The 280,299-nt window shown below is 50.9% G+C and overlaps 12 protein-coding genes across 20 annotated transcripts in view; 6 read left to right on the top strand and 6 right to left on the bottom strand.

Moving 5' to 3' along the window:
• The first annotated feature begins 6,006 nt into the window (after nt 1-6,006).
• YPEL1 (yippee like 1) lies at nt 6,007-35,435 on the top strand. 3 transcript variants are annotated; one of them, XM_081113582.1, is made up of 7 exons: nt 6,007-6,161; nt 15,093-15,319; nt 17,934-18,183; nt 22,689-22,732; nt 23,437-23,545; nt 24,567-24,790; nt 32,524-35,435. In XM_081113582.1, exons 3-6 carry the CDS (start codon nt 18,067-18,069, stop codon nt 24,654-24,656), a joined length of 360 nt encoding a protein of 119 aa, XP_080969708.1. In that variant the 5' UTR covers nt 6,007-6,161; nt 15,093-15,319; nt 17,934-18,066; the 3' UTR covers nt 24,657-24,790; nt 32,524-35,435. The 3 variants fall into 3 exon arrangements, with proteins under 3 accessions (XP_080969708.1, XP_080969706.1, XP_080969707.1); XM_081113580.1 differs by lacking the exon at nt 32,524-35,435 and adding an exon at nt 26,596-26,759; XM_081113581.1 differs by lacking the exons at nt 15,093-15,319; nt 32,524-35,435 and adding an exon at nt 26,596-26,759.
• PPIL2 (peptidylprolyl isomerase like 2) lies at nt 27,261-59,753 on the bottom strand. The gene is made up of 22 exons (XM_081113579.1): nt 59,608-59,753; nt 57,076-57,125; nt 47,559-47,604; nt 45,175-45,237; nt 43,931-43,982; nt 41,536-41,587; nt 38,750-38,841; nt 37,876-37,965; nt 36,862-36,937; nt 35,953-36,113; nt 34,169-34,244; nt 33,526-33,632; nt 33,034-33,123; nt 32,706-32,739; nt 31,791-31,908; nt 30,418-30,474; nt 29,758-29,830; nt 29,594-29,656; nt 29,363-29,502; nt 29,062-29,183; nt 28,031-28,295; nt 27,261-27,886 (listed from the first exon to the last, which is right to left on the bottom strand). Exons 1-20 carry the CDS (start codon nt 59,637-59,639, stop codon nt 29,087-29,089), a joined length of 1,569 nt encoding a protein of 522 aa, XP_080969705.1. The 5' UTR covers nt 59,640-59,753; the 3' UTR covers nt 27,261-27,886; nt 28,031-28,295; nt 29,062-29,086.
• Nucleotides 59,754-61,558: 1,805 nt separating this feature from the next.
• On the bottom strand, nt 61,559-67,804 carry LOC308535380 (uncharacterized protein). The gene is made up of 6 exons (XM_081114249.1): nt 67,415-67,804; nt 67,049-67,172; nt 64,970-65,187; nt 64,295-64,365; nt 63,929-64,033; nt 61,559-61,786 (listed from the first exon to the last, which is right to left on the bottom strand). The coding sequence occupies exons 1-6, from the start codon at nt 67,634-67,636 to the stop codon at nt 61,612-61,614; spliced, it is 915 nt and encodes a 304-aa protein (XP_080970375.1). The 5' UTR covers nt 67,637-67,804; the 3' UTR covers nt 61,559-61,611.
• Nucleotides 67,805-74,343: 6,539 nt separating this feature from the next.
• On the bottom strand, nt 74,344-77,243 carry SDF2L1 (stromal cell derived factor 2 like 1). Its single transcript, XM_081113417.1, has 3 exons — nt 76,195-77,243; nt 75,651-75,847; nt 74,344-74,761 (listed from the first exon to the last, which is right to left on the bottom strand). The coding sequence occupies exons 1-3, from the start codon at nt 76,379-76,381 to the stop codon at nt 74,480-74,482; spliced, it is 666 nt and encodes a 221-aa protein (XP_080969543.1). The 5' UTR covers nt 76,382-77,243; the 3' UTR covers nt 74,344-74,479.
• A 3,457-nt stretch (nt 77,244-80,700) lies between these two features.
• Nucleotides 80,701-85,847, bottom strand: CCDC116 (coiled-coil domain containing 116; the record flags this gene model as incomplete). Of its 2 annotated transcripts, XM_081113657.1 has the most annotated exons (4): nt 80,701-81,798; nt 82,951-83,490; nt 83,605-84,168; nt 85,002-85,073. In XM_081113657.1, the coding sequence occupies 4 exons, from the start codon at nt 85,071-85,073 to the stop codon at nt 80,944-80,946; spliced, it is 2,031 nt and encodes a 676-aa protein (XP_080969783.1). In that variant the 3' UTR covers nt 80,701-80,943. The 2 variants fall into 2 exon arrangements, with proteins under 2 accessions (XP_080969783.1, XP_080969782.1); XM_081113656.1 differs by lacking the exon at nt 80,701-81,798 and having other exon boundaries at nt 82,416-83,490; nt 85,002-85,847.
• A 3,343-nt stretch (nt 85,848-89,190) lies between these two features.
• YDJC (YdjC chitooligosaccharide deacetylase homolog) lies at nt 89,191-91,519 on the top strand (the record flags this gene model as incomplete). 5 transcript variants are annotated; one of them, XM_081114047.1, is made up of 5 exons in its annotated part: nt 89,191-89,414; nt 89,501-89,660; nt 89,888-89,987; nt 90,089-90,266; nt 90,420-91,519. In XM_081114047.1, the coding sequence occupies 5 exons, from the start codon at nt 89,251-89,253 to the stop codon at nt 90,772-90,774; spliced, it is 957 nt and encodes a 318-aa protein (XP_080970173.1). In that variant the 3' UTR covers nt 90,775-91,519. The 5 variants fall into 5 exon arrangements, with proteins under 5 accessions (XP_080970173.1, XP_080970175.1, XP_080970172.1 ...); XM_081114049.1 differs by having other exon boundaries at nt 89,216-89,414; nt 90,367-91,218; XM_081114046.1 differs by having other exon boundaries at nt 89,251-89,414; nt 90,071-90,266; nt 90,420-91,218.
• A 4,121-nt stretch (nt 91,520-95,640) lies between these two features.
• Nucleotides 95,641-138,619, bottom strand: UBE2L3 (ubiquitin conjugating enzyme E2 L3). 2 transcript variants are annotated; one of them, XM_081113659.1, is made up of 5 exons: nt 138,133-138,619; nt 131,908-132,633; nt 112,908-113,003; nt 102,508-102,694; nt 95,641-97,071 (listed from the first exon to the last, which is right to left on the bottom strand). In XM_081113659.1, exons 2-5 carry the CDS (start codon nt 131,932-131,934, stop codon nt 96,917-96,919), a joined length of 465 nt encoding a protein of 154 aa, XP_080969785.1. In that variant the 5' UTR covers nt 131,935-132,633; nt 138,133-138,619; the 3' UTR covers nt 95,641-96,916. The 2 variants fall into 2 exon arrangements, with proteins under 2 accessions (XP_080969785.1, XP_080969786.1); XM_081113660.1 differs by lacking the exons at nt 131,908-132,633; nt 138,133-138,619 and adding an exon at nt 116,378-116,478.
• Nucleotides 138,620-140,074: 1,455 nt separating this feature from the next.
• LOC308534960 (RIMS-binding protein 3A-like) lies at nt 140,075-145,051 on the top strand (the record flags this gene model as incomplete). Its single annotated transcript, XM_081113658.1, has 1 exon — nt 140,075-145,051. The coding sequence occupies one exon, from the start codon at nt 140,075-140,077 to the stop codon at nt 145,049-145,051; it is 4,977 nt and encodes a 1,658-aa protein (XP_080969784.1).
• Nucleotides 145,052-178,700: 33,649 nt separating this feature from the next.
• HIC2 (HIC ZBTB transcriptional repressor 2) lies at nt 178,701-187,283 on the top strand (the record flags this gene model as incomplete). The annotated part of the gene is made up of 2 exons (XM_081113418.1): nt 178,701-178,726; nt 180,787-187,283. 2 exons carry the CDS (start codon nt 178,701-178,703, stop codon nt 182,609-182,611), a joined length of 1,851 nt encoding a protein of 616 aa, XP_080969544.1. The 3' UTR covers nt 182,612-187,283.
• A 6,663-nt stretch (nt 187,284-193,946) lies between these two features.
• Nucleotides 193,947-196,828, top strand: TMEM191C (transmembrane protein 191C). Its single transcript, XM_081114020.1, has 10 exons — nt 193,947-194,416; nt 194,723-194,846; nt 195,017-195,067; nt 195,213-195,290; nt 195,434-195,490; nt 195,634-195,693; nt 195,853-195,917; nt 195,996-196,068; nt 196,472-196,503; nt 196,613-196,828. Exons 1-10 carry the CDS (start codon nt 194,262-194,264, stop codon nt 196,815-196,817), a joined length of 900 nt encoding a protein of 299 aa, XP_080970146.1. The 5' UTR covers nt 193,947-194,261; the 3' UTR covers nt 196,818-196,828.
• A 4,717-nt stretch (nt 196,829-201,545) lies between these two features.
• The window catches only part of PI4KA (phosphatidylinositol 4-kinase alpha), a 96,098-nt gene continuing 17,344 nt past the window's right edge, over nt 201,546-280,299 (bottom strand). Inside the window, exons 4-55 of the mRNA XM_081113583.1 lie at nt 277,296-277,384; nt 274,773-274,845; nt 273,919-274,178; nt 273,326-273,392; nt 271,342-271,490; nt 269,638-269,703; nt 266,898-266,994; nt 265,139-265,330; nt 264,438-264,538; nt 263,692-263,821; nt 262,018-262,150; nt 260,967-261,062; nt 260,426-260,609; nt 258,535-258,638; nt 256,273-256,441; nt 253,576-253,626; nt 232,426-232,534; nt 231,937-232,073; nt 231,609-231,742; nt 229,022-229,104; nt 227,713-227,783; nt 227,505-227,629; nt 226,918-226,999; nt 226,588-226,671; nt 225,437-225,526; nt 224,743-224,862; nt 222,626-222,718; nt 221,501-221,657; nt 221,115-221,242; nt 219,005-219,163; nt 218,530-218,681; nt 216,631-216,738; nt 215,886-216,013; nt 214,791-214,910; nt 214,552-214,631; nt 214,252-214,445; nt 213,232-213,322; nt 212,561-212,728; nt 211,418-211,471; nt 209,857-209,977; nt 209,032-209,161; nt 208,546-208,616; nt 207,284-207,356; nt 207,133-207,203; nt 205,871-205,980; nt 205,391-205,495; nt 205,176-205,301; nt 204,814-204,934; nt 204,266-204,425; nt 203,472-203,561; nt 202,943-203,026; nt 201,546-201,997 (exon numbers count right to left, since the gene is read on the bottom strand). Coding sequence (XP_080969709.1) covers nt 201,946-201,997; nt 202,943-203,026; nt 203,472-203,561; nt 204,266-204,425; nt 204,814-204,934; nt 205,176-205,301; nt 205,391-205,495; nt 205,871-205,980; nt 207,133-207,203; nt 207,284-207,356; nt 208,546-208,616; nt 209,032-209,161; nt 209,857-209,977; nt 211,418-211,471; nt 212,561-212,728; nt 213,232-213,322; nt 214,252-214,445; nt 214,552-214,631; nt 214,791-214,910; nt 215,886-216,013; nt 216,631-216,738; nt 218,530-218,681; nt 219,005-219,163; nt 221,115-221,242; nt 221,501-221,657; nt 222,626-222,718; nt 224,743-224,862; nt 225,437-225,526; nt 226,588-226,671; nt 226,918-226,999; nt 227,505-227,629; nt 227,713-227,783; nt 229,022-229,104; nt 231,609-231,742; nt 231,937-232,073; nt 232,426-232,534; nt 253,576-253,626; nt 256,273-256,441; nt 258,535-258,638; nt 260,426-260,609; nt 260,967-261,062; nt 262,018-262,150; nt 263,692-263,821; nt 264,438-264,538; nt 265,139-265,330; nt 266,898-266,994; nt 269,638-269,703; nt 271,342-271,490; nt 273,326-273,392; nt 273,919-274,178; nt 274,773-274,845; nt 277,296-277,384 — 5,942 coding nt within the window. The 3' untranslated portion in view covers nt 201,546-201,945. The remainder of the gene's footprint in view (nt 201,998-202,942; nt 203,027-203,471; nt 203,562-204,265; nt 204,426-204,813; nt 204,935-205,175; nt 205,302-205,390; nt 205,496-205,870; nt 205,981-207,132; nt 207,204-207,283; nt 207,357-208,545; nt 208,617-209,031; nt 209,162-209,856; nt 209,978-211,417; nt 211,472-212,560; nt 212,729-213,231; nt 213,323-214,251; nt 214,446-214,551; nt 214,632-214,790; nt 214,911-215,885; nt 216,014-216,630; nt 216,739-218,529; nt 218,682-219,004; nt 219,164-221,114; nt 221,243-221,500; nt 221,658-222,625; nt 222,719-224,742; nt 224,863-225,436; nt 225,527-226,587; nt 226,672-226,917; nt 227,000-227,504; nt 227,630-227,712; nt 227,784-229,021; nt 229,105-231,608; nt 231,743-231,936; nt 232,074-232,425; nt 232,535-253,575; nt 253,627-256,272; nt 256,442-258,534; nt 258,639-260,425; nt 260,610-260,966; nt 261,063-262,017; nt 262,151-263,691; nt 263,822-264,437; nt 264,539-265,138; nt 265,331-266,897; nt 266,995-269,637; nt 269,704-271,341; nt 271,491-273,325; nt 273,393-273,918; nt 274,179-274,772; nt 274,846-277,295; nt 277,385-280,299) is intronic.
• Nucleotides 236,702-248,262, top strand: SERPIND1 (serpin family D member 1; the record flags this gene model as incomplete). The annotated part of the gene is made up of 5 exons (XM_081113585.1): nt 236,702-236,751; nt 239,939-240,813; nt 245,226-245,499; nt 247,250-247,394; nt 248,071-248,262. 5 exons carry the CDS (start codon nt 236,702-236,704, stop codon nt 248,260-248,262), a joined length of 1,536 nt encoding a protein of 511 aa, XP_080969711.1.

Raw genomic sequence — 280,299 nt, forward strand, 5'->3', positions numbered from 1 at the left:
AAAATGAATCACAAAAGTACACACACTTTGCCTCATTCCCAACTGATAGCCCATCAAATAAATACTGTCTGCTTACATGAGAGAAAACCTTCAGGGCCATTAGTAAATAAGGAAATGCAGATTAAAATGGAGATGTGCCCTGAGCAGTGTGGCTCAGTGGGTTGGAGCGTTGTCCCAGACACCCAAGGTGACAGGCTCCGTTCGTCACATACCTAGGTTGCAGGCTTGATCCCCTTCAGGGTGCATATGTGGGAGGCAACCGATTGATGTTTCTCTCTCTCTTCCTCTCTAAAATTTATACACACACACACACAGATATATGTGTGCGTAGAGGATGAAGATTAAAAAGATGCCATTTTGTGCATACGCCACTTTCTGTTTTTTTCTGCAAAAGCAAAATTATAAAAGCCCAATGTGAAATTACAAGGAAGTATGTAGCCTTAGGCATTGCCAGTAGTGCTGTAAATTAATACAGTGGAATCTGGAGGGACTGGAGCCCATCAGAAGATGTGTTTTGACTCAGTAATTCCATTACTGGGGTTTTTCCCCCCCTAGACAAGAATTGTAGGGAAAACAGCCACGTGTACCAAAGCGTTTGCACCAGCATCCTCTGTAATGGCGAGAACGAGGGAGAGCAGGCTCCGGGCCCAGCACTGGGGAATGGTCAGTACAGCAGTGGCAGAGTTTTGTTTTACTGTTACCTCCTCCAGCTTTGATCCCCACGCGCAGATCCCAGCCACACTTCCGAGCCAGGCCAAGTCCTGTTCACTCCTCTGAAGCGACGTTGCCCCTTCTCTGGTCCCCCTGCCAGGAACTTCCCGGAAAGCACGCCGTGTGGCATGCCCACCACCTACCTCGGCTCCAGCACAAAGAAAGGTTATGCTACAGCCTGGCCACAGAATGTGGGCCCCGGGCCCCTGTGTCACATCACCCGGAGCCCCTCGGAAATGCAGCGACTGGGGTTTAAGATGGCAAATGTTATGTACATCTTGTTACAATTAAAAATTAAAGTGCAGAATCTCGGGCCCCACCTCGTACATGCATTTCAACATCAACATTTTAATAAGATGCCAGGTGACTGGTTTAAATTTTGAGAAACCCCATATGTTGGTATATAGTTACTATTAAAATAGGCATTCCCGTCTTTAGTTACTAATTCTAATTAAGACGTATTTTATTTTTCTCTCTATTTCCTTTCCCGGAATCTTCCATTTGTGGGATGAAGGGAGACATCACAGTGGCAGCTGGCAGACTCCAAGGAGAGCATGATGCCATGGCAACCGCTTCCACCAGTAACTTAATTTCATCTCTGCTTTTCCATTTTTCTCTCCTTAATCCTGAAGCTGGAAATGCTTTAATTTGGAAAAAACATAAAATGGCTTGTGGTTGCTATGCCTACAGTAACGGCACACTTCCTAATGGGCCTGACTGTCATAAAGGAAACTGTCAGCAACTCACAGAAACTCAGACCTCCAGGGGCCTTCACCCCTGACTTGGCCAAGCAGAGCCCCAGGCCCGGGCGAGAGTCCTGCAGCTGCGTGGCAGCCTGGCAGCCTGCACCGAGTCCCACCGACGCAGGCTGCTTGGTCTGCCCCCCAGAGGGCTTTAGGGAGAACATGTGGACAGAGGCAGACTGGCAGACCCTTTAGGAGACCGGCTTTAGGTGACGCCTACACTAAACCCCAGTGTATTTGCTTGCTGGGCCTGCCATAGCACAGGCACCCAGCCGGCGTGGCTCAGTGGTTGAGCATTGACCTATGAACCAGGGTTCGATGCCCAGTCAGGGCATGTCTGAGTTTCAGGCTCGATCCCCAGTTGGGGGTGTGCAGGAGGCAGCCGATCAATCATTCTCTCTCATCATTGATATGTGTGTCTCTCTCTCCCTCTCTTCTTTTCTGAAATCAAAAAACAAAGTCCCACAGGCTGGGGAGCTCGGCAGAATTTTTTCTTGACAGCTCTGCAGGCTGGGAGGGAGTTCGGGAGCAAGGTGTCAGCAGGGCTGGCTTCTCCTGCGGCCTCTCTCCCAGGCTTGCAGCAGCCACCTCCCTGTGTCCTCTCACTGTGTCCTTTCTCACAAGGACACCGGTCAGACCGGATCAGGGCCCACCCTAACAGCCTCACTTTAATGTAATCATCTCTTCAAAGACCCCCATCTCCAAATGTAGACACATATGGGGCGGGGGGGGGGGGGCACAGTTCAGCCTGTACCACCCACCCGGCTAGTCCTTGGGGAAATGACTGGCCGAGCCCTCAGCATCCACCTGTGTGGTGAGCCAGCACGCGCCAGCCGGCACGCACCATGGCGCAGCATGGGCTGGAGTCTCGGCCCCACAGCACCGCCTGCAAGGCCATGGGTTCCATGTTCTGATCCACTTTTGAAATGTGTGACCAGTTCCATTCACCCATGTTGGCTTGAGTCCCCAGCCGACACCTCAGTGCTGCGTCCAGTGCACAGGGCGTCCTGAGATGACAGCGGCCTCGTCCGATGGAACAGCCAGTACCAGGGGCCTGCGGATGCAGAAGAACGAGGATGTCGTGACTGAGGTGGCCCTTCAGCGTGCACAGGACTAGTGGCTCTGGCCTTGGAGAGGACAGAGTGACACAATCATGTGGGCGGGGGGCAGGAGGGAGGTCGGTGGTGGGAGAGGAGCCATCAGACTTGCTGTTGGTGTGGAAGTTTGCAGGAAAGTAGGACACAGAGCCAGCGGGGGCGGAGGCGTAGGATCGTCTTCCAGGAAAGTGGGAAACTGAATCACACGAGGTGGAGCAGGTGCAGGGTTGCCACGGGGACTGCGCTGCCCTAGAAACTAGCCTCCAGGAGTGAAGCACTTCTCCAGCCACGCAGACCGCTCACCCAGGACCCGGGGCGGGGGGGGGGGGGGGGCTGCCCAGCCCTGAGGCTGTGAGGTGAGGACAGGGAGGCTGGCAGACTACAGGCTGTGGCGGCTGGGTGCCTGGTGAAACCACAAGGAGTAGTTAATAAAAATAAAACATGTATTGCCCTAGCCAGTTTGGCTCAGTGGATGGAGCATTGGCTTGAGGACTGAAGGGTCCCGGGTTCGATTCCGGTCAGGGGCATGTACCTTGGTTGCAGGCACATCCCGGGGAGGGGGGGTGGTGCGGGAGGCAGCTGATCGATGTATATCTCTCATCGATGTTTCTAACTCTATCCCTCTCCCTTCCTCTCTGTAAAAAAATCAATAAAATATATTTTTAAAAAAATAAAACATGTATAGAAAACACTAGGGCATTACATAAAATAAGTATGTTTTAAATAATGAAACTATACTAGATCATAATGAAAAAAATATTTTTTACTGTTTTTTTAAAAATACATCTTTATTGATTTTAGAGAGAGGAAGGGAGAGGGATAGAGAGAAACATCAGCTGCCTCCTGCACACCCCCCACAGGGGATCGAGCCTGCAACCGGGCATGTGCCCTGACTGGCAATCAAACCAGCAACCTGTTGGTGCATGGGATGACGCTCAACCAAGTGAGTGACACGGTCCAGGGCTTTTATAAAAAATCTTTTATTGATTTCAGAGAGAAAGGGAAAGGGAGAGAGAGATTAAAGCATCAATGATGAGAATCATTGATTGGCTGCCTCCTGCACACCCCCTACTGGGGATCGAGCCTGCAACCAGGCATGTGCTCTTGACTGGAATTGAACTGGGGACCCTTCGGTCCACAGGCCGATGCTCTATCCACTGAGCAAAACTGGCTAGGGCCTTTATTTTTATTTTTTTACTGTTTTTTATTGTGGTAAAACACAACATAAAATTTGTCATTTAAGCCATTTAACAAATATATTTTATTGATTTTAGAGAGGGGGAAAGGGAGAGAGAGGGAGAGAGGAACATTGATTGGCTGCCTTCCATAAGCTCCCCAAAGGACCGGGGATCTAACCAGCAACCTAGGTATGTGCCCTAACCGGGAACTGAGCAGGCAACCCTTCAGGGCACGGGATGACTCTCCAACCAACCGAGCCCCACCCCTCAGGGCCCTTTTATCCATTTTTAAGCGAATAATAAAGCAGCATTAACTGCATTCACATTGCTGTGCAGCCATCACCACTATCTCGTCCCAAAATTACCATTATCCCACACAGAAACTTCATACCCACAAAATGATTCTTTTACTGTCGTCACAGTTAAAAACATTTGAAAGGCGCTGGTCAGTGGTCAGGAGGGGGTTCATATCGGTGGCCATGCAGGGGACAAGACCCTGGCAGGACAGGGGCCAGGGAGCTGACAGGCCAGGATGCTGGAAGGTCACCTACAATTCACATACATATTGCAATCACTTACATTTTAAAGGAAAGCCGTGTCTCCAAGAAAGAAGCTAGGAACCATATGCAAAGAACGTGGTGCTAACATTTTCAGAGAATGAAGGGGTCTGCAGAAATAACTGAAGTGCCCAACCACCGCACACAGATCTGTAGGTAGGTATATGGTAAGTTTAATATTGTGCAGCCACTAAAAATATTTATAAAAAACTGCAATAACAGAAACATTCCCCTTCAAAAAGCAGACTACAAAAGTATGTAAATTTCGGCTCATATCAGGATTATAATTTGCTTTTAACAAAGGACTAGCTGAGCCCAGCCCATGTGGTCCAGTGGTTGAGTGCAGACCTATGAACCAGGAGGTCACAGTTGGGCGCAAGGCGGTGTTGCAGGCTCATCCCCAGTAGGGGGCGTGCAGGAGGCAGCTGACCAATCATTCTCTCACTGATGTTTCTATCCCTCTCCCCTTCCTCTCTCTGAAATCACTAAAAATTAAAATTAAAACACACACACACAAAGAACAAGCTGAGAAAAGGTGTTTGCAATAGCAAAAACAAGGAAAGCTTAATATTTAAGACAAAGTAATCCTGACAATTCCCAAGAAAAAGGAAACCTAGTTGGAAATTGAAGACCTGAAGGGCTTGTTAATGGAGATGCTAACACATCTCTGGAAAACGCATCTTAACACGGTCATGAGTTCCCACTTTGCGGCCAGGTTTGCGGAGGACATCGCTGGAAGAATGGCTATGCTCCCACAAATGTTTGAGAGGCAATATCCACTGCTTTCTACGCAATCAACCCGTGACGCCCAAAGACACAGATCTGTACAGTGCATTGCACAAAAGAAACAAGATCTAAAGGTGCTAACATGTATGAAAATGTTATACACCTTGTGGCCGCAACAGTGTGGGTTTCTTAAAGGTATTATGTAATTTACAAACCAATCTATAGAGAAAGGTTATGGGACCAATAAACTAATGACATGATAGGAGTTGGGGAACAAAGTGTGCACAGCGAGAGAGGGCGGGCTGCCTGGAGGGCCGAGAGCGCTGTCGGGTCCGATTTGGGGGTTCCAGAGCAGCGTTAGGGGCCAGGTGCAGATCCAGAGGTAGAATGGCTTGGAGGGTCCTAGGAGGATGGGGGAGCGCGCGAGACGCCGGACTCTGCGGACAGGGCTCAGGAAGGTCTGGCCAGGAAAACCCGGCGCCACGCACCGGCCCGCACGCCCCACGTCGACCCGGGAGCTGTGAGCCCATCACGTCCACGGCCGGTCCACGCGCGCGGAGAAGGCAGGCTTCCTGGGGCGCAGCTCCACGCCGCCACAAAACCCTGCGAGGAGGCGCCCAGCCCGGGCCCGCAGGCGCCTGCGCGCGGCGCTCTCCGCTGAGCTCGCCCCGAGTCCCGCCCCGCCCCGCACGGCCCGCCCCTGCGCCCCCCGCCTCCACGGACGGGCTCCGAGGCCGCGCTCGCAGGACCGGCCAATGGCAGCGCGGCGCGCCCCGCGGCACGTGCGCCCCTGCCCCGCTGGGGCCGAGCGCGAGCCGCCGAGCTCCCGGGTGCGGAGCGCGCAGGGCGGGGGCGCGCTGGCGGGGCGGGGCGCGGGCGGTGTGCGGGCGGGGCGCGGGCGGCGCTACGTGCTGATTGGCCCGCACCGCGCTCCGAGGCCGTTAACGGCGGCGCGGCGGGGCCGGGGCTCCAAAACAAAGGGCTGGCGGCCCGCGGGGCGGCGGCGGGAGGATGCCTCGCGCCCTGCGGAGGTGCCAACGGCCGCAGCGCGCCCCGGGCCGCGCCGGCGCCGCGTGAGAGCCGAGCCCGCGCTGACCGAGGCCCGGGCCGGATGGCACTGCGGGCTGGGGCGCGGACCGCCGAGCGGCCGTGAGTACGGGCGGGCCTGGACTCTGTGGCGCGGGCGGCGACTTCGTGGCGACCCGAGGCGCCGGCGGCTGCGGGCAGGGCCGGAGCACCTGTTGGGCGTCCCGGCGGGCAGGCGGGGCGCGGACGGCCGCACCTGTCGGTGTTTTCCTTCTGATTTGATGGTTCGGTTTGTTGGCGTTGGGTTCGCTCCGTGTGGGGGCAGACCCCGAAGCCTCATCTTTGGTTTGGCCCCCGCTTTCTCCCCCACCCCCACCCCAGCCATGAAAATATGTCCAGAGGGAATGGACCCCATAATAATAGGCTTTTCCCTCTTTAAAATAAATAAGTCGCCATTGGGGAGGAGAGGGAGGACAAAGAGGTCTCCGAGGTTGGCTCCGAAAAGGGGGCGTTTTCAAGTTGCCCACGCAGAGCTCGTGACTCGCAGGAAGCCCTCCGCGTTGGTTCACCACTTGTGGCACGAGGCCCCGTGAAAGCGGCCGCAGACGCCTTTGCGTTGGAAACCCGCTCTGCGGGGCCCCCTTCCCCCGCCCCCCTGAGAGGGGCATCTTCTGGTGTCCACATTACGTGCCAAGTTTTAGGGTGGGAAGAAGGCGAAACTCCGTTTTAGATGGACGGTGGCCCCAGGAGACATCCATTTCGCCACCCTCCAAGCCTTTTCCGTTCCGTTGCATTTCTTTGTATCCAAAACACACACACACACACCCCTTACCCTGCGATGCCTTTGCCAAGAATGTTATTTTTTCCACCAACCAGGCCCCGCGCCTACAGTCCCCGAAGCCTGCAAACAAGGCTTGCCTCCCCGGGGGAACCTTCCCCGAGCTTCACCTGCCCCGGCTGCCTCTCCGCCCTCACCTGCGCGCCCTCCCGCCTCTGCGCGAGTGGGTGTTCGCGGAGCAGGTGCTGAGCTCGCTCCCAGGGGGATGGGCTTCCTTACCCCGCGCCGGCCTCCCCTCGCCTGGCTGTGGCCTCTGGGGCACAGCAGCGCACCTGGGAAGGATGCTCTTACCGCCGCATCCTGGACCTTCACGCTCCGTCCCCTGGCGTCACAGGGTAAGGGGGCTCCACTTGTGGGAACCCTCGGAGCGAGGACCCGGGCAAACTCGTGTCTTCAAACGACCGTGTAGCCCAGGGTCTGGCCTGTGTTGGGCACTTTAAAAAAAATAATAATAATAATAACTGAATGATCTTCATTAGGAATCTGAGCAAAGGTCTTTCTGCTTTTTAAATGAACTTCTTATTTTGGAATAATTTTAGGTTTACATAAAAGTTGCAAAAATAGTACAGGCCGTCCCAAGGCGCCCCACCCCCCGTGCTACCATCCTCCAGTGCGTGGTACATTTGCCAGAATTAGCTACTGACGCGGGTACATTAAGTCAAGTCCAGACGTTAAGCCTTTCTGTTTCTGAAGCAGGAAGGTTTGCAGGGCTCTTGACGTGGAGCGCCCTGCTCCCGTGATGTCTGTCTTCGCGCGGTTCCCTGGGGACCGTGGGTCAAGGGGCAGGAGTGCAGGGGGCGAGGGGCCGCCACTGGCCTTCATGTCTCCTTCTCCCTGGGAGACGGACAGGAGGCGTCTGCCTGCTTTCAAACCGGATCTCCAGCCCAGCTTCATTGGGTTTTGAATTTTAAGAAAGTGGTTAGGTCTGTTAATCGGCAAAACCTCTAGAGGGGGGATTTTGACAAGAGATGTCAGCCGAGGTTGGAGCACGTTCTGCACAGCCAAGTCACTGGGGGGCCAAGGCTTCTGGGGAGGCAGCCTGAGCTCCTTTCTGGAAAGGAGTCAAGAGGATGACATGGGCTCGGGGGCGGCTGGGAGACATGGTGACAGAGACGGAGGGGGGTGCGGGGGGTGAAGAGGGGGGAGCCCTGCGGGAAAACCTGGCCGCGGCTGAGAGTAAAATAGAGATCCTGGGCCCACCCACCCGCTGCCCCGGGGAAGGGACCCCAGAGCCAGGGTTCCCTGTTGCGGGGGGGCGGAGGTGTTGGGCCGAGCTTGCCGACTGAGCCAAGCTTGTGGGTTCCCTGGACCACCTAGCGAATTGCGTAGTAACCCCATTTTACAGATGAGGCAGCAGCGCGGCCACCACACTCGTGCCACAGTGTGCTGGAGCCTCCTTTCAGCCTTGCCCCCCCCCCCCATGCCCGGGGGCCAAACCTCACCTGCTGGCTCCCTGGTGCCACCCGGCTTCCCAGCGCCAACACTCTCTCCCCCCAGGCACCAGCCCCTGCCCATCCCTCTCTGCATTTGGGGTTTTTCCCGTCCCTTGCACAACACAGGGCTTTGAATGTTTTATTTAGCATTTTGGTGACTAATAGTTCAAGGTTACCAGCCTCTTTCCTCTTGCTTCAATCCGGTCTTTGGGGCCGGGGCCGAGTCCCTGGTCCTGCATCTCCCCTTCTTAGCCAGGAAGCAAGCGACCTTTGCTGGAATGTCCCGAGGCCACGGCGGGAAACTTTGTTACTAGTGGGAGGACTGAAGGGAATGTATTGAAGGTTCTTGGAAAGGAAAGGCTCAGCGCAAACTCAGGAATCATGGTCCCGTGGGCGGTGCAGGAACCCAGCCCCTCGGGCCCGGGGGAGGCAGGGGCAGCGCGGTGCACAGGGGCCGAGGGGCTGTATCCGAGGACCGCGCGGAGGTGGGAGGACTGAAGGGGGAGTCTCCTCTCCCTCCCGGGCCCCAGGGTCCAAGGCTGCGGCTCCCGAAATGTGGAGAAAAGCTTTTTATCCCCTAACGAGGAGGAGGGAAGGCCGTGTGCGCCACAGGCAAACGGTACCTGTGCTGTCACACCTGTTGATGTAAATCCTTCCAGGCCTTCCCCTGCCTGTGTGTGCAGGTGCCACGCACGAGTGAGTTTGAATGTTCAGCATATACACTTGGTATCAAAATCAGAAGTTAACCAGCCCGGCCGGCGTGGCTCCGTGGTTGAGCGTCGACCTGTGAACCAGGAGGTCACAGTTCGATTCCCGGTCAGGGCACGTGCCCGGGTTGCGGGCTCCATCCCCAGTGTGGGGTGTGCAGGAGGGAGCCAGTCAATGATTCTCATCATTGATGTTTCTGTCTCGCTCCCTCTCCCGTCCTCTCTGAAATCAATAAAGATATATATTTTTAAAATCATGAGTTGCCAAAGGAAGACAGTGAAAAGGAAGTGCCTTCCCTGTCCCCCGTCCCAGCCGGCGTCCCACTTCGCATCTATTTCTGGTTCACGTTTATCAGCACCTTTGGCCTGTCTCTGGGTTAGACTTGAGGTGGTTCCTAATCTTGTTACTACAGGCAACATTGTAACCACCGTTACCAGTTACATTGCACGCGTGCAAGCCCGGAGGTGAATGCCTGGGTGGCCACTGGGTCCAGGGGGTGTGCCCCCGGGAGCACCCAGCCGGCTGCACGCAGCCTGTTCTCGCAGGTTGAAGGCAGATGAGATGTCAGGTGCCTTTGATTTGCACCGATGAGTAGCGCTCACACCTGTCTGCAGGCACCATGGTCCAGGGCGGGGGTCCTCAAACTTTTTTTTTTTTTAAATATATTTTATTGATTTTTTACAGAGAGGAAGGGAGAGAGATAGAGAGCCAGAAACATCGATGAGAGAGAAACATCGATCAGCTGCCTCCTGCACATCCCCCACTGGGGATATGCCCGCAACCCACGTACATGCCCTTGACCGGAATCGAACCCGGGACCCCTCAGTCCGCAGGCCGACGCTCTATCCACTGAGCAGGCCGACACTCTATCCACTGAGCCAAACCGGTTTTGGCCTCAAACTTTTTAAACAGGGGGCCAGTTCACTGTCCCTCAGACCGTTGGAGGGCCGAACTATAGTTTTAAAAAAAAAAAACTATGAACAAATTCCTATGCACACTGCACATCTCTTATTTTGAAGTAAACAAACAAAACGGGAACAAATACAATATTTGTATTTGCATGTGGCCCGCGGGCCGTAGTTGAGGACCCCTGGTCCAGGGGATGGACTGGCGTTGAATCCAGCCCCCCAGCTTACTTACTGTGCAGTGTTGGCGGATTGATTGACCTTTCTGGGCCTCAGTTTCCCTGTCTGCAGAGTGGGACCAAGAACACTCATCTCTCAGGGCTGCTGCTAATTCCTTTGATTTTCGTGAAGTCGTCCGCTTAGGATGGGCCGGCCTGGGCTCTGAGGCTCTTTGGGGGCGTCTGCGTTTCCTTTTCTGTGAGGGGTGCGACCTCCACGCATGCACCTGCCTGGCGTTCTGTGCTTCCCGGACTCTGCCGGACACAGCACCGTGACGGGGGCCGGTTCCCTCTGGTACCGACAGCCCGCTTCCTTGCCGGCCGCCTCCTTCCTGCTCACGGGGAGGTGGAGGCCTGCGACGAGCTCACCTGCCAGCACGGTGACGCTGTGCTGGGAGGAAGAGAAAATGGGGGGGAATAGAGAGCTAGGGGGTCTCGGGGCCTGTGTCCTATGGCGTGAGGCCCGGCAGGTGGAGAGAGGGAAGGGAGCCCTCGGCCCTTGGGCAGCTTCCATTCTGTCCTGTAATTGTCAGAGCTCTTTGGTTTGGGGGTTCATTTCTCAAGGTTTTGTCTTTAGAATTGTGGTGACGGCACCATATGGACACAGGCCTGATTCACGTTCTCTTAAAATACTTACACGTGCTTGTTGTAGGAGAGAAACTTCTGGAATCAGAATATTGTTTTTGCTCTAAAAACTGACCCCACACGAACATCTTTGGGGGGAGGGTGGCGGCCCTCCCTGCACGGGGGTTGGGGGGGGCGTGATGCCCTGGGCTGGACGCGGCACTCGATGCATTGCCGTCGGTTACTCACAGGCGGTTCCCGAGCCCAGGAGGGGGCCACTGGTTCAAAAGCCATGAGCAGTGTTTTGCCACTAAAGGGTCCTAGACCCGAGTGACGCGCCTCTGGCTGATCCAGGATTCCTGCCTCTCGCCCCTTCACGTTTTGCTGTCGAAGGAGGTCGAGGAAGGAGAGGGGATAAAACAGAAGTTTGTTAATTTAAGGCTCCTGGTCAGGGGCATGTACCTCGGTTGTGGGCACATCCCCAATAGGGGGTGTGCGGGAGGCAGCTGATCGATGTTTCTCTCTCATCAATGTTTCTAACTCTCTATCCCTCTCTCTTCCTCTCTGTAAAAAAAAAATCAGCCGAAACCGGTTTGGCTCAGTGGATAGAGCGTCGGCCTGCGGACTGAGGGGTCCCAGGTTCGATTCCGGTCAAGGGCATGTGCCTGGGTTGCGGGCATATCCCCAGTAGGCAGGAGGCAGCTGATCGATGTTTCTCTCTCATCGATGTTTCTAACTCTCTATCTCTCTCCCTTCCTCTCTGTAAAAAATCAATAAAATATATTTTTTAAAAAATCAATAAAATATATATTTCTTTAAAAAGTGGTCAGCCCTGGCTGGTTTGGCTCAGTGGATAGAGCGTCGGCCTGCAGACTGAAGGGTCCCGGGTTCGATTCCAGTCGAGGACATGTGCCCAGGTTGCGGGCTCGATCCCCAGTGGGGGGCGTGCAGGAGGCAGATGATCAGTGATTCTCTCTCATCGTTGATGTTTCTATCTCTCCCTCTCCCTTCCTCTCTGAAATCAATAAAAATGTATTTTTAAAAAAAGAAGGGAAGCCGAAACCGGTTTGGCTCAGTGGATAGAGCGTTGGCCTGCAGACTGAAGGGTCCCAGGTTCGATTCCGGTCAAGGGCATGTACCTGGGTTGCGGGCACATCCCCAGTGGGAGATGTGCAGGAGGCGGCTGATCGATGTTTCTCTCCCATTGATGTTTCTGACTCTCTATCTCTCTCTCCCTTCCTCTCTGTAAAAAATCAATAAAATATATTTAAAAAAAAAAAAAAAAAAGAAGGGAAGTCAGAACAAGTCTGCTCCTTCCTCGCTGGGCAGCCCTGGCGGGGGAGCGGGGGTGGGCTGATGTGTCCGCGTGGACAGTGGGCACGGGGTGGGAGGGGAGCAGCCGGGGCTTTGCCAGCGGGGCTGGTGCAGGTGGTGTCCGAGGTGAGGCTTACCTTTGCGCCCTCCCTGAGGCACTCGGGGAGCTGGTCAGAGAGAATTCCGAACGGGCCCAGGAGGCTGGAGCAGCAGGTAAAATCTGATAAGATGTATTGGGGCCTATGTGATGCTTTTGTGAGAACAAGATCTCAAGGTCTGGGCAGTTCTAAATGTTATTACTCAATGTTATTCTTGCGAAATGTTAAAATGTAACAGTATTTTAACATAGCACAGTATTTTGCAGAGCAGCTATAAACAGGATGAGCTTGACAGGAACCCAACAGATTAATGTAACCAACGGCAAAGAAGAAATCAGTCTGTAATTAACCAAATAGTATGAATAAGCGATAGCTCAGCCTCCCTCGGTGGGACAGGTTTGGATATGAATCCTTCGACCTTCATTTGCTGCAAGGACAGTAATAAAACTACCTGGTGACAACCAGATCACCTTTTTTAAAAATATTTTTTTATTGATTTCAGAGAGAAAGGGAGAGGGAGAGAGAGAAACATCAATGATGAGAGAGAACCATTGATTGGCTGCCTCCTGCACGCCTCAGGAGGATCAAGGCAGCAACCCAGGCATGTGCCCTGACCAGGATTCGAACCGTGATCTCCTGGTTCATAGGTTGATGCTCAACCACTGAGCCACACCAGCCGGGCCAGGTTTTCTTCTTCAATAGGACACCCCAAGTGGTGAACCCCTTGAGTTTGGTAACACTTGATTGGTGAAGTCCTTGATTCTTAAGAAACCCAAGGGGAAAAATTCAGGATGGGCACATGATTCAATGGCAGCTAGTGGGGGTGGGAGGATGGGGAGTGGGTTTTTTCTGGAATTACTAATTGGGAATATCTATATAATTAGGCTTGTTCAGAAATACCTTAACACTTGGTTGTGAAGCCCATATATTGGAGAAGGAAACAGGCTTCATTTTATTTTATTTTTTAATATATTTTTATTGATTTCAGAGAGGAAGAGAGAGGGGGAGAGAGAGAGAAGCATCATTGATCGGTTGCCTTCTGCACGGTTTCGAGCCCACAACCCGGGCATGTGCCCTGACCAGGAATCGAGTTGTAGCCTGCTGGTTCACAGGTGATGACATTGAGCCACACTGGACACACCGGCCGGGTGTAACAGGCTTCATTTTAGAGGGTAGGTGTGGGTGTGGGCACGGGCACGTGGCCCTTGTGTGGAAATTTCCTCCGCTGCCGTCTTGTTGGCTGGCTTTCTCTGTTGGGAAGTGCGATAAGCTGTTAACTTTTTATTATGGCATGAAGTGGGATCTGCCTTTTTCTTTTCCTGGATACACAGTTGTCCACCATTTTTTATGTCTGTTCTTTCCCAGTGAGCCAGTGTCCCTTCTACTACAGCTGGTGTCCTCCTAGGATCTACATAGATCTCCTGAGCTTTCTTTTATGTCACATGACCTGGTTTTGTCCCGAGCCAGTCCTATATAATAAAACGCTAATATGCAAATCGACCAAACAGAGGAGCGACCAGTCGCTGTGACACACACTGGCCATCAGGGGGCAGACGCTCAACGCAGGAGCTGCCCCCTGGTGGTCAGTGCGCTCCCACAGGGGGAGCACCGCTCAGAAGCCGGGCTGGTGGCTGGCGAGCGCAGTGGAGGTGGTGGGAGCCTCTCCCACCTCCTCAGCAGCACTAAGGACCCCTCGGGGGTCCCGGACTGTGAGAGGGCGCAGGCCGGACTGAGGGTCCCCTCCCCCCCAGTTCACGAATGTCGTGCACCAGGCCTTTAGTATCACATACTTTATTTAAAAAAAAATTTTTTTTTTTTTTAATTTTAGAGCGGAAGAGGGAAAGGGAGAGGCAAAGAGAGAAACATGGATTTGTTCCACTTTTTTATGCATTCACTGGGTGCTTCTTGTATGTGCCCTGACTAGGGATTGAACCCACAACCTTGGCGTATTGGGACAATGCTTTAACCCAAGCCAGGATCACACTCTTCTTTTTCTTAACACTCACCCGAGGATATGTTCTTTATTGATTTTTAGAGAGAGAGAAGGGAAGAGAGAGGGAAAAGCAAACATTGATCAGTTGCCCCTGTACACATCTCAACTGGGAATTGACTGGGATCAAACCTGCAACCTAGGTATGTGCCCTGACCAGGAACTGAATCCACACCTTTTGGTGGACGAGACGATACGACACTGCAACTGCCTGAGCTGCCTGGCCAGGCCGGGACCACACTCTTGCTGACTCTGGGGGACAATGACAGGCTTGGCTCTCTGGCCGACTCTGGTAGAGAACATGCTCCCACCCATCTTGCTCTTCACCAGTTTGGGCCTTTTGATGTGACGGGTTGCAGGACAAATAATATAATAATCAATAAATGACATAAGAATAAACTGAGCCCTGGCCGGTTTGGCTCAGTGGCTAGAGCGTCGGCCTGCGGACTGAAGGGCCCCAGGTTTGATTCCGGTCAAGGGCATGTACCTTGGTTGTGGGCACATCCCCAGTAGGGGGTGTGCAGGAGGCAGCTGATCGATGTTTCTCTCTCATTGATGTTTCTAACTGTCTATCCCTCTCCCTTCCTTTCTGTAAAAAATCAATAAAATATATATTTTTTTAAATAAACTTTTGTGTACTCACAACTGTAAACCTACTTTGGCCCCACCCTGTGTATCTTTTTCTCTGCTTTTACTACTTTAACTTTTTTTTACTGGCTGATGAGAGAGAAACATGGATTTGTTCCACTCAGCCGTTCATTGGTTACACCTTGTATGTGCCCTGACCGGGGATCGTGCCTGCAACCTTAGCAGTCGGTACGCCGCTCTGACCAACGGAGCTACCTGGCCGGAGCGACTGCTCTATAACTTCTTTACTGTGAACCACATCGATCCGAGAAATACATAGAGCAGTGTGTACTGTTGGCAAAGAACTACAAACCATGCATCTGTGTGGCCAGCGCCCTTTCCGTGTCCTTATGTCTAAGGTGCGTCTCTTGCGCAATGAGGAGCTCGAGATGAGTCTTGTGTTCTGCTCAGCCTGGACCCGGACCGCCTGACCCTGGTGCGCGTGCGTTCCCTGCGGGCACCGAGGGACCCGCTGGACTCTCGCTCCCTCCCCGGTGCTTCCTGCTCCTCCTGCCGTGTCTTTTCCTCTCCGTTCCTGCCTCCCTTGAGGATCACCTGTTATCGCTCCCGGGTATTTCCTTCACAGGTTTGGAAGTTTATACACTTTTGTTCTTAGAGACGTTTCATCAGAAATTACATTCTCCTTAATTTACTAGAATCTAAAGTATTTTGGGGGCAATACAAGGGCTCGGACATTTTCCTTTGACTTTTCACCCGACTGTTGTCATGTATCATAATCCTATCTTTTTAAAGCTCCGCAAGTCATTGTTCTGTTTACCCACAGATTTACCATTTTCTTTCTTTTTTTAAAATACATTTTATTGATTTTTTACAGAGAGGAAGGGAGAGAGATAGAGAGTTAGAAACATCGATGAGAGAGAAACATCGATCAGCTGCCTCCTGCACATCTACTGGGGATGTGCCCGCAACCCAGGTACATGCCCTTGACCAGAATCGAACCCGGGACCTCTCAGTCCGCAGGCCGACGCTCTATCCAATGAGCCAAACTGGTTTCGGGACCATTTTCTTTTTCTTTCTTTTTTTTTTGGCGGGGGGGGGGGGTGGGGGGGTGGCTTAAACAACAGAATTTTTTTTTTTAGTTTTTTTTTTTTAATTTAAATTCTTTATTGTTGAAAGTATTACATATGTCTCCTTTTTCCCCCATTGACCTCTCCCCACGGCTCCTGGCCCCCAGCACATGCCCTCACCCCCTCCTGCCTGTGTCCATTGGTTACGCGCATATGCATGCACACAAGTCCTTTGGTTGATCTCTTACCCCCCTCCACTCCCCCACCTCCCCACCTTCCCTCTGAAGTTTGACGGTCTGTTTACTTGGCATTCCCTCTTTCAGAGTTGTTTTTCTTCTGTCTGAAGCACGTCCTTGAACTTTTTTAGTGATGTTTTGCTGAGGTCAAGCTTTTTAGTTGTTGGAAGATATCATTTCCCAAATCCTTGAAAGATGTTTTCGCTGAGTCTGGAATTCCGGGATTGCAGTTATCTTTCAGACCCTGAAAGGCCCCTTTCCCTACTGCCTTCTGGCTCCATAGGTTTCCTTGGGAAGGTGTGTGTTGAAAAGTAATTTTCCCTCCTCTCCTGGATTCGAATAAGGCTCCCCCCCCCCTTTTTCTTTGGTTTCTGCAGTTTTAGTATGTGGCCAGGTGTGACTTTATTTATTCCACTTGGAATTATTGGACTTCTTGTCTGTGGTTTGGTGTCTTTCTTCAATTCTGAAAAATCCTCAATCTTCCTTTCTTCACAGATGACGCCTCTGCCCTATGTTCTTTCCCTTTACTTTCTGCAGATCTACAGGCGTGTCTGTGCTTTTGGTGTCATCCAAGAAGTCAGTGCCAAATCCAGTGTCATAAACATTCTTGCTATATGTTATTCTAAGAGTTTTATTTCTTGCATTTATGTCTTTGGTGGACTTTGAGTTCATTTTTGTATACGGTGTAAGGCAAGGGTTTAACGTCATCCTGCTGTACGTGGTGTCCAGTTTTCCCAGCGCCATTTGTTGAAAAGACTCCTTCCCCACTGAATGGCCTTGGTGTCCTTGTCGAATCATTTACCACGTACAAGGGTTTCCTTCTGGACTGATACCGACTAATGACTGGTGGCTCCCGCCCTGGCCAGCGTGGCTCAGTTGGTTGGGCGTCCTCCCGTGCGCTGCAAGGTGCTGGTTTGATTCCCAGTCAGGGCAGGTATCTTGGTTGCAGGTTCGATCCCCGGCAGGGGTAGTGCCGGAGGCAGCCGGTCGGTGTCTCACTCTCACATTGATGTTTCTCTCTCCCTCCCTCTCTCCTTTCCTCTCTCTCTAAAAATTAATTTTCAAGATATTTAAAAAAATAGTGGGTCATGTATTCATATATGTCGTGGTGCTTTGAGTCATTCATCCCGTGATTTGGGGCAGGATGTTTCCCGTGCTGCTGTCCCCTCACTCGGACGGGAACCAAGGTGGCTGATGTTTTCTTTCACTTTTCCTGAAGCCACACACAGTAGACATGTGGCTGATCAAATGTTTTTCTCAAACTTTTTGTATGTAAAAGTAGTTCACCTGCCACACTCAACACAATTTAGAATGATTAAACAGTGATTAAGTATTAGTATTTTTTAAAATGTATTTGTATTGATTTCAGAGGGGAAGGGAGAGGGAGAGAGAGACAGAAACATCAGTGATGAGAGAGAAGCATGGATCAGAATGCCCCACACGGGTGATCGAGCCCGCAACCCGGAAACGTGGCCCGACCGGGAATCGAACCGTGACCACTTGGTTCATAGATCAACACTCACCCACTGAGCCCGGCCGGCGGGCTTAGCTTTCTTTTCATGTACAATCAATACGGCAGGACTGGATCCTCAACCTCTAGTCCTGCCCATCCCCCATTCTTTTTTTTAAATATATTTTTATTGATTACAGAGAGGAAGGGGGAGAGAGAGAGAGAGAGAGAAAGATCAATGATAAGAGAGAATCATTGATCGGCTGCCTCCTGCACACCCCCTACTGGGAATCAAGCCCGCAACCCGGGCATGTGCCCTTGTCCGGAGTTGAGCCTGGGACCCTTCAGTCTATAGGCCGATGCTCTAACCACTGAGAAAACTGGCTAGGGCCCACTCCCCATTCTTCAGAATGCACGCATCCTACACACACCTTGCTGCTGAATTTCATTCTCCGTAACGCACTGTTTGTCCTGACTTACTGCCAGGTCGAGACGTTTTCCTCTGGCCCCAGCTGTGTGGACAGGGCCACACGCCCCCTGACCCACCACGGCGCTTGCGTGCATATTCCAGTGCTGCTTCTGTGAGAGGCCCGCGCCCAGCGAGCACTGCCCCGCAGACATGGTGAAAATGACCAAGTCCAAAACCTTCCAAGCTTATCTGCCAAACTGCCACCGCACGTACAGCTGTGTCCACTGCAGAGCCCACCTGGCCAATCACGACGAGCTCATCTCCAAGGCAAGTGCTGTGTCCGGCGCCGGGCGGGGCTCCTGAGCCGAGGACCGTCCTGACGGGCAGGTGGAGCGGGAGCCGGCGCCGGGCGGCCTCCTGGCTGCGCTGGGTCCTAGTCCGAGCCTCCGGGCGGCGTGGCTGAGGCCTGTGCGTGATTGTGCGGCCGCCACGGGCTCGCGATCTCCACACCGTGGGTGGGCGGGGCAGGCGGCGGCGGGGACTCCGGGGTCACCACGACCCAGAGGGGTCATCACGACCCAGAGCAGTAAGATGAGTGTGAAACCGGACACGGCGAGGGCACCAGGGAGCCCAGGAACCTGGGGAAACGGCTGAATAAGAGACGTGGGGCCCTTTAAACCGGGCGGGGGGGGGGGCCGGGAGGGGGGAGGCCCAGGAAGGAGGGAGGGGAGGCCCAGGAGGGAGGGGAGGCCCGGGAAGGAGGGAGGCTCTGGGCCTCACAGGACCCGAGAGGCCAGCGCCGTGACGGGTCGGCCCTTCGCTCTCACTGGGTCACTCTGAGCAGCTTGAGCTGCAGTCAACCCCTGGGCACAGGCAGAGCTGTCCACACGGAGCGGGCGGGCGTGTTCCCTCCAGAAGCAGTGAGGGCCCCCCCCACAGGTCATGACCCCTCCCACCCTCACAGGTCATGACCCCTCTCACCCACCCTCACAGGTCATGCATGACCCCTCACACCCTCACAGGTCATGACCCCTCCCACCCTCACAGGTCATGACCCCTCCCACCCTCACAGGTCATGACCCTTCCCTCCACCCTCACAGGTCATGACCCTTCCCTCCACCCTCACAGGTCATGACCCTTCCCTCCACCCTCACAGGTCATGCATGACCCCTCCACCCACCCTCACAGGTCATGACCCCTCCCACCCTCACAGGTCATGACTCCTCCCACCCTCACAGGTCATGACCCCTCCCACCCTCACAGGTCATGACTCCTCCCACCCTCACAGGTCATGACCCCTCCCTCCACCCTCACAGGTCATGACCCCTCCCACCCTCACAGGTCATGCATGACCCCTCCACCCACCCTCACAGGTCATGACCCCGCCCACCCTCACAGATCTGTTTCCTGGGCCACACGAACCTCACGCTCTTCTGAAAATAGTCCGTCAGGACGTTGTTCCTTTCAGGAATCCCCTCCTAGGCTTCTTGTTTCGCTCGGTTAGAAGAGCATGTGTCCTCTGTGCTTTAGGGAATGATGAGAGGAGGTCTCCTTTCCGTCCATGATCGGAGGTGACGGTTACACAGGGCAGTTTCTCTCTCTCTGCTTCTGCGGCCCCTTCGTCCAGGCAGAGGTTTCCGGTCGCAGAGCCGCTCGGGGCCTCCCGGTCGGGCCGTGTCCCTGCTGAGCGCCTGGCCCTGAGCAGGCGTCCTCCGTGGCCCACGATGGCGTCCGCCCTGAAGCATCGGGCGGGTCAGTGAGGTGGCCAGTCGGAATCTGAGCTGCTGCTTCCCCAGAACGCTGAGCCGAGAAGCTGCTGTGAACTTCGGTCCAGGGCAGAGGCCTGGGGGGCGGGGAGCAGTCAGGACACTGAAGGAGCCTTGTAGGAGGAAAGGCTGCGGAGAAGCTGAACTCCTCCAGCTACAGGCTGCCCAGAGGTGTCGGACTCGTGTCTCCCCTCCCCTCCGCGATTTTCAGCCTTTTCCGTCTCCTGGCGCACGTCAGCTCATGACCAAAGCGCGGCGGCGGCACGCCAAAAATGGTTTTTGCCGATCTGACAAAAAATAGAAATAATTTTGATTCATTCACACTAGACCGCCGTGGTGGTGGCGGTTGTCATTGCTTAACGTGATGATCTGAGGAGCAGGGGCCAGTGCCCCTGACGGAGCAGCCAGGCACCCGTGCTTTCAGAACCCTCGCGGCACCGGCTGAACGTCGCCGTCTCCCGTTGTTCCGTAGCGCCCGTCGCGGAGAGCAGAACCGAATCCACGCAAGGCGGAGGCCGTCCTGACAGGATCACAGCCTCTGGGTCCATCTGTTTTGTTTTGTTTCTTATATTTTATTGAATTTTCACAGAGAGGAAGGGAGAGGAATAGAGAGCTAGAAACATCGATGAGAGAGAAACATCCATCAGCTGCCTCCTGCACACTCCCTACTGGGGATGTGCCCGCAGCCAAGGTACATGCCCTTGACCGGGATCAAACCTGGGACCCTTCATTCCGCAGGCCGACGCTCTATCCACTGAGCCAAACCGGTCAGGGCATCTGGGTCCATCTGTGCGCTGACAAGCAACCCCGACCCAGGAAGCCCGCCGGTGAGGCAGGTCTCGTCAGAGGCAGCCCCGTCTGCAGCCACATCGGGCAGAGCGCTGTTTTCGTCAAGTTTTATGTATCATCTGCGGCTACCTTGGTGCCACCACAGAGTGTAAATGGCCCCACAGCCTAAAACATTCATCTGGCTCTAACTTACAGCAGTTTGCAGAGCCCAGCTATGGTCAGACTGTGGCTTTAATTTGAACCACAGATCTGATCACACCTTTGATCCAAATCCTGTGTCAAAAATGAGGATCCAGCCCCAGCTGGTTTGGCTCAGTGGATAGAGCATCGCCTGCGGACGGAAGGGTCCCAGGTTTGATTCCGGTCAAGGGCACATGCCTGGGTTGGGGGCTCAATCCCCAGTGTGGGGTGGGGTGTGTGTGTGTGTGTGGGAGGTAGCTGATCGATGATTCTCACTCATCATTGATGTTTTATCTCTCCCCTTCTCCCTTCCTCTCTGAAATCAATATATATATATATATAATTTTTTAATTTTTTTTTTTACACAATTTTTTTGAAAACCCAAGAGGATAGTATTTAAAAAAAAAACCAAGGATTCACAAAATAGGTGAAAATTCGGAAAATCAGTCTAGAAACTTGGAAGCCGATAGGGATGTGTGAAAAGTTTTTATGATGAATCTTTAATTGAACATAAATAATATTCCTCATTCTAAGAAGCTACTTAAGGGAAGACCCCTTTTTAAGTCTGAAAGCTGTATATTTAAATCAAAACACGGCTAGTCTCAGGCTGGGTTTTGCTTCAGTAACAACCCCAAATCTGTGGCTTAAAATGAAGGTTTATTTATTTATTTATTTATTTATTTATTATTTATTTATTTTTTAATCCTCACCTGAGGATATGTTTTCTGTTGATTTTAGAGAGGAAGGGAGAGAGAGAGAAACATTGATCGGTTGCCTCCCCTATGCACACGGAGATCGAACCCACAACCTGGGTATGGGAATTGAACCCACCATCTTTTGGTGAATGGGACGCTCCAACCAACTGAGCCACCCAGCCAGGGCTAAAGGAGGGTTTGTTTCTTGCTCAGGTAAGGTGTTCATCATGAGTCGGCCAGGGCTCTGTAATTAAACATTAAAGTGATGTGTATGTATAAAGGAGTTCCTATCCCAACTCCATTCCTTAGAGTAATCACTTAGTAATTTGGTGTGTGTTGTCTGTTGTGTGTGTGTGTGTGTGTGTGTGTGTGTGTGTTTGGGGAGGGGGTTCTGTTTGTTGTGTGTGTCCATGACAACACATTTTCACTTTAAAATAGAGCTCACGACACGTCATTTCACAGCTCTTCCTTCGCTTAGCAGTATTTTATGCCCACTTTCCAGCCCACTCATACCGATCTGTTCCTGTCACCCTTTTGAAGTGCCTGAGCCCGGGTGTGAAGTGAATTCATTTGTTTGCTCGCTTATTGGTGGGTTTTTCTTTTTTCTTTTTTTCTTTTTCCAATTACACACACTCTGATGGTGACCATTCTTGTCACATATCCTTGCGCACTCAAGCTGATCTGTTCTTTACAGTCAATTCTGAGAGTGGGTTGCTGGCCATTCGGTCTGTGCCTTCCACATCTTGATATGGTCACCTTGTGCTCCAGTCAACCTTCCTCACGGTCTTTTGAATTAGTGCCAAGTGACAGGCAAAGAAACCAAGACGGTGTTCTTGCAGGGGTTTGCATTTCGCTGATTATTTTTGTGGTCCATCTCTTCTGTTGGGTCATTTGAGCCTGGCACCAGACAGCCGAACCTCAAGCTGAGTCTGGGACTGACCTGATCTATCCGGGAGGCACTAACACCCCATCCCGCCTCCTAAGTCATCTTGGGATGATCAATATGCTATGAGCTGCTTCTTAGCTTGTAACACTCCCGGGGTGAGCTGTCCTTTCCTCCCAGGAGGGGCCACCTTGTGACTGTTCATTTCAGTGGAAAAGCATGAAAACGCCCCCTTGCCCCTAATATCTGACAGATGTGGTGCATCGGAGTGAGTGAGGACCCCTGGCAGCCCCTGTGGGGCTCTGGGAAGCCATGACTCCCCCCCAACCCCCTGCTTTTGGGAAGATCTTGTCCTGCTCCAGGCCCTGAGCTCAGCCCCTCACGCTCTGCCGGCAGCCCTTCAGCTCGTGTGCCCATCCGTGACCTGAAACACGGCTCCTCCACTTTCATTCCAAAACTCGAGACTCACGTCACCTTTGCCTCGTCACAATCACCTGTAACACTTCGCTCTTCTTTCAGTCCTTTCAGGGAAGCCAGGGGCGCGCCTACCTCTTCAATTCTGTGTGAGTATCACGGCCACTCGGCCGGGGGCTGCTGTGCTCGGTGCCCGATCCCAGGGGTCGCGTCGGTGCCTGTTGAAGCACTCGGTGCTGGAGTTCAGTGCTCCCAGTGCCTAGCCCAGCCGTGGGCAAACTACGGCCCATAAAACTAAAAAAAAAAAAAGACCGTCCCCTTTTATGTCATGATGTTTACTTTGAATTTACATTAGTTCACACAAACACTCCATCCATGCTTTTGTGCCGGCCTCCGGTCCAGTTTAAGAACCCATTGTGGCCCTCGAGTCAAAAAGTTTGCCCACCCCTGGGCTAGAATGACCGGTGTCTCCTACATGATCTTAAAGAATTCTCTCTCGTCTTGAGAGTTTCGGGAAGGCATGCGGTTCTGAGGGATCAGTCTGCACACATGCTGTGGTTTCCTTCCCGTTTGGGGGTGGGGGGGTTGAGTGTTGCTACAGCAGCACTGTGCTACCTCCCAGAGCCTGGCCCGTCCTGGGGAGATAAAAGGTGGTGCCTTCTCCTGAGAGGTGGTGGTGGGCAGGGCTGGGGGAGGCGGGCAGTTACAAACATTGCTGCCTGTCTGGTGACCAACTGCCTCAAGAAATCACCACCAAGGGGGTGGTCCTTCTTGGGGGGGTCGGGGGTGGTGGTGCGGGGGGTGGGAAGGCCTCAGGGGGCAGGTCTCCAGCACCGGCTGCTCCCTCCTGCAGGGTGAACGTGGGCTGCGGCCCTGCCGAGGAGAGGGTCCTTCTCACCGGCCTGCACGCCGTCGCAGACATCTACTGTGAGAACTGCAAAACCACGCTCGGGTGGAAATACGTGAGTGACCACCTTGTTCTGACATTCCAGAGAACACACAGATGTACTACGATAAATAAGACATTTACAAATGGAAACAGAATTTGCAAATACGTAGATCTCCCCCGGAAGTGTAATCCTATCAGAGTTCATTTTTCTTTTAAATATATATTTTTATTGATTTCAGAGAGAAAGAGAGGGAGAGAGAGAAACATCAATGGTGAGAATCATTGATCGGCTGCCTCCTGCATATGCCCCCTGGACTGGGGATCAAGCCCGCAACCCAGGCATGTGCCCTGACCTGGAATCGAACCATGACCTCCTGGTTCATAGGTCGATGCTCAACCACTGAGCCATGCTGGCCGGGCAAGAGTTGATTTTTTAGAATGTTTTTATTGCTTTCAGAGAGAAGGGGAGAGGAAGAGAGAGGTAGAAGCATCAATGATGAGAATGATTGATCGCTGCCTCCTGCATGCCATCCTGGTTTTCTTCGTCAGGGCACGGCTCTCCCTCCTGGAATTCTCGATCGTTGCTGTGTCCCACGTCCCCATCAGATATGAGGAGACACAGTGCCCAGCACAGAGGAGAGCTTAGTGAGGCCTGCACATTCCCCCGTCCGTCCCCCTGCTTGGCCCATTCCATCCCTGACCACCCCGGCCCCCAACAAAGGGCCTTCGCTCCCTACAGCATCTCTGAACTATGCCCGGGCTCCCAGTGCAGTCACCTGCGCCCTCCTCTTGCCTGGAGTCCCTGGAAGGAGCATCTCGCTCCTCTTCCTCCTCCCAAATTGCCCTGCACATGGCAGGTGCTCAGTTAACAAATCGGAATTCCTGTTTCCCTACAAGTTTAACTGTAACCTGATGCCACAGGCACAGCAGCCCTGTGCTGCCCTCAATGGGCTTGTCACCCGAGACAGACCCCCGCCATGAGCCCGTGCAGGGGACGTCTGGGGAGACTCACTTACTTTCTCTGCTCAGAGTGCAGCGAAGTTGAGAATGAAACAGTCTTTCCTGAAACCTTCTGTTTCTACTTTCTCCCCAAGGAACACGCCTTTGAAAGCAGTCAGAAATATAAGGAAGGGAAATTCATCATTGAGCTTGCCCACATGATCAAAGACAATGGCTGGGAGTAAAGCGAAGGCTTCCTGTTCTCTTCCGAATCCTGTTTGGCGAGAGACTTTATTGGAATGGAAACACAGGAGCGCCCTGGATGACTATTTCTTGAACTTGGACCTTGCAAGCCTGCCTCTGCCGGCCGTTCCCGTGGGTAAGGCTCCGTTCAGTCTGTGTCCTCTTCCTGTGTGTGGTCGTTTCAGAGACGTTCCGGCGACCCTTTTCTAGTGGCTCCAATCCTAGAGGAAGAACTAACCAGCTGGTGGCTTACCTGTCTAGTTGATACCGTCTAGAACCTGTGACTTTAAGATCAAGTTTGGCTGCTCTTTGACAGCTGACAGAAACGAGCCGAATCTACAGACCATGGGGACAGGGCCTTTAGAGCAGGTTCACCCCTGTCGTTTAGGACAGTGTTATAGCCCACTTTTTTCCTAATTTGCAAAATTACAAATTGGTTATTTCTCTTGCAAATGAGCTGTTAAGTCACAGTGCTCATTTCAGAATATTCCAGAAGCAGTCAAATCTGTACATGAAGGGTGTTTTTCTTAGCCTTGTTCAAAACCAGAAGATACCACTGATCACATTTTAGGTGAGCTAGAAATAGAGAAATGTGTTCAATGGAACATCCTGTTTATTTAAGCCAATAGCCTCCTTATCTAGGAATCAAGTGAACCAGTTGTTGGCAAAGACTGACCCAGGGCCTGCGGGCGCAGCTGTGCCAGGGCCAGGTCCCGGACCAGGCTCCGGAGGTGGGGCTGACGTGAGGCAGGCACGGAGCAGCTGGTCCATGGAGCACTAGTTTAACACACTGGACTGAGTAAATCCGACTTCCTTTTCTACTCTGATGTACTTGAAGAAAAATAATTATTTTTGCATATGAAAGAGGCCGGAACTAACAGGATAAACTTTCAAACTTGAGATTTGGTAGATTGTTTTTAATGTTTTCAGAAAAGGTTAAAGTTGCAAGACAGGTTTAAACGTTATAATGAGATGTTTGGCTTGCCCAGCGGGTCGCCCTGCCCTGCCGGGCTGCCCCACAGGCTGCCCCACGGGCTGTCCCACGGGCTGCCCCACGGGCTGCCCCATAGGCTGCCCCACGGGCTGTCCCAGAAGGGCCTGCGCAGTGTCCTCGGTCCTGAGTAGCCGCCACATGTTTTCAGTTTTGACCCAGCCCTGCTTCTGGAGGAGTGGGCACTGCACGGGTTTTGGCCAATTTGTAAAGAATTTAGATCAGAAATGTTCCCAAATAAGTTTTGTTTCAATGTTCTAACCCGAATCCAGCCTGTGGGCCAGCCTGCTGCTCCAGGTGTGCGGGGAGGCCTGTGTGGTCGCCGTGGTGTGAGGCTCACTGGATCCCGGCACCACGGGCAGGAAAAGGGCCCCGGGGAGCAGGGAGAGAGCCGTGTGCCCAGGTGCTTCTCAGCCTGTAGGCGAGGTTAGTCCAGTGGCAGCGAGCATGAGCCCCTGCCCCGACCCCAGCCTCCCGAGCCCAGAGCCGTGGCCGTGCAGGCACTGGGCTCCCTGCCCGGTTCTGGTTCGGCTGCTCACCTGGAGCTTCCCTTTTGGGACCATCTCTGCACGAGTCTCGAAGCCTTGGGACGCGGGGAGCGTGGCAGCCGGAGAGCAGGGCGGGTTAGGGCCGAGGAGCCTCTGCCGTGCATCTTGGGCTGAAGGAAGGTCCTGGTGCCGCTGTGGCAGCCTCTGCACTCGCAGTGCTCCAGCTGGTGTCCAAAGATCTAGGCTGACCGGCCCGGCCGCGTAGCCAAGGTAGGGTTTGCTGTGCAGCGAGCAGTGGGAAACCTGAAGACGCTTCGTGCTCGCGCTGGCACGTGAAACCGCCCACACCTGCAGCTCGGTCCTTAGGGGAAACGTGGAGGGACTGAGGGAGCCTTCCCTGAGTCCTTGTGGTGCAGACCTGGCCGAGATGGACACGCCCTTCTCGTTTTGTTCCTCCACAAGCCTCCGCTGCACCCGAGGCTCCGCGGACCAGGAACGTGGGCGGCGCCGTGCCCCTACCGCTGGGCCAGGGCAGCGGCTCCTGCGTGTCTCCAGGTCTTTGCTGCAACTGAATCTAAAATTCTCCCGACCGGTTTTGTACATACTAAACTTCTATTTAAAGCTTTTATATGTTCTGGGCAATTTTACTGCTCCTTCAATTTGAGCACTTTGGTTTTGTATCGTATATTTGATGGCATCAAAACCTTTTTCTTGGTCTTATGCCTTTTTGTTTTTTTATATAATTGATACAAATATTCTCACCACTTTTTTGTTGGTCTGCAAAACCCAAGCTCCTTCTGAAACCAAATGAACTGAGCTGACTTCAGGGAAGGACATGCACGAGCCACAACTCTGTGCTGGTATGTTCCACCCTCTCAAATTCCGAAACAGCAAATGTCATCCCGACTTTTAAGTTATTTAAACTATTTTTTCCCTGAGTGGGAGGTGATGCCAGGATTACAAATGCATTTAACTTAAAACTGTGCTGTGTCCTCTGGCTCAGTACATTTGCTTTAGAAATGTGGTTTAGTCTTGTTGCCGTTTTGTATATACATATATAGTATTTTTATACCTTAACACTTATTCTTGATGGCATCTGTCAGATATTAGCAAGGATCAGAAATGGGAATTTTTCAAAAGTCCTTTAATTTACCTGATGACCTCACCAGGTACTTAAAAAATCCAAGTGCTTTTAATTTCTGGAAAACTACAATGTAAGCTCCAAAGTAACCTACAGAATGTAAACCTCATTTGTCAAAGGCTCTGGGCCGACCTGGGAGCCGCTCCGTGGGGCTGCAGCCTGGCCTAGCCCGGAGGCCCCCCTCGGAGCTGGACTGCCAGCGCGAGCACACAGCCTCCCCGCCTCTGTGTCCGTGTGAGGTTCAGAAATAAAGCTTCCATGTCCAGCGTCTCCTTTGCAGTAGCAGGTGCTTGGCTCTGCTGCTGAGGGACAGGCCCTGGGGCCACACCGCTCCCACGGGAGCACAGGGTCTCCTCCAGAGGCAGCCGGGCCCTGTGCTGTCACACACCCACCTGCCTGCCGCCTCCTGGGTCTGCCAGGCTCTCGGAGACCGCGCGGGTGCAAACAGCCTTTCCCGAGTGAGTTCGCAGACATCTGTAGCTCGGAGGGTGGTGTGAAGGGGTCGTGAAGAAGCGAGGGACCACTGCGACTGAAGGTGCAGAGGAGCTAGACAGCTGACGGGCAGGGAGACCACAGAGGGACGGGCACAGCGGAGAGCCGTCAGGTCAGCAGCTGTGGGAAGGTGACTCAGCGTCGGTGTGGCCGTGCACGAGGGCCAGAGGAGGAGGCAGGTGAGACACCGGGTTTGGGCCTGGTGTTGAGCATCAGAGCTGGGAGAAGAGCCAGGTGCATTCTGGAAGAACTGTCAAGACTTACTGACGGAATTGAGGTTTGGGGTGAGAAACCAAGGATGAAACGGAGTTAGAACTTCAGCGTGCTGAGCGGGAGGAGGTGGTGGGCTGTGCCGACCCAAGGACCTTAGCCTTGAGAAGAGATGTGAGGGGAACAGGGATCTTTTGGAGCCCCAGGGTAGAGGAGACGGCTCCCGGGAGGAGGCAGCTGTCCCCGGCTTCTGAAGCAGGCACTTCAGGAGAGCTGAGGTAGTGTCAAGGTCAGGAGAAGGGAAGCGGGCGGGCACAGGCTGCAGAAGGAACAGAAAACAAGGGTGGGTGGGTAAGAGGAAGCTTTTTGGAAAAACAGGGTCAGGGAAGGGACTCTTAAGTTAGGAAATGCTGGTGTGGCTGCCCGAGAGTCCTAAGAGCTGGGACTGGCGGCCAGGTTTGAGTACAAGGATGGGCCCTGAGGGTGGAAGGAGGTGGGGGCATGCGCACACTAGCTGGATGGGGCCTTCTGCACGTCCAACAGGAGCCAGCTGCCCTCACCCAGGTGTGGTCTTGTCACCAGCCTGAGACAGAAGGTGGGCAGTCCTGGGGTAGAACCCAGAGCAGGCGTGCCTTGGGCATGGCTGTGACTGCCCATGGTCCTTGCTGAGCTGGACCCAGCAAGCCCAAGCAAGAGGGGGCAGAAAGGTTTTTGGAAGTAACATCTAGGTTCTAGTCCAGGGTCCTCAAATCACTGGCATCAGAAGCCCCCGTGGACACAGACCTCAGAGCCCCGCCTCCAGGTCAGACTCTAACAAGGTTCGGGGTGAGGCCGCTGGTCGGGAGGCCACATGGAGCAAAAATAGTCCCAAGAAGATGACGGAAGTGGGAGGTGATGGTAAGAAAACTGGGACAGGAGACAACAGCTCTTCTTCCCAAACCCAGACCCAGAGGTCCCAGACGTGGGCTCTGGCTGGGGCCAGGACACTGGGCTCCTGGGACAGGAAAGGGAACCCAAGCAACAGGCAAGGGCTGGCCTAGGCGGGCAGAAACCTCGGGGTGTGGAAACCAGCACCGCGTCCCTACCTGGGTCCGAGCAGCAGGCCTGCTGCTACCATGCGCTGAAGTCCTTGAAACCTCCACTGGGCTTCTTCTTGGCCACGGGGACAGCTGCGCTGGTGGATGGTTCCTCATCAGCCGCACGTTTCCTGGGGAGAGAAGAGCCGGGCGCCAGCTGCTGTGGGGGCCAGGCGTTCCACATCACCCCCACCCGCATCTGATCGCTTCAGCTACACCAAGCCTCCCAGCTCCCGCTCACGGCTCAATCCCAGATCGGTAAGCTCATGGACGCACCCTGGGAATGGACACCAGCTCCCACCCCACTCACGTGGCTGCAGGGTTGATGTACTTGCCCACCCCCTGGCGGTAGGTTGGGGGGCCCTGGTTCCCTGACTTGGACTGGCTTTTCTTCACTGTGCTCTCGGGGGCTGCCTCCGCGAGCTGTGTCTTCTTCCGCTCCTCGGCAATCTGTGGTGGAGCAGGGATGTGGCTGACCCGGAGCCCCTCGGGCTGGATAGGATTCCCCGAAGCCCTCCCCCTGTGGCCAGACACTCCTCACCTGAACATCAGCCTCCTCGTAGGGGTCCACAAACACCGTGGTGGAGTCGATGCGGATCTCCTCCTACAGCAGAGGGAGCCGTGAGCAGGGCTGGCAGGAGACAGGACCCCACAACTGCCCGCTGAGCCTGAGGAGCAGCCCCTCTGTTCTCCCGGGGCACATACCTTAGGGCGGTCAGTTTTGGGATCACTCTCCACATTCTCCATGGCTGTTAGTGTGTCAAAGCCCCCGACAACCCTGCAGCAGAGGGAAGGGTGCCTCTGAATATGCCCTGCTCAGGGCACCCCCAAAGGCCAAGTCCCCATAGCATGCCAGGAAGAGGGGCTGCAGGCCCATGCTGGCCTCACAGGCGAGGGCGCAGACAGATTCAGGAAGACCAGCGGGCCAGCACAGGACTGTGGGCCAGGACAGGAGGGGCCTGAGAGGTGAGGCTTTATTAGGACACAGCCCTGTTGCTTCCACTGTCTGTGGCTGCTCTGCTACCACCACAAAGCTGAGGAGTGAGACAGAGACCGTAAGGCCACAAAGCTGGAAATTCCACCTGGGCCTTCCCAGGATGGAGAGAAAGGAGGTGCCCAGACCTGTGATTGGGGGTCTCCAAAGGAGAACCCGAGGGGCTGACCGGGCAGGACAGCCACCAGGCAGGGCTGCAGCTGCGCTCTTCCTAGCCAAGGTCCCCTGCCCAACACAGAAGCCCCAAGTCCCCGTCCTGCACGGCTGCGACCTCAGCAGGGCCAGGCCGCGGGAAAGGCAGCGAGAGGCTCCAGCTGGGGAAGGAGCCCGCCCTCCCAACAGCCCCGACCTCACGCAGCAACTTCTCTTACCGCCCAAAGATGGTGTGCTTCTTGTCGAGGTAAGCGCAGGAGCGGAAGGTGATAAAGCTGGGAAGGAGAACAGGGAGGTCAGGAGGAGTGAGCTTCCCCACGGCCGCTGGGCACAAACCAGGCCACACACGCCCTGCCCCGCGCCTGCTCACTGTATGCACAGTACAGTCCCTTGCCTGCCTGCCTAGGGCAGGCTGTCAACCAAGGTGCCACCAGGCGACTGGGGCCTCTGGCCACTCGGGAGGAATCCCAGTGCACGGCCGCCAGGAAGGGGCAGTGGAGGTTCAGGCCCGGCCACTGCCAACCTCCCACCGGACACTGTGTCCAGAGCCCAGAGGCAGAGGCTGCCCTGGAGACAGCGCAAGTAGAAGACCAGAGACCGTCCACTGAGAGACTAAAGGACCAAGGACTCTGAACCAGCAGGAAGGGGCAACGAGCAGGACAGGAAGTCAAGACAGAGACGCAGGTGCACATACAGCAACACTGACCTAGATCAGCTCACTTCCAATGTTCCATAAAAATGGGTGGAATTAAAAAGGGGACATCTGTAACACTGTCAATAATAAAGATAACTTTTTAAAAATGGGCGGAATTAGGCCCTGGCTGGGTTGCTAGTTGGTTAGAGCATCATCCTGATATAATCAGGGTTGCCAGTTCAATTTCAGGGTACTTATAAGAATCAACCAATGAATGCATAGACAAATGGAACAAATCTATGTTTCTCTCTTCCCCCCTCCCTTCCTCTCTCTAAAATCAACAAATGGGTTAAAAAAATGTTTTTAATGGGTGGAATTAAATTCCCAACTACACTAACATGGATGGTGAGAGGGGTGACTGGAAGGGTCTTGTCTGGGAGTGAGGTAGATATGAACTAGTAACTTTAGACTTAACTGATTTAAGGCTAGAAGTAAAACATCTAACTTCCAAACCAGGAGCAAGGGGAGAGGAAGAAATAAAAATATTTAAAAAGGTTCATCAGAAAGCACAAAGATATTAGCAGTATAACTGGAAAGTAAAGTACGTACTTAAGATTCTCAGGTTGAATTAAACCAGTATCTAGGTATGTGCCTTAAAAAGCCCTAAAACTTCAACAAGCTGAAAGGTTAAAAGTAAAAGATGGAAGAAGAGATCAGACAAGACATGAAGGCAAAAAGTGTTCCAAGGCTGGTTACAGTGCACGGAGCCACTCAGAGGCTTGTGGACAACGCTAACGGCAGACTTGGTGGAAGGCTACGGTGCCCGTGAGCAGGTCACCATCTCCCCAGTGGGGACGCTGCACACGTTCCTGGTTGGATTCAGGGCAGGGCTGAGGGGGAACCTGCAGGGAGCCCGAGCCCTTCCCCGGCCCCTCCGCTAGCCACCCAGCAACTCACAACTGAGACTTGTTGGTGTTGGGCCCCGAGTTGGCCATGCTGAGGATGCCCCGGCCAGTGTGTGAGAGGTTGGGCCGGAACTCATCTTTGAAGGGTTTTCCCCAGTAAGACTCCCCACCTGGAAGAGAAAGGAGCACAGTTGGCAGCAAGAACGGCGGGGGCCTAGCTGAGTGCAGCCAGCAGGACGCAGCCCAGCTCCAGAAATCTATGCTGAGTCTCAGGGGCACTGCTGGGACTGGTCTGGGGCAGGGGTACCTTGGAGGGCAGCCCTGGCCCTGAGGGCCCCTCATCACCAGCCCCCAGGGCCCTTGAAGCCCCTACGTGGGGTCCGGCCCTGAGAATGAAGTAAAGGGTGAAGGCCACATGCTGTTACTGCTTACCCACGCGGGCGAGGGAGTGGGCCTGGGCCCCAGCAGCTGACAAGCTGGGGGGTGGGAGCTTTGGGAGGGCAGCCAGACATCTGGGACTGGGGGGATAACCTCTCTCTGCTGTGGGCCCTGAGCACCCCTTGTCCACTGACAAAGATGGGTGCCCGGCCCTGACCGGTTTGGCTCGGTGGATAGAGCGCTGGCCTTCGGACCAAAGGGTCCCGGGTTCGATTCCAGTTAAGGGCATGTACCTTGGTTGCGGGCACATCCCCAGTAGGGGGATGTGTAGGAGTCAGCTGAATCGATGTTTCTAACTCTCTATCCCTCTCCCTTCTTCTCTGTAAAAAATATTTTTTTAAAAAAAGGTGGGTGCCCGGAGGCCTGTGGAGGAGGCAACATGCTCCCCTCCGTCTCAAAATGAGAAAATAGGGACATGCCCAAGATCACCTAACGCCGCATCTGGAACTCAGCATGTCCCACCCACCTACCCCCTCACGGCCGATGGGGCGGCCAAAGCTGCCCAGGGAACCCCAGTACCAGTACCTACCCGTGCCTGTGCCAGTGGGGTCACCTCCCTGGATCTGCAAGAACAAAAGCCAGTGAGCAAGCCATGCCTGCGGCCCTGCCGGCCCTTCCACAGCCCCCACTCGGAAGCAACTCCCCACCGGCCAGATGGACATAGGGGGGTCTGAGCTCTTGGTGAGGACAGAGGCCCTCCCAGGGCCCGTCTCTGCACAAGCCCAGTGTGGCCAGGCTGGGTGCTCAAGGGGTGAGTCTGCTGTTTCCCTGCCCCTGAGAGGGGCTCCCACATATGGCAGAAGTCACCTCTAGGAGGCATCTGGCCCCAGAGGCCAGCACTGACCCAGGTCACTCACCACGAAATTCCGGATGGACCTGTGGAAGATGGTGCCATCGTAATACTGCTTCTTGCAGAGCTTGATGAAGTTTTCGCAGGTTTTTGGTGTCTGCAAAATAAGCCAGGTACTTCCGTGAGGCATGAAGCAGCCCCAAGCCCTGCCCACGCAGTGGAAGAGGGTTAGCGCCCAGCGTGAACACAGTAAGGTCCAAGCCGTCCAGCCTGAGCGCGAGGGCCACAGGGAGATGCCAGCAGAGCAGCGGGGGTGAGGGTGAGGGGGTGGTCTGTGTGTGTGCTGTGCGTGGTGTGTGCGTGGTTGTGTGTGTCAGGTGTGTGTCCACCGCCCAGGTGGGCCGAGGAAACGCAGCACACGCTGACAGGGTCCCTTCTGGGGAGGGCAGTGGGCACAGCCCTAGAGGACAGAATTTTCCACTACGAGCACACCCAGAGTGCAGCTCCATGCTTCAGACCTGGGACGACCCTGGGCAGGGGGGACGGCGGCCACACCCACCATGTCGCAGTGCAGCTCCAGGTTGAGGTCGCCCCTGTTGGTGTGCAGCCGCACGTAGCCCTTCTTCTTCACAAACTGGTAGCGCAGCACGTCCTCGTCAATGGCAGCTGCAATCAAGCAGAGGCCCAAGCTCTGTGCCTTCGCTTGCCCTGAAGACCCGCAACCCACACCAGGCACGAGGCCTGGAAAATTCCATGTTCCAAGGAAAGCTCAAGGTTGTGCCCTGGCTGAGCACGGGGAGGCTCAGCAGTTATGGCGGGGACGCTGGGAAGGCCGGGACCCAGGGCAGGAGGGGGGTGGAGATGAGAGGGCTGGGGACCTGACCCACTGAACATACAAGAAGAAGAGAGCTTGTTTGGAGGGCTAAGATGCCCACGGGCAGCCTGGGAAGAGGAAAAGGTGGGGGGCTCCCTCACAGGCAGGACACAGCATGGGGAGGGTTCCTGCTGCAGGCCTAGCCCTGACTACAGCACCCCCATTGCAGACGCAAACACACCTTCAAAAGGGCCCGTCTCCTGGCCATTCCTGAGCTAAGAGCCCACAAAACCCAGACGCCACGGAGCGATGCTGAGGACAGGGAGGCAGGGCACCCGCCTCAGCCATCATGTGGCAGCACTGGTGACAGAGGAGGGGAGGCAGCTACCTGCTTCGTGGGTGGTCTCTGGAACCATGGCGGTGGAGGTGAAGGAGGCGCTAACCTTCCCAGTGGAATAGTGGGCCTGCGGAGAAAACCATGTGGGCCCGTCAGCAGCGCCTGGGAGGCCCGGAGGCTGAGGACATGGGAGCAGCTTAGGCCCCTGCTCGTGCCTCTCCTCCAGGAAGGCGTCCGTGGCCACCACCCAAAGATACACCAGGAACCTCCTGGGGACAGGGTGGCCCAGCCCGAATTGGCCTTTCCCTAAGGCCTCAAGGAACGAGGGCCCCTATTTTCCTTTTAAAAGTTTTCAGTGTCGCCCAAGCCGGTTTGGCTCAGTGGATAGAGCGTCAGCCTGCGGACTGAAGGGTCCCAGGTTCAATTCTGATCAAGGGCACATGCCCGGGTTGTGTGGGCTTGTTCCCCAGTAGGGGGCGTGCAGGAGGCAGCTGATTGATGATTCTCATCACTGATGTTTCCCTCTCCCTTCTTCTCTAAAATCAATTAAAAAATGTTTTAAAAAAGTTTTCAGTGTCTACAATAAACACATTTTTATTCAGGAAAACATAAGCCCCAATAAATATTTTTCATCCTAGGCAGAAGGGAAAACAAAGAGGGACTTCTCCCCATCAGAAGGAAGCACACCAAATGCTAAGAGCTTGTGTGAGAGTGGGGGAATTATGAACAACAAACTTTTCTTTTGCAAATTTTCCTGAATACTTCTTTAAGGAGGGAGCCTCAGAGCCCCACCTCCCCACCGCCACAGCCCCAGCTCTCCAAAATGAAGAGGGGAAGAGGCAGCTTTGGGGCCTGACAGACCAGGGCACAAACCCTGGTGCCATCACTGCCAAGAGAGGGCCTCAGAGCCAACTACTGGGTATTGTAAGAAGGAAGCCTGACTGCCCAGGAGGGACGGGCACCGCACCACTTGTCCCTACCTCAGCACTACGGCACCCCTGAAGCACCCCGCCTTCTCTCCCTGGGTTTGCTCTGGGCACCCCACGGGACATCCCCTCCCACAGACCTGCATGCCTGAGGCTACTGTGTCACGTGGTAGCAACAAAGCCCCCAGGCACTGTCCACCGAGCATGTCTGTCCCAGGGCCCCAGCTTGGGCCAGAGCATGAAATAGATCCTACATGGCCCTAGCCCAGGGGTGGGCAAACTTTTTGACTCGAGGGCCACAATGGGTTCTTAAACTGGACGGGAGGGCCGGAACAAAAGCATGGATGGAGTGTTTGTGTGAACTAATATAAATTCAAAGTAAACATCATTACATAAAAGGGTACGGTCCTTTTTTTTTTTTTAGTTTTATTCATTTCAAACGGGCCGGATCCGGCCCAAGGGCCGTAGTTTGCCCACGGCTGCCCTAGCTGGTTTGGCTCAGTGGATGGAGTGTCAGCCTGCGGACTGAAGGGTCCTGGGTTTGATTCCAGTCAAGGGCACGTGCCCAGGTTGTGGGGTCTGTCCCCAGGAGGGGGCACGCAGGAGGCAGCTGACCAATGATTCTCATCACTGATGTTTCTATCTCTCTCCCTTCCTTGCTGAAATCAATAAAAATATATATATAAAAAAGAAACAGACCCTACATGGCTGGGGGCCACCTTCCCTGCACGGCTCCCAGCACATCTGTCAGCTCCAGCTCCTCAGTGCCGCTGTCCTCTGGGCCCCCAGGGGCGCCTTGGCCCTGGGGTCCCAGCTGCTTCCCCTCCGACTGTATCCCAGGACCACTCCTAGGCGCTCCGATGGGCAGGTGGCTTGAGCTGGCAGCTGCGCGCCCCGCCACCTACTCACCGCATTCAGCTTGTCCACCTTCTTCTTCTCTGGGACTTTCATGGTGGCCGCCAGGACCTCGTCCCCCTTGAACTCCTTGTAGAGCTCCTGCAGTGTTTCTCGGGTCTCGGCATTGGTATTTTTCAAATAATAAGATGGGTCCTGTTTGGCCTTTTCTTCATCTACAAAACAGCATGCTGGCCTGAGCAGCTGAGCCCCAGGAATGTCCCCAGATGTGCGTGATGGGAAAAAGGCCAGAGCTGGCTACCCCAGCAGGTCCCCGACCAGAACACAGGCCAAGCCTCCATCACAGTGACATCCTCGTAGTCGCTGCAAACCCAGGGAGGTCGTGTAGGGAGAGAGTGAAGGAACAGCCCAGAAGGGCAGCGCCACCCGCCACGGCTTCTGCTGGAGTCGGCTATGGTCTCTGTCCCTGGCCCAGCCTTGGTCCCAACAGAGTTCAGACACAGCCCAAACCACAGCACCACAGTGGTGCTGACCAGCTAGCTGAGCAGTACCCACCTACCTGCCTAACCTCCTGTCCCTGTAGTGAGAACAGAGACAACTTCTAAGGAGCAAAGACGGCCCCATCCAGGCACCTGAGGGCCTGGCCGAGAAAGCAGCCCGAAGGCCCTGGAGCTGAGTCTTGAGAGGGGAGGACCAGGTGTATGGGCCTCTCCTCAAGAAGGCTGTGGGCACTCAGGCCTAAGGCCTAGCGGACACCCACCACATCAGGCCCTGTGGGCAGGCCTGGGCCAGGGTGGTTCTGCCAATCTCAGCGCAGGAGAAGCTGAATGCCAGCTTGAGAAATTCCAAACTTGCCTCAGCTCAATCAAGACTCTGATCCCAGGAGGGCGGAGGCTTTGGCCAGCGAGCATGGACCTATTTCCCCCAACCACTGGCACCCAGACCACCGCTGGATGTTCATACCTGGGTCAGTTATTTTCATGTTATTCTTAACGTGAAAGAAGTTGGAGACGTTGAATTTGTCCAAATTTGTAGGGTCCTAGGGCAAAAAGAGCACGTGGAATGAGTCCAGCCGGATCCCGGGCTGTGGCCATGTGGCTGCCACAGGCAGCAAAGGATAGGTGAGTGGCATGAGGGTCCTGGGGCCAGGAGGACTGCACAGAAGCCTGGGGGTCGAACAGAGAACAGGGAGCCAGGGAGAGGGCTCTGCCCCGGGCAGGGCCATGAGCAGAAGTGGGGTGGAAACTGGAACAAATGGCTGGCTGCTCCCCAAACTACCTCTGCATCTCTCTGGCACAAGGCCGACAAGCATCCCTTGCTGTGAGGCAGCCACAAGACGGACGGGTCTTCTCGAAGGAAGGTGGGCAGATATGCCGTGCCCACCTCCAGGCCTCCCACATGCTGCCCCGTACTCCCTTCAGCTTGGCTGCCAAACACAGACCCCACAGAGCTCGGGCCCTGGGGACAGCAAGCCCACTCCCTTGGAAGGAATGTGCACTGACCTCCAATTAGAATGGGACAAGCCACAGAAGGGATCATACTCCTCTAAGTCACTCCTAAAACACTTTCTAAGTCTGTGTTTTTCATGAACTCACCCAGGATTCTCTGACACCACAGGGGTGCCCTGTGCCCAATGCTGAGCACACACCTGCCCCCACTCTCAAGAGGGCGGGTGGAGAGCCCAGGCCTGCAAAGAGGCCACTCTGTACCGAGATGGCTCGGGGGGCCCTGACAGCAGGGAGAGGCATCAGAGGAGATGTGGGAACCAGACTGAGGAAGCGGTGTGTGCGAAGGCCCATGTGACCGAGTGTAAGGAGGGCAGGGGGTGGGGGCACTGTCAGTGGCAGCTGGGAACCTCAGCCAGACAAGGAGCAAGGAGGAAGCCACTGACCCCGGGTGGAGAGGTGGGGCTGGCAGAGGCAGCTATGCCAAGGTTCTCGTGGCCCCCCCCCGAGAGCACAGGGGAAGGGACCGCACCTGGAGGGTGATGATGTCCTGCCGGGAGAAGGGCTCGTCCGTCAGCAGGTCTCGGAAGTTCTTGGCCTTGATATTGAGCTGCTCCACTGCCTGTGGCCAGGAGGAAGCGGCTGTTACCGTGCCTGTCCCCGCCCGCCCGGACGACGGCACCATCCAGCGTGAGGAAAAGGACAGAACTACCAGGCACCCCCCACGGGCTCAGAGCCATGGCCCTGCCCCTGAGGGGGAAGCTTGTTGAGCCCCAGAAACTTGAAGATTACCCTCTGAGCAAGGTTCCTCACAGGACTCTCTCGTGACACGTCTTACACATCAGCAAACAGGTTCGGCGAGGCCACCCATCTGTATCAAGCCCCTGAAATCCATGCACTCGGGCAAGGTGTCACCCGAGAGCCTCTAGAGCCACGCTGGCCACCTGAACCCTGCCAGCAGCCAGGGACAGGCATGAAAACAGCTGAGAGGCCTCCCTGCTACGTGGAGCCCACAGCCCTGCCGTCTGTACTCTGCTGGCACACCTGGAGGACAGGTGGGAAAACCAGGGCCTCCTCTCCCCACACCTGCCCATCAGCTACATCTGCTCCTCTTGGGAACTCCGCCAGGAACTGGGGGGCTCAAGACCCCCTCGAAGCCCTGGAGAGCCCTCAGAGCACAGGGTCCCTCCCAGGGCCTGATCAGCGAGTCTGCTGAAGACGACTGTGGGGAAGACCCCTGGGTACAAAAGAACTTCCCAGAGGCCAGGTCCAGTGGCCACAGGAAGGCCTGCCTTTTCTAGGCTGTGCTGATGGCTCTCAGAGTGTCGGCCCCACAGGGAAAGGCCAGGGTTCCCAGGAGCAGACCCCTAAAGAGCCGGCAGGGGACACAGTTCCCAAGAACCTACCTCGTAGGCATAGACGTTGCCGGTGGTCCTGATGGCCACGATGTGGGTGTTGTTGGTGAACACGGTGTACAGCACTGGACAGTGGTACTTCTCTAGGGAGGAGGCATGCAGAGGGACCAGAGAAAGGCCCAAAGTCAGAGAACCGGAGAAGGCAGAAGCCTGCCCCAGTATGCCCAGTGGGGCCCAGTGGGCCGGCCAGCTGCTTAACCCCCCTCCTCCAATCCCCACATGGCCTTCCTCGGAGGTATCTGCCTCATCAGCCCCAGGCCACCACTGGCAACATTGCCCTGGCCTCCTTCTCCACTGCAGACACTGCCACGTCCCTCACACTGTCGCCAGGATATTGCAACAAACTCCTGCTACTCCCCTACCCCACCAACTCCCTACAGGTAGCCAGGAGCCTGTCCAAATAAGTCACAACAAATAAACTGCAAAAAGGCGAGGAGGATGACTTCTAGATTACGAGAGTTAGAGATTATCAACTACCTATTTGTGTGGACTTTTTAAAAATCTTGATTTGAAAATTATACAAAAATAATTATGACCGCGTTCTGGAAATTTGATCACTGGCTGGACAGTCAATAATTTTAAGGAATTCTTGCTAATTTTTTAGATGTTAGAGTAGTTAGAATAGTACTGTGATAACTATTTTTTAAGCCCTTATTTTTCAAACTTAAGTATTTAACCATGAAATGATACAATGTCTCAAATTTGTTTTAAAATCACCTAAGCAGCCTGGCCAGCATGGCTCAGTGGTTGAGCATTGACCTATGAACTAGAAAGTCATGGTTTGATTCCCTGTAGAGGTGCTTGCCTGGGTTGCAGGCCAGATCCTCAGTGTGGGGTGTGCAGGAGGCAGCCGATCAATGACTCTCATCACTGATATTTCTCTCTCTCTCTCCCTCTCCCTTCTTCTCTGAAATCAACAAAAGTATATTTTAGCCCTAGGTGGTTTGGCTCAGTGGATGTTGGCCTGCGGATTGAAGGGTCCCAGGTTCAATTCCGGTCAAGGACACATACCTCGGCTGCAGGCTCCTCCCTGGCCCAGGCTCTGGTTGGGGCTCATGCAGGAGGCAACCAATGTGTTTCTCTCACATTTATAATTTCTGTCTTTCCCCCTCTCTTCCAATCTTTCTAAAAATCAATGGAGCCCAGCGGGTGTGGCTCAGCAGTTGAGCAACAACCCAGGAACCAAAAGGTCACTGATTTGATTACTAATCAGGGCCCAGGTTGCAGGCTTGATCCCCAGTAGGGGGTGTGCAGGAGGCAGCTATCAATTCTCTCTCATCATTGATGTTTCTATCTCCCTCTCCCTTCCTCTCTGAAATCAATAAAAATATATTTTTAAATAATAATAAATATCAAAGGAGAAATATCCTTGGGTGATTAAGAATATACACATACATATAATTTTTAAATAAATAAATAAATATCACCTAAGCAGGCACTCAGTAAATAGTTGCTGAATGAGATACACTATAGACCTCCCCACTTCCGCTGATTTCTGAGCAAGGAGGCCCACAACACTCAGGGCGGAGCTCCCGAACCCCAGGGACTGTTCCTGCATTGCTACGCTTCTGTTTTCCCAAGGCCTGTTCACTCATCACTATGAACCAGCATCTACTATGGGCCAGGCTCTGGGGTCAGAGAGAGCGTCAGACGGGCCTCAGCTACTTCAACATCTCCCTAGAATGGATACACCCAGTGAGCATGGACACCAGCCTTGACCATGCACTGCACAGGCCAAGAGAACCACGCCAGGCCAACCGAGAACCCAGAGCAAGACCAGTGCCCTCGGGCTGCCTCAGCGAGGGCATCTGGCCAGTGAGAGGGAGTGTGGCATATAAAGCAGGAGGGTCCTGGCTGGGCTGGGCTTTATGACCAGTGGCGAGGAGCTCAGCCCAAGAGCCACCCAACAAATCTGTCAGATCCACACACCCCTGCCCAGCTGCTTGCCCTGGGCCTCTCAGCCTGCGCAGCTTCTGCCTCCAGCCATGAGCAGACCAGAGACACGGGGCCCATCTGTGCCCACAAGGCCTCCAGAGGCCCCCATGGCCCAACTGCCTTCGTGGGAAGAAATACCCAAAACCCAAGGTTTTACTCCTCCACCCTCAGCTTTAAAAACTACCTGGACCTTTAAGAAAAAATTGTGTTAGCCCATCCGGCGAAGCTCAGTGGTTGAGCTTCGATTCCCAGTCAGGGCACATGCCCAGGTTGTGGGCTCAATCCCCATTGTGGTGTGTGCAGGAGGCAGCCAATCAATGATGCTCTCTCATTATTGATGTTTTTATCTCTCTTTCCCTCCCTCTTCCTCTCTGAAATCAATAAAAATATATTTTAAAAAAAGAAAAGAAAAAAAATGTTAGCCCTGGCGGGTTTTTCTCAGTGGTTAGAGCATTGGGCTATGCACTGAAGGGTTGAGGGTTCGATTCCCAGTCAAGGGCATGTACCTTGGTTGCAGGTTCAATCTCTGGCCCCGGTTGGGGTATGTGCAGGAGGCAACCAATCTATGTGTCTCTCTCACATCTATGTTGCTCTCTCTCTCTCTCTCTTTCCCCCCTCCCCCTCCTCTCCTCACTCTCTAAAAATCAACAGAAAAATATCCTCAGGTGAGGATAAAAAAAAAAAATGATAAAAAGGAAAAAATTATGTTGCCTCTTTGAGAAATTAAAAGCAAGTGTCCAGCCTGATCAGAGGGAATGACTGGTTGTGCAGAGACTTTAGCGTGAGGCCACAGCCAGGTTCTGTAGGCCAGTCCCTGAGTTGGCTGTAAGAGACCCTCTTACCTTCACTGTTCTTTGCAAAGTTCAGTTTAATCAGGGACCGCCCGTCCAGTTTCTGGAAGAAGTAGAATTCATAATTAATAATAATAAGTGGCTGACATGAAGAACTGCTGAGGCTAGAGGACACAGACAGACCGGAAGAGTCTGACCATCCGAGCCTTCAGACAAGGAAAAGGCACAGGTGCTGACCTAGGGCCCCAGGACAAAGGGATTAACCTAGATAAGGGGCTGCACAGTGGAAGCCCAGCCTCTGAGCCAGCAAACCGGCCCCAGCAAAGGGGCTGACATCCAGCCTGGAGGCCGGGCCTGAGGGGCAGGTTTGTTTATACTCTGTGATGTTTACACAGTTTCATGGCAAGCACAGGTTATTTCTGAAATTGAATTATTTTGTCTTGGCCAGTGTTCTCAGTGGTTAGAGCGTTGGCCCCTGCACCAAAGGGTCACGGGTTCGGTCCCAGTCAAGAGCACGTACCTGGGTTGCAGGTGTGATCCCCGGCCCTGATTGGGGCGTGGGCAGGAGGCAACCAATCTATGTGTCTCTCTCACATCGATGTTTCTTTCTGTCTCCCCCTTCCTCTCTTCTTCCCTGCCAGTCTCTCTAATAATCAATGGAGAAAAAAATAGCCTTGGGTGAGGATTAAAAAAACACAAATGTATTTTTTTTCCAGCTGGATGGTGTTCACCTTATTCTTCTGTTGTGTAACTATTTAAGAAAGATAAAATATTTTTAAAACTAGGGGAAAAGGAATAAATATACTCAAATGCTAAGAGCAGTTGTGATGGGATCCTCTATTTTTGTTTAATCCTCACCCAGGATATGTCTATTGATTCTACAGAGAGAAACATCCACCAGTTGCCTCCCACACATGCCCTGATCAGGGACCAAACCCCAAACCTTCCTGGTGTGTGGGACGGCACTCCAACCAACTCAACCACCCAGGCCCGGCGGGATGCTCCACTTTTAGCATTTCTGTGTGTCTACAGTTTGCCCCTTCTATAGGAAACGTCACAATAAAACAAAGTCCAGGCAGCCAGAGGAAAGCAGCAGCCCTGGGGGGTGGGCCTCAGCTGGGGTACTGAAGGGGGCTGCAGACAGACCATGGGACAGGTAAAGCTGCCCCTTGGGAGCACCTGACTCAGGGCTCATGTCCCTGTAGCCACTGCCACCCAGGTGGGGTGGGCCCAGCCCTGCTACCCAGGGCCCGAAGAAGACACTGGTGGGTGTTCCAGGACTGGGCCTCTGAGCCAACCTCCAACCCTGTGTCCTCCCTCTCCTACAGTGGCCAGTCCACCAGCCACACACCTGGCTTCATGCTTTCCTCTTCTATTCAACTACTCCCACACACCTGTGCAGGTGAGCATTAGACTCCAGGACAGATGATGGGGTGCTTGCTGCAAGGCTGCTCCCACCAGATAAGATAGCCCTTCTCACTTGGCCAGTGTGGCTCAGTGGTTGAGTGCTGATCCAGGAATCAAGAAGTTGCTGGTTCAATTCCTGGTCAGGGCACATGCCTGGGTTGTGGGCTCCATCCCCCAGTAGGGGGCATGCTGGAGGCAGCCATTCGATGATGTTCCTCTCTCATCGATGTTTCTACCTGTCTATCGCTCCCCCTTCCTCTCTCTATAAAAATCAATAAAAACAGCCCTAGCTGCTTTGGCTCAGTGGATAGAGTGTCAGCCTGCGCACTGAAGGGTCCCAGGTTCGATTCTGGTCAAGGGCACATGCCAGGGTTACAGGCTCGATTTCCAGTAGAGGGCATGCAGGAGGCAGCCAATCAATGTTTCTCTCTCATCATTGATGTTTCTCTCTCTCTCTCCCCTCTCACTTCTTCTCTGAAATTAATAAAAATATATTTTTAAAAACATTAAAACACAAAAAATAAAATGGTACAATTCTGGAAAGAAATTTGCCAGTAGCTACCAAAACAGAAAATGCTTCCACCCCATGACCCAGCAGTCCCAGGACGACAGTCATGTGTATGCCCAAAGAAGCATGCCCCAAGGCGGCCCTGACCACTGTTTGCAACAGCAGGTGACTTCAAATCCCTGCAGTAACCCCGCACGAGGGCACACACAGCCACCACAGAACAAGGCAGGGCTTTATGCACTGACAAACTCGGATCCCCAACACACTGCGGGATGCGAAAGCAAGGTACCGAGGAGTTCACGCCTGAGAGCGCACCCATGGCCCAAGCAAAGATGTACACCTGTACACACGTGTGTGCGTGTAGGAAACATTTCTGGAAAGGAATGTGTGTACAGAGAGAAGCACAGTCCCTCACTGTGCCCCACCAGTCGTCCTCTACTGCGCCTGCGTGTATATGAAAACCACAGAATCAAAGGACAGGCGACAGGACAGCGTTCACGGGCATCACTTAAACTCCTGCACGACCCTTACCTCGCCGTTGCTGGGGTTGGTCCCGTACTTCTTAAGCCAAGGAAGGATGTTCCTGAAGGGAAGAGAACAGAGAGCATCAGCGTGACGGGCAGGTACGGCACAGCCAGGAGGCTGCTTCTGGGACCGCTGCGAAAGGGCTTTGCTCCGTTCACTTCTGGGGCAGAAGCCAAGGAGAGGGGCGCCTTGCCTCATCAAAGGAAGCAGGGGCTATTTCTGGAAACGTGGTTCAGAGTATATTCAGGGTTTTTACTACAGTTATATATAAACAACACAAAGTAGCAAACAAAGATGTACACAAATGCTGATACGTCCATAAAATGAGATACTGGACCATCATCAAAATTATAATTTCCAGAGAATTCTTAATGACATGGGGGAAAATGACTGAGTAAAGAATGGATCTAGAACTACCTTCATGGTATTATCTCAACCATGTTACCACAAATAAGCGCACAGAAAAAGATGAGTATAGCCCTGACCAGTTTGGCTCAGTGGCTAGAGCGTCGGCCTGTGGACTGAAGGGTCCTGGTTCGATTCTGGTCAGGGGCATGTGCCTTGGTTGCAGGCACATCCCCAGTGGGGGGTGTGCAGGAGTCAGCTGATGGATGTTTCTAACTCTCTATCCCTCTCCCTTCCTCTCTGTAAAAAATCAATAAAATATATTTTTTTTTAAAAAAATAAGATGAGTATAAATACTGACAGTAGTTACCCCAGATAGTGTGATTATGGTAAATTTTTCCTTTGAAATGTTTTACAATTTTTCTAAAATAAGTCTGAAATGTGAGAAAAGTATATAAGCTGGCTTATGTTGGAACATAAGACTGAGCATAATGCTTCAAAACACAGCACTGAAAAGTATGCACCCTAATTATGACTTTCATAAAGTGAAAAAGTTTAGTTCATTAACATTCCAAAACAAGTACATGAGTGGCAACTAGAACACTGGGACCTCGCTTGGGGGGTGGGAGGGGTGTCAATGCCACTCCAGGAAGACAGTAGCACCTGCCAACAAAGCTGCCTGCCAGGGGTCACAGCAGCATTGCTGCTTCATCTCTGAGGCCCTGGCAGTCCCTCCTGGGTCCCCAAGAGACCTGCCCAGGACCCCCGAAGCCCCAGGACCTCAGCGTGGCCTGGCTTGTACCGCCTGGAACCATTAACCCTCCAGTTGGCCCCACATCCCCTACCTGAGCAGATATCAACCACCTCACCCCGTTTGTTAGCTCAAAAGTCAAGGGAGAACTCACAGCAAGTCAAAGACGACGCCTTCAGGGGTGCAGACCGGGTAGCTGAAGGGCTGCAGAGAGAGACTGAGAAAGGACATGGTCACTCCTGGTCATCAATGGACTGGCCGGGCCACTCCCACATGGCTCCTATGGCTTCTCCCTTTGCCTCTCCCTCCTTCGGGCATTCCTCCAACAACTCGGGTGCTCCTCTGCACAGCCTGCGATAGGTGCCAGCACAGACGGGACCCCCACATCGCTGCCCTCAGAAGCTCCCAGCACAAACCAGTACAAAGCAAGGATTTCAGGAGTTGAGGAGAGGGTTTAGGGACAACTGCTGCCTAGCCCTCTCCACACCCTGTGCTGTAATATGCAATACACATGCGATCATGTTCAAGCCCAAAGGAGCTCACTGGAGGTGGTCTGGGGAGGCAGGACTGGAATTCGCTCTCCAAAACCTCACATAACAGGCATAGGCAGGCCACACTTTTCTACTGAGAACTGCCTCTCCCATCCCAAGAGGCTCTGGTGGGCTCTCATGATTTGGGGGTGCCCTGCCTGCTCCTGACCACAGACTGTGCAGACAGTTCTCCCCATATTTCCTAGGGGCGTTCACATGACTCAGGCAAGACCTGAGGCCCCAGGAGCCCAGGGTAAGTTCTGATATGTGGGTGTGGGGTAGAGGGGCCTGCAGAGGCCCAGACTACCACAGGGCATTCACCACCTCCTGAGGGGTCTCCTTAAGAAAAGCAGAGCCCACAGAGGAAGGGAGACCATACCTGGTGGACTTCCTTGGGCCAATACCCTTTTTCCTGCATGGGATTTCTGTCACTAGCCATCAAAAGCCCTGGCTTGTTTATACATCAGTCACCTGTAAGTTTGGTCAGCACACGTCAGTCCCCAGGACCTAGACAGCCTGGCAGCTTGGGGCTAGGCCACCTCCCTGGATATTGCCCCAGAAATCCTCATGGGGTAATCTCACCCCTTTCTCTCTGGCTCAAAAGTCTACTCTAACCTTGTGGGACTAGGATTGTTGAACCCCAGCACACAGGGGTCTGTGGGGTGGGCAGGTCCGGTGGTCGGTCCCCTGGGGCCTGAGTTTTCTAAATTTGAGCTCTGGTGCTGCTAGTGCTGCTAGGGGCTGACCAGAGCAGGACCTGACACAGAATCATGCTCCAAGCAGCAAGAAATGTATATACATCTTCTCCCAGACACAACCTAAAGGCACATTCTCAAAGCACATTTTTTACCCAGAATCTAATGTAGTTAAAAAATGAGCAAGACACAGATCAGAGACCCCTTGCAGGAATTGGGAACCAAGGATAAAAGCATTTCCATAAAACCAATTCATATCCAATCTGAATAAGACATTCTCATAGGGCTGATGACAAAATCTGGTGGGTTGGGAGAGAAATGCAGCCAAAGGCATCTGAGTCTCATTCATTCACCCTCCTGAGTAAGTGCTATGAGTGGGAAAAGCCCTCACTCACCGCTGCATGGGAGCCTCCCGGAGGGCCCTGGGCACACCCAGCGGCTGCATCTCCGGACCTTCCTGGCACCCTCAGCACCCTGTGGTGTCTGGCTGACCTGCCTCAACTGGGCACTGGGATCACCAGAAGAGCTTTATCAGCTCTCAAGGATCACTCTGTCCTATGGAATAAGAACTCGGGGGATGAGGAGGAATGCTGTGCAGACATGCATGTGTACAGAGCAGAGATGACCATGGCTCAAATTTAGGAAATGTAGGCCCAAGGGGACCGCCAGATCTGCCCACCCCACAGCCCCCAATGTGCTGGGGTTCAACAATCCTAGTCCCATTTTTTCAGCACACCCAGCTTCTGTTCATACTAGTACACATACCAACTGGTGTGGGAAGAAGCATTTGAGTGACTCTAAAGCTGGACCCCTCCCCACTCCCACCAGTGACCTGCATTCCCCAGGGAAGGGGAAAGGAGCTCATAGTATCATGACTATTGCAGCAGTTGTTACCACTTGGACTCTGGACAAAGGTAAAGTGTGAAAGGCACAGGCCCACAGGAGACCGCTGGGTTCACGCCTCAGTGGCACCACTGCCACTGGGCAAGGGACTTCACTCTTCTAAGCACTGATTATCTCAACTGTAAAACAGGCTTAACAACAGAGCCTACCTACCTTAGAAGGTAAGACTGAGGTTAAAAAGACAATGTACTTGTAAACACAGACACAGAATAAGCAGAAAAGAATCATTAGTTCTTATCATTGTTGAGTCACCTTCTCCCAGTTCAGAGAAGGTCTGGAGGGAAAGGGGGGGGGGGGGGGGGGACACAGACAAAACCCACAGCTGCATCTCCAAGGATCAGATTCACTGTCAAATAACTGAGTATCAGAGAACTATTACAAGGGAAAGATTAAACTCTCAAAACTCTTACCTGCAGTGGTCAAAAGGTAAACGACGAAAATTTGTTTGTGGGATATCTGTTTAAAACAAAAATAAGAAACAGAAAATTTATTCTGTAAAAATTTTCACCTATATATCCCTATCAACAATTCAATTACATTTTAAGAAAAAGTTCATGTAGCCCAGCCTGTGTGGCTCAGTGGTTGGGTGTTGACCTATGAATCAGGTGGTCACGGTTCAAGTCCCAGTCAGGGCACATGCCCAGGTTGCGGGCTCAATCCCAGTTGGGGGTGGTGCAGGAGGCAGCCGATCAATGATTCTTTCTCATCATTGATGTTTCTATCTCTCCTCCCTTCCTCTCTGAAATCAATAAAAATATATTTTTTAAAAAAGAGAAAAGAAAAAGCTCATGTAAATTACCTAGTGCAGCAATCGCTTTCGATTAAAAACTTTCGATAGAACCAAAGCACATGGGATACATCAGGAAAGAACTTAAGAAAAAAAAGTACACACCACATACCCCACAGATACAGCGAGTTCGATTCCAGACCACCACAATAAAGTGAATATTGTAATAAAGGGATTCAAAGTTTTTGGTTTCCCAGTGCTTATAAGAGTTATGTTTTTACTACACTATAGTCAAGTGTATAATAGCAAAATGTACTGTAGATATATACCTTAATAAAACATGCTTTATTGCTAAAATTATTAACGATCATCTGAGCCCTCAGTGTGTCATAATCTTTTACTGGGTGGAGGGTCTTGCCTTGACGTTGATGGCTGCTGACTGATCAGGGTGGTGGTAGCTGAAGGTTGGGGTGGCAGTAACAATTTCTTAAAATAAAACAACAGTGAAGTGTGCCGCATGGACTGACTCTTCCTTTCATGACGATTTCTGTAACTTGCAATGCTATTTGACAGCATTTACCCACAGAATTTCTCTCAAAATTGAAATTAATCCTCGTAAACCCTGTCACCATTTTATCAACTAAAGGTATGTTGCCAAACCGGTTTGGCTCAGTGGATAGAGCATCGGCCTGCGGACTGAAAGGTCCCAGGTTCGATTCCGGTCAAGGGCATGTACCTTGGTTGCGGGCACATCCCCAGTGGGAGATGTGCAGGAGGCAGCTGGTTGATGTTTCTCTCCCATCGTTGTTTCTAACTCTCTGTCCCTCTCCCTTCCTCTCTGTAAAAAAATCAATAAAATATATTTTTAAAGGTATGTTAATATTCTAAGTCCTGTGTTGTCACTTCAAAAACCACTTTCTTTACTCATCCATAAGAAGCAATTCCTCATCCATAAAGTATTATTATGAGATTGCAGCAATTCAGTCACATTTTCAGGCTCCACTTCTAGTTCTAGTTCTCTTACTATCTCTACCACATGTGCAGGTACTTCCTCCACTGAAGTCCTCAAGCCCTCAAAGTCATCCAGGAGGGCTGGAATCAACTCTTCCAAACGCCTGTTAATGTTGATATTTTGACTTCTTCCCATGAATCATGAATGTGCGTAATGGCATCTGGAATGGTGAATTCTTCCCAGAAGGTTTTCAGTTTACTGTGCCCAAATCTATCAAAGGAATCACTATTTACTGCAACTATAACCTTATGAAATGAATTTCTTAAATAATGACTTGCAAGTAAAAATTACTCCTTTGATCCATGGGCTGCAGAATGAATGTTTTGTTTGCAGGCATTAAAACAACATTAATTCCATTGTACATCTCCATCAGACCTCTTGGGTAACCAGGTGCATTATCAATAAGTAGTGATATTTTGAAAGGAACCTTATTTTCTGAGCAGAAGGACTCAACAGTAGACTTTAAATATTTAGTATGCCCTGTTGTAAGCAGATGTGCTGTCATCCAGGCTTTGTCATTCCGTTCACAGAGTACAAGCAGAGTAGATGTGGAATAATTCTTAAGGATCCTTGGGCTTTCAGAATGGTAAATGAACATTAGCTTCAATTTCAAGTCAACAGCTGCATTAGTCCCTAGAAAGAGAATCAGCCTGTCCTTTGAAGCTTTGAAGTCAGACATTGACTTTTCGTCTCTGCCTATTAAAGTTCTAGATGGCATTTTTTTCCAATGTAAGTCAAGTAGTAGCACTGCCATCACCTGAAAGCTGGTTGGACATGAAGTCCCAGACCTTCTGAATTATAGTCTGCATCATTTTAACAAGATCTACAGATGATTCATACTCACATTAAAGTTTCAGAGACCTTAGTACACTTAGCCTTCAGAAGACATTACTGACCCAACAGAAGATATTATTGTTATTTTCAATTATAGAAACCAAGACAACGATTTTTCTCAAAGGAAACATGGGCTAATGTATTAAAACAATCGGGGGGGGGGGGGGGGGAGCAAACAAACAAAAGCCCAAGTCACCATAACAAATATAATAAAAAAGTCTGAAATATTGCAAGAATTACCAAAATGTGACACAGAGATACAAAGTGAACAAATGCTGTTGGAAAACTCACCCCCAGACTTGCTCAAAAATAATATCTGCAAAGTGCAATAAAGTGAAGAGCAATAAAATGATATACCTGACCTTATTATCTTGATAGAGAAAAAATGTTATTTTAACCTACATTAATAAAAACACACCAAGACTGCCCAGCCAGTGTGATTTAGTGTCAACCTAACAACCAAAACGTTGCTGGTTCAATTCCCAGTAGGGGGCATGCAGGAGACAACCAATCAATGATGTTTCTATCTCTCTATCCTTCTACCTTCCTTTCTCTCTAAAAATCGATAAAAACATATTTTTTAAAAAATACTTTATCTGAAGAAACCAAGATGGCGGCACAGGTAAACACCGGAGTTTGCTGCCTCGAACAACCACTTCAAAAGTACAACTAAAGCCAAAGCCGGTTTGGCTCAGCGGATAGAGTGTCGGCCTGCAGACTGAAGGGTCCCGGGTTTGATTCCGGTCAAGGGCATGTACCTGGGTTGCAGGCACTTCCCCAGTGGGGGATGTGCAGGAGGCAGCTGATCGATGTTTCTCTCTCATCGATGTTTCTAACTATCTCTCTCCCTTCCTCTCTGTAAAAAATCAATAAAATATATTTTTTAAAAAAAATACAACTAAAAGACGGAACGGACATCATCCAGAACCACAGGAAGGCTGGCTGAGTGGAAGTTCTACAACTAGGAGGAAAAAGAAAAGCATACCGAGACTCAGAGGAGGCGCAGTGCTGAAGTAAAATACTAAGCTGCGGAGTGCATGCGGAGCGGGCTGGCGGCTGAGGGCGCTGTTGTCGTTTTCAATCGGGAGGGAGTCTCAGGCTCTGAGCTCCAGTTCCCGGCGAGTCTCTAGGGACCCAAACTCATAAGGGAGAAGCGGGACTGTCTGGCATCACTCAGAACCCTAGGGCAGCTTTCTCTCCGTGGGGCTTGCAGCAATTACTGGGACACTGAGAAGCAGAGCCTCTGAGGGCAAGACTGAGAGCAGCCATAATTGCTAACCCCGCCCTGTTGATCCTGTGGGACCCGCCCCGCCCCGCCCAAGCCCTGCAGGGAGACTTTTGCTGGATAGCCTCAGGCAAAGGCTAGATTAGCACCTCCCTAAAGATCCAGGAGCCAGGAAGCCCAGAGGTCAGAGTGGGACCATCCAGTTTGCAGCTCCCTGGAACCATAGAAGACACACTCAGGGGGCAGACTCAGTGATCACCAAAGCCCCATCAAAGCAAGTCTAGCCCCAGAGGGGTGTCTCCAGCATAGAAGTTCTCCCACTGCAGACACAGCTGATTCTCACACCCAATTGGCCTGGAGGTTAATTCCTCACAGTGATAACTACAACAATCAAGGCTTAACTACAACAAGACTGTGCACAAAGCCCACAAGGGGGTGCACCAAGAGTGTCTACCTCAGGTAATTGGGACACTTAGCACAGAAAGGCACTCTATCGACACAGCGAAGCATAAAAAATGCCGAGACAAAGAAACAGGACACAAATGACAGAATTGGAGGAAAGTAAACTGTTGGATATAGAGTTCAAAACCACACTTTTAAGGTCTTTAAAGAACTGTCTAGAAGCCGCCGATAAATTTAATAAGGCCTTCGAAAAGACTGGTGAGACCGCCAATAAATGTAGTGAGATCTTCAAGAAGACTAGTGAGACTGCCGATAAATGTAGTGAGATCCTCAAGAAATCTAATGAGACCCTCGATATTGTGATAAAGAATCAACTAGAAATTAAGCATACACTGACTGAAATAAAGAATATTATACAGACTCCCAACAGCAGACTAGAGAGTTGCAAGAATCAAGTCAAAGATTTGAAATACGAAGAAGCAAAAAACACCCAACCAGAAAAGCAAAATGAAAAAAGAATCCAAAAATACGAAGACAGTGTAAGGAGCCTCTGGGACAGCTTCAAGCGTACCAACATCAGAATTATAGGGGTGCCAGAAGATGAGAGAGAGCAAGATATTGAAAACCTATTTGAAGAAATAATGACAGAAAACTTCCCTTACCTGGTGAAAGAAAAAGACTTACAAGTCCAAGAAGCGCAGAGAACCCCAAACAAAAGAAATCCAAAGAGGACCACACCAAGACACATCATAAGTAAAATGCCAAGAGCAAAAGACAAAGAGAGAATCCTAAAAGCAGCAAGAGAAAGAAAATCAGTTACCTACAAGGGAGTACCCATACGACTGTCAGCTGATTTCTCAACAGAAACTTTGCAGGCCAGAAGGGAGTGGCAAGAAATATTCAAAGTGATGAATACCAAGAACCTACAACCAAGACTACTTTATTCAGCAAAGCTATCATTCAGAAGTGAAGGCCAGATAAAGTGCTTCACAGATAAGAAAAAGCTAAAGGAGTTCATCACCACCAAACCAGTATTATATGAAATGCTGAAAGGTATCCTTTAAGAAAAGGAAGAAGAAGAAAAAGATACAAATTATGAACAACAAATACACATCTATCAACAAGTGAATCTAAAAATCAAGTGAATAAATAATCTGATGAACAGTATGAACTGGTGATTGTAATAGAATCAGGGACGTAGAAAGGGAATGGACTGACTATTCTTGGGAGGGGGGGAGGAGTGGGGATGAGGGAAGAGATTGGAAAATAATCGTGCACCTATGGATGAGGACAGTGGGTGGGGAGTGAGGGCGGAGGGTGGGGTGGGAACTGGGTGGAGGGGAGTTATGGTGGGAAAAAAGAGTAACTAATGTAATAATCTAAACAATAAAGATTTAATTTTAAAAAAAAATACTTTATCTGCCAGGCCAGCGTGGCTCAGTGGTTGAGCATCGACCTATGAACCAGGAGGTCATAGTTCGATTCCCAGTCAGGGCACATGCCCGGGTTGCAGGTTTGATCCCCAGTGTGGGGCATGCAGGAGGCAGCCGATCCATGATTCTGTCATCACTGATGTTTCTCTCTCCTCCTTCCTCTCTGAAATCAATAAAAATATTTAAAATATACTTTTATCCAAATTAGAAAGGAGGAAGTAAAACTCTCATTATTCACAGATGACATGATGTTGTACATAGAAAACCCTAAAGACTCCACCAAAAAAACTACTAGATTTAATAAACCAATTTGGCAATGTAGCAGGATACAAAATCAAACCCAAAAATCAATGGCTTTTTTTTAAAATACCAATAATGAATTCTCAGAAACAGAAACTAAAACAATCCCATTTACCATTGCAACAAAAAAATTAAGATACTTAGGAATAAACTTAACCAAGGAGGAGAAAGACTTGTACTAGGAAAACTACCGGATGTTGAAAAAAAGAGATAGAAGAGGATATAAACAAGTGGAAGAATATTCCATGTTCATGGATTGGCAGAAATCAACATCATTAAAATGTCCATACTACGCAAGGCAATCTACAGATTCAATGTAATCCCTATTAAATTACCAACAGCATATTTCACAGACCTAGAACAAATACTCCAAAAATTTATATGAAACCAAAAAAGACCCCGAATAACTGCAGCAATCTTGAGAAAGAACAAAGTTGGAGGAATCACAATGCCAGATTTCAAGTTTAACTACAAAGCCACCATAATCAAAACAGCCTGGTACTGGCACAAGAACAGGCATATAGATCAATGGAACAGAACAGAGACCTCAGAAATCGACTCAAGCCATTACGCTCAATTAATATTTGACAAAGGAGGCAAGAGTATACAATGGAGTCAAGACAGTCTCTTCAATAAATGGTGCTAGGAAAATTGGACAGATACATGCAAAAAAATGAAACTAGACCACCAACTTACACCACACATTTTGGATAAAAGACCAAAATGTAAGTCGGGAAACCATAAAAATCCTAGAAGGAAACCATAGACAGTAAAATCTCAAATATTTCTCATAGCAATATGTTTACAGATACATCTCCTAGGGCAGTGGTCGGCAAACTCATTAGTCAACAGAGACAAATATCAACAGTACAACAATTGAAATTTCTTTTGAGAGCCAAATTTTTTAAACTTAAACTATATAGGTAGGTACATTGTTATTAACTTAATTAGGGTACTCCTAAGCTGGCCTTTGCAAAAAACGTCCTCAATCTGATTGAGGTACGTTCGCTGAGGTCGACCCCTTCCAACTCTCCCATCCACACTCGTCTTGTATACTTGTTTCGTCTATCTCCTTTCCGAAAACTGACTTCTGTGCATGGGCCACGAAGTTTCAATCGCACTGTACGTGTGCACCCACACGTGGTATTTTGTGGAAGAACCACACTCTAGGGGCCAAAGAGCCGCATGTGGCTCGCAAGCTGCGGTTTGCCGACCGCTGTCCTAGGGCAAAGGAAACTAAGAAGAAAATAAACAAATGGGACTACATCAAAATAAAGCTTCTGCACAGCAAACAAAAAACAAAAACAAAAAAACATCAGCCCTAGCTGGTTTGGCTTGGTGGATAGAGTGTCAGCCTGTGGACTGAAGGGTCCCAAGTTCGATTCCGGTCAAGGGCATGTACCTTTGCTGGGGTCCAACCCCAGCAGGTCCAGGGGTCCCCAAAGGTGTGGACAGAGTCGGCGAAGAGGGAATGACACGGAGACAGCGTTCAGTTGATCAGCAGCCTAGCCAGGATCTCTAGCCAAGTTCTGGTTAGGATCTCCAGCCAAGTTCTGTGTCCATGTTCTCTTGCTAGGTTCTCCGGCCAGGTTCTCCAGGTTCTCCAGCCAGGTTCTATCCAGGTTCTCCTGCCAAGTTCTATTGCCAGGTTCTGTCCAGGTTCTGTTGCCATGTTCTCTCGCTAGGTTTTCCAGCCAGGTTCTGTCGCCAGGTTCTGTCCAGGTTCTCCTACCAGGTTCTCTCGCTAGGTTCTGTCTCTAGGTTCTGTGGCCAGTTTCTGTCCAGGATCTTTTACCATGTTCTCTCGCTAGGTTCTGTCTCTAGGTTCTGTGGCCAGTTTCTGTCCAGGATCTTTTGCCATGTTCTCTCCAGCGAAGTTCTTCTGTCTCTGTGTAGGCTCTGTGTCTAGGTTCTGTGTTTCTGTTGTCTTGTTACATCTGTATTTATACCAGTTGATTCCAATCCTATCAATCTCTATTCCAAAGGTTAGGGCGTTTCTTATCTCCATTCCAGGGAGTAAAGATTATGTAGCTTAAGCATGATTGTTCGTAGTTAAAGTGATTAATTACCCGCCTGGCACTTAGTTAAGGGGTTTTATTCCCTCCCTAACTTCAGGGGAAAATCCCTACCTGGGGAAACAACCTTTCTCAGAGAGGTGACCTTGGTTAAAACACATAGTGCCAAGAAGGTGAGCAAACATATTAAGAACAGTATGCCATATATGCCAGGTCCCTTGAAACAGCAAGGATGGACCGGCTCCCGGCATACCTTGCTTGCGGGCACATCCCCAGTGGGGGGTGTGCAGAAGGCAGCTGATTGATGTTTCTCTCTCATCGATGCTTCTAGCTCTCTATCTCTCTCCCTTCCTCTCTGTAAAAAATCAATAAAATACATTAAAAAATAATAATAATTTTTAAAAAATCAACAAAATGAAAAGGGAGTCCACTGTATGGGAGAACATATTTGGCAATGATACATCTGGTAAAGGATTAATATCCAAAATATATAATGAACTCATGCAACTTAACAAAAGGAAGACAAACAATCCAATTAAAAAATGGGCAAAGGACCTAATAGACACTTCTCAAAGAGGACATACAGATGGCCAAGAGACATATGAAAAAATGCTCAAAGTCACTGATCATCAGAGAGATACAAATTAAAACAACAATCTCACACCTGTCAGAATGGCTGCCATCAACAAATCCACAAATGACAAGTGCTGGCCAGCATGTGGAGAAAAGGGAATTCCTAGTACACTGCTGGTGGGAATACAGACTGATGCAGCCATTATGGAAAACAGCATGGCGTTTTCTCAAAAAATTAAATATGGAACTGCCATTTGACCCGGTGATCCCACTTCTAGGAATATATCCTAAAAAACCCAAAACACCAATCAGAAAGAATGTATGCACCCCTATGCTCATAGCAGCACAATTTACAATAGCTGAGATCTGGAAACAGCTTAAGTGCCCATGAGGAGATGAGTGGATAAAAAAGCTGTGGTACATTTACACCATGGAATACTGTGCAGCAGTAAGAAAGAAGAATCTCTTACCCTTTGAGACAGCATGGAGGGACCTGGAGAGCATCATGCTAAGTGAAATAAGTCAGTCAGAGAAAGACAAGAATCACATGATCTCACTCATATGTGGAATCTAATTAACAGAATAAACTGATGAACAGAGTGGATCCAGAGACATGGAAGCATGGAACAGAGTGCGGAAACTCAGAGGGAAGGCAGGGTAGGGTGGGTGGGTGGAAGGTAATCAACTAAAATCGCCCTATGTATATACGCATAACCCATGGACACAGATAGTGGGGTGAGAGGGCCTGGGGCAAGGGTGGGCTGGAGGGGAGTCAATGGGGGAAAAAGGGTGACATATGTAATACTGTCAACAATAAAGAGTTAAAAATAAATAAATTAATTAAATATATTTTATTTTTTCATATGTCTCTTGGCCATCTGTATGTCCTCTTTGAGAAGTGTGCCCTGATCGGGAATCCAACCCAGGACCTCTTGTTCCATGGGATGATGCTCAATCCACTGAGCTATACCAACCAGGCGATAAAAACATATTTAAAAATCACACCAAGATTAGACATTTTCTCATTTATCTTCTTTTCTGACTTGTCTGTGTCCTCAGCCCATTTGTCTACTATAGTTTCCATGTTCTTGTTCATTGTATTATTTTTTAAATATATTTTTATTGATTTTAGAGAGGAAGGGAGAAGGAGAGAGAGAAACATCAATGAGAATCACTGATCGGCTGCCTCCTGCACGCGCCCTACTGGGAATCAAGCCTGCAAACTGGCATGTGCCCTTGACCTGAATCCAACCTGGGACGCTTTTGTCTGCAGGCCGACTCTCTATCCACTGAACCAAACCAGCCAGGGCCATTGTTATTTTTGACAGGCTCATTGTTGTGAAGACATCATTCCTTAATTACACCCCCACACATACCAAGGGGAAGAGAAGGATTTCATGCCTTACCTGGTTTCTTGCCACCATAGAAGTTAGTGTATTCAGCACAGGTAATGTACCTGAAGGAGAGAAAGAGAAATCTTACTTCCACCCCCTTTGTAAAGAGGACAGTCTCTGGAAGCAATGGATGATGAATCATTTTACTCAGTCAGCAAATGTTTCCTAAACACCTACGATGCAGAAGTCACATACTGATAATCACAATAGACATGGGGATACACAAACAAGGAACAAATACAAACAGTCCTGCTTTGCTCTGAAGAAAATGAACTGAACTTAACAGAGGCTGGATGGTGAGAAGGAGCCAGCCACGTGAAGATCTGGGGGAAGAGCTTTTCTAGGCAGAAGGACCAAGCAGGTGTATCACCTATAAGAGCCACGAAGCAGGAAAAGTTGTTGTGTCCCCATAAAGGGGTGAAGCCACTGACTGCATGTGGGGCCACGTGGCAGCAGGTGAAGGAGACACCGATAGTGACCTGATCACAAGGGGCCTGCAGGCCATGTGAGGGCCCTGGGTTTGCTGTAGACAGGATGGAAAGCTGTTGGAGGGTTTGAGCTCTGACACGATCTAACGTACGTCCTCAAAGCATCCCTCTGGTTGCTTCCTATGGAGGGACAAGCAAGAGAGGCAGCAGAAACCCAATCGGGAGATAACTACCAAGGTCCAAGGAGTTGACATCAACTCCCCTTTGTGGGAGCTGGTGGGCAAGAGAGTGGTCAGTTCCTGAAATTGCCAGCAGGACTTGCCAATGGGCTGGAGAAAAAAACTGCTGAGGGAAAGAGGTGCCAAGGCGAACTCCCAGACTTCTGACCCGAGCCAACTGCGGCGGGGAAAATGAGGGAGGAGAGCCGAAACCAGTTTGGCTCAGTGGATAGAGCGTCGGCCTGCGGACTGAAAGGTCCCAGGTTCGATTCCGGTCAAGGGCATGTACCTGGGTTGCGGGCTCATCCCCAATAGGAGATGTGCAGGAGGCAGCTGATCGATGTTTCTCTCTCATCGATGTTTCTAACTCTCTCTCTCTCTCTCCCTTCCTCTCTGTAAAAAATCAATAAAATATATTAAAAAAAGAAAATGAGGGAGGAGAGGCTCAGGCTCTGAAAAACAAGGTTCCCTTTGAGGCATGTTACATTTGATATTTCCATTAGACTTTCAGGTGAAGATGTAAGCAGCTGACTACTGCAAGACCAGATCGATCACCCACTGGGGGATGGGGAGGAGGACCCCCAAGAAGGGCTCGGAAGGAGAGAGGTGGCCAGTCATGTCACATGCTGCTGAGGAGCACGACCAAATGAGGACTGAGAACTGACCACCAGACTGAGCAACATGGACGTCACTGGGATCCTGACAAGGGCAGTGCTAGGGCCCTCGCTGGTTTGGCTCAGTGGATACAGTGTCGGCCTGCGGACTGAAGGGTCCCGGAGTCTATTCCAGTCTAGGGCACATGCCCAGGGTTGGGGGCTCCATCCCCAGCAGGAGGCAGCCGATCCATGATTCTCTCTCATCACTGATGTTTCTACCTCTCTCTCCCCCTCTCTGAAATCAATAAAAATATATTAAAAAAATAAATAAAAATAAAAAGAGTGGATTAGAAAACTGTGGTACATGTACACAACGGAATACTACGCTGCAGTGAAAAAGGAGTTCTTACCATTTGCAACAGCATGGATGGAACTGGAGAGCATTATGCTAAGTGAAATAAGCCGGTCAGAGAAAGGTAAATACCACATGATCTCACTCATTTGTGGAATGTAATGAACAATATAAACTGATGAACAAAAACAGATTCTGAGACAGAGAAGCATCCATCAGACCGTCAAACCTCAGAGGGAAGGTGGGGGAGGGTGGGGATAAGGACTTGTATACAAGCATATAGGCCTAACCAATGGACACAGACAACACGGGGGTGAGGGCATGGGGGGAGGGGCGGATAGAGGGTAACGTGGGATAAGGACACAGATGCAATAACTTAACCAACAAAAAAATTAAAAGAAAAAGTAAAAAGAGTAGTGCTGGGCACGAGAGCCTGACCGAAGTCGTTTCTAGAGACAGCAGAAATGAGCCAGTGGACAAGCCTGCACGCTGGAAGCAGGTGGCAGCTGGAGGGGGCTGTGGGAGAGGCGGGTGTTTGACACCGGAAGGCTCTGCACGTGTGTGTGAGCTGCTGCGCAGGGACCAGCGCCCCGGGAGGGGCTGGCTCAGGAGCAGAGCCCGCGAGCGGACAGGCCAAAAGCGAAGTCGGGGGCCGTGTCCGAGGAGCGCCCAGGTGGGAAGGCCGCGCCCAGGTGAGAGCACTTACGGTCTAAATTCTGAATCTAGGAGAGCAGACGCCCCCAAGCGGGAGATTTGGGCGGCTGGGGGGGAGGGGAAGGTATTGCTCCACCTGAGGGGACGGAAGCTTCGGGAGGAAGCGACACCTGAGGGGGTCCTGGGGTCCACTCTGAAAGCGGGAGCCGAAGACACCGGAGAGCGCAGAACCGGAGAGACGGAGGCCGAGCGAGACTCAGGCAGAGCCAGGAGCGCCTGGCTGCGGCTCAACTTACATCTTGTCCTTCTGGTGCTGTCGCTTCCCCATGTTGGCGGCGGCGGCGGCGGCAGCAGGACCAGCAGGACCAGCGAACGCGGAAAATCGTCAACATACAACCCAGCCAGCCGCGTCCGCCGAGATCCTTAAGTACTTCCGGGTCCCTCCCGGAAGTGGGCGCTGAGCATGCTGGGAATTGTGGTCCCTGGAGGCCAGCGCGCCAGTCGCTGTCGCAGCCGGTCCCTGAGCCGAGTTTCCCAATTGGGCTTTTGTTCGGTCAGAGCTGGACTGCCTCTGACTCGAAGCCCGTCTTCTGCCAAGCGCCTCGCCTTCCCTCCCAGCCCGACTCAGTGCCCTCCCCACTCAAACTCGTCTTGGTTTGGCCTGGGCCCTCAGGTCTTTTTTTTTTTTATGTATTTTTATTGATTTCAGAAAGGGAGGAGAGACAGAAACATCAACCGTGAGAGCTAACCACCAATTGGCCGCACACGCCGCCCACTGGGGATCGAGCCAGCAATCCAGGCATGTGCCCCTGCAGGGAATGGAACTGTGACCACCTGGTTCATAGGTGGACACTCAACCACTGAACCACCCAGCCAGGCCTCAGGTCTTTTAAGTAACCCACCTGGAGCCTGAAGTCCCACCAGCCTCCGCTCCATTTTTGCTCCCCTCAATGACAGATGTCTCCAAGCGACGTCCACAATCACTATGTACCCGCTCGCCTTCCATTCTCCCCACCCATTGGGTTTCCGCAGCCTCCAGGGCCTTCTCCTGAGTGGCCCAAGCCAGAAGGTCCAAAGCCCTCACTGATCCCTTGAGTATCTTCTGACCCACCCTTCCCTTGGCCAGAGCCCCAGACGTCTGTCTACACTCAAGTACTGGTGACCTTGCCCAGTCTCGCGGTTGGGTTTAAGTCCACTGGTAACCCTGACCCCAGCACTAAACTGCCAGTGCTCCAGACCCCTGACCTCTGCTCGGGTACCCACTGATTCCCCAGGTAATGTCCCCTGAGAGCGCGGAAGTCTCCTCCCCGCCCCCACCCCTTCCCTACCATACCACTCTCCGCTTACTTACCCAAACCCAGTTGTCCTGCCCTTCTCATCTCACCTCATGGCTGGCCCCTTCTCATTTATAGGTTTCAACACGTGTCACCTCCTCAAAGAGACCTTCCTCGCCCACCCACACACCCCATACATCTCTGTCTCAGCTCCCATAGGGCTTATCACAACTTATAATCGGTATTAATTGGATCTATATACTGGTTTCTCTCTCTCTCTCTCTCTCTCTCTCTCTCTCTCTCTCTCTCTCTCACACACACACACACACACACACACACACACACACACACACGGATGGGATGGATGTAAGTTCCTTAAGGGAAGGGGCCCCAACTGCTTGGTTTATTATCTCCAGTCCCAAGCAAGTTGTGGGACATACACAAAGGCTCAATGAATATCTGCTCATGTCCATCAGTCATTGTTTTGTGAAGGCTCACATCTCACATGCAGGTTTGTTTCTAAGGTCAGGGTGTGAAGCAACCATTAGAGTCACTATCTTTGAAATTCCCTAGGAAGGTGCCAAGTCGGAAACTGACACACCAGCTCATTTTACTCTAGGGAGGGAACAGATCACTGTTTCTAAACTTGTACCCAGATGAGGCTTGTGTTCAGGGGCCAGGTGTAGGAAGAAAAAAGGTAGACTTGCAAGTCAGTGGGGTCAAGTGAGGGGCCACAGAGTCACTGCAGGGAAAGGCATCGCTCTCTCCTCACTCATTTCTCTTTCAAGATGCACGTGGCTGAATTCCCATGTTAGATGGCAAGCGAGGGGAGTTCACAGTAGCACTGACCTGACCACCTAATGTATGTAAGCTCAGGCCTCAAGGCCTCAGGACAGCACTACCCTGACAAGCTCTTCAGGGTGCAGGGAGCCCATGGAGATTGCACAGCCCCTAAGAAGCCCAGCATGCAAAGGCACCTCCATGAGAACTTTATTCATTCCTCCGCCACAGTCTGCAGGGAAGAGGTTATGGGCCCCGCTTGTGGGGCACAGACTGTGTACTGCCATGGTCAGTCTCTGAGTCATCTCTAGGTCTGGGCACAGGCTGGAACTTGAGCAGGACAGGTGGAGTGAAAACGGGGGTCTCCACAGGAGGGGCTGGTGTCTCCTCGGTGTTGGGGGAGTCATTACAGGCTGAGGTCCTGTGCAGGAGACAGCCAAGATATGTCCATGAGATGGGACATCAACACCACCTGGAGTACACAGGACAACCCCCCTTCCCAGGCGGTGGGATGACTCTAGACACATTTATACTTCCAAAAATCTCTCCCAAAAATGTTTGTTCAAGGCTGCTCCCTGCAACAATGTTGTGACTGTGAAAACCTGGAAACAATCTAAACATCCATTAGGGAACCAGGTACAGCCATGCAGTGGACTATTCTGGGGCCGTTAAAGGAATGAGGTAGGTCTGTATATCCCAACAAGTAAAGACACCCCAATGCTACAGTAATGGAAAAAAGCAAGTTGCTGAGAAATACATACAATGTGATCCTGCTTTGGTTGAAAAATTAACCTGTGTGTGTATGTGTGTGTTGGAGGAGTACACATGAAACTCTTAGCAGCAGGACTTTTAGCAACAAGGGGACTCATATTTTATGTATGCATTTCTGTATTGTGAACTTTTCCCCATGGAATGTGTTATGCTTTTGTAAAATTTTTTAAACCAATTAAAAATAACCTATTTTTGCAGGTGGCATCATGAGAGCACAGCTCTCAGAAATCAATGTAACAAGAACCTAAAAATTGTCCCCATTAGTGAAATACTTCAAAAGGCAAGAATGGTTGAGCTCTGGCAAGTGTGGCTCAGCTGGTTGGGCACTGCCCCATGTACTGGAAGGTTGCTGGTTGGATTCCCCTCTCAGGGCACATGCCTGGGTTTCAGACTCTATGCCCAGTAGGTGTGTGGAGGAGGTAGCAGATAGATATTTCTCTCTCCCTCTTCCTCCTTCTCTCTCTAAAAATCAATAAAAATCTTTTTTTTTTTTTTAAGAATGGTTCAGTAAATGATGTTCCATCCATACAATGGAGTATTTGCATCTATTATTATTGGTGAAATTAAACGTGGGTGTGTTTGGTTTTTTTTTTATCCTTGCCAAAGTGTATTTTTTCCACTGATCTTTAGGGAGAGTGTGGAAGGGAGGGGGAAAGACAGAGAGAGAGAAACAAGGATGTGAGAGAGACACATCAATCGGTTGCCTCCGGCATGTGCCCCAACCAGGGTCGGGATGAATCCTGCCACCCAGGTACGTGTTCTTGATCAGAAACAAACCCGGGACCCTTCAGTCCAAGGGCCGATGTTCTATCCACTGAGCCAAACCGGGTAGAGCTGAATTGTATACGTTAATGTAAGTTAATTATGTAATATGTAAGTAATAATATATCAATAAGGCTATTCAAAAAGTTATCTGGCCCTAGCCGGTTTTGCTCAGTGGATGGAGTGTCGGCCTGCGGACTGAAGGTTCCCAGGTTCGATTCTGGCCAAGGGCACGTGCCTGGGTTGCAGGCTTGATCCCCAGTGGGGGGCGTGCAGGAGGCAGCCAATCAATGGTTCACTCTCATCATTGATGTTTCTATCTCTCTCTCCCTCTTCCTTCCTCTCTAAAATCAACGAAGAAATATTTTTTAAAGTTAGCTGATGCAATGAAACAGCCAGTCTAAATCATATTTTATTTTATTTTTTTTAATATATTTTATTGATTTTTTACAGAGAGGAAGGGAGAGAGATAGAGAGTTAGAAACATCGATGAGAGAGAAACATCGATCAGCCGCCTCCTGCACATTTCCCACTGGGATGTGCCCGCAACCCAGGCACATGCCCTTGACCGGAATCAAACCCGGGACCTTTCAGTCCGCAGGCCGACGCTCTATCCACTGAGCCAAACCGGTTTCGGCTAAATCATATTTTAGAATAACACTCAATGATACAGTAAATACTTAATATCCGTAAGTGAAAACACACGGGTGATTTTTAAAACCCCATATTCAGTAAATCCCTGCTTTGCAAAACAAGCATGTATATAAATCACAGATAGGGCTGCCCATGTTGATGGAATCATTCCCTTTCTGTTGGCGTCTGGGCTGTTTCTAATTTCTCACCGTGACAAACAGTAGGGAGCTTTTCCAGCACTCCTGATTACATAAGGGTCCTTCCTGGAAGTGGAAGGCATCATCATAAAGACCATCTGCCTAGCCCTTGGCCACGCCACCACAACGCTGGTCAGAAGCAAAGCAGAGGCTGAGCCAGAAGGGTACCTGGCCCCAGGGATGCTCAGAAGCACACTTACCAGGGGAAGCCAGGGTAGTGGAGCTTGTGAACACCGTTTCTGGGCAGGTACGAGAAATGGAAGCCTCCAGGTCTGAGGACCAAGGGGGTCAGATTAACCATGTGGCTGCAAGACAGGGCAGAGAGGCACTGTCAGCTCTGGGATCCTCCTAGGCGGGCGTCTCCAGTCTTGGTGCGCACCACTCTGACATGGGGACAGAGATTGCTGAGCCCAGACTCCTTCCTTGAACAATGAGAATAACCACTCAGGACTGTGGCGAGGGTTAACTAGGAGGTGGGGAGGAAATAATAGCCGAGCCTGGCACAAAGCATGCTCCCCAAAATGCTCCCTTACACTTACCTCGAGCCCAAAGTAAATTCCTTTTACCTCTTTGGGTTCGATGACAGGCCAGGCCAGTTTAATTTCACTTCAGAACTTGAAACTTCCAATTTCTCCGTCTGCAGGAAACAAAGGTAATGTCAGGACAAGTTTGAGGGCCTCACCGTTGGGGGGGGGGGGGGGATTACCTATATGAGAACTATGTGGCTTTCATTTTAATCAGCAAATATGTCAGGCTCCTCCTCTGTGCTCAACTGAGAAGGTCCTAATCCAGCCTGGGGAGGAGGGGCTGGCTGCGGGGAGTGTGTAGGATAAGCGGGTGTCAGGAGGGGTAGGAGGTGAGGAAGGGCACTACAGGAGAATGACAGCCTCAGAGAGTCATGATGGCTGGGGTGGGGGGAGGGGGGGTGGTGCTGTGGTCCTCCACTTGTCCTCTGGCAGCCCTAGGATTCTGCCCGGTGCCATTTGGGGTTGCCTTGCTCAGCTGAGGCCAAGCAGGTAGCCTTCGACCCCTACCCCAATTATTCAACCAGAGTAGCCCCCCTTTTATTGCTTTATCCACTGCTGTTCCACCCAAGGCTTTGCCTATCGTCTTAAAAAGGGCTCTGCTGCTTAAAAACAACATTCTGAGAATCACTGCTGTGGGCTCAAGAGAGCTGTGGGAGTGGCTGCCCCTCCCAGGATTGTAAGGGCGGGGTGGGGGGGGGCAAAACACCCACTGACCGACTTGCTAGGCAGCGGAGGAAAGGGGCCAAAGACCCTGGGCATAGTGTAGACAGAGGGTGGCGACCGGACCACCACAGAGGACACGGTGGTGGCAGGTGGTGGCAGTGGTGGAGGTGGCAGCAGTGCTGGCGGCAGGCATGGGGAGGTTGACCGGTTCCGCAAGAGGACGGGTTCTAGTTTCTTTACTTTTGGCTTCCTTCTCTTCTTCCTGGCTTCTGTGACAAAAAGGTGCCAGTGGGTGCCTATCCCTCAGCCAGAACAGGGTGGAGTGGGGCCAAACACGATGGTGTTTTCAGCTTCTCCAACAAAGAGGGGAGGCGGGCCCCCCCCAAAGGGCACCACATAGCAATGCCTAGACCCCCTGTTGACAGGCACCAACATGCACCATCTCACTGACACCACAACTGCCTCACGTTGAAAGGGTACTTTTGTCCCTATCTTCAAGTGGAACCAGAAATTCCAACTGTACACGGCACAGGCAGGATCCACGACCAAGCTGCCTGACTTCAAGGGCAGAATTTCATGGGAAGTGATAGGGTATCACTGCCAAGGAGGGCTGGGTTTGACCTGGGCAGGTTGGTCTGCTGCTTCCCCCACCCCCAACCAGTAGGGCAAGAGGAAAGTTCTTGAATCCGCCAGTACTCTTGGGGATCCAGGCCCTGGACAATGAGCCCACCGACTATGCCCAGCCCCAGGGCTGTTCTGGGGTGTGCAAAAGGCCCTTCTATGAGAAAACAAACCCACGGGGAGGAGGTCTTGCAGAAGGGGCTCAGGGAGGGAATCTTTGAGGGGAAAGACACTGGGGTCTGATTCCTCTCCTCTCTCCATGTTAGGTCTTCCTACTTCAACAAGTCTCGCTATAGTTACTGTTCAAAGTTGAAGACTACCAACAAAGTGGGTGTTAACAGGCTCCTCATACCGCCTATCAGATCAGCTCATCTAGAATGAGGATAATTAATACCAGGGAGCACTGTCCTGGAGGTTAAGACCTTGCACCCCGGAACAATCCAGACCTGAGTTCAAGTCCAGACTCCATGACTTACTATGTGACCTAGCCTCCCTGGACTGTTTCCTCTTCCGTAAAACAAGGATAAAATAACATCAACGCTACCTCAGGAGGCGGTGGTAAAAGGTACACATGCTGGGCATCCTGCCGTCAGATGAAATGGTGTCGTGGGGCACTCACATTCGGCATCACGGAGAGTGAAACACCCGGGTGAGCTGGGCCTCCCGGTGTGATGCGGAAGAAGGTAGCTCCACCACCAGCATAGTCTATTGCTGACCACAAACCCACCAAAAGAACTGAACCCAAATCTAATCGAGGCAGGAGAGTGCCTGTCCAAGAAACACAGGCAGAGGGGGACAAACATCACTGATGACCAAGACAACAGATACAAATCCATGATGTGGGATAACCCTGTGGTCCTTAAAAGACAACACTGTTCTTCCAGTCCATAGCCGGGAGGAGAGGAAGTAGGGCTTCCCTTCCACCTCAAAGGGGACTTCAGCAGCAGTGGCCTCGGACCCTCGTTTGCCATCCCTGTGTGGTCAGTAATATGGTACTAGTACCCTTTCATTTTACCCTCACAAGTGCCCCAATGTGGACACAAATTCCATGGTCACCCTAGTGAAAAGGAACCTAGGAGGGCTACCAACCAAACCAATGCGTGGGCCTTCTTGGGTCCTGAAATGACAGAGCAAGTGTAGAAAGACTGTTATGGACCTTCTGGGAGATCGTATATGGACTAAGTATCAGTGAATATTAGGGAACTGTTGTTAATTGTATCAGGTTTGACGTTGTGATCATGTCAGAAGCTGTCTTTTTTTTTTTATTAAGAGACGTTAAAAAGTATTCAGGAATACAGTGATGTCTGAGATTTCCCTTAAAGGGGGGTAGCGAGAGTGAAACAAGCCTGGCAAGACGGGGGGAGCTGCTGAAGCTAGGTGACGGGTACTTGTGTTCACTGTAGCCTCTAGTTCTGCGTTATGTTCACTTTCATAATGAAGACTTCAGGGACAGTGGGTCCTGGGTCAGATTTGCGGGGTTACTCGGGGCAGACAGAGGTTGAGCCTCACTCTGGGAGTAGAGGTGCACACGGTGCATGCTCCTCTTCAGGTGCTCCAGGCGCTGGTGCATCTCCACGGCGCCCATGCTGTTGCAGAAGTTCAGCTCCCCCTGGACTGCACAGAAGAACTTCGCCTGCGACGGCAGCGGGAGAGGTGGGGCAAGAGGAAGGAAGCTGGACCCGTGAGCCGCCTGCCTGCCTGCCTGCCGCACTCCCCAAGCTGGGTTGCCTCAGGCTTCTCAAAGCCCCAACTCTGCAAACCCAGCTGGGCCCAAGCCCTCCCTCCTTCCCCGCCCCCCATGCCCAGAGTTCCGCCCTGGAGGGCAGCAGGACTTCCCCGCCCCCAGCCTCCCGCAGCTCCCCCTGCACACCGCACCCAGAGGAAGGAGAGGAGCCCGCGCCGCTCGCACTCGGCCTGCTTGTCCTTCCGCACCACCCTCTCGGCCAGCGCCGGGTTGCGGTCGAGGCTGCGGAAGAGGCGGCGCAGTGCGCGCTCCGTGTAAGTGGCCGCCTGCCTCTCGAAGGCCTCCTCGGATATGCGCTGGCAGAAGGTCACACTCTGGGGGAACTCGCTGTCGAACTCGTCCAGGATCTCCATTCGGTGGGGCTGCGGGCTGGCGGCGGCCGTCGGGGCGGGGTCACCGAGGGTCCAGGCACGCCGACCCCACCCGCTGCAGGCTGGGCGAGAAGGGCCGCTCCCTACGCCCCGGCTCAGGTCTGGCTCAGGTCTCGGTGGGCGGTGGGGGCCTCGGCACACACCCGCTCTCTTCCCGACAGCCTCAGCGCCGCGCCCACCCTGGCTCCAGCCAATCCCCTTCGAGATCGCTGACGGGCCAACTCGCGCGAGAGGGCCGCACGTGACAATGCCCGCAGCTCTGGGCATGCGCTCTTGCACTTTCGAGGGGGCGAACACCACAGGGCAGGACTAGACCTTAATTCCCACGCGGGCGGCAGGGCTTTGCTCAGGGCTGGCCGAGGGCCACACCAAGAACATGGTAGGCGCAGGAACCCTCCAGCTTCTTTAAGGCCCACGCCCCCCCCACGCCCCCCCCCCCCCCCCCCCCGCCAGCTTCCAGCCCTGTCCCATCTCAGCTGCGCCCCCTCCTCATAGTGTATAGCCTCCCAGGCCTCCAGCCAGAGCCTTGCTTCTTCCGCAGACAACTTCCGGGGGACTTCACTCTGCCCCGACTCCAGCCCCACACTTTTCACCGCTTCCTCTTCCTCTCCAGCATGAAATCCACCCTTCTCCCGCTTGTCCTCTCCCCCATATGGTGGGCAGTTAGACATGAGCAGAGTAGGAAGGATAGGCCAGGTACACAAGGTCACCAGGGTGGAAAGTCCCAGGTGCCTGGAAAAGACCGTTGTCGGGTGGAACCTCACCCCCAGGTGACCTTTCTTCTCCTAGCATATCGTTGGTCATGCAGCTCCCCTGGCATGTGGCTAGTCATGTGGTAGACTCCCTTCGAGGAGGAAAGGGGGGTGGAGAGTACACTTCCATACAAGACCTTGCATGACCACTTCCTGAAGCATTAATCCCTCAAGACAATGAGAAGACCTGAATCAAATAATCTTAGGAACAAAGCCTGGGGTCTGTTGACCAGAGACAGAGTTGCCATCAAACTGGAGAGAAAAATCTAGGCCTCAGTTGTGTTTCAGTTCCAGGCCCAGAAAAGCAGCCAAACCAAACACCATGGCTGAGGACTGGTGGGGGTCAACCAATCAGTGGAGACCAGGACCCTAAGGACACTCCTGATATTCTATTGAGATCCTTCCCTGAAACCTCCAAATAAAAGCCCTTAAGAAGAAGGACCCACCAAGCTGGTGTGGCTCAGTGGTTGAACGTTGACCTATGAACCAATTCCAAGTCAGGGCACATCATTGATATTTCTCTCTCTCCCTTCCTCTCTGAAATATATATATATGATGAAGGACCCAGCTCAAGCTTTCTCTCTAGAGCACACCTTGCTTTCCCCCCTTCCCTCCCCCCAGGGGCATTTTCTTTGCCTCTCTTTCTCCCAAGCTCCAAGGGTCCTGCTTTTGTCTCTGCAACCTGTTTCCTGAGTCCATGCAGCCCAGCTGGCTCACTTCTTCCACGACTTGTTTCTTCCATGTGTTATTGCCCCTCAACCTCCCCATGGATGCAAGGGCTTCTACCCACAGGATGGGGATGAAACCGGCTCCCCAATGTGCTCAGCTAGGGTTGAGAGGAACTCCCAAACACCCATCTGGAACCTGGGCTTCCTCTTAAGGAGATGGGCTCGAATAACTGTCATAGGGCACATAACTGTCATTGTGCATTGTGTCAGGTCCTGATGGTGGAGATGGCCCTGCCAGCATGCCTGGGCCAGGCTCCTTGGCAGTTCAGCTCCAATCCCCCCAATTCCAGCTGTGAGGGTGGGCATGCCAGGCACCTCATAAGTCCCTCCTGCAGGCTCCAGGCAGCATATTTCCCTGTAAGAGAACAAGATGGTGCAGTTGGTGGCATCACCTGGGGGCTTCATATCCCAAGGATACTCACCCACCCCAAATAGCGCTTTTCCTGCTGAGAACCCAGGAGAGCATTCTCTCCGGAGTCTGGCCCTCCCCAAGCCTTCAAGGAGGGCTTGTTCCAGTTCACCTCCACGTGGTCAAGGGTGAGCTGGGTCTGAGCCAGGCCCAGAAAGACCTTCCATGCAAAGCAGTGGCCTCTATTCTCCTACAAGACCCTGAGCAAACCTGGAGTTCCGAGTCTTACCCAGGGTGCTAGTCTGAAAGATCCTCTTCAAACCAGAGCTTTTCTTAATCCAGGGCCTCTGACTCTGCACCTGTCCAGCCATGACAGAGGGAGAGTTTATGGAGCAATTCCCCAGCTCTGCACTCACCTAATCCTCTGATGGAGGGGCCGGCCCAGCCCCGAACCAGTACCTAATACTGGGAAGTGGACTGAGGCAGCAAAACTCCCTCCCCCCAGGTGCTGCGTGTGGTGGACTAGACCTGACTGATGCCCTTTCATCATTGCACTGCTTCCCAGCAGCCCACAGTAGTGCAACAGGGAAAGAGTGTCAGGCAGGCCTGCCAGCGCCTGCCTAGCCGCTCCCGGTGGTCTGTCGGTGGGGATCTCAGACCAGGAATGCAGGCCCACTGGGGCGGGGCCTCTGCCTGGGGGAAGGGTGCCCTCTGACCCCAGAGGCCCAGGCCTGGCCAGGATCTCAAGTTTCCATGGAGAAGGGAGCCAGCAGGGCAGGGGGGAGGGGAGAACCTGCAGGCCCAAAGGGCCCCGCCTGGGAGGAGGAGGTGGAGGTGTGGGGGATGGGGGCCCCCATGGTTGGTCCCAGATGCTTTGACAATATCATTGCACTGCTTCTCAGAGCACAGTAGTGCAACCTCGTCAGAGCACCTGCGGCCAGCAGGGGGGACCCCCTCCCCCAATATGAGTAGGGTGGAAGCTCAATCCTGGGAGGGTGGGGTCAGAAGCCTGTCCTGGACCTCAGGGCCGGGAGGGGGTATTTCCGCGGGACTGCAGTCCTCGGGGTCCTCAGGATCCCAGGGCACCCGGACCTTACTCAGCCCGCTCCAGATAGCGGTGGACGAGAGACCCCCCAAACTATGGGGTAGCTCCAAATCCGGAGCGGGAGCGCACGGGGGACGGGGGGGCGGGGGGCTCACACACAAAGAAGAGGGGCCCGTGCTCCACCACAGTCCGAAGCCCACTGGCGCCCGAAGCGAGGGTGGTTCAGCCCGACGACCCTGCGCCCTCGCCGGCCCGCGGCCCCGGGATAAGGGTGGCCCCACTTAGGGCCGACACGCCCCTGCCAGCTCAGGCCCCCATCCCTGGCCCCTGGTCCCCAACTTTGGGCTCCGCGTTCTGTCCTAAAAGATTCGCTGCCCCGAGGCCCCGAGCGCGCAGAGGAACGGGGGTAGGTGAGGGGGGGGGGTTCCCGCCCTCTGGAATCCCTGCCCGGAGAGAGCGCCTGCAGTCGGGGCTGCGCCCCTCCGCGTCGTTTCGCCGGGTAGGGGGACCCTGCTACTCACGCGACCGGATCCCCTTCCGCCCCTGGCCCGGGGCAGGACGCGGAGGGTGAGCGGGAGAGACGTCCCGGTGGTCGTCCGTCCCCGTCGTCTGCACCAGGCCGACCCCGCACCTCGTGGCGCCCTCTCGCCCACCAGCTCCATCTTTAACCCGCTGACAGTCGTCGCGGCCGAGCCCCCGGCTCCTGAGCGTCACGCCGCGCCCATTGGCCGGCGCCGGCGCCTCGCCTCCCGCACACCTATTGGCTGATGCGGGAGCGATTTCAAAATAGCCTCCGGGCCCGGATTGGCGGTGCGGCGGCCAGCCGAGGGCTCCGGGGTTTTAACAATGAGTTCCGCCAACACTTCCGACCCATTCATAACTCACCGAAAGGCGCTCTGCCCGCCTTTTCTCGGCTCCGGCGTCGGCGAGATTTCCAGCTGCGAGGACAGGAGCGCTTGGAAGTCGGTGGGGGGCGCCGGCCGCGCGGCTGAGCCCACGGGGGAGGGGGCTGCGACCCTCGGAAAATGCCTGCGGGTCTGCTCGGTCCTGCGCGCCGACGTTGCTCTCTGTACCTCGCAGGCGGGATACTCGGCTGCCGAGGTCCTTCTCCTGGGACAGCCCCCTCCCACCGCCCGGTTTGACCCAGGTGGAATTTGCCCCAAGCCACCCGGGTAGGCCTAGGCTGCGGAGACCGGGTCCTGGAGCCCGTGGGGCCTTGCGGGTCTGTGGGAGGTCCGGGAAGGGGGTGTCGGCTGGGATCCCTGCGTGATTGCGATCCGCTTCGTGAATAAACATCCATTAAGTGCCGCCCCGGGCTGATGGCCTGGAAAGACATACTACACCGACCGCCTCGCATAGCCGCAGAGGGAGGGAAGGGGGCAGCAGGTAGGAGGCAGGGTGCTTAGACCCCCCCCCTCCCCCCGCCCCCGTTTTATTTTCCCAACCCAGTGGCTGAGAGCAAATGTTTTAGAGGCAGGCAGAGCTAGGTGTGAATTTTTGCAAACCTCGGTTGCCTCCTCTGCAAAATTAATAATCGTTGGCTCTGGGTCTGGCATTTAGTGTTCAATAAGTGAGAACTCTGCTGCTGCTGCTGCCGCCGCTGCGGTGTTAATTTTGGGTCTTGTCCTGAATTCTGCCTGGAGCCATCTTCCCTGCTCCCACCTTGGTTTTCCAAGGATTACTATATGTTGTGTGCACTGTTTGATTCTGCTCTTAATATTCTGCACTTGCCCTGACCAGGTTGGCTCAGTGGATAGAGCGTCGGCCTGCGGACTGAAGGGTCCCAGGTTCGATTCTGGTCAGGTGCATGTACCTTGGTTGCGGGCACATCCCCAGTAGGGAGTGTGCAGGAAGCAGCTGTTTCTCTCTCATCAATGTTTCTAACTCTCTATCCTTCTCCATCTCCCTTCCTCTCTGTAAAAAAATCGATAAAATATATATTTAAAAAAATACTCTGCACTTATGTCTCTGTGGTGGTAAGGAGGTAATAAGCAGAAGCAGAAGGGGACTCCTATGACCAGGAGGGGACAGGGATGAACCAGAGTGCCTCCTTGGATGGGCAAAGTGTGTTCCACACTATTGGTGCCTGGCAAACAGCCCCTTGGCAATTAACACCACAGAAAGGATGCTCCCTGCCAGACTCTTTATTCTGGCTGTAACAGAGCCCTCAGGTAAACTTCCCAATGTCCGGGGCAAGTGGGAAGCACTGCAGAATAATCCCCCCACCCACCAGCAGCCTCAGCCAGTGAGGGCAGATACTTGGGTTGGATAACGTTGATGCTTTTCCCACACAGAGTCCCAGAACTCCCCATGGAATTAAGCTCCAGTTTCCCACAAGGGTAACTTGCTCAACAATGCAACCTTCTCCAGCTGCCTTTCCTTCTCTCACAGCCCCACTGGAATTTGCTTGGACTCCAATCCCGTCAGTTGAAAGATGGGAGAGGAATGTAGACTTGTAGACAGTGCTGGAGAGGTTTGGCAGTGGAGAGGTCAGCCAGGAAGGGGTCTGTGTTTGAGCGAAGCCGGAACTCATAGGGAAGAGGGTGGGGGTGACGGGCCTACCCAGGACACTCCTCCCCTCAGGCCTCAAAATTAGCTACAGCTTCTCCCACCCCTATAAGGTTAATTGATTTCTCAAATGTAAGGTGTTATGCCCACGCTCCTCCAAGCCCCCTTCCAGCCAGTTTCTACCCCCAGCCTCTCCTGGGACTCTTTTACATTCATTCAGGAATATGGCTCCCTCTTCCCCCAGCAGCAACCCTAAGCCCCTACCCTCCCCACACAACCCCATCTGAGTGTTTAGCAAGTCCAGTGAGCCTATAATCTCCACCACAACCTCTAGAGGTCACCCACACACCAGCAGAGCTAATTGTTACCTTTATTAGTGCCCTCCTATTTACTGTTCCTGCTTTCAAGTTGTAACGCTTTGCCTGACTAAATTGTGCCTCTTCTTCCAGGAAGCTCTCACATCTATGCAGGTAGCAATTCTTTGAGGTTCTCTTTCCATGCGATATCTTTTGACGTTTTGTTATCTCCTTGGGACCTTGGAAGGTTGTAGTGGAGACCTGAGATTTCACATGCCTGGACAGGCTGAAGTGCATGGGGTGAGAGAACCTGTGATGCTAATATCCAGCAGACAGGCAGAATCCTGGCCTGGTGCTTGCTTAAAAACAAATGTCAAAGCCCTGGCTGATTTGGTTCAGTGGATAGAGCACCAGCCTTCGAACTGAAGGGTCCTGGGTTTGATTCCGGTCAAGGGCACATGCCCGGGTTGCAGGTTCGATCCCCAGTATGGGGCCTGCAGGAGACAGCTGATCAATGATTCTCTCTTATGATGTTTCTATCCCATCCCTCTCTCCCTCTCCCTTCCTCTTTGAAATCATTCATATATATATATATATATATATATATATATATATATATATATATAAAGTAAATTAAAACAAATGTCAAAGACTTTCACAATTGCCAGGGGAGGGGTGTCAGGAGAGTGGGGGTCCTCACCTCAAGGAGTGAGGAGGGGTCTGGAGAGCTTGTATCTCACCCCTGCTGAAAAGAGTGGGGCTTCCACTTATCCTGCTGAGGCACTGGCCACAGCTCTTAACAGGAAGGTTCGTGAAGCTCTGGGGTTGAAGGGTCACTTGCCATCAGACAGTCTAAGGGTGGCAGAGCAGTGCTGGAATGCATGGAAAGGCACCAGAAGGGTTTGGACAGGTTCAATTGTTCAGCTGTGTGGGAGAGTGCCGTTTTGTGCTGAGGAAGAGATGGTGAACTGGGCCGGAAAGAGCTGGGACCTCCTGGTCACACCCAGGCTCACTCCAAAACAATCACAGACCAACATTCTTTAATTAACAAAGGCACTTAAGAACCCCTACAAACCCAAAGTCTTCACCAAGAGTGGCCCTACAGACGCCCCAACCCTGCCACCCTCCATCCACCCATCCCCGGCACTCAGAGTTCATCATGACCTGCAGAGGGGTCCACGCTGGGCTTGATGAAGATGCCTTCCACGGCCTTCCACGTATTGTGTGTGCTGGCGCTGGGCATGCCGTGCACCTCATGCTGCCCACGGATGGGGCTCCCGTACTGCTTGCCGGTGACGGACAGGAACACAGAAGTGCCCACGTGCTGGAAGCGCACGGCGGCCTCCCGCTCCCAGTGCTTCCCCGAGCAGCGCACAATCCACAGGTCAAGGTCGTCCCCCTCACCGTCTTCCCCAAAGGCGCTCACCTCCTACGGTTCGGGGGCGGGAGGACGGCAGTCACCACAGAGGGCACCCTGAGTCAGTCCCCTGTGGTCACTCGCCGGGCAGCGGCACTCACACCCAGGGCACTGGGCCTCAGGTTCTTCCCTGTCCCTCTGAGCCTCAGTTTCCACAGCTGCAAAATGGGACAACACAACCCCAGCCCCAATACCCAGTAGGGCCTTCACAACACAGGTTCTTCAAGCACATGCTAACCCCACCCCAGCTGTCTGGGTGGTGACCACTGTCTCCCACAGAGCCAAGGCCTCCTCGCTCCTCCTCTATGTCCCCCTACCTCCATCCTAACCCCTCTAACTCAACATAAAGTCCCATCCCTCAGGCTGACAGTCAAGGTCTCTACTTAGCTCGTATTTTTTCCTCTAATAAGCCCCCCCTCCTTCCCCCAAGCACGCTCTGTTCCACCCCCACTTCCTCCCTAGCCTCCCCCCTACCCAGTTCCAGTGAACTCCATGCACAAGCTCTTCCCGGGACCTGGAAAGATGCTCTGCTCCTCTCCGTGGCCTGGAGGACTCCTGCTCATCCTTCCAGACCAAGCCTGAGAGCTCCTCCTCCCTTTCGGGTTCCCCACCCCAAAGGCCACGTGGATCCCCTCCAGGGTCCAACTCGCCCCCCAGGAGTGGAGCTACCAGCAGGTTCAGATCACACGCTTCCTTGTCCATCTTTCCGCTGGGCTGAGCGGGACCTCGGAGGAGTCCCGTGTGTCCCCGAGAGGGGGCGCTCGGTAAACATTTCTGAATGTAAATTCCTATTTCCCAGGGGAAGCTGAGGCTCAGAGGTGAGACGAAGCGTAGGCTCTGTCCCCGGCCCCTCACCCACCCTCCCCCCGCCAGGAGTCTGGGGCCGGGGGGAGGGGCTCACCTGGTTATTGGACAGCGGCGACGGGAAGTGGTGCGTGTGCAGGTTCTTGCCGGTGAGCACGTGTGTCAGCCTCACCGCCTGTCCGCAACGCACCGGGGATCCGCGCGGGCATCCGCCCTCCGAGCCGCTGCGGATCCGCCAGTAGCTATTGGCGTCGTCAGACGCCTCCACGCCGGTCACCGACTGTTGGCCGCTGCCTGAGGGCGACACCCCACCCCACCCACGGGGTCGCCGTCAGTCCCGGAACCCGCGACCCTCAGCCCGAACGCCATAAACTTTCCAGGACGGCCTCCACCCCGATACCCTAACGGCTCCCCCCAAGCTCCCCCCCTGGTCCCCGGATGAACTCTCAGACCACCCTCTTCGCCCCCAACCTAGCAACGACCCCCTCCAACCGCCGGTCCTTGTCCTCCTCGGTCTTCCGATAACTCCAGCCAGGACACCCCCAGACCCTTGGCCGCAGACCCCCCCACCATCACTCGGCCTTCAAACTCCCAGCTCCCGCCCCGCCCCCGAGCGATGCCCAGTCCTAGGCCCCGCGCACCGGATCCGTATTTGACGTCGTGCGAGTGCAGCCGCACCCTGTGCTGCGTGTTGAACAGCTTCAGCACCGACCCGCAGGTCACGACCCCCGCGCCGGTCTTGGCGGCGCCGTTGCCCGGCGCCGAGAGCGCCAGCAGCAGCCCCAGCAGCGCCGCACCCGCAGCGCAGCCGCGTCCCGCGCTCCACATCGCCCCGGCCGGGCTCCGCCAGCTCCGGCCCGAGCCGCTTCCGTCTCCGCAGCCGGCCAATGCGGCTGGGACCGAGCCCCCGCGGCAGCCAATCGCGGATCCGCACGGCGCTCCGCCGGCCCTACCATTGGCTCGTCGCGCCCAGCTTTCCAGAGGAGGGAGCTGGAGACACGAGGAGGGTTCTGATTGGTCCACGCTTCCGACGCCTCACCAATGAGCAGCCAAGGGAGGCTGGTGCGGCTCCCAGCGGTGGGAGAGCTGCCGGGGGAGGCTGTAGGGGCGGGTCCAACAGCAGCCTCTGAACCCCGTCATGAAGCTTCTTCATCCTGGATCCCCGAGCCCGCAATCGTGGCCTCTGTCCTCAGCCCCTGGGTCCGAAGCTGCAGGGTCTTGGGGTTGCTCGACCACTGAATGTTGTGGTCACAAAGTCGACAGATGTCAGATAATGAATCGCCTGGCCCTTCAGCTCCCGGACTCCCGTATTCAATACTCCCCCAGTCACTCGGTCATCTCCCCTCTCTGACATTGGGTCACCTCAGTCCCTGGACCCTGGGGTTTCTGAACCCACATGCCTCTCACCGACTCCTTCCCTGACACTATTGCCACCAGGCAGCAGAGGGCAGCAGGGAGCTGTGGTGTTTGGTGCAATGGCATGTTCTCACCGGAAAGCCCTAAAGCTCTTAGGGAACCAGAGCCCCGTTAGAAAGTGACTGTAGGCGACTGTGTGTTCCAGGTTCCTGACATGCATGGGTCTTCAAGGGTGGAAAACTCACAACAGTCACCGGTTGCTCAAGGCCAAAACTTGGGATTCATCTCTGATTCCTCTCTTTGCTGCACTCACATCTAATCCAACACTGACTCCAAAAAAGATTGGGAGGCAACTCTCCTGCATCCCTCATCACCACCCTGATCCAAGTCACCCCATCTTCCCTCTAGATATCTACCACCCCATCCTAACTGATTTCCCTGCTTCTGATACCCTGGTCCCTCCAAGACATTCTCTACACAGGAAAGTGACTGTGCCTTATATATCAGATCATGCCTGGCACCTGCAGAAAGGGACCGTTGTCAGAAAGGGAAGTGTTCATTCTTTTTGTTCTCTTCCTGTTTCTCTCTGGGAATCGGGTGACCTCTCCTGAGTTAGTACAAGCAACTTTGGGGTCCCTGGAATGAAGGTCATGGTCCCAATAACACAACCCTCAAAATACACAATTTTTCATTCCCCGATGGCATATTTGTGGGTGTCTGTGGCTACAATAGATTGTATTTCTAGACTTATTAGTGAATCAAACCCCTAGTTAGATTAAAAAGCATTTTAGGGGAGATATTTTGTAATTTAATTAGACGCTAAATGATCAACCTATTATATGGTCAGTTTTATTTTTAGTTTTAGTTTTTTTAAATATATTTTTATTGATTTTTTACAGAGAGGAAGGGAGAGAGTTAGAGAGCTAGAAACATCGATGAGAGAGAAACATCGATCAGCTGCCTCCTGTGCATCTCCTACTGGGGATGTGCCCACAACCCCGGCATATGCCCTTGACCGGAATCGAACCCGGGACCCTTCAGTCCGCAGGCCGACGCTCCATCCACTGAGCCAAACCGGTTTCGGCCAGTTTTATTTTTAAAATTGCTTCTTGTTTCAAAACACTATTTCTTTGGTGTTGTGTGGGCTCCAGGTTCAATACATGTCTGAATAGTCAAGCTTCTTGAGTGTTTTGCAATCTCATAAACAAAATGGACTCATTCTTCTACTGAGCAAGTTTATAATAAATACCCTACTCTAGAAGTGGATTATAAAAAAAAATAGCGCTGGCCAGGTGGCTCAGTTGGTTGGAGCATCATCCTGTACACCAAAGGTTGCGGGTTCCATTCCTGGTTAGGGCATATGCCTAGGTTGTGAGCTCAATCCCCAGCCAAAGTGAGTATGGGAGACAACCAATTGATGTTTCTTTCTCACATAGATGTTTCTCTCTCTTTCCATCCCCCCCCCCTAATAAATTTTTTAAAAAACACACACACAGCCTCACCATGGTGGCTCAATGGCTGAGCATTGACCTATGACCCAGCTGGTCATAGTTCCATTCCAGGACAGGGCACATGCCTGGGTTGCAGGCTCGATACCCAGTGTGCAGGAGGCAGCCAATCAATGATTCTCTCTCATCATTGATGTTTCCATCTCTCCCTCTCCCTTCCTCTCTGAAATCAATAAAAATATTAAGAATATGCCCTGACTGGTTTGGCTCAGTGGATAGAGCATTGGCCTGCGGACTGAAAGGTCCCAGGTTCAATTCCAGTCAAGGGCATGTACCTGGGTTGCGGGCACATCCCCAGTAGGGGGTGTGCAGGAGGCAGCTGATCAATGTCTCTCTCTCATTGATGCTTCTCTCTATCCCTCTCCCTTCCTCTCTGTAAAAAATCAATAAAATATATTTTTAAACAAAAGAATAAATAAGACACACATACACACCACCACCACCACCACCACATATCCTTGAATAAGGATAAAAAATATAAAATAAGCCCTAACTGGTTTGGCTCAGTGGATAGAGCGTTGGCCTGCGGACTTAAGGGTTTGATTCCGGTCAAGGGCATGTACTTGGATGCGGGCACAACCCCAGTGGGGGGTGTGCAGAGGGCAGCTGATCAATGTTTCTCTCTCATTGATGTTTCTCTCTATTCCTCTCCTTCCTCTCTGTAAAAAATATAAAAAATATATCAATAAAATATATAAAAATATATATATATAAAATAAAATCCAGGATCATGACAAACGGTTTGGAGCCACTTAAGTCTCAGAGTGGTTTCTCACACAGCAAGACACCTGGAACAGGAGCTAAGATCAGGTATCTCTGGTACTATGTGCCAGTAGTTTCCAAGGGGAAGGGCCTGCTCCCCTCCCAGGACAATCCCCGGGCACGTACTTCGGAGGCTGGGGCGGGGATATGTTCAATTCTCCCTTAAGGACTCGGCAGTGGGGCCTGGGAAGTTGACGGGTATCAACAGCTGCTCACTCTCAGAATCCTGAGGCTCCCCTTCTTGGCTCCCTCCCGCCATCAGCTTTTCTTGCCCTCTCTGGAGAGGGGTGGAAGATGGCTGCTCTTCACCATCCACGCTTGCCTTCAGCCGTCAGGGCAAACTGCACCAGAATCTCTAGGAAAGAACCGGAATGGCCTAGCTTGGCTAGAGTTGTGCCAATAGGTCCCAGCACTGTGGCCACGTGCAGGAAAACGGCTATCGTGGCTCCACACTATGGTGGTGGCGGCAGTGGGTGGCCTCAGGGAATGGGTCTTATGGGCTGAGCATGTTCCCTGAAAGATCCTTACCAAAAGAGCTCTGTGGTAAAGTGGGTCCCTGACACCCCCACCCCCCACCCCCGCCTCCACCTTAGCGCTCTGATCCCCCTGACTCGCAGTGTAGTAAGTCTTCCTCCTGAGGCGCAGCGTGTGGGTGTTGTGCGGAAGGTCCTCCCTGCCTGGCTCCAGCCGCCCTTCCCCGGGGGCCACTGAGCATGTCCAGGCTGGGTTGCGCAGGCCTGGCCTCTGCCCCTGGGTGCTGAGGCAGTGTGAAGCATCTTCCCGTGGTCTCTCAGCCATGGGGAAAGGGTGGTGAGGGGAGAGGTGGAGCTGGTCCCTGGGCAAAGATGCCTGAACAGGGGAGCAGACGGACTGCCCTGAGAAGGCAGAGGGAAGGAGGGCGCTGCACTGGTGGCACAGGAAGGCCAGAAGCCCCCAGAGAGCCTTGGAGATGAGACCTGCCGTGCCCACGGACCCTTCTGGAGACAGTCAGCCTGTCCGGCACCACTGAAATAAGGAGAGTCAAGTGGCCAACCTGGGACAGCCAATCCACAGCTTGACCAAGCCGCAGCACCATGTGGCTTGGCATAGAACCTCCAGATTCAGAAGGTGGAGGTAGGAAGTACAAATTAGGAAAACAGGTGGCCCTGAGAGCAGCAGCAGGAAAGGGTGGCTCCTCAGTAGGAATATGAGGGTGTGGCATGCCAAAGGGAGGGGGGAAGTGCCTTGGCAGAGCCGCCGCCTCTGGAAGCAGAAGCCATGATGCACAAGAGGCTGTGATGGAAGGGGACCATGAACCCCAGAAGCCTGAAGAGCCGGGACGATGCTGACTGGAGGACAGAAAAGCCATGAACAGCGATTTGTGTTCAACAGAACATGTGAGGTCACAGGGGTCAGAGCACTGCCAACTGTCCTGAAAGCCAGCGGCGGCCAGGCCTGGCCCGCTGGGATGTGCTATCCAGGGGCAGGTGAGCAAGTGCGTGAAAGGGAGGCTGAAATCTCCAGACGAGAACACTGCTCCATCAACAGAAACTTTATTCTCCCTGTTCGATCTCTTGAGAGGCTGAGCAGAGCGTCTTGTGGGCATTTAGCCTGTTCTGATCTCTGCTCAGGGCAGGGGCCAGCTGGGTGGACATTTCCCTAGAGCAGGAGAGAGAGTAGGGAATCCAGAACTGGATTCAGCTTAGGGAGCCTCGGGCAATCTCCAGGGCCGTCTGAGAAATGGCTGATCTCTGCCTACACTCAGGGGTGCTCTGGGTCTCATTCTCATCTCCCCAAAATGTTATAGTCCTCCTCCTCCTCCTCCCCCTCTTCTTCCTCCCCCTCCCCCTCTTCTTCCTCTTCCTCCTCCTCCCCCTCCCCCTCTTCTTCCTCTCCCTCCTCCTCCCCCTCCCCCTCTTCTTCCTCCCCCTCCCCCTCTTCTTCCTCCTCCTCCCCCTCTTCTTCCTCTTCCTCCTCCTCCCCCTCCCCCTCTTCTTCCTCTTCCTCCTCGTCCTCCTCCCCCTCTTCCTCCTCCTCCCCCTCCCACTCCCTATTCTGTTTCTCCCCCATGTCCACTACTTGCTCAGGCTGCTTGAAGCCCGTGCCAGTGGTCTGGGATGCGGAGGGCTTGGGCTCCAACTGGTTCGTGGGCTTGTGCTCCTCCGCTGTACCTTTCTCCTGAAGGGTAGGTAACTGGGGGCCTGGCTCCTCTGCCACCTGATCCAGGACAGTGGCCGGCATAGACAATATGGAGGGGGTTTCTATGCTGCCTGGGAGGGAGGCAGTGTGCTGGGAGGCGTCATGCTGGGAGGCCTCCAGGGACACATGCCGGGCCCACTGGGCCTCCTCCAGCATGCGCAGCAGGTCGTTCCAGTTGACCTCCGAGGACAGGCAGATGTTGGAGCCTTTCACTTTCTTGAAGCCCAGCAAGAGGTCCACGAGGGTCTCCGTGATGGGGAAGGAGATGAGGCCCAGCTGCTTGGTGAGGTTCCTCTCAAACTTGTACTTGCAGACAAGCAAGGAGACAGCCTGCTCCGTCATGTCGTTGATAAGCTCCTCAGACCAGGGGTTGGAGATGTAGGACATGGACTTGGAGGAAATGGAGGGCAGTGTCGTCTTCTTCCTGTTGTAATGGGGGCTCTGTGCAGCAGCCAGGGAGGGAAAGGGAGACATGTCATGCCACTCTTGCTGTCCTGGGATGTCCCTCACACCACAGCACCCGACATGTCACCCACATGGACACCAGGCCTGTCACACTAAGGGTATGGCCTCAACACCTCTGCTCTGCTTCCCGCTCAACAGCTCAGCACAGGTCCTGCATGTCGGCCACTTGTCACACTGGTCACACTCTCATCACACTGGCCACACCAGTCAGGCTACAGGACAAGGCAGGTGACCGTAGTCACATTGTCAGCCAAACTGGAGCCTGGACAACCCAGGTTCCAGCAGATTCTTGCCCAGGCCAGGGTTCAGAGGAGGGAGGTGTGCCCGGGCCTTGATGGGTGAGAGAGGGTCTGGGTTTGGGCTGGAGACCCACCAGGATGAAGCCACCTACATCTTCTCCACACCCTTCCTGGTGAATTCCCTGTTATCCGGGCAGATACACGGCAGCCCTGGCCCAGGCAGCAGGACCAGAGGGTATTAGACCTAGGATGCAGAGCCCCACTCTAGGCTCAGGCTGCTGTCCACAAGGGACAGGACCCTCTCCACATGGGATGGTCTCCAATTTCACATGCAAATGTTAAAAGAATACCCAGAATTAAAAATAGCCTTTATTCATCTTTCATAACACCTGGCAGTATTTAGGCCAGGGTTCGTAGTCCCCATCAGCTTGTCCCCTGTTCAGGTGGTTTCCACTGTACAGGGCGAGAGACCTGAACCATGGGCACCTGCCAGTGACAGCGGCTTTTAGGAATGGTGGCTGACAGGGCCTTTGCCCTCCAAGTTTGCCCCTAGACTTTCCAGCTTTGCCCTAGAGGTAGTCACATCAGAATACAGTGAAGCGAGTGTTGGGGTGAGCTTTCTTACTAAGGAGGAGAGTGGTGCGAATGCAGGGAGGTGGTGGAAGGTATGCGGAATTGTGACCTGGGTCAGGTGGGTCTGCTTGGGCACTTCCACCTTGATCCCGGGGACAGGCAGGGTGATGTGTAGGCTCCGCCAGGGCTGGGTCCTTTGGCTGGAGCTCAGAGGCCCAGAAGAAAAGAGGGGTGATCTCTGTTCTTTGGGGTACTGGTCAGGTGCTTCCTGCCTGGTGTGGGGTGAGGGGACCTTGGGCTCTTCAGTGGGTATCACCTGGAGCCTAAATCTGGTGGCTCCTTGGGCATTAGACATGGTGGAACCACCTTCCTTGGACTTGTCCCGTGTTCTGGGCTTGTTTTTTCTTCCAGTCATCTTGGAGCTGGAGGCTGCGGTGGAGGGGAGATCATCCGTGGTCTCCTCTGGGTTGGGTGTGGCCAGTTTGGAGCCTGGTGTGATTTCTAAATTGGGCTCTGTGATGGGCTCCCATTCTGATGGGAAGAGAGGGCAGCCGTTCTGCCGGAGGGCGCCACTGAGCTTGTCCACAGCCTGGTTGACCACACTCTGCAGGGCAGGGAAGAGATGGTGCTTGGCCAGGAGGTCTAGGGTCCGATGGGGCTCACGGAACGAAGAGTAGCCGGGCAGGTTGAAGGCCTCCGACTGGCTCAGCAAGGACTTGATCTCCCTGTTGAACTCTCTCTTGAGGAATTTCAGCTCTCTCTCGCCAATCCCCAGCTCTGATGCTTCCGATGTACCCAAGCTTGAGCCCAGTGAGTCCCACAGCAGGGCATCCCCCTGGGAGCAGGGCAGGCGTTTCTGAAGAGAGAGGGGGATTCTCAGAGGTGTCCAGGAACAGCCAAGCCAGGCTTGACCCTGAGCTCTGGGCTGGGCTCCATCCTCCCCACCCCAGGCCGTGGCCCCACATCTTACCCCTCTGTTCTCCAGCCGCAGCAGCCGTTTAAGGCTCTTCTCCTGCAGCAGTTTGTCCCTTATGGGTGGCAGTGGGCCGAGGCCGCGGTAGCCCAGGTCGCTGTCCCGGCCATAGGAACCCGGGTAGCCGACTGTGGCGTTGCTATGTGAGTCAGACATGGAGCTGGAGCAGGATGGGTAGTTGTTGGGGTGCCCGACGCAGAGGCTGGGCTGGACATGGTGCCGGTGCACAGTATTGAAGCTGGGCCGGGCACGCACACGTCGCCCACCCCTCGGCATCTCCACGGGGTCCTGCACATCCACCAGCGGCGCCCCAGTCTCTGTCTTCATGGTAGCCATGCGCTCAGTTGCTTCCTCCACCACCCTCTGCAGGCTCTCTAGCACCTGGCCCTCCACAAGGAAATCCAGGAAACTGCCAAAGGGCCGAGGGTCCCTCGTGCTCCCACGGTGGCTGCGAAGCCCTGAGCTGCCGGAGGGGCCATACATCGACGGTGGGTGTGGCACATGGCCCAGATTGGAGGGCTGCTCCACTTTCAGGAACGGTGGCTTCTTAGGCGGCTGCACCTGAGCAGGGAGGCATGTCACAGGGATCAGGAAGGCCCCAGAGCAGGAGGGTTCCTGGGGGTCCTTCTAAAGCACCAGGCGCTGGGTGGGCAGCGGAAGGAACTGTGCTTAGAGCCCTGGGTTTAGGCCCTGGTTCTGCCACCTTCAGGCTGTATGACTGTGGGCACAAGGGGATCTGAAAGCCCACCTCTGGCCCTCCCACAGGGAGTGAGTGGGTGATCACAAAACCCCTCTGACTCCTCACTTGGGCTAATCATCTGTCTGTCCTGCTCCGCTGCTGGGCTGTACAGACCACCTGTGGTCTTGAGCCCTGCACACCCCACGGCTACTTCTGCAAGTTGAGTCCTAAGCCTTGAATAAACCCCATGATCCCACTCTGGGCCCCAGTCTACTGAGCTCCTCCCAGGCCACTGGAAGTCAGGGGGACGTAGGATGAAAGTGAGGGTGCCTGGCCAGCATGACTCAGTGATTAAGTGTCGACCTATGAACCAGGAGGTCAGGGTTTGATTCCCCGCCAGGGTACATGCCTGCTTGTGGGCTCATCCCCAGTAGGGGGCGTGCAAGAGGCAGCCGATCAATGATTCTCTCTCATCATTGATGTTTCCATCTCTCTCTCTCCCTCTCCCTTCTTCTCTGAAATCAATACAAATGTGTTTTAAAATACCTATGTGCTGATCTATCTTTAAAAAGAAAAAGCAATTGAGGGTGAGTAGGGCCCAGCAGGGGGTCAGCGCAGTGGAAATGAGGAAGGGGTGTTGTGATCTGGGGCACTGGGGCTGGCGAGGGAGCTACGGGGCCGGGCCTCAGAGTCAGGCCCTCCCGGGCACACCTACCCGGGCCCGGTACGTGATGTGGCCGGCCTCATCGTCCGCCAGGTATCCGGAGTGGTGGCGGCAGGTGTTCATGATGTGGGTGCACCGGTCGGCTGCCAGCCGTCCTCTCTCTTCCGTTTTGCCGTGCGGCCGCGGCTGCCTCTCCGCATCGGGCGGGGAGAAGGCGTGAGTTTCTCCCCAGGCTTCCATAGGTTCGAGTCTCCGTCCCTCTGTAGGACACTGCGTCAGAGGCCCCGGGTCCACAGGTCCCTCGCTCCCGCCACCCCAAGTCCCTCCGGGGTCTGGCCCTGCCGTTGCTCCTGGAGACCCCTGGGCGTCGGCATACACATCCGTGTCCGGAACCGTTGGGGTTGGGGTCCCCGAGGACGTCCTCATCCTGACTTTGACCACCTCCAATCCTCGCCCCTCCCAGACCACGGGCGCCCGGGCGTCTGTCCGTGGCCGAACCCCCCGACTCACCAAAGTTAGCGCCTCGCATGGCGCCAGGCAGTGCGATCTCTGCCCGCTGGGGGGCAGCGACACTGTTCTGGAGTCGCTCAGAGAACGCCCCTCGGGGTCATTTACATGCGGCATCTTGATTGGCTCTCAACCGGCGCCCTTTCTCCAGCTCCCCCGACACAAAGGTTGTGGGCGGGGCCCGCGATGGCCCCTCCCCTAATTCATCCAGTTCTGTCACTCCCACATTCAGAGCCAGGGAGCCAGGGAGCCAGGGAGCCAGGAGTGAACGGCTCTGATCCCCACTCTGATCCCCACTCTGATCCCCCCACTTCTTTATCTGCCCCGAGGGAGGCGAGCCTAAGGGGCAAAGTCAAAGTCTCTAGTGACACAAGCACATTCTTCGGCTCCAATCGGGTCCCTGCGTCGCCCTGGGCCTCCGGCTCTTCTTTCCAGTGTCCTCCCCTCACCCATTGTGGACAACCCCAAGGTCCCTCTTGATCCCGCTCCCTTCTGCAGTCTCCCTGAGCGCAGAGGAAAGAGTTCCTGCTCTAAGTCACAGGTTTAGCTTCCATTCCCAGCTCTGTCGTTTCCTGCCTGTGGACTCAACCGCTATGATCTCTGCTCCTTTATAAAGGGAATTGAATGTTCTTCCCCAGGGAATATGGAGATTACATTTTCTTTCTTAAAAATATATATTTTATTGATTTTTTACAGAGAGGAAGAGAGATAGAGAGTTAGAAACATCAATCAGCTGCCTCCTGCACACCAAGGTACATGCCCTTGTCTGGAATCGAACCTGGGACCTTTCAGTCTGCAGGCCGACACTATCTACTGAGCCAAACTAGTTAGGGCTGGAGATTACATTTTCATACAACACACCCGACACCCCATAAGATCCCCATATATCTTTACCTCCTCTCCCCCTCTGCCTGATAAACTCCTCCTCATGCAGCCCCCTTCCCAGGTGTCACCTCTCAGAGAAGCCTTCCCAAAAGGCTCACCCTTCCTTCTCCAACAGAATGATGGCAAATCCCATTCCAGATTCTGCCACACTTTCCCAGGCGGCACTCCTTGGAGTTAGGGATTGAGGTGCTCACCCCTAATCTCTAATATTTCTAGTACCACTCATAGTATTAGAATAGATGCTCAGTGAATTTTAATTTTCTTCTTCCAGTCTTTAGACACTCAAAGACCTTTGGCCTTTCCAGGATCAGTTTCCTAGTGGAGAATGCTGGTTGATTGAGGTCTGATGATTTAAAAAAAAAAAAAAAATATGGCCAAACCGGTTTGGCTCAGTGGATAGCAGGGGTGGGCAAACTTTTTGACTTGAGGGCCAGAATGGGTTCTTAAACTGGACCGGAGGGCCGGAACAAAAGCATGGATGGAGTGTTTGTGTGAACTCATATAAATTCAAAGTAAACATCATTACATAAAAGGGTACGGTCTTTTTGTTTTTTAGTTTTATTCATTTCAAGCGGACCGGATCCGGCCCGCGGGCCGTAGTTTGCCCACGGCTGGGATAGAGTGTCGGCCTGTGGACTGAGGGGTCCCAGGTTCGATTCCGGTCAAGGGCATGTACCTTGGTTGCGGGCACATCCGCAGTAGGAGGTGTGCAGGAGGCAGCTGGTCGATGTTTCTCTCTCATCGATGTTTCTAACTCTCTATCCCTCTCCCTTCCTCTCTGTAAAAAAATCAATAAAATATATTTTTAAAAAATAAAAAATAAAGTATGTTTTTATTGACTTTACAGGGAGGTGGAGAGAGAAACATCAATTGGCTGCCTTCTGAATGCCCCCTACTGAGGATTGAACCCACAAATCGGGCATGTGCCGAGACTGGAATCAAACTGGGACCTCTCCGTGCTTGGGAAAATGCTCAACCAACTGAGCAACACTGGCTAGGGTGAGGTCTGATGATTTAATAATCATGTTTGAACACAACAGTCAGTCCTTATGCCAAGAGCTCAGTGAGCTCTTTGAGGCCTCCACTTCGTACTGTGCCCTCACAGAAATTGGTATCATTTGTTATTCTCTAGCTCAGCTCTTTCCTCTCGGCCCCTGAAATAGGGGCAGCCAGGGCCTAAAGGACCAGAGCAGGTGCAGATGCAGGCTCAGAGCTCCGGAGGTAGTCCCAGCTCCACTACTCCTGGCAGGATCACTTTGGGAAGAAACTAACCTTCTCTGAACCTCAGTTTCTTCATCTATAAAACAGATTGGTAAATGGAAATGACATTATCAATGTCACAGGCGGTACACAAATACTGCACTTCCATTGGGAAAATCAAGACATCATAATGAAAACCCTGGTTATCAACTATGTGATTATTTGTACAGTCATGGGTAAGGAAAACGTCTCTGAACCACAAAGAAAAAAAGGAGCCGTAGCCAGTTTGGCTCGGTGGATAGAGCGTCGGCCTGCAGACTGAAGGGTCCCGGGTTCGATTCCGGTCAAGAGCATGTACCTTGGTTGTGAGCACATCCCGGGGGTGGGAGGGTGGGGGGGTTGGGGGGGGTGGTGGTGCAGGAGGCGGCTGATTGATGTTTCTCTCTCATTGATATTTCTGACTCTCTATCCCTCTCCCTTCCCCTCTGCGAAAAATCAATAAAATATATTTTTTAAAAAAAGAAAAAAACGAGGCTGTGAATGTAAAAATTAGTCTGGCACAGAGCTCGAGAGATGGAAGTAGGGGCTAATGCTTTCTCAAATGAAGCCATTGGTATTACATGTTTTCTTTCATTTTATTGTTTAGAACTTTTACAAATCTCACACACACACACACACACACACACACACACACAAGCCACTCCTTAAAAAAAAAATCAGCCGAAACCGGTTTGGCTCAGTGGATAGAGCGTCGGCCTGCGGACTGAAGGGTCTCAGGTTCGATTCCGGTCAAGGGCATGTACCTGGGTTGTGGGCACATCCCAGTGGGGGGTGTGCAGGAGGCAGCTGATTGATGTTTCTCTCTCATCGATGTTTCTAACTCTCTCTCTCTCTCCCTTCCTCTCTGTAAAAAATCAATAAAATATATATTTTTAAAAAATCAGTAAAAGACAGGCAGTTTGAAAAAGAAGACACATAAAGAACTAATAAAAACATGGAAAAGTTCATAGTCACTATGAAAAATGAAACATACAACCTGACGGGTGTGGCTCAGTGGTTGAGCCTCGACCTATGAACCTGGAGGTCCTGTTCCATTTCCGGTCAGGGCGCATGCCTGGGTTGCGGGCTCGAGCCCCAAGCAGGAGACAAGCAGGAGGCTGGCTGGTCGATGATTCTCATCATTGATGTTTCCATCTCTCTTTCCTCTCTCTGAAATCAATAAAAAACATTTTTTTAAAAAAAATGAAACATTACAAAAATGAGATAACATTGGTATGATCATTATTTCTCAAAACTTGGGGAAGGAGAGAAGAGGAATTAGGTGTGTCTATTTGCTTAGGGAAAATACTGGAAGGACACTGTCCCCAGAAAATTGACAGTGGTAATCTCGGGGAAGGGTAAGAGATTTCTTTCTTCAGGCTTTTTCTTCTGCATGTTTCATATTAAATGTTATTTTTGCAGTCGCTGAAAGTGTCGCGTTGCATTAAATCTAGCCCTGGCCTTGGTCGGCTTGGTTTGGAGCCCACCGGGAGGCGGGAGGTCGTTGCAGGGCCACGGCGGGGCCACTAGGTGGCAAGAACAAAGGCGAAGTGGGGACGCGTCCGGGTGTGGGCGTCGGGGAGGGGCCTGGGGCTGCGTTTCAGGGCGGAGCCTGGACTGGCCGGTTCACTCCCATCAGGTCCCCAGCCGCGCGCGCTCCGGCTGGGGGATGGCTTGGCCGCGCGTGCGGCTGGTGGTGACTGCGGACGACTTTGGGTACTGCCCGCGGCGGGATGAGGGCATCGTGGAGGCCTTCCTGGCCGGAGCTGTGACCAGCGTGTCCCTGCTGGTCAACGGCGCGACGGCGGAGAGCGCGGCGGAACTGGCCCGCAGGTGAGGAGTGACCCCCCGAGTCAGAATGGGGTTTGGGCGGCGCCGATCGGTGGCCGCCTGTGCTCCGGCTCGCCTTCCACCCTCAGGCACCGAATCCCCACGGGACTCCACGCCAACCTGTCCGAGGGCCGCCCCGTGGGCCCGGCCCGCCACGGCGCCTCGTCGCTGCTCAGCCCCGAAGGCTTCTTCCTGGGCAAGATGGGATTCCGGGAGGCGGTGGCAGCCAAAGATGTAGCTTTGTCCCAGGTGCGGAAGTGCGGCTGCAGGAGGAGGACATCCCCCAAGGCTCCTCCCAGAGGGTACCATGACGCCATCAGGGGCGGGGACGGGAGCGGGCTCTGGATGCTTCCCTGGTTCCAACTCTGGAGCAGTCACACGGAGGAGGCACGGGGGTGGGGGTTGGGGGGTGGGTAGCTGGTCCTCATCGGTAGCTGCTTCCGGGCGTTTAAGGTGCCATAGTCCTCTCCTTCCAGGTGCGGGAAGAGCTGGAGGCCCAGCTGAGTCGCTTCCAGGAATTACTGGGCAGGAAACCCACCCACGTGGACGGGCACCAGCATGTGCACGTGCTCCCAGGTTGGTGGTGCCAGGCAGGGGGCGGTGTGGCCAGGTGCGGTGAGGGGTGCTCGCAGGTGGGGAGAGGTGCTCCTCCCTGACAGCGCCCCGCCCGCCCGCAGGCGTGTGCCAGGTGTTCGCAGAGGCGCTGCAGGCCCATGGGGTGCGCTTCACACGTCTGCCGCTGGAGCGAGGATTGGGCGACTGTACTTGGCTGGAGGCCCCTGCTCGCGCCTTCGCGTGTGCAGTGGAGCGCGATGCCCGGGCTGCTGTGGGCCCCTTCTCCCGCAGTGGCCTAAGGTGAGGACCCCCAAACTGCTGTGCCCTGTTCCCTACCGGCTCAGGTCCCAGTGGGTCCAGCTGGCTAGCTGAGTACCTTTCTCATCTGCCCTTGGCCTAGCCCTGCCCATCACTGTCCTGCTCGTCTGTGCTCTGATGCCTGGGTATCCACAGGTGGACCGATGCCTTCGTGGGTCTGAGCACCTGTGGCCGGCACATGTCTGCTCATCGTGTGTCAGGAGCACTGGCTCGGGCCCTGGAAGGTACACCCACAGGTCACGCCCTGACAGCGGAGCTGATGGCCCATCCAGGCTACCCCAGTGTGCCTCCCGCTGGAGGCTGCGGTGAGGGCCCCGATGCCTTTTCCTGCTCTTGGGAACGGCTGCATGAGCTGCGTGTCCTCACAGAGCCGACGCTGCAGGCCCGGCTGGCCCAGGATGGCGTGCAGCTCTGTGCCCTCCATGACCTAGAGTCCAAGAGACCTGGTGAAGCCACTCTAGCAACCTTCCTGGAGTCCTCCCAACCATGACCCTGGCAGCCAAGGACTAACGCCTTAGTGCTCAGGGACGAGGCAAGGGTTGAGCTTTGGCACAGCCCACAACCAAACCCAGAGGAGGTTCTGTGACTTCCCTGGGCAGAATGATGCCACCTCTTTGCCCAGATCCTCATGCCTCAGTGTGATAGCCAGACCTTTGGCAAGCCCTTTGGCTGCAGGTGGGTCAGCCTGTGATACCTCAGCATGGGGCCTGCCGAACATTTTCTGCTCTTCACATTTCTACGTAAGCATGGTCTTTGTTTAGGTGTAGGGAGGAGAGATCACTATATTAATAAAATAATGTGTCTTGTAAAATTTGAATGGTTTATAAACTGTGCCCAGAAAACTGTTACAGACACAGGGGCAGGCAAAAGCAACTCCCAGGGCCCAGACCCGGTCACTATTCCAGAAAAGACATATAAAACAAGTTTCACTCTCATTTTGTTCATGCTTAGCTTTTGTTTTCTTTTGGGAGGTGTGAGAGGAGAAGAATGTCTCACCTGGATACCTTTTAGGAGGTATAGTATAATCTCAATTTTTATTGAGAAAGAAGTTACCTGCCAGTGTAGCTCAGTGGTTGAGCATCAAACTATGAACCAGGAGTCACAATTCTATTCCAGGTCAGGGCACATGCCCCGGTGTGGGCTCAATCCCCAGTGGGGGCATTCAGCAGGCAGCTGATTAATGATTCTCTCATTGATGTTTCTCTCTCTGTGTCCCTTCCTCTCTGAAATCAATTAAAAAGACTAGAGATTACTTAAAAAAAAAGTTTTCCAAAAAACACTTCTAAGCACCCAGATTAGCCATTAACAAGTACTGCCCGGCCCAGGCACTATGCTGAAGTCCCAACTTCAGCTCCAGTCCTCAGGTTGGTGACATTCCTCCACGTTGCATGAGGGAAGCCAATTCGGTGCTGGGGCCGGAAGAACTCAGACCAACTCAGGCTTTGCCTTCCACTGCGTCAGGTGGCTGCCCTGTAGGGCGGGGCACTGAGGTGCTGCCAAGTAACAAGAGCAGGGTGAGGCCACCAGTCTATGGACTTGGCCTTGAGGAAATCCCGAGGCCCTTGCCAGAGGAACCTTGGAGCTAGAGGGTGGCAGAAGTCAGGCTGCTGTGGGCACAGGAGTGAGTAAGGCCCATATTTTGAACTGAACAATTAGACCATGATGGCAAACCTTTTGAGCTCGGCGTGTCAGCATTTTGAAAAACCCTAGCTTAACTCTGGTGCCGTGTCACATATAGAAATTTTTTGATATTTGCAATCATAGTAAAACAAAGATTTGTATTTTTGACATTTATTTTATATATTTAAATGCCATTTAACGAAGAAAAATCAACCAAAAAAATGAGTTCGCGTGTCACCTCTGACACGCATGTCGTAGGTTCGCCATCACTGAATTAGACCAAAGGAAGGGCCTGGCTAGTGTGACTCAGTTGGTTGGAGTGTCATTCTGTGCACCGAAAGGTCTTGGGTTTGATTCCTGGTCAGGGCACATACCCAGGTTTCAGGTTCGATCCCAGGTCTGGATGCATTCAGGAGGCAACTGATCCACGTTTCTCTCTCACACCAATGTTTTTCTCTCTTACCCTCTCCCCTCCTCTCTAAAATCAATTAAAACAACAACCCAACAACAATGAAGGAAGGCAAGCAAATGTTAACTCCAGAGTTCAGGAAGTAGAGAGGGTCTTGCAGGCCTCTGGCTTTGGGGAAGGGGAACTGGCTGCGTCTGGGCTCAGAGACCAGCAGTGGAGCTAGCTGGACTGGGCAAGAACACAGGCCACGTGCCCTTGGCTGTCACAGACGCCTCGTCTCTTCCTCTGTAAAAACTGGAATAATGGTGCCCATGGGGTTGTCCCGAGGTTGGAAGGGAATAAAGTGCTGGGACATGGCAGAGAACCCCAGCCAATGATCAAAGGACAGGACTGCTTCCTGCTTCCTGGTAAAATAAATGCCAGGTAAAATGTTCGCTCCCAGAAACATGCAGGCCTGCTCTCAGCTGGTGTCATTACAGGCAAGGAGCTAGGCTGATAGAAAACAGTGTCAGATGTCCTGGCTCGGTAGAGCATCGCCCCAATGTGCCAAGGTTGTGGGTTTGATCCCCAGCCAGGGCACATACAAGAAACAACCAATATGTCCACAAATAAGTGAAATAACAAATCAAGGTTTCTCCTTCTCTCTCCCTTCTTCTCTAAAAACATCAAAATAGCCCTGACTGGTTTGGCTCAGTGGATAGAGCGTCGGCCTGCGGACTGAAGGGTTCCAGGTTCGATTCCAGTCAAGGGCATGTACCTTGGCTGCAGGCACATCCCCAGGAGGGGACGTGCAGGAGGCAGCTGATTGATGTTTCTCTCTCATCAATGTTTCTGACTCTCTATCCCTTTCCTTTCCTCTCTGTAAAAAATCAATAAAATGTTAAAAAAAATAAAAATAAAAACATCAAAATAAAAAAATAAGCCCTAGCCGGCTTGTTCAGTGGTTAGAGCACTGGCCCTCAGACTGAAGGCTTGTGAGTTCCATTCTGGTCAAGCCACTTACTGGATTCCTGGCCCCTGGTCAGGGTGCATGTGGGAGGCAACCAATTGATGGTCTCTCTCACATCGATACTTCTCCGTCTCTCCTCCTCCCACTCTCTAAAAATCAATGGAGCCTGGCTGGCATGGCTCCGTGGTTGAGCATCGACCTATGAACCATGAGGTCACAGTTTGACTCAGTTTGATTCTGAGTCAGGGCACATGCCCGGGTTGTTGGCTTGATCTCCAGTGTGGGGCGTGTAGGAGGCAGCCGATCAACAATTTTCTAATCATTGATATTTCTCTCTCTCTCTCTCTGAAAGCAATAAAAACAAATTTTTAACAAAATCAATGGAAAAAATATCCCCAGGCGATGATTAATGTAAATAAATGGTCAGGGCCCTGGGCTGAGTCAATGCCTCAGCTGCCCACTGTCCTGGAGACTCAGGAGGTGGTTTCTGGGGGTAACCCCTCAAGGAAATGATCTAAGGACTCCCTCAGGTACATCCTCACTAATTCCATGACCTCAATCAAGAGAGCCAGTTTGCTCGCTCTAGCGGGCTTGGCTCAGCATCTAGAGCACGGGCCCTCGGAGTGAGGGGTCCTGGGTTTGATGCTGGTCAAGGACACGGACCTCAGTTGCAGGCTTGATCCTGGCCCTGGTCAGGGAGGAGGCAATCAACGTTTCTCTGTCTCTCCCCCTCCCTTCTACTCTAAAAGTCAGTGAGGGGAAAAGATCCTCGGGTGAGGATTAACAACAACAAAAGATAGCCAGTTTGGCCCTGGCTGGTTTGGCTCAGTGGATAGTGTTGGCCTGCGGACGGGTCCCAGGTTCGATTCCAGTTAAGGGCACATGCTTGGGTTGCAGGCTTGATCCCCACTGTGGGGCATGCAGGAGGCAGACGATCATTGATGTTTCTCTCTCTCTCCAGCTCCCTTCCTCTCTGAAATCAATAAAAAAAAAATAATAAAAAGATAGCCAGTTTGCTCTTCTGCTGAATGTGGGTATCACTCTTTAGGGGCTGATCTGACTGAAGTGAAACACAGAGGTGCTGTCTGCTCCCCAGACAGCCAAGGGAGACCCAATAATCTGGACTCTTCAGCTTTTTCTGTGCCTCTTTTGGAGACTGGGTCATGGGAAGATAGGAGCAGGCAAAAGCTTCAGGAGACCAGAGGCCCTACGACCTGGGCACCAGCCACCCTCCCACACCACTGAGTGCAGGCCCACCGCCAGTAAGGAAGAAACCCATACAACCAAACCAGTGTTGGAGAGCATTTTTATTAAGGGCAGCAGAATGGGATCGCAGCATCTTTAGAAAGCCTATTCTCTGCCATGATGGGCAGGGGCAGGGAGGAGGGGGAGGACCTGGCCCACTTTGGTTCAGTTCAGGCGGGTGTGAATTCCTGAGTGGGCTCGGGACAGTGGGTGACAGCTCTCCCCTCCCCCAGAGGACCCAGCTTATTTGATTTCAGAGCTGCCAGGGCACCAGCGTGCTCAAAGCCTGCTCTGAAGGCTCAGCTACCACCCGGAACTGCTGCAGGCTGGATGGAGCAAGCCACCCAGGTATGAGGGAAGGACCCCTCATGGCCTCGTTTTCCCAGGGCCAGGCCTCTCCTGACTGGACAAACCATGGGGTGCAATGCCAGGGCTAAGAGTCCCCTGAGGTGCTGCCGGCATTGACAAAAGGTACCTCCTGTGGTGAACAGAGAAGTGAAGGACAACAGGCAGGCAGAACTATGCTGGTAGAAACACGAAGCAATGGGATGGTTTCCAAGAATGGCAATAATTTTGGATTCAGAGAAGCAACAATGGTGGCTTACTTGGATAGCTTCCGACAGAATTTGGCATTTTATTACAAATCTGTATGTAAGTGAAATAACGTCCATCATCACCTTTCTGCCAATGAAGAGACAGATGTGGAAATGCTGGCCCAGCTCCCCTGAGCAGGCAGGAGTCTCCAGAGCCTGCCCCTTGAGTATCTTGGACTAAAGCAGCTGAATCAGTGACACACTGCAGGGACCACGTGCCCGGACAACTAAACGACATTAACCTGCACATCATCCCAGTTCTGTGCAGTAAGACCAAGCTGTCTTAGAGGTTATAGCCCTGGAAGGATCTCGTTTTAAAACTAAAATGAGCAAAGTTTCTTTAAGTCATTTCTCCACAGAATCTAATACCCCGGAGAGTCAGGAAGGGAAGCTGCCAGTGGCCGAAGCGGAGTTGGTGACACATGGCATTTGGACCAGCAGCTTCCTCTGGGTGTCAGTGACATGTTTTCTCTACTATTTCAGGGACAGTCCCACTTGCTTTGAAAAAGACATTAACATTCAAATCCTTACAAGTTCATCTGAGGATAAATTCTAAGGTCAATTTTTATTTCTACAAAAAAAAGGCAGTCAAAACAATATAAAACACATGTAGAGGATATTACTCAGTGGGCTTCAAGTGGAGCTTGACTCTGCAAAGGCTGTGAGTCCAGAGGGAGGGAAGGCCGTCTTGTTCCTGGGCTGGCCTGGCCGGCTGCTTCAAAGGGAGAGGCCAGCAGGGCATCGGTGACCCCGGACTGGTTCTGGCTCTAGCTGAGTCCTGCCAATTCCAACCCTGCAAAGGGTCAAACTGCTGAAGGAGGGCTGAGGCGGGGCTGCTGCACTGAGGAGGTGGACGTCGGGCTCCGTGGCACATTCGGATGGAGCTTGCTGACTGGTGAGCGTGGAATTTCAAATGGACATTCTGGCTTTAGCGTTGTCTGTAAAGGCCAGCACATCTTCTAAAATGGCTGCAGGGAGGAGCGTAAACCTTTGACCTCAGGAGCCTCTCTGATGAGAAATTCCTCACACAAGTGCAGAGTCCTCTGGCTGGCAGGCCCTCCCTGGGTGGCCACAGACCTGATACTGCAGGGTCTTCCCAGGCAGGCCAGACCGAGCTAGTGTTCAGTCGCACACACAGACATCAGGGTTGCCATTTAATCAGTGTGAGGATGATAACATTGGCAAGATTTTTACATAAGAAGTGGGCCTCCTTTTCATAGTTATTTTTTGGGGGGGTGGTTTGCTTGCTTTAAAAAAACTGTTTTTAAAGTATGTTATAAAGTATGTTATAAATTGGAATCAGGAGAACTTGAATGAACTCCCACACGCACTGCAACATGGGAGAAGAGAAGTCACCAGACCAGACAGAGCTGTCTCTTCTCCTTGCAGAGGTGGGGCCTGGGTCTGGCAAAGTGAATGAATGAAAAAGAAACTGAATGCAAGGGAGTGGCGTTGAAAGGGCATGGGAAGAAAGGGAACCACAACCTTTTATTTTAAACCTTAAGGTCTAAATGTAAATGGAAGATTTTGGATAAATTTGGACAAGAAAAGAAACACCATTCTTTTAGAGTAGACTGAAGCAGTGATTTTTAAAACAAAGAAAGCAGAACTAGAACATCTTAAATTTTTAATCCTTTCTTTACAGGTTACCTAAGACCACTTTTGATTAAGAAAACTGTAGAAAGTTAGTAACTGCCACAAGCAAACGCCAGGTGGTGGCCTGTGTCAATTTTCCACAGAGTCCTGCTTTGCGGGATGTCTGAATGCACTGCTTGGGGTCTCTGCTCACACTTGCTGGAATCAATCGTGGCAGATTTTAGTCCACAGGTCGCTTTTCCCCATATTTCTTTGTAAACTCTTCAGCATTCTTACAGAATTTTTTACGGTCCTTAGAGTATTCTTCAGCTAGGTCAGCCCGAAGGGGGTGCTCAGGCTGGGGGTCATTCACCAGTGCTATGAGAGACTGGATTACTGCCAAGAAAAGGAGAAGGCATTGCTGGTTACAACAGTCTCAGAAAGGGCCCAGGAAAGATATGCAACTCTGACTCTAATACTGATTTATATCTATGTGCTTCTAAGACAAAGCGGCCTCTGATTTATCCAAAATCCTAACCACAAGCACTTAACTTTCCTCTGTAATGAGGATAAAGTGATGGACGACAGTCAACAGTGGGTAACTGTTCAGAGTGATGCCGCTGCCGCCTCCTCCTCTTCCTCTGAATGTCCCAGCCCCTAGTTACTCTCATCCTTTCCCCACAGTCTGGAGACATCAGGCCTGGCTCGCTCTCTCTCTCTCTCTCTCTCTCTCTCTCTCTCTCTCTCTCTCTCTCTCTCTCATGTGTGCATGCGTGAAGCTTCTCCAGGGCAGAGACTGCGTGATGTGTTCCAGAACTGCACTCAGTTCAGGGTAGTTTCAATGAGTGAGTATGAGAATGAAGGGTGCAAGACGGGCATGCAGCATGTAAGTGCATAATGAGTCCACCCTGGAAGACCCTGAAGAGCTTTCAAACCAGCTGAGAAAGGGTCACTGGACCACCCTGTCTAACCACTAGGGCAGTGATGGCGAACCTTTTGAGCTCGGCGTGTCAGCATTTTAAAAAACCCTAACTCAACTCTGGTGCCGTGTCACATATAGATATTTTTTGATATTTGCAACCATAGTAAAACAAAGATTTATATTTTTGACATTTATTTTATATATTTAAATGCCATTTAAAAAAGAAAAATCAACCAAAAAAATGAGTTCGCGTGTCACCTCTGACACGCGTGTCATAGGTTCACCATCACTGCACTAGAGGTTAAAACCACTGGGAGGTTAACCCCCAGTAGCATTATACTGTCTATTTCAGAAGCAGAAGTCACATGGATGGGCTTGGGTGGGTTCTACAATGCTCCCCCCAAAAGCAGTAAATCCTAGATGTGCTGGAAGGCGAGTCCTGGGCCCTTGGAACTTAGGAGCGAGGAAGATAATGGTAGCATGCCTGGGGCAGGGGCAGGCGAAGGCATGGGCTCAGCTTTTCTTTCTCCTTTGCAGCACTTCTACGTTTTGCCCAGCTGTTTTCCAGTTTACAAACTCTAAGAAGCTTGAATAAATCTTCTACGCAAAGCCTCTTCATTCCTTTTAAGTTCGATAGCATAAATAGGTGGCTTCTAGTCTTTTGTTCATAATTAGAAATTGTTTCCTAGCAGAATGGCTGCTTCATTAGCATTTCGGGAACCCCACAGGAGTAAATGCTTTGGGGCGGATGTGGGGGAGCACTGATGAGTTTCCCTGCCCACTCTGTTATGGATACTCAGGCTCTTGGTTTCTTACTATGATTATACCTTAATATCCAATGCATTAGTATAAAATCATTTGGTAATTATTAAGACATGATTTTCAAAAGATACTCACTCTGCAGTTTGCTATTTTCCCAAGAACTTGCTTTTACTTTTTGACTGAGTCTAAATATTTTCAAATTTATTTAGTAGTTCTGATGAGTATTTCATTCTTTCTCTGTTTCCTTTGGGTGCATTTCTGGCTCCTCAGCTAAACTATAATAAACCCAGTTTAGCTTAGCTTGTTTTGATAGCGAGAACACTGATATCTATGACTGCTTGTCAAACTACAACTATGGCCCCATCCCATTATTTTTTTATATATGGAACAGCAGGCTCATTTTATTTTATAAATGTCTGGCTCTGGTTTCTTGATTTCCTTCTTGAGCCAGGTGCTCCCCAGAAGCACTTTTTTCTTCCAAAAGAAAGACTTTAAAAACAATCAAAATTTACCTCCTATTCTCTCACTGTAGAGGGTAGGGCAAAAGTAAGTTTACAGATGAGTACACAAAAGTTTATTCTTGTATTATTATGTATTAATTACTGTATTATTTTCCATATGAACAACTGTAAGCCTACTTTTGCCCTATCCTATATATGATCAGAGGGTAAAGCCTATGAAATCTCATTTTTGTTCTTATTGGCAGTTTTCTTGTATTAGAGGATGTTAACACTATAATTTCTTCCTTTTTATGGAGATCTAGGGTGCTTCATTCTCACAGAGTAAAATGTGAATGGTACCTTCCATAGAATGCTTTATAAAAATGTTAACTAATATCCTCTTTGTTATATTTCTTGAGTCCTTTTTATAACTTTATCTACTTGATTTGTTATAATAGTGTTATGGGGGGGTTGAAACTTTCATTTTAAATTGTTTTAATTTTCTCCATACAAATTTTGTTTTGGTTAATTCTCATCCAAGGTATTTTTTCCATTGATTTTTAGAGAGAGTGGAATGAAGGGGGAAGGGCGGGGAAGGGGGGGGAGGGAGAGAGAGAGAGAGAGAGAAAGGGAAAGAGAAAGAGAGTGATGTGAGAGAGATACATCGACTGGCTGCTTCCCACACACCCCGCCCCCTGACCGGAACCAAAATCAAACCTGCAACCCAGGTTCGTACCCCAGTCCAGGAATCCAGACCCTCCAGTGGACAGGTCGATGCTCTAACCACTGCGCACACCAGCCAGGGCTCCATATAATTTTATTATGTTGTTTGATACATACAGATTCAGTATTATGCTGCCTTTGTTACTGGCTGTATTTTATATGGTAAATCTCATTAAAGTACTCAACTAAGCTCCTGCTCTGCCACTAAGATATCTACCAGAATCAGGCAGGTGGCTGAACAAAACTTTATTTTCACATTTCCTGGTATTATTGCCAACTCCTACCAGCTTCCTGTTTGATGTAATTTTGCCTTGTTTCTTGACGTTTCTCATGCTATTTGTGCTCAATTTTTAATGCTTCCTTACTTTCTTTTAAAAATTTGAGATATGCCCTAACCGGTTTGGCTCAGTGGATGGAGCGTCGGCCTGCGGACTCAAGGGTCCCAGGTTCGATTCTGGTCAGGGGCATGTACTTTGGTTGCAGGCACATCCCCAGTGAGGGGTGTGCTGGAGGCAGCTGGTCAATGTTTCTCTCTCATCGATGTTTCTAGCTCTCTATCCCTCTCCCTTCCTCTCCGTAAAAAATCAATAAAATATATTTTTTAAAAAAAATTTGAGATATAATTCACATATTAAAAAACAAACTTCTTTTGAAAGTATACAAGACAGGTGGCTCAGTTGGTTGGAGCGTTGACCCATACACCAACAAGGTTGCGGGTTTGATCCTCAGTTGGGGTGTGTATGGGAGACAACCGGTTGATGTTTCTCTCTCAAAAATCAGTAACTATATCCTTGGGTAAGGATTAAAAGTAGCCATAACCGGTTTGGCTCACTGGATAGACTGTTGGCCTGCGGACTGAAAGGTCCTGGGTTCGATTCCGGTCAAGGGCATGTACCTGGGTTGCGGGCACTTCCCCAGTGGGGGATGTGCAGGAGGCAGCTGATCGATGTTTCGCTCTCATCGATGTTTCTAACTCTCTATCTCTCTCCCTTCCTCTCTGTAAAAAATCAATAAAATATTTTAAAAAAAAAGTATACAATTCAGTTGTTTTTAGTATATTAAAAAAATTATCTGGACACTACCATTCAACTCCAGAATATTTTCATTACCCCAAAATAGGGATAGTACTGACACAGCCCTCTTGGGCAGCCAGCAACTATATGAGGTGCAAAGCACTTTACTTATGTTCATCTCCTGCAGTCCTCCCTACCCCTGGTTGTGTCACAACATGTCCTGTCCTATACAGTCCACTTGTAGACCCCCTCACCACCCCAGTTCTCAATAAGGAAGAGATGTGTAATTCTCTGTGACCTAGCAATCTGAGGTGCAGGGTCTGCCTGGGTAGCCTGGCCTGGAAGGACTTCCCCTTCTCAGACATGTTGTTTAACACACACAACTTAGCAAGGGCTCTGGGAGTTGCATGAGTGGCTGACAAGGCATTCCTAAACAAGTGCAGCTAGCAGCTATAGCCTTCCAACACAGAGCTAGGAATTTGTCATATATATATATATATATATATATATATATATATATATATATATATATATATATTCTCAGGCATCTGCACTTAAGAATAACTTTGTTGGCCCTAGCACATGCCCACATTGTGGGCTTGATCCCTAGTGGGGGGAGTGAAGGAGGCAGCCAATCGATGATTCTCTCTCATCACTGATGTTTCCATCTCTCTCTCCCTCTCCATTCCTCTCTGAAATCAATAAAAATATATTTTAAAAAAGAATAACTTTGTCGGCCCTGGCTGGGTAGCTCAGTTGGTTAGAGCATCGTACTGATACACTACGGTTGTGGATTCAATCTCTGGTCAGGGCACAAAATCAACCAATGAATGCATGAATAAGTGGAACAACAAATCGATATTTCTCTCTCTCTCTCTCTCAAATATATTGTTTTAAAAAAATAACTGTCAAGCTTTTATAAACATCAAAATGACCAAATGCCAAATCCACTGGAGATCTTTCTATTCTGACTCAGCATTTAGTACCCACTCCTTTCTACTACTCAGCTGTGTTGAGCCTGAGGCTGAACTTTCCATGTGAAAGGCTTTCAACTCCATTTTTTAGGGGTTCTACTGAAAAATGACTATATCATTCACTGAAAAACTACCTGCAGTCTAGAAAATGCCAGCCTTATCTACTCTCTTTAATCTAAAAAGACCTTATAGTGATTGGCTGGTTACTTACAAGAAAATATAAAATTAGGACTTCAAAAGAAAGTTCTGGAGCTAGGAAATAAAAACCAGACATGGCCACAACAAAATCTAGTAACTTTCAGGGGACAAGAGGGAGGCCAACAGTAATACTGAATTAAGTACTCTCCCACCCCCAGGGATATGTATGCTTACACAGAGACACCCAGAACATGGACACGAACGGCCACATCCAATTCCAGGGAGTTCCAGGCCTGCTAAAGCCAACTATGTGCTTTCATCTGGGCACACAGCCCTCGGGTCTAACTATATCCGCCACCCCCACCCCACCCACTCTGAGCCACTGGCTTTCTGCTGCTGCTGCCCACCCGGTGGCTTTGGCTTGTACCCTTCTTTTAGTCTAGAAGGCCCTCTATAACCTCCCGTCTTCCTTCATGTCTAAGTACGCTTGCTAACTGCTGTGTGAAGCCACTTTAAACACCACTCCACCTTCCCCCGAGGCAGCCCCACAATCCTTCATGAACCTCCCAGGAACAGTGCCTACATCCCTCCCTGCACTGGCACCAAGTACTGGGCTGGTCTGTCTACATGTGCCCTCACTGGTATGCAAGCACAGGAAGGGCCTCCTCAAACACCTGCCACCAACTGTAGGTCAACATGCCCACAGGACTGGTGGGACCTCAGTTACACTTGTGTGCACGGGAGTTTGTAAGTGAGCTTTCTCTGGAATGTGTGTGACATGGCATTAGAAGGCACCGGGGAGCCCGTCCCAGCAGCAGCCCCAGAAGAGCACCATCAGAAGACATAGGAGCATGCTTTACCTTGGTCGGTTTTCGTTGCTGGCTTCCAGTTTTCAGCACTAATTACTGGCAGACAGACCTGTCCCTTTTCATCGATGTTGGGGTGATAGATCTTTGTTTTAAATGTAATCTTCGGTGGTTTGAATGGGTATTCTGCTGGAAAGTTGATTTCGATTCTGAAGGCCCCCTTATCATATGGAGGGTTGTCCTGCGGAGAAAGAGATCAAAATGAACACACCATGGTAAACGAATCTGCTGCTGGGACAGGAATGTTCCGTTAACTTGAAAATTAATTTATTTCAAGTGGCATATCAACTGAAGCTTTACCACCGTTAGGGAAACCATTAATCAATCAGTATTTCTAGGGCAAGATGTCTGCTAAGCTGTGAAAAGGTCTGAGACTGACATTCTGGCTTATTTTCTTTAAACAGACTTTATGTAAGAGTCATTTTAGCTTTGCAGCAAGCAAAACTGCCCTGGCCTGCACATACACAGCTTCCCCCACAATCAACATCTTGCAATAATATGGTATATTTGTTACCACTGGTCAACCCACAGTGACATATCATTATCACCTAGACTCCATATTTTATTTTTTAAAATATATTTTTATTGATTTCAGCGAGGGAAGGAGAGGGAGAGAGACAGAAACATCAATGAAGAGAGAGAATCGTTGATTGGCTGCCTCTTGCACACCGCCCACTGGGGATCGAACCGCGACCTCCTTCCTGGTTCATATGTCGATGCTAACCACTGAGCACATCGGCTGGGCTCTCTCTACTGTTTTCAACAATTTGCATTGTAGGACTTTTCATAGCACAGTGAACAAATATTCTAACATGAATGAATTCCATCATATTCCCTTTGAAAAGAAATATTAGTGGAAATAAGTATTTCTAGAACTGGTTTACCAATCTTTTATGACTACTCTCTGAATTATATCTAAATTTAAAATTACAATCTCCATGAATTGAATTCAACAAGGAACTTTACCTCGCACAGCTTAATTCACTTTCCCCTCAAGAATAGAAGTAACCTTATTGTTATTTTTCATAAAAATATACCATCTACACCAAAAAAGTAGTATTAAACCTTCCACTGCCCAGGATAATGACTGTTAGCCCCCTGCTACATGGCCATGGTACGTTCTCTATGCATATACAGTACACACAAAGGCTTTTCATTCTAGATATCTATATATATTACTCATATCTATACTAATAAAAGGGTAATATGCTAATTAGGGCAGACATCTTCCAGATGTCCATCCGGACAATGCCACAGCAGCTGCAAGGCCTGGGGCTCACGGTAGCTATGAGCCCCAATGGCTGCAAGGCACAGGAGCAGGCCTAAGCCATCAATAGGATATCCCCTGAGGGCTCCCGGACTGTGAGAGGGGGCAGGCTGGGCCGAGGGATCCCCCCTCCAGTGCATGAATTTTCATGCACCAGGCCTCTAGTCCTATATAATAAAAGGGTAATATGCAAATCGACCGAAGGGCAGAACAAACGGTCACTGTGACGTGCACTGACCACCAGGGGGGCAGACGCTCAACAAAGGAGCTGCCCACAGCCCATAGCCCCTGACTGCCCGATGGGGAATGGGGAACTGGGGGTGGGTGGTGGCAGACGCAGGCGGCACAAGACTAAGGCCCCCACCCCACCAGTTGCACCACACACAGAGGGTGACCAGCATCAAGGGACAGACCAGTGAGTGGGTAGGAAAGGCCAACCTCCCAGTCCCTCCCCCCGGGCAGCAGGCTCCAATCACCCGATGGTGAATGGGGAACCGGGGGTGGGTGGTGGCGGGGAGTGGGGCGGGCTGCCGGCTACCCGGGAAGATGGCCCTGATTGCAGGACAGGCCTAGGGACTGTACCCGTGCACGAAGTTCATGCGCTGGGCCTCTAGTGTAGTTATAAAACTCGACCTATACTGTCTATATTCTTTCATAACTTTGCTCATGATGCTATCCATTGTCTTTCAGTCTACAAGGCAGATGTCCTCCGCTTCTTAGGTCATACTGCCTTGTGCCATTTGTTCACAAAGCCTGTGCCTGGCTTGTTTAAGCTCAGTAGCTTCCACCAACATGAAGGCATAATCCCAGTACCCTAAGGTTGGCAGCAAAATTACTTTTATGTGTGGCCCTGTGTCTTGTTTTGTCTCAACCATTACAGCTACAGAAAGAGAGAAGAAGCTACAGAAGAATCAGCAGAGAAGAGCAGGAAACATGGGCCAGTGTTGGGCTCAAGGGAGGAGGGACATTGCTCCACCTTAAGGCCAGGAGGCAATACAGAAGGAAGAAGGAAGAAATCTGGTGGGTGAGAATTTCCGGTGCAATGGGCTACACAAATGAGAAAGAACACAGAAAGGAAGGTGAGAGACTGAATTACAAGTGTAGCTACAAAAGGTGAAGGAAGGAAACCAAACCTCAAATGTACTCCTGGAGGCAGGGCTAACGTTGAGGGAAATCTTCCTTCTTCCTTGACCAAAAAAGAACCTCTAACAATGAAGGAGCTTTTATATTGTGCCCGGGACTGTACCAAGTGCTTTTTGTCAAGACCACCACACCAATTACCAGAGCCAACAGAAAAAGGGTGGGGGACACGACCGAAACTGCCTCATAGATATCCAAATATCTGACTAGCTTCAGCAAGTTTTTAGGTTTTGTTACCAGTGGGGGGAAAGTTTTTTAATTGAGGTGAAATTCACAAACATATAATAACTAACATAATTAATATACATTGCTATATAAGTTTAAGGAATACAGCATGATGGTTTGATTTACATATATTGTGAGATGGTGGCCAAGCTGGTGGGATCCTGGCTGTGTTTTGATTAACCGTCTTCTCCATTAATCCAGGAGATGCCTGAGAGTAGGGGCCTGAGGTGTCCTCAGCACCAACCAAACATTTGCTAACTTTATTGCTAACCGATCAGATTCTCTGCATGATGATAAAGTCATCAACACAAGTGTTTATGTTATTCTTTTGAACATGTCCAAGAATGTCGGCTCTCAGAATAATGGCTTAATATACCTGAAACACAATGATCCTACCACCTAGAACAGTGTTATATAGAAAACATTATCTCTACATCTCTGTATCCCAGTCACCAGTCACAAGCTTACAGCCGCTAATAAAGTAGGAGGTATGAGAGCCTCATCACCAATCTAGGAGATAGGGATTCAGTTCCAGGACATTCACATAAAACAATTTCTTGTTAGGAAAGAAAAATTGATCTTACTGCTTTTAAAAATCAAAGCTTAAATAAATAAATATATAAATACGCCCTGGCCGGTGTGGCTCAGTTGGTTGGAGCATCATTCCATACATCAAAAGGTAGTGGATTCGATTCCTGGTTAGGGCACATACCCAGTTTGTGGGTTCCATCCCCGGTGCAGGAGGCAACCAATCAATGTTTCTCTCTCACATCTATGTTTCTGTCTCTCTCACTCCCCACCTTCCTCTTTCTGAAATCAATTAAAAAAAAAAAAGGAGCTAATTACAACTGAATAATTTTAAAAATAACCCAATTTAAAAATGGGCAAAGTACTTGAATACACATTTCTCCAAAAAAGAGACATAAATGGCCAATAAGCACATGAAAAGATGTTCATCACCTTAGCCATCAGGGAAATCAAAACCACAATGAGAAACCACTCTGCACCTACTAGGATGGCTGCAATCAAAAAGACTGACAAGCCAAAACCGGTTTGGCTCAGTGGATAGAGCGTCAGCCTGCAGACTGAAAGGTCCCAGGTTTGATTCCGGTCAAGGGCATGTACCTGGGTTGCGGGCACATCCCCAGTAGGAGATGTGCAGGAGGCAGCTGATCAATGTTTCTCTCTCATCGATGTTTCTGGCTCTCTCTCTCTCCCTTCCTCTCTGTAAAAAATCAATAAAATATATTAAAAAAAAAAAAAAAAGACTGACATCAACTGTCAGCAAGTATGTGCAGAAAGTGGACTCCTCTTACACTGCTAGTAAGAATGTAAATGGTATAGCCACTGTGGACATAGTCTAGCAATTCCTCAAATGAATAAACATAAGATCACTATATGACGCAGCAACCCCACCATATGACCCAGTAAATTACCCAAAAGAAATGAAAACATGTCCACATAGAAACGTGTACATTGCCCTCACCAGTTTGGCTCAGTGAAAAGAGTGTCGGCCTGCGGACTGAAGGGTCCCAGGTTCGATTCCGGTCAAGGGCACATGCCTGGGTTGTGGGCTCGATCCCCAGAAGGGGGCATGCAGGAGGCAGCCAATCAATGATTCTATTTCATCATTGATGTTTCTCTCTCTCTCAAATCAATAAAAATATTTTTTAAAAACGTGTACATGAAAGTTAATAGCAACATTATTCATAATATCCAAAAAGTGGGAAGAATCCAAATATCCATCAACTGGCAAGTAAGAAAACTATGATTATATCCATTACAATAGAATATTACTTGGTAATAAAAAGGAATCGAGTATTAATACGTGCTACGACATGGATGAACCTTGAAAATATTATGTTAAGAAGCCACATACAGGCCCAGCAGGTGTGGCTCAGTGGTTGAGTGTTGACCTATGAACCAGGAGGTTATGGTTCAATTCCTGGTCAAGGCACATGCCCAGGATGCTGGCTCAATCCCCAGTGGGGGGTGCGTAGGAGGCAGCTGACCAAATATTCTCTCTCATCATTGATGTTTCTATCTTTCTCTCCTTCTCCCTTTCTCTCGGAAATCAATAAAAAATATATTTAAAAAAATAAAAAGGCCAGGGCATCAAAAATTTTAAGAGAAAAAAAGAAAAAGCCCTGGCCAGCTTGGTTCAGTGGTTAGAGTATTGGCCTTCCATAGACAGAAGGGTCATGGGTTAGATTCCCGTCAGGGGCACATACCTGGGTTGCAGGTTCGATTCCCGGCACCCACTGGGGTGCATTCGGGAGGCAACCAATTGATGCGTCTTTCTCACATCGATGTTTTTCTCTCTCTGTCCCCCCCTTCCCTTCCACCCTGTCTAAAAAGCAATGAAAAAATATCTTGTGAAGATTAACAAACAACTAAACAAAAATTTTAAGATAAATCTTTAAATTAGAAATTTTTGAATAAACAAAAATTCAAAAAAGTATACAGTAAGCTGAAAAATATTTGTCCCCGACACAAGGGATTAATCCAGAATTCCTACAACTCAACAAAAACATTCTAAAAACCTAATAGATAACAGGCTGCAGAAATATAAAGTCAATAGTGAAAAGAAACTTCAATTGTAATAGCAAAATTTTAAAAATGGAAATTACTATGGTCTGAATGTCTGTGTGCCACCTCCCGCAAAATTATATGTTGAAACCTAATGCCTGAGGTGATGGCATTAGGAGGTGGGGGCCTTTTGGGTAGTGATTAGGTCATTAAGACAGAGCCTCATGAATGGGATTAGTGCCACAGAGAGCTAGGACAGAAGAAGTCTGTGACCAAAAGAGGGCCATCATATGACTGTGCCCTGACTCAGACTTCCGGGCTCCAGAAATGTGAGAAATACATGTCTGTTGTTTGGTAACCCGTCTAGTGTTTTGTAATATAGCAGCCTGAATGAGACTAAGACACAAATCAAATGGAGAACTTTTGCATCAAAATGGCAACAATTTCTTTCTGTATGTCTGTTTCATAGGCTCTCTGTTACATATTGACAGTTTTCCAGAGAACGGGACAGGTTTTAATAAGAGTGAGACTAGGCACTTCACACATGCACTTATTGAACTTTTACTATTATTATTTTTTTTTTTTGTAGAGAGAAAGGGAAAGAAATAGAGAGTTAGAAACATTGACTAAGCTGCCTCCTGCACACTCCCCACTGGAATGTGCCCGCAACCAAGGTACATGCCCTTGACCAGAATCGAACCTGGGACCCTTCAGTACGCAGGCTGACACTCTATCCACTGAGCCAAGCCAGTTAGGGCGAACTTTTATTTTTTTGCTTTATTATTTTTTAAAAATATATTTTAAATATGTTTTTTATTGATTTTTTTACAGAGAGGAAAGGAGAGGGATAGAGAGTTAGAAACATCAATGAGAGAGAAATATCAATCAGCTGCCTCCTGCAAACAAGGTACATGCCCTTGACCGGAATCAAACCTGGGGCCCTTCAGTCCGCAGGCCGACGCTCTGTCCACTGAGCCAAACCGGTCAGGGCTTAAAATATATTTTATTGATTTTTTACAGAGAGGGATAGAGAGAAACATCAATGAGAGAGAAACATTGATGAGAGAGAAACATCGATCAGTTGCTTCCTGCACACCTCCTACTGGGGATGTGGCAGAAGCCAAGGTACATGCCCTTGACCAGAATCGAACCTGGGACCTTTCTGCAAGCCGACGCTCTATCCACTGAGCCAAACCGGTCAGGGCTTTATTGAACTTTTAAACAACTAGAGGTAAGGATAGTAAGACAAACTGCTTAACTTGTCCAAGATCAACCCAGCCAGGGGCAGGGCTGGATTCTCACCTACGTCAACTGGACCCCACAGCCTAGAAGGTGAAGTCAGTGCCACTCAGAATCCCCTTAAAAAATACCCAGCAATTTTGCCCAGCCAGTGTAGTTCAGTGGTTGAGCATCGACCCATGAACCAGGTGGTCACCGGTTCAATTCCTGGTCAAGGCATATGCCTAGGCTGCAGGCTTCTCTCTCATCAATGTCTCTCTCTCTCTCTCTCTCTCTCTCTCTCTCTCTCTCTCTCTCTCTCTCTCTCTCTCTCTCCCTCCCTCCCTCCCTCCCTCCTTCCCTCTCTCTCTCTCACCACCTTCTCTCTGAAATAACACATGCACACACACACACACACACGCACACACATATATTTTTTAATATATTTTTACTGATTTCAGAGAGGAAGGGAGAGAAAAACATCAATGCTGAGAGAGAATCCTTGATCGGCCACCTCCTGCACGCCCCTCACTGGAGATAAAGCCCCAAACCTGGGCATGTGCCCTCGACTGGGATCGAACCCAGGATCCCTTCAGGCCGATACTCTATCCACTGAGCCAAACTGGCTAGGGCAATAAAAACATATTTTTAAAAAAATGCCTAGCAACTTCCATGACAGCCAAGGACACATATAGGAACTTGTGCAGACAGTGCCCATAGGAACATAAACTGGCACAGTCTTTCTGGAAAATAAGTTGCTAATGTATACAAATGCTCCTCAGCTTACAGTGGGTTACCTTCTTCTTTCCAAACTGACTGCACTATATATAATGTGTTACCTTTTTTTAAAAAATATATTTTTATTTTTTATTTCAGAGAGGAATGAAAAGGGAGAGAGAGAAACACCAATGATGAGAGAGAATCATTGATCGGCTGCTTCTTGCATGCCCCCTACTGGGGGTCGAAACCTGCAACCCGAGCATGTGCCCTTGACTGGAACCGAACCCAGGACCTTTCAGTCCGCAGGCCAACGTGCTATCCACTGAGCCAAACCGGCCAGGGCATGTGCTACCTTTTACTAGTAATAAACCATCATAATTTGAAAATAGTGTAAATTGAAAATGTGTTTAACCTACAGAACATCCCACCTTTGCCTACATTTCTACTGCATGCATGTTACTTTTGCACCATTGTAAAGTTGAAAAAATTGTAAACTTATCCGGACTGGGGTGGCTCAGTGGTAATCTTAAATCAGGGACTGTCTTTAGAGCCCTACAGATGGCCCCTTCCTTATATATAAACCTGACTCTAATGAAATATATAATATAGGATATTATATAATTCTTAAGATCAGAATCTAAAAAAGATACACTGAGTTTCCCACATTAGTTTTAAAATGGAAAAACATTAATAATCTAAATGGCCAATATGAAAAGAATGATTAAATAAATGATCATATAAATATTATGGGATATGATACAGTTATTTTAAAAGTATGAAATAATTATGAAGTTATCTAATGGCCCATTAAAGAATGCACATAAAAATGCTGGAAGGCCCTAGCTTGTTTGGCTCAGTGGATAAAGCATCAATCTGCAGACTGAAGGTTCCCGGGTTTGATTCCAGTCAAGGGCACATGCCTGGAACATTTCTAGGGTACCATGCCTTTATCAGCCTGGCCTGCTTTCATCCCAGCTGGGTAGACTCCAGGTGAGTTTAGTAGAAGAGTCCCCATACTGACCCAGCTCCTACCTCACCATAGGAAGATCTGAGGCCCAGGTATGAAGTACTAACGGGGACCCTGGAGTAGTGAGTTGCAAATTGTGTCCTTGAAACTCTCCTCACACCAATCCAGGGGCCCTGGGCAATGATTACAGGAAGATGTGAGGGAGGAATGGGAAGAGGCAGCATGAGCAAGGGTGAGGGCAGCCCTGGTCATGGTCTACTATCTCTGGGCACAGCTTCCCTAAATGGAAAGTGAGGCTTGGCCGGGACACTCACCAGAGCCTTTGCTCAAGCACACTGGGATTCTACCAGTCAGTCACCACCTTGGGCTTAATGAGACTATAGCCCATTCCACAGGCTCTGCTAACATGACACCAGAGGAAGGCTTTGGTGTACACTGGGTCAGAGTCGGCCTGACAACCACCTACTCTTGGAGCTAGCCTTCAGTCTCTCAGGCCACGGAGCTCACAGGGTAGATGGTCTAAGCCTGACTGCTCAACGGCATCCCATTCATTCTGATCAGTTTTCAAATGATGCAGACGAGATGTTTACTCCTTAAATTAGTAGGTGGTCAGATGGTCCTGGCTATCCTTCCACTCAGCACATGCCAGGTCCCCATGGCAGGGCAGGGCTGGGGTTACCAGCTGACCCTCCCCAGTCAGGAGCTTCTCCACTGTACCTGTACCCTGTACCATCAGCACCATAACCTGTACCCTGAGCACCATCACCTCCAACCCTGGAGAAATTTAAAAGACTCCATCTTTCCAACCAGAGTGCAACCTCCCAGATTTAAAATTTCTGAATGTGTACTAGAAGACTACAAAGTATATATTTCCCTACTTATCCAAATGATTATGAAAATAAATTACAAATCCAATATTTGCCATTCAAGTTCCAGGGACTTTAAAAGAAGTCATGATCTGCACCAGCATCAAGAAGAAGGCATCTATAGTAAGCATGCTTTATGTTCCGCTTTAACAAAGTAGCCAATCTGCCCAGAAAGAAAGATTTTATACAACAATGTAGGGTAGAGCTAGGCACAAGGAAAGGGCCTGAGGCTTAAATGGTGAAAGTGGAGAAGAAAAGAGAAGGTGGGTGGATGCAGAAGAACAGGAAGGAAAGGGAGCACACTAAAAGGTCTCAGTTGTGAACAGGGAGACTAGAAGGTTGACAATGTCAAGTTAGGCTGCTTCCTGGACAGAGGGTGAGGCTCTGGGGAGAAGGCAGGAATGGAGGCAGAGATGGGCTCCTTCACTTACAGGAATAACCAACGATGCTGGAAGAAACAGGGATCCCCAGAAACAAAACAGAATGAGAGAAAGGCGAGAGACTAAATTAGGTTTATGTCTAAGAGTGAAGAGGAAGCAGCAGGACAGAAGCAAACAGCACACTCAGGAGGCAAGTGGGGTACACGGCTCCAGGGCTGCAGAGCCAGAGGTGTGAGGACGGAGGGGAGCCTGTGTGCTTGGTGTGAAGCAGCTCCAGGAGGGTGGAAGAAACTGGGATCACAGACTGGAGTTAGTACAGAACAAGCCTCTTTGACGGGTAAGGAGCTGAAAGGATGGAGAAAGAGCAGACACTAAACCAAGAAGGTAGGAAGGTCACAGGAAAGCTGCTCTTAGGAGGAGGTCGGAGCCTGTCTGAAGGCAGAAGTCAGTCAAACAGGGAGCTGGAATCAATGGGGGCAGACACTGGAGGAATGAGTTGCCAACTGTGTCCTTGAAACTCTCCTCACACCAATCCCGGGCCCTCACTTCTAGTTGTCCTAAGAGATACTGGTGAGGGGAACAGGTGGGTCTCGAAGCAAAGGGATTTGAGACAAATGGGAGGCACACACTGGAGGGTACCAGGAATAAAGCCTGGAACACAAGTGTACAGAGGGTTAGAGACACAGATGAGGGTTAGGGCCCAGGCAGGAAAGCACAGAAAAGATCTAGATGGGAACACCCACCATCTCCCAAAAGAGGTCAGAGAAGGTGGCTGTCTAGCCACATGAGGTCAGGCCCAGAGAAGCCAGGGCAGATAGGAGCACAGACACGCACACTCTACTTCTTCCCCGGGTTGGTAACAACAGACCTGGAAAGCTCGGGACACCCAGAATGTTACAAAACCAGCGCAAAGTTGGGATTCTACTCAGGAACCCAAGGCTATAGTCCCTACCTCAGTACCCGCCGCTGTGCATCTGTTGGTTGCCTATACTAAGTCTCCTTAGGAGTGAGAGAGACAAGCCCAACAGCACACACATCACCTGGAGAAGAATCTGATAAGAAGTGAAGTGTTCAATACTCACAGGAACAATAAGCCCTTGCCAAGTCAATAAATTAGCTTCATCAACCTGGATGTTACGGAAGTTTTTCATTCCACATTTGCGGATTTCTTCAAGCTCCTGTTGATTGACAAAGCATAAACGGGTGTCAAACAGAGGAAAGCACCACATATTAAGACTCCCTCAAATTAAAAACTGAGTGCCAGCACCACCACGATAACATTTCACTGTGGACGAGATCATGCTGGTCTGGGTAAGAGGCCAGAGCCACGGTGGTCCCCTCAACCCACGCCCCAGACCAAGACAAGCCCCACCTCGGTAAACCCGCAGTACTCAACAGGGTAAGTGACCGTGCTCCTACGAAAGCACTGCCTCCTCTCTGGGCTGTCACCACACAACAGGGGCACAAGAAAGGTACTACAGACCTGATTTCTAAACGAGATTTATTAAGCACTGACTATGTGTCAGACGGCGAGGACATAAAGGTGAATAAAGTGGGACCAGGAGAACACACATACCCACAAAGTTTTCTACCCAACGCTGTAAGTGCGATTTCGGGGCTCCACCTCAGCATGGGCACACAGCGAAGAGAACAACTATCCAGTCTGGGATGGGAGGGGGACAGAAAACCTTCACTGAGCCTCGGTTTCCTCAGCTGCAAAACAGGGATAGCAAGACCCAGAGCTGTAGACAATGAAGGGGAAACCACGTTGTAAGCAACAGAACCCCTGGCAAATATCAGGGATTATTATTATACAGTCACCGCAGCCAACACCATCTCATCCGGAAAGAATGACCACCCTGACTACTTCAAGGCCCTGCCTGACATGTGTTTGGTCTAGAATTGTCTATCAACTGTGCACCAACCAGACATTTCCCGCTGTTTTCCCAATAACTCAAGTGAACATCCAGTAGGTGTTATAGCCCAGCGTCCTCCATTCTCAGATACCTGGAGTGATGTGTTGCCCCCCAACTCCCCAATCCGGCCACTCATCCATGGCACAACAGCCTCCTCTACATCTTTTGGGTGTCTTCCCTTCTGCAACCCCGGAGCACCACCCAGCTGAGCCCGCCTCCTCTGCTGCACTGGAAGGACAGCCTACTCACTGGTCTGGCTTCCTCCTTGGTGGTCCAACCTGTGAACCCCACCAGACCTGGAAGGAACCTCCTTGTTTTGGTGCTCTGGCTCACAATGGCATGGAGGCTCTGAGTCCCCACATCAAAACCAAAAGGTACCTATACCCCCTATTCCGATCACACAGCTGACAGTTTACAAGGCACCCTAAGGACACAATTCCCAAAGAAGGGCAACTGAGCCAGTGCTACAGGTTCTAGGTTGGAGGATGTGCGATGCCTGGCATGGAGTGGGCTGAGAAAGACAGCATGTCGAATGAACATGCAAGAGACAGGGGGCCACAGTGGCACCTCAGGGCAGATGACAAGCCCAAATTTCTTCCCACAGGGTCCTGCTGCTTGTTCAACCTTAGCTACCCACTACAACTGTCTAGGTCTGGGCCCCAGCCTGGAAAATTCTGGTCCAGCAAGTGTAGGGTGGTGAAGTTTGAAACGGATTTTAAATAAGCTATAGTGGACAAGAGCCACTGCCACTGAGAGACTGAATTCCATGTCTAAGCAATGTGCAGCTTCAGTGAGGGAAGATGCTAGCGGCAACGGCTGTGACCCCTGCAGTAGAGGAAGGGGTGGCCTGGACCCTTTTCTTGAGCCTGCAGGAGGGAAAGCATGGAACCTGACAGACCACTTGCTAACTAGTCCTCCTACTAATGCCTGGGACTCATCAGAAATGCTCACCTGGGAATTATGCAGTCTGGGCAGATTAAGGAAGGGGAAAAGATTGCACACCCACACGACCACCTTGGCCCACTCCTCTCCAAACAGAACGTAAGCTCTGTGAGGACAGGTGTGAGGACAGGAATCAGGAAACCTCAGAAGCCCCAACACTTCAGGATAGTGAATAGATGGGAAGCTGGGGCTTGGGGAAGAAAAGGGGGCTCTGGAATGGGAAGGGATCTCTATGTATTTTGATTTTCTGGTACTTGGCTCAAGATATTAGAGTTAAGATGCATGGCCAGAGACAAAAGATATCATGTCCTTAAGGGCCGAGTCCTACTCAGCTATCAAAAATGTAGACAGGAAAAAATTTCAGATAGAACTTCAAAATTAGACAATCAAAACCGAAGAAACAACAGGAGAATATATTCAATATCCATGGGACAAAATACATTTTAAAATATGAAACTATATTTTATGACTTCAGAAATCCATATACTAACAACATGAAGTATGGATGATAAATATAAGAATGTAAATTTCAAAAGAATTACAAAAATATGCCAAGATGGGGGTCAACTGCAATACAGCAGTGAAAAACTGAATCTTATATAAAAAAAGGGAAAAAAACAACAAAAGAAAAATTGCATCTTGTTCAAGAGAAAGGGAGGAACAAGAGAGCACTGTGCATAGGGGTGAGGAAAAGCACCCACTGGTGCTTTGATAGCAAGAGATATATGAACAAAGACTAAAGTCATACTGTGGGAGGAGGAGGCCACACACCTCCTGGCCAACGAAAAGGCAGCCCCAATGGTGGCAGGGCTGGGAGGCTCAGGGAATCCAAAGCGCAACTACCAGAAATACATTCAACTTACCTTGCTCTCAAGTTAACCTCACCAAGACGGAAGAGGCAACATCCTTTGCATAATTCTAACCAACAAGGAAGTACTAATTATAAGACAGAAGTGAAAGAAACCAAGACAAACAAACAAGCAAGTCCGTCCCTAATCTCCAGGGGACACTAGGCAGCCCCCTAGGACAGTGTTTCTCAACAGGGTGGTGCCAGCATCCAGCAGAACTCAGCACTTGAGCATCCCAGCCCCGCCCATTAGATGCCAGACATTGTGATACCACCCCACCCTGATTTCCCAATGTCCTGAAGAGTCCAGTTGCTGAGAACCATTGGCACTACCAGGGGCCAGGTTGCTAAAAGTCCTGCATTGCACAAGATGATCGTGCAGACAAGAACTATTCAACCCAAAATGCCAATAACACCTCCACTGAGGAGAACAACTTAGAGAAGATGGATTCAAGTCATTCAGAGAAAAGATAGATTCATCTGAAGGTATGAAACTCGAAAAGGCAAGATGACTCAAGAGTACTGACAGACCCTCAAGCAAAGCTGCACCCCTGTACTGAGAATGAGCCTGAGAATGAAGAACTGGGGAAGGAATGTAATGAAACCAATGCAAACTCAGAGTTCAAATTTCAAATGATAGATGAAAGGACCCAACAAAGAAAAAGTGTGAGAGAGGGCACTCCAGAAGAACAAAGTCAGGAAAGCTATAGCCAAGAATGACAGAAACTTTACAAAATATGCCCCACAAAGGTTTGTTTCAGTTCTGCTCAGAGCAAGAGGCAGTCCCGTCAGCTGCTTGGGGCTGACAAACCAAGAGCTCAAAGGAAAGCAGAACCAGGCAACTCACACGTTCCTTCTCCCCGTGGGGGTAAGCAGGCTGCCCAGCCAGGTTAAGTGATGAGGAAGAGCAATGCTTCTCACAATGAGGTCCATCTCTGAGCCCACATGTGTGTATTGCAGGACGTGAAAAAGAGCCCGGGTGTGCTTATCAGCTCTTCAAAGGGGGAAAAGCTCATTCCCCACAAACTGCAGCTCAGAGAGCTTGATGCTCACTCCAGGTCAAAGTGTGGCATGCAGCAGAGAAGAGCCACTGCCTAACAGCTCTGCAGGAACCAACAGGGAGGTGGCCTTGGCCCCAGCAGGAGTGCACTGCTCCAAGTCCTGCACAAAAGGCTCAGCTCAAACAGTGAGAGACAGGGTACAGTTGTACACAGTAAGCACTCTGTCACACAACTCAAATGTGTGCAACGAAGTTCGGGCAAAGTATCGTTTGTGGCTGCGGTCCTCTTTAAGAAATCCAGACAGAGGAAAAATCAGCTGTGCAAGTCAGGGCTGCTTCAGATGTCTTATCACTACTCTGGACCAGCAGGTCTCAAGGTAGGGGGTGATTGTAGTTTTCAAAAGCATATTCCTTATCATCCTGTAATTTTCATTTGCAAAGTAGGCAAAGGTGCTCTGTGCCCCAAGAGAACTACAGGAAGTAAAGCTGAATGCCATCTTCTTGGCTGTTGAGGCTGGACTGAGAGAGAAGCGCTGCTCTGTAGAAGCCTGCAGGTAAGAGCATGGGTGGCCCAGCAGGCAACAGCAGAGGGTAACAGCTTCATAGAAGAGAAGCTCTGAGATGGGCCTTGAATGATGGGAGAAGCCAAACTTCTAGAGAGAAGAGAACAGGCATTTGTGTGTGGGAAATGTACTCAAAAACATTAGAAATCACAGGGGAAAGTTTTAGGGAAGTTTTAGAGTTTGGCTAGAGTATTAACATTGGGGACTTCTCCAGGGTATGTGCCCAAGCCCCTTGGGAAGTTATTCAACACCCATGGAGAGGTGGGGGTGGGTCAGGGGCAGAGGGGGTAGAGAAGGAGGGAAAAGAAAGATGGACTCGTGCCCAGGCCCCCTATAGATCTGTAGAATCAGAACCTCCTGAGTTCAGCTGAGCACTTGTGCCTGGGGATCCTCAGGTGACAATGATATGCGCCCTGCTTAAGAACCACCGCACTCATCCAACTGGAGCCTTCTAGCAAGGAAGACACTGAGTGCCATTTCCAGTTAGAAATAAGCTTCTAAAAGAGCTAACATCGCCCCAGCTGGTTTTTCTCAGTGGATACAATGTTGGCCTGTGGATTCTGGCCAAGGGCACATGTCGGGGTTGTGGGCTTCATCCCCAGTAGGGGGCATGCAGGAAGTAGCCGATCAATGGTTCTCTCTCATCATTGATGTTTCTATCTCTCTCCCCATCTCTCTTCCTCTCTGAAATCAATAAAAATATACTTAAATACACACATACGTACAAGAATTAACATCTATCAGGGCCAGGTGCATGGAAACTATGTAAGTTCTGAAGTTGTTTTATTTTTTAAAGTGAATGCTGCCCTGGCCATTGTGTGGTTCAATTGGTTGGGTGTTGTCCCATGTACCAAAAGGCTGCTGGTTTGATTACTGGTCAGGGCACAGGCCCGAGTTGTGGGCTCAATCCCAGGTGGGAGGTGTGCAGGAGGCAGCCAATCAATGTCTCCTTCTCACATTAATGTTTCTTTCTCTCTCTAATAAAAAATCAATAAGAACAACTTTAAGGAGTGAATGCTGATTGCAGCTTACAGGGCTTATTTTACTGTTCTCTATTCTGAAGATTCCTGTAGGTAATAGGATCAGAATATCCCAATCTCCAACCATGCTCTTCAACATTTATTTTACATATTATACATAGAAACACTATTTGATCTGGCAGACGGTTGCTTCAACAGCTGCCAAATAATCAGTGGACTAGAAAGAGCAGAAGCTTCTGGGTCAGGCAGGGCTGGCCTCAACCCTACCAGCCCCACCCTCCACACCAACCTGAAGCTCCAAAAAGTCTACCATCTTACCTGAAAAAAATGTAAGAAACCTACTTCACAGGGCCCTAATGAAAATTACAAAAAATGTTATATGGTGCTTAGCACAACACCTCTGTAAGTACTCAATTAATGGTAGTTTTACTCCCTCCCAAAATTGTATCACCATATTTCTTAAAATAATAAAGTTTTACCCTAGCTGGTTTGGCTCAGTGAATATAGCACTGGACTGCAACTGGAAGGTCCCGGATTCGATTCCAGTCAAGGGCACATATCTCAGTTACAGGCTGGATCCCTGGCCCTGGTAGGGGTACGCTGGGGAAGGCAACCAATCGATGTGTCTCTCACATTGATGTTTCTTTCTCTCTGTCTCTTTCCCTTCCTTCCAACCTCTCTAAAAAATCAATGGGAAAAGACTAAGGACACAGACAATAGGGTGGTGAAGGCAGGGGTGGGTGGGTCGGTGGGGGCGGGGGAATGGTGCTAAAAGAGGTCAATGGGGGGGGAAGACAAATGTAATACTTTCAACATTAAAGTTTTTTTTTAAAATCAATGGGAGTCCTAGCTGGTTTGGCTCAATGGATAGAGCATTGGCCTGCGTACTGAAGGGTCCCGGGTTTAGGGTACATGCCAGGGTTGCAGGCTCGAGCCCCAGTAGGGGGCATGAAGGAGGAAGCCAATCAATGATTCTCTCTCATCATTGATGTTTCTCTCTTTCCCTCGCCCTTCATCTATGAAATCAACAAATATATATATTTTTTAAATCAATGGGAAAAGAAAATATCCTTGGGTGAGGATTAACAAAACAACCAAAAAAATCGGTCTATGACCAGAACTCATGGGGTCTTAAATTAGATATAAATTTTTAGGTGGTAGCACAAAGCTTTCAGAAATGCCCTTATCGATTATATCTCAATTTTAAAATAAACAAACAAAAAGGCAGGGGCTTGCTAACAGCACATCACCACAATTGCCTCTGGAGGGGATCAGCTTAGGGTGTCATCACCTTCAAAATCCTAACAAAGAACAAGAATGGAGTGATGCTAGGGAAGGTGCATGCCTTTGGTGCAAGAAGCATGCACCAAATGCAGCCACATGAAAAGCAGCAGCAAGACACTGAGAAAGGGTAAGAAGAAGTGGTTGGTTATAACAACACCCTGCAATGTTTATAGCTCATAGGATATGACTGAAAGTTCACAACATCCGAGATAGCAAATCAGACATATTGGCTTCATTTTATAGATTAGATAAAGACAAGGCCCAAGTTACAGACCTTGTACAGGGCAGGGCCAGACTAGAGCCAGAGCCAGAAATCATTCCCTTCATAATATCAGCTACACAAAGCAGTCAGGGTGGTGAACACTTACACTGGCAATAGGCAGTGTAGAGGCTCCTATTTTTGGAGTAGGATCCTGGGAGGGCTTAGCTTGCTCTGGAATAGCACTTTCCACGATTTATAATGACAAAAGCATGAACGTATGCAGTATTTACACCAGCCCTTCACAACTAATCATTAAATGTTTATGTTGTGCAAGGAACGTTTCTAGGCTCCTCCTGGCCAGGCAAAATGAAACCTGGCAGATGGAGCCGGGTGTCTGAGAGAAAATAACACAAATCTGCCTTAAATCTAAGTACAGGATCCCTCTCAAAATACCAGTTACACAATTGGTAGGAGATTTAGTAATATGCAAGACCTACTCCTTGTTTTTATGAGACAGTAGAAAAGTAACTAATTTTGACAGAAATGCACTTTCCAAGACTGCACAAAGCAACCAGTGGCAATGACAATAAATCATTACTTCAATGTAATTAAATACTGTAAATCTAAACATAAGGCTTCAGAGCCCCAAACACAATTCTCTTATTTCAATTAATACTCAGCAAAGGGAGGGAGGCCCACACCAACACATTACCCCTTCCATGGGGCAGCAGGATGTTAGCTATCTTACACTTACTTATTATTACAACTAAAACACTTAGCTATTCTCATAACTCTATGAAGATTCTATTATCCCTTTTGGGAAATCAGAACTCTGAGGCTCAAGGTGAAGACACAAACGAGCCCAGCCAGCATGGCTCAGAGGTTGAGCATCAACCTATGAACCAGGAGGTCTTGAGTTCGATTCCCGGTCAGGGCACATGCCTGGGTTGCAGGCTCAGTCCCCAGTGTGGTGCGACCAGAAGGCAGCCAATCGATGATTCTCTCTCATCACTGATGTTTCTATCTCTCCCTCTCTGAAACCAATAAAAATATATTTTTTAAAAAAGTTACAAACGAGTACAAGGCATAAATCAAGATCTGACCTCAGGTCCCTGTTATCTGGCCACAGCACACTACTCCAGGGAAGTGGGCCACTTGTCAAGAAGTCATTCTAGCCCTAACCGGTTTGGCTCAGTGGACAGAGCGTCAGCCTGCAGACCAAAGGGTCCCAGGTTCAATTTCAGTCAAGGGCATGTACCTTGGTTGCAGGCTTCTCCCCAGCTCAGGTCCTGGTTGGGGCTCGTGCAGGAGGCAACCAATTGATGTGTTTCGCTCACATCCATGTTTCTCTCTGTCTTTCCCTCTCTCTCTCTCTAAAAATCAATCTCTTCTACTCTCCCTAAAAATCAATGGAAAAAATATCCTCGGGTGAGGGTTACAAAAAAAGAAAAAAAGATGCCCTGATCGGTTTGGCTCAGTGGATAGAGCGTCGGCTTGCAGACTGAAGGGTCCCAGGTTCGATTCCGGTCGGGGGCATGTACCTTGGTTGCGGGCACGTCCCCAGTGGGGGATGTGCGGGAGGCAGCTGATCGATGTTTCTGGCTCTCTATCCCTCTCCTTTCCTCTCTGTAAAAAATCAATAAAATATATTTAAAAGAAAAAAAAAGAAAAAGAAAAAAAGAAGAAGTAATCCTAAGAAGACATGACTGAAAAGGACTCTCAGCACAGGCTTGAAGGCATGCACTACCCACACACCTCTGGACAAGCGCGGCTCAAGCCCCCGCTGAGCAAGCTCTCATGCCAGCTCCAGTCAGCTTCCAGCCAGCAGCCTCACTCCTGGAATGTATTTGTCTCCATCTGAACATGGGTGTGCCTGGCATTCTTGACCTACATCATACACTCGAGTCCAGCACCCTCACCAGACTGAGAGCTCTTCCAGGGCTGGGACACAACCTCTTCAAGTCTGTCCACACTAGAGCCAATGACACAGAGCCTCCAATAGGACAAGTGAGAATGGCGACTGCTTGTGTAAACCATGTGATGGATCCTTCTGTAAGTTTAGTTGTGCTGATTTTTCTTAACAACAGGTACACTAGTATGAAGCAGACATTTACAAACCATCTCAGAAAGGGCTCAGAGGCTGTTCAACTTCTGAGTTATATACAACCTCTCCCCCACCCCATGACAGTCAGGTAGCATCCCCTCTTAGAAAGACAGAGAGTAGCACCATGAGCACTGGCTTTAACATTAGTGACTTTGATGGCAAATGTACCTCCTGGGCTGGGACTTGTCAAAACAGTATTTCACTTCTCTGCTGAACTATGCTAGTAAGAAGTACAAGCAAAGTCTGACAAGATAGCCCAGCCTGTTTGGCTCAGCAGTTGAACATAGACCCATGAATCAAGAGGTCACTGGTCAGGGCACTTGCCCAGGCTGTGGGCTCAATCCCCAGTAGGGGGCATGTAGGAGGCAGCCAATTGATGTTTCTCTCTCATTAATGTTTCTATCTCTCCCCTCCCTTTCCTCTCTCACTAAAATCAATAAAAATTTATATGTTTTTAAAATCTGACAAGATAATGAAGCACAGAAAACTATAATCAACACAGACCTGGAACTGTTAAAATAGAACAAAACCCAAACCACCACCTTATCCAAAATGAATCCGACACTCCACCCTGTCCCTCCTTAAAAACCAAAGCAGCCATGTGAAAAGCAGGAGTAAGATCCTGAGAGCAGGAAGAGCTGGGCAGTCAGTGAGTGCACCTGTGGATGGCACCTTATAAGCCTCAGCCTCCTGTCTGTAGGGGCCTCTAGAAGCTCTGGAATTCTAGAAAGACTATGGAGTGGCAAGAGGAGGAATGGAATATCAGAAGCAACATTTCACCTTTTCTGCTTCAAGGCTAAAGAAAAGACAAAACTATTATTTCTGGAACTGCAACTACTCATTCAAGAGTTGCCTTCAGCCAAACCGGTTTGGCTCAGTGGATAGAGCGTCAGCCTGCGGACTGAAGGGTCCCAGGTTCGATTCCGGTCAAGGGCATGTACCTTGGTTGCGGGCACATCCCCAGTGGGGGGCGTACAGGAGGTGGCTGATAGATCTTTCTCATCGACGTTTCTCTCTATCCCTCTCCCTTCTTCTCTGTAGAAAATTAATAAAAGATATATTAAAAAAAAAAAAAAGAGTTGCCTTCAGCCCTGGCTGGTTTGACTCAGTGGATAGAGCGTCAGCCTGCAGACTGAGGGGTCCCAGGTTCGATTCCAGTCAAGGGCACATGCCTGGGTTGTGGGCTTGATCTCCAGTAGGGGGCATGCGGGAGACAGTCAATCAGTGATTCTTTCTCATCACTGATGTTCCTATCTCTCTCTCCCTCTCCCTTCCTCTCTGAAATCAATAAAAATAAATTTTTTTTTTAAAAGAAGAGTTGCCTTCAAACCCCCCTCCCATGTCAGCACCTTTTGCTGCCTTCCATAGCACCTGGGCTCACCTTTGGACACAGCAATTGTCACTACACTGTATGTACATTCAGAACAGGAAGAACAAATACACAGGGAGTTTCCGAGATACTGGGAAGACAAATTTTGAATTCCAGAGCCTTTTGATTTTGTTGGAAAAAGTAAACGTCTTAAAAACAGACATTCGCCGAAACCGGTTTGGCTCAGTGGATAGAGCGTCAGCCTGCGGACTGAAAGGTCCCAGGTTCGATTCCAGTCAAGGGCATGTACCTTGGTTGCGGGCACATCCCCAGTGGGAGATGTGCAGGAGGCAGCTGATCGATGTTTCTCTCTCTCATCGATGTTTCTAACTCTCTATCCCTCTCCCTTCCTCTCTGTAAAAAATCAATAAAATATATTTTAAAAAAAACAAACAAACAAAAAAAACAAGACATTCACACAGCTGTCTCAGTAAACTTCTCACCTAAGAACAGGTTTCTTCAAGAGGTAGGAGAGCACTGCAGGTTAAGAGAATGGGCTCTGCCTCGATGGCGAGGTCATGTAGGCCAGCCTGCCCCTACCTGGCCTCAGCACCACTCCTATCATCCCTCCAAACCTCCTCTCTTGCCAGGCTGCTCTTCTCACTGCCCTTGAATATGTCTTCCTCACTCCCAAAAATAATATCTACATGTAACTCGCACTTAGTATGTGTCAAGCATTCCTCTAAACACTGATGCATATTAACTCTAACCTGCACACACAGATGAAGTAACTAATGTGCAGAGAGGTTAAGTAACTTGCCCAGGTTCACTCAGCTAAGACACTGCAGGCCCAGGACTCAAACTCCAGAATCTGAGCTCTTAACCACTAAGCTGTATTCTCCCTCAATAGCTTTGCCCCTAATAAAAGACTCTTCCCCCCCACCCCCCTTTTTAATTGGGAAGAGGATTAAAATTACCTATGCCAGGGGTGGGCAAACTTTTTGACTCGAGGGCCACAATGGGATCTTAAGATGGACCGGAGGGTCGGAACAAAAGCATGGATGGAGTGTTTGTGTTAACTAATATAAATTCAAAGTAAACATCATTACATAAAAGGGTACGGTCTTTTTTTTTTTTAGTTTTATTCATTTCAAACGGGCCGGATGTGGCCCACGGGCCGTAGTTTGCCCATGGCTGATCTATGTCCTCAAGAACAGACATGAGGAGCCTGGCCAGAGGATACACACACAGGCAAAAGCCCTCACAAGTGAGAGGCCTGCCGCTTGTCACAGATGCTGCAGAGGGGATACACCGGATCCCTCAACTGAAAAGCTATGGCTTCTCTGCCACCTGTCCTTAAGCCCATCAACATCTCCCTTCATGATACCCCTGCACGTAGAGGCAGCTCTTCCAGTGGCTGGCTGAAGAACTTAGCCCGGCCAAGGCAGAGGGAGGGACGGCCCCTAGTTCTGGAGGGCCAAGTGTGCTGGGCATGCCAGCCTAGAGTAAAACCAGGCCAGTTCCCCAATGCTTCTGGAGAGCACCTCAGAGGCTTGCCTAACTAAACCCCAAGGAGGGACAGCACAAGGTCAGCAGCCATGTTGGGGGAGAGGTAGAGTGTGACTAGGGTTCCTCAGGGCATCTCTCATCACCATGGCCCACATCCATTCTCAGGAATGAAAGCTATTTTCAACCTCACTGACTGCCAGGCTCCTTTTCTCTTCAATTACCAAAACCCTGCTCATTCTGAAAAGTCAGACTAAGTTCAGACATGTCAGGGGGTCTTTCCCTCCCCCGAAGGCCATTATTCAACGGGCACATGCATCCAGCAGATAGTGGACAGACCAGGATTTCTTTGTTCTGGGTACATGCCCTTCTCCCTTACTGAGCTCAAGGAGGAGGTGTTCCTTGAAGCTGAGTTTTAAAAGACAAGAAGTTACCCTGGTGCAGAGAAGAGACAGGGACACCCTCAAGAGACCCAGGGTGTGTAGAGCGGGATTCCACGGACCAGTGGGAAAAGAAAAGACTGGAAAGACCAGACTTTGAAGAAATATGGTAAAGAATGTGGATTTTTAAATACACAGTCCTGACCTACTCAATTTGGTTCCAATCTCTGAGAGTAGGGCCTGGACATGTGCACTTCTCTTGGATGAACTACTGATTAGGGATCATGTGGGACTGAGAACAGACTGACTGGTGAGGAGTAAAAAGAAACCACTAGGAATCTGATGCAGGTATCCCACCACAAGGGAGTGGCAGTGGGGATGGAGAAAAGACAGGCAGTGAACAGGGATAAAGGCATATATAGTCCAGCAGAATCTGGCAAATAGCTAGATGTGGGAGAAAAGAGGAGCCTGGCTCCCCCAGGTATCTCCCTGGCAACTGAGTAGACAAGTGGATCAATACCTAAGTAAAGCAAGACAAAGTGCAGGGCACAGGATGAGCTTAGATTTAACTGCTTCCAGGTCTATGTGCCATTCAAAGGGAAACTCTCTTTTTTTTTTTTAATTTTTTTATATGTATTTTATTGAGTTTTTACAGAGAGGAAGGGAGAGAGATAGAGAGCCAGAAACATCGATCGGCTGCCTCCTGCACATCTCCCACTGGGGATGTGCCCGCAACCCAGGTACATGCCCTTGACCGGAATCGAACCTGGGACCTTTCAGTCCGCAGGCCGACGCTCCATCCACTGAGCCAAACCGGTTTCGGCCAAAGGGAAACTCTCAAGATGGTGGGATAAAGAGTCTGTGCTCAGAAGGGATGTCTTCATGGTTCTATAAGCTTGACTACTGCAGCAAAGAAAACAAATATTTAAGCATTCAGTGATACTTCTCAAATGGAATGAGAATATTTTCATGTGTGCTGGTAAAAAAAAACTCAAAGTCAACTTTAGAGTTGTAACAAGATCAGAAAAGGTCCAAGCACTAAGACAAATGTTTTTGTTATAGTAAAAACCTTAAGAAAAGGTCCCAAATGTTGCAATAACTGAGTATACTTTCCTATGAAAATGTCCCAATCCTATCTAATAAAGATGGAATATGCAAATTAACCATCACTTTGCAACAAAGATGGCAGCGCCCACAGCCAATAAGGAGGGAATATGCAAATTAACGCGACAAAGATGGCGGTGGCCGGCCTGGAGCGAAGGCAGGAGGTGGCTCCTAGCCCTGGAGCAAAGGCGGGAAGCAGCAGCCAGAGTGAAGGCCTGGGTCCTGGGTGCTGGAGGGAAACCAGTGCTGTCAGCCAGGGGAAGGAAGGCCTATTCTTGCACGAATCTTCGTGCATCGGGCCTCTAGTTATATATACATATATATATTTTTATTGACTTCAGAGAGGAAGGGAGAGGGAGAAAGAGATAGAATCAATGACGAGAGAGAATCATTGATTGGCTGCCTCCTGCACACCCCACACTGGGGATTGAGCCCCGCAACCTGGGCATGTGCCCTGACCTGGAATCGAACCGTGACCTCCTGGCTCATAGGTCGACAACTGAGCCACGCTGGCCGGGCCAATTATATTTTAGTAGAGAAACATTTACAAAGTATATGGTTAAAGGAGGCTGAAATTGTCCCAACTTTCTGGGAAGCTTGAATTCAGGATAAAAAACACAATGCTTTTCTCCATACCCCAAAACCTAGTGGATTCAGGACACTTACACTGGCAAAGCATCATTTGTAAAACTCCCTTCACCTGCTGACATATAAAACACCAATACCAGACACACTCACTGCTCTACTGTGTTAGTTACCCAACCTTATAGAATATAAATACCTCTACTCAAAAGCAAACTAGTTCACCCTGAGAAGGTTGGCTCAGTGTATAGAGCGTCAGCTTGTGGAATGAAGGGTCCTGGATTTGATTCTGGTCAAGGACACATCCCCAGTGGGGGGCGTGCAGGAGGCAGCCGATCAATGGTTCTCTCTCATCTTTGATGTTTCTCTCTCTCTCTCTCTCTCCCTTCTTCTCTGAAATCAATTTAAAAAATAAAATTTAAATTTAAAAAAAAGATAAAAACTTAAAAACACACACACACAACTTGCCCTAGCCCAGCCATGGGCAAACTATAGCCCGCGGGCCGGATCCGGCCCGTTTGAAATGAATAAAACTAAAAGACCGTACCCTTTTATGTAATGATGTTTACTTTGAATTTATATTAGTTCACACAAACACTCCATCCATGCTTTTGTTCCGACCCTCCGGTCCAGCTTAAGAACCCATTGTGGCCCTCGAGTCAAAAAGTTTGCCCACCCCTGCCCTAGCCGATTTGGCTCAGTGGATTGAGGGTTGGCCTGTGGACTGAAGGGTCCCAGGTTCGATTCCAGTTAAGGGCACATGCCCAAGTTGTGGGCTCAATCCCCAGTGGGAGGTGTACAGGAGGCAGCCGATCAATGATTCTCTCATTGATTTTTCTCTCTCTCTCTCCCCCTTCTTCTCTGAAATTAAAATATATATATATGTATTTTTTAAAAAGCAAACTAGTTCATTGCTAAGTACAATTAATTCCAAGGAATTAACTGTTACTCAGTGACTCCTACTCACTCACAAATGATTATGGATTGAAAGTATATCAATATGGAGTCCTGAGTAAACATCATTTAAACCGCATTAAAAGACTGCTACAGCCTGGCCTGTGTGCTCAGTGGCTGAGTATCCACCTATGAACCAGGAGGCCATAGTTCGGTTCCAGGTCAGGGCACATTTCCAGGTGGTGGGCTGGATCCCCGGTGGGGTGTGTGCAAGAAGAAGCCAATCAATGATTATCTCTCATCATTGATGTTTCTATCTATCTCTCCCTCTCCTTTCCTCTCTGAAATCAATAAATTATATTATAGAAGAAAAAAAAGAAGACTGCTACAGCCCAGCTGGTGTGGCTCAGTTGTTGAGAGTCAATTCATGAACCAAGAGATCACTGGTTCAATTCACAGTCAGGGTACATGCACAGATTGTGGGCTCGATCCCCAGTAGGAGGCATGCAGGAGACGGTCGATGTTTCTATTCTTCATCTCTCTCTAAAATAAATAAAAATGTTAAAAACAAAACACTGCCACAAATGTCAAATACTCATCTCAACCGTTACAAAACTAATAAAATGTCACTCCTCTCTTAAATTCACAAATTTTCCCACTGAGAAAGTCCTTCTGGGAAAATGCTCAGCTGGAGGGCCCATAGGGGAGATGTGTGCAATTGAGGGCTGAAGATAAATGAGCGAACAGCAATCAATTTCCTTAGCCACACCTTCGGTTTCACTTTTGCAGCTATTTCCCTCCTGATTGCAGCATTAGTTACAATCTGGTTGTTGCCATCAATGCTGAACTCACTGCCTGCACATTAAAATGTATTTAATGTCTTATTAACATTGTAATTCCTAAAAAGGGTTCTTAAAAAGGCAAAAAAAAAAAAAAAAAAAAAAGGCTAACTCTTTCTGCCAGTGATTTTCAACCTTTTTCATTTCATGACACATATAAAACTAATTACTAAAATTCTGCGGCACAGCAGAAAATACATTTTTTGCCGATCTGACAAAAAAATAGGTATAATTTTTATTTATTCACACCAACAGCTACTGTGGTGTTGGCTGTTGTCAATTTTTTTATTTGACAATCTAAGGGAAAAGAGGTCAGTGTCTCTGACTAAATAATCAGAGAGTACATGCTTTAAATATTCCTGCAGCACACCAGTGTGCCTCTTGTTGAAAAACGCTGCTTTTAGCAAATTTTTTTTAATTAATACTTCATTATACTCACTTTGCCTAAAATAATTTCTCAGCCCCATATATGCAAATCGCTCTACCTTTAATAATTTGCTTTACACTCTCTGCAGACAATAATTGTTACAAAGAAATCTCTGAATCTGAGTGTCCTGGAAAATAGTTTTTGAGGAAATCTAAAGTTTTTAAAGATGTAATCCACTTGATTATGCAACATGTTTACCTTTTACCAGGAAAATCCCTTTTATTTCCACCCATATATTGACCAAACTGCATCAATCCGTCTTTTTTTTTAAACTAACCAAGCTTAAATACTGACTCTCAGAGCCAATGATCAACACTATGAAACCATCATTCCCCCACTGAATTGAAAGAATTTCCATCCATAACTCAAGAAACTGCATACCCCTCCATGCATCCTTGGAATAAGAAAGTATGACAAGAAGCATGGAATTTGGAGCCAAGGAGATTAGCATCTCATCTCTCCCCCCTCAGGTTTGCTACTCCACCTTGAGCAACACTCAACCTATATCTAAGCCTCACAATTTTCTCATTTCTAGAATAAAGATGACAATGCACTAACTTTAAGTGTTACTAAAAAGAAATGAAAGCCAACGAATCTCCCGGTAGTTCATTTTCTCACCTACAAAATGGCACTTAATAGGTACTCAGTCAATGTTACATATTTTTTCTAAGCTCCAATTTGTTTAAACACAAAAAATTTTCAAAAACCATAGTAACTCCCCTCTGAGAACCCCAAATTGGGTCAACTGGGCTAGATTAAGGGATACCATAATGAATTAGGTCAAGATCCCTGCCCTTGAGGAAGTCAGACCCAGTAGGAAAGACAAGTCTAACACAAATCAGATTGTGACAAGTGCTCCAAAAGAAACATAAAGTGCTGCAGTAGCATTTGAGATCTTGCTTCCTGGCAACTGTCACTTTTGGCTCAAATAAACTCATAAAAATTCTTTAAATTAAAAAAAAAAAAAGAGGAAGAAAATGCTGTAGTCACTCAGAGAAGGAAACAATTTGATCTGAAGGAGGACCACACACCCTTCACAGAAGAGCTGTCACTGGAGTTGAACCTGGGACTAACCTGGAAGGGAGGAGAGGCGAAGGAAGGTAGCCTTTCTCAGGTAGAGCAAACAGGTGTGCAAAGGGAGACCACATAACAAGCGAGGGAGAACAGGGGGCTCTGCAGCCAGAATTGAGATCACAGCTCACTCTCTCTCCCTAACAGAAAAACGTGGGCAAGCCAACGAATCTCTCTGCCTTCCATTTTCTCACCTACAAAAAGGGGAATAACAGTGTTTATTTAACTAGGGATTAAACATGATCATGAATGTGAAGTACAGGGCTGCACAGAGTAAAAGCTTGCTTTTTCTTTTCTTTTTTAAGGTAGCTGCCCGCTAGGCGTGGTCGCGGTTTGATTTGCCCTGGTTTCCAGCTCATCCCCAAGTGTGGGACATGCAGGAGGCAGCTGATCGATGATTCTCTCATCATTGGTGTTTCTATATCTCTCTCTCTCTCTCCTCCTTTCTGAAATCAGTGAACACATGTTTAGATAGATAGATAGATGACAGAGAGAGAGAGAGAGAGAGAGAGAGAGAAGCTACTGTGAAGGTGAGAGGGTGGTGGGAAGCCAAGGGGTCAGAGGGGAGACTAAACAGGTGACTTTCGGGGCCAATCTAAGAGCCTTGCACGCCGAGTAAGAAGTCAGGACTGCCGGCCGAAGGCAGTGAGACCACAGAGGTCTCCAACAGGAGTGAAAGGAGTCGATCCTTGCTCTAGGAAAAGAACCCTGGTGTCCCTGAAGGAGAATCAGAGCAGAGCGCTGGGGGGAAGCACCGGACAGATAAGGGTCTGGGTTCAAGCCACTGCATTAAGACTAAGGCAGGAAAGGCTCGCACTCAAGACATCTTCCTCCACAGTCCAGCTCACACGGCGTCACGGCTGACCCGCGTTTGGGGAGGGGAGTAGGGAAGCAGGATGCCGGGGTGAAAGGTGGGATCACTGGCAGAGAAGGGAAGAGGGCTCTTCTTTCCTGTGGCCACTTCCAAGCGAGTTTTATGAAGTTAAATACCGTCTCCAGCCCTCAGGGAACAAAAGGGAGGAAACGTTCCCAGGGAGGGAGGGCCCGGAGGCTGTGCCTCCAAGTTCAATGTCCAGCTCCACCGAGCACTGCTCTGTCCCGGAGGAACCCCAGCTCTTCCGATCCCCTAGGAAGCCAGCTTCTGGGGCTTTTTTTTTTTAATTGTATTTTATTTCCGACCCAGTGCAGCTCCACAACGCGCCCGGCGGCCGACTCACGAGCGCCGGCGAGGTCGGCTCTCGCAGACGCCGGCAAACACGCCCGCGCAAGAGCGAAGCCAGCGCAGCCCCGGCGCTTCTCGCCCGAGAAGCCAATTAGCGAGGACGCACCCCGCTGCGTCCGAGATACAAAGTACCGAGTTATTTTTATAAACTTTGGCTGGTTCCGAGCCTAACGACTGAAGCCAACCCCCCACCGCCGCCTCAACCCCCCCAAGAAATGGCACTTGGCTTCCTCGGGGCCCAGAAGATCGGGGTGACTAAGTGGCGGGTAGGGAGGGAGACGGGGACGGAGAGCCGCGCCGCGGTCGGGACCAACCGCCGGGTGACTCTGCAGTCCCGGGGCGGCAGTTCGCCGGGACCCGGCGCAGTTTCAAACGCCCCACCAAGAACGGACCTAACTTTCCGCACCCGGCATCCTCCCTCCTTCCTTCCCCGGCCCCAGCGCCCCCGCCTCCCGAGCGGCGGCCCCGAGGAGCGGGGCTCCGAGCTCGGACCGCTGAGATCAAGGGCGGGGCGGGCGGCTCCGCGGCGCGGGCTCCCGGCCGGGCTCCAGCGCTCGGGCCTGACCCGCGGGCGCCCGGTGTGGGGCCTCCCGGCCGATCCCCCACATCAACGCCGCTCCCCGGCCGCCGCGAGGCGGGGCACCCGGTGGGGCTCCGGGCGGAGCGGACACCCCGGGCCGGTCTGAAGGGCCGACGGCGGCTCGGAGCGCGGCCTGGCGCTCGAGCCCAGGCTGAGGCCTAGGCGGCCCCGTTAGCTCCTTCAGCCCGCGCACGGCCCGGGGGTGGGGGGGCGAGGCCGCGCAGAGTGGGGGGCCCGGTGGCGGCGCCCCGAGGAGGCCCGGCCCACTGCCGGGGCCCCGGGCCCGCGACGCCGCCCCTCGCCCGGCCGGCGCCGGAGAATGGCTTTTACCTTCATCAGCCTCCTGCTGGCCGCCATCTTGGATCTGGTGCTGCTGCTTTCCCAATGTGCATCGCGGCCGGCCGGGCGGCTGGAGCCCGGGCACTTCCTGGAGCGGGGGAGGGGCGGGCGGGGCGGGGCGGGGCGGGGCACCGGATGTGCAAACCGCCTACTGTGTGCCGGCCTCCGGGAGGCCTGGGTGAGCGGAAGCAGGCAGAGCCCTTGCCTTTCTGGGGTGCCCCGTCCGATGGCAATTACAAACAGTGCCTGGCATATAGTAGGTGCACAGTAAATACTGGTTGCAAAATACCACTAAATAATGAGATTTCAGGCACTGCTAAAGCGCTTTGAAGAAAAGAAAACTGGGTGCTAGGAAAGTGACTGTGAGGATCTGCTTTTCATTGGGAAGGAAGGCAATAGTATAAATAGTAATAGTTAACACTGGTTGCCATTCAGAGCCCCATTAGTCGGAAACAGAAGCACCAAGGAGCCGATGAGCCCTAACCGGTTTGGCTCAGTGGATAGAGCGTCGACCTGCGGACTGAAGGGTCCCAGGTTCGATTCGGTCAAGGGCATGTACCTGGGTTGCGGGCACATCCCCAGTAGGAGATGTGCAGGAGGCGGCTGATCGATGTTTCTCTCCCATCGATGTTTCTAACTATCTCTCTCCCTTCCTCTCTGTAAAAAATCAATAAAATATTAAAAAAAAAAAAAACCAACCATAGCCTCTGGTGAGGACTAAAAAACATTTTTAAAATATATTTATTGATTGATTTCAGAGAGGAAGGGAGAGGGAGAGAGAGATAGAAACATCAATGATGAGAGAGAATAATTGATCGGCTGCCTCCTGCACACCCCTCACTGGGGATTGAGCCCACAATCCAGGCATGTGCCCTGACCAGAAATTGAAACGTAACATCCTGGTTTACAGGTTGACACTCAGCCACTGAGCCACACTGGCCTGGCAAAAGAAAAATTTTTAAGTGGCTTCTTCCTCCTCTTTCGCAATTCCAGGCCCTTCTGCTCAAACTTACCACATGCTGCTCCTTTCTCCAACCAGCACGGAGTCCTAGGTGCTCACAAGCTAGGTTCAGAGAGGGAGACACAAAGGTGGCACCTTCCCTCAAGGGTCTGGCAGCACCAAAGAAAATGACAGAAGGTTCGAGGGCTTGATGAGTTGTGTAGGCTCAGAGGAGGGGCCTGACAGGCTGGTGGAGGGGCCAGGGATGAAGGAGTTTTCCAGCACAAGAGAGGACAAGAGACACTGCAGGGAAAAGAGAGTGTGCCTCTGTAAAGAAGGAAATGGCGCCCTAACTGGTTTGGCTCAGTGGATAGAGCCTCAACCCGTGGACTGAAGGGTCCAGGGTTCGATTCTCGTCAAGGGCATGGACCTTGGTTGTGGGCCCGATCCCTAGTAGGAGGCGTGCAGGAGGCAACTGATCCGTGTTTCTAACTCTCTACCCCTCTCCCTTCTTCTTTGTAAAAATCAATAAAAATATATTTAAAAAGAAAAAAAGAGCCCTGTCTGGTTTGGCTCAGTGGATAGAGCATTGGCCTGCAGACTGAAGGGTCCCAGGTTCAATTCCGGTCAAGGGCACATGCCCGGGGTTGTGGGCTCGATCGCCAGTGGGGGGGCGTGCAGGAGGCAGCCGATCGATGATCAATGATCTATGATTCTCTCTCATCATTGATATCTCTCTCTCTCCCTCTCCCTACCCCTCTGAAATCAACAAAAATATATATAAAGAGAGGAAAAAAGAAAGGAAATTGGCCATGGGCACTCACCCTTGGTAAGTTTGACTGTGTGCCTGCCACTGGGCACTGGACATTTGCACCCCCCACAGAGCAATGCTAAGATATTCTATTTCCCAGATGGAGAAACTGAGGCCCTGAGAGAGTGGCTTGCCTGGCATCGCCCAGCGTGGAAGTGAGGTTCCAGGAGGTAGACCCCCATCTGGTCCACATTGGTCAGGCTCTGTCCTGTCCTCCCTCTGCTGGCCCAAAGCGCCATGTCCTGCATCTCTCCCACGAGCCGTGCTCTAGCCACACCGCACCCCTGCCTCTGAGCATGCTGCTCCCTCGCCTGTGATGCCTTTGTCATTCCCTCCCCCTAACACCCCCTTACCCATCTGTCAAGTGCTAGTTGTTCTTAAGGACTCAACTTACCGCGCTCACTGGGGGAACTTGACAGCTTGCTGTGTGCTGGGCTGAGTGCAAACGCACAAGCATCCACTACCCCGGCCGCCCTCTGAATTCAGAATGCGATCAGTCCCATTTACAGAGGAAGAAACTGAAGCTCAAGGGACCAATCACCTTTTCCTCACTCACCCAGCTGGTCAGAGACTGGAGCCCAAGTCTGCAGTTGGCCTGGGGGTGGTAAACCAAGATCTGGGAGACTCAACTGACCCACGGGCTCCCTCCTTCCCTCCTAATCTCCCCTCTCCTTCCCTGCTTCCCTCTCTCCCTCTCTCCCTCCCATTCTCCCTCCTTCTGTTCTAACCTATCTTCCTTGCTCCCTCATTCCTTCCTCCCTTCAGCAAACCCCCATTGGAAGTTCTCTGTGTTTGAAGAATGAAGAAAGTAACTCGATGCCTGGCCCCACCCCACCCTGACCAGGTTGGACACTCAACAGTTGATAAAGGACTGTCCCCCTGACCCATAGCAACGGCTAAATGACTGGACAGCCTGGCTGGCGTGGCTCAGTGGTTGAACGTCAACCTAGGAACCAGGAGGTCACGGTTCGATTCCCAGTCAGGGCGTGCAGGATCGATGATTCTCTCTCATCGATGATGTTTCTATCTCTCTCTCCCTCTCCCTTCCTCTCTGAAATCAATAAAAACATTTTTTAAGATAATAAAGTAAATGACTGAACAAACGATAGATATTGCCACTGATGATAGTGGGAGGTAGGCAAGGCGTCGTGCTTCAGGCTGCAGAGAAAGGAGGGTGATTGGAATAGGTCCAGAGGGGAGAGAAGTGGATATGGCAGAAGATGGAAGCTACGTCTGTCCTGGCAACCCTGGGTAGCCGGGAAACTGTGATGCTCTCAACAGCAGCAGGGTCCTCGGGAAGGAGTAGCCATTTGTCCGAGGGATTGGGGATTACAATTACACTCCGGCTGCCAGAGCCCCTGGGCCAGGTTCTGTGGCACTAGTTCAGACCCCAGATTTGGGTCACACAGGCCTGGGCTCAAGTCCTTGTGTGACCCTGGGCAGTTTCCTTCTCTGCAGAAGACAGTGCCAGCCTCCCTGGCTGTAGTAAGGACGCAGGGACAAGGCCTATAAAGTACAGGAGCCGGCAGGCTGGCCACCCACAGAGGCACATGCCTGAGGAGCTAGGCCAGGGCTGCCAGGCCGAGAGGCCAGCCCAGCAGGCCAGGGGCCCCAGCCAGAGAGCTGACAGCTGGCACACAGTGCCATTGCCTACCCCAGAGGGCACGGATGGTCCAGAGCAGGCTGCAGGGCCCAGGAAGCGGAGGCAGAGAGCAGCAGCGTCCTCCTCCATATCCAGCGTCATCCAGGAAGGGGCAGGGGTGGGAGTGCCAGGCCTGCCCATGACCCTGAGTGCTCAGGCCTGATTGGGATCCTGCTAAGTAGCCCTTCCTCTTCAAGCTCCAGTTTCCCCTTAGGCAAAGGAGAACCACGGCAGAACTGTGAAGAATCAATGTCATGCCCTGACCGGTTTGGCTCAGAGGATAGAGCATCGGCCTGGAGACTGAAGGGTCCCAGGTTCGATTCCGATCAAGGATATGTTCCTTAGTTGCAGGCACACCCCCAGTAGAGGGCGTGCAGGAGGCAGCTGATAGATGTTTCTCTCTCGTCCATGTTTCTAACTCTCTATCCCTCTCCCTTTCTCTCTGTAAAAAATCAATAAAATATGTTTTTTTAAAAAGAGTCAATGCCAGAGGAGTGTGGGCCTGCCCTGGACGGGGCGGGCAGGGGAGAGGGCCAGTGCTGGCAGCCAGCAGCGTCTTTGCAGGTCCCTCTGCCCGAAATCTCCGCTCTGAGCAGACCTCACACACTCTCCTACCTCAGTTTCTCAGGAGCCTGCTCTGATGGGCTTCTTCTCCCCATGAGCACCACACCCCTCACTCACAGCGCTCGCCCAAGCTCCGACTTCCCCACGCCCCTTTGCCACATTGGTGTTTAACCTCTGTGTCCTCCCTTAGACTGTAAACTCCATGAGGACAGAGGTCACATCTAGCCTGTCCACCTCTGTCTTGTTTTGGTCATGTATGTATGTATTTATTTAATATAGATTTTTATTGATTTCAGAGAGGAAGGGAGAGGGACAGAGGGTAGAACATCAATGATGAGAGAGAATCATTGATGAGCTGCCTCCTGCATGCCCCCTACTGGGGACCAAACCCACAACCTGGGCGTGTGCCCTTGACCGGAATCGAATCTGGGACCCTTTGGTCCACAAGCCGACGCTCTAGCCACTGAACCAAACCAGCTAGGGCTGGTCATGTATTTATTGAGCATCTACCATGTGCCAGGCACTGTTCCAGATGCTGAGGCCACCTCAGAGAACAGACAAAAAAACACATTGACCCAAAAATAAGGGAAGGGGAGTAGAACACGGGGGCTGCTGTAGCTGTAGAGGTTAGGAAACTTAAAGCCTTTTTCTGTGCCCAGCCGGTGGCATGGCTCAGTGGTTGCTGTTGACCTATGAATCAAGAGCTCGATTCCTAATAGGGGGCATGCAGGAGGCGGCCAGTTGATGTTTCTCTCATCATTGATATTTCCATCTTTCCCTCTCTCCCTCCCTTCCTCTCTGAAATCAATAAAAATATATTGTAAAAACCCCAAAAACCTTTTTGTGGGTCCTCAGGATGGAGCCCACGGCCCCCATCAAGGCCACGCGAGCCAGGAGCCCTGGTGGGGGCAGCAGGAGCAGGAAGCAACTGATCTATGTGTTTCTCTTACGTTGATTTTTTTTCTCTCTGTTTTTCCCTCTCTCTACCACTCTCTCTAAAAGCTCAATGGAAAAATAACAAAATAAACATAAAAAATTCGCCCTAGCTGGTTTGCTCAGTGGATAGAGCATCAGCCTGCAGACAGAAGGATCCCTGGTTCAATTCCGGTCGAGGGCACATGCCTGGGTTGCAGGCTCAATCCCCAATAGAGGGCGTGCAGGAGGCAGCTGATCAATGATTCTCTCTCATCATTGATGTTTTTATCTCTCTCTCCCTCTTCCTTCCTCTCTGAAATCAATAATATATATATATATGTGTGTATATATGTATATATATATATAAAATAATTAAAAATAATAGAGAAAAAATTAAAATAAAAAAAAACACTATTAAGCCAAAGTCCTCCTTAGAATCTGAAGGACATTACTGAAGCTGTAGGGACAGTGTTTCCTCATAAACTCCTGGCATATCGTCTCCAACCCTGACAGTCTTATGCTATTTCCCAGGAACCTGGAGTCCTAAGAAATCCAGTTTGAAAGTCACCCATGTAACCCAACCCTGTCATGTTATAGGCAAGAAAGCCAAGACCCAGAGAATCCAGCAAGATGGTGAACTCATGCCAGTCTCTGTTCTCCCCAGCTCAGAGCCCATGCGGAGGCAGGCAGCTCAGTGGGTCGTCACTGTAAAACATGATGAGCATGGGGGTGGCAGAAGCCCGCACTGGGGAAGCCCTGGTCTGCTCATCCACTCAGCCATCCTCAGAGACCTCTCACATGCCTTGGGTGGTGCTGGCAGGGGCAGCTGCTGCCTGGTGACCCTGGGGTTCCCGGAGACTCACCCCAGGGTCCATCATTGATGTTTCTATCTCTCTCTCCCTCTCTCTTCCTCCCTGAAATCAATAAAAAAATATTTTTAAAATGTTTTAAAATAATGTATGGCAAGCACTATGACACCTAGCAGGTCCTTGATCTGCCCTGGACATTGTTGTTATTTTTTAAAAATATATTTGTATTGATTTCAGAGAGGAAGGGAGAGGGAGAGAGAGATAGAAACATCAATGATGAGAGAGAATCATTGATCGGCTGCCTCCTGCACGCCCCACACTGGGGATGTGCTCTGACCCGGAATCGAACCGTGACCTCCTGGTTCATAGGTGGACACTCAACCACTGAGCCACGCCAGCCGGGCTTGTTGTTATTTTAGTATCAGGCATGGTTGGCATCCCAGGCAGGGGGCACAACACAGGTCCTTGAGCCACGGGTATTCTTTAAACTCCTGGATGGAGCTTGTGAGGGTCCAGTGGGAAGAAAAGAACTTACCCCAACTTTGGTGCCGCTCCTACTGTACACCCAGCCCTCAGCTGAGAGAGTCCCGGTGTCCCTCCAACTCTGGAAGGCTGGTGCTAGCCACACCCACGTTATGTGGGAGCTGGGAGAGGTGACGTAACCAGCCAAGGTTCCTCAATCAAAAAGTGGCCGTCCCTGCCCTTCCCACCTGCCCTGAGGCATCCAGAGTGAGTCCAGGGGGCACAGAGAGTACCTGCTCTGCTTCCACCAGGGCAGCCCTGTCCAGGCTCAGCCAGACCCCTGCCTTGCCGCCCTCGGTGGCTTTATCTGCCAAAAAGGGATCTGGATGAAAACTAGCAAGTTGCTAACCAGAGCTTTGCTCTGTTCTGGGCACTTGGTGCTCTCACCTCATTGAAGCCTCACCAACAGAGGCAGTGGCTGCTCAGAGAGGTCAGGGAACTCTGGGAGGTCACAGAGCCCAGAAAGCTGCCGCATTATTGTCCCATTTTATAGACGAGGACATGAAAGTGGCACAAGAAGCTGAACACCTGTTGGACTCCAGAGGTCCTCCAGCCTTAAGCAGCTAATCACACCACCCTGGGAGAACCATGGGAAGTTCTCTGGTCTGGTCGTTTCCAGGGAGGTGGTGTGGGGACCCAGCTGGGCCGATAGGGGCTCCTGGCTTTACCTTTTTCTAGAAGCAGGCAGCCCCGGGCACTCCTGGGCCACCCAAAGGGCAGACTGGCCCCCATGCAGCCTCATTCTCTCACTTCCCACCCTGCCTCTGGAACTGGCCAGCACAACACGCTTGGTTCTACTTGGCCCTCCTCCTTCTGCAGATGCAGAATGTGACTCCCCCTGGGAGCAAGACTGGGGAGGGGTCCTCAAAGCGGCAACCCTGAGAATGGGTGGGTAGAGTTAGAGTGCCCATGGACTCTAGAAGCAGAATTTTGCAGGTCAGGACTTTGGTCCTTGAAGAAGCCTTCTCCTGTCTCACCTGGCACCATGCCCAGGGCTTAAAAGGTCCCACCTGCCTGGGCCGGTGGCTCAATGGTTAGAGCACCAGCCTTTGGACGGAAGGGTTGCATGTTCGATTCTGGTCGAGGGCATGTACCTTGGCTGCAGGTTCCCCAGCCCTGGTAGGGATTGCCTGCAGGAGGCAACCGATCCACGCGCCTCTCTCACCACATGATGTTTCTCTCTCTCTCTCTCCCCCTGCTCTCTTCCACTCTTTCTAGAAGTCAATGGAAAAAATATCCTCAGGTGAGGATTAAAAAAAAAGAAAAGAAATATTTTGTAATAAAGGGGTTTAAGAAAAAGTTCCCATCTGTGAGCATAGGATGTTTAAATAGATAATGCATGCAAGGGCTCAGCACCACAGGGGGCCTTGAAAGGGTAGGCACAGTCGGGGAGCAGGCACCAGATGCACCCTCCCCTACCTGGGAGCCCGGGGCCCACCCCCCAAGTTTGGGCATATCCTGTTGCAGGTTTTCAACCACCTAAATCCATGGCAAGGCCAGGTGGTGCTGGCTCACAGCCTCTGTGATTTTGACCCACACACGGAGCCTTTTTCTCAGGCCCAGCAGAGCAGCCTGACTTCCCACCAGCCCGTTGGCCTGAAAGGGATGGTACAGTGCCTCGGAGAGTGGCCGGGTCAGTCGTAAGGGTCACGGTGCCAAGAACAGGAAAAGCCTGGAGCCAGAGAGACCCCCGGGGCATCCTGGGAAGGACATGGGGTGGGCTGAGCAGGAGTGTCGAGAGCCCATCCGGGGCCGAGGCAGCTGGGAGAGGAGCGAGGGCTTGTGCCCCCGTAGCAGGGGGTGAGAGAACACGCCCAGAGGCGGAAGGGGCGCGAGGAGACCCCCGGGGACGCCGGAAGGGGCGCGCGGGGCGGTTGGCCGGCTGGGGCGGCAGCCGTTGGCGACCGGAGGCCGGGGCCAGGAGGCGCCAGGCACCTGGCGGGACAGCAGCCACCATGACCAAGGACTCGCCTAACCCTTCCGGTGGCAGCCGCGCGACACCCAAGAAGCTGGCTAGTCCGGGCCCGACGGCAGCGGTGCTGGAGGAGCTGAAGCGGGAGCTGGAGAAGCTGCGGGCCGAGCTGGAGGAGGAGCGAGCGCGCGGGAGGGCGGAGCGGCGGCGCTTCGCGGCCGAGGCGCGCCAGCTGCGGGAGGCCGAGGAGCGGGAGCGGCAGCAGCTGGTTGACCATCTGCGCTCCAAGTGGGAGGCCCAGCTCTGTCGGGAGCTGCGGCAGCTGCAGGAGAAGGTGCTGAGGGAGCGCGAGGCCGAGATCCGGCAGCTGCTGCGCTGGAAGGAGGCCGAGATGCGGCAGTTGCAGCAGCTGCTGCACCGCGAGCGCGACGGCGTGGTTCGCCAGGCGCGGGAGCTGCAGCGCCAGCTGGCCGCGGAGCTGGTGAACCGCGGCTACTGTGGCCGCGCGGGGGCGCCCAAGGCCGCCGCCGCCGCCGCGCAGTGTCGCTGTCGCCTGCAGGAAGTGCTGGCGCAACTTCGCTGGGAGACCGACGGCGAGCAGGCCTCGCGCATCCGCCACCTGCAGGCGGCGCTGGACGTGGAGCGACAGCTCTTCCTCAAGTACGTCCTGGAGCACTTCCGCTGGCACCCGGTTTTGCCCGGCACCCCAGATCCCCAGGCGGTGCCTTCTTCGGAAGAACCGCACCCCGAGACCGCCAGCGACTCTCACCGCCCCCTAAAGTCCCCCAAAGTCCCACTCGAATCCTTTGATGGCCTGAGCGCCGGCGTTCGCGTGCGCTCCCGCTCCCTCGAAATGGTGCCCGCAGCGTGCTCCAACTCGCGTGACAACCTGCTCCCCACGCGCTCCGGCTCCCTCGATTCCTTGGCACCAGCGCGTTCCCACTCGCTCGACAGCCTTCTGGGTCGTCCCAAGGCCCCCGAATCCGAGGAGCGGGCTTCCTCGGCAGACACTTTCATCTTGGGCTTCCTGAGTCCGCCCCCGCCGCCGACGCCGACGCCGCCGCTGTCACCACCGTCGCCGCCGCTGTCACCGCCACTACCACCATCGCAGCCCAGGGGTCCTAGCGACTGGACAGGAGAAGACTCCAGGAGCCAGCCCTGCGAAGCCCTGGCCCACTCGCCGCTCAGCCTGGATTACCAAGAGCTTGTGAAGCAGAACTCGGAATTGTCCGAGGCGTTGCAGGTGCTGGCGCGCCGCTGCTCTGACCTGCTGGACGAGAACATGCAACTGCGGCGCACGGGCATCCCAGACCAGGCGGACGAGAAGGTGAAGCGGCTCAAGGTGAAGCACGCAGAGCTAACAGGCCTGGCCCGCCGCCTAGAGGACCGGGCCCGCAAACTGCAAGAAACCAACCTGCGGACTCTGAGCGCGCCAGTGCCTGGGGAGAGCCGCGTGGGCCTGGAGCTGTGCCAGGCCTTCGCCTGCCAGCGCGCCCGGGACTTGTCGGAGCAGGCGAGCGCGCTGCTGGCTAAGGACAAGCAGATAGAAGAGCTGCGGCAGGAGTGTCGCTTGCTGCAGGCGCATGTCGCTTCGGGCCTCAGCAGCGCCCCTCACGCTGATGGGGGCGCGGCCAGCGCCCAGTGGCTCAAAGTCAGCGACTTGGACCGGCTACAGCGTGAGTCCCAGCGCGAGGTGCTGCGCCTGCAGAGGCAGCTGACGCTGCAGAAGGCCACCCGCAGCGCCCGGGCGGAGCCGAGCGGCCGGAGCGCACCCGGCGAGGGGGCGCGGTGCCAGGTGCAGGCGCTGGAGCGCGAGCTGTCGGCGCGGAGGCAAGAGTGCCAGGAGCTGGGGGCCCAGGCGGCGGCGGCTCGGCGGCGCGGCGAGGAGGCGGAGGCACAGCTGCAGACCGCGCTTTGCGAGGGCGCCTGGCTGGCCAAGGAGAACGCGCGGCTGCAGGCACAAGCCGACTGGACGGGGAAGCTGGCGGCTGAGAATAACGACGTGCGCGAGCAGCTGGGCCGCGCGTGCCAGGAGCGCGACGCCACCGGCTTGCTGGTGGAGCAGCTGCTGCAGCAGGCGGCGAGCGAGCGGGACAAGCAGCAACAGCTGCAGCGTGACCTGCAGAAGGCATTGCGTGATCTCGAGGCTGCCCGGGAGGAAATGGGGGTGCTGCGGTGCCAGCCTGGTCACCATCCCCAGCAACCCCTGGAGCCCTCCCAAGCCCCGGATTCCCCAGGCAGGAAGAGCAGAAGGACCCGGTTCCAGCCAGCGCCTGAAGACCAGGCATCTTCACAGTCCAGCAGAGACGAACAGGAGGAGGACGCCTCTCTGCTAGAGAGCCCACTTGCCCTCGGGGAGCCAGCCAGTGCCCCTCAGGGGCCAGACAGAGTCCCAGCCAGCCAGCCTCTGGACTGCAGACCCCAGGCCAAGAAAACCGGTTCCCAGTCCGACTCCTCCTCTGAGGTGGAGTCTGTGTGGGCCACCGTGCCCTCCTGCCTTACTCTGGACATGGACACGGCCAGTGAGGTGGAGGATCTGGATCCTGACAGTGCGTCCTTGACCCTGGAAGTGGGGGACTCAGAGGCCCCCGCTGTCCCCAAGCTCAAAATCTTCCTGGTTCGATATAGCTACAACCCATTTGAGGGGCCCAATGAGCACCCCGAGAGTGAGCTGCCCCTCACGGCTGGCGAGTATGTATATATCTTTGGTGAGATGGATGAGGACGGCTTCTATGAAGGGGAGCTTGAGGATGGCCGGCGGGGCCTGGTGCCCTCCAACCTGGTGGTGCAGATTCCAGACAACGACATCCTTGACTGCCTGCCCCCAGAGTCCTCGGACCCTGGCCCCACTCAGCTCCCAGCCGGACAGGGCAAAACTTCAAAGGAAGACATTAGTCACAGCTTATTGCCTGGGGAAGCTCAGGGGGCTGTGGACAGGGAGACGTGCCCGATGGTGAGAGCGGCCTCCAAGACAGAAGTGGCCATGGAGACCTCAGACGCCAAGACGGAAGATGGCTGGCTGGGCTCACTGCAGAGTGTGGAGGAGCAGGGCTTCTCCAGACCCCTTCTAGGGCCCAAAGGGGTCCCTTGTGTAGCCCCCAAACAGCTACGCCTGCAGAACGTTGTGGCCACATCGGCCAAGATCGTCTGGGTGTACAGCAGCTGCTGCCGCCCACACATCGTGTATCTCAATGACCAGAAGCATGCCCTGACCCCAGCAGGTGTGAGCAGCTACACCTTCCACAACCTGCATCCCAGCACCCGGTACCAGGTGCAGGTAGAGGTGCAGCTGCCGTGGGACTCCATGCAGGTGCGCTGGGAAACCATGTCCTCCACTCTCACCTTTGACACGCCCTTGGCAGGACCCCCGGACCCTCCACTGGACGTGCTGGTAGAGCGTCACACCTTACCAGGCCTCCTGGTGGTCAGCTGGCTCCCAGTCACGATCGACTTGGCCGGGTTCTCCAATGGAGTCCGGGTCACTGGCTATGCCGTGTATGCCGATGGGCTCAAGGTTGCCGAGGTCACCGATGCCACCGCTGGCAGCACCCTGTTGGAGTTGTCCCGGCTCCAGCTGCCCCTGATGTGCCAGAAGGTCTCGGTGAGAACCATTTCGCTTTGTGGCGAGTCACCGGATTCGGTGCCGGCCCAGATCCCCCAGGACTGTCTGAACTGTAACCGATTGCCAGAGACCTCTCCCTTTACGTATACCCCTGGCGACCAGTCCCCGTGCAGAATCACCTTCCCCGTCTGCCCTCAGAGGCTGGCGCTGGCTCCACCGAGTGCCAAGGCTAGTTCCCACATCCCCAGGAGCTGTGGGGGGTCCCTAGAAGCCTTCCCTGAAGGACCCCCGAGGAAGCACTCCCCGATGCCCAACCTGAGTCCAGAAGGAGAATGTCCCAGTGCAGGGGCTGGCAGCCAAACCCAGGGGCCTGCGGAGGCCTGGGAGGTCTGCAGAAAAGACCTACTCTTTCAGAAGAGTCCTCGGAACCACAGGCCACCTCTGCACCGTGGCCAGTCTCAGGGGGAGGAAGACCGTGACTGGCACATGGACACCAGCCAATGCCCTGCTCTGGGAGTCCTCCATCTGTCTCCCGAGTTTGCACCCAGGAAAGAAGCCTGTCAGGAAAAGGCTGCCCTCAAGAAGGTCCTTAGGCAAAAGCAAGACGCCCAAGTGTTCACACCTCCCCAGATAGGCACCCGCCAACAACATATGTCTGACTTCCATGACATTTTGCAGCAGGAGGAGGAGGCAGCGTGCTTCGGCCCATGGGCCACAGAGAGGCAGGAGCAGAGAAGGGAGCTTAGGGCACAGAGCAGGCGAGGTCAGGCTCTGTGGGGCAAGAGAGAGAGCCAGCTCCACGAGCCCAGCTCTGCGCCCTGTCCAGCTGCGTCCAGCAAAGTCCTTACGGCGTCCGGGGGAGGCCCCCCACAGCTGCAGGCGGGCCGGGACACCGCGGCCAGGGTCTTTGTGGCGCTCTTTGACTATGAGCCCCTGCTGATGTCTGCCAACCCCGAGGCTGCAGAGGAGGAGCTGGCCTTCCAGAAAGGGCAGTTGCTGAGAGTGTGGGGCTCTCAGGACTCCCACGGCTTCTACCGCGGGGAATGCAACGGTCAAGTGGGCAGCATCCCTGGGCATTTGGTGGCTGAGGTGGAGGACGGTCTGGAGAGGACTGATAGCAGGTGGCATTTGCCAGTGCAAGGGCACCTGCCCTCTATGGCCCACCTAGATGAAGTTGGGGGGCTCACCATCCCCCAGGACTCCTTTCCCCTGCCCCAAGGGAACCCCAGGGGACCTCCACTGTGCACTCGAATGACCATGATGGCAGCTGTGGACTATGACCCCAAGGACGGGTGGGCAGGGGGCCAGGTGAAGGGCAAGCTGTCGCTGAAGGCTGGGGACCTGGTTACAGTCTATGGGCCTGTGGATGACAGGGGATTCTATTATGGGGAGTCAGGCAGCCACAGAGGTCTTGTCCCAGCCCACCTGCTGGATTACATGTCCCTCCATGATGAGTGAGCAAGGCTGTCAGAGGGGGTAGTGGCCTCTGGCCGCCCACGCCCCGCCAGAGGAGAAGCAAGCACACAGACCCTTTCGCCAGCACCCCTCCTCGCCTCCAAGAGCACCACTGTGTGAAACTGATGGCAGCCTTCTGCATCCGCAGCCTCTGACAGCAGCAGGGCTTCCGTCTGAACTCAGATGTTCCCAAAAGAAAACAGGACAAGCAGCCCCTAGAGTGTGACAGGCTGGTTTGGAGTTGTCAGTAACGACAGGCATTTGGAGAAGGGCCTTTCTGTGTTTACTCAGCGTTTTCTTTAAGAGGTGAATGTTATCCATCCATGGTTATGTATGAAAGTCTCAAGGAAAGCTTGCCTCTTAAAAAAAGTGACCAGAATGTTAGTTTTCTGTCTTATGTTCAACCCCGCATTAAAATAGAAAATAAAAAGAATATTTTATTTTATTTTATTGATTTCAAAGAGAGAGAAAGGGAGAGAGAGAGAGAGAGAGAGAGAGAGAGAGAGAGAAACATCGATTTGTTGCTCCACCCATTCATGCATTCATTGGTTGATTGAACCCTCAATCTTGGCATATCAGGACGACACTCTAACCAACTGAGCTATCGGGCCAGGGCCAAAAGAAGAATAATTTAGAAGAGAAAGGAAGCCCGGCTGGTGTGGCTCAGTGGTTGAGCATCGATCTATGAACCAGAAGGTCACGGTTCAATTCCCGGTCAGGGCACATGCCTGGCTTGTGGGCTTGATCCCCAGTGTGGGGCATGCAGGAGGCAGCCGATCAATGATTCTCTCTCATCATTGATGTTTCTATCTCTCTCTCTCCCTCTCCCTTCCTCTCTGAAATCAATAAAAAATATATATTTTAAAGAAATAGAAGTGAAAGCACAACCAACGGAACACAAACTGCTTCTCCTCCCTCTGTTCTGTCCAGGGGGCCCGAAAGGGCTACACGTGTTTTCCCAGCTGCGGGGGGGGGGGGGGGGGCACTCCCTTGATCTGTAGGGGGGACAGCTCAGGGTCTGCTTACTGGCAGGGTCGCCAAGAGGCCAGCCAAGAGTCAGGGCTAAGAAGCAGGGCCCCCAAAGCTTAGCACAGCCCACCTTTCTCAAAGGTGTCCCTGCCCAGGGGCAGTGTGACCCTTTGTGGAGGGTGGGGTCAGAGTCTTCCAGCTGCTTCTCTGGGAGCCTCCCCGAGAGAGCATGCCCACATCTACTCCATTTTACCAAGAGCTGCTGAGGCTCAGGGGTTCCCCTCAGGTCCCACCGTTCCAGAACCGCTTCCCACCAGGGTCTTCTGGGGCTCCCCCTCAAGGAGACCGGAGACGAGGGGTGGTCTTCATCCTCTGCTTCTGTCCCGCTGTCCCTTTGTTCCCCTAAGTCCAACTGTGCTGTCAGAGGAAGGGCACTGCCTTCCCCGAGTGCAGGAGGAAATTGCTGGAAGCATTCCTGGGCAGGAGGTTTGGAGCCCCTGGCAGGTTCTTCGGGGAGTTGGTGAATTGGGTTCAGAAGGTTCCTCCATGCTGTCCCCGGGCTGAAGACGGGAACAGGTAAGAGGCAGGCCCGGGGCTGTCTCAACGCGACACACTTTCTGCTGCCTCGTCCTCAAAGCACGGGAACCAAGGAGGCAGCTGTGATGTGCACACATGCACTCACTCTCGTGAGCAGAGTGCTGCGGGGCTGGGCCTGGGGAGGAAACACTTTGCCTCATCCACTGAGGGCCATGATCATCCCCTCAGGTTTACAAACACCCATTTTTTTTTCCAGTGAAAAAGTAGGCTCAAATAGCCTAGGGAGGCAACTCAGACCAGCTCACACTTCTTTAAAAAAATTGTGATAACATATACATAACATAAAATTTACCATCTGAACCAATTCTGTGAGCAATTCAGTAACTGACATTGTTGTGCAAGCAATCTCCAGAATTCTTTTCACCCTGTAAAGCTGAAACTCTGTACCCATTAAGCCACAGCAACCCACTCCCTTCTCTCCTCAGCCCCTGATAACTTTTAATCTATTTTCTATCTCTATGAATTTGACTACTCTAGGGACCTCATGTAAGTGGACTGGGTGGAGTAAACTTGTCTTTTTATGTTTGGCTTATGTCACTTAGGATGATGTCCTCAAGTTTCATCCACGTTGGAGCACATATCAGAATTTTATTTATTTTTAAAACATTTTTATTAATTTCAGAGAAGGGAGAGGGTTAGAGAGATAGAAACATCAATGATGCGAGAGAATCATCGATCGGTTGCCTTCTGCACACTGGGGATTGAGCCCGCAATACAGGCATGTGCCCTGACCAGGAATCCAACCGTGACCTCCTGGTTCATAGGTCAACATTCAACCACTGAGCCATGCTGGCCAGCCAGAATTTCATGTCTTTTTAAGGCTCCATAATATTCCTTTGTATGGGTGTACTAAGTGATGTTTACCCATTCATCCATCAGTGGACACTTGGGTTATTTTGACTTTTTTTGGCTACTGTGAATAGTGCTGCTATGAACATGGGCATACAAGGATCTCTTCTCAGCTTTCACAGGGTTTCAAACGATCAGATCCCTGGGAGCTCACAACCCAGATTGGAACCTGAGGATGATGACAAATGAGACAGCTGCTCCTGCTGGAGCGGACAGCCCAGCCCTCCTGAGCCCTGGGCTGGAGATCCTGGTGCCCCAGGCTGAGGGCTGGAGACAAATGTGATTCCCACGCACTGGAAGAGCAACAGCAGTTTAGAGAATAGAAACTTTAACCCGCACACTTTTAAAATCAAATGCAATAACGAATTCCATGAGAACCACAAATGCAACCCAACATGAATTATGCCAGCCCCATTATTCCATCATTTTTTAACTTTGCATCCTTCCCTGACCATCGGCCAAGATCACTCTCCTTTTTTCCCAACAGCTGCAGGACCGTCCAGGTCTAGGCTGTACAGTGGCACCTCCACCCCTCTGTCCAGTCCCCACCTGCCTTATTTTTCTCCATAGTCCTCAGCCACACCTGGTTTTTTCTATTTCTGTGTCCACCCCACAGCCATTCCCTCATCAGAACGTGAGTCCCCCAAAGGAAGAGACTTCGTTGGCTTGTTCATCGCCCAGCATGTAGCAGGTCCTCAATAAGTGCGTACTGACTTCACTCCCAAGCTCCCAGGGCCCTTCCTTTACCTCTGTAACTTGTTTGCTAAGCCCATTTATTTTCCAAACAAACGTTCTCTTGTATAAATAGATAAGGGCTGGAAGAAGGAACAAGTAGTTTTTGACCATCCCTTGTATGTGGCCCCTGTGCTGGGCCCAGACACTGATCTGTGCTCCCAGCATTCACACCATGCACGGGCTGCTCCACCCACTGGGATAGAATAAGACACGAACCCTGCAAAGCAGAGGAAGACATTGCTAATTCTGACCATGGGCACTGGGGCAGGTAGGGAGGAGGGCATCCTAGCGGTGGGAATAGCAGAAGTAAACACCCTGCGACATGTGAAAATGAGTGATTGCACATTTGGGAAAACCCAGGGAGCAGAGGCACCGGAAGAGAGAAATGGATTGAGGACAGGTGTCCACCCTAAGGGTTTCAAAGTCCTCAGGAGCTTCCTCATGCTGCCACTAGGGGGCAGCCTAGGCACACCGAGGGTGGCTCTCTAGGGACTGCACCTGGGCCCACACCTGCCTGCTCTGAGCCTTGAGCACTGTGTCAAGGTGAGCTGGAAATGGCTCTGACCCTGCAAGCCTAGGATTCAGGTCCCTCCCAGCCCTGTTCTCTCCCCAGAGCACCCTGGGGAACCTCCCCCCAACATGGGCCCATAAGGGACATTCTTCCAGAGGATCCAGGACCAGGGTCAGGCCTGGCCTATCTGATGCCCAGCCACAGGAAGTCCTACCCTTTCATTTTTCTTGCAGCCCCAACTCCTGCAAATCCAAGTTTCCCTGCGGCCATGGGAAGTTTTAGTGAGGGAATCAAGAAGCACAAGGCCAGGTGGGCTGAGGAAGGCAGGACCGCTGAGTGGTAGAGCAACTGGGCTCTGGAACCCAGCCTGCCAGTAGACAGTTAGGAGGCCTTCCTGAGCCTCAGTTTCCTCACCTGTGGTGGGGAGGGGGGTATTTTGAGCAGATTCTGTGTGCAGAGCACTTGGCGCAGGGTCAGGACCCAAAGGAAGACCAAGAAAGCTGGTGAGGGCACCGATGGTGGGAGTCTGGGGCAGGGGCAGATGGTTCTGGGTCCAGTCGGCCTCCCCCAAGGGCCTTGAGAGCCTGAAGGCTTTGATCAGGGGCAAGGGGAGGCCATGCAGGTCTAGTGAGGTGGGCGGGCTGTGAAGGAGTGAATGCCTGGTCATGGCCTGCACTGGGCCCCTCCCCGACTGACCAGATGACCTGGAGGCCCCAAGCCTGTCCAGGCCTGCCCAGGAGGAGAAAGGGGTATGGCAAACCCAGCTGGCCAGAGGGCAGAGGAGCCTGCAGAGTGGTGAAAGAGGCCGTGCCTGATGAATCTGGAGCATTCTGGAGCAAGGGTCACTGAGCCCGACCTGGCACTGTCCACCGCTGCCCAGGGGCCTCTGGTCAGGGCAGGTCTCAGTACCTCGCCAGCCCACCCTCAACAGAGGAGAGGCTTTCAGGCTTTTCTCATCGTTTCCTGTTTTCACTCCCCACAGGTTGGATGCGTTATCGGGTTTCACAAACCAGGACACTGAGTCCCTGCCCCAGAAGTGGCTCCTTTTTGCCTTTCCCGTGGCCCACCTGCTGTGGGAGCCCCCCTCTTGCAGAGCCCCCTGGGACCAGCCCATCCATCCCCCTCTACCTCTGCCAATGGGCACTTTTCAAAATGTAAGGGTAACTGATCAGTATCAGTCATTATATGACATGTGTTCTCAAGAACACACCATGAGAGACAATGAAAAAGCTCAGGCCCGGCCGGCGTGGCTCAGTGGTTGAGCGTGGACCTATGAACCAGGAGGTCATGGTTGGGTTCCGGGTTGGGGCACATGCCTGGGTTGTGGGCTTGCTCCCCGGTGTGGGGCGTGCAGGAGGCAGCCCATCAATGGTTCTCTCTCATCATTGATGTTTCTATTTCTCTCTCCCTCTCCCTGCCTCTCTGAAATCAGTAAAAATATATTTTAAAAAATAATAAATAAAAAGCTCAGATTCCACCTTTTGATCCCACTTCTTCTCCCCGTCTCAGCCCCATGGAGGTTGGATTTGAAGGCTGGGCGGAAGGGTGTGGGAAGTCAGGGGTTCCACCCAAGGTAGAACACACGGAGCCAACCCTGGGCTTGTAAAACCAAACGTAATTCGAGGTGGAGCCGACTCTAGGAACCTGGGCACTGAGGGTGCCTGGGGCCATGGTGGCTTCACTTATACCCCAGTGGCCCCACAGGCCCAGCCAGCCTCTGGGCTTAGTCCTGTGTATCCCTGATCCTGGTGGTGAGTGAGATCTGTCTGGACTGGAATGCCCTGTATTTGGAGGTCCCTTCCCTTAAAATCCTTGCCTCTGATACCCAGCTATAGGTGTGTATGCTTTGCTGTGCCCTGAACCCCCAGGCAAAACTCCCTTTAAGTCCTTCAGTAACTGACCACCTGACTGGCTATGCCCACCTGAATCTCTAGGACATCAACTTTTTTTTTAACAAAATGTTACTGATTCAAAGAGGAAGAGAGAGAGAGAGCAATGTCAATGATGAGAGAGAGAATCATTGATCGGCTGCCCCCTGCACGGCCCACACTGGGGATTGAGCCCGAAACCCAGGCACATGCCCTGACCAGGAATCGTACCGTGGCTTCCTGGTTCATAGGTCGTTCAACCACTGAGCCATCCTGGCCAGATCAGGACATTGACTTTAGCTTGGGGAACCCCATTGGCCAAAGCCCCTTGGTTAGGGTCATTGGCTAGAGCAGTGGTTCTCAACGTATGGATCGCGACCCCTTTGGGGGTCGAACGACCCTTTCACAGGGCGTCGCCTAAGACCATCCCGCATATCAGATATTTACATTACGATTCATAACAGTAGCAAAATTACAGTTATGAAGTAGCAACGAAAATAATTTTATGGTTGGGGGTCACCACAACATGAGGAACTGTATTAGAGGGTCACGGCATTAGGAAGGTTGAGAACCACTGGGCTAGAGGTTGCCCTTCTGGGGGCTTGGCCGGAGCCTCTGGCTCAGCCTAAGTGGGGTGGGGCTGGATCTAAATCCTGGATCACCCACTTCCTGGTTGGGCAATCTCAGGCAGTTCCCTGACTCTCAGTCTCAATTTCTTTTTCCCAAAAATTTGCCTTCTGGCTGCCCTGCCCCTTCAGCCAGTTCACTCCCCAAGGTGTCCTTCAAAAGGGCTCTCCTTCTATCTTGGCAGCCTTCCCTAATCGGGTCACCCTTACTGGATTAGCTGCCCCTCCCATGTGCATGGACAGCCTCCAGGCATAATCCCTGCGCCTAGGAATTACTCATTTATTCCCTTGCCTCCCCCAACCCACTGGTTCTTTTACTCCACGTTGCACCCTCCATGCAGGCCTCCGGAGCTGGTGTCGACCATGTGTGAGCAGGCGTTGGGGTTTGCACCCCAGCACGTTTTTTCCTAATTTAGGAAAGGCACCAACTGGCTTGTGACCCAGATGCCCAAGAAAGGGTTGGCCCGGGGCTCTCTAGGTGGCTGCATTTCACACAGGGAACTGGCCTTTGCAAGCCCTCAGCATGTGCCTTCGCTCACGTACTGCCCACGGCAACCCAACCCAGATGGTGTAATTATTTCCCCCTTGTACAGATGGAGAAACTCAGGCTCAGAGAGGGGAGGTTATTCACGGTCGGTCCTTCAGCCAAGTTGGTGGCAGAGCAGGGTTGGAACCCAGGTGTGTCCCTTTGCCCCTAGTCCTTATCAGAAGGATTCCTGCCCCAGCCTGGGGGCAGGGCCCGGGTCTAGGGAGGAGGCCAGAGGGAGGGAGAGTCAGGAATTTGAATTGGGAGAGCTGGTAGGGGGAGGGTGGGAAGTTTGGGAGTGGCCAGTAGTTAGGACTTGGGCAACACGGTGCTCTGTGAAGCTCCACTGGGTGGAGAGGGGCCGCCAGGCAGGCACAGATCTGCTGAGTCAGAGATGCCTCAGGGTCTCCAGGGGAGGCATCTGGAAGGTGGCCCTGGGCTGGGGCCAGGGAAAGCACCCCAGGGTGGTGCACCAAGGGGTTGAATTGGGTACTGAGGCCCCACCCAGGACCATGGGGATTTAAGGAGAAAGAGGCCTCAGAAAGGACAGGGGGTCACATTTTCCAGAAAGAGGGAGTGGTCAGCCTCCACAAGGTCAGGCCAGATAAGGGCCGCTGGGCTCAGCCTCCCTCGTGACTGTGGCCAGAGGCTTCGTTCCCAGCCCAGGGGCTTCCTGGTGTCCTGGCCGTGAGAGAGCTGGCCTCCTCCCCCATCGCCACAGGAAGAAAACTGGAAAGCTGGAATCTGGAAAATACGAGGCTGCACAGAGGCCACTCTCACCCTCTTACTAGAGAAGCAGAGCCACCAAGAGCTTCTCCATGCCCCATGATCCTGTCCCCCAAACAGAAACGAGGAGGGGTCTGCAGATATGGCTGTCAGCCCCATTTTGCGGGTGGGAAACTAAGGCTGACAGAGGTCAGTTCTGGGTCAGCTGACTGGTCGGTGGCATAGCCAAGATCCATCCATCCATCTATTAAGCATCTATCTCAGCGGTTCTCAACCTGTGGGTCGCGACCCCTTGGGTGGTCGAACGACCCTTTCACAGGGATCGCCTAAGACCATCCTGCATGTCAGATATTTACATTACGCTTCATAATAGTAGCAATATTACAGTTATGAAGTAGCAACGAAAATAATTTTTAAAAAATATATTTTATTGATTTTTTACAGAGAGGAAGGGAGAAGGATAGAGAGTTAGAAACATCGATGAGAGAGAAACATCAATCAGCTGCCTCCTGCACACTCCCTACTGGGGATGTGCCCGTAACCAAGGTACATGCCCTTGACCAGAATCGAACCTGGGACCCTCCACTGAGCCAAACCGGTTAGGGCGCAACGAAAATAATTTTATGGTTGGGTCACAACCTGAGGAACTGTATTTAAAGGGCCAGAAGGTTGAGAACCACTGATCTATTTATTTATTTTAATCCTCACCCCAGGATAAGTTTATTGATTTAAGAGAATGGCAAGGGAGAGAGAAAGAGAGAGATAGAGAGAGAGAGAGAGAGAGGGAAAGAGAGAGAGAGAGAGAGAGAGAGAGAGAGAAACATCAATCAGTTGCCTTTCACATGCACCCAACCAGGGACAAAACTAGCAACCCAGGTATGTGCCGCAACTGGGAACTGAACCTGAGATTCTTCAGTGTATGGGATGATGCTCCAACCCACTGAGCCACAGTGGCCAAGGCTCTGTCCCAGCTTTTTATAGGGATATATAAGCAGATATAGGAATGGAAACAGAAATATAATTTCAAAACACCATAAATGAATTATATCGTAATGTTCTGCATCTTGCTTCTTACATTTAGCAGAATATCTTGGGTGACTTAACAGTAAAGCACTCACCCTTCTTCACCTGTCTGCCTGCTGACAGTGCTGCCACCGGGGGCTGGCTTCCCTGAAGCTTCCCTGGGTTACTGGTGGACTGAGGTCCTCCCCAGGGACTCCTTGCTGGCCTGGGCTGACGGTGGCCCGCCCCTCCACCCCCTGGGCTCTCATCACATCCCATGGTCCCATGTGCATGGCACCTGCCCTGCCAGCCTCATCTGGGTGCCTCAGAAAGCCCTTATCCCTCCAGGACCTTGCACATGCTGCTCCCCTGCCTGGCCTCACCCTGCCTTGCACTTGAGTTTGGCTTCCGGGTCTCCCCTACGAATTCATGCATGCACCAAATTGCTATTCAAAATGTAGGTGCTCAGCCCAGCCAGCCAGCATGGCTCAGTGGTTGAGTGTCAGCCCAAGAACCAGGAGGTCATGGTTCGATTCCCGGTCAGGGTACATGCCCAGGTTGCAGGCTCGATCCCCAGTGTGGGGCATGCAGGAGGCAGCTGATCAGTGATTCTTTCTCATCATTGACGTTTCTATCTCTCTTTCCCTCTCCCTTCCTCTCTGAAAGCAATAAAAAAATATATGTATATATTAATAGAAAATGTAGCTGACTGGCTCAGTCCTAGACTCCAGCTGGAGAGGTGAATGGTGAATAGCGGGTGATCCTGGCTCATACAGAGCTCACCTTCTAGTGAGTGTGAGACGGTGAGCAAGGAAGCATAGAGTACATCAATAAGGATGGTGCAAGGACTGGGAGGGGGATAGGGATGACAGAGAGTGAAGGGCGGCTGTTTTAGAAAGAGCAATCAGATGAACGGAGTGGACCCAGAGACAGGGAAGCATGGAACAGGGTGCAGAATCTCAGAGGGAAGGCGGGGGAAGGTGGCTGGGTGGGAGGTGACCAACCAAAGAACTTGTATGCATATATGCATAACCCATAGACACAGACAATAGGGTGAGGAAGACCTGGGGAAGGGGGGTGGGGGCTGGCTGGAGGAGGTCAATGGGGAGAAAAATGGGACATATGTAATATTTTCAACATTGAAGAGTTACACATATAAATAATTAAATAATTAAATAAAGATTTAAATAAATAGGAAGAAGGAGCAAGCAGAGAGCACCATGCCAGGAGCTGATGCTGAAGAAACGGCATGCCAAGCAGAAAAAACAATGTGCAGCCCCAACCGGCTTGGCTCAGTGGATAGAGCGTCGGCCTGCAGACTGAAAGGTCCCAGGTTCGATTCTCGATTCCGGTCAAGGGCATGTGTGTACCTTGGTTGCGGGCACATCCCCAGTGAGAGGTGTGTAGGAGGCGGCTGATCGATGTTTCTCTCTTATCAATGTTTCTGACTCTCTATCCCTCTCCCTTCCTCTCTGTAAAAAATCAATAAAATATATATTTTTTTAAAAAGAACCATGTGGCAAAGCCCTTTCCTTGGCCCCACACACCAGGGCAGCAGTTCCCCCGTCATGACCCCACGAAGTAGCCTGCACCTGTCCCTGCCCAGCTCCATTCCCCCTGTGAGTGCTCTCTCATCTCTTCCCTTGACTCTGGTCCTTCAGGGGCCAGGGGCCACTGCTGTGCTGCTCACCAGCCTAGTGCCCACCTCTTCACCTTCGGTGTCAGCAATTGTTGACTCAGTAGCGTGTGCATCCCCTCTTGGGCTCAGGGTGCTTAGCTCTGTCCGGGGCTGGGGGATGGCATAGAGCGAGGAGGTAGGTACTAAGGGAGGGGGCCCGGTCCATTGGTAAAGCCTTCACTCTAGGGACCGTGCACGTTGGGAGGCTTTTCTTCAGGCGATGGGCTGTGTTAAGAGGCCGCACTGAGCTCTTGCTGTCAGAGGGGCCCCCGTTGGAGTTCTGCTGTGCGACCTTGAGCCTCAGTTTACTCAGGATGTACGGGAGGATGCTCCAGCCGGAAAGCCACACTGGCCCTGGCTTTTTTCACCAACTTTTGAACGTTAAGTGCTTATGTCGAATTGCACGGCCCGGCCGACCTATGAGCCAGGAGGTCACAGTTCTATTCTCAGTCAGGGCACATGCCTGAGTTGCAGGCTCCATCCCCAGTGTGTGTGCGTGTGTGCAGCCGATCGATGATTCTCTCTCATCATGGATATTTCTATCTCTCTTTCTCCCTTCCTCTCTGAAAGCAATAAAAATAAAATAAAATTGCACTGGAAGAGGGGAGTAAACTGGCTTGGATTTTATCAAATGCTTCTCAGGAAATGGGCTTGGATGGGCACTGGAGGTGGGGAGATCTTGTAAGGCTGCCCAGGAACCAGGAAAGATGTTGTGAGTCTAGCGCACTGAGATTGAGAGATCTTTTCTTCCCTCTTGAACTTTCCCTCTGAATTTAAAAGGAATATGTACTAAGTATGTAAAACTTGGAAGGTTTGGGAACGTTATAGAAGCAAGAAAAATACAAACTCCCTCGAAGCATATGAATGCTACATATTCTTGGGGAACTATATGTGGCAGGACCTATTAAAATGGAAAATGCCGCCGAAACCGGTTTGGCTCAGCGGATAGAGTGTCGGCCTGCAGATTGAGGGGTCCCAGGTTCGATTCCGGTCAAGGGCATGTGCCTGGGTTGCGGGCACATCCCCAGTGGGAGATGTGCAGGAGGCGGCTGATCGATGTTTCTCTCCCATCGATGTTTCTAACTCTCTATCCCTCTCCCTTCCTCTCTGTAAAAAATCAATAAAATATATTTAAAAAATAAATAAATAAAATGGAAAATACCCACCTATCATCCAACCCACAGATTTTACTTCGAGTAAACTATTTTGCATAGATAAAGGCAGGCATATATAAAGATATATATCCAGGGGCTTAAAGATAATTTTAATAGCACCAAACTGTAAATAACCTGAGTACCTGGTATTCATAAATAAGGACAGTGTTTATGGAACCCTCATACTCTGGAATCAGTCAGCTATTAAAAAGAATGAATTATGGATGTGACTCAAACTAGAAAGCTGTCTGTGATAGGTACTTAGGTGAAAAAGAGCAAATCTAGTGTAAGTTGTATAATGACTTACAGTTTATATAGTATCACATTTTGTAGTTTCAAAACAGTAGGAGCTTTTTTGTAATATGTGAACAAACACATGTTGATGCCACAGAAGAAAGTGAAGATGAGGATCAGGTGCTGGACAGGTAGCTCATTTGGTTTGAGCATCATCCTGATATCCAAGGTTGCAGTTTTGGCCCCTGGTCAGGGCACATATAAGAATCAACCAATGAATGCATAAATAAGTGGAACTACAAATGGATGTTTCTCTCTCTCTCTCTCTCTCTCTCTCTCTCTCTCTCTCTCTTTCCCTCTCCCTCTCCCTCCCCTCTCTCTAAAATCAATAAATAAAAATTTGTTTAAAAAATAAACCAATAAAGCCTGTTAAAAAAAAAAGATATACAGGTCAGACTGTTCAGAGGACAGATGGGAGTTTGTGAGGGAGGAGGATCAATAACTTATATAAAAGGTATTTCATATTAGCAGAATTAGAAATGTTACTTTTTTGGGGGGAATGCAAAGTGGGTAGAGGGGGTCAAATATACGGTAATGGAAAGAAATTAGACTTCAGGTGGTAAGCATGCAATAGAGTACACAGATGTCAAATTATAAGGTACACCTGAAATTATATATTATTTCTAATGCTACCCCAATAAATTTAATTTAAATAAGAAATGTTACTGCTGTAGTAAAGCACACTAAAACATGTGTGTAAAAAAATCCCAATCCCTAGAGAGAACTTCTGTAGATATTTTGATGTATTTTCATTTGTTTCCCTGTAGATCAATATTTTGCACGCATTTGTTACATATAATGTTAAAATTTTAATTGATTTTTTTTTTTTAGAGAGAGAGAAACATCCATTTGCTGTTCCACTTGTTTATGCATCCATTGGTTGATTCTTGTATGTGCCCTGACCAGGAATTGAATGGACCTCAGTACATGGGACATCACTCAATCCACTGCAGCACACTGGCCAGGGCTGTTATATACAGTTTAATAGTTTACTTTATTTTTCTTAAAATCATTTTCACATTTCCAGATCATAAAACATCCTCATAAACACCATTTGCAGTGGCGGCTTAACAGTCCATCATGTGGACTATTTAACCAACCCCCTATTGTCAGACTTTTGTGTATGACCTTTTCATTATTATAAATGATACTTGGAAAAAACGATGATACATTAATTTTCAAACGTAAATGAAACAAATGACTATTGGATGCCTCTGAAGTCTCAGGTGTGCTCTTGGCACTGGAGTTACAAGCTTTGGTCTGGCTAGAGAGACAGATAATCAAGCACATGATCTGCAAATGTGGTTAATTTCTTCAGAACAGAATCCTGAAAGATGAATGACTAGTGGTCACAGGGAGTATGAGCATTTTAAAAAGATTTTATTTTTGACTCATACTGCTAAATTCATGTTCAGGAATTTTGATGCAATTTATATGCTTCCAACAGTAGATGAGAGTGATTACCCATCCGACCCTTGCCTATGTTTAAAGGTTTGAAACTGATTTCTAATTTGGTACAAATAAAAAAAACAAACCTGGCATCTTGTGGTTTTAATTTCCATGCCTTTTATTAATAGAGCATTGGCTGAAACCGGTTTGGCTCAGTGGATAGAGCGCCGGCCTGCGGACTGAAAGGTCCCAGGTTCGATTCCGGTCAAGGGCATGTACCTGGGTTGCGGGCACATCCCCAGTAGGAGATGTGCAGGAGGCAGCTGATCAATGTTTCTAACTCTCTGTCTCTCTCCCTTCCTCTCTGTAAAAAATCAATAAAAATATATTAAAAAAAATAGAGCATTGACATTTTTCTTTCCGTAGTTTCTTCCAATAGTGAGTCCTCTACCAAGCTCTATTCCTGGAATGTTCCTTTCATTTCTTCAACATATTTGATATGTCCTTCTTCATGGATGTTGGATATTTCCTTTTTTATTTATCATTTCTAGGATCTATTCCCAGGCTTTCTATTTTGTTTCTTGGTCTGCATAACTGCAGCTGCTTTATAATTTACTGTTATTGTTAATCGTCACCTAAGGATCTTCTCCATTGATTTTTAGAGAGAGTGGGAGAGAGGGAGAGGAAAAGAGAGAGAGAGAGAGAAACATCGATGTGAGAGAGACACATCGATTGGCTGTGTCTGCCATGCACACATCCCTACTGCACCCCTACCGGTTGGGGGGATGGAACCTGCAACCCAGGAATCTTCCTTTGATAGGGAATCCAACCCGCAGCCCTTCCATCCACAGGCCAACACTCTACCCACTAAGCAAACTGGCCAGGGCCACAATTTGTTTTAATATCTGTATGGCAAGTCCACCCTCGTGGCTATTTATTCTTCCAAGTGAACTTAGAATTTTGTTAGAAATGTCCTACTGTTAGGATTACAATAAACTTACACATTAATTTGGAAAGAACAGTCACATAACCAGCCTCCCAGAGGGCTTACCGAATTGGTTTTCAATCTTGGCGAGTGCTAGGGAATTATTTCTCTACATGGCAAACCTGGGATCCTCTTAGACTTTGACAGTAGTGTGTTCCTTTGTTTGGTGCTGGAAGTAGAAAGCGATCCAATGGAGAAGTGGCTCCGGCTCCAGGCCAGCTCCCGCCGCTTCACGGGCCATCTGAATGACCGCCGAGCCTGGGTCCGGCGGGCCACCTGAGGCGCGGGCTTGACCCCAGGGGCCTGCGAGGGGCTGCGGTCACCGGAAGGGGCTGGCTGAGCACGGCACGATCGCGAGCTCCGAGCAGGTAGGGCCAACCTGCGGGGCTGCGGGCACAGGGCCGAAGGGACGCCGGGCTCAGGGCGGGAAGCGGTACTCTCTTCGGGATCCGAACGCCCCGGTCTCCCCAGGAGCCCGGACCACGCAGCCTGCAGTCCCCGGGGGCTGCGCTTTGAAGGCGGGGTCTCTGCGGGACACATGCAGCGGGGGTGAGGTGTCCTGGCAGTGGGGCGCAGGGCGTTAGGGGCTCCCTGCTGGGGGGCTCCGAGGGGTCAGGGTCAGGCTCAAAGGGGGTCAGCTCTGAATGTGGGGGCGGGGGCTGGGCCTGTGGGGGCCCAGAGTCCCTTTCTCGGGGGTGCGGTCCGGGTGTTTCGGGGGCGAGGGAGCGGTCCAGCCTCCGCACCTGGAGTCCAGGTCAGACGGGTCGCCCAAGGTTGGGGTCCGGGGCTCCTCCCGGGCGCCCCTCCCCCATGGCGCGGTGCGGCGGCCGCCCACCCCGCCCAGCGCTCGGACCGCTCGCCCGCTGGCCCCGCCCCCGCCCCGGCCCCGCCCCCAACAAGGCCCCGCCCCGCCCCGCCCCGCCGCTCGCCCATTCAGTTGTGGGTCAGGGGTGAGCAGGCGGCAGCGACGTCACAAGCTTCCAAGATGGCGCCGGGCGGGCGGCTGTGAGGAGCGCTCCGGGCGCGCTGGGCGGGGAGCCGGGCCGGCGGCGGGAGGACCGGGCGGCGCGGGCCTGGCGCCGAGGACGAGGAGCCGCGAGCAGGGCCGGCCGGCCGGCGGGCGGAACGCCGCCGCCGACGCACAGAAGGTGAGGGACGGTCCGGGGTGGCTGGGGGCGCGGGTGGGGGGCCACGGCGGGGCGCGCCCCCGGGGACAGGGGCGTGGGCGGGCGCGCGCCCGGCCGACGTGGGGCGGCGCGCGTGGGAGGGGCGCGAGTGCCCTGCGGGCCTGGGCAGGGCGCACGCGGACCCCCGGGCTGGCCCCAGGTTGCCCGGGGCTTTGTGGCTCGGGTGTCGGGCGGCGGGGCGCGGGCGGCGGGGGAACCCCGGGCACAAAGCCCCCGGGGCCGCGCCGGGCTGGGACGCAGGTCTCCGGAGCGGGGGTCAGCGGGCGAGCGGGCGCCGGTTCTTTGTGCCTTTTCATTAGCAATCTAATCCCAACTGCGTCGGGCGAGCTGCGCTGCCTGACAGGCGGGCGGGCTCCCATTATGCAAAGGGCCCTGCGCCTGCGGCCGCCCCTCTCAGGGGCATTTGGCTATTTCTAGAACCGCGGCCTTGCAGCTCTGTGGTCCTCTTTTGCCCCCTCCCATGGAAAGACTGGCAAGGGCAGGGGCCAGCGGGGTGTGTGTGTGTGTGTGTGTGTGTGTGTCGGGGGGCGCTCCCAGAACGCCAGGTCCTGCCGCTGGTAGGCTCGCTGCCCTGCCCCCCGATCTCAGATCCGTAGGCAGCCGCTTGGCAGGAAGAGAGATGGGCTTGGGGGAGGGGGTCGGCTGGCAGAGGGAGGGGACTGCAGGGCCCCAGCTTGTCACTCTCTGTTTATCTGCCAAGATTGGTCATATTCACACAGGCCTAGCTGGTGGGGGGTGGCGGCGAGGGTGGGGGATGCCTCTCCCTGGGGTGGGTGGGAGGGAGGGAGGGAGGTTGGGTAATGACTTACGGAGAGGAGGGAACCGGGCCTGATAATGCTGCCCAGCGGCCCCACCCAGAACAGCGTGGGGCTGCCTGGGGAAGGGGACCGGGTGCCGATTCAGATGGGTTGGAACGGGTTTTGAAGTTACTATTTACCTATGCCTTCTCCTATCCCCTCCACCTCGAGTGTCTTCCCTAGCAGGAGTTGCCAAGCACATCTGGAAAGCTAGGTTCCTGGCCCACCCCACCCCACCCCCAATAGCAGGAGGGGTGTAACCCAGGGAGGCCACCCCTCTGACATGTGGTGGGGGGAGGGGCGGCGCCTTGCCCATAGGAATCCCGTGGCAGGGGCTTGTTGACTGATGTGGGGCTTGCTGTGCCTCCTGCACCGAGGGAGGAGCTGGCAGGTAGTGGAGGGGCCCCCAGAGCGTCTAGGGGGGAGAATCCCCGGGGGGCCCTGGGTGGAGGGATGGAGTTGGGTCACCCGAACTCAGAACCTTTCTGGAGCTAGCATTTATTACTTCCTGGCTTCTGGCTCTCGGTCTTCCTCTCCATTCCCATCTGCCAGTGTCTGGCCTCCCTGGGCCTTTGAGCAGACATGTTCAGGCGCACAGGCCATGTGGCCGGTCTGTAGCCCTGGCTCAAGGAGAGGGTACTCAGCAGAGCTGGGTCGTTTGAGTGGTCTGAAAAAAAGCAGATGGGCGGCCTCAGGCTGGCCTCTGGAGACAAAGCTGTGTGGTGAGATTGCTGGTTTAGAGGGCTCTTAGCTCATGGGTGGGCGTGGGAGGGTGGATGGGAGGTTGATACTTGAGGGTTGAACTCAGTCCTTCGGTTCCAGCGTAGATTACTGTGCCTGGGAGCGAACCTTCCGTCCTGCGCAGTTGGGCTTATTGGGAAAATGTCTGTGTACCATGGGCAGAAAGGACATAGACTCAGAGGCTGGAGGAGGCTCCCCGCCTGCCTGCCTGCCTGCCTGCCTGCCTGCCTGCCTTGGGATTCAGAGCTCCCACGTTGGTCTGCTTTCCTTTGGCTCCTGGCTTCCTGCAAGTCTGTTTTGGGGTGTCACTGAGTGCTGCTGCCCAGCTTCTCTGGCTGTTTGACTGTAGTGCTGGTGTGTGCCCAGAATTTCTCCCTGTAGTGTTTTCCTGCCAGTTGTTAGGACTTGTAGATTCGTCACTCAGCTTTTACAAGCGATTCCTGAAAAGAAAAACCTCCCTCTGGTTGCTGGCTCTGTGTAGAGGAAGAAGCAGCCTGAGGGAGCAAGGCCTTTAATTAAAGCAAAACCGAAATGATTGCTGCTGTTGCTGGGAGTTGGAGGAGGCACAGGTGGGGCAGAGGTGATGCTCCTTTCTGCTGTTTGGTACCTGCTCTGGGCACAGGTAGGCATGATCCTGTTCTTGCTCCCTGGTCTTGGCCAGCAGCCCAGCCTTCTCCACAAGCTGCAGTCCTGGATTAATCCTCACGTAGTGTTTTCTTTCCATAGATCAGATTTCTCATTTTGTTAATAAGCACACAGCCTCCGATCCACTTGAAGTCAGCTGTCGTGGACTCGGAGCAACAGGGTTTTGCATTATTGAGCTGACAGGCCTGCTGCCTTCCCGGAGTCCTTATTGTCTGCCAGGGTCAGATCTGGGGGTGGGTTCAGTGCCTTTTAGTCAGCAGCTAACTCCTGGAGAAGGGCCGGCTGGGCAGTTCTGGAGAGTCAGAGCAGTGAGGAAGGAATAAAGTTCAGTTTACCCAGGGGACCTGTCGCTCTGCCCTTTTGCTTGGCCTGTTGGCCTCTAGCAGTCAGCCCCACCCTGTAGCTTGCTTGCCTGGCCCACTGGGTCTGAGGGCCACTGCCCCCGGGAAGTGATCACTAGGAGGGAGGGGGCTCTTCTTCCTGGCTGATGCCTGGGAGGCAGCTTTCCCCTGACAAGTCAGGTTCCTGCCATCCTGGCTCTTGGAACCTGGCTGAGGAGAGACTCCTGGAGGCAGTGAGAAGGGAACTGGGCTCAGAAAGTCTGTAGGGCGACACCGGCTTTGCAGTTTATTCTCCCTGTGACCTTGGACAGTGATTAACTCTCTGAGCCTTAGTGTCCCTGTTTCTAAAATGGAAACAGAACTTGAGTTTACATTCACGTATCGCTGCCCTCCAGAGCTCAGCCTGGGGAAGACAGACAAGCAAACAAATGATTTGTAAGATGGGGCGATAAGGACTGGCACAGTGACAAATGGAGCTCACAGGGCACCACAGGGATAGTGGCTGTGAGGCATGGAGGGAGGGGCCGGCTCTGGGCTGGAGGAGAGCCATGGATGCCACGCTGAGTTCAGGCTGGCTGGAGGAGAGGTGTTTTGTTAATCCTCAACAGATGATATTTTTCCATTCTTTTTTTTTTTTTTTAAAGAGAGTGAAAGGAAGGGGAGGGAGGGAAAGAGAGAGAGAGAGAGAGAGAGAGAGAGAGAGAGAAGAGAAGAGAAACATTGATGGAGCCAGGGATAGAGCCTGCAGCCTAGGTGCATGTCCTTGACCAGAATAGTGCCTGTGACCCTTCAGTCTGCAGGTCGATGCACTAACCACTGAGCACCAGCTAGGGCAGAGAGGGATTGTAATGGGGAGTGTATTCAGTGTGGCTGGGGGACAGGAGAGCATTGACAAAGGCAGGACAAGCAGATGCTGTTACGAGAAGTTAGCACAGGAACACCCCCTGTGCGCCAGGCACCTGAGGCTTTCCATGAGCTTTTTATTCATTCCACAAAATTTCCTGAGAACAAATGCAGTGCCAGCCCCTGTGGCTTGACTAATCAGGTTGGTCTTTGCTCTCTGGTGCTCACAGACCTGCCTACAAGTGGTCTCCCAACAAGCCTCTCACCTGAATTGCCCATAGTGCCCTCTTACAAAGGGGAAAATAAGATTTGGAGGTTAAGTAACTTGCTGAAGTTGTGAGTAAGCAACTGGTCGGGCTGGGGCTGGAGGGTAAATGCCTTTGACTCCAGAGCCTGTGAGGGCCCATGTGGTGTGGAATCTGGAGCGGTCTGAGGTCCCAGCAGGGAGGGCAGGACAGAGAGCCCCTGCCCCAAGATGAGGACGATCCTGACTCCAGGTTAGGGGCTTGGTTAGGGACTTGTAAACAAGCCCGGCCAGTTTGACTCTGCCTGGCACCACCACGCTGTGCTTCCTCCTGGGAGGGGCCTTGCCCTAAGGGTTAGGGACCTGTGCTGGGGGAGGGCTGTGAGAGGGACTGCAGGCTCAGCGGGTGGGGATAGGAGTTGTGTGTGGGCCCCCAGTAAGTTTGATAAGGGAGAGAAAGCCAGGAGCTGACTCCAGGCTTCACCACAGTCCAGGAGGACAGGGCCAGGCATGGGTACCTCAACGGAATGGAGAGAGTGACCCTAAGAAACTGCCTGGGACAGTTTGGAAGGAGTTCAGAGCCCCTCCTTCTGACTTCAGTTTTCAGGTTTTCATGGTAATGTCCCATGTGGGTGGAGGGGAGGCGGGAAGGGTTGCCTTAGGGTTAGAGCAGGTCCTGCTAGAGGGGACAGCCAGCTGCCTCTTGGCCAAAGGGTCTTGCTGCTGCTTGTGAGATTATTCCTGTTTGAAGGTAATCCACTTACTGGAGCACGTGGAGTGTGGATGAGAAGGGAGAGTGGGTTTTGGAAAGGCAAGTGGCCCAGTCTTTCCATCCCTCACATGGCAATTCCAGGAAAGGTAGGGCTTGGGCTTGGCTTAGGGGGAGCTTCTAGCACGGGGAGTGGGCCTGTTGTGGACATGGAAGGACTGCTGGCTGTGGCATAGGCGTGGCCGCTGTGTAGACTCCTCCCCTGTTTTCCAGGCTGCTCCCAAGGCCTCGGGCTGCTTTGCCTGCAGCACCTCTGGGTGGGTGGGTTCTCTCAGGCGGGTGTGGGGCCACTCAGTGCCTTGAGAACAGCACTACCATCCCCCCACACAATGGGTGGAGGCGCTGCTCCCATCACCACACAGGTCTGAGCCCCTTGGCCTCTTCATCAGCTTGTTGCAGGCTCTTTAAGGGAGGGGCCTGTCCCCTCATTGCCGTCCCCTCATTGCTTTGCATTGGTGAATTCTTGTTCATAAATGAATGAGAGGGAGAGTAGGGTTGATGACTGGGAGAGTGGGGGCAAGGGCTTTAGTGGCCTGCCCCTGTATGGACATACTGGAACTTTCCTTAGTGATGAGTACGGCTACACATTGTGCCTCTGAGTTTGTGTTGTGACCTGTGCAACCTGACTGAGGCCTGCCCACTGTTGCCCGGGTTCTCAGCTCTGCATATCAGGATCACCTAGGAGTTGGCAGAGGCTAGCCCAGCCCATCTCTGGGGTGGGCCCAGGCATACACGTGTCTTAAAGCTTTTGAAATGAATCCGGTGTGCAGCCAAATTGGAGAACCACTACTTTAGCAGGTGATAAGTCTTTGTCAATAATAGAATCAAGCAAGTGGTGAGTCCAAATGGACCGGTATGTGATCTAGGGTGGTCACAAACTGCTTTACTCTGATGGACTCCTAGGATCAGGTTCACATAAGTTAGGCTGATTCTTTGTTAGTTACCAGGATCTTGGAGAAGCACCAAGTGCAGAGGGGCTCACTCTTCATGGTCCCTCTTACCTGGGTGGCAGTGGGAGGGACTCCAGGTCCTCCTTGGCCTTGAGAGTCTGCCTGTCCTGGTTTCTTGGTTGCATTCTTGGGACCTGGTTGGCCTCTGTATGCCCTGCCTGGACCTGACATAGTGGCATTTGGGCTCCTTGTGGCTCCCTAACAAGCTTGCTGTGGCCACTGCTGGAGACTCTTGGGCCTGTGTCCCTTCTCTTTTCCCTCAGGGTCCCTGGGAGAGAGAGAGGTTGGTCCCTGAGGTTAGTTTCTGGGCTGTTATCTGGGTAAGGTGTGTGAGAGGGCCACTCACAAGGGCCAGGAGGCAGAGTGGGAGGGGTACTGGAGGCAGAGCTTCAGGTAAGGCCTGCTTGCCCAGCCCAGCCCAGCCCCCTTTGTTGGGACAGAACAATGGGCTTTCCTGGGGTTTAGTTCATATCTGTGGACTGACAGGACACAGGACAGCCTTCCTGTTCCCGGCAGCCTCCCATGTGAGGTGAGTGGCAAGGCCCCTGGGTGTGGGTGGTCTGCTGTGGCCCTGGTTGGTGTCCTGGGTAGGAAGTGTCCTGTAGAGAAGGAAGAACTGCCTGGGCTGGGGCAGTGAAGGAGATGGGATCGAGAGTGATCTTGGCTGGGGAGTCACGTAGGAAGGGGGTGGTGTGGGGTCTAGTCCAAATGTCCTCCCTCTGTTCCTTCTCTGCCCGCACACATCTTGGTAGGTAGGTGGACCCAGGGGGCTGTGTTGATAGGGTGTCTGCCTACTTTAGGGCTTTTGCCTCTCCACTCCATCCCTCCCCTGCCCTTTGGTAGGAGGCAGCTGATGGTTTTTTTGTCTGGCAAGTGCTAAACATGACTTTTTTGAAAACTGGGAGGAGGATGGTTCTTGCAGAGTTCCTGACCGAACGCTAAGAAAAGAGTGGCAGAAGCGGTCCCTGGAGCTCACTGTGGACTCTTACCCCATGCTAGGCCTTGTGGGAGGCTCCTGACATCTGAGTTACAGCTAGGAAGTGATTAGATAAGTTCTAAGAGTGTGAGAAACACACTCATATGTGCTTGGGAGCACTGAACATGTCTGTGTGGGCTCTTCCTGTGGGCAGTGCTTGGGCCAGAGTGGGGTCGTGAGGTGGCTGCCTGGACAAAGCCAAGGAGTCCGGTTCCTGGAACTGGAGGTGGGGCTGAAGGGTAGTCCCCTGTGAGCTGGGAAAGGACCATTACAAGCTTGTTGAGCAAGTGCCCTCCCCCTTCTCCCAGGACCTGCAGGGCAGAGAGGACTCTCTGGCCATTCTTACCCTTTTAGTCACACAACTCCTTCCTTCCCTCCTGGCGTGTTAGAAGCCTCTGGCCTGTGGAAACTCCCTCCAGGAGAGCATGTGGGGGACAGTGTCCCCGGAAACTCAGAACTGGGCTCCTTTTCTTCTCTGGGGATTCTCTCTGTGGGCACACAGGAGGTGCGCAGGCATTGCCGGGGATGGTGTTGGGGATGCAGGGAGGGGGGCCTCTCGGCAGTGTGAGGCTGTCTCTTGGTAGATGGGCCCAGAGGGTCTGGCAATGCTGGCCACGAGGGAGGAGCCCACCAACAACCTCCTGAGGTGCCCTGGGCCCCACCAACAGGTGCCTTTCTCTATGAGTGGGTGGCTTGGGCACTGGGCTTGGGTCGTCCTTTGATGGTGGTAGGTCAACCTGAGCCCCAGAGGGGTGCAGGCCTGGTGGAGAGGATTGTTTCCAAAGTCCCACATTCCATGCATGTGTTGACGCTGATAAGGGCAGCAGGGCTGGCTTAGCTGCTTTGGACAGGAGGGGACTTTGACTTCATGCCCCCAGCAGGCAGCATGTACATCCTGCTTCCTGTAACACCCCTCCCCCACCGACCACCTCTACCTCCACAACACCAGCTCAGGTCCCACAGCCTACAGAAGCCCAGCTTGCCTCTTGACGTATTACCTGCTCTGTGCGTTAACAGGTCTTGGAGGGTCCTTTAATAGTTTGTGCCCGCCTGCTTCTAAGAGCATTTGAGAATGGCATTTGAAATGGCACTTCCTTTTTATTTGAAATTTGTTACTCTTAGGTTTGGCAGGAGTCTTATCCAGGATTTTACTGTTTGGCGAAAGAGGATTCTGGCCCTAGCCAGTTTTGTTCAGTGGATAGAGTGTCGGCCTGCGGACTAAAGGGTCCCAAGTTCAATTCTGGCCAAGGGCACATGCCCAAGTTGCGGGCTTGATCCCCAGTAGGGGACGCGCAGGAGGCAAGTGATCAATGATTCTCTCTCATCATTGATGTTTCTCTCTCTCTATCCCTAGCCCTTCCTCTCTGAAATCAATAAAGAAATATATATTTTTAAAAAAGAAGATTCTGGTGTGAAATTTGTTTTTCTCCATGCCTGTAAAATGGGCTGGTAGAAATATTTCAAATAATTGTTGTCAGCTATTCTCAGAGTGTTTTGCAGATCCCTGGGGGTCCCCAAGACCTTTTACATAATATTTAGAAGTTATTGGTCTTTGTCTCATGTTGACTCTTGCATAGTGCCCCCCCCCCCCCAGGGCCATGGGGAGGTACGTCTAGACCCTGGAGTACATGTCTCTAGTATTCTGTGTGACAAGATGGGAGTGCGAGTGCATGTGAGGCTTTCCTGTCTCAGACTGACTGTGATGGCTGAGCTATGTGCTGAACCAGCTGCTTTTCTTCATGGAACATTATTTTTACTTGAATGAACGACTGACAGACAAGGTGTGGTTATTCAGACTCAGAGAATTTGTCAGACATTTTCTCAAATGAACAAGGTGAGCCTTGCCACAACTGAAAATATTTGTTGCTGGTGAAAGAGCTGTCAGGAGAAAATAGAATTTTGGAAAACTCCTATCTGTCACCAGGAGACTGTCTTAAAGAAATTAAGTGGTGGTCTTAATATTGACTTTTTTTTGGTGTGAAAACATTTGGGAGATAAGGATTAACTCAGTGAACCAATATTTCCAAATGACCAATGCTTCATGTTACAAAATCCTGGGTGAGTACGAGTGTAGGGTAGACCAATGGATTTTTGTTATAACCAGATATGAATAAATCACTGACCACAGTTTCAGATTCTACATTGCAATTTTTAAGAAACTACCCCTTGTCACGTTTTAGTGTATATCTATGAAGAAGACCCACATATCTGAAAAAGTTATTAAAATACTCCTCCCTTCTTTCTGTGTAAGGTCAAATGTCTTCGTAGACTTTAATCAAAACCACATAGCCTAACAGACTGACTACAGAAGCAGATATGGGAATCCAGTTACTTCTATTAAACCAAACATTAGAGAGATTTGCAAAAACATAAAACAATGCCACTCTTCTCACTAATATTTTTCACTTAGAGTAGTTTAAAAATTGTTATTATTTTTTATTGATTTAAAGAGAGGAGAGGCCGAAACCGGTTTGGCTCAGTGGATAGAGCGTCGGCCTGCGGACTGAAGGGTCCCGGGTTCGATTCCGGTCGGGGGCATGTATCTGGGAGGCGGCTGGTCGATGTTTCTCTCTCATCGATGTTTCTGACTCTCTATCTCTCTCCCTTCCTCTCTGTAAAAAATCAATAAAATATATTTAAAAAAAAAATAAAGAGAGGAGAGGAGGGGGGGGGGAGAGAGAGAGAGAGAGGGAGAGAAAGAGAGAGAAAGAGAAACATACGTCAATCAGTTGACTCCTGGACACACCCCAACCAGGTGTCAAACCCAAAACCTGGGCATATACCCTGACTGGGAATTGAATCCACTACCCTTTGGTGCACGGACACAACTCAACCAGCTGAGCCACACCAGGCAGAGCTGGAAGAATTGTGGGTTTTTTTGTTTGTTTTTTAATCCTCACACAAGGATTTTTTTTTCCCTTTGGTTCTTAGAGCACGTGGAAGTGAAGGGGAGAGACAGAGAGAGAAACATCGATGTGAGAGAGACATATCAATTGCTTGCCTCCTGCACGAGCCCCGACCAAGGCCAGGGAAGGAGCCTGCCGCCGAAGTATGTGCCCTTGACCGGAATTGAACCCGGGACCTTTCAGTCCACAGGCCGACGCTCTATCCACTGAGCCAAACCGGCCAGGGCCAAGAGTTTGGTTTTTTAAAATTTTATTTATATTAATATAAAATAAGTTGTTTTGATATTTTAATCAGTTAAACTTTTTATTTTTTTATTACCAGTTTTTCTAATACAGTAAATAGAATAATAAATATAATCACACAGTAGCATCTACTAGACCAGTGATGGCGAACCTATGACACGCGTGTCAGTGGTGACACGCGAACTCATTTTTTTGGTTGATTTTTCTTTGTTAAATGGCATTTAAATATATAAAATAAATATCAAAAATATAAGTCTTTGTTTTACTATGGTTGCAAATATCAAAAAATTTCTAGATGTGACACGGCACCAGAGTTAAGTTAGGGTTTTTCAAAATGCTGACACCCTAAGCTCAAAAGGTTCACCATCACTGTACTAGACAGTAACATATAAGCCTCATAAAAGTTCTTTGGGAGTCCTTACTGATTTTTTAAGAATGTAAACAACAGTTTTGGAACTGTTGACAAGGAAGGGCTCTGGGCTACTCTCCTTTATCATTTCCCCCTCACCACCTCCACCTTATCTTCTCTCATGTATTATTTCACCCTGTCTCTTCTCAGCACTGCTTCTTCCTGACTGGCATTTGTTCACCTAAGAAACGTTTATGAGGGGGTGCAGCTGTGGCTACTGGGCTGGTGGGACTCGGGGTCTCTAACCTTGGGAGCCTGGTTGGGGCACCAGGGAGCAGAGCATGGGCAGAAGGTGAGGTGCATTGTGGGAAGCAGCGGGGTAGCTATTGCTGACACTGGCTGGGAGGAGGGAAATGCAGAACAGTCTTAGTAGAGGAGGGGGCACTCAGGCATGACTGGAAGGGACCCAGCTGAGAGGTGGGCTGAGGCCCCTCTGGGAAGCACTGCGAGGCCAGGCCTGAGTGTGGACTTTATTCAGGTATTAGGAATCCATTGAAAACTTGTAAGTAGGGGAGTGACTCGATGAGATTGGTGTTTAAGAAAGAAGATAACTCAGGGTCGATTGGACTTGGAATTGGAGTGGGCAGGAGTTGCAGAGGGGAGATTTGTGCTAGACTTTGATATTTTCACTTGGAATGGTTTTTTTGTTGTTAATCCTCACCTGAGGATATTTTCCCATTGATTTTTAGAGAGAGGAAGGGAGGGGGAGAGACAGAGAGATAGCAACGTCTGTGAGAGAGACATATCAATTGGTTGCCTCCTGCATGGGCCTGTCTAGGGTCAGGGATCGAGCCCACAACTGAGTTATGTGTCCTTTACTGGAATTGAACCTGGGACCCTTTAGTCCACAGGCCGACACTCTGTCTACTGAGCCGACCGGACTAGGGCTGGAATGGCTTTAACTGCCCTTCCTACACTCCAGTTCTTGGGACGAGCCCTGGGATTCCTTCTCGTTGGTTGAGGCATGCTGGCCCTCCCAGGTATGGAGGCCCTGCCCTGGCTTCTGAGGCTTTCTGTTCATTAGGTCAGTGATATTTTCTGGGCATCTCCTGTGGGACTGACCCGAAGCCCTTGTCTACATAGTGTTGTGACATTAGCCCAGGTGTGTGGCTCCGCTGGTTTTCGGGTGCCTGGATCAGGCGATATGAGGGGATGCTCAGCAGATGTCACACAGCTTTAGCTGGGCTCCCTAGATCTAGAAATTTTGTGTCCCTCTCCTCTTTCTTGTGGGACTTGTGCACAGAGCATGCTAGCTTCTCAGGAGATTGTGCTCCAGGATATTTACAGAGTGTTAACCAGAGGGTGTAAGTGACATGCACACACACATAGGCATAACTAGTGGAGAAAACCCTCTTGGCTCCCCCACCTCATGTAAGAAACAGCCCCCCAGCCCTGGAGACTCACCTGTGCTCATCCCTGCCTCCCTCAGAAGTCACTGCTCTTCTGAATTTGGGGCTAGTTTCTTTAGTTTTTCTTTGTTCCCTGTACTTGTCTGGATTCTTGAAATCCAGATGTGGCTTATCCCCTAGCACGCACAGAGCGGGACACTAATCTCTGCTTTTGATTCACTGAAGTGCTGTTGCTGCCATTCCTGTCCCCACTTGGAGTGTTCCAAGGCGGCACTGTCCCGCGCTTCACCACGTGGCCCAGCAGGGTGGGAGCTCCCTGCAGGAGAGGAGCTTCTGAGTTGTTTTCAGGGTTTTGGCTGTTTGATGCCTCTTCAGTAGCCCCGTTTTCACACCCCCTCTGCTTTACTATTCCAGGTAGAGAAGTGCCTGTTTTGTTTGTTTTCTGTCTTTAAATACAGCTCCTGAATGCTAAACAATTCTCCCAGCACCTCCAAGTCTCCATGTAAAAAGTAGACCTGTGAGCACCCTCCCCCCCCCTCCCCCAAATCTGCGTGGAGCCCTCTGTCTGATCTTTCTGAGCTCTTGGCCTCTCTGTTGGACCCTTCAAGTTTCCTGCTGGACAGGTGAGCCCTCTTCTGTCAAGCGCTGCACCTAGAGGCTTTTCAGGCACAGTGCCACAGAGAGTACTGTTTTCCATAGCAGTTCCTTAATTTTATCCTTAAAAACAGCTTTTTTTAAAAAAAATATATTTTATTGATTTTTTTTACAGAGAGGAAGGGAGAGAGATAGAGAGCCAGAAACATCGATGAGAGAGAAACATCGATCAGCCGCCTCCTGCACATCTCCCACTGGGGATGTGCCCGCAACCCAGGCATATGCCCCCGACCGGAATCGAACCCGGGACCTTTCAGTCCGCAGGCCGACGCTCCATCCACTGAGCCAAACCGGGTTCGGCTTAAAAACAGCTTTTTAAAAACTTCAGTGGATGCCCCAGGTGTGTCTATTCCCCACTCCCTTTGGATTAAAACAACTCGATCCTTGCCATTGGCTTTATTATTTATTTAAGTATATTTTTATTGATTTCAGAGAGGAAGGGCGAGGGAGAGAAAGATAGAAACATCAATGATGAGAGAGTATCACTAATCTGCCTCCTGCATGCCCCTACTAGGGATTGAGCCCACAACCAGGGCATGTGCCCTTGACCAGAATTGAACCCAGAACCCTTCAATCTGCAGGCCGATGCTCTGTCCACTGGGCCAAACTAGCTAGGGCCTTGCCATTGGCTTTAGCTCCTTAAGCCCTCTGTTGGAACCTCTGGGGGCTTGGAGGGGTTGATTGTCCAGGAGGGAGCACGGGGGCTTTCCTTTGTCCTGCCCAGCAGCAGAGTCCTTTGACCCCATTCCCTGAGGGCCTCCCTCATCGTTTCTTCTGGCTTCTTCCCTTTGATATGGCCAGTTGGTTGTGCCCAGGACCAGCTCAGGCCTTCCTGGGAGTTCTTTGGTACTAGCCTGCGGTACTCCCAAGTTTCCTCTTCTCTCCTGGGCTTGCCTGCCAGCATCTGAAAAGCCCGTCTCTCTCTTAAGTATCAGCCAGACGCTAGGATGATTACAAAACATCATTGGGTTGTTTCCTTTGCATGGCAGACATTGGTTTGCCCTACTAAGAGAATTTAAGATGGTCTGTAGGCTTCCTGTTGGTTCCTGGCCTGTCCATAGAGTTCCCTCTTCTAAGACAGATACTCCATCCTGGATTTGGTCACCTCCCTCTTTTTTTTAATTTTTTTGTCTTGTGATTGTTATTAGTTGGGGGTTCAGGGAGGTTACTACCTGGCTCTGATCTGCTTGCTAATCAGGTCCAAGACTGGACCCCGCTTCCTCTCTTAAAGGTGTCTGTGCACTGTATTGAATCCCTTAAGAAGTGTGCAGAGTCACGAGTGACAGCTTCAAGGATTCTTCACAGATGGACATGCCTGTGTAACCAGCATCCAGATTAAGAAACAGACCCCAGAAGCCCCTTGTCTGTCCTTTGAGTCATCGCTTCTCTTCCACCCCCAACTGCCTTCTCACGCCTAGTGCCTGGGTTCTTGCTTTCCAACTTGAACTTACATGAACGGAATTGTACCTCATAGTTTCGTGGGTCTGGCTTCCTTGGTCAAAGTACACCTGAGAGACTCATGTATGTGTGTGGAAGTCAGCTGTGGCATTGCCAGCAGTCACCTATTTTTGACCTATAGAAGGCAAATTCATATGTTTTCATCTAAATGTGCAGCCCTGCTCACTGATGGGTGGCTAATAGTCTCCGTACCTTCCGCTGCCTCCCCTGTGGGAGCAGGGCTTGCAAGTGCTCGCCTGAGTGGGTTTCCAGTGCTGGTCCCCTGGAGTGTGCTTTCTGGCCCGCAAGGTCTGCATGCTTTCAGTCTTGGTCTTATTTTAAAATGTGACCTTTTCCTTTCCTCCCTGGGAGATAATTCTTGTAGTCTTTGTCCAGCCAACGAAAACCCGTCATTGTTGTCTGGCATCAGTTTTATTTTTTCTAATTCCCCTTCAGCACGCCAGCTCCGTTTCCTCCCAGCCAGGAGGGTCATGTCACGCTGTGGGCAGGCAGGGGCTCCTCAATGCCAGGCTGCCTCAGTTTCTACCAGTCTGACAATGATGTGGGTGAGGCTTGTCAGCCACCCTTTCTTGGGAAGGACTCATCCACATTGAGAGGCGGTTCTTCGTGCAGTTTGCATAAGAAGTTGTTGGCTGCTGGGGTTGTTTTTGAAATTAAAAAGTTGGAGAGTCTCTTTCCCAGGTCCCTGTGCTGGGCAGCTGCAGTTCTGTGACTCAGCCCTGACTGTATCTCCCTCTGGGGCTCAGTTATCTCATCTGAAGGGTGCCCTGGGGCAGGTGCGATGATCGAGATAGCTCTTCAGTGGGCAGACCTCGCTTCCCCAGTGCCCTTTAGCCGTGTCCTTGTAGCTCCTTGTGTGTGGAATTCCACCTACCTAACCTTCCGCCGTCCCTGCTTGTCCTTCATCACCTTCCTGCGTCCTCTGCCTGCTACCCACACCCAGAACCCCCTGCCCACCACCCTGGCGCCCAGATGCCTGTGGTAACCAGGCTCAGCCTCTCTGTCTCACATTCCAGGCGCCCTGACTTTATTAATTACCCTCTGGGCTTGTTTCTGTAAGAAACTGTGTCTTCCTTTTTTGGAATTGTCTCCTTCCTCTTGACACCCATCAGAGGAGCATTTTCTGCTTGCAGAGCATAGTCCTTTCTGGGCATTAGAAAGCTTACCACCCACCCCAGCTCTTCCCAGACCTAAGTGTGTGTGTGGGGGTCCCTTGGTTAAAATGTGGGTTCTGGTTCTGAGATGTGGAGTGAGACCTGAGCATCTGCATTTTAGAGTTCCCACGTACTGCTGCTGGTCCTTGTACCTCACCCTATGACAACCAAGACTAGCAGGAAGTGGGACTGGGGGCACAGGAACCAGCATACCGGGCCTGTCTGCCTTCTTGCTGAAGTGGCTCCTGGATTTTCACTTGTTCCTGGACTGACAGGATGACCCATTTCCCCTGCTGTGCTGTCTGTCCTGTTGGCAGACCCACCCTGCTGGCCTCGCACAGGCTCTCTGGCTCCCAGCCTCTGCTTCTGTCACTGCCAGCCAGCCTCTTACCAACAGCTCCGGCCCCTGAGGAGGCAGTGCAATGTAGGGGACAGAGTCTGGAGGAGAACATGGCTTTTTAATAATAATTATAATCTTAAAATTATTATTCCCCTTTGAGCAGCGCTCACCTGCCTCTTCCCAGTAGTACTCATGGTCTTGGGCCCATTCAAAACTTTTGGCTAGATTGTATCAAGCCTGGGGCCCTCCTGGCAGGACCCTGCCCTTCACCTTTCCTGGTGCTAGCCAGCCAGTTGTGCCAGCACCAGGAAGGGAAATCCATCTGCAGATCCCCCAGGTCGTCTTGGCCTCGTTTCTCCTTGTTGGCACCAAAGCCAGGAGTGATGTGAGGGTTGTAGGCTTGTGGGAGGAGGAGAGGACCTAAGGCTCTCCGGAGAAGCAGGGATTCGAGGGTGATGGGGCCTGGGGTGGTGTGGTGTGGAGCCTCCTGCCAGATCTCCCCTCAGAGTAGCACTTTCTCCTGGTGGGGAGGTACCCACAAGTTTGGGCCCATGTGGGACTTGGACCACATGGGCAGCTTGGGGTCTTCAGTGGGGCCATAGGATTTCAGGATAGACTCAGGGTGGTCAGCCTAGGGTGGATGCCACCTCCCTCATTGATCAAGGTGAGCCAGTGGATGGGTGTCAAGACTGGCCCGAGGGTTAGAGAAGAAAGCCAGCCCAGGGGCCCCCATCACCACATCACTAATGCGCTGAGTAAAACCCAAGTGTTTATGTCATAGAAGCTGCGTTGGAGGGAGCGCTGGTCTCCTGGCATTTGTGGAGCTTCTTGCTTTCCAGGACGATGGTCTGGGAGAAGAGCCAGGAGCTGCTGGCCGGCATCCAGATCTGGGCTGGATTACACGGCTGGGCTTGCCCAGAGCCGTGAGTCCCACCCATCACCAGCCCTGCCTGGAGGGACTGGCTAGAGAGGTCATGGAGGCCAGAGCTGTTCCCAGAGGAGCAGCCGGGGCAGCCTGCTCCCCACCCCCAAAGCAGGCTGAGTGATGGAATCTACCTGTGGCTTCTAGCCTGAAACTCCTCACTGCCCCAGGTGTTAGGGTTCCTGGGCCATCCATGGGCCCTTACACTGAGTGGAAGGACACAGCCTAGGTGAGGCCCTGCTATGAAAGGCAGGCTGTGTGTGTGTGGGGGGGTAAGGGTGGAGGTGACCAAGACTACCCTCCGTGGCTGCACGTGGAGGGCAGGTCTGCTGTGAGTGTGTGTGTGTGTGTGTTTTATGGGGTGGTGGGGAGGTGATGAGGAGGCAGAATGCCTCCCTGACTTTTCTGTGGCACGGGCCTGGACGGGGAGGAAAGGAAATGTGAATTTAGCAGGGACCTGTCCCAGTTCATGGTGTAGCTGCCCTGTTGAGTAGGTGTAGAGTGACCATTCTGTAAACGTGGACCTGGGGAAGGTGATCCAGGTCTTCAGGCAGGTCTCTGCATTCCCGCATACCCTTTTTGTTCCAAGATGGCAGAGCTGGTCCCCAGGGACTTGTGTCCCTGCCAGGGTCAGCCCACCTGGGGATACTTACCCACCCACCTTACCCAGGTGTAGGCCATAGAGGAGAACCTGACTGTCCCCCTTACCCCAGATTCTAGGTTTCCTGGAGCCAGTGATCTGGTTGGGTAGCTGGCCTGACCTGGGGCAGATAGGCACTGCATGGGCCTACTCCTGGGGGCTGCTGGGGGCCAGGCGGCGTCCTCATCCTAGCCTGTAGTGGGCTCCTGCCAGGCTGGGCATCAGCCCCTGGATCCAGTGGGCCATTGTGCTGCCAGCTTGCTGGTCCAGCCCCCAGTCTTGCTTCTACTAACCTGGCAACCTCCACTCCCCAGGCTGTGGCCTCTCTAGGATGGGTGCTTCCTGTCCCCACCCCCGTAGGTAAATGGGAGGGCAGAGGTCTCTGGCTGTCGTCACTTTGCTGGGAGGAGAAGCGCAGTGGTTCATAGGGGACCTGGCCCTGCAGCGGGGAGGACTGCCTCTTTGGTGATGTTGCTTTGTTTGTAGACAGTGGTGGCCCACACTTGGCCCAGCCTGGGTGGCAGGACAGCATCATGCAGCCAACTCTCCCGGGGCTCCACCTAGTGGAGGGTGCAGCGAGTTGGCTCTGCTCTTTTCTGCTGAGCGTCCCTGTGGTGAGGTCAGGCACCAGAGGAGTCATGTCTGACCAGCCCGTCTGACCTAGCCCAGGAGACCTTGGTCAGTCATTCAGCTGTCCCCAGGCTAGTGAAGTGCCTGGCAGGACTGGGCAGCGGGGACCCACGGAGAGTCCCAAGTCCTGTGCTGCCACCCACTCCCTGAGCTGCCCAGTAGTTTTGCCTGGTCTCTGACAAGGGCAAGTGACCTGGTTGCAGGGTCTGGCACATGCTGAGGTGGAAGCCACTGGGTAGGATGGTCTGTCTGGGCAGGGTGGCACAGGGCTGTGTGGTGAGCATCTGGTTGGCTGTGGCTTCCTGTTCAGTGTTGCAGTGGTCTCTGCTCTCCTTGCCAAGGCAGGGCTTAGCTCTGTCCCACTGTTTGTCTCTGGCCTCAGGCTCTGTCCCACTGATCCAACTCTGGCCTCATGGGGGCTGGGGGGAGCCTGCACTCCACGAAGCAGCTGTACCTACAGAGCTGGTTCTGCTGCTCTCTGGGTCATCAGAGATCCCAGACCAACCACCCTGACCAGCTGAGTCCCCCTCCCCCTGGGCCACCTCTGTGAGAAGGGAGTTGTGCTAGGGGCCAGAGAGACAGCTGTCAGGTTGGAGTTGAGGCCTCCCAGCCACCCGCACCCCCGGGTCTGATCACATTCCTGAGGGACCTGCTGAACCTCCCTGGCCCTGGGGGCGGGGGAAGGGCAGGCAGGGATGGGCTCCAAGCTGCTGCAGGCCTCCTCCCCCACCCTGGCTCCACTCCAAGGGAGCCCTGGTTTGCCCACGGGAGTGGTGTACAAGGAGCCAGAACCTCAGAACCCCCTCTTGTGGGACCTGAAAAGGTGGGGGCAGAAGCAGCTCACATGCATCTGGTAGCTGCTGCCAGTGGCTTTGGCAGGGTGGTATGGAAAGGCCAAGCTTTCAGAAACTCCTATAAGGGGAGGCCATGTGGTCAGGCTGGGCTGGGCAGGAGGGGCTGGGCCCTCTGGGCAGGGAGGGGGCAAGAGCAGATTTGGAAGGGAAGGAGGCAGGAGAGCCAGAAGCGGTTGAGACTGGTTCTTATAAATAGCCTATTGCACCAATGCCTCCAATTTTGACCTTTTGTCATGTAAATATGGCTGGCCTGGGAAGGGCCTTGCCCAGGCCTCCTGCCATCATGCCCGCCATGAATTTGAGCCTGCTCCCAGCTCCCGAGGCTGAGGTGGCCCTTGGAGTACCCTAAAGCTCCTGGGTGGGAAGCGGTGCAGTGCCTTTGAGCTCCCTAGACCTGCCATCTTAACCTACCGCTGGGCCTGTCGGCAGGGCACTATGGCCAGTGTCTCCTTCCCAGCTGGCTGCCCCTATCATCCCAGCCAGAGAAACCCCCTGACCGTCTTGGGAACAAGGGCTCAAGGACTACCAGGCACCTTCTACTCCACTGTCTCTCCCCCGCCCCTCCCCTGATGGCTGTCTGGGTGACCATGTCCATTCCATCTTCCATCTTCTTTCCAGGTGACCGGGCATTGATGCACCCCCAAGGGAGGCCACGCGCTCAAGGAGGCCACCCCTGCTCGCTGCTGCTCACATGGTTTCTGGGCCCCTGGCACTCCGGTAGGCTGGGGACAGGGAGCTGGCAGGGTGGGGGAGCGGGAGGGAGACTGGGGAGGGAGGGCATCGTCCACCTGCTCCTGCTGGGGGATTTCTGGGAGGCCCACACAGCCCTGCAGCTCTCAGCCTGCGTCCTTTGTGTGCAGGCAGCACTGGGCAGCTCAGAGGGGAGGCTGGGCCTGTTTGTCCTTGGTTTGGGGAAGAGGGGCTCATTGTGGACTCACAGGCTCTTGGAGGATGGGACCTCCTGCCCTTTGACAGGCTTGGAGCACAGGCATCTGGGTGCTGGTGGAGCTGACATTGTACTTGCCTGGGTCCAGGTATTCCGGCCAATGTGGAGGCCATGCCTTGGGCAATTTGTGCCTGCCTGGCTGGCTGTGGGCAGGAAGTAGGGGAAGGTTGGTTGAGCAGCCTTGCAGGGCCAGGTTGGTCTATTGTCTAGCACAGTGGTTCTCAACCTTCCTAATGCCGCGACCCTTTGTTCCTCATATTGTGGTGACCCCCAACCATAAAGTTATTTTCGTTGCTACTTAATAACTGTAATTTTGCTACTGTTATGAATCGTAATGTAAATATCTGATATGCAGGATGTATTTTTATTGTTACAGATTGAACATAATTAAAGCATAGTGATTAATCACAAAACAATATGTAATTATATATGTGTTTTCCGATGGTCGCGACCCACAGGTTGAGAACCACTGGTCTAGCAAGTGTTTGCTGCCTCCTGCTGTCAGGCCCTGGGTGCAGCCTGGCATCCACGTGTTCACAGAAAGCTCTGATGCTTTTTTGGGGGGTTTGAGTGGTTGCTAGGTTTTTTTATTTTTATTTTAAATTAATCTTTGCAAACAAGGGCACGTGTGGGGGCGGGGGGAGTGATGGTGGTGGTATTTGTATTTGTGTCACAGGGAGACAGGGTGGGCGTGATCCCTCTAGGCTTTGTCCTGAGGGAGGCAGAGCCGAGTGCCTTGGTAAGAGCAGGAGGTCCCAGGTGAGGTGAGGCTCAGAGACTGAGCCCTGAGCGGAAGGGTTGAGGGTACCTTTGACAACTGTGTGGCAGAGTTGCCTGTGGAAGGCTTTATGTTCCCTGCGCGGCTGGAGGGCGCAGGGAGCCACGACCTTGTGCTGTGGGCCCTGCCACTCTGAGGTGGGCATATGGTGATCACACTGTCACAGAACCAGCCTGCTGGGTTCCTGATGAGGCCAGAGGCTTCTGCTGTTTGGTACTTAATGACATCAGTTAGCGACTGTGCCAGTCTATCAAGACCAGCTGCCTGTTTTTCCCATGCCCAGACAGTGCTGCCCTGCCCAGAAAGGATCCAAGGTAGGGCCCATGTGGTGCAGTGGTGTGGCCAAGCCACATTTTCTACTCAGCACCCAGAGACCCAGACCAGAAAGTGCTCTATGACCTCCAGGGGGCAGGGCACTTGTGAGGTGGGGGCAGGTGAGGGACTGCCTGTGGGCTGCAGTGTCTGGGAGGTGGTGACATACCTTGGCAAGTCTGAAAGCTTGGGAGGCCTGTAGGGTTTGTAAGAGGCACCCAGCGTAAAGCAGAAGTTGCAGACTAGAGGCTGCACATTTGGTTTGGCTCACAGAGCATTTAAGAAAAAGAACCTTCATTTAATATTGGGAGATTTCGCCGCTGGGGCATGGCTCAGAGCTCCTGCTCCCTTCAGTCCCTGCCACTTCCCAGCTCCTCAGAATCCTCTGCTGGTCATTTTTAGGTCCCTATGGGCCTGTGGCTGGCTTCCTTTAGTGTGCAGATGGTCCACGGGCTGTGAAGTGAAGTTCAGTCCCAGTTTCTCTACTTGGCATGGAGTGACTTTCATTGTCCTGCTTTCGTTTTCTCATCAGTGCACATGGGGCCGGTTGCCCCTTTTCTGGCAGTCTGAGTGCTGGGCGGCTAGTGTGAGTCCCCTTCCTGTGTACTGTGCCTGAGAAGGTGGCCAGTGGCCAGGTCAGCTTAGAGGCCTCTCTGAGTGCCACTGTGGCCCACCCAGGCCTGGAGCCCTTGCACTAGGGTCCTGGTCAGCTAACTCTCACAAGCCTGTTCTTGCTTGCAGGTGGTACGCGTGGGCAGGGCGTGGGGACATGGGGCCTGACATGGAGCTGCCCAGCCATTCGAAGCAGCTCCTGCTGCAGCTGAACCAGCAGAGGACAAAGGGCTTCCTGTGTGATGTCATCATCATGGTGGAGAACTCCATCTTCCGGGCCCACAAGAATGTCCTGGCCGCCAGCAGTATTTACTTCAAGTCCCTGGTCCTGCATGACAACCTCATCAACCTGGACACGGACATGGTCAGCTCCACAGTGTTCCAGCAGATCCTGGACTTTATCTATACAGGGAAGCTGCTGCCCAGCGACCAGCCAGCTGAGCCCAACTTCAGCACTCTCCTCACTGCCGCCAGCTACCTCCAGCTGCCCGAGTTGGCAGCCCTCTGCCGTCGAAAGCTCAAGCGAGCCGGCAAGCCTTTCGGTTCTGGACGGGTGGGGGCTGCTGGCATGGGGCGGCCCCCCCGCAGCCAGCGGCTGTCCACAGCTTCTGTCATCCAGGCTCGGTATCCAGGGCTCATGGATGGGCGCAAGGGGGCCCACACCTCCCAGGAGCTCCCCCAGGCCAAAGGCTCGGATGATGAGCTCTTCCTCGGCAGCTCCAATCAGGAGAGTGCACACAGCCTGGGCCGGGCCGTCTGTCCAGCCAGTGGGGAGGCCGGCCTGGGCAGTTGCAGCACCAATGGGAGCAGTGGGGGCTGTGAGCAGGAGCTGGGCCTGGACTTGTCCAAGAAGAGTCCCCCTTTGCCCCCCGCCACTCCTGGTCCCCCCCTCACCCCAGATGATCCCGCCCAGCTAAGTGACAGTCAGCATGGCTCACCCCTCTCGGCCTCAGCTCCTCCCGTTGCCAACAGTGCCTCTTATGCCGACCTGGGGGGCACCCCCAGTGAGCCCATGGATCTGGAGGGGCCCGAGGACAACCACCTGAGCCTGCTGGAGGGGCCTGGCGGGCAGACCCGGAAGAGCCTCCGGCACTCGGCCCGCAAGAAGGAGTGGAGCAAAAAGGAGCCCATGGCAGGTTCCCCCTTTGAGCGGAGGGAAGTGGGGCCCAAGGGCTCCTGCACAGGGGAAGAGAGTGAAGGGCTTGGGGACAGGGTTCCCAACGGCGTCCTGGCCAGCGGTGTAGCAGGGGGCGGCCCCAGCGGGCCCTACAGGGAGCCCTCATACCCCTGCAAGGAGGAGGAAGAGAACGGCAAGGACGGGAGTGAGGACAGCGGGCAGAGTGAGAGTGAGGGGGGCAGTGGCCACGCCAGCGCCCACTATATGTACCGGCAGGAAGGCTACGAGACAGTGTCCTATGGGGACAACCTGTACGTGTGCATCCCCTGCGCCAAAGGCTTCCCCAGCTCCGAGCAGCTCAACGCCCACGTGGAGACGCACACGGAGGAGGAGCTGTTCATCAAGGAGGAGGGCGCCTACGAGACGGGCAGTGGGGGTGCGGAGGAGGAGGCGGAGGACCTGTCCGCGCCCAGTGCAGCCTATGCAGCTGAGCCCCGGCCCTTCAAGTGCTCAGTCTGTGAGAAGACCTACAAGGACCCAGCCACCCTGCGGCAGCACGAGAAGACACACTGGCTGACGCGGCCCTTCCCCTGCAACATCTGCGGCAAGATGTTCACGCAGCGTGGCACCATGACACGCCACATGCGCAGCCACCTGGGCCTGAAGCCCTTCGCCTGTGATGAGTGTGGCATGCGCTTCACCCGCCAGTACCGCCTGACGGAGCACATGCGCGTGCACTCGGGTGAGAAGCCCTACGAGTGCCAGCTCTGTGGGGGCAAGTTCACCCAGCAGCGCAACCTCATTAGCCACCTGCGCATGCACACTTCCCCCTCCTAGAAGCCAAAGACCGTCTCCAGCCTGGGGCGCTCTCTGCAGACTCGCCCTTGGGAACAATGGAAGAAAGAAGTAAGGAGGCCCAGGGGGCAGGCCCGGACCCCAGATCTAGCGGGGTGGCTCCTGGTGACACCTCCGGCCCGCCCCCTACCCAGAGCTTTAATCCACAGTCTGTACCAAGGGAAGAGAGCAGAAGGCCGGGTCCCGAACCCCAAAGGTATTGTGGGTGTGCAGTCTACCTCCAGATCCCGCCCAGGCCCCTGCCCCCTCTCCCAGGGCTACCATAGAGCCTGTGGGAGTGGGTCACGGGGCCCGGACCCGGCCTTTTTCTCACAGGTCAGGTCTGAGCAGGGGAGTGGGGACCTCCCTCTGTGCTGGGAGGATCAGGGCTGCCTGTGGCCAGGGGCAGTGTCCCTGTACACAGGAGTGCTAGTCTGTGTGCCGCGGCCACCTTGGCTGTAAGGGGAGCAGTGCTGGATGGGACGCGATGGAGGCCCCCCCCTCGAGCCAGGGGGGCCCTCACCGCCTACCTCTCCACAGCTAAAGAGCCCTCTGGGCTGGTGTTGCTGTTATTCCTACTGATCTGTTCCTTTTTTCTTTGTGAGTTTTGTTTTTTAAACCAAAACCAACAAGAGTTTATTTTCCTCCTGACCCCTCGGGGCTGAGCCTGGGTCTGCAGACTGAATGTATGGGGCACTCGCCCCTCCCGCCTGGCTGCAGGCTTCGGGGGGCCCACCCCTCCAGGCCCCAGAAGCCCTTCTTGGCCAAAGGCTTCCCTGGGCCCCAGCCCACCTCGGCTGCCTCAGGAGAGAGAGTGCTTTTCCTATAGTTTCTGAGGAATCTTCTTTGTTTAGAGGTACTTGTTTTTTATTAAGAGAAAAACCAGTGTAACGTTTATGTGAATGTTTGAACTGGAAGGTCTGGGGTTCGAGGGGGGAGGGGGGAGGCTGGACTGGGTGCCAGGGCCGTCGGTACTCTCGTTTTCCTTTTCTTTGTGTGTGTGGTATGCGCAGTGCGTGTGGACAGATGTTGCGCTTTCCTTCTTCCTTACCTGTCAAGGTGGAGAGACTTCTGACCTTTTGCTACCTCTTGAAATTCACGAAGAACAGTAAGTTGGTGACTGGCAGCTGAGGCAGTGACACTTTTGCTTTCCTCTCTTTAGTGCACAAAGACGTTCAAGTGCACAGCCCTGGGCCCACCATGCATCACACTCAGTGAGGCTCCTGCAGCTTCGGAGTCTCTGCTCATGCGTGGGTGTTCTCCTGGGCACAGGGCTAGTCCTGGCCACCCTGAGGGTGTTCTGAGTGTCTGCTGAGCCAGGGAGCCCACACAACTCCAGTCTGGGCCAGGTGAGGGTGTGAGTGCTCCAGCCCCAGGGGAGCCTGGTATTGGGCAACGGGGAGATGGGTGCCAGCTCTTTTCAGCTCCTTGCCAGGACTAGGATGAGGCGGAAGTGAGCCCCCTATCCTGTTCCCTGGGCTTGCAAGAGCTGGAGCTTGAGCTTGGGAAAGGAGCAGCCCCGCCTAGCCAATGCTAGCCAGTGTGGAGGCATGGGAAGGGCTGGCCAAAGTGATGTGTGCCCTCGGGCATAGGAAGGGGACTGGCCCTACTTGGGCGAGTCCTGGCCCACTGCCACTCTGTCTCAGGGCTGGCTGCCACCCATTGGCTCAGCCCTGTCTGGGTTTCACCCCTCGCCCCTCACTTGGGGTTTTCTCCACCAGCCTCAGGCTCCTCCATGGGCCCAGCGCTCACAAGGCCAGACCAAGGTGCCGAAGTTGGCTCCTCTGTCCTCGGCCGACTGGAGACACAGGGCTGAGCCGGTGGCTTTATCTTCTTCATTTTGCTTCGTGCTTTTGCTTTTTTTTTCCCTTCTTTTTTTTTCTTTCTATTCTAAGTTCAGACCAAAAAATTCCAGAGTCATCCCTACCCCTAACCCTTCCAGAGACCCTCCAGCTGAAAACAGCCTGAGTTCAGGGACCCGAGTGGTGAGTGGTGTGTTTTGGGACTGAGGGCTCCTGGGTGAGGGCTCAGGCAGTGCCCGCAGCCCTGAGCCGGCTCCTCTTCCTTTAGGTGGGACACGGAGGACTGCCCAGGGCCTCTTGTTCCCGCAGGTCAGTGAGGGGCAGGGTCTGCCGCAGGCCCCTTTGCTCTCCCGACCCCACCCACTCCGTCAGCACTTAAGCCACACGACACAAAGTCTGTACTGCATGGGAGGCGCACACATGCCTGGTCTGTGTGTGGCCCCCGCCGTGGGCAGCGCAAGCGAGGTGACGCGTGAAAGTCGGCGATTCATTTGCAGAGCTTCAGGGACTGGGCGCAGAGGCCCTCACTCAACGACGCTTGTGCGACATAGTATTGTACCCACCTGAGTATTGTATCGAGCCTTTTCTGTATTTTAACAAGAAAGCAAAACACTAGTTTCCTATGTAAGGCTTTAAGGGTTTGTGGGGCAGGGTGGTATTGACACACATTGGTTTTGTTTTCTTTTTCCTTTGGTTTCATGTGGCGTGTGTGTGAGTGTGCGTGGAAATGTGTTAAGAGCCTCACAAGGAAATTAGGCCATTGGAGGCCCAGGGCGGCTTACAGTTCTCTGCTTTAGTCACTTAATTCCTGAATGTTTTGGTGAAACAGGAAACAGAAAATAGCAGTTGTCATGTAGGAAAGAGAAGATAAACAACAACAAAAAGAAAAAAGCAAAAAAAAAAAAAAAGCTCATACCCAAATTCACAAAACCTATTTTTTAAACCAAAGCACATTTTGAATGAGTATGGAACCTCAACAGGCTCAGAAAAAAAGATACTAATATATTTATCTCATTGTTTACATAAACTTTTACAGTTTCAGACCTCAGCAGCTGGAAAGGCCAGTCCCAGTGAGTCCTAACTTTCTGGAGGCCCCTTCAAGTCGGCCCTGGTAGAGCTCTGGCAGAGGGCACCTGCGGGGCTGGGCAGGCGTGGCGGCCCCTGGGTTCACCTGAGCCTTCTTTCCCAGCCCCGCCGCTCCAAGCCCAGCTGGCACCAAAGAGCTTGGGCCAGTGCTGACTGGCCCCCAGGTCTTCTGGCCATCCTGGCCAGCTGGCAAAGCGGGGTGCTGGCGGCTCTGACCACAAGACCCAGGCTGGGCTTGGACTTGGGGATGGCGGTGAGCCCCACCTCTGCTCTGCTCAAGATCCTGGGGTGGGTTGATGTGAGGGTCCCTCTCAAGCCAAAAAGCCAGGACCTTTGCACATCCATTGATTCTGGCTGGTCCCGGTCCCTGGGGACCCACCCCCCCACCACCAGTAGCAGGAGGGGCTTACTGGGCTGGTCCTTACCAACACAGATGGTGCAAACACTCTGAACAGTGTTGTTTTTGTATCAATATGTTTGTGCAGTAATGAATGTATTTATTTCTCAGACTTGGGGCGAGCGAGGGCAGCCGGGCTCTGCCACCGCACGCTCCTGCCAGACCGAGCCACTGCAGGGGCTCGTCCAGGGTTGCAAAAAAGAAAAGATGAACCTTTAAGCAAATAAGAATCTCAGAGACTTGCAGCATAGCCATACACCTCAGCCTGTGAATGAACAATCCGGACCCAGACTGACTCTCAGAACCTCACGCAGCCATGCGTGTGTTTCCCGTTAGTCACCACTCGGTGCCGGGCTGTCCTCTGCCCCCACCCTGTCAGTATTCACTGGACTTGACCGAGTGCAGGAGTGCGATCTGGGCTGGCTGGCTGGGCAGGCAGACCCCAGCCGCCATCCCTGCAACCGTCCTGAGTTGGGGTGAGGCCTGGGCAGCCAGAAGGGCAGGGCTCAGGGAAGAGGTCACTGCATCCGTCCTGTCCCCCGACTTGGGGGACAAAAGCAGAGGCGCCAGGCCTTAGGAGAACAAACAAGGGATCTCAGCTCTGTCCCCTGAGGGACCAAGGCCCTTGGTCTTCCCCAGAGCCATGTTGGGGCAGACGCTATTGAACCTGTGAATCTGATGCCAGGAGTGAGGGGATGGAGAGGGATCTAACCAGAGCCTCAGTCTGACATTCCAAATGAGGGGGTGGTTGTGCACTGTGGGAATTGAGGCTGCCCAGTACCCCCCAGCTTCAGTCACCCCACTTTTTCTACCAGGAACTCCTCCCCCTACCTCACCTATTTGCTATTTATTGCTGTAATTTATTGACCTCAAAAATGCTGCATAACAGACCTCACTTGGGACAGGGAGGATCTCCAGGCCCCCCCCTCCACTTGGCGGGGCCCTGTGGGGCCAGGTGCTGAGGGGAGCCTCTCTGTACCCTACCCATCACTTGCTTTCCCCCTCCCCCCTTGGGGGACCCCAGGTTGGGCACTGGCCCATTCATAAATACCTCGAGGGGGAGGGAGAGGGATGGGGTTATAGCTGTTTTGTTTAATTGGAACTGGAAGAGGGATCATGTCCGTACTTTATGTCCTTCCCAGAAAGGGGGAGGGACACTGATCGCACTCCTGTACTGGCCACCGCCGCTGTCAGTCATCACGTTGAGTTCACTTCCCTCGAGAGTTTGGATAAATTCAGGTCAGAGCTGCAAGTACGCAGCCCTCAAGTGTCATAGACAAGCAACTCACCTACGACTGATCTCTCCATTCAGAAGTGTGCAGTCTTAATGTACAGTGATGAGAAACTGTTATTTTATGATCTTTTCATTAAAAGCTTGATTGAAAACTGTCGTGGGGCCTGTGTTCTGTGACTGTTCTCTCACTGAGTGACAGACCGCTTTCCTTTTGACCCGCACTCTGGGGCTGGCACCCTCTTGGGCAGCGTTGGCCTCAGTTGGCCGAGGCAGGTTAGGAGGCAGTGGATATGTAGGTAGGCGTGTGGACCTGGTGGCCTGGATGGGGGAATGGCTCATCCCCGGGACCACCTGTTGGAGCTGCGATGTCGGGCTGGGGCGGGGCAGCAGCTCTCATGTTCTCTCTCCTTCCTGTTGTTTCCTGCTTGGCCTTGGGGTCAAAGGGGGTGGGGGAGGAAAAGAGAATAATCTCTGGGGCAAGGCCAGTAAATCAGACTCCCTGGGGGACTGTTCTCCCAGCCACCAGGGCGAGAATCCCAGGATGAGTGAAGATGAAGGCAGAGGAGTAGGGCTGGAGCTAGGAGGTCAGTGAGGAGCTTAGACCCCTGCACTATGGACTGTAGGCAACCCAGTGGCCGCAGCAGGTGAGCCCGGGACTCCAGACCTCCAGCAGAGCATGGGGATGGCTGCTCTAAGTCACGTAAGTGCCATTCAATTGTTTAAAATGTTTTATCAAAGCAACACCTGAGCATAGTTTAAATCATCAAATGGTTCTTTTTTATTTTTTATTTTTTTTTATTTAATTTATTTTAAATATATTGATTTTTTTTTTTTTTTTTTTTTTTTTTTTACAGAGAGGAAGGAAGAGGGATAGACAGAAACATCAATCAAATGCCTTCTGCACACCCCCTACTGGGGATGTGCCCGCAACCAAGGTATATGCCCTTGACTGGAATCGAACCTGGGACCTTTCAGTCCACAGGCCGACGCTCTATCCACTGAGCCAAACCGGTTAGGGCAGATGGTTCTTTTTTAAGTAAAAAGTTTTTATTAATTTCAGAGAGAGGAAGGGAGAAGGGGAGAGAAAAACATCAATGATGAGAAGTCAAGAAATGTTTCCCATAGCCCTTCTCTGGGGACATTTTCTAAATTGTACAGCAGAAGTAGAGGAAGCTTTTGAATGGCTCCCTGAACCTGGTAAAAGCCAGGGCACATTATTAAAAGGTTTCAGTGCTGCCAAATGTTACTGTGGGTGGTCCCTGCCTCTGTGGGGCTGTTAGGTAACATGTACACCGTCACTGGCTGTCTTTCCGGAATCTGAATGAGAACGTGTGGACACGGGTGAGACCTATGCTTGAGTGACTGGGCCCCGGATCCATGCTCTCCAGCCCACTGGCATAGGACAGCCTTGGGCCTGGAGGAGGAGGGAGCCAGCTGGGAGGGGGCCGGCTCCCCACCCCACCCCAGGGACCTGTAGGTACTGTGCACCTGAGGGGGAGGCTGTTGCAGGGCGAGGCCACTGACGGGCTTACTGGGGGACAACAGTCCCTCAGGCTGAGATGGCGTGTACAGTCTCCCTGGGGACATCGTGCCTCAGATGGGCAGGTACGGAGAGGGAGGGTTACCTGGCTAAGTGGCACCAGCGGGTGGTGCTGAGAGAACCTAGAATTGACCGTTTGTCTGAGGGGCGGAGACCACAGGAAGCAATGCTGCAATATAGGTTTCTGCCCTCCTCCCCCAGTGAGCAGAGAAGAGATCCCAGTGCAGGGAAGGGAGGAGTCCTTGGTGTCAGGGGCCACCTCCACTTCTCCCCAAAGCGAACCTGGCTTCCAGAGAGTCCTCGTGGCATCTCCTGGCATAGGGAGCTGAGAGCAGATCGGGCAGCCCGGTCTGCTGGGCAAGTAGGGGCCGTGTCAGGAGGCTGTCATTGTGGGTAGCTTCTACCTTTCTTAACATATTGCAGTGCTTTTCCCAGTTACAAATATTTACTTTCCTTATTATAAAAGCAACAAATGACCCTAAAAAGCAACACGGGTACACAAAAAAGAGAAAATAAGAAAACTCATCATTGGATCTTCAGAAGTGACTGCTCTGTCACTGGATTTTAATAAAAAAAACGGACCCTCGCCCTACCTGGTTTTGTTCAGTGGAGAAGAGCGTCGGCCTGTGGACTAAAGGGGCCCGGGATCCATTCTGGTCAAGGGCACGTACCTGGTTGCAGGCTCCTCCCCTGCCTGGGCCCTGGTTGGGGAGAAACACAATTGATGTGTTTCTCTCAAATCGATGTTTCTGTCTTTTCCCCTCTAACACTCTTCCTAAAAATAATGGAAATATATCCTTGGGTGAGGATTAACAACAACAACAAACAAGAGCTATGGCAGAAATTGGTCAAGTAGGACCACAAAGACCAAGGTCAGGGAAGGTGATGCCTGAGCAGTGATTCAAGGGAAGGCTGTTCCATGTGTACAGATCAGTGTATGAAAAGTACTGAGACATAAAATTAGTTGGATTGCTTAGGGGATTAAAATGAGTTTGCTTTGGTTGTAGGGGGAAATGGCAAGAGGCTAGGACAGCTGTGGGCAAACTACGGCCCGTGGGCCGGATCCTGCCCATTTGAAATGAATAAAACTAAAAAAAAAGAAAAAAAGACCGTACCCTTGCCCTCCGGTCCAGTTTAAGAACCCATTGTGGCCCTCGAGTCAAAAAGTTTGCCCACCAAACTTTGGGGGACTTTGTTGCAGAACCAAACATTGGGGGACTTTGTATGTTGAGAGCAAAACAAGTTGAGATTTTTATTTTATTCTGTAAGTGCATGGGTTTTTGTTGCTTAAAGCCACATAACCCTTTTTATCAAAGAATTCCTTACATGCAAGCACCTTCATTATTGGATATGTCATAGTTAAAAATCTTTTTCTATTGTATAAAAGTTTCAAACACAGATTTTATAATTGTTCTTTTTCTTACTCAACAGACATTTATTGAGCTCCTAGCATCATATAGATGTTCTCACAAGACTGTGCAATAAACATGAAATTACTGCATTGAGCCATAAAGACTAGGGCGGAGTGGGTCGCTTGCATGGACTGACTGACTCCACAGCTGCCTTTGGAGTGGAGAGCTGGGTGGATGTGCCAGGAAGCAGGGGACCCACAACTGTGGATCTAGGTCAGGGGTGGGCAAGCTTTTTGACTCGAGGGCCACAATGGGTTCTTAAACTGGACCGGAGGGCTGGAACAAAAGCATGGATGGAGTGTTTGTGTTAACTAATATAAATTCAAAGTAAACATCATTATATAAAAGGGTACGGTCTTTTTTTTTTTAGTTTTATTCATTTCAAACGGGCCGGATCTGGCCCATGGGCCGTAGTTTGCCCACGGCTGATCTAGGTGCTGGCTTTCCTGGGGTTCACTTCTAAAAATCTCTGTTTTTCTATATGTTTGAACATTTTCATAAGTTCATAAATCAGTTAAATTCTTAACATTCATAAATGTTGAGGAAAATGCTATCTACATGTACTAGGCCCGTGGTCGGCAAACTGCGGCTCGCGAACCACATGCAGCTCTTTGGCCCCTTGAGTGTGGCTCTTCCTAAGCCTTAGGAATACCCTAATTAAGTTAATAACAATGTACCTACCTATATAGTTTAAGTTTAAAAAATTTGGCTCTCAAAAGAAATTTCAATCGTACTGTTGATATTTGGCTCTGTTGACTAATGAGTTTGCTGACCACTGTACTAGGCTATTCATTTATAATCGAGTATAATTTTGAAAGTACCAAGACATTAAGAAATCTCTAGGGGCAAGCATGTCAAACTCAAAGGCTGACACAGGCCGAGTACATGAGGCATGAGGCTGTGGACCCCGAGTTTGACATGCTTGCTCTAGGGTATGCAGGATGGTCCTTCAGCCAACACTGTCCCCCCTTCTGCTCTGAGTCAGACCAGTGTTGCCCTAGTGGATGCCTAGGAAGCCAACATGGCCACCCAGGGAAAAGACTGTGCCTGACCGAGACTGGGGGAGGAGGGTGGCTCTCCGAGAGGACTTTGAACCTGAGTCCTGAAGGGGCAGACCTGGGCCACACAGGCTGATTGGGGAGACAGGCAGGTGCTTCCGGTGGGAATTGGGGATGCAAAGGCAGGGCTGCTGCAGGAATCAGACCCGTCAGCTGCTTCCTGGCAGCGTTCAGAGGCACCAAGGCCAGGGTGGTTTGTTTCCATGACTACTGTGGCCATGCCCCATCCCCCCTACCTCCAGGCCACTGAGGGGAAGCAGCTTGGGTTGAGAACAGCATAATTAGCTCCTGGCTTTACCCTGAAGAGATTTTCCTTATGCAGATAGGAGTGTGGGGGTGGGTGGGAGGGGTTGGATTGCCTTGGGGGACACCCCTGCCCTGTAGGCATGCCCAGAAGCACCCAACAGCTCATCCTCCACAGCTGCAGAAAAGTTACCTGGAGGTCGGCCAGTACCATGGCCCATATGGCTAGTAGACACTACTTCCAGCTTCTCTCCTGAACTTAGCGGGTCAGGGCATCCGGGCTGCCACTGTCATTGCTGAACCTGGGTTTTCCCATCTATAAAAACAAGGTCATGATGCTTGCCCCATGTGGGTGGTGGGGATCTTGGGGACACTACACGGCGAGAGACCATTTGGGCTGGGTCTGGAGAGAGAAGTGACCACAGGGCAGGGAGGCACTGCGCCCTCCAAGGAATGACAGACCCAACCTCATCAGCATATATTCTCCAGCAGCGACAGGAAAATGGAAAAGAAAAAGGGAACTTCAATTGGATCAAATACACTAAAAATATTTCAATCTGTATAGTCAGTATAAACATTACTAATGAGATGAGTGGTTTACAGGGGAAGCAGCTACTTTCCATTGCTCAGCCGCCACGCTGTGGGAGGCCTAGTGCTGGAGCTGGCTGGCTCGAGGCTGAGGTGGTGCAGGGCTCAGTGCTCAGAGCCTTAACCACGTGACCTCATTGATTCCCTCAACCTCATGAGGGGGAGAGTCTAGCACAGCCGTGGGCAAACTACCGCCGCGGGCCGGATCCAGCCCGTTTGAAATGAATAAAACTAAAAAAAAAAAAAAAAAAAAAGACTGTACCCTTTTATGTAATGATGTTTACTTTGAATTTATATTCGTTCACACAAACACTCCATCCATGCTTTTGTTCCGGCCCTCCGGTCCAGTTTAAGAACCCATTGTGGCCCTCGAGTCAAAAAGTTTGCCCACCCCTGGGCTAGTAATAGCCCCCCACTTTACAGATAGAGGAACTGAGGCACGGGGTCTAAGGCTGTACCACTGCCACTGTTGCTGTTGCCCCCCCAGTTTGAGCAAGTCCCCAAGCCAGAGGGACTTCACTGCTAGACAGCCAACAGGAAGTGCCCACACCTACTCCGTGCCTCACACAGGCCTGTTGGGCCTGTCCCCGCCTCTCTCCTGGCCCTGGTGGTTCCTTGGTGGGAGGCAGCAGAGCTTGCATTCTCCCTGCTTGTGTCTCTGTGTTCACCCTCCCCGTTTTATAAGGACTCCAGGCACACTGGGTGCGGGGCCCACCCGCTGCTATAGGACTTCATCTTAACCAATGCTTACAATGGCCCTATTTCCACTCCGAAGTGCTGGGGCTTAGGGCTTCAACAGATGAATTTGGAGGGGGACACAACTCAACCCATAGCACACGTACGTCACGACTTGTCTTTTAAAGAAAGAGCCTTTGCATAATAGTAACAGAAAAACTCCGCAGGCAAAACCTTGATAAATGTGCTGAACTTTTTTGAAAATGACAAAAACTGAAACAAGACTTGTAGGTTTGGACAGAAGTGCTCTTCCCAGGGCAGATCATTGATGAGTGGAAAGTGTCCATTCTTCTCATTGATTTATTTAAAAATATATTTTTACTGATTTCAGAGAGGAAGGGAGAGAGAAACATCAATGATGAGAGAGAATCATTGATCAGCTGCCTCCTGCACACCTCCTGCATGTGCCCTTGACCGGAATCGAACCCTGGACCCTTCAGTCTGCAGGCCAACGCTCCACCCACTGACCCAAACCGCCTAGGGCCATTCTTCCCTTTTAATAGACTGACTGAATGTAGGGGATCGTTTGCAATACTGATACAGGGCCCAAAAGATACTTGGGAAACTTTGACAAGACAGCTCTACAATTTATCTGGAAGAGAAATGTGGTTGATTCCCCCCAGGCAACAAACACACACCTTCCCCCCAAAATGCTGTCCTGCTGAGGGTGGCCCATATTACAACCTGTTAGGGATTAAATTCAGGGGGACCTTGAATGAGCAGACGTCCAGCTGATGTATGGACACTCAACAACCGTAAACGGAGGACCCAAGTGCCACGTTCTAGAGAACATAAGGATTGAAGTTGTTCATAGAAGCATGTGCCTGGGGAGAGAGAAACATCGATTTCTTGTTCCACTTATTTATGACTTCATGGTTGATTCTTGTATGTGCCCTGACCAGGGATTGAACCCACAACCTTGGCGTACCTGGAGGACACTCTCACCAACTTTGCTACCCGGCCAGAGTGGGACGAGTTTGGGCCCATGTCTACACTCAGGTACTCAACTTCCAAACAGGACAGAGCATTGCTGTCACCAGGGATCTTTAGATCAGCAGAAATCCACAAATTTGATATAATCGAGTCCATCAGCTTTCCAGAGATTGTGCTTGCTGTGTCTTGGTTAAGGAAATGTTTCCCACACCAAAGTCTCAAGCCTTCCTTCTCCACTTAAGTCTCTGATCATTCTAGGGTTATTTTTTATATAGCACGCGAAGTAGAGACGCGCCTTTTTTTTTTTTTGGAGACGCACTTTTATTTCTCTCTTTATCATGAGCTAGTTTTCCCAGCACCATTTGTCAACGGTGAGACCCCACCCACCCACCTCGGCCTCCCATACCTTCCTCTTGGTTCCATTCCCACTTACTGGGGCTGCCTTGGGAATGAGTGAGTGCCCCAGTTGGCCCATGAGAAAGGAGGGAAAACCTCTGGGCATCTTCCTCCCCAAAGGGACCTGTGCCTGGGCAACCCCTGCCGCCCATTGTGACGCGCGCGCGGGCTGCTGGTCCGCGAGACAGGCGGCAGCGGCGGCGGCGGCGGCGGGCAGAGCCGGGGAGCCATGGCCGAGACGCAGGAGCTGTTCCTGCAGCTGCAGAAGGACAACCGCGACGGGCGCCTGAGGAAGCAGGAGCTGGAGGAGCTGGTGCGCGGGCTCGAGGCCGAGAGCGAGAGCCTCACTGGGCGCCTGCAGGACCTGCGCGAGCGCGAGCGCAGGTGCGCGGGGAGCGCGGCCCCGGCCCGCGGGGCGGGTGTGCGGCCGTCGGTCATGCGGGCGGTGGCACTCGGGGCTTCGCAGCGCGCCCGGCCGGCCCCTCAGTTATTCTGCCCGGCCCGGCACGAACCTCTGCTCCAGGCCGTCGGGACCGGGGCGTTCTACTCAAGGGACCCACGAAGGGGAGGGTGGAGTCCGGCGCCCGGGACGTGGGCTTCGTCGGCCCCATCAACGGCTGGGTCCCCTGGGCCGCGGGAGCCGGAGCGTCCGCCGTCTCCCGCGGCAGCACCGTCCGTTCTCCCTCTCAGCCTGCAGCGGAGGCAAAGCCAGGCGGCGGGCGCCCTGGGCGGGGAGGCGCGCGAGGCAGCGCGGGAGCGTGCGGAGCGGGCGCGCGGACTGCTGGAGGCTGCGGAGCAGCGCAAGCAGGACCTGGTGCGGACAGGCCCCTGGATGGGGCAGTGCCTCCGGGGAGAGTGGGGCCCTGATGGGGCGGAGCCCTTGGAGAGGACGGGCCGCGGGTGGGGCGGGGCCGTGGAGAGCGCAGGGAAGGCGGCGAGGGCTGGACTCGCGAGCGGCTCCGATCGCCTCCTCCGTCTCCGCAGGAGCAGCACAATCGGCAGCTGCAGGAGCAGTGGGAAGAGCTGTCAAGTCGGGTACATCCCGGAAACGCCGTTCTTGCTTCCCCCAGGGCGTCCCGCTCTAGTTCCCGCTCCCATTTCAGCCCCGTCCCCGCCTCCCAGGATATCCCACCCCCGACCCCCACCTGCGAGCCCCGCCCTCACAGAGCTCCCCCCGCAGCTGTTTTACTACGGAGGGGAGCAGCAGAGTCAGCAGCAAGAGGAGCAGCAGCTCGGCACCCAGCTGCTGGCGTTGCAGGTGCGGCGGGGCCCCGACGGCGGGAGCGGCGGCGTGGGCGGGGCCATGGCCACCCGGGAGCGGGGGTGGGGAGTCCTGGGGGCCCGGGACGCGGCCCTGAGGCGCGGCCGGAGTCTCCTGACGTTCCGTGTATTCGACCGAAGAAACAATTGGAGTTACTGGAGGCCAAGCACGCGATGCAGGCGGAGGGCCTGCGGCAGGTGAGGGCGGAGTCGGGCCTGAAGGGGCGGGGCGGCTTTGCGCGTGGGCGGAGGCTGGACTGGCGCCGGAAAGTGGAGAGGGTGGGTGTGCTCCCCACTCCGCCCCCGACCCCCCAATCTAATCGAGGCTCCTCGCATCCCAGGGCGCACAGCGGACCGAGGAGGCGTGGGCCAGCTTCCAGGAGCAGAGCGGGGTCCTGCAGGTGCCCCCCCCTGCCCTAAGAGCCACCAGCCTGACTCCACCGCCGCCTCCTCTCCCCCCAGAGCGGCGGCCCGCTTCCCGCCCCCCCCCCCGCCTCCCGCCCCCCCCCCTCCACCGACGCCACACCCAATCCTGAGGCCTCACTCCCCGTCACCCCCAGGAGCTGCAGGGGAAGGTGATGGAGGCGGCGGCTGCGCTGGATGCCTCGCGAGGCAGCAAGGAGCTGTAAGGGGCTGGGCCTGTCGGGTGTGGCGGGGCGACTGGGGCCGGGGCGCATCGCCCATCTCGACGCCTGTTCCGCAGCTACAACTCCCAGCCTCGCCGGGTGCAGGACTGCGCGGGGTCCCTCATGGAGGAGGTGGCCAAGGCCGAGTGTGTGAGCGTGCATCCGGGCGGGGGGGGGGGGGGGGAGACGACCCGCCCCACCGGGATACCTACACCCACGGGGTCCGCCTCCCCACGAGGGCCCGCCTCTCCACGGGGGCCCGCCCTGACAGTTCCGCTCCAATGGGGCTCCTCCTCACACCCGCGGGGGCCGCCTCCCCACGAGGGCCCGCCTCCCCACGGAGGCCCGCCCTGACAGATCCGCTCCAATGGGGCTCCTCCTCACACCCGCGGGGGCCCGCCTCCTACGTGGGCCGCCTCCCCACGAGCCGCTTCTTGAACCCGCCCCCACGGGGACCCCCACTCGCGCGTGCCCGCGACTCCCACCTTCGGTGAGATGCCTCGCCGCTCCCCCGCGGCGGGCGTAGAGCTGGACGCCGCTCTTCTTCCCGCAGGAGAAGCGCCTGTTCGGCGGTGCGGGCGTCAGGTGAGTCGCGGGGCGGGCGGGGGAGCGCGGGGCTCGGGCCCGGCGCCGGCAGGTCCCCGGGGGGCCACGGCCGGTGGGTCCGTCACGCGCCCGTCGGTCCGGCCCGCAGGCTGGGGGCGCTGAGCGCGCTGCAGATGCTGCTGCTGCTGCCGCTCGGCTTCCTGGCGCTGCCGCTGCTCTACCTGGTGCTGGTCAACCCCGCGGCCCTCCGCCGCCTGCTGCCGCGCCTCGGCTCGGACACCGCCTTCCGCCGCCTGCGCTACACGCTGTCGCCGCTGCTCGAGCTGCGCGCGCGCGGGCTGCTGCCCGCCTAGGACCCATCACGTCGGCCGTGGTCATCTCACCTGTCTCCCGTGTGGTTTTTGGGTGTCGGGGGGAGCCCTGGGGGAGACCCCGGGGGTGGATCCTGAGCTCCTTGGGGCCCGGCGCCGGCTCCAGCACCCCGTCCTCTGGGCGCGGGGCCTTCCAGGTGGACCTTGGGGCTGGAGAGGCCGTTCCGGCGCCCGCGGCACCGGGGGGTCCCCGGACCAGGGCCTCCAGCTTGGGCAGGGCGCCCCCTATCGGCGCTCGCTCCCAGGGCCTCCGGGCGCCCCGCGGGAAGACCCTTTTCCAACAGCGCGGGCTGCTGCGTGGGGCCCGCAGGAAGTTGGTCTGTATCTTCTTACCCCCCTCGTCCCCCCAGTGAGCGAGCCTGGGGCGGCGGCGGACCCGGGAGGGAGCTGGCAGGTTGGTCTCTGTGGACTTCTGTTTCCTTGACCGGCGGCGGCGGGTGGTCGCATCCCCGTGCGGGGGGTGGTTATTCGCATCCCCAGCTTTGGGGGGGTTATTCGCATCCCCGGCTGCGGGGCCGGGGGTGGGGGTGAGGGGGGTGGGGGGTGGTGGTGGTGATTGGCATCCCCGGCTGCTGGGGGTTGGTTATTCTCATCCCCGGCTTGGGGGGTGGTTGGTCGCATCCCTCTCCGGGCGGGTTCTCTGAGAGGCAGCGCAGCCGGGCGGTCCTCCCTGGGGTCCGCTTCTGTGTCCGTGTTCGCCACTTCGCTCTTTTTGTTCAGGAAATGACGACCCTTCGTTTCATCTTGTCTGATAAAACACTGCTCTGATTTTATTTATGGTTTTTCTCTGGTAGTGAAATTGTTCCTTGTATCTCCTTGTACGGACACACAAGTGTTTTTGCTATGGCCTTTAAACAATTGCTTTCTTGTTGATTTGGACTCCCTAGTTTTTTGGGGTTTTTTTTTTTTGCTTAAATTTGTTTATGACATTCCTGTGTATCAAATTTTCAAATTTTTAAAAATATATTTTATTGATTTTTTACAGAGAGGAAGGGAGAGAGATAGAGAGCTAGAAACATCGATGAGAGAGAAACATCGATCAGCTGCCTCCTGCACATCTCCTATTGGGGATGTGCCCGCAACCCAGGTACATGCCCTTGACCGGAATCGAACCTCGGACCTTTCAGTCCGCAGGCCGACGCTCTAGCCACTGAGCCAAACCGGTTTTGGCCAAATTTTCAAATTTTATCAAATTTAAGAATTGTGCAGGGTGTCCTAAAAAAAATCCATTCTTTCCTGTAAGTCATAAAGACATTCTTTTTTTTTTGTTTTGTTTTTTGTTTTTTTAATATATTTTATTGATTCTTTACAGAGAGGAAGGGAGAGAGACAGTTAGAAACATCGATGAGAGAGAAACATCGATCAGCTGCCTCCTGCACATCTCCCACTGGGGACGTGCCCGCAACCCAGATACATGCCCTTGACCGGAATCGAACCCGGGACCCTTCAGTCCGCAAGCCGACGCTCTATCCACTGAGCCAGACCGGTCTCGGCAAGACATTCTCATACTTGAAATATTTTAGTTGTTGTGAATATTTTGTTTTCCCCTATTCATACATCGGGACTCACTAGGGTTTATGTTGTGAGGATCTTTTGCATTTTCTCATACACATTTTTGACTGAGCTTGTCAGTCTGGGATTTTGATTATACTGAATTTGCGGATAATTATGTCTTCCAATCCTCTAACACAATGTTGCTCCTTTAAAAAAAAAATTCCCTCAGCAAAGTTTGTATTTTTTAATGTAGAGATCTTGTACATTTTTTCATTTACCCCCCCCCCCCACACACACACACACCGGTATTTGATATTTCTTGGATGCTATTAAAAAACGGTATAGATTTTTAAAAGTTCATCTTTCAACTGTTCATTGCTAGCATACAGAAATATAACTGACTTTTTAAAAATATTTTTATTGATTTCAGAGAGGAAGGAAGAGGGAGAGAGAGAGAAGTATCAGTGATGAGAGAATCATTGATCAGCTGCCTCCTGCATGCCCCCTACTGAGGATGGAGCCCCCAACTCAGGCATGTGCCCTTGACTGGGAATCGAACCTGGGACTCTGCAGTGTGCAGGCCAACGGTCTATCCACTGAGGCAAACCAGCTGGGGCACAACTGACTTTTGTATATTCACTGTGATATTGCTGAACTTCCTTATCATTCTTTGGTCTTTTCTGTACATTCCTTGGGATTCTATAGGCAATTTTATTGTCTGAAGCCAATACAATTCTCTTTTCCAATCTTAACTACTGCTGGCATTAATGCCCAGCACTCCGCACAATGCAGACTGGAAGTGGTGACAAGTACCGTTGTCTTGCTCCTGAAGGGGGAACGCCTTTAGTTTTTCATTATTCCGTAAGTATTTCATCCAGATGTTAGCTGTTTTTTAGACGACCATTGCCAGATTGAGAAGGTTCCTCCTATGTTTATTGGAGTTTTTATTATGAATGGATATTGAATTTTGTCCAGGATTTTTTTTTGCACATACTGAAATAATCATATGGTGTGCCTTCTTTAGTTTGTTCATGTGAATTAAACTGATTACTTAAAAAAAATGTTTTATTGATTTTTTACAGAGAGGAAGGGAGAAGGATAGAGAGTTAGAAACATCAATCAGCTGCCTTCTGCACACCCCTACTGGGGATGTGCCCGCAACCACGGCACATGCCCTTGACTGGAATCAAACCTGGGACCCTTTGGTCCGAAGGGCGATGCTCTATCCACTGAGCCAAACCAGCTAGGGCAAACTGATTACTTCTTGAATGCTAAGCTAAACTGGCATTACTGGGATAAGGCCCATTTGTTATGATGGTCCTTTTTATACATTGTGTTCAATTTGGTTAAAGATTTCGGCATCATCTATGTCCACGAAAGGGATGCTGCTCTATAATTTTATTTTCTTGGAGTGTTCTTGTCTTGTTTTCGTATCAGGGCTATGGTACCTTCATAAAAAGTGAATTAGGACGTGTTCTATTTTCTGAGAGTATGCAACATTGACATTATTCCTTAGATGTTTAGACCGGTGATTTTCAACCTTTTTCATCTCATGGGACACATAAACTAATTACTAAAATTCTGTGACACACCAAAAAATAATGTTGTATTTGCTGATACAACAAAAAATAGGTGTAATTTTTATTGCAAAGGTTGTCTCTTTTTGCAAAGGTTTTAAAAATATATTTTTATTCATTTCAGAGATAGAAACATCGATGAGAGAGAATCATTGATTGGCTGCCTCCTGCACACCCCCCATGAGGGATCAAGCTCGAAATCCGGGCATATACCCTTGACCGGAATCAAACCTGGCACCCTTCAGTCTGCAGGCTGATGCTCTATCCACTGAGCCAAACCGGTTAGGGCTCATGTGGCTTCTCCGTGCTTCTGTTTCCCACTGTATATTTGACCCCCTTTACTACCCCTCCTTTTCCCTAATTACCATACTGTTGTCTGTGTCTATGAGTTTTTGTTTTGTTCATTTGTTGCTTTTAGTTTTTTTAAAAATATGTATTTTATTGATTTTTTACAGAGAGGAAGGGAGAGGGACAGAGAGTTAGAAACATTGATGAGAGAAACATCGATTAGCTGCCTCCTGCACACCTCCTACTGGGGATGTGCCTGCAACCAGGGTACATGCCCTTGACCAGAATCGAACCTGGGACCTTTCAGTCTGCAGGCCCACACAGTTAGGGTTCTGGCTTTCAGTTTTATATCACACATATAAGTGAAATCCTATGGTTCTTTTGTCTGACTTATTTAATGTAATTTTAAAAATATATATATTTTTATTGATTTCAGAGAGGAAGGGAGAGGGAGAGAAACATCAATGGTGAGAGAGAATCATCAATTGGCTGCCTCCTGCACATATTGGGGATTGAGCCCACAACCCAGGCATGTTCCCTGACCAAGAATTGAACCAGCGAACTCTTGGTTCATGGGTCGACACTCAACCACTGAGCCACGCAGGTCAGCTATTTAATGCAGTATTTTAAAAAGTTTTTTTTAACTTACATATTGGCTGCTTTTTTGTATTTTTTCACCAACTCTGGAATCCCACTAGAAGTTGACTGGAGCTTCTCATTCAACTTTCCTTTTCTTTCAGCTTCATATTTTGTAATTTCCTTGTTTCATTGATTAGTTTGCTCTTCACCTATATCTTATCTGCTATTAAACCAATCGTTCGCATTTTTAATTTTAGTGACTTATTTCTAGATGTTTTGTGTCTTGTTTTTTTTTTTGTTTCGGGTCTTACCTGCTTGAACTAATTAGAGGGTCACAGTGAGTGGGAGTAGATGGCTGCTGCTAGGAGCTCGTGGCACAAAGGAGCAGTTGAACTTGAACATGAACAACAGGGAAGCAGGAAGAGACGAGAGCGAAGCAGGACACTGAGGGATGCCTGCACTGAGGAGCGAACTTGGACGGGACAGCCAGTGGCGGCCACAGGAGCCCCGAGTGGAGAGGCTTTGGAGCTGGAGAGCCGTTAGGGAAAACGAGGTCCCTCTTGTACACCTGCCTGCACGTGGTGAGTCACCTCTGGGTGGCAGCCCAGCTGGGAGGGGCCCTGGAAGGCCTGTGGGTGCAGGCTCCACAGCTGGCTGGCCCTGACTCACCTCGTTTCTGAGGAAACACTGTCCCACTCTCTGCCCTGCACACCCAGGAATCACTGTTCAGCTGAATGTGCCCTTGGGACCAAACAATGAACCTGATCATCAATTCAAACAGCACTTCTGTTGGTTTTTATTTTCTTCACATTGGTTAAATAGTGAGTTGAATATAATTTTTTAATACACAAGAAAATACTTCATGTACCTATGAAATAAGACAGGTAGGGAATGTGTTCAGTGCAAACAAAGTATCACCCGTGCAGAGACAGTGCCCTCGGTGATTGTCGTTTTGGTCTCACACCACGTGGGCCACGCCAGGGGAAGGAGCGGTGGCCAGGCTCTGCAGGGTGTACTTTCGTTCTATAAAAAGAACTCCATTGGATGGAATGGCAGGGCTGCTGGCCGCTCACTGTCACGTGGCGGGTGGGGCAGCGGAGGGCTCACGGGGCTCCATGATTGCGAATGGCTGGGGGAGGGGGGGCCCAGCAGCTGGTGCTCCAGCAGCACCGTCAGTAGGGGATGTCGTTCTGGTAGTACTGGATCATGTCGTAGGTCCGGCTCCTGAAGGCCGAGAGTTAAAGGAGGCTGTAAGGAGCCCTTGCCAGTCTGGTGCCCTGAGCCCTCCATGTCGTTTCGCCCTAGAGTTCCACCTACTCTCCTCCCTGGATGTACAATGTAAAACTGCAGCCTCTCTGGCTTCCTGCCAGCCCCTCCTGTGCCTGGGACATCCCTTCCCCACCCGTAGCCATGGCTGTGTGAGCCACGCTGTGCCCCCACCTCTCGCTCAATGGGCCCAAAATGTGGGCTCAAGTGGGCAGCCCTGCTCCTGTGCCGGGTGCCCCTCTAGACCTTTCCTGGTATGTGGCACCCAAATGAGTGATGCTGTGCTTGGCCACCTACCTCATTTTACCAGCAAAACAAACATCAGAAGCATTTCCTTGTATTGCCTTCCAAAACTCTCAGCTGACTGATGTCATTCCCCATCCCACCTCGAGCTACTTCCCGTTTCTCTGTTCCGTCAGCAGGACCACATGGCGCTGCTCCTGTGCTGTCTCAGCCCAGCCAGCGCCCACCTGACCCTTTCTGTTCGTGTTAGGACCCATTGGGCACCAGTTCTCAGGTTCCAGCAGTCTCTGCACCTCCTGGGCTCTGCCCAGAACCCTAACCCACCTCCTCACAGCTCCACCGTTTTATCACGGAATGCCTGTGGCCCGTCCCCACCCTCCTCCTCCTGGGCCTGCACACCTCCCGTGAGGCCCTTTTCAAGTGTGGCTCCCTTGGCCTCACAGGCTCGGCCTCAGGTGGGCATGGTTTCTGGCCTTCAGGCCCTGCGGGGTGTTCCTCTCAGTACATCCCAGCCCCCCTCCACCAGCACCCCGTAACCCTGAGAGCTCACTTCAGGGTGTTCGGGACAGTCCGAGCTTCCTTGTCACCTGGCCCAGGCACAGTCCCAACAGGTGCCCGGAGAGCACCGAGGAGTGGGTGGGGCAGGAGGGGAGGACTCGCCTGTTACTGAGGAAGCAGCTCTGAATGATCTTCATGATGAAATTCGCGGCCTCTCGCTCAGTCATGTTGGGGCTGAACCTGTGCCTGGCAGAGAGGGGCTGTGTCAGGGCTGCTGGTGCCAGAGTCCACCCTCCAGGCTGCCCTCCCCACAGGATGTGCTCTTGCCCAAGGACTAACCTGAGCACTTCCAGGGTCAGGCCCGAGGGATGGTCCCTCCTGGGGAGTTGAGGGCCAGGCCTGGACTAAGGTGGGGACACTGTTCCCAGCACCTCCTGGGCCAAGGGGCCCCGCGGCTGAGGGACCAGCACAGGCCACGCCCCTGCAGGGATGGCACTGCACCCTGATGAAGGGGCTTCTGGGGGCGCCCTTGGCTGTGGCTGGTAATGGTGCCTCACCCCGGAACCCTGTCTGCTCTGGGGTTCCAAGGAGAGCACTCAGCTCGATGAGAATCAAATTTACACCCTCTCAAGAGGGTCCCACCTGGGGGGAAAGTGCTCCCCCAAATGGCCTGTGTCCGCTCAGGACCTACTTCAAGAGCTTGATTGTCTGACCACGAAAGCAGGGCAGGCCCGTGTCCAACATGAGGGTGACCAGAGAGACGACTGCATCCATGTAGGGCCTGGGGAGAAGCAGGGAGGGAGGTGGACAGAGGCCGGTGAGTGGGGTGGCCCTGCTCAGTCCTGTGGCCCGGCCATCTCCCCCCATCTCTCTGCCGCCTCTCACGTCTCTCCAGGGGGGCCCTGCAGCCTCTGGCAGGCTCACAGCCCCCAGCAGACTGAGCAGCTGTGCTCTGGTTCCCGCCCGAGACCCCAGCGTGGTTTCTGGGCCCCGCGGCGGCAGTGCAGCTGCAGCACAGGGTGCCTGACCCTCCTCTAAGGGGGTGCGCACGAGGGGGTGTGACGGCTCTGACAGACTCTGGGTTGGAGGCCAAGTGTCAGCACGCACGGCTGTGGGGCCTTGGCCACATGACACTGAAACCAGGACGGTGCGGCTCAGCATGCAGCCTGGGTGGCAGGTGCTCGGGCCTGGGCGAGTGGGGTGCCGAGTGGGGTGCCTTCTAGGCACTGACAAGGGAAGTCCAGCCCAGGAGGCTGTAGGACGTGGCTGGACTGACACCCGGGGCAGAAGACACTGGCACAGGTGGGCAGAGAGAGGCGACGGGAAAGCAAGGCCCTGGGCTACCAGGTGGCCTCCAGCGCCTCCCTCTTTCTCTTTGAACCTCAGTCCCTCCATCCACAAAGGGACCTTTTCGGGTCTGGCCGCACTGCATGAGTGGCACCCGGGACCGGTGCCAGGCTGTCCACACTCCTCCCCAGGGCTCACCGCACGGCCAGGTAGCCTCGGACACACATCTCCATGAACCACTTGAAAGGCGTGGCCTCCATCTTGCCTCCCATGATCATCACCATCTCATCTGTCAGCTTGATGTCCGGTTCCCAGCCAAGGTTGCCGCCTGGCGAGCTTTCAAACATGAAGCCAAAGTCTGCAAAACCCCAAGAAGCCATTTGTGATGGGATCAGATGCCAGGGGCCGGGAGCCACCCACTGCCCATTCCCCAGGAGCGGCCACAGGTCATGTTTACTTAGGGGCGAGGGGAGCACAGGCAGAGAGGAGTGAGCAGAGGCGGGAGCCAGGCCACAGCAGAGAGGCCAGCGCCTAGGGGGATGAGTTTGGCTCTGGTTTCCAACCCCAGAGTTCCCCACGCCCCATGGCCCCAGTTTCTACTCTCACCCCCAGTGCCCAACAGTTCAACTCTCAAAACTGGACTTGAACCCTGACCCTGACCCTCCCCAGCTGGGGGCTCCAGCGCGCCGGCACCTCCCGTGCTCCAGGGGTGAAGGGAGAGGGAGGGAGGTGGGGGTCCGGCTGACCGATGTGGATGATGTGGCCCTTCTTGTCCAGCATGATGTTGCCGTTGTGCCTGTCCTTGATCTGCAGCAGGAACAGCAGGAGGCTGTAGGCGGCCATGCTGCGGATGAAGTTGTACCGCGCCTGTGTGAGAGAGCCTGTGTTAACCTCGGTGCATGCCCATCCCATGCCCATGAATTAGCTTTCTCCTGGGGAGTCCATTTCAAGGGTTTCTTAAATACCAAGGAAGATTGCTGGGTGCCCTGGTTTTACCCCCAAATGTAGGAGGACTCAGACAAGCAGGGACAGGGGGAAGCAGGGTCACCCTGAGGGGCAGGGTGGAGAGCACACACAAGCCCAGTCCGGGAGCTGTCCTGCTGGTCACCTGCTGGAAGGCCAAGGTGGACTCGTCCCCATACTGGCGTGTGAAGTAGTCATACATGCCGAAGTCCGTCTGGCGGCCCAGCTGGTCCCGAGAGGTGCAGTCAGGGATGCACTCGATCACCCCACACTAGGGAGGAAGGCCAGGTGCCAGGCTGTGAGCTGACTGCTCTTGCCGAAGGCCTACAGGCAGCTGCCTGGGCTCCTGCGGGAACTTACCCCGGGGGCAGTGGCCACTACTCGGTAGGGGAAGACAAAGAGGTCCAGGCCGACCAGTTGGAAGATGTTCTTGAAGAGGTCGATGATCTGCAGGGCCAGCATGTCCTGGGAACCAAGGAGACACAGGGTAGAGGGCCAGCCTTCTCCAGCTCACATGACTCTTGGGGCCCCTGCCCAGTGAGAGAGGGATGAAGGCTGCGGGGAGCAGGAAAGTGAAGGGCCTGGCCTCACTGACCACCAGGCCCTGGGCTGAGCCACACTGCCTGGTGGGGGGTGAAAGTAAGAGGCACCCAACCTCAGGGAAACTGCCTTTGGGCAGCTGGTGGGTGCAGAGCAGGAGGTTCCCTGGAAGGGCCCCAGTTGGGAGAAGGCCCTGGTTTGCTCTGCAGCATCTGAACCCAACAGAAGCAGACTTGTGTTTGTGCGCGTGAGGTCCGACTGTGAGGCACCTCCCAAGCCTGACCGGGGCCTGGCCCCTACCTGTCGGCAGTCATCTCCCACTTTGAAGATGGCCGCCTGCCAGGAGATCTTCTGGCCATCAGCCTCCTGTGTGCCGCCCTGGTCCTCGGCGTCTGAGCAGCACCGCAGACCTACGTGTGGTGGGTGAACAGGCTGCCTGTTAGCCGAGGGCAGCGAGAGGCCCTCTGAAGGTGCCAGTGCACACCCTGCTCACGTGCCCCAAGGAGCCTGGGAACCGTGGGATTGTTACTGCAAAACCCTGGGGCGGGGGGGTGGGAGTGGGGGAGCTCGCGTCAGTGAGAGCCCAGCAAAGTCTGGGGGCAGCTGGGGGAGTCATCGGGCCTGGGGACTTTTCCTAGAAACGTTTACACTTAAATGGAACTGAAGACAGAGCTGCTTTTCATTAGAAGTGATGCTGCAGGTGTGCCTAGGGTCAGTGGTGGGCACGCGAGATGGGGGCAGGGGAGTGTCTGTACCCTGGGGTGCCTGGGAGGACTTGGTGGCCAGGATTCAGGTAAGGCCAAGGAACCCACATTTTTGCACTGGCTGGGGCCACACCCCCTGTACTGGGTTGACTATCATCCCCTCCAAATTCATGCCCACCAGAAACCACAGAATGTGACTTATTTGGAAAAAGAGTCTTTGCACATGTAAACGAGTGAGCGAGGCCACACAGATGAGCACGGGCCCTTTATCAGAAGAGGGGAATTTGGACACGGCACACGGAGAAAGCCAGGTGAGGGCAGAGGCAGCGGTTGGAGGGATGCAGCTACAAGTCTGGTCACCTGCATGGCAGCCTGAGCAGATGAGTACACCTCCCAAAGCCTTGGCCACTTTGTCTCTAGAAGAGATCCCTTGGGCTGACTTTGGAGCCAACCTTTAGGGGTCTCTGTCAATGCCCATGAGCTCTGTGCCATCCCCAAATAAGAGGCCACACTATGAATGGGTGGACGGCCATTCTCTCTCATGGGCGCTGGTAACAAACTAAACATGCTGAAGAAGTGGCATTAGCTCGGCTGGTGTGGCTCAGTGTTTGACTATCGACCATGCACCAAGAGGTCACCAGTTCAACTCCCTGTCAGGGCACAAGTCTGGGCTATGGGCTCAATCCCCAGTAGGGGGTGTGCAGGAGTAGTTGATTGGTTTCTATCTCTCTCTCTCTCTTCCTCTTCCCTCCTCTTAGGGGCGGCAATAAAAATTTATTAACAAAAAATATTTTTAAAGAAAGTGGCATTAGCAAGGGGAGATACTTAGATCCCAGAACACAGAAATTCCCCACTGACCTTCTTTTTCAAGTTCACTAACTCCACATCGTTTCACCTTAAATTTAGCCAGGTACGGAGCTTTGGCAGCGCTGAAAGGCAACAGAAAGAAGTGCAGTGACACAGCCGACGGGAAGCCCAGGCAGGCGAGGCTGAGGGAGGCGGCCTTCACCTCTGCATGGGTGTCCCCGACTTGTAGTCGATGTCCAGCACGATGGCCTCAGGGTTGCTGGGCAGGTAGCAGCCTGCAGGGCGAGAGGACAAGTCACCGGGCGTCCAAGTGTGACAACAGCAAGCACACAGCCCACTGCCACACGGAGCCCTCGTGCAGAGTCGCCCTGCAGACGGGCGGGCGCCCAGGGCCTCTAGTCCTCCTCTGTGCGCTGATATGCGTATTCCATGGCCACGAAAGGCCTGTCCTCTGGCTCTGTGATCTCTCCGTCCTTCCTGATATCTAACAAAGGAGCCACCCCGTTCCGGGAGACGCTTCTCCAAGAGGACGCACTGAGCCCTCAGCCTGTCTTCTCCCTGTGCCGGGCCACATGGCACGTTGGTTAAATATTAAGCTGCCAGGCAGGAATGCGTGCTGCCCCGTGCTGGCGCGGGGCCCGCTCTCAGAGGACCCACATAGGAGCTTTCTGCCCTGCCATGCTCTCCTCAGTTCTTGGACTCAGCCCACTAACGGTAGCTCCCCACTCAGCACACATGTCAGGTAGGAGGACAGGAGAAATGTTCTTGGCCAGGAACTGGCAGTTGCCCTGGGGGAGTGCTCCCCGAGCCCCTGGGCGATGGGGGAGCTCCGGGAGGTGGGCTTCAAGGAGGGGCCCTGGAACAGGAAAGACTGGGTCTCCTGGGAGCACAGTGAGGCCTTGCTGTGGGCTGCAGATGGGCTGTCTGTCCTACCAGGGGAAAGGGGGCAAACCAGGACCACAAGGCCCTGTCCCTCCTCTCACCCTTCTTTATCTGCCAGCTCTAGCCTCTCTCACAGATGCGATCTCGACTCCTCTGCTCTAGAGCCCACTGGCTCCCCAGGGCCTCCAGGAGGAGCCCCACCAGGGAGCAGCTTCCCACCAGGGCACATGGGCACCCTCATGCTGACAGATCTCACACACCTCTGATGCCCCCATTCCCAACCCCATTCCTTCTGTGTGGCCTGCACTGCTTCTGTTATACTGGAGTTCAGGAACATTCTAGAATAGCTGCTGAGGACAGTGAAAAACCACAGGCAGCGAGGAAAAGAAAACACTCACTGAGAAGCAGCTCCCAGCTTGGCAGGGGCAGACTCTGGAAGGGGCACTCAGGGCGCCCAGGGCCCAGGCTGGAGGCCAGCCCCAGTGCTGGTCTCATGCCCCCTCGGCCCCGCCCGCACCCCTCGGGGAGGGCAGTGCCCCGATCCCTGCAGGAGGAGGCCCATCTCCTCAGCCTCCTGCTCACCAGGCTGTACTTTCACTTCAGACAGAGCCGCCAGACAAGCCTTCTTCCTCTCGTCTCCTTTAGGGTAGGGCCTGTGAAGGAGGCAGAAAGGCTGTGTCTTCTGTGGGAACTGGCCTGTAGGACTTCGGGGGTCCCAGGGCCCCCCCCCGTCCGGCCACCCTCTCAGTTTGTCGCTTCCTCGCTCTAGCTCCTTCTGGGCTCAGTTCCTCCAGGAGCACAGAGTTCCTGCCCCGCATTCCTCACGAGGGGAGTCATTTAACAGTGGGCGCACCAAGGAGTCTGGCTTTCCTAACTGGGCTCCTCTGAACTAGGAGAGAGCAGAGTGGCCTCGACTGTGGGACAGTATCTGGAATGAAACTAGATGTTTTCTGAAGCTCGCCTGGCTGTGCCTGTTGCTCTACTATCGAGAGAGGAGAGACTGCCACCCACCTGTTGACTCACACCACCCAGGCCATCCCCAGGAGCGGGAGGCAGGAGTGTGCTTACTTGATGATGGCCGACACGTTGGTGATCTTGTTAAAGAAGTCGAATTCCCGCTGGTAGAAGTCCTTGGCTGGGCCCGACAAGGAGCCTGTGATCTCCTCCACCAACTGCTCCAGGAGGTCACCGATGTCGGCTGACAGAGAAAGTGAGAGGGTGAGTCTGCAGCTGAGCCATAGAAACGCCCTGAGGAACCTGTACGCTTGCTGGACGCACAGTCTGGACATTTCCCGGCATCTAGATCTGCCGTCATCAGAGTGAGATCTGCGGGCACCTGGGGGTCCCCGATAAGCTCGCAGTGAACCCCACAGTCAGCATCACACCCGAGGCGTGTGTTGACTCCTGTGAGGCTGTGCACAGGCAGTGGGGCCAAGGGTGCGGGTGCTCACTGGCGCCTCCTGGTGCTGCTCTCATGGCTCTGCTCCCACTAACCCCACGTAAACCAAAGTTCTTGAACCCAGTCAGTTTTAAGGATGTGAGGACGACTAAAGTCTCTTTGAGAACCGCTGCCCTGGTTCTCACACGGGGTCACTGGGTCAAGCACAGGGGCCACTGCTTGGGAGAAGCAGCTCAGCCGGAGCAGGAGGGTCTCACCAGTGCCTGGGGGCGGGGGGGGGGGGCGGGGGCAGGGCCATGGGGCAGGCAGGGGATCTGCGGGGTGGGCTAGCAAAGGCTTCATGATGGGTGGGGACCTGCTCCCACTGTGTGTTAAAGGTGTGGTGTTTCAGCCAAAGGATGGGAAGTAGAGGGGCTACAGGCTGGGGCAGCTGCAGGGGGTGGGGTTTAAAGACGGGGGGGGGGGTACCTAAGGGAAGATGACAGAAGACTCACGGTCTTTCTGGTGCCCCTCTTCATCTAGATAGATGTTCGTCTTCATGTTCCAGATGAACTGGTGCGCCAGAAGCTGGGATTTGGAGGCTGCCCACAGAATATACTCTCGCACGTAGCCCATCTGCAGGACAGCAAGGTCACGTGAACCCAGGCTTGGAGCCTCTCTCCAGGAGAGACTGTTACCCAGAGCAGGAGCAGACTCCATGGTTTCCAGCAGTGAGAAAGCTCAGCTCTTGGGTCTGCAGTTGAGCATAGCCCACTGGCCAGGTCAAGTTCTGGCTGGCTGGCCAGTGGTCAGGATGGGGCCCCCAGGTGGTGGGTCTGCAATACAGGCATGAGTTAGCTTTTGTCTCCTCTTCCTTCCCCTGGATTCTAAGAACTGTGACTCTGCCACCAATTTTTGCTGTTGTCAAGTATGAGGAATGAGTAGGCTGGGTACTAAAACTCATCTGTAAGCTAAGGTAAGACTCAGTCTATCAGGAGAGGTTGGCTGTGATCCTAGAAGCGCTTTGGACTCTGGAATGAGTTGAAGCATCCTGCCAATCTACGGGGAGGAAAGCCTCGGGACACCCAGCCACTGTGCTCACAGCTGCTAGTGGGAGTTACGCACTGTGGGCTGGTGCCACAGGGCTCAGCGGGATGTAATGGGGAAAGTGAGGCTGGCACAGGGCATCGAGCAGGACTGGCAGTGTCGGAGAAGCAGGTGCTGCTGCTGTCCTCAGACATGGGCGCTGACCTGATGCATGGACCATGTGGGCCTTGGGCTGTGGTCACCCACATGGTGGTTTTCTGTGCCAGGCTCTGTGCTAGACAGCTTATGTACATGTGCGCTGTTACAGGCTGCACTGTATTCCCCCCAGTGCTTCAGAATGTGACTGTATTTAGGATGGGTCTTTAAGGACGGGTTAAGTTCAAAAGAGATAAGTAGGATAGGCTCTAATCCAATCTGACTGGTGTCCTCATCAGAAGAGACACACAGAGCGACAACCATGTGAGGACACAGGGAGAAGACAGCCTCCTACCAGCCAAGGAGAGAGGCCTCAGAAGAAACAACCTGGCTGACACCTCGGTCTCCGGCTTCCAGCCTCCAGAACTGTGAGGAAATACATCTCTGCTGTTAGGACCCCCGGCTGCAGCACTTGGCTACGGCAGCCCTTGCAAATGAATACATCATCTCATCTAATCTTCACCGCTTCCCACTGACGAGACAAGGGAGTCGGGGAACCTGCTGAGACCTGCATCCAACGAGTGGGAACCCAGGGCAGGCTGAGAACACTTCCAGAACTTGCTCACAGTGCAGAGTGAGACGGGCCTCAGGGTGAGTGGGGGCCTCCTGGCCATGGACACTGGTGACAACCATGGCGGGGATGGGTGTGAAAGGAGCTCAGGGACAGTGGTCACAGGTTGGTGGTCTTGCGCCCAAGGCAGGCTGGGAACACACCTGATCACCAGGCTGGGGCGTAAAGGCTGGACGGCATGTCCTTGTTGCCAAGGGCTCCCTCCCCAGCGCCCCGCACAGCTCTCAGGGTGAAGAGAACAGCATGCATAGGTGCAGCCTTACCTTGTCATACCTGAGGGCCTGCACGATCTGGGGGATGTAGAACAGGATGGCGTCCTGCAAATGAGGGGAAGTGATCATGACCTCAGAGAGGGAGGACAATCCTCACCGCTAGGAAAGGTGAGAACAACTCAACATGGATGGACGCCCTAGGATCCCCCCTCCCAACCTGGGACTGGCGTGCGGTCACTCAGCCTCCAGGATACTGTCCTCGCTGGAGACCACAGCAGGACTGAGAACCTGGGAAAGCCCAGAGGACAGCAAGGAAAATGGCCAATGGCTCAAAACACATCATCAGTGAGAAAAAGCAAGAGGAACAAGGCTGTGCCTACAAGGGGAGAAGGCCCACCCGTGTTCACTGCTGGGGGCCTACCTGGGGATAAGGACCGAGGTTACAGCAGGCCTGTGGGCTGGAGCTGCATTAATTCAGACTCCAGAACATTCTACCAAATCCCTGTCACTGTGCCTGTCATGTGGGGTCATTGGGCCATGAGCCTGTATAGCTAACAACTGGAACCAACTCAAGTAAACTTTGTTTTTAACTCAGACACTTAAAAAGAAATATAACTAGGAAACACATCTGAATTAGAATGAAATCTATCTTCTATGACTACTTCTAAACAGAAATATAAAGACACTAGAGGCCCAATGCATGAAATTCGTGCATGGGTAGGATTCCTAGGCCTGGCTGGCAATCAGGGCCAATCTGTGGGGCGACTGGGGGGCCCCACTGGCACCCACCTTGGCCAGCTTGGCGCTACCTGCTCACCAGCCTCACCCCTGCCGCCACCGCCATCACCAGTCACCTCCCTTTGCAGGGCAACTGGCGGGGCAATTGGCCGTGGGGGTTTGCAGGTGGGTCCCCTGCTGGCGCCCACCTTGGCTGGCCTGGGGCCTGCAGGCTGGGGGCAGCTCCTGCGTTGAGTGTCTGCCCCCTTGTGGTCAGTGCATGTCATAGCGACCAGTCATTCTATTGGTCATTCCACTGTCGGGTTGATTTGCATATTAGGCTTTCATTATATAGGGTGTGCTAAGATAGACCAATGTTTAATCAGGCCTACATCTGGGTTTGAAATAAAGCCTGTCTCTCACCTCTCCACCTGAACACTGTTGAGGAGTCCCACTAAGGCCAAGGGCTGGGCTTACCGGTGGGAAGGACCGCAGGACTTTCACCCCATACTGTGCCGTGAGAGGATGCGGTGGGTACATGCTGGAGAAGTAGGAGAGCCCAGTGGGCGGGTCCGCGGGCGCCCAGCACAGCACATGGCTGAGTTCAGGTGCATCGGCGTCGATGGTGTGCCAGGTGACCAGGAACTGGGAAGGAAATAGGGAGATGGTTGGCCAGTCCCTGGGGCCCATCAGAAAATACTCAACTCCAACCCACATCACAAGGATGGCCCAAAAAGTGATGATTATAAAGCATTTAAAACAAAGTGGCAAAGGCTTCTGACAGTTATGTACAATAGCACAATTTCAACTAGGGTGAAACACATTCAATAACATAAATGCTTCATAGGAGTGGAAAACACAGGAAACTAGAAAGATCATTATACCACTGAGGTCACAAGGTTTCTGTCATATTTCTGGTTTCTAGGCTTTTCTGGAGACCATTTTGTTTTTGTGCATTTTGAACCCACCCACCAGCACATACTACACTAGAGGCTCGATGCACAAAATTCATGCAAGAGGAGGCCTTCCTTCTCCTGGCTGCGGCACTGGCTTCCCTCTGGCACCCGGGACCCGGGCTTCATCTGGAAGGTTGTCCGGAAGGATGTCCGGTCTAATTAGCATATTATGCTTTTATTATTATAGATTACCTTGATAGCTTCAGGAATGTCACTAACGGCTCCTGGGTCCAACCGAACCAGACGGGTCACTTCACTGCCAATGGCTTCTGTGTTCTTAAACCTACGGCCACAGAGGGATGGATGGGATGGTCTCACCAGCAGAAGAGGAGCCAAGGGAACCCTGAACTGCATGGATGCAGATCAATTCCAGCTATAGCTACTGACACACTGGTAACTCCAAACACAAGTGTTTACAATGAGCAGCATTTTGATCGGCTATGATAAAATGCCAGAACTATCTCCAACAGGAATTATCCTATCTCACCATTCAAAGGATGCCTCCCTTTACTGTCCTTGCCTTCAGAACACCCCCTGGCCCTGGCCCCCAAAGGGACCCATCCACGGGCCAGAAGGCATCTTAGCAAGTGGGAGGGCAGGGCGGGTGTAAGTTTTCAGGTTAACACAAGACAGACTTTCTATAAACACTGTCAGACTGTGGTCCTGATCCAGAGGACTGAATTAGAACCAGGAGGAAGCAGTCAGTAAGCAAGTATGGGCTAACGGGAAAGCATCCACATGGGGGAAACATAATCCCTCTGGTGGGATTGAGTGTGAGGGCCTTGGAAGTCCCTCTCAGACTAAGAGCCCTGTCCTTGTGAGAGCTTCCCTGGGAGAGCTCACATTCCCTCTGCTGCTGGCTGCCTCCTCTGGGGAGCCTGCCACTGGGAGTCAACATCCAGGAACAAACCCAAACGCTTCCCAGGTCGACTCCCGGACGTGGTAGCCTCCATGCACTTCCTTTCCTCCTCGGATAAGACTGGGGCCTGAAGTGCTGATGTGACTTCCTGGGGCTCCAGGTGCTGGGGTACCCTAGGCAGGAGTCTATGCTGTGTGACCACTGCACAGGACTGGGTGAATGTCCAGGACGGAGGACCAGTCTGCGAATATTGCCTCCCCAAAGGTCCCTGACGATGACATGTCACATTTGTCCGCACTAAGGCCCCCTTCCTCTAGAAAAGCCCTTGTCAAGCAGGTGTGATGGGGGCCCACCTGGCTGGCAGCTGCACGGCCAGGTAAGGAGAGATGCTCCAGGCAAGGTTCACATTATCTTTCCACTGCTTCTCACTCAGGCTGGTATACTTGGACCTCCAGTTGGCCACACTGTTCTCCCCGGCCTGGTCCAGCTCCAGCTCTGGGGCTGACAGTGGGTTGTACCACGTGGTGAGACGTTCAATCTCGGTGGCCTGGTGAGATGAGACAGACACTGATGTGCTTTTTGCATGTGCCCACATGCTGCTCTGCTCCCTTCTCCTCCCTGGTGCTGTGGGCACACGGTGGGTGGTGCCTTACCAGCAGGGACAGCAGCAGCGTTCTGCGCTTCATGTAGTATTTGTGCAGCTGGGAGCCCCGGTTGGTCTTCTTGGACATGCCTGGGGAGCAGAGGAGCACGCATGTGTTCACTGGAGGTCACCGGCCCACCCTTTGTTTCCAGAACCCAGGGGAAGCTGTCTTTCAGCGCTCTGTCCACCATCTGAGCCGGCAGGATGTGACTCAGACCTGAGGAACCTGTCAGCAAACCTTCAACTGACCTGACTTCTTGGAGATGGTCGACATGCCGCTGGACAGGGGGTAGGTGTTGATCCAGCCTTGCGTGGCCTGTTGGCGGGAGCCGACAGCTATATCCAGATTGCTCCGGGTGTCTTGATTGTCTGTGGGCAAAGACATTGTTGCTTCTAGAATGAGGCATCTGAATTTTCACCAGAGATAAGGCGATCAGTGGAAGAGCAGGGGGACACACGGCTGATGACGGCTTTGCAGAACTAACCCAGACATCTGAGAAGTTCTAGATGAAAAGCTTACTAAACTTTGTATCTTTGCCCTAGCCTTTAAGAGAGAATAAAATAAATATGGCAGTCGTCTTGATAAATGACGGCAGTTATCTGATCTCCAGCCCTGTGCTGTACACGAGGGGACCTGGGGGGCAGATGATAAGGGCTGTTTGCCTGGTTCTGAGTGGAGCCAGGAAGCCGACTTAGGAAATCACTGTGCCTGCTTTTTCCTTTTGCTTTCCTGGCAGTCAGGTTGTCAGCTGTGGGTCTGGCTGCAGAGACTCCACTCATCTAATTTATGGTGTGTAATCGGCTCCATGCTTCGAGAACAAGAACGTGGTTTTCTTCTGGAGGTTTGCTGCTCCTTTTCCTTACCCTTCACCCACATCCACCCATCCATCCACCTAGCTCCTGTAACTCAGCTCACATGTTACTTCTCCCAGAACACTGTCCCTGGCTCCACAACTCCAGGGGGCCAAGTGCCTCTCCTTGAGGGATGCTCCCATAATCGCCTCCTGTTGAAATCACCTGTCGATTTGATTGTTTTCTACCAATATGGGCTGTTAGATATGCAGCAGGTGCTTGTGAACCGAGCTGGTGCTGGCAGAAGTGACGCTGATGGCATCTGTTCATTCTGCTCCTCAGCTGGGGCTGGAGAAGTGGTGGCCAGGCAGGCCTCAGGCCTTTGGTGACTGTGCAGCACAGCCAAGGCCAGGCCTCAGCTGGGCCCTAAGTGCTCTTCTGACCTGGCTCCTTCAGGGCTGCCCACTGCACACCCCTGTCCTGCACTGCCCCCTACCCCACACCTCAGCCCCACCACCCGTGAGCAGCTGCACTGCTCACAACAGCCCTCACCTGGGGGAACCAGCTGGCTGGCAGTCAGGTACTTCTTATCTGAGAACATAGCCGTCCAAAATTTAATCATTATGCTTATGTCTTCACGCAGCCTCTTTTCTCCTTGAGTAGGAAACTTCGGGGGACAACTTCAAACAACCACAAGAGGACAAGGGTTGAGTGCCTGGAGTCAGGGACTAGAAGGCAGCACATTATAACGCAGTGAGAGGCGACACCAGTGATACCTGAATGATGAGAGGTTAGCCCAGAGCTCCTGATCAGGAAAACTATCTTACCCCCACGGGAAAGTGTGACGCTCTCTAGCCCTCTCATGACCACCTCAACCACTATCCTCAGCAATGTCTCCAGCTCTTGGCAGAATAGTGTACTTGTGGCAGGTTGTGCAACCATAGCTGTTTCCATGTAACAACACCCATACTTGCAAAGCCCCAGGAGGCAGGTATTTGCAATTCTTCATGCAATAACCGTTCATAGTAATTGGAAAGTTAAAAGGATGCACTTAATCTCTTAAGTCAATTGAACTGAATTATTGTTCATCTCATAGGGAGGCTAAGTACACACATGGAAACACGGCACAGGGCTGGGATCGTCAAATCCAGGGGTGTCATGGTTGCTGAATGAGGTTGGTGGCATAACCAGGCAAACCGTTTTCTCCTGTGATGACCTCTGGGGACCTGGGACAACCAGAGGCAGTGTCTGGAGCTGGGCTGTCACTGGACACTGCACAGCACAGTGCGGGGAGTACCTGAAATAGTCAAAGGCAGTCGAATAGATCTTCTCCCGGAGTACGTTGCGAATGGTTGCATTTGGAACCACGTCAGCGTGCAGGAGAGACAGCCCCAGGGTCAGCAGTCTAAGAGAGAACCAGGGGCCAAGTCAAAGCTACGCAGCCTGGACCAAACCTCTGTGGGGTCCGGGTCTACCCTGCAAACCACTGGGCTCTTGCGCTTAGGGCACGTCTCCAAATGACAGCTCTAGGCTGCCAGGACGGTGGCATCAGTCAGGTGATTATAGTTCACAGGTTTGTTGTACCCAAAATGTCCCAGGAAAGGTTCTTCTTAAACCTTCACTTTTGTTGAGATACAATTAAAAATGTGTTAATCTGCCTTGGCCAGAAGCTTCAGTTTAATAAACTATCTGCAAGCTACTCCCTGAGCCCTGGCCAGTTGTTTTGGGTGTCGTCCTGTACACCAAAAGGTTGTGGGTTCGATTCCCTGTCAGGGAACATACATAGATTGTAGGTTCAGTCCCTTGTCAGGATGTGTCCAGAAGGCAACCGATCCGTGTTTCTCTCTCACATCGATGTTCCTCTCTCTCTAAAATCTGTAAACATACTCTCAGGTCAGCATTAATAAAAACAACACCTACTCCTTAAGATGCAGTCACTTACAGGTACTCTGAAGGCAGAACAATTAATTCAAGTTAAAAAAAAGAAGTAATTTACCAAGGACCTGGTTCTGCCAGGTCAGGGCTCCTGAACAAGTGTCTACAGACAGTGCTGGTCTGTGACAAGGTCAAGTACAGGAACAGAGAGGAAGCACCTAATCATTTCTACAGCAATTCCACACTGCTATGTGGGACCTTTTCTAGCAGCTCATTCTCACTGCATCTTATAAAAGTATAGGTCGGTGACAATTTTAAAATCAGGGAAAAAAGAACTAGCCTTTCCTCGAAGTGGCTTGAGAAGCGCAGCCTAAGCAGCACCCAGTGGGCTGCAGGAACGCGGGTCTGGAGCTCATGGGAGGGGCAGACAGAGCTGGCATCACTGGTGGGCAGCAGGAAGAGGTAGGCAGGGAAGTGGCATTCCCCAGGTGGGGGCTCCTCACCTTCCCTCCATCTGACCACCCAGCACCTGCAGGTCCAGCTCAGACCTCTCCTCCCCACATCAGGCTGGCCTTTCCTGCTATGTTTAGAGCAACCCCGGTCATAGCAGCTGGCTTGAGGCCCCCCACCAGGCCACACATCCCAAAGGGGATTATGCGCCCTCCACTCATATGTCTGGTGTTTTGCACAGGACTTAGCATATAGTTGGCACGATCAGAAATGACCTGACCAAGTCACCGCCAGCTCCCTGGCCTGACCTTATCACATCACCTATTTTTTTTTTTTAAGATTAAAGAAAAATTTGACTTTTAGAGAGAGACGGATGGAGAGAGAGAAAAACACTGATGTGAAAATGAAACATTGGCTGCCTCCTGCATGTCCCCTACTGGGAATTGAGCCTGCAACCCAGGCACGTGCCCATATCTGGCATCATATCAGCGACACTTCGGTGTATGGGATGATGCCCAACCAACTGAGCCACACCAGGCAGGACACCACATGCTATTTTTCATTCACAACTATGTCACCAGAATGGTGACACCATTTTGCTGCCACCCACCCCCAACCAATTTAGAAAGGCTGCCCAACATCTGGCTGCCCCAGGTCAATGAGTGGATCAGCTTCCTGGATACTCCCCTGCTGTGGACAGAACAATGGCCGGCTTCCCCAGCCCTGAAGGGTGCACTGGGACAGGTCATTTGTGCACATACTGGGAGCTCAGTCAGTTCCTGGTGAATAAATGACCAACCAGGGGAAAGCCCCATGGAGAGGGCCCGCAGCACCAGCAGCTCAGCCCCCCTACAAGAGGAGAGCCCCTCACTTGAAGCGAGGCCCAATGGCTGCCACGTGTCGGTTCATGCTCCCCTTGGCCCCGCCGATGTTCAGGGACATGGAGCGCTGCAGCAGGCTGGAGAAGATCTCCACTTGGTCAGAGCTGCAGTACTTGGCGATCTCGAACCGCTGCACCAGGAACTAAGAGGCAAGGACAATACGCTGCCATGACGGGGCCTGGCTGGCTCATCCCAGAGCCAGCTCAGCCAGGAGAGGAGAGGCTCTGTGCTCAGGTGGGTGGTCTGAGGGAAGCAGGGAGGGGCCGACAGGGCTGGGGATAAGGCTGGAACAAAACAGCCTATCTAACCCCTCCCCCACCAGGTAAGACAATCTTAACCTTGGAGCCCCATGCTCACTGGGCCCCAGGCCCCAGCGGGAGCCCCCACCCCTGTAGCTAGAGGAGGCGGATGGAGCACAGCTGAGCCTGGAGAGGCGTAGAGAGGCAATGGGGTCCAGGCACATACGTCAATCCAGATGCAGTGAGGGGTCACTTCAGGGGCACAGGGTTTGGGCTGACTTGCTTCTGATGCTGCCAGGGGGTCTGCTTCCTTTATTTCAGCAGAAAAAAGGCCGAGCTTCTGCTCCACTGTCATCTGCCAGGCCCCTGCCATCTCCCGCAGAAACTGCAAGTACACAACGACTGTTAGCCCCTCACAGAGCACAGAAAGGTGCTTACTAATTATGTTTTATTATAAAAGGAACAGATGCTCACTGAACAAAGTTTATGGACCAAGGAAAGTATGACTAAAAGGTGATCTATGATCCCACTTCCTAGCTTTTTTTTTTTTTTTTTTTTTAACATGAAGCCCATTCTTGAACTATTGCCAGGCCATGTTCTGTGTGGTGGCAGCCAGGACTGCTTGTGAACTAACAAGGGCAGAGCTGGATTCTGGCTCCAGAACCCATTTCCTTTTCTCCACTCTACACGGACCCTGCAAAATACCTTCATGCCACTAACCAGGCTGGAGAATAATTGGGGAGGTGAGTGGAGTGTGCAACTGCCACTGGGCTGGGCAAGGGGTTCGGCAGGGGAACAGCTTCCCCCGTTGGCCTGACACCACCAGGCAGCTCCTTCAAGGGCGCCCAGACCCACCTGCAGAGTGGTGGCCACTGAGGCTTGGTGCCTGGGGCAGACATCCTGGCTTTCTGCTCAGTATTTACTTCCTCCTTCTTCCTTAAGTTATGGTTTTGTGTGGGTGGCCAAGTGGCCAGTCACAAGTACCCTCATCCAGGCCTCTGCTGTTCGGGGTAGCCACAGGTTTCCATTAGCACTAATGAGCAAGTGGGCATCAGCGGAGTGAGGCCCTGGGGAAGGGCATGGCAAGTGGCGCCTGCCTTGGCCCTCTGCCCTCCTTCCTGCCTGAGGCAAAAGTCCACACACTAAAGGTGCAGAGTTGCAGACAACAGGCTGGGATATCAACAAACTGCCCACAACAGAGAAGAACACACTCCCACTGGGCAAGGCACTGCTCTTGGTTTCTCTTTCCTGCAGAGACAGGTAAGTGTTACAATAGATTGGGGGTGGGGGGACGGGGGCATCCGGCCCGTGGGCTGTACAAGGTCCAATAAATCATTCGGTCTGGCCCTGATAAGGCATTAGGGGTGAGTTAATTAAATTTTTGACCAAATATAGCAGGCTAATTTTTAAGTTGATAATTTTGTATGGCCCTCGATTGATGTTATAAATATCCAAATGGCCCTTGGCAGAAAAAAGATTCCCCACCCCTGCAATATATGAAGAAACAGCAGGGCCACCAGGACCAATGAGCCCCAGCACAATCACTCATTAGTTTGATAAGCATGTCCTGGTCATTGCTTCTGACCAGGACCTTCTAGGCTCTGGGAATGGAGCATGAACAAGACAAACACATCCACCTGATCTCTGCTAAGGGGAAAACAGCTATGAAGAGGCTCGGGAGCGTGACTGAGGGTGTATGTGACATTCTAGGTAGTGTGGGCAGGGGACAGCTAAGGCAAGCCCCTGTGGGCCCACTCCAGTAGCAACTTCAGAAAAACGAACACAAGGAAGGCTGCTCCTCCCAAAATTAGCAGTCCCAGAGAAGTATCCCTGTCGACAAACACAACCATTTCCAATGTTGATAGGTGTTCCAATCTCAGAGAAATGGCTCCCCCTACTGAGCTTTGGAAAAATAACAACTTCAAGGCACCACTGGCATGCTTTTAACATGACAGTCCTGTGGGCAGGCATTAATATCACACTCTTGCCCCAGCTGGTTTGGCTCAGTGGATAGACCGTTGGCCTGTGGACTGAAGGGTCCTGGGTTCGATTGCCAGTCAGGGCACATGCCCGGGATGCAGGCTCGATCCCCAGAAGGGGGCGTGCAGGAGGCAGCCAATCAATGATTCTCTCATCATTGATGTTTCTCTCTCCCTCCCTTCCTCTCTGAAATCAATAAAAACATTTTTTTTTTTTTAAAAAACCACACACTCACACATAAGGCGGCTGAAGCCCCAGAGGGTAAAGGGCTTGCCAGGGTCTCCAAGCTCATCAGCTGAGGATAAGTTCTCTCTATCTCTCACCCCACCCACCCTTAGATGACCCCGGTGTCCTACCGGCACTTCCACTCCGTTTTTGCCGGCCAGCAGCCATTCCCAGCAGGCCAGGGCAGTCTCCATGCCATGCTCATTGAACATCCGGAGGGGACCCCAACACAAATGATGGAGAAGCTGTGGGTCACAATCTGGAACCAAACACACTGTTCAGAGGCCTTGAACATGAGCTAAACCCCACGGCCTCCCCAGGTGAGCAAGATCGTCAGTCAGCATCAGCTGGGACAACGATGGCCTTTTCTTTACTTCTACCCACAGAGAGGCCACAGGGATCTCTACTGGGGGAGCTCCAGCTCTTTCTTCAGCCAGAACTCCAATTCACTACGGATAATGGATGCCACCAATTTGTTTACAAATGAGGCCAGAGGTCCACAGGGCTGGCCCCTTACCTTTGCTGCTGATGAGCATCGCCGTCAGCTTGAACATGGCCTGCGTGTAGGGCTGAGGATTACTGAGGGCTAGGGCTGTGTTCAGCTCCTGGACCATCATTTTGTTCAGGTCAGATATCTGGCCCGTGGCATCGGAGAACTGAATCATTCCATACACCTACAAGAAGCATGCTGTCAGCAGAGGCGTGCGTAACTCAGGCACATGGGTGAGGCCCCGGCAGCCCCCTAACCACAATCAAGGCAGGACCAAAGGATGCTTCACTGCCCCAAACTAGAGCCCACAGTATGCACGCAGAGTGACAGGCTGAAGTCAGCGATGCTACCACTGCTCAGAGATTTTGGGGAAATTCTCTTTTAGAAATGTGTGTGAGCCCTGGCCTGTTTGGCTCCACGGTTAGAGCATCGGCCCAGGGACCGAAGGGTTGCAGGTTTGATTCCCGGTCAAAGGCACATACCTTAGTTGCAGGTTTGATTCCCAGCCCCCATGGGGTACGTGTGGGAGGCCACCAGTCAATGTGTGTGTGCCCCCCCGCCCCGCCTCCTCCCTCCCTTCCACTATCCCTCTAAAGATCAATGGAAAAAATATCCTCAGGTGAGGAATTAAAAAAAAAGAAACGTATGTTAGTGTTCCCCACCATTCTAGATGGTCTTTGAGGGCAGGGACCTGGTCTTATCATCTTTGTATTCTAGCACTGAGCCTAGGGTCTGACTCCATAGGTCTGTGTGCATGTGGGCTGAATAAAGTTCCTTCAGAATCAATCAGTGACTCAACAAAATCAGCCTCACTATATAGGACATCAGGTCAGCACGCAGGAGGCAGCTGGTCGTTCTTTCTCTCACTGATGTTTCCATCTCTATCTCTCCCTTCCTCTCTAAAATCAATAAAAACATATTAAGAAAACAACAAGAAAAATAGAATGCTTCAGTATAGCCAGTGTGGTGAGTGACTCTCATAAATGCTCCAGGCTGTGCTAATGGTCCTAGGGGCCAGCCTTCAAGTCCACCTAAAATAAGTGAGTTCCATATTGACCAGACTCCCTACTCATTTTCTATTGGGAAGGAGCTGACTGACATCAGAACAAGAGGACACTCTGAAGGGCCTCGGACACAGGGCAGAAGGAGTACCTCGCCCGCATAGCGGTTGCGCAGATTCAGCGACGCCATGAAGTTGGAGTAATCTTTCTTCACACAGGCTGGGCGCTCGGTAAGCTGAGTTGCCTACAGACAAATATCAATAATTACTTCAGACCATAGCACTGTGTTTTCCTCATGTTTACCATGGCTAAACCTAAGTCCAATTAATAAGTCAGGTTCAGTTCCAGGGGTTATTAACAATCTTTAGTGCTTGAAAGTCAGTAAAATGAACTACTTTAGAAGACCCTCTAGTCTGTTATGTCTCATGAAAAATGACGTAAAAAAATTTTTAGCATGAAAAATTTCTCTGGAAGGCCACCCCGACCACGTTCACCCAGTGGTGCACAGGCCTTTGCAGCAGAAACAATCACCTGATTGCCGTGAAATCACCGTTAACTGCAACAGCCATGTTGTGAAGTTAATGGTCACGGGATGCCCCCTCTGCGATGGTGCTGGTGTGTGAATGTGACTTAGAGAAGGTAGAGGGTGCCTGAAGTGAGAGCAGCAACAGAGCCAGTAAAAGCTCTGAGACATCCACTTGCTGCTGATGGAAAGGGGCACACTGAGTGGAGACAACCCACAGAGTGGGAAAACATCCCCCCACTTCCTCTGCTGCAGCCTCAGGCCCCAGCCCACCTCCCACCCCTCCGGGTTTCAGGGACTCCTCTCTGTAACTCGGAGACAGCTCCCTGACTGCCGTGTGATGGAGTGCCGTGGGCCTGCGGACTTCTTTGCTTCCCATGGAGCAGGGCACCTATGCCAGGATCTCTAGCACAGCAACAATCAGCAACACAATAAAAAGTATCCTTTTGTCTTTAGCAACAGAAAAGGGAAAACCTAATCAAAATCTAATTTTCTAAAGAATAATATTTAAGCCCTAACCGGTTTGGCTCAGTGGATAGAGTGTCGGCCTGCGGACTCAAGGGTCCCAGGTTCGATTCCGGTCAGGGGCATGTACCTTGGTTGTGGGCACATACCCAGTAGGCTGTGTGCAGGAGGCAGCTGATCGATGTTTCTCTCTCATCCATGTTTCTGATTCTCTCTATCCCTCTCCCTTACTCTCTGTAAAAAATCAATAAACTATATTTAAAAAAAAAATAATATTTAAGTCTTTTAGGCAAAATCTCTTACAAGTCAGTTGGCTAGAGGCTAGAGAAAGACTACAATTTGTCACATGCATTCTTAGTCTGTGGGCCCTGTGTCCTCGGATTGGTGGAGAGACTGAGGTTGGGGAGCTGAGCCAATGCCACTGGGCCCTGCAGCAGCAGGAAGGCCTGCACGTGGCAGCCTGGCCTCTGCTGTCTGTGTCGAGATGCTTCTTTCTTCAGAGAAAACACAGTGACCTGAGGTGAGTGCTCCGAGGATGACATGGGTAAACAGACACTGGCCTCCTCTGGCTCTGCTAACGGGCTCCTCCCTTCCTCCGAGGTCACAGGGCAGTCCTGCGGCCTCCCTCCCTGGTGCGGCACCTCCACCACAATGAATCCTTAAGAGAGAGGCAGGCAGCCTCCCCACCCACCCTGAGAGAGTTAAGAAGCACCAAGGGAGAAGAGCCCCTGCTGGGCCCTGAGGTTGGGAGACAACAAAGTGCAACCGTCAGATCACCTGTTCTCAGCCCTACTTTGCTCCTAGGCCCTAACTTACTTCAGAAAGCACTACCCTGGACGTGCTGTCCTCTGAATTAATCTCGAGCCGAACAAGACGAAGCTGAAGGCCTACATGCAGTTCAGCAGGCACTGCGCGCTGTCCAGAGTCAACACGACTATAACCGTTGCTGATGTGTCTACCACAGATCAGCTTCCTTCCTCCAAGATGTGGACTCGCAGAAATCCAAATCTGACCTCATGAGTGAATCAAGCTTACCTCCATCAGTCCATATTTTCAAAACGGAAGACAGTGAGGAAATGCCTGCGTGACTGAGCAGCTGCTCTCTGAAGCTGGGGGGCTCTCAAGATTCCGATCTACCAACAGACACTCTGAGCGCCTCACACAGGCAGTTGTGGGTGCCCAGGCGGCTTTCATGAAAATACTCATCAGCGTTGGCCCTTCCCCACACTGGTCCTTCCCTGACACAGTGCTCCTGGGGAGCAGTGAGCCCCTTCACGTACCCCGAGAGTCGTGTTCTGCTTGTTGTAGCTGGCGAAGTGAAGAATGCTCTCGGTGGCCATGGCCAGCCCCGTGTGCTGGGACAGTCCCGACACCCAGTTCTGATGTTTGTTCAGATATTCCTGGAATAGGGGAAAATGCTGTTTTACTTTAAAGGTAAAAACAACACTTGATAAATTGAGGTGTGAGGTAGTAAAGCAAACGCTGGTTCCAGGGCTGGGTCTGCCCCCTCCCGACAGCCGTGGGGCCCTCAGGGAGTGAGGAAGAGCCCCCCTCTGACTGGCTGCTGCTTCCAGGTGAACAAGGACAAAGCTGGTCCCCAGAGCGGCTGGCACACAGCGAATGTGAGAGGACCACTGATTCCTTGGGAGCATTTGCTATCTGCCAAGTGCTGGGCAAACAGCTGCAGGGCCTGGTCCTGCCATCCACACCCAGGCAGTCTGGCAGATCTATTGCCGAGCAGCCCTGCTGATGGGGCGGCTGCGGACAGAGGAAGGCACAGATCCGATCCACTGGCCTCCCTCACCCCCAAACAGCACACTTACCCCACAACCTGCTCCCATTATTCTCAGGCACTAAACTAATGCTTGGTCGGTTTGTTCACACGAGTGCTGTCTGTACTGAGATTGTGTAAAGCTCTTTGGATGGTTTGAAAGAGCTTATCAAGATTTCTTTTTGATGATTTTAAAAAAGTACCTGCAGGTGGGATTTGGTGACTGTAGGTGCCCACTTCATGGCCTCCTGTAGGATCATTTCACAGCGTGCAGCAAAGTCCTTCACGATGCTCTGAAAAGGGGTGTGATCAACCCGAGGTCAGGGTATCTGGGCTGTCAGAGGACCCCACCATACACTGTGGATAGCTATGGCCCAATTGGGTCCCCCCACATCCATGTGGAAGCTCTAACCCCCAGCACTTCAGAACGTAACTAACTGGAGCCAGGGTCTTCAACGAAGTGATCACATTCAAATGGGATCAGCGTGGGCCCTACTCCAACAGGACTGGTGTCCTTGTAAGAAGAGCAGATGAAGACACAGTCATGTACGGAGGGAGAAGAAGCCATCCACCAACCAAGGAGAGAGCTCCAGATGACATCAACACTGCCACCACCTTGATCTCAAACTTCAGCCTCCAGAAATATGTGAAAATACACCTCTGTGATTTAAGCCACCCAGTCTGTGATACTTTGTTATGGCAGCCATAGCAAACCAACAGAGGGACTGGGCTCCAACACCAAGGCTCCTGGGTACAGGGAACCCGCACACATCTGGTCTGTAATCCTTGCATGAGGCTGTGTGGCAGAGCCCACACTCACAGCACATCACACAGCTACTCTGCAACGTAAGTCCTGAGTTAGTGATGCAAGGAGCAGGAAGGTCCAGGGAGGTAAAAGCCATCACAGGGACCTCACTACTGCACATGGGGAAGTCCCTGTTGGCAGCTGGTTTGGCTGGGAGGCCCTGAGGTTGGAACATGATCAGCCCCAGCATGATCTCACATCTGCCACAGTGAGGGCTCTACGTCAGATCTCAGAGCAGTAAAGCTCGTCTCAAAGTCATGCTTGCTCATTAGCGTTAAGATGCTGTAAGCTGACAGGTAGCTGAAAACCTGTTTGGCAGTTGAACCAAGAAAAGAGCTGAGAACCAGCATGGCTGAGTGGCAGACAGACCTGGGAGTGAGCTGGCACCCATTCATACTGTGCGACCCTGGCAACTGAGGGATAGGGCGCATACTGCTCACACCTCAGACTGCTGGAGACTGAATGACATGCTGTGCGGAACATGCTGGCCCTAAGACACAGAAGATGGCAGTGAAACGGCCCTTAAGAAGGGGACCGCTCTGCGCCTACCTCCCGGGCTTCACATGTGTCAGGAACGGTGATCCGATAGGGGGCGTCGGGGATGCTGTAGTAAGGCTGGTCCTTGTGAATATCCTGAAAGCACAAAGGACTTCCTCTTCCAACAGCCTTCCCCCAGCTGCCCCTGCCGAGCTGTGCCTCCAGGGACGCCGGGCAGCAGAGCATTTGCCTTCCTTCCCCCAACTCGTCCCGTCTGTGCTAGGCTTCCAAACCTGCTGTGGCTTACTGGGAAAGGTCAGGGTAGGATTTGGGCTTCCCACCCCCAATTAAGCCACTTGGAGCATGAATCAGGCTCAGCGTGTGGTGGGCAGGGACACTTACTGCACTCAGCGACAGGGACAGGGTCTGGAGGATGTCCAGCATGGTCTTCAGCACCGTCCCGCTCCATAGCAAGTGGGGAAACCTGCACCGAGAGTCACTTTTCAGGGACCAGGAGCCAAATCCTAGGGCACCCACGTTCCTTAAAGGCTGAGGGTCAGAGGTCAGGAGGCTTCCAAGGCAGAGCACCAGTCAGAAAAGCTCCCAGGCTCCCGCTAGTCCCATTGCTCAGGGCCAAGTGACCTGCTTCCAACGACTGTCTTGGTTACCCAATGGCCAGGCCACACTCCCCACTCCCCAAGGGAGCCTTCTCTTTTAGGACCAGGGCTCCTTGATGTTTTCATCGTGGCAAAATGGCAGTATTTGCATGACACAGAAGATCTGCTCCTGGAGAGGGGCCCCGGGGTGGAGGGGACAGACTGCACAGCTGTGACTCGTAGTGGCTCCAGCAAACGCCAGCACTCTTGGGAGGCTGCATCGCTTTGAAAGCTTTAATTCTGACTCCATTTTTTTCTGGACTGATAATGTATCGAGATCACACAGGTATATGTGTACACACACACAGAGCATTAAAAGGAAAATGAGCGTACTTATCCACCAGGCCAGACAGGTACTTGTCCGCCACCCTCCGTATCCTCTTGTGAATGTGGTTGAAGTTCACCAAGAGGAACTGCGCGTGCCGCTCCAGCTCCTCCTCATTCTCCTTGGTCTTTGCCTGGAGAGTCAGAAGAGACAGGTACAGCAGGCGCCCTCCGTGTGCCCCCGGCAAACACGTGCTGGCTCTCTGACAAGGCTTACTTTATCCGCCATCATGTTTAGGAAGGCTTCAAACACTTTGTCTGCGACGGCGATCACACACTGCATCATCCCTGAAACAAGAAGGGTCAGGAGCATCAAGAGAAAGGGACCAACCCTAGCTACTGTCAAATGTTTTGTTTGGACATAATTTTAGACTTACTGAGGAGTTCCCACACACCCTCCACCCAGCTTCCCCTGATATTAACATTGCATTTGTCAAAACTAAGAATTGGAAATTGATACAATATGATTTCCTAAACTTCAGGCTTATATGGATTTCTCCAATTTCCTCACTAGCATGTATCCCTTTTCTGTTCCAGGATCCAATCCAGGATGCCACTTGGCATTTACTCATCATGTCTCCTTGGTCTCCCCCAATCTATGTTGATTCCTCAATCTGTTCTTGTCTTGAATGATCTTGACATTTCTGAAGAGCACAGGTATTGTGTAGGAGGGTCCTCAATTTAGGTCTATCTGATATTTGCTCAGGATTAGACCAAGGAAAACAGCACAGAAGTGCCCTCCTCCTCGCATCATATCAGGGCCTGGTCTGGCCTGACAGTGTCCTGGGAAACACTTGCGGTCGTAAGTGGGGTCTCCTCATAACCAGCAGGACTACCAAGGAGCCCTTCACAGTGAGGAACGGGCTGTGACCACACCACGCTCCCGCTTGGCTAAGGGAGCATTTCTAACTGGCTACTTGGTAGGATGCTTTGTCCATCACCGGCCCTTTCTACCTGGTCCCTCTCTGAGACCAGGCATGACCTTCTTCCCTAGACGGTATAGCTCTTTCCTGATTACAATGGAAACGGCATGTCTTTATCTCACAAATACTTAATGGAAGAAACTAATATTTTACACACACACACACACACCCTAGTATATGTGATTTTCTTTTAAGCAAAATAATAAATATATTTTATTCATGTTCAAATTTGATAATTTTTCTTTTGGGAGTCCCTTTAAATTGGTTCTGCTCTGGACTTTAAAAGGCATGACTGTTCCTTGGCAACAACAAGATGCTCCTGGTCCAACAACGACCCTCTAAGGAGCCCAGGATCCTTTGAGCAGAGGATAGTTTTAGGGGCTGAAATCTGGGGGCTGGAGCACATTGAGCATTGATGGTGGGCAAGAGTGATGCTTTTTCTGCTCTTAGGCCTCTTGCAGTAGTGGCAGAGTCACAAAGATATGTATTTTTTAAGGTTATATGTTTTATATTGATCTTTCCACACAGACAGAAAATAGGTAGTATTCCTTTTTACCTGATAAAGCTCAGTTCATCACACAAGTACCACAATAATAAACTTACCAGACTTGTCTTTCTGAATAGCTTTATCCTCAAAGTAGCAGAACATGACCTGGAAGCGGTCGGGATCTGTTGAGCGCAAAACCCTAACAAGGAGAGAACAGCTTTGAGTAAATTTTGAAAAATCCAGGCCTTCCCTGTCACAGGCTAGATACTGCCCAGGAATGGTGAGGCTGCGAAGAATGGATGGGCTACACCATTTAGAGGGAGAAATGCTGACATGGACTTCCTAAAGGGTGATGTCCGCCACCTACCATAACATTCCCACACTGTTCCCCCCAGCAGCCCACCAGTAGTGACAGATCTTAAGGGTTATATGCATCAGGATTCTCCTAACAGCCCTGGCCGAATGTCCATCATCAGGAGACGGGTCAGATAAACCAGAGTACATCCATCCACTGGCACATCACACAGCCACCAAAACGAGAGGCGTCTCTGTATGTGCCGCTACAGAGAAAAACCCAAGACAAATGGTTAGATGAGAAGAGCAAGGTGTGGGGAAACGAGTTTCCTAAAGGCCTCTGTGTGCTTGGTGAACGCGTAGGATACACATGCTTGCATATGCACAGGAGGTTTCTAGAAGGGAACGTAAGAGGCTATCAACAGTAGGTATCTAAGGATTCAGGGCCAGGAAAGTGATGCTTGTATTTTTCATCTTTAGCATCTCCTCTATTATCCCAATGTTTTTATTCTCTATTTCACTTTATGCACCTTGAACATTTTTATTTTTAGAATAAAAAATATCTTTAACCTTGGGGAAAAAGAGAAAAGAAAGAAAGTCATGAGCTTGAACTGTGGCCCCTGTGATGAGCTGTTCAGGGTTTGGGGGGCTCCACAGGGAGAGTGCAGGCACAAACACAGGCCAGCGCTCCTCAGTCTGTGGGCACCCACCTTTAGACAGTTATGCTTCAGTGGGTAAGCTTGGTGGCTTTAGGCATATGCGGTTTCGAGTGTTCATGTGCACACAGCTTCAACCAATTTCTCACATTTTTACTAGTTCTCCCAATAACTAGTGGCTGAGAATCTGAGCCAGGTTCTTGAATAAAGGCTTCAGGTTTGCTTCTCTGTTCTAACAGAGGGTCTTGGGGACTGGCAGGCAGCACACGGCAGGAGCTGGGCTCATGGGAGCCGCTGCGGGCTGGTCCCCTCAGCCTTCGTCTGCCAGCCAAGTCAACAGCCTGACAGAGAGCCTGAGCTCACCATTCATGGGCACACTTGTGAGGAAGCAGGAGACAGCCCTTCCTGCAGCAGGTATATGAGATTGAGAGCATCTGTTGTAGCCACACATCTGGTATGACTTGTTTTTCTTTAAAAATGTATTACTGTACATAGGGGATGGTGGTGAGATCAGGGTTTTTTTTTCCCCCTCTACTTATATCCAAGTTTTTGTGTAATGTTCTCATATTACTTTTGTAACAAAACAAAAAACAATCACAATGAAAAAAAGAAAAGCAAGTCAAAACTCCCTTAGCTCTGTGTGGGACTCTGGGAAGAATGAGTCACTCGTTTTTAAATTCTGCTCTGCTATGGGGTCCTCAGGCTGCCTTAATCTATTTTACACGTTGAGCTTTCAAGTGTGACTTTTTACCAGGTTTTGTAGCACCAAATAAGGGTAAAATAATTATGTTACCCAAATATCTTTCCTTTTAAGAATTAATATTTTCTTTTCCAAACCATTTGAGAAAGACATTATTCTATGATATTCTATCCTGTGACTTAAACAGGCTAAGTGTAATCCGACCTTTTTTGGTGACGGATGCATCACTCTGTGGCTCGTGTATTTGGCTACAGGGCAGCATGCCTCAGTCTTATCTCGGTGGGTCTGTAGCGTCCATAATGGCAGCCATAGACAGCTGAATTCTGAGCATCCTGGCGCTTCTTCCAGCCTTCATTTACGAGAGGCAACATGATACAGTGCTTAAGAGACTACATATGTTTCAATCTCAATTAGGGATTATTATCTTGGGCAACTAACTTAACTGCTTAGTCTCACTTAACTGCAACTAACTAATGTGCAAAATGGGTATGAGTGCCTACCTCATAGGCTTGTTGAAGAGCATGTAAATGCACGAAGTCACTCAGTCCAGGCTAATACTGATATTGTCATGATGACAATTATAGATCATTACAATTATTATAGCTGTTAGGTCCGCTGTGGCTACGATGCATCCCAAGCATCAGGCCATCTATGGGATTATTTTGGACAGGCACCTTCCCATTTCCTGTTTGTACTCTACTGTGATCCTGGAAGCCAGCTGAATGGGTGTCTCGGTGAGGGCTGCTTTCCAACAGGGCCCTCTCCCAGGCAACTGGACTGAGTTTGCAGCATCTATTGTGATTGCTCAGAAGCCGATTCCCTCTGGGAAAAGGGTAACACCAGAGTTTAGACACCTGGGCAATGATTAGATGTTTGGTGCTCAGGAAGGAGGAGCACACGAGAAAAGCAAAGGGAGTGCTCTGCTTGTTTTTAAGAAAGCTTGCATATCTTGGTAGGGATTGAAAAAAAGTTCCATGCAAGTCCCATGCCTGGAAGGTGCGAAAACGTAAACCAGCCCAAATGTGGATGTGCGGGAGGTGAAGGCTTGTCTACCTCATATACTCCAGCCGGTACACAGACAGGAGATAGGTGGACATGGCAAAGTCCAGCTTGTTGATGAGGGCAGACACTTCGGGGGCAGGATCCAGCAGGTTGATGATGGTGCTGCGCAGCTCATTCAGTTCAGCCTAGAGGGAAATGAACACTTGAGGTCTCACGTGGGCTCTGGAGGGGAAGCTAGCCCGCCCCCAGGAGACACAAACCCCAGGGGCTGATCCTGGCTATTTCATGTTAAATGAAAGGACCTGCTCTAATTATTCAAGGCTGCTCAGCAAAAGCCCTGTGCTGCACCATCTGCCCTTGGAAGGGCAAGAATCCTTACGGGGGTGACTGTGTCGTTTTTCATGGCCGAGTTATACTGGAGGACAGACCGCAGTGGCTCTTTGCTGGGAAAGGTGAGCAGGGGGGACTTGGTGGCTATTTCACAGACCCCCTCGTACCATTCTTCTGGCCAGAGTCCTGGAAGAGAATGCACAGGAGTGAGATGACAGCCCTGGTCATGAAGCACTACGGTGGGGTTGACACTGGCAATTTCTAGAGTCATGGGACCCTTGTTTAAGTCAGTTTTCCCCAAAATTTGGCATAGATACAAATCTTTTGGATAACTTACACAAGTTTTTCCTAAGCTATGTGGTAGTCTCAGGACCCTAAACCACATCTGGGAGGTGTAACATTTGCAAATACTTGTAGGAAGCAGCAGCTGCATTGGGCTAATTTAAAATGTGTGCACATTCAAAATAGGTTGAGGCCCACCTCACCTTTGTTTCCACTCTGCACGCTGTCTTCCCTCGAAAAGTGGACATGCCCCTACCTGACCCCTCCACGGCGAATCCCATCAGAACAGAATAGAGCCAGAAGTCCCGGAAGAGCTTCTGCAACCGTGGCTTAGCTTCCTTGATGGGCGGCAACCGTCGGGTAAGCTGATGTGCCAAGGAGAGAGGGAGAAAAGGCTATTTACTCAAAAAACCCTAAAACCTACAGAAGTGAAATCAACCAGAGATTCATTCTTCAAAAGCATCCTCAGGAACCTGTCCATTAGACTGGATAGGAAAAGGCACAATGAGCAGTAACCAACACTTGGTAAGTTAACGTTCAGTTACTCAGCAAACATTTATTAGCTAATTTTCACCGGGAGGTGAAAAACACCATTTCTGCACTTTAAGGTCTTTCTGCCTAATTTGGAGGCAGGTGAGCAAGCACAGTGGGTGGAGTTCCTGGAAAAGTGTCATGAGTCTCAATGTTAGCATGCAAGTACACTTAGCCAGGCAGAGAACAGAGAGCAGACCGTCCAGCATCAGCTCAAAGCCAGGGAATGTGGAGGGCATGGAATACTCAGGGAAAGGCAACAATGAACTGGGGCGAGGGCTCAGGTGAGGATGTAACTGGAGAGACTGAGATCGTGAGAAATCTTGTGGTGGAGGAGAAGTGGCTTTCAAATCTTTTCCAGCACCCCAAATTTTCAAGCAATAATCTTGAGCAGAATCCCAACATGTGCAACAGGTAGAGGCAGAGCTGTGCAGATGTAGAAGTGAGGGACTGAAGGCCCTGCACCCCTGCTCCAGGCGGTGACTCCTCAGGTGTGTAAATGGTTAAATCTGTGCACAGTGCCTGCTAGACAAGTCGATCCTCACAGAACCCCAGCAGATAGATGTCGAGCCCCCATACAGTGAAGGGGGACTCTGTGCTTGTGCTTATAAGCACCAAATACAAGCCAGGCCCTGGGTCAGGGACACAGAGGTAGGACAGATGATAATCCCCATTGCTGGGGGTGCAGAGTGAGATAGCACTTTCACACTGGCTGGTAGATTATAAATTGGTATAACACTTCCTGTAAAGTTATCTATACATATAAAAGGCTAATCTGCAAAGTGTCCCTGTGGGTGTTTGACCAGAGACTGGGAGTTCTATCGCTCGCTATGATGTGCGCTGACCAGCAGGGGGTGGCGTGGAATGAAGGAAGGCCTGGCCAGCAGCCGGAAGGCCCCGATTGGCCCTGATCACCAGCCAGGCCTAGGGACCCTACCTGTGCACGAATTTCATGCACCAGGCCTCTAGTTTAGTAATATACATAACAATTCTAAGTATCCCCATTTTATCTAAAATCTCAACTCTAGAAATCTAAAAAAAAAAATCTAATTTGTAACTATTTGTGGAGATGGATGTTAATGTGGTAATCATTTTGCAATATGTACAAATATCAAATCATTATGAACCTGCTATGTGAACTGTATCTCAAGTGTGAAAAAAACCTCGCCCTGGTTGGTGTGGCTTGTTGGTTGAGCATCTTCCCATGCACCGAAAGGTCACCAGTTCGATCCCCAGTCAGGTCACCTGCCCAGGCTGTGAGTTCCATACCTGGTCAGGGTGCCCAAGGAAGGCAAATGGTAGATGTTTCTCTCTCACATCGAGTTTCTCTCTCTCTCCCCCTCTCTTTCTAAAATAATAAAAACATTTTTAAAATCTTATTTAGGCATAAAAATGTAATATTTGTTATAACAACAAAATAAACAGAAAAAAATTAAATGTCTACCTTGAGGGGGCATTTAAATAAATTATGGTATATTAAAAAATATTTTCGATGAATATTTGGTGACACAGGTAGAACTCACAATATTTCAAGTGAAAAAACACAAAAGTAATATGATAAGTAAAGTAATATGTATAAATAATATGATATAGGCTTAAAATATATGTGTATAAACATATATTAATAGAAAAAGAAGGGGAAATACCAGCTGCTTATTAATAATTATTTCTGATGGTTGAATTGACAGGAGTTTCTATGTTCTTCCTTAAGTTGCCTGTACTTCTTAGAGTTCTGCCCTAGACGTGTTCTTTTCACAATCTCAGGGAGGGTGCAGGAGTTGGCCTAGGACTTGGTAACATGCTGTGTGGGAGAAGGAACAGCTTTTTCTCAAAAGCCACCAGAATGCTATGTCCCTGGGAAGCCAGTTGAGACACTTAGGGGTGCAGGTGGACTCTGGAAAGGGGCTGAGGAGGTGGAGGAATGCAAAGGAGGGCAGCAATGAACAGAAGCTTCCTATTTAAGAAGTCCAGTGCCACACAGGACACTGCCATGAAAGCACAGTTAATGAGGGGCTACTACTATAAGTGCCAAAGCTGACCAAGTTCCAACCAACATTTAAAATATATATGTGTATTATTTATTTCAGAGAGGAAGGGAGAGAGAACGCTATATATAGAAACATCAATGATGAGAGAGAATCATTGATCAACTGCCTCCTGCATGCCCCACACTGGAGATTGATTCCGCAACCTGGGCATGTACCCTGACTAGGAATTGAACTGTGACCTCCTGGTTCATAGGTTGATACTCAACCACTGAGCCATGCTGGCTGGACAACCAACATTTTTTGAATCCTGAACTCAAAAAACAGACAGCCCTTTAACATGCCGAATTTGTCACAATAAGCAACACACAGATGCCCCCCTGAAGGCTCCTTGCACACCTGCAGATTGCCCCGAGTCTCACTCTCACTTCTGAGGGTGACAGCACCAAACACACTCAAGGGTACTGATATCAGGGAGCAGCACTCTGTCATATATTGGTTTTCCAGACAATTCAGAATATTCTTATAATATTTTAGATTGCAAAGTTAAAAACAAACAGTCCTAGCCGGTTTGACTCAGTAGATAGAGCGTCGGCCTGCAGACTGAAGGGTCCCAGGTTCGATTCTGGTCAAGGGCACATGCCTGGGTTGTGGGCTCGATCCCCAGTGGGGGGCGTACAGGAGGCAGCCGATCAATGATTCTCTCTCATCATTGATGTTTCTATCTCTCTCTCTCTCCCTTCCTCTCTGAAATCAATAAAAATATATTGTACAAAATACAAATAAACAAATCATAGCCCCACAGATTGTGAATGCCTAGGTCAGTGGTCGGCAAACTCATTAGTCAACAGAGCCAAATATCAACAGTATGACGATTGAAATTTCTTTTGAGAGCCAAATTTTTTAAACTTAAACTATATAGGTAGGTACATTGTTATTAACTTCATTAGGGTCCTCCTAAGCTGGCCTTTGCTAAAAACATCCTCAATCTGATTGAGGTACGTTCGCTGAGGTCGACCCCTTCCAACTCTCCCATCCACACTCGTCTTGTATACTTGTTTCGTCTATTCTTAAATTTATGACAAAAATACCTGTAGGATATGCAGCTGGTTGGAAAAATACAGGTAACTTTGTGCTCTGAGTAGATACTTTTGTCACCCGTGCGCAATTTGCGGACACGCCTAGCACTAACCACTGCACAATGAGACTGTGGACTGACTGGCTCACTCAACTCGTGCATGAATCGCACGCCTCCCCTGCGCTGCGTATCTTGCGGCCCGCCTCAGGCCGAAAACCAACTTCTGCGCATGGGCCACGAAGTTTTAATCGCACTGTACGTGCGCACCCGCACGTGGTATTTTGTGGAAGAGCCACACTCAAGGGGCCAAAGAGCCGCATGTGGCTCGCGAACCGCAGTTTGCCGACCACTGGCTTAGGTGGACCTGAGTTTGGAAAGCCCTGCTCCGCAGTCTTACAATGGACAGGAGAACTGGGCTGCAAATTCTGGCAGAGAAGACAGTGACCCTTGACTGAAGAAAGGTCTCCCTATGCTGTAAGTCACAAATCTCATCCTCCCTCTTCCCCTGTCACTGAGCTCATGGAACCCGCCTGCCTCGAAGCCATGTCAGCCCTGGAGGCCAGGACGAACTCAGGCACTGCGATTCATCCTAGAGGCAGAATTCACAGTTAGAGGGCAGACAGTGACCTTTACTTTCATGGAAGCAGTACAGCTATCAGCCCTGAAGGAACCCAGCCCCCAAGCTCTGAAAAGCATCTGTATGGTGGCTTCAGCGAGACTGCTCCATCAGCCCATCGACAGTGACAGTCATGCATTCAAAACGCCAGCTGCACCAGAACTGGAGCCGAGGAGTCACAAGTCACTCAGCAGTAACCAAAGACACAGTTGAGGGGTACGTGCTGACAAAGCTAGTTGAGTGGTGTTTGATTTGGGACATATTTACTTTGGAAGATACGCAACAACAGCCCAGCACCAAAGTTCACTTTGAAATTGTGCGGATGACCTTGGCTGATTTCATCTCTGAAACACACTTCACAGAAGCACAGAGGTGAGTTTGTTTCTGACATTTCTGCTGATTATAAATTCTCATTTGTGGTTAGAGATGGGCAACTGATGCATTTCTCTATCAAACTACAATTTCAAAAGCTTTCTATACTTTCTTAGAAATGGAAAATGTTTTATTTTTTAATCTGCTTATTATAAAAATTTTTCAGTTACATTATTGGGACAATTAATGAAATTAAAAACAGGAATTAGAGTAGGAAAAGATTATACCTATGTTAAGTCATTTGCTTTGGATAACTGTACTGTGATGATGTATAAGAATATCCTTGTTCTCAGGCATTTTTCCCTGGAACATTAGAATTAAAAGTTAGAGAGACAAAATATAAGGGACTTACTCTCAAATGGCTCAGATAAAAAAAGGTGTATGAGTGTGCCTGTGTGTACACACACAAATACACACACACACAACACACACATATATATATGGAGAGAGAAAAAGAATAATAAAACCACTGTTCCAAAATATGACATCTGGAAAAAGGGTACACAGGCTTTTTTCTCTATGCTGTTCTTTGAATTTTTCTGGAAGTTTGAAGTTATTTCAAAATTAAAGGTTTTTTAAAACTTGAGGCAGTTACTTCTCTCCCATCATCCCTGCCCTGTTTGGGCCTAGAGGTAACAGTCAGAGGAACAAGGGTGTCCCAGTGTTAAGCGCTGACGTGTAACCAAAAATAACGCTTCTCTCCAAAGACAGTAATCTGGACTTAAACATAACCGAGTGAATGTTTTAAAGTGTCTTATATAATTCTCGTTATACTAAATGGCAAAACAACAGGAAGATTTACCTTTAGATACTTAGTTTCAATCCATAGGACATATCAGATATATTTCCTCCTTCCTCTGATAAGGGAATAATGAAAACTATTTTTGGCTTTTCATCATATAATACAGGAACAGGGTATAAGAAAGCTTCTGAATATATTATCTGAACACAGGATAAAAACATGAATGTTTTCACCTCTGCCTTGCCATCTGGTCTCACAATTCTTTTTCTTTTTTTAATATATTTTATTGATTTTTTACAGAGAGGAAGGGAGAGGGATAGAGAGTTAGAAACATCGATGAGAGAGAAACATCTATCAGCTGCCTCCTGCACACTCCCTACTGGGGATGTGCCTGCAACCAAGGTACATGCCCTTGATCGGAATCGAACCTGGGACCCTTGAGTCCACAGGCCGATGCTCTATCCACTGAGCCAAACCAGTTAGGGCTGGTTTCACATTTCTTTGCCTGAACTCTTATTTAGTCAAGTTGGGTTTATTTTGTTTAACCTGTTTTTATCCGAGAAGAATACTTTTCAGTGCAGCCTAGTAGGGAGACTGCCACCAAGTCGCTTACTTACTTTTCTAACTTTTAGAAATGTATTGCCATCAATACCTATGCCAAATTCTATCTGGAAACTGGGCCTAGTTCTGCTTGCAGCCACACACATTAGAAATCGTTTCACTGCCGCCTCAGCTAGATGCTTGGGGATGGGGAGGGGTTGCATGAAAAAACAACAGGGATTTTCAAAGATGGAGACTACGATTTTCCCTCCCCAAAACACGCAATTCAAAAGCCTCGGCTGCAAACAGAACAGCTGAGCTGGTAATTTTAACAGGACTGAAGGGGAAGACACAGGAGGGAGAGACTAAGAGGGTAGGGAAAGCAGTCCTGGTGATCCAGGGCAAACAGGCAGAGCACTCCGCCACGAGGGGTGGGAGGGTTCATCCAGCTTGGTGCCAATCTAGCTACAGCCACTCACATGGAGGTGAGGCTCAGTATCCTGATCTGTAAAATGCTATGAGGATGAAGTTACATAGACAAAGTTCCTGGTATAGTGCCTGGCAACATCAACATCAACAAACTGAGAACATTTCAAGTGGGGTATCCATACCATTAGCCCCATCTTCAGGCCTAACAAGTCCGAGTATTTACTTAACAGGAGCAGTAACTCTTATCTGGCCTCCACTGGAAGCAGATATTCTGGTCCTCAAATATGTAACAGGAGATGGGACACACACAACAAACTTAATAAGTCACAACTCCTATTTCTTGGGGTGATCAGAAGTTGGGATGATGTGCAATTGTATAACATTACAACAACGTCACCATCCTGACAGAATACAGAAGCATCAAATAATAGCTCATCTAATAAAGGTTTGCAGAGATGCAATTAATAACCCAGGAAATGAGTAAGAGAAAGACAAAGCCATTTGGCAGCCAAAACTGATTTAGCAAGCCAAGTCAACTCCTTTCTTAGAACAGGCAGAGGATGAGTAGATAAAGACAGGCTTACCACAGGGTATGTACTAAAATTTATCTTTTTCACTTAAGGAGAGTGCCCCTCTTTAATCTCACCATATGCCTAGTGAGATTATTCCTAACGCCATGCTACAAGCAGTGAAGTAAGATACACCGAGCTCCCCTGACAGCGGTGGGAGCCAGCTGAACACAAAGGAGAAAAAAAGCACACCTGCAGCAAGCAGCCTGTAGCCCCAACACATTTCAGCCCACCAGTCACATTTCACAAGCCTGGAGGGGGTCTCTGTTACGGACAAGTTCCAAATCTTCTGCAAACTAACCCTCCATGACTACACAAATTTCAAATACCTTTAGAATATGTTTTCAGAAAGCCTGGCCCATACATATTTTCAACACCTCCACTCAAACCCCACCTCTTGGTGAAGCTTCCCTGACTCTCTGGGTACTCCACTCCTATTGTAGGAGGCAGCACTGCACCCCAGATCTGCATCACGCACCCCACCTTCTTTAGTGCACATCTGTTTCCCACCTGGCTGGTGAGCCCCTGGGTGGGGGAGACCTTTATACTTCCAGTGCCTAACAGGTTGTGTGAAGATAGGAGACAAAGTTTAGTGAATGAATGAAAAAGAAACTCCCTAGGGCTCTTGAGCCCCCAGGATTCTAGATGGTTACGGTTCTCTGCAAACCTTTAAAGAAGGGATTCTCATGTAGAGGTCCATGGATCCTTCAGGCAGGTTTATGAAGTCCGCATGCAATGTTAGTATCGGCTTATCTTCACCAGATTCTCTTTATTCATAATCCTAAAATGGTTAAAGGCTGGCACTCCCAGGGTCAAAGCCTCCAGGACTCCTACCTACTAGTAAGCACTGCAGAGGTGGGGTGGGGTCTGCTAAGCTGACTCTCACATGTCGTGTTTTTCCTTCCAGCTTTAGCTCTGCCAAAATGAAATGCCCATTCCAACCCCTCGTTGTTTCTCTCATATTAATATCTGTGTGTGGGAACAATGGCCAGGTGGATCAGCTTGAGAAAGGAGGGGACGGTTCTGAGTCTGTGGATCGCAAAAACCTGAGCATGCCCCTTCTCGCTGCTGACTTCCACAAGGAAAACACGGTCACCAACGACTGGATCACAGAGGGAGAGGAGGACGAGGATTATCTGGATCTGGAGAAGCTATTCAGTGAAGATGACGATTACATCGACATCATCGATGTGGTTTCACCCACAGATTCAGAGGCCAGTGCTGGGAACATCCTCCAGCTCTTCCACGGCAAGAGCCGGATCCAGCGCCTTAACATCCTCAATGCCAAGTTCGCTTTCAACCTTTACCGAGCGCTGAGGGAGCAGGCCAGTCCTTCTGACAACATCTTCATAGCCCCTGTGGGCATTTCCACCGCCATGGGTATGCTGTCCTTGGGCCTGAAGGGGGAGACTCATGAACAAGTACACTCAATTTTGCATTTTAAAGACTTTGTCAATGCCAGCAGCAAGTATGAAATCATGACCATTCATAATCTCTTTCGTAAACTGACTCATCGCCTCTTCAGGAGGAATTTTGGGTACACACTGCGGTCAGTCAATGACCTTTACATCCAGAAGCAGTTTCCAATCCTGAATGACTTCAAAACTCAAGTAAAAGAATACTACTTTGCCGAGGCCCAAGCAGCGGACTTCTCAGACCCTGCCTTCATAGCAAAAACCAACAACCACATTCTGAAACTCACCAAGGGCCTCATCAAAGATGCTCTGGAGAATATAGACCCAGCCACTGAGATGATGATTTTAAACTGCATCTACTTTAAAGGTAAGAAGTAGCTTTATGTTTCTCAAAGCAAAGTCGCAACATATTCTTAGTACACATGCAGGTGGGTTGAATGCCAGAACTATATTCTAGCTCTGATTTATCCAGGAAACCAAGACGCTAGGTCAGCTCACAGAGACAGGCGCGATCATGATGAGGTGACAGTAGGAGCTGACACTTACTTGAGCCCTAACTTCGTGTTTTCACACTCACTGAATCTTCACAACATTGGGAGGTTGGTACTATTATTAGCGTCCCCATTTTACAGATAGAGACACCAAAGTACAGAGAAAGAGAAAATCACTCTGAGTGCAAAGCTAGTAAGGGACAGAGCCAGGGTCGCCCCAGGAGGGCCATCTCTAGCACCTTGTTAAATTGGAAAAAATAATACAAAAACCTTTTTAGTATTGGGCCAGTCTGGAGTTTTTTCATTTCCTTGTCCAATTTTCAGTAAGCAGGAATATGGATGAAGGCTGAAGTGAAAACTATTCAGCTTGAATAACTGACATTAACACCTACAACTCTTTTTGGGACACTGCACTAATGGGCAGGCATAGGGCGGATAAACTGTTATTTCTAGAGCAACTATTCTGGGCCAGACACCAAAACACGTTGTTTTTTAATGATATCAGAGAAGAAGGGAGAGGGAGAGATAGATAGAAACACCAATGATGAGAGAGAATCACCGATTGGCTGTCTCCTGCACATGGAGATCGAACCATGACCTCCTGGTTCATAGGTCGATGCTGGGCCCAAAGCACTTTTTACAGAGGCGACTCCCCCTCACTATACACGCACAGGACCCTGGAGTCCTAGAAGTAAATGGGCATAGGTCTGTGAAATCCAGACTCTCTTTAAAATGCCCTCAGGGACCTGAACAAGAAACCTCTACCTTCCGAGGCTAGAGGGCTGGAGGGCAGAGACAGGAACGAGCCAGCATCACAACGGGTCTCTGTGACACTTTCCTCTCTGCCACCAAGAATTAGTAGGCACCAGCCCGAGAGGCAAAGGACTAAGGCCCTCTCCTGGCTGCTGCTACGGGGCCGGCGCCCCTCAACAGGCCAACACACTGCTCTGTGCCTATGCCAAGACCTCCCAACAGTTGTGCCAGGCAGGCATTCTGCTAGATGGGCAAGGGGGTGCTGAGGAAGCCAAGACCACAGGAATGAGCGGGACCCTGGGCTTCCCCCCTTCCCCACAAGAGTCAGGCACAGCACTGTCCTCGTGGGGGGTGGGACCAAAGGCTGAGTTCTAACAGGCTTGTGACAGACACACAACTTCTTGGAAGTTACCACTTCGCTTTTACAAAAGAACTACATCACTATAGCAACAGCTTTTTCTGTAAAGCGAAAATCCTCCTCAGATTTCTTTCAGTTAAGGAATACAGGCACTCTTCACTTGACATCACTTTGGCTTATACAGGGTTTCACAGGACTGCTCTATTTTTGGATAGTGGGGGAAACCTATATGTATGTACGCAGACATATCTGTGTTGCTGGCTAGCAGCTTTAGAAGTGAGCAGATTGCAGTCTAAGCCAGGGGTGGGCAAACTTTTTGACTCGAGGGCCACAATGGGTTCTTAAACTGGACCGGAGGGCCAGAACAAAAGCATGGATGGAGTGTTTGTGTGAACTAATAAATTCAAAGTAAACATCATTACATAAAAGGGTACGGTCTTTTTTTTTTTTTTAGTTTTATTCATTTCAAACGGGCTGGATCCGGCCCACGGGCCGTAGTTTGCCCACGGCTGGTCTAAGCCCTGGCTTCACCACCCCTTACGTGTGTGGCTTTGGGTAAGTCATTCACCATCTCTGTGACGTGGTTCCTCACGTTTATCAGAAATAACACCTATTCTGACAGGGCTGGGAGCAGCACTGCAAGAGACAGTGGTGCCACACTTTAGCCCAGTGCATGGCATGCTGGGAAGTCTCAATGAATTCGGAAGAGTCAAACTGTAGATTTCAATATTATATATTAAGTATGTATAATATTATTTAACTTCTATAAGCAATTAAATTCTGTTTAGGAAGGCCTTTAGAACAGGCCAGTGCAAGCATCTGTGCACCAAAGCCTTCCGTCCTACAAGTCTGTGGGGTACCTCTGGGCCCCAAGAGCCTCTGCATTGGGCTGGCTGGGTGCTGAGCAGACAGACACACAGCAGTAAGCCATCCCAACTGGAAAGGGGCTGGAGAAACAGCTAAGATGGTCACTTTATAATCTCCTGAACTCAGTAACCAGTGTCCTCGAAAGTGTAAAAGTGGCAAATATAGCCGAAACCGGTTTGGCTCAGTGGATAGAGCGTCGGCCTGCGGACTGAAGGGTCCCAGGTTCGATTCCGGTCAGGGGCGTGTGCCTGGGTTGCGGGCATATCCCCAGTGGGAGATGTGCGGGAGGCGGCTGATCGATGTTTCTCTCTCATCGATGTTTCTAGCTCTCTATCTCTCTCCCTTCTTCTCTGTAAAAAATCAATAAAATATATTTAAAAAAAAAAAGTGGCAAATATAGGTGCTTCTTTTTGCCATCATATTGAAACTTCAGTCACTTAATTTAATCCTGGGAGTCAGAGGGAAGAAATGCTAGTAACATCCAGTCTTTCATGGATGCTTATCAAAGGAGAGTCTAAAAGAGTAATTTTGCCGAAACCGGTTTGGCTCAGTGGATGGAGCGTCGGCCTGCGGACTGAAGGGTCCCAGGTTCGATTCCGGTCAGGGGCATGTACCTGGGCTGCAGGCACATCCCCAGTGGGAGATGTGCGGGAGGCAGCTGATCGATGCTTCTCTCTCATTGATGTTTCCGACTCTCTATCTCTCTCCCTTCCTCTCTGTAAAAAATCAATAAAAAATATTTTTTTTTAAAAAAAGAGTAATTTTAATCCCTAGCCCCCAAATTTGTTACTATTTTTATTTTAATTTAAATGTTACAACCACTTTGTAAAGCACAATAAAACAGAGATTCGGACTCAACAGGAAGTCAAAGAAAAGAATCCCAGGAGACACGTGACAGCTTCAGCAGAAAGAACAGTGATTCTCAACCAGGGGACAATTCTGCTCCCAGGGCAAATGTCAGGAGACGTTTGTGGTTTTCACAACTTGGGACGCAGGGGGAAGCACTCCTGGCATCTACGAACAGCTTCAGAAGTTAGGCCAGGGATGCCACTAAACATCCTACAATGCACAGGACAGCTGCCCAGCACAGAGAACTGCCCGTGTCAATAGTGCTGCAACTCCGGGGCAGAGGCCGGCTCAGGGAGGAGGAAACTTAGCTACAATCAGAAGCAGGTAGTGTTTAACACGTTAAGCGCCCAGCCTGTTTTATCTTCCGGACGGAAAGTATAGTGTCAGTCACCGGTGACTGACTGGGCACTTAACCTCCTGCAAAGGAACATCTTGCTTATCTCATTCAGCTCTGTTACCCACCAGCTGCAAACCTTGAAGTTGTTCTGTTATGTGCCTGTTTCCTCATTTGTAAAATGGGGCTAATAATAAAAAGCACCCACCTCTGTATGGTTGCTGGAGAAAATGAGGATAATACAGGAAAGGTGCTTAAAAGAATGCCTGACATCACCAATTCTCATCTGTCAAGCATCCCTCATTACTAGTTACTAGCATCCTAGAACTAAATTATTCACATACTTCTTGGATACATAGCGCTGTGCCTAAATCTAAAGTGAAGGTCTCGACGGCAGCATCACCAACGTGTCTTGCTAGTTCTTAGAGAATTGCAGAGTGTGAGGGATAAAGCCACCAAAACAGATCTGCCATGAGCTAAAAGCTACTCACTTTACAAATGAACAAGGAGAGGCTCAGCACGTGAGGTGTCTTGCTAGGGCAGTGATGGCGAACCTTTTGAGCTTGGCATGTCAGCATTTTGAAAAACCCTAACTTAACTCTGGTGCCGTGTCACATACAGAAATTTTTTGATATCTGCAACCACAGTAAAACAAAGACTCATATTTTTGATATTTATTTTATATATTTAAATGCCATTTAACAAAGAAAAATCAACCAAAAAAATGAGTTCACGTGTCACCTCTGACACACGTGTCATAGGTTCACTATCACTGTGCTAGGGTCTACAGCTAGTTAGTGTCAGAATCTAACCCAGAATCTACTCCAATCTACTTTTCCTCCCCCATTACCATGCTTCCTACAAGTATGTTAGCGCTCTGACCTTAGAATCTCTAAAACTGTGCTTCTCAAAGTGTGGTCTGCAGACCAGAAGCATCAGCAACACCTGGGAACAAGCTAGAAATGCCAGTTCTTGGCCCAAACCAGACTTTTGGGATCAGAAACTCTGGGGGGTGGGACCTGCAGTCCAAACAAGTCCTCCAGGGGCTTCTGATGCATGCTTACGTGTGAGGACCACTGCTCTAAAACAACATTTTCACAAAAGCCCCGTTTCTGTTGACTTTATAGGATCCTGGGTGAATAAATTCCCAACGGAAATGACCCACAACCACAACTTCAGGCTGAACGAGCGAGAGGTGGTCAAGGTCTCCATGATGCAGACCAAGGGGAGCTTCCTGGCGACAAATGACCAGGAGCTGGACTGCGACGTCCTGCAGCTGGAGTATGTGGGCGGCATCAGCATGCTAATCGTGGTCCCGCACAAGCTGTCGGGCATGAAGACCCTCGAGACACAGCTGACGCCCCAGGTGGTGGAGAGATGGCAAAAAAGCATGACAAACAGGTACTTCAGGTTGAGCGTCCTTTTGATTTCCAGAATCCTGAGGGAGCCTGGGAATACTAGTACGTTGATCATTTTAAGAAAAATGGAAAAGTATGCATGAATACCCAAGAACTGCCACACCGGGCCACTCTATTAATTCGGCCCAAACTTCTTGCTCGGTGAGAAATAATCAGAGCTTCTGTGAAAAACACATCTGCTCTCTGTAATGACAGAAGCTAGTGACAGGTGACTTAGACACAGCTTGGAAATAATCCTGGCTCTGCCATGGACTTGCTTTGTGGCTTTGAGCCCTGGCTTTGTCATCTATACAAGCAGCATGATCCCATAACTGCCCGGTCGCTGGGGGAAATAAATAGAAAAGCAATGTCAAGCATCCCTCACAGTGCCCAGAACCTGAGAGGTGTTTAACAAAGACCTTCCCGGACCCAAGAAATCCTGAGGTCCTCTTAACTCATTAAGGACACGTCTTTTATGATTTTTCTGTATTATTATTTATTACTCCATAGTCAAAACTACAGGTTACTAAGATTATTACTGGATGATGGCAGAAAATGAAGAAGTTACCTTTCTGTCTCACTGGATACTGGTTAGGCCTACATTAAGAAGTGAATCTGGTGTGGTTCTCCTTTTGAGGCAAGAATACAAAGAAATGTAATAAACTAAGAAACAAGCTCTTAGAAGAAGGTATTTGCCCAGGTAGCCAATTAGTCATCAAGCCCTGACAATTTCTCCTTAAAAATATCCCTTCTGTACTTGCCTGCTTCCTAACCACTTTCTACTCTGAGCCTACAGAGGCCTAACCAACGGCCTGTTTCCATTCCTCAGTCTACCAGCACTGGCTGCCAGAAGAGCATTCTCATGACACCATCTCCACCTGCCTCTTCTCATAAACTCTGTGGACCCCCACCCACAGGATACAGACCAGCTTCCTGGCCTGGCCCACGGACACAGCGCCATCTAGCCTGCTCTACTCCCATCTCCTCCTCTCTCCCCTCCCAAGGGGCCTAGTGGCCCCTTGCACCCCCGCTAGACCACTGCCTCACACTCCCTCCAGGCCTTTGTTCACACAGTGAGGTCCCCATCTCTCAAGCAGTGGGCAACCTTCTAGGCCACAGGAACATCCCTCCTCCACATCCCTTCTTGGATGGCTCCAGCAGTTAGCCCTGTTATAGCTGGTCAGACATGAACATACCATCTTTATGTTTTCACTGCTTCACATGAGAGTCTTGGCTTGCTCAAAGGAAAGCAAGCTCTTAGAAGGGGAATAGCATCGGGCTTCTCTTTATCCCGGTGAGGGCTGGATCTGGCTCCAAAGGCACTGTTGTTGCTGTTAATCCAGTTGAGGACAGAATGAATTGAGGCAAGGACTAAGAATGCTCAGCACTGTCTGGTATAACAGGTTCTTTTTTTAAGCACATTGACCTTAATTAATAAAATAAGAAATGGCTGAAATTAGGGACCAAACAGTAATTTTAGACATCTTCTCCAACCATAAGCCTGGAAGACAGGACATGAACTCCAGAGCATTGAGGAAATGACCACTCACCAGTAACCAGGCCTGTCTTCGGTAACTGGGATTACAGTAAGATGGTCTTTCCAAAATCCTCAGGTGACAGTACCAGGATATGATCTTAACAAGTGCTGTGTCAATTCTGTGGTAAATGCACCACCCTGGGTGCATGTAAAGAAGAAACATGACTCTTTCAACTTGTGGTTCATAAAACTCGGCCCCCTTTTACTGTCTGACCAGAACTCGAGAGGTGCTCTTGCCCAAATTCAAGCTGGAGAAGAACTACAACCTGGTGGAGGCCCTGAAGTCCATGGGGATCACGGCACTGTTTGATAAAAGCAGCAACATGACAGGAATCTCGGACCAGAAGATCGTCATCGATCTGGTAACCTCTCCTCTCTGCCCTCTGCACCCAGCCCCCGGGTCTCCCCCAGCAAAGCCTCCTCCCGCCCGGCCCTGACTTCACATGTTGGGGAAGCTGGGTCTGCTCTCCCTGAGTCTGCCAGACACTGAGTGGGCAGGGTGGCCTGTTTCAGGAAGCAGCCTGGGGCTGAGCCCAGCTCCTGCTGACACCAGAGAGAGAGCAGGTGTGTGCTCCACTCTGTGAAATAGCTACTCCCAGCCGAATCATGAAAGACCCGTGAAATACATGCAGAGACACTGCACTACTGCACTATGAACTTAACACACCAGTGATAGGCATTGCAAAAAAAGAAAACACCAGTCCAAACCCTGTGCATTCCAGGCCCAATCCTCCCAGTGCACCCCAGAGTAGAAGTCTTGGCTCACAGACTGCTCATACTGTGACCACCGAAAAGAATGATTATGATGCTAGAGTTTACAGATAAGTGTTGTTTAAACAACATGGCCTCTAAGCACAATTACCATATCTGATGGGTGATTAGAAAGCATTTCAAGGGTCATTCTAACCAGCTGTGGTCTGTGCCCTGCATATAGTATTTCAACCTAGTCCCCGAATAAGATGCAACTCCGCCCTATCTTCTATCCCTCTGTGTGCCAACTGACAGAATCTGATAACTTTCCTTTCCATTTTGAAACAGTTCAAGCACCAAGGTACCATCACAGTGAACGAGGAGGGCACCCAAGCTGCTGCTGTTACGACGGTGGGGTTCATGCCTCTGACAACCCAAGTCCGTTTCAATGTCGACCGCCCCTTCCTGTTCCTCGTCTATGAGCACCGCACCAGCTGCCTGCTCTTCATGGGGAAAGTTGCCAACCCCACCAAGTCTTAAAGATAGAGATCTGGGTGTCTCAAGTTTTGGGGGCACTCTGTAGTTCTGCTTTCATTGTAACAATGAGAACAGAGATGTTTAGCAACATGACTTTGTGGTTTATACTACCATTCTGAAACTGAGAAACATGAGAAGAAATTCACCAACAATGAGAACCCTGCTGGAATTAATTCTGCATAGTGAACAATGCTGTCAGTTCATAGAAGTTCATGTACCTGTGGCATGTCAGCTTTTACTAGAGGGTGTCAGCAACATACAGAGCAGCTTCCCTCCCACCGCCTCAGAGCCTCCCTGGCACTTCCTTCCCTTGTAGTCCCCATCCTTGCACATCTGGCTCTATTACTCACAGCCTTTCTCAACCAGGGCTCCTCGTCTAAACACAGAACACAGAAAAGAGCGGTGTGACTAATTTCTCACCTTTCTCAAGGAAGGTGCACAGGTGGCACCATCCCTGATGCCAGGAGAGAAGCCATCTAGTGTTCAAGGGGTGCCCTCGGCATTAGGGCTTAATTCTAGTAAAGGCCCAACCTTCCAAACAGAAGCTGTCATCTGTACTCCTGCTGTCACCTCACTGCTGCCCAGAGGACAGTAGGTACACATGGCCTTGCCTTCTACCCTAGAGATAAATATCACCTCTTTCACTGTGTATCTCTGTTATAATTCTAATTTTTAAAGCTCAAATAACGAAGAAAGGCTAAATTCACAATAGCTGATGTCCCCAGAAATGACAGAGGTTTAGAAAAAGTAACTTGAGTTTTCCACAGTGGCTCATGGCACGGTTTCAGGTGAGTGTTGCTAAGTCCCGGGGACAGGGCTGCTGTGGATGGGGCTGCATGGGGAATTCCTCAAATCAGCTTTTATGTGGGCCACACATTTTGGCTTTCATCCCTGGACGCAGGGAGACCCTCAGATGTGCTCCTGTCTGGTTTGATAAAGCAGGCGACATCTGAGGAATAAACTTCTGGATTCTTCGCTACCTGGGTAAGACAAGTGGAATCCAAAGAGGCTGTTCAGAATTCAAGAGTCCTGGGGACGATGGGCCGTGCCAGGGAGAGCATGGCAGCTTTGTGCGTGCGGCTGTGCAACTATGACCCCGACAGGAGAGGCTTTCTCTCTCTCTGCAGAGGAGAAAGATCTGGTTCAGCAGGGCACCAAAACCTGCCAAGATGCTGCTGCAGTGAATGGTGTGGCCAGGGTTCAAGTGTAGGTTGGCCTGACTCCAGGGTCACATGTGGAACCTTGTCACATAGGGCCTCTGACCCAATGAGACCAATACCAGTCATGGGGGCAGCGAAAGAGGAGGACCTAGTGCTCCCCAATGTTGGGGGCACTGTGATGGGTATACACTGCGTTATCTCACACCAACCCTGACAGGTTCGCACTGTTATCACCTTTTTGCAGCTGAACAAAATTAAAGCTCATAGTGGTAAAATGACCTTCCTCAAGCCTGAATTCAAACACAGGCCCTGCTTTCGCTGCTAACCCTCTCTGCCTGCTCCCTTCCCAACTTCCTGCATCAGAGCCTGCCACTGCCTCCACCATCTATTGACAAGTACGGGGTTGAGACCAAATCTTTCCTTGTCATATCCTCTTGATCGCTAGGTGAAACCTGAGGTTGCACCTTGAATTCCTTCTCCAATTTGCTTCTTCACTGTTCTTCTCTGGTGTTTGACTTACATTCCTCATCCTGCTGCTGGTTCCTCCTGCTCCTCCTATTCCTAAATTTAGCTGCTTCAACAAACTTTGCCATTAGCCCTTTGTCACATCTGTCCTACCCAGAAAGGCAACCGCCTCACTTGTCATTTGGCTGCCCCACCTCTGCTGGAGCCAGCACAGGCTCCTCTATGCCCTTACATCTGCACAGGCCGAGGCCCTCCACTCTGCATGCTTTTCATTCATTTACATCCACTCAGAATGCCCCTGGATCCCCTCTTTCAGAAACTAGCTGACCCATGTTTCAAGGCAGTGGAATGTTAGTTCAGAGCACAGACCCTGGGCCACGCTGCCTGGGTTTAAATCTTGGCTCTGACATTTAGTAGCTGTGGGACTTAGAGGCAAATTCTGAGCCTCAGTTTCCCTATCTATAAAGCGGGGATAATAACAGTACCTATCTTACAAGGTTTTTGTGAGGACTGAGTTAATGCCTGGAAAGGGTTTAGATCTGTGCTTAGTGTTTAACAAGAGCTAGGTAAGAACTTCCTGTTACTATCTTCATCCGAGACAGTGTCTAGCCCAGGGGTCCTAACGGGGCCTTGGCTGGGTTTCTCCCACTTCACTTCCTGAGGTTAAATCTAACCCTTGTGAACAGAGGCATTTCTACGGAGGAAGAGGGCACAGCTTTCAAATGGGGTCCGTGATCTAAAAATTGTTAGTCCATAAACCTCACTTTACAGGCACTGAGAAAATAGTGGCACAGGTCAACTAGCTCTAAGTGAAGGGCACAAATGTTTTTCAAGCAGGAGGCACATGTTATTAAATCACTACTTCATGACAATGGAGCAATCAGGCCTCTAGAAGAAACTTTCAAAATGCTCAATTAGCCTGGTTGGCATGGCTCAGTGGTTACGCGTTGACCTATGAACCAGAAGGTCATGGTTCCATTCCCAGTCAGGGCACATGCCTGGGTTGCAGGCTCGATCCCCAGTGGGGGTTGTGCAGGAAGCAGCCGATCAATGATTATCTCTCATCACTGATATTTCTATCTCTCTCTCCCTCTTCCCTCTTCTCTGAAATCAATAAAAAATATATTTTTAAAAATGCTCAATTAACTAATGAGCTAGATACCAAAAGAAGCAATTTAGTCAGTGATATTTGTGAAGAAATATTATTCATAAAGTTGCGGGACAAAGGTCACCAAACCTAAGCAGAAAGGAGCCTCAGAGATGACAAGACCCAGCCTCCAGTAACTCCCTCCAGGGTCCCAAGGTCACTGATAAGTAAGTGAACAGCTGCATTAAGAGTGACACCCAGGCTTCCAGCCCCAAACCAAACCCACTGCCACTGCCACTGAACAATGGAATTCTAGACACGCAGCGATCAAAAGATCCAAAACAGAGTATTTTTTCCTTAAAAATAAAGAAAGAAAGAAAAAAGAACCACCACAAAACACTAAAAAAAGAAAAAAACAACTTTGGAAATTAGTTATCCTAGAAGTCCAAGGGGTAACGAGAAAGCAAATTCGGGAGTCCATGAACTCTGTGCTCTTTGTTGAGCAACAGAATCAAATATTTGTTTCCTTCCCATAATATAACCATTAACCTTTGTTAACATGTTAAGTGCCAAGCCTGTGTAGTCTTCCTTTCCGTTTAGCTCGCGATATCCGATTTCACCTATATCCGATTTTCACCAGTGACTGGCGAGGTCTGGACGGAAAGTACAGTCAGTCACCGGTGACTAACATGGCGCTTAACGTGTTAAACTACAATACTGATTCTATTCACGTAAAAGGTCACTGCAGCAGAGGAAACTCGTATTTTAAGTATATTCTAGCCTGTCATTGCTAACACCTGTGCCTATCCTGACCCGGCCAGGACTTCAGGGGGTCATCTTTTAGTGGAGAGGCTGCGATGCTCACTCAGGATCCCACATACAGGACCAGAGGTTCAACCCTGGCCCTATGACTCTAAAACCAACCTCACCAGTTATTGCTTCCCCAAAGTGCTAAGTGCCTCCTCTAGATTTCTAATATGCTAAACATGTTTAAAATTTCCCAGGCATATGGGTCATAGAATTCTGGCGCACATCAATGCGAGTCTCACCTCAAGCATGCTCCCTGTCTGCCAAAACCTGCTCTTCTGTGGATAGGCCCCCCTTCCTTTGACCTTGGCTGTGTGATATCCATCTTCTCCCCTCCAACAGGCCAACAGAGCACCATGGACTTTATACTTTCCCTCCAGGTCAAACAAAGGGCCCATGTGCAATGACACTTCCAAAACACAATTGTGCTACTAGCCAATATTAACTATAAAGTGAAAAAATTTGTTTTAAAAAAATTAACCAATGAGGGTATTGATGGAAAATACCATGGCAGAAAGAGTTCCAGAAATCCTGAAATCCCAAAGGGCTCTGGGAGAATACCTGCTCGCAGGTATGAAGGCAGTAAGGATCCCAAAGGAACGTGAGAAGTCATCGCGGACAGGCCCAAACCCCTGGGCTCCTCAAGCACACCGAGAATGAGGAGGCTGTCCTGACAGACGTGGCAGGGGAACAAGTGACTCTGCTTCCCCTCCTGAATCATCCACTTACTGGAGGGAGGGACAGGAGAGAAAAGGACAGGCAGAAGGAAGGTGGGCTGGAAGCAGAATGTTCCACAAAATGCAATGTGTCATCTTAAGAATGAAGAATAATATCCAGTCAGTTACTATTTTTCATCCATCTTGGCCACTAAAATTGCCTCCTAAAGGTCTCCAGATTCAGAATGATGAACGTGCAGATGGTAGTAAGTACAGAAAGTGCTGTGCAGAGATCAGGAGAGGTCTCCTGCCTGCCTGGTCTCTATGCCCGAGTCACTATGGCAGCTCAGAGGTCAAGGAAGGGATGCACATGTAAGTGCTCAAGATTCAAACTACTAGGGGTGGGTTGAGGTGGGAAGAAACTAGAAGGTAGAAGCAAGGGTGTAACTAGAAAGTGGGTTAACATACTAGAATACGGGCCTGGCTTAGGACTGGTAGTTGGGAATGAATGAAAAAGGGAAAAATTACTTTTATACAAATCATTTGAGAAGAAGTGTCTGCTCGTTGAGACAGGAAAAGATGGGACAGGGGCTCTCTACCAGACAGTGCTATGGCAGGGGAGAGGGCCTGTACCTCGACTGCCCACCACAATGGTGGGTGCAGCTGTGCCCCAAAGTGTGCTGGGCCCACTGTGCCAACAATGCCCTCCAGGGGACACCGAGAGCCGAGAGCTGCAGCAACAAGGCTGAGCACCAACCAGCAGCCTAAGGCCTCCTTTTGCAGGAAGGAGCGGGGGAGGAGTTGGAAGCAGGTGCCTGCCTGTATTAGAGGCACCACAGCAGGATGGGAGTATAGGAGAAACCCAGAGTCAGACCGTGGACCTAGGAGCCAAGCAAGAGAGAACGGAAGTGGCTTCCCTGGTCAACCTGCTGAGGATGGTCGAGTGAGGCTTAGAGAAAGGGAGTAAGGGTGTGACCACTCTGCCACGTACCTATGGTAGTGGTCAAGTCACATCTACGGAATCACTGGCACCTCAAAATAGCATTTTTCTAAAGGAATTTGCTGTGTGTCACTGTGCAACACTCAAAACATGAGCACAGTATCTAGAGTTTGAAGCCACTCAATTAAAATGAAAACTTACCACAGCTATTACAGGAATGAGTACACCTAAGTTCCCTGCGCTGCTCGAAGCCTAGAAAAGAACAGAAATAAGTCAATGATAAGCACGTCTTTGTTAAATAAATGAAAAGACACAGTGTTGTGTAAAGCTGGAATTCTTTAATCTAAAAGAAGTGATGGGAGGTATACACAGAGAGAGAGAGAGATGTATAAAAATGCTCATCCAGCATAATTTTAATAGCGAAACAACTTAGATGTCAAACAGTAGAATGATTACATAAATCATGGCACCTCTGCATAATTAAACACCAAACAGCTATGAAAAAGACAACTTCTTGAAAAATATTTAATTACCTTGGAAAGTGTCCCAAAAATGTTAAATGCAAAAAAAATTAGGATATAACAGTATACTATGAATAAGTAGTAACTCAATTATGTAAAATAAATATATTAGTATAACAAATCTAGCAGGAAGTCTGTCAAAATGTTAACAATGATTATATCTGAGTAGAGGAATTATAGGTACTTTTTGCTTTATTATTTATAGATTTCTATATCTTTTCTATAGTAAACATATAGTAAACATTCTTTCCAAGTTAGGAAAAATTTAGGGATTACTTAAAAATAACTAAATAGCCCTAGCCGGTTTGGCTCAGTGGATAGAGCATCGGCCTGCGAATTGAAAGGTCCCAGGTTCAATTCCGGTCAAAGGCACATGCCCAGGTTGTGGGCTCGATCCCCAGTTGGGGGCTTGCAGGAGGCAGCAGATCAATGATTCTCTCTCCCTCTTCCTTCCTCTCTGAAATCAATTAAAAAAATAAATAAATAAAAGGGAAGTTCCCTGACCACACACATAAATGTGGCTAAACTATGGTACATATTCATTAGCTAAAGTTCTGGGAGCACATGCCCAACCACATTTGGTTTATTTTCTGTATTTACAAAAATATGAATGTGAGGCACTCTTTCAAATGCTTCACACAAATCAACTGTAGCAGTAGCTCAATAAACTCTTGCCTATTCACACTGCATGACCGGTAAATAGAAACTATTTGCAAAGAAGAGAATTCACAGCCTGGCACCTGGGGATCCCTACATTGCCCTGAGTACAACACCCATCCCCAGCCCATGAGGGCAGGCAGAGGGGAGCAGCCCACAGGCCCCAGGGGGTGTCCTTCCTGGCACTGAGGTCCGATTCCCTAGGAAGAGAAGGAAGATGGCTCCTGACACACCCCTCAGGCAGGTTACAGCCTTTGCTCTCAGTGCTGAGCTACTCTGCCTCATTAGAGTAGCCCTCAACCTGATGCCAAAGGCCTCGCTGGACATGGTGGATGCCCTGTCTGCTATGCATCAGGATGGGCCTAGCTGTGCACCATTCCGGGAGACTTGAGAAATCAACCACTCAGATCACTGGCAGGAGCCTCGCAGAGCAAGGCTGAATTAGAGTGAAGGGTCTTAGGATTACTTTTTTTCCTCTCAGCCACGATTTTCACATGAAGGGCTCCTTCTCATTCAGTTTCCAACCTAGCTGTCATGTCCTCAGAGAGACCTTCTCCATCCTCACCATGCTGCCCGTTTTGTTTTCACCATCTCCTCCCACTAAGCCCACAGGAGCAGGCACCTTGTCTATTTACTTCCATAACCCGGGTACCCAGAACAAGGGGTGGGAAACTGGACTGTGGCCAAATCTGACCCACCAGCTGTTCTTGGAAATAAGTTCTATGGGAGCACCGCTGTTCGTTTACTTACTGGCGATGGCTGCTGTTACGCTACTATGGCAGAGCTGAGTAGTTTCAACAGAGACCATATGGCCCACAAAACCGAAAACATGTACAATCTGGCATTTTACAGGAAAAGTGGGCTGACCTCTGCCCTAGGCACATAGTAGCTGAATGGTAACTGTCTAGAGAAGAGGAAGGAGGGAAGAGGACGTAAGAGGAGACAAAGGAGGAAGAAGGGGTAGAGGGATTGGCATCCACATGACCTGTCAAAGGAGAGAGAGGTGATGGGGTAAGAGGCTTAACCTGCCTCAACCTCTCCATTCTGTCTCTTTGGGGGTTGGAGAGCTGACATTTTGACTGTCCCCATAGACATGTCTCCCTTGGACAACCTGCGATTGGGCCAAATCTGGCCCTTCTCATACTGTCACTGTGTTCTGATGACAGCCTCTGCCCCCTGGCTTCTTGCACTTTACCAGATGTGAAAGAGGGGAGGTGGGGTTGGGGTGATAAGTCATCCTATAACCCTGGACTGGGGGACACAGCAGCCATGAGCTGGATGCTGTCCAACAAGGAAGCCACCCTCTTCCCTGACCCCTGCCAGCACCTCAGAGAAAGAACCTCGCCCCCTTTGTTCTTGTACTACATCAGCTGTGTTTAAGTCTTTTTTTTTTTTAATATATATTTTATTGATTTTTTACAGAGAGGAAGGGAGAGAGATAAAGAGTTAGAAACATCGATGAGAGAGAAACATCGATCAGCTGCCTCCTGCACATCTCCTACTGGGGATGTGCCCGCAACCCAGGTACATGCCCTTGACCAGAATCGAACCTGGGACCTTTCAGTCCGCAAGCCGACGCTCTATCCACTGAGCCAAACCAGTTTCGGCTGTGTTTAAGTCTTTTAACACAGAAAGCAGCATTATTTCAACCAAGATGGAGCCTGAAGATTCCATCTTCAGCAGGACAGCAGGGCAACACGATGGCCACCCTCCTCCCTACCTTCAGGGCGGGCCCCTTCTCGCTGGCCCTCTCGCTGGCACGCTTTCCCTCCAGCCCCAGCTGCACAAACAGCTCCAGCAGGTTCATGAGTAGCTCATCCACGAGGTGCTCGTCCTGGATGTTGGCCGCGATGTTAGCCAGGGCGTTGATTACCGCCAGGGAGCAGTGCCTGGGGAGGGGGAGAGAAATGACAGCCACCACCAGGCAGGGACCCCCGCCCCCCGCCACCTCAGCCTGGTGCCTATGAAGAAAGAAGCCCTCCAGAGGAGATACACACACCCACTTCGTGAACAATGGCCTCTGACTGGAAGTCAGGTTCTGCAGAAATGACTGTGACCTCTCTCCTGACATGCATTCAGGGTCTCGGGGGACTCTTTAAGTTCCAGGAATCTGCCTGCTGGGGACTTGGGAAGGTCTCAGAACAATTCCCTCTGAGTGACAAGGGCCTACTACATAATTAAAAATGAAAGTACTTCCAGATATTTCCTGGACAATCCTCTTTTCCCCCTCAAATTATAGAGAGCCTTAATTCATCACTATCACCCCTAAAACTTTTGTCTGATGATCAGCTTCTTCCCAAAACTGCCTCCGCCCTGGGGCTGATGTTAGTATTGGCTCACATCAGATACTTAGGAAGTGCTAGTGGTCCTGGGACAACCTGCCACAGGATCACACATGCCAGCCCACATAACTCCAGACACAAAGCCGACATGCCCCCTCAACCAGATGCTGTGAGCCAGGGAGGCTTGCCAGGCTTCTGTGGCACTGGGGGCAGCCAGACCCTGCCATTTCTATGCTGTGTGACCCTAGGTGAGTAGCTAACATCTTTGGGCTCAGTATCTTCCTGAGTAAAACAAGGATAATTCCCTCCTCCCAGAGTGCAGGAGGAATTAAACACTCTACATGAAGCACTGAGCACACCGTCTGGCCCCCATAATCTCAGAGGAAACAGCAGCCATATTAAGGCACCCACATCACTAATATGCAAGTTCCTAATAGATGAGGACAACGAATGGCAGTAAGTGCTTCCACTGGTGAGGAAGAGAACAAATCGCTTTTGGTGGCAATATCAGAAAAGGCTTTATGGAAGAGAGGAAACTTGAGCCAGAAGTTGAAAAGCTGGTAGGCGTGGGAACACAGAAGGGCCAAGAGCAGCAAGACAGATGTGAGAGTCAGAGGAAAACAGAGCAGAGACAGGGTGGGGAAGGTTCGAGGAGCAAGGAGGTACAGGAGTCCCTTTCAGAGCGAGGAGACAATGTGGGAAAGAGGTGTTTTGGTCTGTGAGTCAGTTTCATTGCAGAGATCAGGACGGATAGACTTACTAGTAGAAGGAAGGGGAGGTGAGCTGGCCGCCTCCCCAACCCACTCCACAGGCTGTTCTAGTAGCCTGGGCTTGTGATGGTGGCAGTGAGAACGCAAAGAATAATGCCGAGAGCTGGCATTTACTGAGAGCTTTCACATATACAATCTCAACTACCCACACAACTGGAGACATTTCATGAATGAGGAAACTGAGGCACTAGCCACACTCCTGCCCACTGAGTTGGATGGGAGAACAGAAATGCCAACAAAGGGCAATCTCTCTTCCTCTCTGCCCCAACCTTCTGCCTTCCTGACTTAACTTCCTTCTTCCCCTCTCTTCCCTTGATCTGAAAAACTTCTGTGAGATCCTCCAAACATGGAAAAGCATGCTTCCATCCTTAAGACATTCCCAGTAAGGGCATTGGACAAAGAAACATTTCTCAGTCTTCCAGGGAAAACTGGCCAGACTTTACAAATTCTACCTCTATGAATCTATCATGAGTAAAGCATCAGAGATGCTCACAGATATGTAGCTATTATGGTATTCAATGCAGCATTTACCACAGAAAAACTGGAAAACTATCTAATATCCATGCTAGGGACTGGTTAGATAAATCAGTGCTGCTCTATGAGGCAGTACTACACAGCCATTAAAGACGACATGCAGAGGAATGTTTATGGCATGGCTGATGTGTTACTACATTAAAGAAAAATAGGTCACCCGGGCGGGCAATTTGAGCTGCCTGGAGTGGGGGAAGGCAATGAGCACTGAGCTCACTCAGCTCCAGGCGGTGGACATATGGGGTTCTCATTTCTCACCTTGCGTATGCACTGATCTGTAGCATATTTTCTTCAGTAAGAAAAAAAGGTTATTTAAAGGACAAATCTCCAAATCTCACATTTTTAAAAGGAGTTAAGTACTGTCATGATCTAAAGCAACAAAGAAGTCTGAAGAATTACCTATAGCCATGGTCCTTGTAATCTTTAGTGGCTGAGTACACGACAGAACTGGCCTTCACGCTGATCTGCTGGAAGAGATTCCACACTTCCTGATAAATGTATTGCTGGAAGAGAGCAAGGGACACAATTGTCATAACTACTCCCTGAAAGCCGCTCCTTGGAACACAGAAAAGGCCCCTTAATTGTCATTCAGAGTGAAAGCTCCTGAATCATGGAACATAAGGCCCTAAGACCATCCAGAGCACCCATTCCCAAAACTTTCAGCAAACTTCAAATTAAAGCTAAAAAGGAAACAGCTTTAATTTAAATCCTGTAATTAACATCAACAAGGAATTAATCTAAACTTGTTTCCCCCAGCATTTATGAAACCATTACACTGGTCTCTTCTTTATTATTATTATTTATTTATTTGTTGTTGTTGTTATTATTATTAAAGACCTGGTGCATGAATTCGTGCACACTGAAAGGCAATTAATTAGAAGAAATATTTTAATATCGCTATTTGCCCTTTCTCTATAATAGAAGTGCCAACCAAATTCATGATCGACAATGACAGATCGAAACACATGCATGTGATTGGCACCAGCAAGAGCTTTATATGTATCGCACATGCGCGAGTCAACTTAGGCTTTTATGTATACATAGAATAAACTTACTTAATTAGACCTGCTTTCTGATGTAGCTAAACTTTTTCCAGCCCACTGAAGCACTCAAACTTCTCTTTCAGGTAATTGTCAGCAACACAACAGTAAATATCAACAAGAAGTAGACTATTATTGTAGATCACGCAGGGAGAACAAAGGGTAAAACATTTAACTGCAGCAGTGTTTGACTGTATTCTGCACAGTGAGAAAACCTGAAGTCATTTTCAAGGTCCACCATTTCTTACTTATTTTCAGTCGGATCAAGTTTCTATGCTTTCTAAATCGCCGTCGCCGTTTTCCGGCTAATGAAAAGAAAAGGATTCCACCGAGTCTCCTAACTACTTACACCAGGACTTCTGTGAGGAACAAATGAGAGGAGGCACGGGAAAATGCTTCACAGACATTTTGTTAATGTGTGAAATGTTTGCACCTGGCTATAAAGTAAGTTGTGTTCCTGGGCTGAAGAAACGGCAGGAGGCTAGTTGTTTCTAGGGAGAGGAAGCTAGGTGTTGCTACGTGACATCATTACCTGGCGCCCACAGCCACTGTTTCCGGCTGGGCTGTGGGCTGCATTTTGGGCCATGGGGTCTCGTAAGCATCGGCTGTGATTTGGTGGGCTGTCACTCTGGGGTGGTGGCAGGGCCTGTGTCTCACTTGGGGGAAACCGAGTATTACTTTGTGAGCACCAGGTCCGCGGTGCCGTTTCTCTATAAATGGCCAGTGCGCACCACAGCAGCTCCTGCGTTGAGCATCTGCCCCCCTGGTAGTCAGTGCATGTCATAGCAACCGGTCACACAGTCAGACACTTAGTATATTAGCCTTTTATATATATAGATTTTTTTTATCCTCACCCAAGGATATTTTTCCATTGATTTTTAGAGAGAGTGGAAGAGAGAGGGAAGGACAGAGGAAATGTCAATGTGAGAGAAACACATCGATTGGTTGCCTCCTGCACATGCCTGGACCAGGGCCTGAGCCTGGCAGGAGCCTGTAACCGAGGTACATGCCCTTGACGGAATCAAACCTGGGACCCTTCAGTCCACAGGCTAACACTCTATCCACTGAGCCAAACTGGCTAGGGCTATTCTCTTCTTTTTTAAAAAACCCCTCACTATTCAGAGTTAAGACAGTTATGAGCATTTACCTGATCTGTAGGGTAAATTTAATCTGTATTTTTTACATTCCTGATAGTCAAAGGAGTTAATGAAGCTTGCTCAGGGTTAGTGGGTGGTTGGGGCCTTCCTTACATTTCCGGTGATAACCAGGCAGCCCAGCTGATCGATGATAAGCACGTCAAGGGGGGAGGGGGGCTGGCAGAATTTCTGTTGCAGGATCTGCAGAATTGGCTCCATGACCTTTGGGGTGTCCCTCAGGGCCACTGCGATGTGTCCCAAGGCTCGAATGGTGTGGTCAGGAATCAAGTGAGCGTCCCTATGGGAGGGAAGGACAGAAGCGCCTTGGAAACAGTCCTCTGGCACACAACAGTGAAATCAAACCTGGAAGCTGGATGTGGATGTCAGCATCATCACAATCTTTCAGATGAAGCATTCATCTAAAAGTGACAGCCTGGGATCCTTAACCACCAGCAGAAACATAAAGTCCTGGGTACCAGGTGGGAAGACACAGATGTCTCTCTACTCCCAGACATCCCAAGGTGGGTTTCTTCTGAAATTATGGAACAAAATGCACAATCCGTGTTGTGCAAGAAAGAAGCACAGAAGTGCACAATGCCAGCTACTCCTTTGTGCCCCAAGAGAATAACTGGCAGCCCTCTGAGATGGGACGTACTTGTCACTCTCCTGAGAGATGTAGAGCCGGTTGGAGAGGCTGGCCAGGAAGGCCTCCACAATCACTGCATCCACCGTCAAGCCAGCTTTCAGGCACCTGAATAGCAAGGAAACCCCCACAGCATTAGACATCACAACCATCAGATAAACGTTGTGTTTTAACTTTTCCTTTCTCAGGTTTACAAAGTTTAAAGAATTGCTCTGAACAATTCCCCCAGAAATCTGAATGCAAGTCATTACACAGAATGAATTCAAAGAACTGCTGCAGATTTTGCCCACTTTATAAAAATATCTGTCAGAAACAGTACCTTCATTATTTTGCCCAGAACAGTTTCCTTCACAATGTCATATTCACCTTAATTCCTGTACTGTTCCTTCACAAGTCATTGTAACTGATTCAAAAGACAGATGGTCCTGCCTAGCTGGTGTGGCTCAGTTGGTTGAAGTGTTATCCCATACACCAAAAGGTCAAGGGTTCGAATCCCGGTCAGGGCACGTACCCAGGTTGCAGATTCAACTCTGGTTGGGTTGTGATCAGGTTGCATATGGGAGGCAACCAATCAGTGTTTCTCACATCAATGTCTCTGTCTCTGTCTCTGTCTCTCTCTCTTCCCCCCTAAAAATCAATAAAAACATATCCTCAGATGAGATTTAAAAAAAAAAAAGACACATGGTCCCAAGATGGCTGAGGGAATATTAAAATTATATTGCCCAGCCAGGGTGGCTCAGTGGTTGAGCACTGACCTAGGAACCAGGAGGTCATGATTCAATTTCCAGTTAGGGCATATGCCCGGGTTGTGGGTTCGACTCCCAGTGTGGGGATGCAGGAGGCAGCCAATCAGTGGTTCTCTCTCATCACTGATCTTTCTATATATAGCTCTCTCTCTCTCTTCCTCTTTGAAATCAATAAAAATATATTTAAAAATAAATATATAAAAAAATATTAGATACCTTTACAAAATTATAAACATTTCTTATTTTATGAGTTTATTTTGCTTGGAACAGCCTTTTCTTCCTCCCTGGTCACCTGTCACTCTGGCCCAGCCTCCTACCTGCAGATGTTGTCGATGGCAATGTCCCGGAGCTGCTCGTACATGGAGGGCTGGTTCTTCTTTCCTGGCATGACATTTAGGGTCGACTCGGAATGCTCGTTGGTTACACTGATTTTTATATCGTTGCCAGCAACTGAATGTAAAAATTCAAGTAAGTTACCTGGTTAAGCCCATCACTTTCCACACCCACCCCCACCCATGTCTGTAATTCAAAACCAAATAATATGCTAATTATTTTAACTTATAATAGCAATCACTCTAAAGTGATTCAAGCAAACATTTCAGAAACAAAAGTATCTAAGAACAGGAAGGTAGAAATAAACATGTTTAAGTCAAAATAAGAAGAACACTGCCCTAGTTGGTTTGGCTCAGTGGATACAGTGTTGGCCTGTGGACTGAAGGGTCCTGGGTTCGATTCTGATCAAGGGCACATGCTTGGGTTTTGGGCTTGATCCCCAGGAAGGGGTGTGCAGGAGGTAGCGGATCAATGATTCTCTCTCATCATTTTTTTAAATATATTTTATTGAATTTTTACAGAGAAAAAGGGAGAGGGAGAGTTAGAAACATCAATAAGAGAGAAACATTGATCCGCTGCCTCCTGCACACCACCTACTGGGGATGTGCCCACAACCAAGGTACATGCCCTTGACCAGAATCGAACCTGGGACCTTTCAGGCCGCAGGCCTACGCTCTATCCACTGAGCCAAACCAGTTAGGGCCTCTCTCATCATTAATGTTTCTACCTCCCTCTCCCTCTCCCTTCCTCTCTGAAATCAAGAAAAAAATATATTTTTAAAATTTTTTAAAAATCAAAAGGAAGAACACTTAGGTTGCAAAGTGATAAATACATAAAACAGTAACTTAAGAAATGGTTCAGCTTGGCCAGTGTGGCTCATTGGTTAAGCATTGACCTATGAACCAGGAGGTCACAGTTCCATTCCCAGTCAGGGCACATGCCCCGGTTGTGGGCTTGATCCCAGTAGGGGGTGTGCAGGAAGCACCCGATCAATGATCTCTCTCCCTCTCCCTTCCTCTCTGAAATCAGTAAAAATATATTTTTAAAAAAATAATGGTTCAAAAGGCCTGATGAGCACCCTTAGGCATCTACCCAGAGGGTTATCTAGCTAACGTGCACAAGCTGATAAGGGTAGGGGCAAGGGTGAGTGAAGGGGCCTTAGAGACAGAGGGACCCCTCTTTGTTCTGGGCTGGGTGAGTCTTTCAGGTTCTTGGGTTTTGGGGCTATGGGCCTATGACCTCATCTGTAGAAACATAATACATTCCCTTGGGGCAAGGGAACTAGATGAATTGTGTACAGACAGTTACTGGCTCAGTGTCTGGACATGAAGAACTCGCACTTCAGGCAACCTTGATGAGAGAAGGGGCCAAAAAAAAAGTGGGACCAGAGAGGGGCCTACAGGGATGGCAGGTGCTCCTGGCAGGGAAGGCAGAGGAGACAAAGGCCTGGAGCCCTGAGGGGTTCTGTAGAGAAAGCCACAAGAAAAGGGAGGAGGAGGAATGAGCCCACGTACAGGAAGACTGCACAGGCCAGCACAAGCTCTCAGTCACAGAACTGTGCTGGGCTCACACAGTCACATGGTCCTTTTCTTGGTGCCTCAAGTGCACACGGGGGTTGGGGGCTGGAGACACGGCCTCAGGTGCAGCCATCCTGTTACCTGTGTGGTACTGACTGTGATACTTATAGAGCTTCACCAGCACCGGGGACGGAACGACCAGGAAGTCCCGCAGAGACGGCGTCACCGAGTGCACCACCACCGGGAACCTTTCACACAGGCGTCCCAGACCCTGCAACACACCATGACCTGTTACACGGACATGTCCACCCTTGAAATACCCAAGTTTGAGCAGAAACTTCCAAGGTCAAAGCTCCCAAGGGGCCACCCAACCACGGGGCACAAAGACAGGAAAGGGAGATGGTCTTGCATCTCCTCCATCTAGGAGGGAGATATATTGTTAAAGTTTGTCTATTTCTTTTTGAAGCAAATTAGGAGAGAAAGGGTCTAAAACATGATTTCTAAACAACGGCAGACATGGAGTCACTGGGGTTTGCAACAGGTTAAGAGTCTCAGCAGAACAGAGCTGGCACTGCAAATGTTAGGAGACGTCCTCTCACGAGGCCCTCTGGCAACATTGCAGCCCTTCAACTGTCTGCTTGAGAACGGCCTGGCTGGCAGACACAGGGCAGCTCCCCAACAACCCAGCTGCTCCTGGACCCCCACAGAAATCCCAGCACCCTGTCGGCAGCAGCCCCCACTCAGTGGTGAACTGTGTCACACAGGCTCTAGTTCAAGTTCCTAGAGACAACAGCTCAGACTCTGGCTAGTGTGCCAACCACAGCCTGAATGGCACAACAAGGCCCTATTGATGGGCTCTCAGTATCTCCAGTGTCTGGGAGACTGACCTGCAGACAGCAGATAAGCAAGGGCAAATGAGCAATGATGACTTTGCTGGACGTCTTGGACTGTAGCTTCTCAGACAACTTGATGCAAAGACTTTCTGCACCTAAATTCAAAAACCAGGGGAGAGCAGAAACAATTAGCAAAGGGCTAAAATTTACAAAATACTCAGTCAACGATTAATCATATAATTTCACTAAACCCCAGAGACACACTTTTTTGCAGGGTTTATTAATACTGAGAGGTTACGCCAGAAAGTGTTAAGAAGCAGGTTAACTGAAAGCATATCTCTGCTTCTTTTCTGCTGTTGTGAAAATGCCACCCTGCATGGTGTGACTGCTTTCTCTTCTCTGCTGGCCCTGAGCTCCCTCGTCCCTCTGTCCCCACAGTGGTTTGTGAACGGCAGCCATCCGCAAGTCTGCTGAATGCTCCCAGACAATGGCAGACGGGGAGTCACTGGGGTTTGCAGCAGGTTACGAGTCTCAGCAGAGAGCTGGCACCGCAGCCGTCAGGAGACGTCCTCTCATGAGGCCCTCTGGCAAACATCCGCCGCTCTGCACAACGCACTGAGTTCCCACTTCTCACACAAAAGCCTCAAGAACCAGCAACAAGTGTGGAGAGAACACAGGCCCTGTGGCCTTGGCCAGCACCACCCTCCCAGGTCCGGACACTAGATGTCCAGGGCATGGCAGGAGCTGATGCTCACCCTGCTCATCCTTCACGGCCCACACCATGAGGTCCACACAGGCGGCGTTTGCCTGGCAGCGTAGCTTGAGGGGGCTCAGCTCACTGTGGATCCGGTCTGCATCGTGCAGAATCTTCTGAAGCTCCCCCTGGCTGGTGTTGAACTGCTCCAGCACAAAATCATGGATCTCCTTCACAAAGGTGGTCGGGAGGTCTGTAGGAAAGAGAGTGGGCATTGCAGCTGGAAACAAAACTGCACCCAAATTCAGGCAGCAGCTGTGAACATATACAGTCTTTTCCTCTCTAACAAGAAACCAAGAAGAACATGTTTGCTGCTGCTGCTATGGTTCCAAGAATGTCCTCTGGGAAGACCTTGGATAGGCAGTGCACAGCTGCCCTCCACACACGTGCCACCTGGCACTCAGAGCAAATGATCATTTCCCAGTGAAGTGAGAGCCATGCTTTGTTTCAAGCAATCAATATACTAAAACCTGAATATATGAAACACCAAGATTTATCACCATAGAACTGATATAGTTAACATCAGGAAACACTTTAGTGATTTATGTATCTATTTTATATTACCATTTCTTCCAGGTTTACTGAGATATAATTGACATAGATCACTGTACACTTTTAAGGTGTCTGACATAATGATTGTACAAGTGAAGAGTAATTTTTTGAAAGGCTGTCAGTTATTAGATAAGGACAAAAACTGGTCGTAGCTAAAAAAGAGAATTCCCTGCCTGCAGGGCTAAACCTTCAGAGCGTTCAGAATTTGCAGCCTTTTCAAACTCTCATCCTTGGGGCCTGGAAAACTTAGGAGAACCAAAGTGGACACAAGTCAGACCAGTCGAGGCAACACACAGCTCAGGTGGGAAGGGAGGCCACAGGGTTCCTGGGGGTCAGGCTAAGCCGGGCAGTCCCTGCCACACTCCTTTGTAGACCTAACTAACCCTTTTTGTGGTGACAACCAGATTCAGCCCCCACCTCCCAAGAGCCATTGGAATCAAATTAGGAAAATGGATTAACTAGATTATGGTACATCTACATAACAGAATATTAAATGGTCATCAAAACTTATGTTTATGAAGAATGTTCAATAATGTAAGAAAATAGCATAGGAAAAATGTTTTTAAAATGAACAAATAAAAAGACTGGAATAAAATGCTAAACGTGTGTGTGCTACACTATTCAGATATTATCTCTGCCCTGGCTAGGTGGCTCAGTTGGTTGGAGCATCATCCTACACCAAAAGGTTGTGAGTTCCATTCCCAGTCAGGGAATATACCTAGGTAGCAAGTCAGGGTTCTTCTGGGAGGCAATTGATCAGTATTTCTCTCTCACATCAATGTTTCTCTCTCTCCCTTCCTCTCTCAAAATTCAATAAAAACACATCCTCAGGTGAGGATTAAAAAAATACATATTATCTCTGACTTATAAGATTATGACTACCTCATTTTCTTTTTTGTCACACTTTTTTAAATGTCTAAAGTGGACATGTTAAACTGTTGTATGATCTGGACAATACATGTCCATTTCAGAAAAACATCTGAGGAGATAAACCCATCAAAGAAACCATCACTGACAGCACTCGAGGCATAGGATTATGGACATTATTTTTTTTTCTTAGTTGCTTTTTCTCCAACATTTCTATGACATGACCATGTCTTGCCTGTGTTTTTAAGTGCCCCCAGCAGAAAGGAAGCACAAACCTGAGGCAGTGGCCCTGAATCCAGTCTCACTGAATTCACACACGTGAAGGTGTGCAACGTCCTCACCTTTCATGTAGTACAGAGTGTCACGCAGCATCTTGAACATGGCCACATAGAGGGGGTCACTGAACGTGGTGTAGTAGAGATCAGCGCTGGGGTTGGCCTGCGGGAAAGGCAGAGGCACGTGACCACAGCACAGAAACCCTCCTCAGGGCCTCCACCTTTGTGGGGAGACCCAGTGAAGTCATCCTTACACACGTGACTTCGCATTATAAATGGAATAACCGTTTACCATGATTCACGACTTGGAGCACTTTAATTACTCTCTTCACCCTCTTAAGCATGAGGCAGAGGAAAACAGGAGGCTCACATAGTCCAAAGATGCCAGCAGGGGAGCAGCCACCTGACCCTTCACCTCCTCTTGCTGAAAGCTCACCGTCTTTGAAATCAGGGGGACACAGCGAGTGGAGGAGGGGAGGGACAGCCAAAGGACCATCAGACCATGGGATTCAACCCTGCCCACCACTCGGGCAACAAACACTGCAGCTAGGGAACCTTCAGACTCAGCTTAACGTTTTGTAATTAAAACTCATTTTAAATTACTTTTTAGCAATCTAATGTAAAATATAGCATTATTTTTCTTCCAGGGGAAAAATTCACACAAGGTCAACTGCGATGAATAGATACTATTCTAATGAAAGGCAATGTTCTTGACACATGCAAAAGTGCTCTGCAAATATAGGTGAGGGGAATGAGGAGGAAGAGAAAGCAAATCAGCATCGGGCCAGAGGTTGGGCTGGAGGGACTGGGCCCGTGGTGTGAGGCTGTGGAGTGTACAAGAGTCTTGTAGAAGGCATGAGAACTGCATGAAGGACAAGAGTGATGCCATCTTTCAAGGGGGTACTGATAACAGGAGCCATCAGTGGGCACTGGCTAACTGCTTTACAAACTTCACCTCACACAGTCCTCACAACATCCCCGTGGGACAGAGATGAAGAGATGAGATTTGCTGATTAAGGTGATCCAGGGGTCTGACTGTGGAGCTGGGAAGAAGTCACTGCAAGCAAGGAGAGAGGAAGGGAGCCCAGAAAACGCAGCCTAGCTCTACTGCTCACTAGCTATGTAACCGAAGTTCCTTAACCCCAAAAGCCTCAGTTTCCCCACATGTAAATGAGGGATTGCTGTGGAATTCAATGAGTGAGTGAGTGAAATCCTATCCCCGTGTCTGGCACATAAGCATGCAATAGTGCTAGTGATTATTGGTAATGAGTATTATATTCAGCAATACAGGTCATGGTTTCACTCTTTTTTAAAGCAACAAAACTAATTTTTTAAATGGACATTTATACTAACGTCCAAATTACAAAACAAAATACCAGAACTGCTCTGGTTCAATGGGGAGGGTCCCAGAGTCCCATATTCCCAGCCTTCCCTCTACTCATAACATAATCCCTAAAAGAGATCCCCATTGAGCTCTAGCTTTCCCTTCAGGATCCAGACTGACACTTTTTTTAAAAAAAATATATTTTATTGATTTTTCACAGAGAGGAAGGGAGAGAGATAGAAAGTTAGAAACATCGATGAGTGAGAAACATCGATCAGCTGCCTCCTGCACATCTCCCACTAGGGATGTGCCCGCAATCCAGGTACATGCCCTTGACCGGAATCGAACCTGGGACCCTTCAGTCCGCAGGCCGACGCTCTATCCACTGAGCCAAACCGGTTTCGGCCAGACTGACACTTTTCATTATGGATGGCATGCAGGCCAACCAGTGGCCAGGAGTTCTGACTGCCCAGCCCAGCTGCTGGCCCGGGTCCTCCTGATCTGCCCTGGGTCACACGTGACCAGACACGGACAAGGGAAAGAAGAGGCCTCTGAGATGGCAAACAGTGAGAGTAAAGCTCAGGTCAACAGGCAGGACACACCGGCAAAAACGTTAAAGATAAAGCAGGAAGGACTGCAACCTAGAGTGTTACAAGAACTGTGCTTTTCAGCCAAGAACTGACCCAAAGCAAACCACACCTGGCACATACATCTAACATCGGCAGACAGCTTGCTGGGAGCACCTTAGGCAGAAGACACACTGCAACAGAGGAAGGTCCCTGGGGGCTCCCGCTCCTCCAGAGCTGAGCCCCAGTGGTACCAGGCACTGTGTCTCAATATCAGGTGAGAGAAAGAACACCAGGATCAACAGGACTCTGGGTCCAGCACATGCCACAGCAAGCATCGGGCTGGCAAATGGCAACCGCTCTGGATCCCACACTCAAGAGGACTGACCCAAATGTTCCCTGAGGTTTTGAGACCTCCCAACACAAAACTTAGTAATTTTGTAAATAATGCTGTAGGCATTGGTTCCAAATACATTAAAGACAAAAGTTCCCTAGGTACACACCCCTCACACATAAAAGCCAGGGCTTGTACATGCCTAAAAGTATGTGAGGCATGTGTACTGAGCCCAGAGAAGCAGCTTTGAAAGCACCAAAGGAGCAAGGAAAATAGAGAGCATCAGAGGACCAGTGCATTCCCAGCTCCCACGGTGACTATGTGACAAGGGCACAGTGTTTAGTCCCTTAAACCTCTATCTTTCAAGTGTGAAATAGAGACCCTGACCACTGCTCAGCGGCGTGTGCAATGACATATTTAAAAGACCCCACCACAGAGCAAGCTTTCAAGTGGCAGGTGTAGTCATTATTGGGACTGGGAGGGTAGGCTGAAAACTCAGTGCCCCCACACAAACCCTCCCAGCTCTCTCCACGCAGAGGCTCCCAGCAGGCGGTCTCAGTGATACCCTCAGAAGGGACGTACCTCTAGCACACTGGCTGCAACTGCATCCAAGGACTTGAGAACAGGCTCCTCAACGATCTTCTTCACCTATCAGTAAAACAAGACCTCATGAGGCACCTGACGAACAGTGATAGACAGGAATGACAGCTCCTTTCACTAAAGAACAAATGCTGACGCACAAAAACACCTAACAGGCCCATGTGGTGAAGAATGTGCTAGAAAAGTAGGCCACAATATGTGAAAAATATTGAACTACATTCACAAAATGCCCTTAATTCTCCCTTCACTTGGAACTTTTCTCACCTAGATTGGAATGACATAAAAACAGAAAAGGTACCAACTCTCTTAAATTTGCTGACATTAGACTTCCACTTCCAGGATGCAAAAGTGTTCAGACTCCAGGCATCACTGACACTTCATCCACATCCCCTCCCAGGTGTCAAGAGCACCTTCACAGTCAATCCTCTGGTGCTGACGGCTCCTCCCTCTTCGCCTGGGCTCTTCGAAGCTGCCCAAACCGCAGCACACATTTTAAATTTCTAATAGAAGTCATTATTTCTACCCATTCTCTATACCAGCATTTAGTACAGGAACAGACGATCCTGTCAACGTGGGATCACCTGATGGAACTGCAGTTCCCCCCCACCCGGCCCCCAACCGTAGTACAAGAAAGCCTTTTCAGAATGTATAGATAATGATACACAACATGACAGGAGACTGAATAAAAAATTGCCTAGAAGAAAGCCTAACCTTGAAAAGTTAAAATATAGTAGAAAAACTAATTCCCTCTTTTTAAAAAAGGATCCGAAACATTCAGTCTTCAAATGGGATTTCTGAGATTAACTGAGAAAGCCACGGGCCACCCAGGCCACTGTTTTGTCTGAGACACTGACAATGAGGCGTTTAGGGGGAGTATTTCCTCCTCTGGACAGTAACTTCGAAAATATCCTAGGCCAGCGGTCACCAACGTGGTCCATGGACCAATGGTGGTCTGTGAGGTCCGAAAGGTTGGCGACCTCTGTCCTAGGCTATTAGTAATTGGTTATGGCTCTACCCTCACTAATTATCGCCTATGCTTTGATGTCTTCTTACACCTTCTGCCTAAATAAAGCCTTTCTCTGAGGGATTTCTTTCTATTCGTCCTCGCACAGGAGGAGAGGGCTGCTCTCTGCAGTGCATGCTTCAAGCTTTCGGAGGTGTCATTCTCATTCTCATTGTTAGAGTTTGTCTCTGATGATGTCTTCTTCACTGTCCCTTAGAATGTCTTGAAGAATCCCAGCTCAATTGTAACAACCTCACATCAAGGTCCATTTCAGGACTCAAGTCAATGGCACCAATGCCTTCTCTAATATCACCTCAAAGGCTATCCAAAGGTATCCAAATTGGAAAATTAGGTTTTGTATTGATCTGAATAGAGCACCCCTGGGATAGACAGATACCCTGAGCTGAGCTTTGACCCTGCCCTTGGTCTACAGATCCTTGATTTATTTGACACTGATTTCCTTACCTCTAAAATGGGGAGCATGGTGCCTCCCCAAAATGGTTATTAAATGAAAACAGACTGCACAATTGTGCCATGAATGTTACTTTCCTTCTTTCTTTCATCTGAAAATTATGACTACCAAGTTGTTCATTTGAAATACTGAAAAACTCCTAGTCTTACACCACTGGCAATTTTACTGACCGATAGAGCCATGGCCTGTTTATCCACAGCGTTCTGCTTACCAAGTTTAAGAGTTCCCGAAGCATTTCTAGTGGAACACTGAACTCCTTATATGTGACGCCATTGAAAAGAGGAGAAACTGAGAAGCTGGAACTGATGGTGGAGAAGTAGTAATCAGGATCCAGGGCACTCCCATCGGGTAAGTAAGAAACTGATGGGAAAGAAAAACAGACAGTCAGTCACAGTAACATGTGACCGGGATACTTCCTTAAGCTGATTCCCTCAATAACCAACTAAGACATAGACTCTGCTTTTGTTTTTACTCTAATTCCTTGTTTTTTAATTAAGAAGTAAAGGCTGGCCCTAGCCGGTTTGGCTCAGTGGATGGAGCATCGGCCTGTGCATTGAAAGGTCCCAGGTTTGATTCCAGCCAAGGGCACATGCCTGGGTTGTGGGCACAATCCCTAACAGGGGGTGTGCAGGAGGCAGCCGATCAATGAGTCTCTCTCATCATTGATGTTTCTATCTCTCTCCCCCTCTCTGAAATCGATAAAAATATATTAAAAATAAATAAATAAAATGAAAAATATTTTTTTAATATATTTTATTGATATTTTATAGAGAGGAAGGGAGAGGGATAGAGAGTTAGAAACATTGATGAGAGAGAAACATCAATCAGCTGCCTCCTGCACACTCCCTACTGGGGATGTGCCCGCAACCAAGGTACATGCCCTTGATCGGAATCGAACCTGGGACCCTTGAGTCTGCAGGCTGACGCTCTATCCACCGAGCCAAACCAGTTAGGGCAAATGAAAAATATTTTTAAAAAGAAAAAGAAAGAGGCTCTTTTAGAAAAAGAAAAAAAAAAAAGAAGTAAAGGCTAAATTACAAGTCCTTGGGGAGTGATGTCTCTCACTGGGGTGTTTCATGTCAAAGGCTCAGATATAATCATGGCCTAATATTTTCAACATAGACAATATAACAACATATGGGAAGAAAAAAAAGAATTACACCTTTTTAAAGGTTGAGAGATGTGGAGGACCATAGGGCTCCAAAGATTTACTGCCAAAATTAGAACTAAAATGCGAATTACTAGAAATTTCAAAATCAGAACAAAAACAGTCAATCGTCCAAAACATATTAATAATAAGCCCAAAAGCATATAATCATTTGAAAATCCATTATTTAAAAACAATGATAGAAGACTATGACTGAAAAATAAATAAGCTTGTGATACTTTCATATTAGACGTATAATATCAATCTATAAAGAACCGAATAAATTTTATGACTTTTTTTGAGCACTGGAGCATGGAAAAAGCAAGGAACTGAGTTTACTCCCATTGTGTAAAAGCTGGAGTACAGTTCTATGATGCTGGTGACACTGCTGACCTGATTAAAGGTGGATGGGTCCCAAGAAAGCAAACCAGCGACTTAAAACAAAGGGGATGTGGTGGGCAATAATACTGAAAGGAGTGGAGATGCTGGAGGCCAACATAATAAATGCTCATTAAAACAGGGAATGGCACCCTCGCTGGTTTGGCTCAGGGGATAGAGCGTCAGCCTGCGGACTGAAGGGTCCCAGGTTCGATTCCGGTCAAGGGCACATGCCCAGGTTGCAGGCTCGATCCCCAGGAGGGGTGTGCAGGAGGCAGCCGATCAATGATTCTCTCTCATCATTGATGTTTCTATCCCTCTCTCTGAAATCAATAAAAAAAATTAAAATAAATAAGTAAATGTGTGACACTCTTGAACAGGCCCATGGGCTGTTTTAAAGCCTGTGAAATCATTTGATCTGGCCCTGCCAAGGCATTAGTGTTAAATTAAATGTTTGATCAAATATAGCAAGTTAATTTTTAAGTTGATAATTTTTTATACCCCGCAAATGATATTATAAATATCCAAATGGCCTTGGCAGAAAAAAGGTTCCCCACCGCTATTCTAGATGCATGACAGCAGAGCATTAGTATTACCATCCCTGGCTCACCAGTAGTCACTATGAACCTGTTATCCAAGTGCTAGGTCAATATGAGGTTGTGAAGCCCACCTTCAAAGTAGTGAAAGGCGGATCCTCCAGGGGAGCTGGGAGGGGGCATCCCCCGTTCAGGGCTGACCTGAAACACACAACCATATTTACATATCAGAAAAGGCCAGTCAAACCTCAGATTTGTCTTAGACAAGGTTCTCTCTGCCAGCTCAATAGTAGTTGGACTTCAAGTTGTGGTTCACCTTCTCCATGATACCTGCCCTACCTACAGTGCTCTCTACTATATACCAAATCATTACATTCTTCCTGTTTAGACAAACATTTTATATCTGATGACTAAGCTGAATTAGTCTTGAGTTTCGTGTCCATCTTTTCTCCGTGAGTCAATTAGATACTTCTTAAGGGCACCAACTGTCTCCCACCAGGAATAGATTTTGGCACACACTGGCTAAGAAGCAAATACTTCATGACGAGGAGATGAAATCACTTATAAATTGTAAAGAGGACAAAGAAACCTTTTATATTAAAGAGAATTCTAGTGAGAACATTTTGTTTTCTAAGTTTTCTCAAGCTACACTCAAGTGGGCCTTTCCCCCACGTGAGCAATTCACAAGCCCTCTCTCCTCTGCTCTCGTCCAGGAGGGCAGCCGCACCTGAGAGATGCTGGACACGCTGCTGGTCTTCCTCTTCAAGGTGCCCTCCTGACACACGGTCAGCAAATTGCTGGGGAGGATGGAGCGGAAGTCATTGAAGGAACGCCTCCGAACGCCTTCCAGCTCCTCCGGGACTCGGAGGGAATGAGGAGGGATTTTGGGAAAGAGTTTTGAGAGGAGCGACTCTTCTGTGTTGCTATAACGCCCAAATGCTCGTGAGATTCCAATCAGGCATGGGATTGCATATTTGCAGAGGTATTCTAGAAGACAAAGTAAGAATGTTCTTATACCAACTTGTAACACTGACTCACATCTCACAACCCACCCACTAACGATGCACAAGAGTCAGGATAAGCCACAGCAACAGGGTCAACCCCAAAGGCTGACTGATGAAATTTTAATCTGGCATGAACAGTAACTTCAGACGTTTGCGTCACATACAACTGGCTTCTTTGGGAGGTCTTGGTCTATTCATGACACATCCAAATCATTTGTAAATGTAAGTCATGTTATCAGGCAGCTTTACTGTACTTAAACAATGTATTTATCGCTCCCAGGATCATACTGTTAGCTTTACTCTAGAGGAAAAATGACCTTTGGAAGTCAGACATGTTATAGATAAGAAACATAGGCCCAGAAGGATGAGGTGACTTGTCCAAGGTCACTCAAAAATTTTCAGGTGACATAGCTGCCCGCGTGACTGACATGTGACCTCTTAGCTAACACACAACAAAAACAATATAGGAAAGTTTTTATCCATGACGTATATAGGGTAGTAAAGAACAGAAAAAAAGACTTGAGGAAAAAAATAACCACAAAACCATTTTTAAAAAGCCTTGGATCTATAATTATACCTTTTTCTTGAATCTCCAAAGCCTGGCACATTCCCAAAAGGACATGCAAAACCTGCAAAAGTGCCTCTAGGATCTGTAATAGCCAAGAGAACAGAGAAAACTTATAAGCCAAATCAGAAACATGTTACAACATTAGTTCAGAATTAGAAGGAGCTTCAGACATTATCTTGTTCAACCTCATATCTGACACATAACTCCACACGCGAAAGCACTATTGAGGGGCCAATCAGCTGACCTTCCAGGAACAGAAACCCTCCCTCCCTGGGCTGGTCCAGAGTTCTTCCTAACACTGGGCCAATGTTGTCCTCCTGGGGCTGGCTTGCACCCACCAGCTATTGGGGCCGCTCCTTCCTCCATATTCTGCTAGCAGATGATAGACTCCTGAATCCCTTCTCATGGCTAAATACCTCTAATTCTTTCCATCCATTCCTTATGATCACAAGTCCTTTCCGATGCTAATTGTAGGCTTCTGATTTTACTGTAGTCCACTGTATCAGAAACTGTCTTGAATTGTAGTGCCCAGTAGAAAATTCATTAATATTCCAGGGATGCTGGGACTCACTGAGTAATCACCAAACTCAACACAGATTCTAGACTTTCATGTATGTGTCATTAGCTTTCTGACAGCTGCTTTCCACTGCTGGCTCCGTGAGCTCACAGATACATAAAATAATTAAATCTTTTCCACACATGCTGCTCCCAAGCTATGCCACCTCTATTTGCATAGCTGGTATTTTTTGCCTGTCACTGATCCCTATAAACCTCATGGTATAAACCTGAGTTCATCATGCTGGTTGTTTGTTAATGCCTCAAATTATGTTTTCTACAAATGAGGCCAACTTGCTTCCCGATCTTCATTCATGGACCTGGCTCATTTTACTTCAACAGTAGGGGGCAGGCTACCGGAAGCTCCTACTGAGCTGGCACCTCACCAGTCACCATCTGGGATGGTCCTTTGGACAGCTCCTTATTGTTTTGATGCTCAACGCATTTTCCAGGATATCAGGAGAGGACTTTTCCATTGCCTTGATAAAGACCAACTAGACTATATCCACTTCATTTCCTTCTACTAGTACCAGTCTTAGAAAACCAGGAAAAGAAAAGAATGAAGTGGGTCTGATATGACTTGTTCATAATCAAGTCAAATTTCTTACATTTTGCTAATATTAAATGATGCTACCTATGAAGACTTGAAAGTAAATATTTTATCCATTTCATATATTAAAATGATGCCCTTGTCTTCAGTGTTAACCTCCCTATTTTGATGTTATTTATAAAAAAGCCCTTACTTATAGCCTGTTAACTTTTTAATAATATGTAATTCTCACATATATAGTTATCTCCTTAACCAACCTACAAATAAAGAACTTAAACTAAGAAAGAAAGAGGTAGAAATACTAACAATAAAATCTATAACTGAATATAAGGAAAGGGATATTAAAAACTAAGAAGCAGATACAAAAAACTCAAAATTAGCTAGCTGAGAACATTTAGCATAGTGGCAAGCAACCAGGCACTCCTGGGCAGGACCTGAGGATGGATAGCAACATATAAAAACTGATTTTCAAAAAAATAATTCTGATTAAGAAAAAGTCTAGAGCCCTAGCTGGTTTGGCAAAGTGGAGAGAGTGCCAGCCTGCGGACTGAAGGGTCCCAGGTTCTATTCCGGTCAAGGGCACATGCTTGGGTTTTGGGCTCGATCCACAGTGGGGGGCGTGCAGGAGGCAGCTGATCAATGATTCTCTCTCATCATTGATGTTTCTCTCTCTTTCTCCCTCTTCCTTCCTCTTTGAAATCAATAAAAAATATTTTTTAAAAAGAAAAAGTCTAGAGATTATAATCATATTCTTTGTTTAAAAAAGAAACAGCCCCAGTTGGTGTTGCTCAGTGGTTAGAGCGTCAGCCTGTGCACTGGAAGGTCGAGGGTTCAATTACAAGTCAAGGGCACATGCCTGGGTTGCAGGTCTGATCCCCTCCACCTGGGGGGGTGGGGCAGCAACCAATAGGTGTGTCTCTGTTACATCTACGTTTTTCTCTCTTTCTCTCTCCTCCCACCCCCTCCCTTCCATTCTCTCTAAAAATCAATGGAAAAAGTGTCCTCACTTCTTGGATGAGGATTTAAAAAAAAAAAAAGTATGAAACATTTAAGTAATATTTCCAATAAAATAAACTAAGACCAAAAAAATCTGAGCACTTAAAGGATTAGCTTTAACTATCTAGAAAAGTCTTTCTGTGAAAGACTTTAATACCCATCATAGTCAGGAAAATGAGCTGCCTCTGCCTTTTGCTGCCTACCTCACAGGACTACTTGGAAAGCTGAATGAGATCAGACTCAAGAGATCAGTGGGTAACCGGGAAAATACTATAAGCAAAATATTAAATATTTCTTAGGTCTACTATTAATAATGTGGAATAAGTCAACATAAATAATCCAATCACTTCAGATTTGTTTTTTACTCCTGTCATCACTTTGGGACTCTTTCTGATCTTATAGAAATGCAAAACAATTAGCCATACATTTACCTCATCCCTAAGTGAAGGGTCCCTGTACGCCACATCAGACAGCAAGGTTACCAAACAGAAGCTGAAGCTCTCTGCAACTGGGAGGACACCTGGAATCCATAAAGACAGAAATCAGATCGTCAAATAGAGACACTGGGCCACACCTACTGGCCCCCCAGTTCAGTAGTTGCTTCTCTCATATGGCCTGCAAGCGACCCGTTTACTGTGGTGAATGCCCTCGCTGAGATGAATCTCAGAATAGATATGGGCCCAACATGTTTGCTGAGAATACTCCTTCCTTTTTTTTTTTTTTAATATAATGTTTTGGTTCAATAAACATAAATGGCCCTAACTGGTTTGGCTCAGTGGATAGAGCGTTGGCCTGCGGACTGAAAAGGTCCCAGGTTCGATTCCGGTCAAGGGTATGTACCTTGTTGCGGGCACATCCCCAGTAGGAGGTGTGCAGGAGGCAGCTGATCGATGTTTCTCTCTCACTGATGTTTCTAACTCTCTCTCCCTCTCTCCCTTCCTCTCTGTAAAAAATCAATAAAATATATTACAATAAAAATAAAAAAATAAACGTAAATGTTTCCTGAATCAGTTTGAGATTACACAGCCTCTCAACATGACAGATTCCATTTTTATTCCTGACCTAAATAAGAGTAAGAAATCAGTCTTGATAGTGTATGAGAGACAGAATATGGAAGCTAATTGTCAAATACCTATTACTGCTACTTTAAACTGAATTAAATGCTTGTATTTTCTTTTCTGCTTTATTTTAACAAATGGAGAAAATCCTAATAAGAACTTCCAAGGAGTTGTTCTATTCCTCCTAGGATTTTAAGCCCTTCCAGTACTGAGCTCCTAGCAGGGAGGATCTTGGGGGCACAGTCTCAAGGTCAAAAAGGGAGCATTACACCCAAAAGACCAAAAGCTAAGCAGCACTTCTATCAAGTGTACCTTCAAAATGTTAGTTCAGCTACTGTGTAGATCCAATCACTATTAAATATTTAATCAATTTTGAATACTAAGCATTTAACCCAGGACAAAGAGCTATCCAGTTTTATGGCCATATGCATAGTACATCACAGAAGACTGTTATATTTCCACTTTTGCACTTATTTTAACATGCAGCTCTAGGTAATTCTCAGACTTGACTGTGTATCAGAATCACTGGGAGGGCTTGTTAAACTGCAGACTGACTGATTCCCAGACCTAGTTCCTTTCTTTCTTTTTTTTTTTGGGGGGGGGAGAATTTTTATTAATTTAACCCAAGCCAAACTGACGAACATGCCAGGGAAAAGATCTCAAATGCTCCCTGACCCTAGTTTATAATTCAGTAGCTCTGATGTGGCCCTGAGAATCTGCATTTCTGACAAGTTCCCAGGTGCTGCTGGTGCTGATAATACAAAGATGGCACTTTAAGAACTACTGCTCTATAGTTTAAAAGCATAAATAATACTGCCTTAATAAAAAATACAAGAGCCCTAACTGGTTTGGCTCAGTGGATAGAGTGTCGGCCTGCGGACTGAAAGGTCCCAGGTTCGATTCCAGTTAAGGGCATGTACCTTGGTTGGGGGCACATCCCAGTAGGGGGTGTGCAGGAGGCAGCTGATTGATGTTTCTCTCTCATTGATGTTTCTAACTCTCTATCCCTCTCCCTTCCTCTCTGTAAAAAATCAATAAAATATATTTTTTAAAAAATACAAGAGTGAAATGTTACCCAATAATTGGAAATATCTCCAACAACATTCCCAACAATCTATAATAATAAACGCATAATATGCTAATTAGACCAGACGTCCTTCCAGACGACCTTCTGGACGAAGCTGGGGCTGCGAGGGAAGCCCGGGTCCTGGTTGCCAGTGGAAAGCCAGTGCAGGCAGCTAGGGGAAGGAAGGCCTACTCTTGCACAAATTTTGTGCATCGGGCCCCTAGTGTTCCAAATAATGCTAAAACTTCCATTCTAATACCAGTCCATGTATACAGAAGTATATTTGTTTTTAAATAAAATAACAGAAAAATAGAATCAATATCTACTGGTATTCTATTTCTTCCCAAATTAGATAACAAAGGTGGAACAGATGTTTGACTTTTTAGCAATGCTCTCTCTATTTAATTTACAGTCCTTTAAATTCCAGGACACATACATAATTTGGGGCCTGTCAGTTTTAGGCATATGGGATCACCAGAAATGATGAAAACCCAAAGATCAAGAGGAATACAGGAATACAGGAATCCCTCCAACAAAAGGACAGGGGCCTTCTTTACAGCCACCAACCCCCGCTGTATCTGAAGGTGGGCCTCAGGCATGCCTCAGAGAGAGACATTACAAGGAAACTTCAGTCTCGTGGATCATGAACTCTAAAATGTGGGAGGTCTTCAAGCTGGATTTGGAGTCTTGAGAAATCAGTATACAAGAATATCAGTATTTTAAGCGTTTAGCACAATGCTTGGCGTATAGTGGACCTATGTAAATATTTCAGAAGGGAGAGAACAAAAATAAGGAGGGCGGAAGGATGAAGGGAGGGGAGGGCCGTGGAAGGAAAGAGGGAAAAAGATGGTCTAACTTTTCCTTTGACCTTAAGGAGAGATCAAAATAAAATACAAATATGAATACATTCTACTTCTAAAGGTACAAAGTTTAACTGATACTTAGCAACAGCAACAAAGTCATAAAAATATTTATGGTGCACATGGGGTTGAGTCCTGAACATCCATTTCACCCTTCCTTTTTGGACCAGCAGCAATACAATTTGGAGAACTGCCCTCATTCCAGGAGTGAACCTATTCATCTAAGGGCAACAGAGACTGGTTCAGGGACAGGCAGGTGAACAATTCTGGCCAGTAAGACATGAGAAACATTCCTGAAGGTCTCAAAGTTCCTGTTCACTCTCAGAGTACAATGGAAAGCTGGCTTGGTCAGCCCTGACCTCTCCCTCCATCAGCCATGGGCCCTGGACAACAGTGAGTAGCACGGCCCCCTGTGGCTGCAGGCAGGCAGTTTTCCCACAGCCAGGAGTGG

This window comes from Myotis nattereri, assembly GCF_964212035.1.
Source record: "Myotis nattereri genome assembly, chromosome: 19".
Taxonomy (NCBI): Eukaryota; Metazoa; Chordata; class Mammalia; order Chiroptera; family Vespertilionidae; genus Myotis; species Myotis nattereri.

Coding starts and splice junctions, on each gene's coding strand:
- TMEM191C (XM_081114020.1), top strand. CDS start 194,262: ATGGCCGAGACGCAGGAGCTGTTCCTGCAGCTGCAGAAGGACAACCGC. Junction 194,417..194,722: donor CTGCGCGAGCGCGAGCGCAG/GTGCGCGGGGAG, acceptor TCTCCCTCTCAG/CCTGCAGCGGAGGCAAAGCC. Junction 195,491..195,633: donor AGGCGGAGGGCCTGCGGCAG/GTGAGGGCGGAG, acceptor CTCGCATCCCAG/GGCGCACAGCGGACCGAGGA.
- UBE2L3 (XM_081113659.1), bottom strand. CDS start 131,934: ATGGCGGCCAGCAGGAGGCTGATGAAG. Junction 113,004..131,907: donor CCAGCAGGAGGCTGATGAAG/GTAAAAGCCATT, acceptor GTCAATCAACAG/GAGCTTGAAGAAATCCGCAA. Junction 102,695..112,907: donor GGCAAGGGCTTATTGTTCCT/GTGAGTATTGAA, acceptor CTTTCTCCGCAG/GACAACCCTCCATATGATAA.
- SDF2L1 (XM_081113417.1), bottom strand. CDS start 76,381: ATGTGGAGCGCGGGACGCGGCTGCGCTGCGGGTGCGGCGCTGCTGGGG. Junction 75,848..76,194: donor CGACGTCAAATACGGATCCG/GTGCGCGGGGCC, acceptor TGTCGCCCTCAG/GCAGCGGCCAACAGTCGGTG. Junction 74,762..75,650: donor CGCCGCTGTCCAATAACCAG/GTGAGCCCCTCC, acceptor CCCGAACCGTAG/GAGGTGAGCGCCTTTGGGGA.
- LOC308535380 (XM_081114249.1), bottom strand. CDS start 67,636: ATGGAGATCCTGGACGAGTTCGACAGCGAGTTCCCCCAGAGTGTGACC. Junction 67,173..67,414: donor GGCTCCTCTCCTTCCTCTGG/GTGCGGTGTGCA, acceptor CTGCCGTCGCAG/GCGAAGTTCTTCTGTGCAGT. Junction 61,787..63,928: donor CACTACCCTGGCTTCCCCTG/GTAAGTGTGCTT, acceptor TCTCCTGCACAG/GACCTCAGCCTGTAATGACT.
- PPIL2 (XM_081113579.1), bottom strand. CDS start 59,639: ATGGGGAAGCGACAGCACCAGAAGGACAAGAT. Junction 38,842..41,535: donor CTTTGCAAAGAACAGTGAAG/GTAAGAGGGTCT, acceptor CCTCCTCCCTAG/AGAAGTACCACTGTCCAGTG. Junction 33,124..33,525: donor TGGAGCTGCACTGCGACATG/GTGGGTGTGGCC, acceptor CTTATTTTGCAG/ACACCAAAAACCTGCGAAAA.
- YPEL1 (XM_081113582.1), top strand. CDS start 18,067: ATGGTGAAAATGACCAAGTCCAAAACCTTCCAAGCTTATCTGCCAAAC. Junction 18,184..22,688: donor ACGACGAGCTCATCTCCAAG/GCAAGTGCTGTG, acceptor CTCTTCTTTCAG/TCCTTTCAGGGAAGCCAGGG. Junction 22,733..23,436: donor GCCTACCTCTTCAATTCTGT/GTGAGTATCACG, acceptor TCCCTCCTGCAG/GGTGAACGTGGGCTGCGGCC.